Source organism: Etheostoma spectabile, chromosome 7 (genome assembly GCF_008692095.1).
Source record: "Etheostoma spectabile isolate EspeVRDwgs_2016 chromosome 7, UIUC_Espe_1.0, whole genome shotgun sequence".
Classification (NCBI taxonomy): Eukaryota; Metazoa; Chordata; class Actinopteri; order Perciformes; family Percidae; genus Etheostoma; species Etheostoma spectabile.
In genome coordinates this window covers 30,527,563-30,790,696 of record NC_045739.1, presented here as the reverse complement: position 1 = coordinate 30,790,696, position 263,134 = coordinate 30,527,563, and the positions used below count along the sequence as shown (strand labels likewise).

General features: G+C 41.1%; 4 protein-coding genes and 2 long non-coding RNA genes across 11 annotated transcripts in view; 1 reads left to right on the top strand and 5 right to left on the bottom strand.

Moving 5' to 3' along the window:
• Positions 1-10,906: 10,906 nt before the first annotated feature.
• atp9a (ATPase phospholipid transporting 9A) lies at positions 10,907-59,708 on the bottom strand. The gene is made up of 28 exons (XM_032520865.1): positions 59,513-59,708; positions 56,542-56,686; positions 52,440-52,553; positions 52,147-52,255; positions 50,753-50,811; positions 48,614-48,665; positions 47,262-47,356; positions 45,933-46,013; positions 44,979-45,054; positions 44,191-44,267; positions 43,321-43,481; positions 43,073-43,215; positions 41,346-41,458; positions 38,872-39,081; positions 34,986-35,147; positions 33,325-33,417; positions 33,107-33,190; positions 27,864-28,034; positions 26,398-26,496; positions 23,563-23,652; positions 23,160-23,304; positions 22,442-22,506; positions 19,777-19,932; positions 17,494-17,558; positions 17,128-17,236; positions 16,965-17,022; positions 14,221-14,424; positions 10,907-12,270 (listed from the first exon to the last, which is right to left on the bottom strand). The coding sequence occupies exons 1-28, from the start codon at positions 59,578-59,580 to the stop codon at positions 12,134-12,136; spliced, it is 3,141 nt and encodes a 1,046-aa protein (XP_032376756.1). The 5' UTR covers positions 59,581-59,708; the 3' UTR covers positions 10,907-12,133.
• A 1,794-nt stretch (positions 59,709-61,502) lies between these two features.
• Positions 61,503-69,019, bottom strand: sall4 (spalt-like transcription factor 4). The gene is made up of 4 exons (XM_032521588.1): positions 68,786-69,019; positions 63,978-66,446; positions 63,581-63,882; positions 61,503-63,480 (listed from the first exon to the last, which is right to left on the bottom strand). The coding sequence occupies exons 1-4, from the start codon at positions 68,850-68,852 to the stop codon at positions 63,037-63,039; spliced, it is 3,282 nt and encodes a 1,093-aa protein (XP_032377479.1). The 5' UTR covers positions 68,853-69,019; the 3' UTR covers positions 61,503-63,036.
• A 48,796-nt stretch (positions 69,020-117,815) lies between these two features.
• zfp64 (zinc finger protein 64 homolog (mouse)) lies at positions 117,816-122,035 on the bottom strand. 5 transcript variants are annotated; one of them, XM_032520910.1, is made up of 6 exons: positions 121,792-122,035; positions 121,461-121,628; positions 121,224-121,363; positions 120,978-121,040; positions 120,636-120,887; positions 117,816-120,546 (listed from the first exon to the last, which is right to left on the bottom strand). In XM_032520910.1, exons 4-6 carry the CDS (start codon positions 121,003-121,005, stop codon positions 119,132-119,134), a joined length of 1,695 nt encoding a protein of 564 aa, XP_032376801.1. In that variant the 5' UTR covers positions 121,006-121,040; positions 121,224-121,363; positions 121,461-121,628; positions 121,792-122,035; the 3' UTR covers positions 117,816-119,131. The 5 variants fall into 5 exon arrangements, with proteins under 5 accessions (XP_032376801.1, XP_032376805.1, XP_032376802.1 ...); XM_032520914.1 differs by having other exon boundaries at positions 121,224-121,391; positions 121,473-121,628; XM_032520911.1 differs by having other exon boundaries at positions 121,473-121,628.
• A 479-nt stretch (positions 122,036-122,514) lies between these two features.
• tshz2 (teashirt zinc finger homeobox 2) lies at positions 122,515-252,591 on the top strand. Of its 2 annotated transcripts, XM_032520909.1 has the most exons (5): positions 122,515-122,639; positions 123,521-123,612; positions 125,530-125,589; positions 201,897-202,054; positions 248,832-252,591. In XM_032520909.1, exon 5 carries the CDS (start codon positions 249,155-249,157, stop codon positions 251,864-251,866), a length of 2,712 nt encoding a protein of 903 aa, XP_032376800.1. In that variant the 5' UTR covers positions 122,515-122,639; positions 123,521-123,612; positions 125,530-125,589; positions 201,897-202,054; positions 248,832-249,154; the 3' UTR covers positions 251,867-252,591. The 2 variants fall into 2 exon arrangements, with proteins under 2 accessions (XP_032376800.1, XP_032376799.1); XM_032520908.1 differs by lacking the exons at positions 122,515-122,639; positions 123,521-123,612; positions 125,530-125,589; positions 201,897-202,054 and adding an exon at positions 207,768-208,454.
• LOC116692541 (uncharacterized) lies at positions 150,015-157,860 on the bottom strand. The gene is made up of 3 exons (XR_004332726.1): positions 157,848-157,860; positions 153,435-153,438; positions 150,015-150,107 (listed from the first exon to the last, which is right to left on the bottom strand). It is a non-coding gene; the product is annotated as an uncharacterized LOC116692541 (long non-coding RNA).
• Positions 252,592-263,050: 10,459 nt separating the features above from the next.
• Positions 263,051-263,134, bottom strand: part of LOC116692986 (uncharacterized) — a 6,671-nt gene continuing 6,587 nt past the window's right edge. Inside the window, exon 3 of the long non-coding RNA XR_004332822.1 lies at positions 263,051-263,062. This is a non-coding gene — a long non-coding RNA (uncharacterized LOC116692986). The remainder of the gene's footprint in view (positions 263,063-263,134) is intronic.

Below are 263,134 nucleotides of genomic sequence, written 5' to 3'. Positions count from 1 at the left end.
GTTGTTTTAAACATGGAACATAGAGAATTCCATTGCCCCCCCCCCCCCCCCCCCCCCTTTTCCATTTCCTCATGGAAATCTGCAGCATCTTCTAAAACTTGGCTGAACACAAAAGGCTCAATGAACAAGACCACTACATAGCCTGACCCCAGTAGTTGTGAGGATACACTGCATTCCCATCGCAATACAAGTTACATAAGGTAGAATCAGAGGAAGATACACGGAAATACTTCATTAGGTACCTGAGTTGTGGAGGATGTCAGCACACATTAGCAACCCAGGTCACTGAAATATCCTGAAACTATGACCCAGAAAGTCACACTGGAACTCTCAATCTTTGAATAAATCGTGTGTAGAACAGCGCTGCAGTGACAGCCTTTCACCTTCATCTGGCCACTTTTGTTGATGCTTTTTATCAATGTTGTTTTTTTTTTACTTTTTCTTACGTTTTTGTCCCATTTATCAACATTTTTGACAATTTGTTTGTCACTTTTTTTTCTTCTCTGCGTAACACTAACTTATTAACTTTAGTTTTACAGTTATTTTGGCGATTTACGGTCAATAAACCTCATTTATAGGAAATTATGCCTAATGTTTGAGTTAGAAAAGCAGAAATTAGGAATTATTTCGACTCAAATTAAAGGAATGGAGTTGATGGATCATCACAGACTGGAATATGTCAACTTGTACTCAATACTATTTCAAAAACACAATTTTTTTCCAAATGCTATAAAATTGAGTAAGACGCCCCAAAATTAATGAAAGTAGAGATTGTACTTGCCAAAGAGCGTTGTGTGGAATCAATCATGTTATTTTGGGAATTTAAAAAGAATATTGACATAGGAAAACGGGTCAATTTGACCCAAGGTTACGTCCCACAAGACCTTACTCTAGTGTTGGCAACCAATCCATGAGTAGATGTAATATACATGTCTGAGTCATGTGTGCGGACTAGTGTATTATAGTTTTGTCAGTTCAACAATAATTGGGTGGAAAAGGCCCCGCCACGTCTGGGCTGTTGAGGTTCCTTTTGACTTTCTGTACAGATAATGAATGAAAACTTTGGGGGGGAATGAGTTAAAAGTAAAAACCTCCAATCATCCAGCAACATAAAAGCACGCCCTGGTAGATGTAGTAGCACCAACACATCAGACAATGTCCTCATGGACAATGTCTCCCACCCACTCCACAACTTGCGGCTCAAACACAGGAGCACTTTCAGTGCAAGACTCATTCTCCCAAAATGCACCACGACGCGCCACAGGAGTCATTCTGTTGTAGCCAAACTCTATAAGCCTCCCTCTAAATGTCTGACCACCCAACACACACACACACACCCCCACAAACACACACACACACACACACACACACACACACACACACACACACACACACACACACACACACACACACACACACACACACACACAGTTTGAGTTTGATACTGGACATTATCTGTTTTGTGCAATAATACTGTTCACCATTACAACTCCTTAATTATGTAAATTCTGTATCATAAATTCCTTAATTATGTTAATCATGTAAATAATGTATAATAACATTCCTTTATGTAAATACCGTACATATCCAATTCCTTATATTTCTTTATTTGTATTTCTACTCTATTTATAATATTTGTGCAACTGCAACACAGAGTTTCCCTTCGGGATCAATAAAGTATTTCTGATTCTGATTCTGATAAATGTTCCTTTAACTATGTAAATATCGTGTATTTCCACACTCCTTATATTTCTACTCTGGTATTTATACACTTTGTGCAACTGTAACACAGAATTTCCCTTCGGGGATCATAAAGTATTTCTGATTCTGATTCTGTACGTACTTCATCTGGGCAGGAATGCTACATTTTACACAGTAAATCATTGCTTTTGGAAAGCTGCCCATGTTTAACAGTAATACACAGAGGTGTTTTCAGGTGGGCAAGAACATAGAAAAGCTCAAATCCATCCTGAATTCATTTGCTTAAGTTAAGAAACATGAACATGTCCACATATTACCCAGGAGACGAAGCATAAGCCAGCCAGAGGAGCCAAGATAAACTGACATTACTGTTTCAGTGCCATGGATTGATGCCTGCTCTGGTGCTTCTACTGTAATGTTGTGCTTATAGTATAGCTTCCAAAATATACAATAAAAGAAACACATGAATGGATTTAGCAAAAACATTTTTTTCCTTTTGGACTTATCCAAACAGAGACTCTACTTTTCAGATTCCCAGCAATCTTAATATTTTAGCGGGTAGGCAGATTCTTCTAACCTTCAGACCGAGCTAGGCTAGCTGTTCCTCCCTGCTTCCTGTCTTTATGCTAAGCTAAGCTAACCTGCAGCTGGTTGTAGCTTCATATTTGCCATACAGATAAAGAGTGAAATAATTAAAAAAGCAAACATGTATATTTCCCAAAATGTCTAACTTTGATATAAAATATACCATACACTTCACACAGGCAGTTAATAATTAACATAACATATATAACACATGTGGGGTCAACAAAAACGACGCACTATAGCTTTAAAAATCTAACCCTAACCATTTGAGGTCAATGCCTAAACTTAACCATCTAACCCTAACCATTGGAGGTCAATGCCTAACTTTAACTGTCTAACCCTAACCAATGGAGGTCAATGCCTAACCTTAACCATCTAACCCTAACCAATGGAGGTCAATGCCTAACCTTAACCATCCAACCCTAATCAATGGAGGTCAATGCCTACCATTGACAATCTAACCCTAACCACTGAAGGTCAATGCCTAACCTTAACCATCTAACCCTAACCAATGGAGGTCAATGCCTAACCTTAACCATCTAACCCTAACCAATGGACGTCAATGCCTAACCTTAACCATCTAACCCTAACCAATGGAGGTCAATGCCTACCATTGACAATCTATCCCTAACCACTGAAGGTCAATGCCTAACCTTAACCATCTAACCCTAACCAATGGAGGTCAATGCCTAACATTAACCATCTAACCCTAACCAATGGAGGTCAATGCCTACCATTGACAATCTAACCCTAACCACTGAAGGTCAATGCCTAACATTAACCATCTAACCCTAACCAATGGAGGTCAATGCCTAACATTAACCATCTAACCCTAACCAATGGAGGTCAATGCCTAACATTAACCATCTAACCCTAACCAATGGAGGTCAATGCCTAACATTAACCATCTAACCCTAACCAATGGAGGTCAATGCCTACCATTGACAATCTAACCCTAACCACTGACGGTCAATGCCTAACCTTAACCATCTAACCCTAACCATTGGAGGTCAATGCCTAACTTTGGTCAATGCCTAACCTTAACTATCTAACCCTAATCATTGGAGGCAATGCCTAACCTCAACCATCTAACCTAGAGGTGCCCAAATTCTTTCATATGAAGGCCAAAATGTATCTGGATGGAAGGCCACGGGCCAAAAAGGAATGTGGATGTTGAAGAATAATGTAATTTTTGCCATTTTCTGTAGACAAAACATACTATATGTCTGTAAATTAAATGGAAAGTTTACCAGTACTGTGCTTTAGATTGCCGTTAAACTCAGATTACGTATATTTTAACTGCACATAATGTATGTTTCATAGTTGTTACTTTTAAAATAAGAGGAGAATAAGCATGGGCATGTCAAAACCATGGTGGGCCAAAACAAAGAGAGCATGGGCCAAACTTGGCCCACTGGCCCCAAATTGGGCAGCCTTGATCTAACCCTAAACATTGAAGGTCAATGCCACAAATATCTACACCATATGAACACATTGATGTCTTTTAGAGAGTTTTTTAAGTGTTCAACTGAATCAAAGTAAAAACACAGACCCCTGGAGATGGTGTAATCCAGCGAGTTATTATAGACAGAATACATACTGCCGGACACTAGCAGGACATTTTTACATTGTGATTTGGTCATAACTCCTGATTAGAAAATAAATCTAGTTGTATATCTGGTGTATTAGTTTGACAATCTTTAAACATACTCTGTGTTCTTGACTACGTAGCCTCTGTGGTTGCTATGAGAAACAGTTGTTGGTGTTTAAGTTGTCTGTGTAACTTTCTATAATTGTGATTTATAACTGTTAAAAATTGTTTCAGCTATTGAATTTTATACAAAAAAACAGTCGCCCAGCATTATGTATGACATCATAGCATAGACTCTCTCTCAGCACCCCCCAGCTCTGACAGACTTCTTGCGTCCCTGACTTAGAATTGATACAAATCCAGTGAACATCATTTATGTTGTCTCATCCGTCTACACTCACCGGCCACTTTATTAGGTACCCCATGCTAGTAACGGGTTGGACCCCCTTTTGCCTTCAGAACTGCCTCAATTCTTCGTGGCATAGATTCAACAAGGTGCTGGAAGCATTCCTCAGGGAGTTGGTCCATATTGACATGATGGCATCACACAGTTGCCGCAGATTTGTCGGCTGCACATCCATGATGCGAATCTCCCGTTCCACCACATCCCAAAGATGCTCTATTGGATTGAGATCTGGTGACTGTGGAGGCCATTTGAGTACAGCGAACTCATTGTCATGTTCAAGAAACCAGTCTGTGATGATTCCAGCTTTATGACATGGCGCATTATCCTGCTGAAAGTAGCCATCAGAAGTTGGGTACATTATGGTCATAAAGGATGGACATGGTCAGCAACAATACTCAGGTAGGCTGTGGCGTTGCAACGATGCTCAATTGGTACCAAGGGCCCAAAGAGTGCCAAGAAAATATTCCCCACACCATGACACCACCACCACCAGCCTGAACCGTTGATACAAGGCAGGATGGATCCATGCTTTCATGTTGTAGACGCCAAATTCTGACCCTACCATCCGACTGTCGCAGCAGAAATCGAAACTCATCAGACCAGGCAACGTTTTTTCCAATCTTCTATTGTCCAATTTCGATGAGCTTGTGCAAATTGTAGTCTCAGTTTCCTGTTCTTAGCTGAAAAGAGTGGCACCCGATGTGGTCTTCTGCTGCTGTAGCCCATCTGCCTCAAAGTTGGACGTACTGTGCGTTCAGAGATGCTCTTCTGCCCACCTTGGTTGTAACGGGTGGTTATTTGAGTCACTGTTGCCCTTCTATCAGCTCGAACCAGTCTGGCCATTCCCCTCTGACCTCTGGCATCAACAAGGCATTTCCGCCCACAGAACTGCCGCTCACTGGATGTTTTTTCTTTTTCGGACCATTCTCTGTAAACCCTAGAGATGGTTGTGCGTGAAAATCCCAGTAGATTAGCAGTTTCTGAAATACTCAGACCAGCCCTTCTGGCACCAACAATCATGCCACGTTCAAAGTCACTCAAATCACCTTTCTTCCCCATACTGATGCTCGGTTTGAACTGCAGGAGATTCTCTTGACCATGTCTACATGCCTAAATGCACTGAGTTGCCGCCATGTGATTGGCTGCTTAGAAATTAAGTGTTAACGAGCAGTTGGACAGGTGTACCTAATAAAGTGGCCGGTGAGTGTATATTCCACGTGCTGAGTTTTCTGCATAGCCTCAGCGCACGCTCCCGTGCTTACATCAGTCATGTCCGACCCAAGGCCGTTCATAGGAAAATGTGTGTACTTGAGAGATGGAAGGGGGGTAATCAGAGGATCAGTTTGGGATTGAGACATGGATTAGTCTAAGTGAGGGAGCCTGTGCTAGACTGTTGGGGGAACAAGGTGACTGCAGTGACTCTGTAAACCACAGCGGCCATAGCCTACGTTTTTGGGGTAACCAGCTGCCTTGTCTACCAGATGTAAATTCCTCCACTGTTACGGAACTCTTATGCAACTCAAAGTATGAATGAGTAAACGAACATGGCACACGCATCAGAAAGGAAAAACGCCTGTGTCCAGACGGCCGAGTTTGCACTTCCGTCTTTTTTCTTTTCTCTTTAGAGAACCCAATTTTTCCAAGTTCATGCAGTATTTTCCATCACTGTAAAAACAGCTCATTGAGGTAGAGTGGTCTGGATTAGAGCACTGCCCTGTTGCAGTTTTCCAAGTGTAACATGTGTGATTGAGCTTTTAAATCCAAGCATTGGAACTTTTATGTGGAAATGGTACATTGTATCGTGTCTCATGGAAATCTTCTTAAGGAAATTCAGGGGGCAAAGGGAAGCGTGGACTTTTGCCTCCGTTTGGGTCTTTTGATCTGCTCTCTTACATGCCCAGGGATTGGGCTTTCCTCGTGATAATGTTTGGAGTTGAGCATTCATTAATTTGAATGACTTCTTATCCCATTCAGAGTTGCGGTTAACAGTCACAGAAACTTGATTCATTTTGATCAGAACTGCCTAGTTTGACAGTTTTGCGAGCCTGGTGTGTTGGTGAGGACCCTCTTTTAATCATTAACTCGAACCCATCCCATATGGAAATCTGTCTGAGCAATTTAAGCATCAGCTTGGGGATTTGTCTCATTTCCAGGCAAGTGTCCTACTTAACTGAAGGTTAAAGCATGAGAGAAGCAAGTAACTGAAGGGAGGAGAGAGGAAACAAGGATATGTCAGCAACCCTTTTAGCAGCACGGCTTCCAGGAATGCTTCTCTCGTGTCTCCTCGCTCAAAGATCCCTCCTCTTTCCTCCGTCCTCAGGACAGGAATACAAGCTTTGAGACGGCCGTCACGAAGGACGCCGGTTCAAGTGAGGACCGAGGAGATATCACACAAGGGTAGTGAGATGCACCTCCTGTTGTGCCTGATCCGTACCCAAAACCCAATTTTATTTACATTACATTATTTATGTGCATTGAGGATTTAGGTTAGGCATTGGCCTTGAATTGTTAAAGTCAAGATAGCCCATTGGTCAGGGAATACTACCTTTACAATTCAGGTTTCCAGGGGACAGACCCGCTCCCTATGTACATATTAAGGGCTCATGCAAAGCTAACAAAATTCTAGTTTCACGTGATGATACACTAATGAAAATCATGAATATGATATTCAATTTCAGGCAATAGATCCCTCTAAAGCCTACACACGGGTCCCTTAAAGGAGGCGTGGTACATAAAGCAACATAATGAAATGCTGGTTGTGTTTCATAATTATCAATAGATGTTAGGAAGCGCTGTAGCTGAAGAGAGCGCTGCTGACATGTGCAATAAGGAATGGATTTTCCTTCCTGTCCCAACTTGAGATCCCTGGAAAACATGTTCCTTCTTTCTCTGAATTGGATGAATGAACTAAGATGTTCCATTAACATGGAAACTGCATACATCCACAAAACCGCCTTGTTATGTAACAGGATTCAGATCAATACTTGAATGTTTGTAGAAAGAATTCCAGTGGAAAAGTGGCGGCCCATCTCGTGGATTTTTTTCCCCTTTGACACCCCGCCCTCACGATTGTCTATCTTGTCCAGGTTTCCAATTCCTTACTACAATATTTCATAACTTCAACTGACGCTCTCTGGATCTATCATCAGCACAATATGAATGCACAAGAGTCAATCATAGGTATGCAAAGCACAGTGGAACGTATTCAGCTGAAAGAAAAGCTCAGTCTCCGTCCACTGCCACTTCATTCATTATGACTGACTGTATGTCAGCTTCAATAATCCCAATTAATCACTAATTGCACCAAATTTCTTTTATTCAGTCTGTCTGAAAGGGATTCTGCCGCTTTCGTCCAGTTGTGTTGTGAAGCATTAGCCAGTGTCATTTGCCATCACGGGGAGAGGCAGGGAAACATGTGCAGGCCTTCTTTAACAGTCATGGGTGCTAAGATTAATCAAAGCATTCCAGGCGCACGCAGCTATAAATAGTGCCAGAGGGTGTGTGTTCATGCTTTGCAATGTTTCTGCTGTCATTGCCAAAATCCAATGTTTACACAGGGCCATAACAGGGTGTAGTAAAAGCTTCATCTGCAATAGATTGTTGATTATTTGATGTAATCCATCCAGGGTTTGTTACTCCCAAAACAGCTCACTGCATCTAAGTTTAATGTGGCATATATGGAGCATTATGCAAAGTAGACTTGTTGGGAGTTAGTGCATTAGGACCTTTATCCAATCACATGTGACACAGGACGCTCAGTTGACCTCGGGCCCAAACTGTGCAGGGTTCAGTGGTGGGGAAGCTTTAGCCTAAAGGTTGGATATGGAGCCCACATGGTTCCATGTAGTGCTGGAGTACTAAATACATTTAAGTACTGTTCTTAAGCACAAATGTTGAGGTACTTGTACTTTACCTGAGTCTCTTCTTTTCATGCCACGTTCTCCTTAAAAAATATTGTACATTTGACTCCACTACATTCATCTGACAGCTTAAGTTACTTTACACATTAAGATTTTTGCACACATAACACATGTAGTTTATAAAATAAGTCCAGCTGAAATGATTAGACCATTAAACACACACACCTGTTTGGATCATTTGCCGTTTCTACAATGGGAGAAGTTTTCTGAAATTCTATACTTTTAATACTTAAGGTACATTTCCCTGATGATACTAAAGTAACGTTTTCAATGCAGGACTTTTACTTTTCATATTTTGTTTTGTACAGTGTCGTATTAGTACTTTTACCTAAGGATCTGATCCTTCCAGGTCCATGATATCATTAGTGTTAAGTGCTACAGTGAGGAGCCTGGGAGTGTGGAAGATGTTGTCAAGCTGGGAACAAATCCCTGTCTTGTAGTGCCAAAGATAAAATGCACAGACTTTGTGATAATTAGCCTGGATAACAGTATGTTACGCGACAGCTGTAAGCTACTTCTTTATTTATTTTTATTTTCATTACTGGCTGAAAATCCAAAACCTTGTAAAATGCAAAGTCAATTTCAAAACTTCCTTTGACTGTGATTGGATTGTGGATTTGGCAGCGGTGCAGCGGAGGCTCTGGCTTTAAGAGAAGAGGAAAGACCACGCATGTTAAGGTTAGCAGGCAGCTCTGTTGATTCTGGAGTGGAATTTCAGTTTTCATGAGACTAATTAAGTTAAATGGTTTCTTTTAATGGTATAACTTACGCATTTAGGCAGTGGAACAACAAGAAAAAAAAACTTAGACATGCGCTGTAGTTTTAATCTAAACATTTAGGAGTGAGGGGCTTGGCTGGATGTTGAAAAAAGGAAAATATTTTATGATTCTAAACCATCTCTGGGATGAAACGCCATGTAAACTTGGACACTTTTATTACTTGTAGGCTGCGTGGATCATTAACAAATAACTCAAATTATGCATGGACATTGACTTGAAAGAAAAACAGACATGTTTTCTGTGGAGTTCTATCTTTTAGTGAAGCTATTTCCTTTCTAATGAAGTCACATACTGTTTTGTGTCACTTTGATTTTTTTTATTCCCGACTATGTTTAATGTCAAAGTTTGAGATCGTGGATTACTGAGACATGTAGGACTTGACCGAGAGTGGAGAGTGAAACCCCAGCAGCGTGGCCAGGCATCAGGGACTCCCTCCTCTGGTGAGAGAGAGCCAAACACCCAGGATCCTCCATCTGCCTGCACACTATGTTCTGCGTAACTCACACCTCATCATCACAAACTGCACTGACATGGAACACAATCATTAAAACTTTAATTGCTTTTGCATCCCAACGTAGATGATTGTTACATTCCAAATTCATTTCCATTATGTATGGGGAATGTTGGAAAAAGAAAATTATGAACACTGTTTACTTCATTCAGGAAAAGTTTTCTTTTTTACTCACTATTCACATTACTGGGGCACCATCTCATTTCATTGGGATTTAGTTTGAGGCCATAAAGCCATGTTAGGGCACAATAAGCTCAACTGGTTCCACTTTTATAATTCATTAAAAAGTTACATTAAGTTCCATTATAAAGTATTAAGTGTGGGCTTGTCACCCCATTATGTCAAAATCCTCAAAACTCTCATAGTACAAATGGCATGGTTATATAAATGAATCCTAAGAAAACGCCCAAACCATCAAAGTATTGCATTCATATTTAAAGCCTGATACATTTTATTCCTCTGTCCTAAAACAGATCCCCCCCCCCCCACTAACTCAAACAAAATCCTCTGTTGCACTGGGTGACATGTTCCTCCTTTTTACACACTGTACTCATTCCAACATACATCGTCGCGCTGGCCCAAATACTCCCTAGAGAACCAAATGTGGATCACTCCGCAGGTGAAAAAAGTCCACAACAATTGCACTATTTACTCCTGTTTGGGGTAATGCTAAGTAATAATAAAAAAGTTTTAAACCGTTTTAAAGAGTTTCCTCTTCAACGAATGGGCTTGGCGCCGAGTGCTACAGAGAGGGTAGGGACATCGGAAAGGACAGAGGGGCTCGAATTTTTAAGCAACCTAGGTAAAAATGTGTATTAATGTGCATAAAGAAGCCAAGAAAAGAAGGAAAAATCTCCATTCGTATAATATGTGACAAAAACTTTTATTTTTACCCAAACTTTCAAGCCCCACTGTATTAAGACAGAATAACACATTTTGGGGGAGACTGACAATAATAAAAATATGAAAAGGCGCCTTTTTCCAAGTGTTGCCTAAAGGGGGTGGGTGGGGGGGGAATGAAGTCCTGTTAAATTGTTACGTATAGAAGAATAAAAATGGCACAAGAATAGAAAACATGAGATTTATTAATCATCATCATCACAACATTGACACCAACACAATTCTCCCTTTTTGTTCTGCTCATTTGAGTGCAATCAACACGGTAAAATAAAAACTGTTAATAAATAATAAATTAAAAAAAACAAGCAAACCAAAGCATTTTAGCCTAATGTTTTTGCGATTCTATTACGACATAAAAAATAGAATTCATCGGCTGTACAAAACCAAATTCTGTGCAAACAGCGTACTGAAATCAGTGGGGATTAAAAATGGAATTGACCATACGACACCTGGGATGCTGTGTTTGACACATTAAGATCAAGTCATAGAAGAAAGAATTAATTCAATTTTTACAACTCAATTGAAATCCTTTTTCCAAGTCACTTGAAATAAGTGAGTGTAGCCATGTTATTGTGTTAGTTGGTGATTATTTACAGCATCTCCACCAGCAAATTGAAATATGAGCTGTGGTATCATATCCAATGTTCACATTGGATTTTTACTGAGGGGAGATCTGATCCCTTTTTTCTATCCCAGCTGAACTGTGGGGGTTAGTTGAAGTGAGCAATGGATTAGACCACATAAAAGGGGGGGCAGCTGAACTCGGGTCGCAGGGTTATTTTCACTTATGGCTTTAGGTCACCGTTAGAGTGAGTCATCATGCAATGCTGAATGCAAAGTGGGGCCTGGTGCCGAGCAGCCGAGCAGCCACATGAGGGGCCGTCGGGAGCCCCGCCGAAGGTTTGGACTGCAAATAAACCAAGAGTCCTTTTGTGGCTGTTCTGACCGCGCTCCACAAACACCAACAACCTCTAGGTCTGACCAAGAAACAAAGACGGATTTAATACCAGACACCATGGTTCATGCTAAAATAAACCACCACGCCACCTCCGCTGTGTCGGCCTGGAACATCGGCCGTGACGCACAAACAAGTACACAAACTTGCAGACGTGTGCTTTATGCAAAGTCTACTCTTTTTGTTCGCTATATAGTTCTTAAACTCCATTTTCAAAATAAGTTTGAGGAGAGTGGGAATCAAATCCTGAGTGAGAATGCTACGTCAATTTCAGCTTCCAACAATGGAAACGCTTTGACTAATTTCAGATGGAACTGGAAACCAGAGAAAATGTATTTCCAGCTAAAATGATATGTCTACAGAGCCGGGTGAGACCCCCAACTTTTCCAGTTACTTCCCTTGATATCATTTTTGACATAAAACAAACCGGATCTAATATCGTCATAATTTACTGAACTGATTCTGTTCCTTAATTGATCACACACTAAGCTAAACAGCAGCATTTTTATACATTACATATTTACATTTCTGTTCAGGATGCATTTTATGCTCGGGTTAACTAACTACCAACCTACAATTCACTGCAGGTGTATCTCCACATTGAGAAATCATCAGTTAGTCTTTGCATCAAACACGTGTAGCAAGCAACCTGTCCCTGACAAAGTTGTCCGTCTTTCGCATTTCCATGTGGTACTTTTCAGAACAAATTAAAAAAGGGATGAATCCATGTTTGACTTGCTGTCAGGGGACGCCTTTCCGTTTCCCCAGCCGTCTCCTCTCAGTCTTTAAGTGGTCAGCTTGGAGTAGCTGGGCGGGGAGAAGCGTCTGCGCAGGTACTTGAGGATGTACAGAGGCAGACAGCTCACCAGCGTGATGACCGTCACCTTCCACAGGAACGACACCGTGGTGATGAAGTAGACGTCTGGACGAAGAGGCAAAGATCAGAATGGGGTTGGAGGACACAGACACAGACACACATTACCTAGCATCACTTAACAGTGTTTTTTGGGACAGAGAGAGATGTCAGAGTGGGGGGCTGCCCATGGAAAGGCGCTCCGAGCAGTTGGGGTTCGGTGCCTTGTTCAAGAGCCCCTTGGCAGTGCACAGGAGGGGAACTGGCACCTCTCAGCTACCAGTCCACCACCATACATTGGTCGGTACGGGGACTTGAACCAGACTGAGACTGAGCTACAGACTGAGCTACTGCCACCCAACAATAGTTAACTTTTTGTTGTTTTTAGAACACCGGCCTACACCTCTCTCAGACAAATGAACAGATACAGGGCCTTTCCCATTTCTCAGTTTGTGCATGCCCGATTCCTCTCCTGGATTCCCGTCCTCGGGTCGACTCTCCTGTGGACTAAGACGCGGAAGAGGCCCGAGGTGAGTTGAGAAGGTACCAATTTAGGAATTGGGAAAAGCCCACGGTTTCAACTAAACAACAATAAATAAACAAAAATGTTGTAAAATGTCCAATTAACTATGTGATCTAAACATGCAACAGAAGAATAGCCTTTAAAATCTATTTCAGTCTGACTTCATTTGGAGGGAAAAGTGTCCAAAAAAGGGTACACTTGACCACATGCCAGTCATGATCCTCAGTGGTCGAGGCTGTAGGCTGAAAATGCAACTCCACACCCCACATAAAGCTGAAAATAAAGGCTTGGAAAGCTCTTGGTTACGGTATTGTATATGTCACAAGTCTTAATATGGCACAACTAAAATGGGCTTTCTTTTGTTTTTTGTAACATGCAGGCTGTAGTAGAGTAATGCAAGCGCCAACCATCTGCTATAAACGTTGTTTATGGGCGTACTGACACTTGCCCAAGCACGTTTGACCTTAATGTCTGGTTTGTCTGACTAGTGGGATCCCTCCATACCGTGCCAGGGTAGGGCCGGCCGATATGGAGAAAGTCAAATATCACAGTATTTTTGACCAAAAACCTCAATATCGATACTGCAACGATATTGTAGTGTTGACTATTTGGGTGGCTTTCAAATGAAATTTACACAAGAGATTTTTGACAAAAGTAGATAAATCCCCTAAGTGGTAAAGGCAAAATATAGAACAGTTACAACTGGTAAGTTCGAAAACGACATCACTTTACTGTATGCAGCCTTTAAAACCAGTAAAAGACAACTCTTTTGTCAATTACCTATTTAAATCTAAGACGATATCAAGTCTCATATCTTGATATCGATATAATATCATATATTGCCCAGCTCTATAACTGGGCACGTCATACGGGTACAGTATGCATCAGTGTGAATGCCAAACGTGCCCGGGTCTGGTTCTTACCTTACAGATGAACGGGAATTGTTTTGGCCCTGAATGTTTTATTGCAGTGTGAGTGCAGGCCAGCGGGGGGGGGGGGGGGAATCAGGCCCAAGTGTGAGTAGACGCTATGTTTCGGTCTTCTAATGGCCATGAGTCTTTCTATCAAACACTGGGGGTGAGTATTCATTTTGTGGCCACTGTTTCTACCACGCACGCCTTTACTGAGATAAACACATGAAGAGTATCAGTCTGCAGGAAACTAACAGGACTGTTGGCATTTCCCCTTTGATACTACGGCATGCCTGAGCTGCGTCCTCATGAGGACACTTTGCCAATGCACTCACCTTTGGCCTTCCTCATATCCAGCATACCGCAGCTAATTGCACCCCAGAGGGATAATATGCACTAGCAGGTCCACAGTACTGCTGAACGCTGACGCACTGTACCAAGGTCGGCAAACGCACAACAACATCAACCAGGCTGGAGTGAAACGAGTGCAGGCTGCATTTCTTTTCTTGTCTCAATGAAACAGTGCAGCTACAGGCTCAGAGGCGCCTTCTGCGTGGGTGAAAGATGAGTTTGTGTGTCACTCACCAATGAACTCGTGCAGGAAGACGAGCGAGGCAACGTAGCAGGCCAAGCTCAGGAGCTCGCCCACTATCATGAGCCAGTGCCACGTCTGGATGGTGAGGGCCACCATCAGCAGCTCCGTCAGGATCAGGGAGGTGAAGGAAATGGCAACGATATGGACGAACTCGGACTCGAAGAGCAGCAACGCCCCGTACATGATGATGCTCCCTGTGGAGTTAAAAGAGAATGAGACCGACGCTTCTCAATAATCAACATGTAACATTTAAACATGCTATCCACGATTAGTCTGAAAAAGAGTGAGCGTGAAAAGGGACTGAAATGCTAATAATAATAACAATGTATCCTTTATTAGTCCCACAAGGGGAAATTACAATTTACATTCTATTGTTATTACACACAGGCCTGAACTACACACAAAGTCAGTACCTATCAACCCCCACCTGTAAATCAGAACTATGGAGGGAAAAACCACGAAAGGCGGAAAAGAGTCAAAAATATAAGAAACTTTTAAATGTTTTTCCCCCACTCAGTTAATGACATGAATTAATGATGACTTATTCTTATGTTTATATTTTATAGTCAAATTAATATTTTATCATGATCTAGTGCACGTTCAATCCTTGCACTGTTCACCTTTTCACTAACCCCACAACACCCACACACACACACACACCACACACACACACACACACACCCCACAACCCCACACACACACACACACACCCACACACACACCACAAACCACACCCCACACACACACACACCCCCACACCACACCACACACACACACTACAATAGTATATCACCTTTTCATGGTCATTGGCATTTCTGGAGTGATTTTTAATTTTCAATTTTTTTGTATTCCCATGTATGTGTGTATATGTTGTATATGTGTTTGTTGTGTTATGGTTGTCTTGCTACTGGATGCCTAAAATTTCCTTTGGGATGAATAAAGTATCTATCTATCCATCTATCTACTGTATTGATAACTTATTTTTCCATATTTTGTCTTGCATCATATTCAATTATTTATCTATCTTGAGATCCAGATCGGATTCTTCCTTTCCATTCCGGTTCTTTTCTAATCTCGATTCTTTGAGGGGGAGTTGAAACGGGTCACTGCTTATTTCACAGATAAGAGGATCATTTTATTTTGTAAAGCCACACTTTAGTGCGCCGCTTACCTTCCTGGATTTCCTGGAAGTATTATGGCTGAAACTTGTGTGTGTTAAATTTAGAACCGATGATCAGATTCAAAATGATTCCAACAAAGACACAGTTCCGTAATTTTGTAATTTTTGAAACGATTCCAAGTTTGAACCGGTTCTAGTGTCCAGACAAAAAAATAACAAAAAAAAGGTGCTGAAAAACTAGGAGGATTACAACGAATGAAGTTTCAATTGATTTTACCATGTTTGGTGGTAAAGTACAAAAATCAAAAGGACTACCTTTAACTGCCTTTGTGTGTTTGGGGCTTCACAAAGAATGTGACTCACTTTTTCTTTTTCAAAAAATGATCCCGGTCCTACACAGGATATACTGATACTCATACCCCAGATGAAATGTTTCCTTGTTTGCAACCATGTTATGGTGAACTGATCTCACGGAGGAAGTACCTGAAAGTATTTAATCTCCTTGAACAAACAGGCGATACCAACGTCAGGAGTAGTCGTGTTGGAAAGCAGGGCCCATTACGTAAAAATATACAGTATCTAAACACCAGCCAATTACATTCAACATGTATGTTTTTTCAAGATTAGTTAAAAGGTTTTTGGAACATAGCTTAGTATGCGTCTAGATAAGATATGATTCATTTATTGTCTTTGCTTAGCACTCACATATACTGAAACAAAAATGTTTCCTATGCATTTGACCCCTCCTATACACGATTGGCAGTGGCTCCAGTTCAGTGCTTTGGGGAACACGACCCCGGGGAGAACATGCAAACCCCATACTGGAACCCGGGGATTGGACTCAGGACCTTCTTACGGTGAGAACACCACAGTGCCACCACGTTTTCACTGCAAATGGCCCACGTTGGATAGTGTTGTCAACAAATTTCTTCTCACACATAAATAAACGTACGAAATTAAAAAGACAGTGTGTGGGCTGTTAATGAGTAATGTGTCACTAGGGCTCGGTATGATAGATAGATAGATAGATAGATAGATAGATAGATAGATAGATATTGATCCCCATAAATTGGGAAATTACAGTGTTACAGTAGCAAATGCAGCAGTATGGTTTCGGTACAGATACCTGGAATTTGATACCAGTTTCTGAATGATCATTTTTTCGCTATCAACATTATAAAGTGAATTTTAAGAGAAATAAATTAAATTTTACATTATGCTCCTTTACAACTATGTGAAGCACACTGTAGTCAACACCTGTGAGCCTCGTTTCTGTGATTAACGAAGAGTTAATCCTCGACGTGTAACGTTACACAGCCAATCACCAGCATGACTAGACCTTGGTAGCAGTATTCTGGATGCTGATTGGCTCACTAACGCTGATGTGATTTAAGGTATTGAAATATGGTATTGAATGTCAAGGCGTTCTTCAATACATTGGAGGCATTTGGGTCATGACTGCTGACTCTTTGTATGTACTATACAGTTAAGGGATGCCTCTAAGATTCAGTATGTTAGCACTGTGCACTGTGTATTGTGATTTATTTTGGTTATGAGTGTATGTCTCTCCAACAAATGCAGTTATTGACTGTGATTATCATAACTCTTCCTCACCTTGATAGATACTTATTAGGACCCATATTAGAAATGTCTTGAATGATAGCGGTCGGCCCTGTGGAAAGAAAGACAACACATCTTATTTACCATTCTCCATATGTTTCAGTGTGTTATATTTGGCTGCACTGTGGCAGTTAGTGTGTTTTCATTCATTAAATACCTTCAAGAGATCTTTGTATAATTCTGGGTATAACATGGCAACCTCTGACTTAACATCTTTGTCCAACACCAGGGAGAAGACAGGGAACATGGTGTAGATAGTGGAGTAGCTGAAACAGACAAATGCATGTGTCCTCAGTGTGAGGAATATTATATTATTATATCCAGATAAAATGGCACATGGACAAGACAAGTTTCACACATTTCATGGTTAGACTCAGCAGTGAATTGCATCAGTCTGGTCAAGACTTTCATATTTTCCCCTTCTCACATTTCAACAGTGCTTTAACACAGAGGAAATGCCAGGGAGACAAGGCAGCCAAATGTTCACATGATAAGTCATAGCCATAAAAAGTGTGTATCTTACCCAATAATCAGGAATCCTTGGTAGAGTGGGACTGAGGCAAAGTAGAAAACAGAGGAGAAGACCGCCTAGGGAAACACAAAAATTAAGAAAAAAACAAAGGAGCAGTCAGTCCTTTTTTTAGTCAAACTCAAATGGCATAACAAATTTAAAAAGGTGTGGGGGGGGCAAAAGCTCACTTCAAAAAAAGCAGGAAAACGGAAAAAGAAGATATAAATGAATTGGCCACACAAATCAAATGGTTTTTATGAAAACTTTGGAGGAGGGCCCCCCTAAAACCCCAAAGTCCACGATGCAGTGACTCATGGGATGTCCCTGAATGGCGGGGGCTGAGGCTGGACTGGGATTTGGGAACTGGACTCGGGACAATCTAGGGTGTGTGTGGGGGCCTGGCTCAGAAGGGCACCACAAGCTGACTCCTCTGAGTCATCATGCACCCCACCCTTCCATGACCACCCCCGAACCTTCTCGCTGCCACAAAACCCAATCATTCCCTCCTCACATTTAGATGTTGGAGGTGGATAAACAACGCCCATATCTCCCTGCCCAAACTTTAAAGGGATAGTTCAGATTTTTTTGAAGTGGGGTTGTACGAGGTACTTAGCCATAGTCAGAGTATTACTTATAGCAGATAGTGGTTGGCACACACCTGGCTTTATGTTTTAAAGGGTTAGTTTGAGGTGAAATGCTTCAGAGAGAGCAGAGATAACGGCGGCTTCAGTTTCCCGTCAAACTGACTTTGAAAATTCCTCCTTTTAAACATAAAATGCTGTCTTTACATACAAGGAGCAAAACACTAAATCACATGTCATCACATGTCTTCAGTGTACAGCCATGTCACATTAGCACACATTTCACTGTTACTAAATGTACTGTACAGATCACTAAATCAATGCAACATCAATGTGTTTGCAAGCGTTTCACTTTATATTAAGATTATTTCCCAGGTGAGCAGCATTGCTAAGTAGTAGGAAGGGGAAAGAATTAAAAAATATTGCAATTTCTTTCCGTTGGAAATTTCAAAATGTTACACTGCATTGAGTGTCTGTTAGAGTAGTTTAGATTAAATGTACAAGTGATTGAAGCATCTAAGCTTCGATATCTTCAAACATGGTTTACACAGAACAGTAAATTGTAATTTCCCCATAGGGGATCAATAAAGAGTATAAGTAAATAAATTAAATTAAATTAAATTGAAAGTAATTTGATGCAATGAAATCAAATCTCAACCCTCATTTTTCCTGATTTACTGTTAATTCAGACTCTGAACTATATTATTAGTTCATTATATTATTATATATTTATAGGAACACATCCTATTCAGAGAATACAACTAATGTGTTGTTTACACTACATCAATTTAAAACACTGACCTGCAAAATTAGCATTATTTTCTTATTGCTATTTGCATAAAATTATTGAAATGACTGGACTGATATTTTATGAGAATTAGTTTTGAGGCAGTAATTAATCGTTTAATATTGTGCAATATTTATTTACTTAATATTAGTACTTAATCATTTCATTCCATCACTGTGCAATATTATTTATTGAGTGTTAACACTTACCTATGCTTATTCAAGCTGATTTATATATGTATACTTGACAGTCACTACACTTTATATCTTTGACTTTATATTTTTGATATTTTTTACTGTTATATTTTATACTGTTATATTCTTATATTTTTTTGTGTCAACGCTGCAAAGGGATTGCTTTAATCTCGTTGCACAAGTACCGTGTACTTGTGTATAATGACAATAAAGGCATTCTATTCTATTAATGTAATTTTCATTTTAAAATGCAACATGAATAAAAATCCTGGATAAACATAATTGTGTCAGATACTTAGTATGTGATGTAGTATCTAATTTGATCAGGATGTTTTCATGGTATGTGCTATGTAAACATTTGATTTTAACATTAGGAATAGAGCATTTAGTGGTCAGAGTTTTGCAAATAGATAACCTGCTTAGCCAAAGCGATTGGAAAATACTAGTAATTTAAATATATGATTTCAACATGGCATGACTGCATCAGTGTCTCTGGGTCCCAACCGGCAGCAGCAGTAGAGCCTGGGTCTGTCTGAGGTCTCTGCGTGTAAAAAGGATTTTTTTTTCCCTAAATCAAATGCTTGCTCTGGGGGGAAATTGGGATAAATGGTTGGGTCTTTGTAAATTATAGTGTGTGATCTAGACCTACTCCTGCTGTGTTTGACACTATAAATACATTTGAATCAAAATGAATGATGATCAAACCTAAATACCTGTTTGAGTTGCACTCTACCTGCATGGTGCTGATGCACAGGCTCCTGTGGATGACGAACTGGCTGAGGGCTGCGGACCTTTTGTAGCTGTTCCGCCCGTGGACCATGAGGAGACGACCTAAATGTTTGAACTGAGTCACGGAGAAGTCAGCGGCCAGCGAGGCCTGCTTTCCTTCCTGTCAAACACACAGCACACAGGGCAGTGAGGACGAGCTACGACAAGCCTGGGCTCACCTGAAAGTAGGCGTTTGGGTTCTTATTATGAACACACAATGACAGATACACAGCTCGGTTAAATGGAAACACAAAAATCAGACAGATGGTGGACAAATACTCCCTGCAGACATGGCATTCCGGAAAATACAAAAACTTTGACTACGCCATTTGAAATTAAAATCTCTGCAGCAGTGATGCTGCTGTTGTTTTCACTTTGTGAGTCTGATTGTGTGTGTGCCATCATGGTAGAATATGGTCATGAACATACTGTATCTACCATAGAGGCAACTACCACAGATGCGGTTACAAGTACTTTTGTCACCACAATAGCATCACAACCGTGCAAGAAGCAGCCTTACAGGTGTGTAGTTGAGATGAAAATGAAGGCTGATTTAGAAGATAGGTGTGGTCTGAGCGAGAGCGCCAGACGTAGGGGGGTAGAAGGTTGGGAAGAGGGGCCCCTGGCTCCATTTGGTGTCGGCTTGTGTGATACCGTCACAAGATGGTCTCTAGTTATATTCCGCCGATTTCTAAATTAGTTGAATAATTGTTTGGTCAGACATCACACATTTTCCAAAGCCCAAGTCGATATATTCACACAATCAAAAACCCAAAGAAATTCCATGTACTGTCATATAAACTTACAAAACTCTGTAGTATATAAGTATTTCTGCACAAAACCCCACAAAATTGTACTCAACAAACTGATTGGCAAGGCCTGTGTTGTTGTTGTTGGGACAGTGCAAGAAAGGTGGACGCTGTCCAAAATACATTCCATCCTGGACAACTCCTCCCACCCACTCCACAACACGCTGGTCAGTCTTAGGAGCACCTTCAGTGAGAGACTCAGACACCCACAATGCACCACAGAGCCCCCTAGGAGGTTGTTCCTGCCTGTGGCCATGAAGCTATTCAACTCCTCCCACTGAGTGTTACACACTTAGAGCAGTGGCTTTCTTTTTTTTGAGTTGTGACCCCCCACAATAATGAGGTTGGTGTTTGCAACCCCCCCCCCCCCCCCCCCCCTCGACGGCGTGAGAAACAGCAGCTGTTTCCAAGCACCTCCCCCTGCTGATTTTGAGTGATTTTTGCAAATGCCTTGATTAATACATGTAAATGAATAATGCTATGTTTTTGACATTTTACTTTTAGCAGCCGTCCCTAACACGCCTTGTCCAATGTGCTCCAGCTCTGTGGATTTTTATGAGTTTTTGACTTTTTCCTCTCCCACTCACCCGCCTTCAGACCCCTTTTTGTGTCCCAGGAGCTTCTGATTTACACATGAAGCTGTGAATAATACATGAAACTTCCGAACTACCAAACTTCACACATTAATGTAAAAACCATTCCAGAGTCCACAACACCACACACACACACACACCCACACACACACACACACACACACCACACACACACACCACACACACACACACCACCCACACACACACCACCACACAACACACCACACACACACACACACACACACACACACACACACACACACCACACACACACCACACACACACACACACACACACCACACACACACACACACCATTATACCGCGACCCCCCAGGTTGTTGAACCACTAAATTGTGAGTGTCAAAACTGGACACGTATCTCCCCATATCAATCTCAAAATTCTTGGACAATTATGTACAGTAACTACTGCAATAATGTATCAGTTATTTGTTATTTATCCACTGTTGCTACTTATGGTCACACTGTACTTTATTTATGTTGACAATGCACCACTAAAAGATTTCTACAATCCAATGTTTTAGCAACATAATCTTTTTAACCTAATCTAATTTTTCCTGTTTTTCTCCTTAACTTTTTTCCGCTTGTTTCTTACTCTTATTTCTTTACTTGAATCTGACTCCAAGCAACTGCAAGTGAACAATTTTCCCTGAGGGAATCAAAAAAGTATTCTTATTGTGAAATTTACACTTCAGTTTTTTTTTTTTTACAGAATTACACAATTGAATTACATTCATAACACTGAGTTTGCAGGTTGCTGGTAGGCAGATTGTGTTACCCTTGCATAGACCCAAGCAATCTTTATGCTAAGCTAATTGCCTGCTATCTTCGATGAACAACTAACTCTTATCAAGAAAGGGAATAAGTGAATTTCCCACCAAAGGCGAACAGATATTCAATTCAAATTTACTCCAAGAACCATTGCTGACACAAACTAGTATCTGGACGGAGAATTAAAGAGAGAACCATGAGAAGAAGAAGATGAGACAGGCTGACCAGAAACTCTTACTTTTACTTAAGCACAAAAGCATCCTGTCATCTTTGTTTCCTCTACTCAGACAATGGATCCTCATAAAGAGGAATCATCTGCTGTTCATGTCTCTCTACATGTCTCTGAACGTGAGAGAGATCTTGACAGGAAGCACAAAGTAAAAAATCTGTGAGAGCGACGCGTCAATGTGAGAGATGATGAGACGGAGAGAGTCTTACTTTTCCCTCCACTCCCACGCCACAGTCGGCTTCCTGGATCATGCTGACATCGTTTCCTCCGTCCCCTAAGAGAAAACAAAAGCCATGGAGGTGTCAGGATTCACATCAGTGACTCACCAATACAGATTGTTAGTGAGAGTATTGTGTGTATGTAGTTCACAAGATACTCCCTTAATTTGGCTTGATTAAGAGATCAGAACTGCAGACACAGACAGGAAAATAACATGTCTGGAAGTTTGGAATTGGACAGATAACAAGGGAGGTAAAAGGGGCTGATTCTGATTAAAAAAAAAATATTTTTTCAATGAAACAATACAATTTACATTCTGAAAATGGCAAATTTTTAAGAGAATTTGGATGGTGCAACAAGGCAGGCCTGCTTGGTTCTTTCGAGAAATAATTATGAAGATCTTACAAACAATAAGTTTATGGCATTTACTCTCTAACTTCACAATGTTTTGGGACCGATTGCAAGGGTTGCTGTGTCATCAGCAGTAATGCATAGTATTAGCATTAATACACATTTAAATGGGCTCTGCTTAATTAGGACTTTTTATCAAGGCTCATACTGTGAGTGCTGGTAAAATGAGTAGAAGTGAGCGACAGAGGTTTGTGGCTGCAACAGATAAATATATTCCGATGTGTTGAAAAACAGTTAAAAGAGGAAAAGAAACTATACAACTGAATCCCCTCCCCCCCATTTCTATTTTCGACTCACCTACAGCGCAGGTGAGTTTTCCTGTGCGCTCTTGCAGCAGCCGGACTATCTGAGCCTTCTGAGTTGGGGTGCACCGGCAGCAAACCACAGCGGGACACTGGCATGCAAGCTCCATGAACTCGTACTCGTAGTACTTCAGACAGACCTGCAAGAGAGCAACCAGAACGGACGGGTGAGCAACTTAGGCCACCGCATACAACTGATCTCAGCTGTGGATCTCAAACTTACAGTTTAACGCTCTTTAGAAAGTGACTCAAACCACAGATACCACTTCCAGAGATTCTTCCGTGGCAGCAATATTATCATGCATCACACAGCAAACATTTCGTAGTTTAAGGAGAGAGAAGTCAGTGGGGTGGTAGGGTGGGGGGTGGGGGGGTTAGACAGACACAGATGCATTTACCTCAAGCGAGTCCCCTGATATCACGAGCGCGCAGTCGTGTTTTCTCCTGAAAGCGTTGAGCTCCAGGTGGGCTTCCCCTCGTGTTGTTACCTATGGCAATGGTAAACCGCATTCATAAAAGCACGCACAAACACACAACAAAAAAAACTTATCAAGGATGACAACCTGTCAGCCTTTGCATCCTGATTGTTAACAGACCGGTAGCTTTTAAGAATGGCAGCCTGTTCCCCTCCAGCTGCAATGACGGCAAACCAAATACCTGCCAAACATCCAACTTACTAAATTAATACCTGATAAGGCTGGATGATATGACTGAAATAAACATCACAATATTAAACTGAGTAGATTTTTTCCATATCAAATGGGGATGCAGCGATCAGACTGACTCAATGCATCGGAACTCGTTGGGATGAATATGAGACTGGGACTTTAACCGAAAGACAAGTAACATACGTAACTTTTAAATGTTTCTGAAACTGCAATTTTGTATCTGATGATCAGAAATGAACTGTAACAGCAAACGAGACCAACGGTGAAAAGAACTCAATTTATATATTTACTAAGGCCTTTGCCCCGGTTTGTTTTTTCCCCCACAAAGTCACAACATGATACACGCTAGGTAGACGGCTCTATAGTAACACATTCTAGACTATGAATGGAATGTGCATATTTCAATTGTATTGTAATTATATAATTATACTAGCGTTGTTACAATGCATCAACCTCAGTTAAATGTTTAGCTCAACAGAACTAATTATAATGTAATAACGGTTAACGTCTTTCCGGCATCTAAGTCAGTGACTATATGAGAAATGTAGGCAAAATCACAAATAAAATCATTAAATTGATATTCAATATACTGAACTACTGTCCATTTATATGCATTACATCAGAAAAATATTCTTATGTGTAAAACAAGCAGAAATTCTGTGAGTGTATAAATAACATTTGCCTGGAAACTTCCAATAACAGAATTTTGTATATCTATAACATGATATAATCGTTATTAGCAAATATGACAGTTTATTCATTTAAATGGGTGATATAATGAATAGTAGTAATAGTAAAAGTATAGTTAAGCTGCGCACTGATTGGCTGACGTACACACACACACACACACACACACACACACACAACACACACCACACACACACACACACACACACACACCACACACACACCACACACACACACACACACACACACACACACACACACACACACACACCACACACACACACACACACAAGTGTCGTTTTACAAAAATTGACGGCTGATTGCAAATTTTGTCCGACTGTGTGTCGGATTTCATTTCTTTCGTCATTAAATATAGTATATTTACAGTTTGAATTTCGTCACGGCATGTATACCACAGCTACCCTACGGTCTTACAAAGATAACACTTTTGTCCAATTTTAATTCAATGCATCTTTGTGAATTTGAGATGTTTGTTAGGAGGAGGTTAGCTAGCTAGTGGTAATAATATCAAATATGTCTTCATAGGAAAAGTTATATGGGTTTAAAGCATGTGTATTTCAGTTTGTGGGGTAGGTTCAACAATGAATGGAATGGAACAATGAAATCAAACAGAGCCATACAATTCAAAAATAGATTCAAGAAAACAATACTCGACCAATATAGAAAGGAAGACACCTAGACATACATAGGAATACATGGTAATGTAAGTGTATTGTTGTAAGTTACTGTATGACCTAAAATTACTTTTTGGTTTTGTAATAATATGATAATATGGACAGGATTTCATGAGCATTATGCGTCCACCCACTCCTTCTTTAACCTTTTTCTTCTTCTTTTTTTGTATTTTGACTGATTTGTCTACATTTGTGTTTTTAATGCTGTGTTTTTATAACATAAAATACATACATAAAAAAAATATTATTTTTTTTAATTAATCTTATTTTGTCTGTGGTTTAAATACATTTAAAACACTTAAAATGTCCTTAGATCTTTGTATAATTAGAATGTGTTATAAACCATTTATGAAATGAAAAGTGCTGTTTTCGTATGTGGGAGTGAGGGAAATATACAGTACTATAAAAGCAAGGGTTCCAAATTGTGTCAGGTGCAAATACAGACTTAAAAAGTCTCCTGAAATGCAGCCCTGACAAGGCACGGTGTTAATCTGTCAACAGGAGTTCTGCTCTGGTATGAATATCCTTCAGCTGCTGACTATTCATACGTCAATCCAGATCAGGCCATTGGTGGCCACCAGGAAACTAATCCAGATGTATGTGTTGCAGGCCCAGTCAGCACTCTCCCTCCCCCCCCGTCCACTGGGACAGAGGTTTTCAAGCCGTGCCAACCATTGTTATTCTCTTCCAGTAACCGCGCTTGTGCGCAAGTTGTAACCTTCCTATATGGCAGGGGCTCCTTCTGCTCTGGCGCCCTTCCACCAGGGAAGGCTAAAGGGGGGCTATCAAAGCCGCAGAAAAAGAGCCCGAAAACTGCAAAACAAATTAGGAAGTGAGCCCTCTGCATGATCCCTACGGGAGTGGTTCAGCTGGTTTCTCAGCTCTGTGTTGGAGCGAAGGCCTGTTTGTTCTCACTCACAGCGGCTTGGATGCTTTGGCTGGTGGGCGGTGATTTATTCAGCTGCGTGTGCTGGCTCGGCCTGCATGCGTAGCTGTGTGGGGCTGTGCGACCACTACGCTAATGGGCCTCGGTTGCGCAGAGGATGGATGCCCGCGGGTCGAGGGAGTCAGGAAACTGTCAATGCTGCCTTGAACTAGGATGAACCCTGCGATACTAAAAAAACAACGAATAACCCACTTCATGTCCACGTAAGAGGAAGAGGGATCCCTGTCCTGCACTTACGGGTCTGAAGATATGGATGTCCTGGTTGCGGGTGATCAGATGGGCGTTCTTAGCGGTGCATGTGGCCGTTTCAAGCTTGTCTCCTGTCAGCATCCACACCTACACAGAAACCAGAGAGTAACACGTAGCTTAGGACAGTGTTACATTTGGCAGCTGTTTGAGATTTAGTCTCAGGATGAAAACGCGTATTAGTTATTACTCACATTTTAGTCATGTTTACCCTCAAACTCAACACAACTAACAGTGCTTTAGTCCAATTGTAGGCAACAAAAAGTCCTTACATTTTAGTCAAAATGTGTTCTGTTTTCCTTTTGCATTAGTCCTGTGTCAAATGTCCTTTTTAGTCATCAGATTATATTAAACATTTCCGTTTTTTTGTAATTTTAGTCAAACTTGTTTCACATAAGATTTGATCTTCACCTATATTGCATGTTGATTGTCACAATTAGCGTTAATTAACATCAGTGCCATCTCATCATTGTCTCATCTTGGTCACGGTAAAAAAAAAAGGTCATATTTCCCATGATGCACAGATGTTTGAAGAGAAATTCCACTGAAATGTGTCACTACATGAAACTAAATGTTCATAATCTCTCTAATATACCAGATAACAAAAACTAACGGCAAGTATCCTGGAGCTAAAGTTTGTGAACATATCTTACAATCAAGATATCATTTACTTAATGGTAGTTCTTCAAACAGAAGCCAAATACCAGTCAGACTTCTCCTTTAACAGAGGGTTTTGGATGTTGCTTATTGAAGGTTACAGCAGAGAGCTGAAATGTTTGATTCACCCAAATTACAAAAGAAAGATTTCCTAACTTTTTGGGGTTTTATTTGCTCAGGTCAAGAGATATGCATCTCAGAGATTTCCGCCTCCACTCAGATGAATATAATGCTGTGATATAATGCTGCCCACAGCATTTAAAAACTAGTTTTTAATGGATTCATAGTCTCTATGAAGATGGTTGGCAGCATGTTCTGTGGTTTATCAAGAGTTACAGGAAGACATTTTCTGCAAGGATACAGCGATTGAATCTTTTGAATAATATTGTTTTAAATGCTGTGAGCAGCTGAAATTAAATTGCATTCACTGTGCTGTGGGTGGAGGCAGAAACCCACAGACAGATAACTTAAACCAACCCTCATTAGGAAGGTGGCTATCAGCCCAACTTTTACCACAGTGACTGCTTTCTGGTTCCCTTGCACAAAACCAAATGCTAATTTCCATTTAAATGTGGTGAAATATTTCATATCAACTATCCAAAGTTGCCAACCAAAACCACTTAAAGACGTTCTTGTAATTTAGGCTAATTCACTATAACCTTGGTATTTGTTCTTAAGGGAGGCCCTTGGATGAGGCTTGTTCCTGTAGGAAGATTTGAAAAACACATGTCCTTGTCTTGTCTCTTTGTTTTGTTTTCTTAGTTTGTTGCTACTGTGAGCTATGAGTCCCGCCCCCAGACCTTGATGCCTGCGTTGCGGAGGATCTCCAGGGTTGGCCTCACATCCGTCTGGAGCTGGTCCTCCACCCCAGTCAGACACAGCAGCTCCATCTCCATCTCCAGACTCTCAATCACAGTGGCCACCTTTAGTGAGCGGTCATGGACGCTGAGCTTGGCCTGGACGTACCGGGCCTGGGGAGCAGGACAGGGACGGGAATATTTTGAGTGGGAGAAGATACAAAAATTAGAATGAATAAGGCAGAACCACTGCAAGAGTAAAGAAGCAAAAACAGTCAGGGGTAGATGGAGAACAATGGAAGTCCCGACAAAGAGAGAAAAGAATTTAAAAAACTCTTACATGGTTTATACATGAAGAATCCTTTTTGTGCAGCATGAATACATGCAATTCAACATGTGCAGCAAGCTTCCATATTAGATAAATATAAACTTTCAGGTATTTGCCTGGAAGCAGCCCTTCAAGCTACTAATGTTTCAGAAAACTATACAAATACAGAGCAGACATGATCAATTGGTCAACGCCCGTCTCTCTCCAGCGTTCCAGCTCCAGGGCAATGTGTGAGTGAGATAAAGCAAAAAGTATTTGAGCGTGACTCATAAAGGAACACAAACTGTGTGTGACTCAGTCGGTGACTCACTGCTGCCCACCAGCTCTGCTCACACACACAATTATACAGCCTGGGGCTGGAGACTGCAGGGGACACAGCCCTGCCCTGCTCAGACAAAGAGTGGGGTGTGTGCGTGGGAGGGTGGGGTGCATGGACTGGAGGGATGGGGGTGTCAGAGTTTAGTCTGATTACCCAGCAACGCACTTTGACATTTGGAAATAGTGAACATGTCTGCATAAAACTGCATTTGGGTGTATTTTGAGTGTAATTTGAGCATAAGAGATAGAGTTTATTTTAGTTATATAGCATTTAGAGTCACAAAGTTCTTCACAAGGGGGGGGGGGGTCATCAGCTGTGTGCTTGGCCATCGAGTGGTATTTCAGACTGGACGTGCTGCGATGGTAGCTCACTTCACAACAACAGAACCCACAGATCACTTTGGTGTCGTCAATGGAACATTTAGCAACTTTTACAAAGGAAACTTTCCATCTACAGTCCCTGACAAAAGTCTTGTCGCTTATCTATTTTGTAGAAACACCTGCTATTAACCTGACTTTTAATTAATCAATTGGTGTAAGAAATAGCTCATATGAAAAGCTAAAACCGTCCCAAATGATGTTCAATGCACTGAAATAAATTGGTTTCACTAAAAAAAGATTTATTATTTAAACAAGACAGAAAGGTCAAATTTTGGCAAGACAAAAGTCTTGTTGCCTATACATAAATTGAACAAATTTACTACAAATAGATTAGATTAGATTAGATTAGATTAGATTATACTTTATTTATCCCACGACGGGGAAATTCTGTCGTTACAAGTAGCAGCATAGCAGCAACAGCAAAAAAAAAAAAAAAAAAAAAAAAAAAAAAAAAAAACAAAAACAAAACAATAACACACAAACAAGTAAGCACGAAAGAAATACAAGGCAAGAAATACAGGCAAGAAATACAGGCAAGAAATAGACAATGAAAATATGGTAGACGAGGAAGTAAAATGCCGTCAAACAAAAGGAATTTTAAAGTGCGGTTGCCATGATAAGAGAAACAATATTGCGGTGTAAGTGACGTTAAAAATTAAGTTAAGTTGAATGTGTAATTAGAGCAAAGAAGCAAGAGTCGGTAGCATAATTTAAATTATATTAACCTGAGACCATAAATATTGAAAAGTAAGTACTTGTAATAAAATAATATAAATACCAATATTAAAGATAAACAGAAAGTGTGTGATGTAGATGGGAGAAAAACAGGAACAGAAACTACAACACTATCAGGTAGAGCAGGTGTTGTAGAGTCTGACAGCGGCGGGATGAAGGACCTGCGGTACCTCTCCTTTTACACCGTGGGGGTATCAGTCTGCTGCTGAAGGAGCTGCTCAGGGACCCCACAGTGTCATGTAGGGGGTGAGAGGTGTTGTCCATGATGGATGTCAGCTTGGCTAACATCCTCCTCTCCCTACTTCCTCTATGGGGTCCAGAGGACAGTCCAGGACAGAGCTCGCTCTCCGGATCAGTCTATTGAGTCTGCTCCTGTCCCGGTCCGAGCTGCCCCCCCTCCAGCAGACCACAGCGTAGAGGATGGCAGAGGCCACCACAGAGTCATAGAAGGTCCTGAGGAGAGTCCTACACACTCCAAAGGACCTGAGTCTCCTCAGCAGATGGAGGCGACTCTGGCCCTTCTTGTAGAGTGCTTGGGTGTTATCAGTCCAGTTCAGTTTATTGTTTAGGTGAACACCCAGGAATTTGTAGCTCTCCACTACATCAATGTCCAATCCCTGGATGCTCACCGGTGAGAAGGGGGATGTTTTCCTCCTGAAGTCGACTATCATCTCCTTTGTCTTGCTGGTGTTAAGCTGAAGCTGGTTGAGCTCACACCAGCTGACAAAGTCCTTGATAACCGACCTGTATTCCAGATCGTTCCCCTCAGAGACACAACCAACAACGGCTGTGTCATCAGAGAACTTCTGGATGTGGCAGTGGGTGGTGTTGTGTGTGAAGTCCGAGGTGTAGAGGGTGAAAAGGAAGGGGGAGAGCACCGTACCTGAGGGGCACCTGTGCTGCAGTGCACCACGTCAGACACACAGTGATGGAGCCTCACATACTGTGGTCTGTTGGTGAGGTAGTCCGTAGGTCCATGCAGCCAGATGTTGGTCCACTCCGGCACTCTCCATCTTCACTCTGAGGAGCGAAGGCTGGATGGTGTAAAAGCACTGGAGAAGTCGAAGAACATGACTCTCACAGTGCTCCCGCTGTCCTCCAGGTGAAGCAGCGATCTGTGCAGCAGGTAGATCACTGCGTCGTCCACTCCAATCCCAGGCTGGTAAGCAAACTGCAGAGGGTCCAGCTGTGTGCCCACCAGGGGTCGCAGGTGACGCAGGATGATCCTCTCCATGGTCTTCATGGAAATACTAAAATATGTCAGATTAAATTAAATAGTGGTGCTGTGAGATCCAAATGTAATATCTTGTATGACTTCCATGAGCTTGAAGGACTGCATCCATGCGGTTTGGCGAGGATTCAGACCATGTGTTGATGAAGTCATCAGGAATAGCTAGGAAAGCAGTCTTGCATGCCCCTCAGAGTTCATCAATATTCTTTGGTTTGGTCTTCCATGCTTCCTCTTTCATCCTACCCCACATACGCTCCATGATGTCCATGTCTGGTGACTGGGCCGGCCAATCCTGGAGCATCTTGATCTTCTTCGCCTTGAGGAACTTTGAAGTGGAGATGGAAGTATGCGATGGAGCACCATCCTGCTGGAGAATTTGGCCTCTTTTATGGTTGGGAATATAAGAGGTAGCTAAGATGTCTTGGTATTTGAGACTATTGATGTTGCCTTCCACCCTGCAGATCTCTCGCACACCCCCATACTGGATCTAACCCCAGACCATGATTTTTCCGCCACCAAACTTCACTGTTTTCTGGGTGAATCTTGGATTCACGCGGGCTCCAGTAGGTCTCCTGCAATATTTGCGGCAACTATGGTGTAATTCAACAGAAGATTCATCTGAAAAATCCACTTTCTTCCACTTCTCCAGCGTCCATCCTTTTAGCAAGCTGTGGGCCTTGGCAAATACCACACGGTTTTTCAATTGTCTTTTGTTTAGTGCTGGCTTCTGGGCACTGATTCGACCATGGAGGCCATTTCAAGACAGAATCCGACAAACCGTTCTAGTTGACACAGGGACTTCAGGGGACCAGGTCTCGTGGAGAACTGCTGCTGTGGAAAATGGGCTGGCCTTGGATTTTCAAGCCAACAAACGGTCCTCTCGAGCAGTTGTCTTGCGGGGTCTGCCTGACCTGGGCTTGTCAAAAACATCTCCAGTGTCTTCGAATGTTTTTTTTAATCCTCTGTACTTGACGCTGAGACACATTGAAGGTGTCTGCCACATCAGCAGTGGATCTGGTCTTCAGCCTCTTGATAATCAAAACTTTAGTCTCAGGATAAATCTTAGGCATGTTTGCAGAGGTCTAGTTGCAGTTGATGTGAAGGTCTAGTGTACTGGGGTTGTTTTTATACACACCTGAGACCTGATTGGTCCATTATTAGTCCCAGGTGAAGCTCATATGACAAGGCGACAACACTTATGTCTTTGCAAAAATTGACTCAATGGGCTTTACCAAGCTGTGAATATTAGAATACTTTTTGACAGTTTCTTTTTGCACTGAAACATTATTACAAAAGCTGTTGGGATTAAAATGAGCCAATTCTTGTAAATAAATCTTGATTAGAAATATATTTCAGCGGGACTTCAGGTCAATTTGTACACAAGCGACAAGACTTTTGTCAGGGACTGTAGAATCTTATTGCCGTCTATTTTGGCGTCTCGTGCTCACCATCCACTCAAAACGCAACGTTACTACTCTTTGTGTACCTGGTGTTGTGTTTCCGGTCTAGCTAGATCCGCTGGGTGTTGTAGTTTTTCTAAGGGTACTAGTTGTTGCAACAGCATGTGAAAAGATTAAACGTTAATCTCACGATAAAAACAATGACGCCGTTAAAATGGGTTTGCGTTAACGCCGTTAATAACTAACAGCACTAGTTTTAACAGCTGTATACTACTAACCCTGTATGGTATACTGTATGGATGTGATATGATTACTTCATTGTGGTTCGGCCTGAATCCCTTTTTGTGTAACCTGAACAAACAAAAACAATAAAAGCCACAGAACGTTCTTTTATTATCCAGTTTGACAGTCAGTTATAATGGAAAAATAACATAAATAAAATACTTTAAATAGATTTTCTTCAGGGCTAAATAACGTGGTATCCGATCGGTGCATCGGTGGGAATTACTAGAATTGTTGGGTGTTTGTAAATTACAGAATGTGGTCTAGACCTACCCTATTTTTAAGGTGTCTTGAGATAACTCTTGTTATGAATTGATACTATAAATAAAATTGAATTGAAAATTGAATTGCATAAACTCCGATATTTGCTGATACCAGCATTTTAGGAGGTAATGTAGGCTTTTCCGATACTGGTTGATATTGCTGTGATACCAGCTATAACGGCTTTATTAAACAAAACCCACACAGACTATAAGTGTCTAAGTACTGTCTTGTTCTAGGATGAACCAAGACCAAGTGCCGTAGTGAAGCCTCAGATTGCTGTGCTTTGATTTCATGAGAAGGCGCTTACCTCAAAATCCTGATACTGCTCCTCTGTCAGGGACTTCTTTGAGACCACAAGGACCCTCAGGCCTTCCCTCGCCATGTTCCCGCACTAGAAAACAGAGCCAGCAACATCTGGATTCAGCAGGTTACAACGTCCACTAGTCTGCGAGGTATTTATAACAGGAATTAAATCCCTGTTGTTACATCTCTTCATCACATCTTGTGAAAAAGAAGGAAACCCACCTCCTCTTCCAGCCAGTCATTGTACTGGACTATAGTTGCCATCACCACGTCGGCACCCTTCATGTAGAATGTGATTTCTCCTGTAGACTCATCCTAGAAAACAATGTATCTCAATGTATTGAGACAAAAATAGTACAGAAAAATCACATGCATTATACATAAAATACCCCAGTATGTTTCACTCTGACAGGATTTCCAATCCAGACCCATGTGAGCCAAGGTGCACGTGCACTATTTGATGATTTTGCGTTGCCTAGAAATAAAAAAAAAAAGCTTATTTTGGAATTCACAAGGGGTTTTTCAAAAAAGCAGTTGAAAATATTATCGCGGGGAAGTTTAACGATCCCAGGCTTCCTGAGTTCTAGCCTCGCCAACAACAATGGAGTTAGTCATCAGACTTAGTCAGAGGTTATAAGGTGAGCTTTTTCACAGGTTTAATATTAATTGTTTGCTTCTATTCGTCTTGTTGAAGAAAGAGTCAAGTCTAAATTTGCTCTCTTAGCAACAAGCACAGGAAATATCCAAGCAGTTGGTCAAACTAGGAAATCAATTCAATTTCTTTGAAGCACAGTGACGTTGATAGGTTGTTTCAATGTAGAGAGTCTCCGGGACCACAGGTGGTCATTTAGGATAGTCCCAGGGAAACGGAGTGGGTCCCTGACCCCGTCCTTAATTACTTACTTCACCATCCTCATGGACGGACACGGACACACACACGGACACACACACGGACACACACACGGACACACACACACACACACTATATATGCTGTACACTGTACCAACTACTATATATGTTGTGTGCATAGACAGTATATCAGTGTTTTCTATAGGTTTGAAAAAGACTTAGGTGTGCTGTGGCTCAGTGGTAGAGCGGTTGTCTGCCAATCGGAAGGTTGGGGGTTCAATCCTATGTCGAAGTGTCCTTGGGCAAGACACTGAACCCCAAGTGTGAATGTGTGTGAGTGTTTATCTGATGAGCAGGTGGCACCTTGTACGGAAGCCTCGGCCACAGTGTATGAATGTGTGTGAATGGTGAATGTTTCCTGTATGATGTAAAAGCGCTTTGAGTAGTTGTTAAGACTAGAAAAGCGCTACATAAATACAGCACATTTACATTTACATATTTAGTGGGGGCTTAGGGGTTGTTCCTCAACAACAAAAAGTGTTTTTCTATGAAAATAAATATGCAATTTGACATCATTTTAGACCTTTAATATCACGATAGCTGGGTCTAAAACTTTGGAAAAGCTAGAGTAGATACACTAGACAAAACATTTTAAAGATGTCAAACTACAATCACTTGATGTCTTTTAGATAGTTTGATGCTTATTTTCAAAGTTTGTGGTGCTTTTTTGCCGCATTTCACGTTCATTCAGCTAAGGTGCTGCCAAACACGGCTCGGGTGCTGAAAATGGCAATGGCAGGCAAAATATAATATTATATGTATAAAAATACAATTCAAGCCCTCCTATATTGAATGTGGACCGTCCCAAATTTTACGATCTTTGTTTTTCCACATTATTTACACCAGTTAAAATCATTTAAAGTGATCTTTGACATACATACAACATCAAGCACATAGCAAAGCACAATACACAGCTTGTGGATTTTAACCAACAGAAAGAGAACAATAATCAACACAATGATCTGGCACGTACTCGCACTATGATGCCCATCCTCTTGCTCTCATAGGTGAAGGGGAATATCTGCAGGATGGTGAAGTTCAGGATTTGTCCAGTAGGGGTCCGCAGCTGCATGGAGGACTGGTCTCTTCCTACCAGTGTCAGACCGACACTCTCTGTCCACTGCACTAGCGACACCTATCAACACATTGACATTTGCATTGTAAAGGCTTCAGTGGGTGCTCATTCAAATTTAGAAGTGAATAGATGGCCAGGCTGCACGATCCATCTAATGGCTAACATTTTATTAAAGCTAATCCTTGTTGAGGTAAACACAGCAAGAGATGTCCTTTATTCTATAATCAACTCTATTCTTTTTGTCACAAACTTCATAAAACGCCACTCAAAATAACTGCAAAATTAGGCCTGCTATGGTCAAACATCTCAAATTCAGTTTAAATTACAGAAAGCTTTGCCATCAGATTGTTTTTACCTTTAACACCTGTACAATTTAAAAAAAGCTGTTAAACGGTTTGCTTTGTGCAATGTTATCCCTATGGAATATCTTTGTAAACAACACCATGTAATAATAACTAACTAATATTATTTGACTTTTTGCATTGGTACTGTGTTGATCTGTTATTGGTTGGAATATTGGTTTTTGGAATGATTAGGCTTTTGTCTTTCTTTCTTTTGCTTTTATTTTCAGTATTTTGAAATACTGTAAGGTTTTCTTTCTATTTATAGATAATGATAACGATGAATAGATAATGCAATCTATACACTGGAGAGTGCACAGATTAAGCCCCGCTCTCCATCACATCTTTCAGTGATTGTGTATATTAATCTGTGGTATTTGTTTATGAGCAAACCAATAAAAAAGTGGAAAAGTGAGCACTGCTTAGGGTTTTTATTGTTCTCATGTTAAAGCCATTATGTCAATATGATTGTTCCATTACTTGAATTACCAAACAAACACTGAAGGGCACTTTGGAGTGAGTAGGATGCCCGAGAGCACAGTAACCATTTAGTCTTGATCAATAGCTCAAACATTTTCAGCACTCAAGACTATTGATTGATAAACTAGAGGAAATGTCCATTTCTGAAGCCAAGATTTTTGCTCAATTCTTTCTGAAGGACACAAACAGACGACATCCATGAAGGCAACGTGCGCGTGGGAGTCTGTGCGGGGAAGAAAAAGAGGGGAGTCGACACTGCCCAATAATTTCCAGACCAGAAGTCTAATGCTCTAATAGCAGAGCAGCCAAATGGACACAGATGAGAGAGGAACAACAAAGATTGCCACATGCCAGCTCTAATTTTAAAACCACAGGTTTTGTGGTTTGCGAAATTTCTTATTTTGGAAATACATGAGCGCGTAGTCTGAAAATGCCCGGCCAGGAGCACTGTAACGTCAGAAAAGCTCAGAGTACGGTAATGTTTGTCATCTAGGATGGGAAATATGAAGATTGTGCTTAGTCATAGTCTAGAAATAATGAATCTGGTGTCAGCCGCAGCAGCATCTGGCTTGGCTGAACATGTCCAACCGGACTGAATAATTGTGTATCCAGTTGGCTTGACTCAGAACCACCACATGGCTCAAACGTTTTTTTTGGAGCTGGTGAAAAGGAAAGTGATTCATTTATCAACTTTCTTTGGTGATTCACATATAACAAAAGTCCTCATGTTGATTGTTATAATTACAAAAAAAAAAACTATAATCATTGACATGCATACCTATTTAAAAAGTGACCAGTAAGATATCAGTTTTGCTCTGCATTGGTAAAAACCATAAATTCAACTGACATTGTGTACATAGCGCTCCCAGCCAAAACCAGATCTATATTAAGACTTCCTGAAAGCTGTAGGAAAGCAAACTGAATCTTGCTGTTGATTGTATCAAACCGATACAATGCACCTTTCAGGGCACAGCAGCTCAAAAGAAAAGGGTTTACATTTGTATCCAGTGTGACCTCAAACAATACAAACGGCTGAATTTCCTTCCCGCAATATAAACCACAGATCTGTAATCACGACAGATGTACTGGGCTCTGTATAAATGTGCTATCAAGGAGGAAATTCAAAATGGGATAAGTGCAATGGGCTGGGGAGCACATTAAGGAAACGCGTATTTACACCGGAGGAAGTGGTTCTGAGTCGAATTCCGCAGCCCTCTTCCTGATGTTCAAAGAATTCATACTGATCAAGGACGTACATGTGGAATGCCACTGTTCTTCAAGTAAGAAAGTAGGGAAGACACTCGAGATAATGGCTTCTACTGACAAAAACAGAGAGCTCCCCATCTCAAGATGGGAGGTCTCTACTCCCGGGTTGGCCTTGAGAAAATGATGATTTCCCAACATGTCAAGTTGACGTATGTCAACATGTAGGTATTTTCCTCTATGAATTTTTTAATTTGATGGACATTCTGCAGCTGTTTCTATAAGAAAAGGTGGGAAACGTGCAAGTCTCCAAAAAAAACGCAGAGCAATACCTTCATTATTAAAATGGTTTCTAATGAATCCTGCTTCTTTTAAATCTACTTTTATTTAACTTTCCTCTGTTTGTGACAGTTCGTTATTTTACTTCCTTCCTATTCCTTAAATATATTTTACATTTTTCTTTCCGTTTATACTATTTGAGTAGCATACTGTGTGATCTGCACTTCAACAATTAAATGATGAGTTTATCCCAAAGTCACGTACATTTTTCTGCCACATTTAGTAAAAACAGAGAGCGCGATCTCAGCACAATAACTGGGTTTTTTTGGGGGGGTTTTAACATCTAAAACAAAGGATTCTCTAAAATTAGATGTTATCAGATGATTAGATGAAGATGAAATGTTAAAGCGTCCCTCCAGAAACGTTTTCAGACGTTTAAAAATCCTCTGCTGTGAATAATAATTAATAATAATTGGTGTTCGGCTGTTCAAAACTCTTTAAATGAAACCTACGCGTTCACCATCATTACTGAAAAATCCAGAATATATGAATATGGAGCAAATATATGTCATTTGAAAAGTTGAAAACAAGAAGAAAGAACGTTAATCTTGCGATAAAAAAATTGACGCCGTTATGACGCATACTGAGCATTTGCAACTCCCAACAGAAATGGAACAGAAGTGAGATGTCTCACTCTGTAACAGAGAGCTCAACACCAAGGGGGAAAAGAGGAGCTGCAGCTATGTGTAGTACAACAAAAATATGGTGTTTTTTGAAAATTGAACCATGTAAACCTATCCTGTATAACCTCTAAATACAATTATGAACCTAAAATTGAGCGTAATATGGGCACTTTAAGTTTAAGGACCATGACTGGCTTCCAAACTAATCCTGGCTCAGAGAATCTTTCTAACCCTAAGCCCTCAGCAGATGAATGTAGAAACATTTTAGTATCTGCTCAATCATGATTCCATTTGATTCTGCACAGTGGAACTCAAACATCTTCCCTCTCTTGGTTTCTCTCGCTCTCTTTTCTCTGTAAAATTGACTGTTAACTGACAGTCTATCCATTTCTGTTTGTAGTCTCATCTGAGAAAGGAACATTTTTTGTCTTCATCCAGCTTCTTTTCTGATCATTGATATGTTACATAAAACAAAATAATTCATGGTTGGGTTATAAAATGTGTCTGTTTCCATGAGTGGAATACAAAAAGTAATGAAGTATGAAAGTATGAAGTGAAATTAACAATAAGCTAAACCTATTTTGGACTCAAAGGCGACTTTTCAATCCCTCAAAGATCTTTATGGATTTTTTTTAAGAATTAAAGCCAAGATAATTGGTACTAGGTTTTCATCAACACATGCCCTGTGGGTTTTTCAAAAACAGAATGTTCTGAGTCTATCCTTCTGCGGATGTTAATAACATGAGTGTCACAGGAAGTGGAGGAACATGTGTATGGTTCTGTGGCTGATCATGGTACCTCATCTGGGCTGGAGGCCTGGTAAACCCTGCATGTGTCTTCATAGTGCTGCTCCGCCTCGGCCTGGTCCGTCACACCGTTGGCCTCGTACACGGGAGTCACGTTGTGCACCAGGGCGATGGCCTTCACCGCCTCATGAACTCTGCTGCTGATGGTCTTGCGGACCTTGGTGGCTGCTGGAGCCCTGGAGGCCGGAAGGTCATGGCTGGGCTGAACACAATTACAGAAAGTACTGTGATCAAAAGAAGGGCACACAGGAATCTAAAAAGAGTTATAACCTTTTTCATTCTGGACAAGGGATTCCTGAGAGAGGGCAGCTATTGCAGCCAGTAGTAATCTTTTCAGATTGAGAATTAGTCTGGGGAGTCTGCTCTGTATTTTCTCTGCACAAGAGGCGTGATCAACGGGCATAGTTGAAATGACTTTGTATGCAATTGGATGGTCCTTCAACCAATCAGATCAACAATCCGGGGGACGTACTTTGCAGAGCCGGTCGGTAATAAGCAAGGGGGTAAGCTTACATTAACATTAGCTGTTTAGGTTTAATTACTAATGTTAACTAACATGTCAGTTAGCAGTAATTAGCCTGTGCCTATGTTATCCCCCAACATATACCTCCGCTCTCTGTCTCTGCTGATTGGGAATTAATGAGATTTCTCTTGCACAGCTACCAGAAGACTTACAACTTTTATCGATCATGGATAACCCCGACCACCCTCTCCACCCCACACTGGTCCAACAGAGGAGCTCCTTCTCAAAGAGGCTGCGACAGCTTCGATGTTGTACGGACCGCTACAGAAAATCCTTCATACCACAGTCAATAACACTATTTAACATGTCATCACTGGGTGCTAGATAAGACTTTTTGGACACCACACTACTGCAAAAAGTGCAACCTGCACAATTGGTTTATTTACATTTAGCATACATTTTAGCATATTATTTAAGCAGTTGCACATTTTTGTTTCCCCATCCTGTACATATTCAAATATTTGTTCTTTTATTTTATTCATATTATTATTTCATGTATATTGTATGTATGTATATTTTTCCTAGTATTTCATTCATATTTATATTCTGTGCTTTGTGACTGATTGTGCTGCTGTAACACTGGAATTTCCCATTTTTCTTGGGATCAATAAACATCTATCTATCTATATAATCTAACTTTCAGACAGGTTGCTCACGTCACATCTACGTCTTCAAGCTCAGTTGGAGGCTGCGCGGTAACGCTCAGCATCCCCGGTAAAGAGCTTCTAACAGACTCCACTGGTCTCCGTCCAGACCAACGGGACCTGTTGGTTGACTGTCTATGGTAGTAAGGCAAATACATCCTTCTTTTGTAGACATTTTTCCAGAGCAAGTTTCTGTTCGGTTTTCAGAGAAAACTTGCCTTTGAAATCTTTTAAAACACAAGCGACAGCGGTCATCGACGGGTTGCTGCGCTTCGGTGGCCGCCTTGTGGAAGGTAAACAAAAAGCGGCTTGCCGTCGCTTCTCTATCGTCATCGTGTTAAACCCGCCAATAACGCGCCAGGTGGAGAAGCTGGTTTGTGATTGGTCCCCGCAGATTTGTAACAGAAGCAGGATAGAATAATGTACAGGTCTCCAACCTGAGCTACAGGGTGAAATGGGTTTTCCCAGTCCACAAGTGTATGAACACATGAACTCTGATATGCAGCAGTACATAAAGACATTGGGGCTGCCACAATTATTTATTTAGTTCTGTCAATAAAACGTCCCAAAATAGTGAAGAATATGTGCCGTGTAATGTCCCAGAGGCCGAGGTGACGTCTTCAAATTGTATTTTTTATCCGATCAACAGTCCAAAAAAACAAAAGCTATTCAGTTTATAATCCTTTATGACAAAGAAAAGCCTAAAACTGACAAACTTTTTGTTTGTTTTTGCTAAAATAAAATACTAAAGCAATTACTCAATGATCAAAACAGCTGCCAATTCATGTTCTGTCAATCGACTAATCGTTGCAGCTCTAAAAGACATGCATTCTAAAATGGAGATTACAAGCTAGAACTGTGTAGGTTTTAGTCTGGGAAAGTAGCTGCTTCGCTAACGACAGTTCCAACGATTGCTGTGATAGTGGCTTGTAAACATAACCAGATGTGTAAAGTAAATATGGACAATTTGCTTTGGCATTGTGGCCTTGCTATTTTTAGAAGCCTGTGTGTTCCAGGGGTTAATGACAGCGTCATTTAAGAAGTCCGGTCAGTGCTTTGCTTGTGGGCTAATCCTGTTTCCTGCTTCGCTAACCTCTGGTGTCAAGGGGGACAAAGAGTGTCATCTGAGGTCAGGAAGCATTCAACCAAACAATAATCACAAACTCATATGTTTCTTAAAACAACGCTCAGGTCTGTTGGTTTCACCCTTTCCCCAAGATTCTGTTTGTTTCCTAAATGTTGTAAATGTGTTCATTTTTACGGCCCTGCATAGAAACGTGCATGTTTTTTGGTGATTACCTGTGTGTAGGCGCTGAACACATGGCTCTGTACTTCATCCATTGAGTCCATCCCATATGCCACCGTTCCAAGATGGAGGCGCCTGAACACCATTTCGTTCAGAGTAAGAGTTCCTGGTGAAGATTGCATCACAGCCATTCAAATCATAATAATGAATAAATCCCATCATCCTGTTTGACAAGCACTGACTATCAACTTGGTTTGCTTAAATGAATATCATTTTATTGTGAATATCATCACATGCATCTAGGGCTGTCCTCAATCAAAGAAGTTCTTAGTCCACTAACACACACTATGATTTTCTCGTCTAATCACTAGTCTAGGCTTAATTAACAGATCTGTAAAATTGAGTTTCTCCACAAAGAATCATGCAAAAGCAACACTTTTAATCTTGTTTTTACCAGAAAAGTGCTAATAGGTTTCTTGCAGATAAATCATTCAGCATGAAAAAGCATTAAAAATGACTAATTGACTAAAGAACTTTTAGTCGACTAAGACCAAAACTGCAGATAAATTGAGTAATCCACCAGAATTGGGCAGCCCTTCATGCATCACTATCTGTTAAAGTATTTCTAGAACTTTCACAGGTTTGGATTTACAAACAATTCTCAGTTCCTTAAAAGAAGAGTTTGTATGTCACACATAGTAACTGGGAAAAAAATGGCAAGAAAGCCAGAAGCCTTCCCTTCAACACTAGACACAACCTCTGTATCCTCACACTCACTTTAAAAGGATTTTCCGCCAGTATATCAAAAAGACCTCAGGGGCCCGCACGTACATTAGCCTGACCTGCAGACCCCAGCGGCCTTATCGCGCTCTGGATGGGGAAACGGCTGATCACTTTATTGGGCATTAGGGCTGTAAATCTGATGTGCAACACCTCGCGCCTGAGGAAGTGCACTGGTGGAGGTGTTGTGCTCGGTGTGTATGGATGAGAGACTTTCGGCTTTTTTTTATGATTTAAGGGTCCAATAAGTAGCAGGTCTCCAGAAGCAACCCCCCCCCCCCCCTCCAGGAAAGGAAACGACTTAACTCTCTCCTACTGGATACTTCCTTGGCAAATCCTCAGCACTATAACTCCTCATTTTAGCACTCCACATGCTGGCCTCAGTCCTCAGTCATTCTGGGGGCCACACCACCATGGCTGTTTTAGTTTGGGTCCGAAATTGCATACTACAGTATTCAATTCAATTAAACTTTATTTATATAGCGCCAAATCACAACAACAGTTATCTCCCTGCGTTTTTCATAAAAGAGGAGGTCTAGACCGTACTCTGTGATGTTATTTACAGAAACCCAACAATTCCCAGTATGCACTACACACTCAATATGTATACTATCGTTCAACATACTTTTGTGTGAATAAACAGTAGTGTGTATCTTCTTGGAGGCACTAAGCTGTCGTTTTTTCAGTGTCACTTCCTGAGAGTCTCCTTGCCGTTGGAGACACGTAACCATGGTAACCCCTGCCGAACTCAGCTCTAGCGGCATCGCCGGATAAAAGCAACTAGACCAACAATTGCAAGGTGACAAATCACAGATTTCTATATGTAAAATGTAAATTAAAGCTTTTTTTAACGTTACAGAGCTCCGTGGTTTCTGTCCGAGTAGTGTGCAGCGTTTGCATACTTTAATATTTCACTGGAAATAGTATGTACTATTGGTTTCATTCTATATCTTGGACATGGGAGCGTATTGCTTTTCACTGGCGTTTCCTGCAGTCTAACCTGTTTTGTCAGTCAGCAGGTAGGAGATGCGTCCAAGCTGTTCAGGTATGGTGCTCGCCCTCACCATCGTCCCAGGGATCTTAGAGTCTTTCTTAATCATCCAACTGAAAACCATCTTCCCCATATCCAGGTTGACACGCAAACTAGCATCAAATAAGAACAGTAACTGAGTGAGTTTGTAAAAAAAAAAACAACAACAACAATGCAACACTGCAGATGACTTTGAAGAAGAGAATCTTAAGTGGCACCTGATCGGCACAATGTTAGAGAAGAGCAGCAGGAAGCGAACGATCTGGAGGTACCAACGGCCGGCAAAGTGCTGCAGGGCCACCATGACCAGCGACACCACCACAAGGGCCCCAAACAGGATCTTGGTCAAACAGTTCACTTCCAAGTCAAACAAACCCACCTGTTATGAGCAATAGAGGCAAACATTAGGAGTCAAAGAAATGTTAGAAAACAAAAAGAAATGGTCTGTGTATGTGCAAAATGTACAGCAGGTCTTAGTCAGTGGTGGAATGAAACTAAGTACATTTACTCAAGTACTGTACGTACAAATGTTGAGGTACTTGTACTTTACTTTCATGCATCTTTCTACTTCTACTCCTCTACATTTAGAGAGAAATATTGGACTTTTTACCCCACTACATTCATCGGACAGCTTTAATTACTTCACAAATTAAGATTTTTTATACATAAAACACATATAGTTTATAAAATTCTATGTTTTTAAACGGCCTACAAGTCCAGCTGAAATGATTAGACCATTAAACACACAACTGAGGCTTTTTCTGCATTGAGTACTTTTACTTTTAATAATTTAACCACATTTTCCTGATGATACTTACTTACTTTTACTAAAGTAACATTTTCAATGCAGGGCTCTTACTTGTAACAGAGCACGTTTACAGTGTTGCATTAGTACTTTTAATGAAAGTAAAGGATTGGAAAACTTCTTCCACCACTGGTCTTAGTAAGTCAAATAATCAATTAAAAGATAACTAAATTACACAATTAATTTATTTAGGTTAGAGAATATAAAAAAAACAACAACTCTATCTTCATTCAAACTAACTGATGGAATGTCTGTCCTCGGGCTCTGGTTCAGACTACTGTACCTTGTGCCTTGGGTTGGAGGTGTTCATGACACTGCGCAGCTCCTTGCCTGTGTAAATCACAACCCCCACCACTGTGCCTGGAGGGAGGGAGGGAGGGAGGGAGGGAGGGGGAGAAAAAGACATATGAAACACTGTCTCAGTTAATACCATTTCATAAAGGAGCAAAAACACAATATGTCAAGACAATGTTTCCCAGGCTTATAATCTTGACATTAATAGACTTTTTCAAATGATGAATGTCATTTGTCTTCTAGGATGCACATTTCCAACTGCTTAATGAGTAGCATATGGTATTATATGTTGAGTCTGTGTGTGACTGTGTTTCTGTGTGTATGTCTCTGTGTTTCTATCTATGTCTGTGTATAAGCGCATGTGGTTGTATACATGCCAGTGATGCATTTTTAATAATAAATCTACCCAGCTGTCATCATTCTACTTTATGTTTCCGTACCCTTTTTTGTACACATTTGTATTTGTGACACTTTCCCAATTATAGTGCACTTTTCTGTATATTGTCATCTATCAAACATGTTGCACTTTTGCTTGTTTATCTCTTGATATGATATCTCTTTGCCATTTTGAGTGGCTGCCATAAATGGGCAAAATGTCTCACTGCCTCATTATTTTTTTTCTGAGTGTGTTTGGTTAGACAAGTCATCAGATCAACAGTTGTGTTTGAAGCGATGCTTCAGTGCACATCCCTGCTCTAAGGGGAAAGGCTGGTCTGGGTTACTTCCTGGGTATTAGCTGCCTTATCGACCGAGCTGCACCGCCACACAGTTATTTACCGGAGGCAACAACGGTGCTGGCCCACAGGGTGTTCTCAATGCTGAGACTTTCATTGACTGGGGGGTCTCCATCTTCCTGTAACAGTTGAGACAAGTATTACACATGATGAGTAGAGACAAAAAACTTTTGAATAATTGCTTTCTGTTAAAGACTTTTGAAAACATTGCTGGCTTATCTCCCCGGATATTCATTTGGTCATTCATAAAGTTGCACATGAACCTTTAATTTAATTAATACTATTATTATACGATTTATTAATCTCCAGTGGGGAAATTACAATTTACACTCTGTGTACACTTTGTTAGTATCATTACACACAGGCCTGAAATACACACACATACTCAGGACCTATTCATGCACAAAATGGAGAGACGTCAGAGTGAGTGGGCTACCAGTTGGACCAGCGCCCTGAGCGGTTGGGGGGGGGGGGGGGTCGGTGCCTTGCTCAAGGGCACCAGGACGTGAAGTGGCATCTCTTCAACCATACTTTGGTCCGCATGGGGACTTGAACCGGCGACCCTCTGGTTCCCAACCCCCTACAGACTGAGCTACTGCCACCCTCTATCTTGCAAAAAAGCAACATATTGGTAAAAGACCATCTTCAGGCAGAATCTGTCCACAAATGTGTTTGCCTGAAGATAGTCTAGTACCAAAACATTGCCTACTATTCAACTGTATATGTTTTTTTCAAATTAGACGTAATTATTAGTGTGCAGCAGTTTTTTGTCTCACATTTGAGGTGTGCAAAGAATTTTTCTGTACTTCATTCATGAAGTTTAAATTAATTATTGAAAATAAACGGAGAGACTGCTGTTCAAATTATTACCATGGACGTTCAAGTTTTTTTTTAATCTCTGATCAAGCAAGATTGACGTCATGTAAAAGCAACTCAGGCGCCATCAGATTACCATAAAAGGGCTTAGGGCTCAAAGGAATAGTATGTAAGCACTCACCCTGGTGAAAGTTCCAATAAAGTTATGGATATCGATGTTTGGTTCTTCTGCGTACACATATGATCTGATTTGTAGAAGGTCCTGTGAGATATCAAAACCATGGTTTAGGATCACTTACAGGAAAAAGACTTGAATGACAAATGATGCAAAGTTTCGCCTTCCCTGCTCATCAAACATATTGTAACTATCTCTAATAAGATATTACTGACATGGGCACCAGATTATTTAGATTATCCTCTAAGTTTATGCAACAACAGTGAGAATTGTATACCTTTGTCAAGGCTATAATTAGTAGATAACCTGCTTTGAAATAAACATTCCCAGACCCAGACTTGTGTGACAACTACGGCAGTGGTTTCATTTTCCCTATTTTGTCTGTCCTGAGGCACATGTCGTTTTCCCCACCAAAAGATATCCTGTCACCAAGGGCTCAGAGAAGCAGCCCAGGCGGGAAAGATGGCAGTTCAGGGTTGAGTTAGACCCAGGCCTGCATTGATTAATCTGCTGCTGTTATTATCTCAATTAATCCTTCAGTAATGGTAGTGAAAGATGCCTTTCACAATTTCCCAAAGCCAGATTTAACATCCTCAATGTGTCTTGTTTTGTCTGACCAGTAGTCTGAGTCAGACATTTTTTGTCAATTTGACTTAGTAATACTTTAACAAATTATCGATTATCAAAAAAGTTGCCAATCGGTTATGTTTTTTGTTTAATCGGTTGTTCAGCTCTAGATCAACATACCACTTTGCCAATGGTGGCAATCAAATAACAGCAATGCTCTCCACCTGTGATAAGAAGGAGGTTTTTCTTGACACCAGTTTCAAAACAATAGTTTTATTAATTTATTGGTCGGGATTATTACAAATTAAGGCCCACCAATTGCAGACTAAAGCCAAATGTAAAATTTAAGTCAAATATAAATCCGTACTAAGAAGTCTGGGAGACACTGAATGTAGCGGGAACTACCACAGAGGTGCTTTTAAGTACGTCTATTGAACTTAACTGTTTCACACTGAAAAAATATACTGACTTACTGACAATTTGAAATCTAAAAAGTGTCATCATGCCTTTTAAAAACCCAAACCGGTCAAACACTGAGGAATTTAAGGTGCGAAAAGTGCAGGCCTGAGGTTAACCTTTGACCTTTTTTAGAAGTTTCCTGATGACTAGGCCACCCAGCTCTCTAGTTAAAAGACTACTCTGCCCTAATGAAAGACTTGCTTCTCTGAGAACACAGTCAGCATGTGCAATTACATCTATTCATCAGCTATTTCACAAAACACAAGGAGCCGCAATGGCATAATCACAGCGTTCTATTTCATGACTTACAGCAGCGGTTGGCAGTCTCTGTGTGCAGGCCACTGGGAGGCGTAGTTTCCAGTCCGTCTCTCCATCCAGCTGGTCAGTTCGCAGGAAACAGGATCCTGGGAAGAAAAAAAAAAAAAAAAAAAAAAAAGGAGGATAAGAGCTGCCAATGATGCCAGATGGAAACACATTCACCCCTAGGGGAAACAACAGATAGGCTTTTAGTTAACAATCACAATCTGTATTTGCGATGGTGGCAGTGATTGCACAAATCACTACATGGGGTCGGTGATACAGACGTATCAACAAATATATTATCTGTTGATTATTGGAGCAGACCATGCAAGAACAACTTCTGTGCGAACAGAAAATACAGTTTCATCTCATCATATTTATATTTCAACAGAAGCTGACGGCTACTGTGAATTCCAGCTGGTTCCTGGTTTCCTCTCCTGATGTCCCAATCCATATCAAGAATCCCAGGTTGAATGAACACATTAAAAAGGGCAATCAAACAATTAAGCATGGAATCACAAATGAGAAGCATTAGCTTCTGTAAATGGGACTAAGCAGCATATATCACTGTCGGGATGGAAGTAAAGGCATCCAAAAAAAGCCCATCCCCCCACTGGCTTGGATGCGTCATCCTGCCCAAAACTCCCAGTCCTGGCCTAGGGTCTTCATAATTGACCTAATGGCCTCCACATGGAAGAGAGATAACCAAGCACCATTTCCAGTAAAACAAAGCCGTTGTTTTTTTTTCTCCCCCCCCCCCCCGACAGGAAGACGCAACAACAACAACGTGCATCTAGCTTTCCAGAGTCACATTTGGGTTTCTGGAAGCGCAAAATAAAACATGTCCCTGTGACGGCATTTTGATGAGGTTGTTATTTTAAATGGATGTGTGTGTACTTTGTATATGTGCAAATAAACAAGTGCAATGCAATTTGCAAAGTTTGTGCTATCGCTGACAAATCATGCCCTAATCCATATTTGATTATTCAGATGAGGCATCCTCCTCTCATAGCTCCTGTTTTATCTTTGCATCGGATTTCTGTGTGTCCCTCGAGTTTCCTTTTCATTATCTTCTCATTTGAAAGACAAAATGAGTCATCAAAGATGAAGAGAGAGCAATGTTGTGTCTACAGGGCCCAATCGCGCCATGACATGGAGTAGGGAACTCTCCACCACACTGCGCTTTGAGTGATGGTTCAGTACTGGACCCAATTACAATTTAGACATTGTAGGGCTTCCTGTCCTGGCTCAGGGCTAATCCCTGCACCTCAGCGGCTTTCTTAAACAAGTCATTTCCCCACCAGCCAGCCAGCCAGCCAGCCTGTTGTGGCGATCTGGATGAATGACCAGCAGATGTTTACCATTTCTTTCAGAGGTCCTTAAAAAGATCATGTCAGCAGGAACACGCTGGTTCTACAAAGAAAGACAGAAAAGAAAACATCACTTCAACACCACTTCTTGATCCGGCACTTTTTCCTCCTCTCCTCCTCTCTCCTCCTCCTCCTCCTCCTCCTCCTCCTCCTCCTCCTCCTCCTCTGAACATAAGACTTTCTAGCGTCTTCCTGGGCCCCATTCCACACCATCCATCCAAAGTATCCCCTCCGGCAAATCATCCTCGTCCTGTGCCTAACGGGACCTCCTGCCCGGCTTCTTACCCTGCCTGACCTGGTCCCTGCCCGACCCACGATCCTCCTCTCATTCCTCTGCAGCTTCCCACTAAAAAACAATTTGTACCGTGCATTCAGGTGCGAGCAAAAAATAACCGATTCTTCGATGTCCAAGACCGCGGTTTCACTCTCTATGCCACGATTCCGATCTCGTCATTCTGGACAAGTTAATAAATTTACGTTCATTGTAAAAAAAAGTTAGTCCGATCCAGACTTCATGCGTTATGTACTTATTTATTAAAATTAGTTATGTTATTATCATTAGTTTTTTACAGTTAGCATACATTTTATCATTTTAGCATATTATTTAAGCAGTTGCACATTTTTGTTTTCCCATCCTGTACATATTCAAATATTTGTTCTTTTATTTTATGCATAATATTATTTCATGTATATTGTATGTATGTATTTTTCCTAATATTTCATTTATATTTATATTCTGTGCTTTGTGACTGATTTTGCTGCTGTAACACCGAAATTTCCCATTTTTCTTGGGATCAATAAACATCTATCTATCTATCTATCTATCTATCTATCTATACTTAGTTATTTAAAGGTTAGTGTCTCCAGATAAGTACTTATCAGAAAACAGAGTGACAGAAATGTGATGGGATAATAGACAAGAGTGCAGAAAAAAAACACAAAAGTGCCCAAAAGACAAAAGTTTTGTGCATATACACACATGATCTAATAAGACACATACACTAACTAGGCAAACACATACAGGCTGTTGATGTACTTTATCACATTACATGTGACCACCTCATGTTTCATGTTCTAAGAAGCCGATTCTCCACATTTAAACATGACTCAGCCTCTGACATGGAAGAGCACTGGGAGAGAAGGTGACTCAGCATGTTTAAGGCTTAAGCATGGAAGGACTACACAATAAAAACCTCAATGGACAAAACATTTCATTACAACTTTTGTGTGACAAAAACAGCATATGTCAAAATCGAACAAACTCAGATTTATATGTTGTTGTTTTTTTAAAATCACACAAGGAAATCGAGACTAATACCGTGACTTTAACACCGGTTCTTGAACGCTACTTTTTTTTTTAACCAATTTTATGAAAGATTTTTTTTAAAGCACATTACGGCACACATCTTTTCACTTATGTTTCAGCTCCTACTGCGTGAGCCCTATCTTTCTGCGTAACAGAGTTTTTCCTGCGTGTAACTACGACATGTATTGTTAGACAGCCAATCGACAGCATTATTAGAGCTTATTAGAGAATGACGAGGCTAAGGAGGCAATTTGGCCGGTGCCTAAAAAGTATCAAATTTGGTAGCCTGCCCGACATCCCTCAGTCATCTTAGGGAGACGTGTAGGACAACATGTGTGACCTTTCCTTCAGCGGCTCTGAAATGAGTGATTCAGAGAGAGTTTGAAACTGAAGACAGGTCCCACTTCTCATGTTTCATGCACAAAGACTTTAGGAGAATCCACTCTGTCTGCGAGAACAGCAACGCAACAGATTCCCCAGGAGACTCAAATCTGGTATCTTAAACAACGACAAACTATAAATGGGATTTCAAAATGGGGGGGAAAAGAGTACATCAATAAATAGCACTTAATTGAATTTGTGTTTGAGATCTAATTAAAGGCATTTTAGGTTCCCATCAGTTGTGTATGCATTGAGTTTGACAGGCTGAGGCTCAGCATTGATCACAAGATTACAAAATCTTTACTAACTCCTTTCGCCTCAGTCCCCAGTGGAGCACAGAAGATTAACAACCCCCTCATTATTCGCTGTCATATAAATGGGAACTTGGCAGTCCTGAAAAGCAAAACTACTCGCAGATGTGGATGAAACAATCTTTAACAAACCTTTTCCACAATTATAAGATCTCCAACTTGAATGCCGCTGCTTTTCACCTTCACCGTGCCTGAAACACACAACAAACAACGTTTAAAGTGAACCGAGTGTTTGGCAACGGTGTATTTTAGTTCATGGGTTGCATATGCTAAACATTATGTTAACATTGTCACTTAAATACGGGCCGTCTATTCCAACTACTTCTACATTGATTTTGTTCTTCAAAGATCACAAGAAACACAAGGTTCTCCTGTTTTTCATAAAGTTTGACTTCTAAAAACAGGCGTCTTTGGGTGAACTGTTGTCCTGCGTGGCTCACCAGTCACCCCAGTGAATTTGGGGAAGTCGTTTTCCTCGCAGGTTTGAAAGAATGCTGGGGGGAGTTGAGCCTTTTTCTCTCATTCCGTTTGGAATGAACTGGCAAAATTGTTTGGAAGAGATCACTGACCCTTGACCCGTGTCGTGACCCCGGGGCTTTGCATATGTAAGGCATTAAAGCACATTAATATTGCTATGCATAAGGCTGCAAGGGACTTCACATTAGTCCTCTGCTGCACTAGCGCAAAAACATTTTGCAGATTACATACCAAATAGATACAAAATGTGGCAAAATATACTTCATCTGATAAGAGATGAAGCTTTGATTATTATGAGGAAGTGCTTTTATCTTATGCCCATTGGTTGCTTAACATCAGAGCTGCAATGATTCTTTTATTTAACTGATAAGTCGGGCATAAGGAAATCAGCATGCAATTTATAGAGATCATCAATAATTGGTTTTCATTTTTCAAGCAAAAAAAACAAACATTCACTGGTTCCAGCTTTTAAGATATGATGATTTGTTGCTTTTCTCTTTCATATATGACAGTTAATTGAATATCTTTGCTTCTTGGACTGTTGGTTGACTAAAAGGTTATTTGAATAAATCTCATCTAGCAGTAGGTAACTATAAATTTTTGTCACTATTTTATGACATGATCAATAAATAATCAACAAAACTTAGCTTTAACCAGTTCATTCCTATGCTAGAAAACAACACACAAAGTTGTGACACCATAAAGTTTCAACAAACCACAAGATATGCACGGGGGCCGCTATCATGGGGGCAACCAGTCATTGTGTTTATGGGTAAAACAAGCTGCCACATCAAAGGGCCCAAGTGATGGAAACCACAAGAGGTCCCCTGCTTTTTATTGCTGGTAGCACTTTATACCAAGGCCTCTTATGTACACTTTTTACATCTCTGCTTTGAATTACCCACCATTTCCCCTAGCCCCAATAAGTTTTAATAGGACCAACCTCCTACAGTTAATAGACGCTGATGCGAAGAATTAAGCAACGTGGTTCAGATATCAAAACAACCGAAAGCACAACCAATGGTGTCGTCTGTGCCTCCGATCCTTACCTCTTGTTGAAAGCTTGCTGTAAATCTGAGAGTTCATTTCTTTGTCTCGAAGGTAGCATCTTATTTCTTCAACCGCCTCTCTAATGATGGTAATAGCCAAAACAAGACCCTGGAGAGGGAAATGTCAGAATTAAAAAGATCTCCAAAGTAGAGAGAGAACAGCATGCCAGCTTGATATGGGTGTGGAAAACTAATACCTTATCAAAAAGCTAACCCTAAGATACATTGAACAAAAGTACATGAAATTAGGTGAATTGACCATAATAATTAATAGTGAGTGAAATGCCACATACCAGAGGGACCCAGTAGGTGTAGAGTGCACCCAAGCGTAGCTCATTGATAAATTGAGAGCACGCTAAAAGCAAAAAGTACAAGTTGTAGAAGTACTTGAACTGATGGAACAGCACCTGTCAACATAAAACAAAGAAGCACAGAGTGAATAATTTGCTGTGTGGAAAGTTATTGCGCACACGACAGCATTTGGACATTTAGTGCTAGGCCATGACGGATTTTGATTAAAATAAAAAAAAATAAAAAATGAAACACCATCAGCCTCGCTATGCCTTGTTACAACACTGTCTTAGTGACCTGTAGGGGAAGGCTCATCTAGACATTGATGTAAAAGGACTATGTGTACATAAACCATTTGTTTCACACAATGTCAATATTTAACGTGTGACAATGTTTCCTTTACAGGGCTCAAGACTTAACGCTCAGACACACCAACCCGACGGCCGACTGTCGGCAGTAAAGCCAGTAGGACTGCCTCGGAACACACCGAAGCGACGCCGACTTGAGTGTACGTTCTGAGCGTGTGCGAGATGTAATACGTGTCCGTAACAACAGGCAGCGCTAATCTGTAATGTTGCCCGAAAAAAGGGAAAACCGGCAGCTGATTGGACGAAAGTGGGTCCAAATCGACCATCATGGCGCCTCCTTCGGAATACAATCTCATATTTTACAAAAATAGTTCACTGTGTTTCTGAAAACATTTTAAGCGAGAAACAGGCCGTGCAGTTGTTGAATCTGTCTTTTTGTTGGATTTTGAGAGGCGTTTGTCACGCTCATCCTGCTCGTCATTCCCGGGTTAGCGCCGTCTGTCTTCCGATTCAACATCAATGTCAAATTGCAAAATTAAAGGCAACGGCTCCTCCACCAAACAGACTCGACTGACCGACCTCGCCAAACGGTCCGACGGCCGATTATCGGGTTGGTGTGTCAGCGCCTCAACGTTTTTTACTAAGAGCACTGTAGCTCTTACCTGAAAATGTTAGGGGCACAGGATGAAAATGTAGGGGCGCACACCTTAAATTGACCTGCAACGCAATTATTTACATTTTCAGCCATTTTAACTCGGCATATTTTATGCCGAGTTAAAAAAATATGCTTTTCCCCGCATGTTGTGGACCACATCTAGTGCAGAAGATACAGTTTATGGTGTTTTTGCTAAATCTAAGCCACACAAATTCCCGTTCCACTTCCGGTTATTGCTCCGATGCCGCATGAAATTCCGCCGGTTGCATGTATTATTTTGGATTTTTGCTTTCTTTGTGTCTGATTATTTAAACTCTGGTGGATTTCTGAGGACTATGGTTACCTGGTCCTCAGATCTCTGCAGGGTAAATCCAGACAGCTAGCTAGACTATCTGTCCAATCTGAGGACTATGGTTACCTGGTCCTCAGATCTCTGCAGGGTAAATCCAGACACCTAGCTAGACTATCTGTCCAATCTGAGGACTATGGTTACCTGGTCCTCAGATCTCTGCAGGGTAAATCCAGACAGCTAGCTAGACTATCTGTCCAATCTGAGGATTATGGTTACCTGGTCCTCAGATCTCTACAGGGTAAATCCAGACAGCTAGCTAGACTATCTGTCCAATCTGAGGACTATGGTTACCTGGTCCTCAGATCTCTACAGGGTAAATCCAGACAGCTAGCTAGACTATCTGTCCAATCTGAGATTACTCTTGCAAATCTATTTTACAGCGGCTCCGTGAGGAGCTTAGCTCCACATGTGACGATTGTGATTGCTATAAAGAAATGTCAATAAACTAGAGCATGTTTTTCTCTCATACTGAAATGCTGTGTGGACTAGCCAGACCTTCCTCTGCTCCCCAGCGTGTGGATGGTCTGACAAAGCGAGACTACTCTACCTGTAACTCGTCTACCTCTTGCTGCTGTGAAGGGTCTGGCTCTGGTACAGCAGGTGCCTTCGATGGAGAAAGGGTCAATGGTTCATTTTTCCATGGTTTAGTGTGACGCCACAAAATGGACTCATCACTCACGGACGCTCACCCTCTCACGCACATTGGCCCTTCCAGCTTTTTAACATGGAATTAAAATTTCAGTCTTGAAAATAAAATGCCCTTTTAGAGAGTACAACTCTGTTGGCATAACCAGTGTCCCAGCTAACATATTTTGATAATACATTTTAGACTTCTTTGAAGGAAAAGGGAGGATTTTATCCTCTTCATTGCACAAATCCAACAATTTGAACACCCTGAGTTTAAAGAAACTGCAATGCATTATTTTTCAACCAAACATTCAATTGATTTATTGAGAAACTAATCTCCAAAATGAATCAATAATGAAAATAATCTTTAGTTGCAGCCCTAATTATGAATTACTTTCAGGGAAAAAAAATCAAACACGAATGTTTTTCTGATTAAAATCACTGTATTAAAAACTTGACAAATTGAAAACTTCCTCATATCCTCAAAATAAGCATAAAATCCAATATTGTCCTTATTGATCATCCTTGTTGGCATTATAAACAACCTAAGAGAAGTGAAACAACATGCAAACATGGTATAGTAGTTTTCTCCACTAGTGCCATTCTTAAAATTAACACTCATGCTTCAACTTTGCCAAATGTCATTACCACCAGTATGCAAGATGACTACCGGGGGGGACTTGTGTCTTTGTTGTTGCATTGCTACTGTACATCATTTCCAAAACTGTTGCCAAGCAGAGAGCAGAAAACATGAAACCACGCACAGAAACATAAAGACTACTATATGTTCAAGTGAGAAGAACGTCTTGGCAAAGTAAATAAAAAACATCCCAATTTGCATTGCAAAAAGGCTCTGCTCTTGTCTTTGGCTTTCCATACAAATTTGAGCTACTTTTAATGTCTGACTTCATATACAAAAAAAAGAAGAAAAAAAAAGATCTTAAGACAACTGAATGTCTGGAAAACAAATGCATATGTAAATCAGCCCGGGGAAAAGGCAAGGGTCAAAACACACACACAGCTTAACTGCCGCCAAATCACCAACCAATGTCCCATCTGTCTCTGCCATGTTCTTCTAAGAATGGGAATGTGTTTTGGTCCAATGAGACCATGATGCTGTTAGTCTAGAAACTATCCAAGATCTTCATCTCAACATGGGAAATTCCACTATTTATGAATGACTAATGACTAAAAGTCATACAGAAATAATGTGATCAGCCTCTGTTCCTGAGCATCCGGAGGCTGATGCTAATATATTGTTGCTTGGCAGCAAACAAGACTCCAGTATTCTGCATTTAAACTAAAGCAAGCCTAAAAACACTAATCATTTTCCATATTTGAGGCACATAATCTGATCTAGAGCTGAACCAGTTAGTCAAATATTTTGATTATTGATTCATTGTTTGAGTCACTTTTGAGGTACCAGCTTCTCCAATGTGAATATGTTCTGCTTTTCTCTGTTTTATATGGTTGTAAACTGGATATCGGGGTTTTCTAAATTGGTTCAGACAATTTATAGACACCCGCTTGGACTCTGGGAAGTTCTAATGGGCATCTTTCATTATTCTCTGACAGTGTATGCACTAAATTAACTGCTGATACTGATGAAAATGAACTGTTCATACTGTTCATATTGTAATATAATAACATAATACTATTTATCCCAGTATCCTTTGCACTATGTTCCACATTTAAATCATTTTTCACTGCACTCATGCCTCTATATTGTTACTGTTTAGAGTATGTATATATTGTGTATATATTAGTGTGTATATTTTGTTTTGGTTGTGTTTCTATGTGTAAGCACATTGTGAGCAACGATGCTCCAAAGAAAAACTCCTCATACCTCCTCGTGTCCTCATACCTGGCAAATAAAGCTGATTCTGATTCTGATTATTAATTGAGTAATCTGGAAAATTACCATCAGATCAGCCCTAATGTGATCCTCTGATCCACAGCGATTTAACATGAGTTAAAAACTACAATCTGGCTAGTAAAGTGGATAGTACAAGATGGCAGGTGAGAATGATGATACTTAGGAGTACGATTGTCTTAATGGGAAAATGAGTCCGACAAGGAGCATTGAATCAGATCCAGGCTGAGACTGGGTTTGGGGGTGAGAGGGAGGGAGGGTGGAGGGGTGACCTTTGACTGACACTAACCGCAGGCAGGAAGGTGAAGAAGTTGTACTTCTGGTTGTTAATGACATTCCTTGGGTACCTCTGCTCCCTCTTTTCTGGGTGGCCGAGCCACACGGTGCGGGGACGGAAGTCCCCCATGCCACAGCATCTCGACCACGGGCAGCACCTGGGAGGAACAGACCCTTTACTTTAATAGCAGACATGCTGAGAAACAGACAAGTTACTTGATAATATTTATGATCCAGTACATTCATTTGGTTCATTAGAAGACATGCTGAGAAACAGACATGTTGCATGACAAATTAACAAAGTATTTAGGATTTGGTTGATTCATTTTAACCCTCATGTTGTCCTCATGTTGTCCTATATCAGTGTTCTTTTTAATTCCCCAAAATAACATGATTGATTCCACCCAACGCTCTTTGGCAGGTACAAATCTCTACTTTCATTAATTTTGGGGTGCATTTGAAAAAAAATTGAAGTGGTTTTGAAATAGTATTGAGTAAAAGTTGACATATTCCAGTCTGTGATTATCATCAACATCCATTCCTTTAATTTTAGTCTCAATAATTCCTAATTTCTGCTTTTGTGACTCAAACATTAGGTATAGTTTCCTAAAAATGAGGTTTATTGACCATAAATTCCAACAATAACTCTAAAGTTAATAAGTTAGTGTTACATAGTGTTAAACGTCAAAAAAAGTGACAAACATTAAAAAAAAAGTGTTGAATAAATAAATAAAATAAATGGGACAAAACCGTAAGAAAGTTAAAAACATTGATTAAAAAGGGTCACTCAATTTTCAATTTTGACAGGAAGACAACACGAGGGTTAAGCTATTTTACGTTGAAATGCAGACTCTGTAGATTGACTCACAACCCTGTGTTGCATTGTGAGAAGTTGTTGGGGTAACGGCTCCATTTTTAATGAATTTCCCGTCACACCTTTTAGTTAATGTGTTGCTTATTGCTGCTACAAACCCACAGAACTGACTACGCTGAGCTATAGGGCCATGCTCATGGAATTTGGAGAGATTATGCCTTACAAGACAAATATTAACTTCATCTGGAAAAGGGTTGCCACTCCCTTTACTCAACCCAAACAAAGCTTTCCATATCAATGCACTAAGAGCCCACGTGATTAATAATTGAGCTACTTTATAAGTTGTAAAACACAACCTATAGATAAAATATAGGCGTGGAAATTATAAAGACAATTATAAAGAAAGGACATTAAGCACCCAAAAGTTTCATGGCAGATGACTCAATAATTAAACCCACTGTTTAAAAGCCGTCTTCCAGGCCTGACAGCCTTCCTACAGCAGTTCATATTTTAAGTTGTGTTTGATAACCCTGCAACAGATGGGACACCAAACACAAGGTTCCTCCCCCACTAATACAATAGAGCTGAGGTTTCTGAATTGCTTGCATCATGGTAGAAACTGCACATTTGATTATATCAAGGTTAAATATGAAGAGATGTTCCTGATATCATTCTTCATACTGGAGAACAACAATGTCAAGAATGAGCTCTGTCACTGCCGAGTGGCTAAGTAGAATAATCATGTTCCTCTTTTTCGACCTCAGAAGTCTCTCGCAGAGCCAGATAACCTCCAGGGCATCCCACTTAGGGCTTCCACTAATGATATGATTCAGAGATACGGCCTTTTACACACAAGACATTTTGGCATGTCGCGGCAGGAAAACACACAGGTGTAAATAATAGACTGAATGCTGGCTGAAAGGTATTTCACTGCTTCCGTTTCAGGTTCCTGGCATTGTGCATGCTGAGTCACACACTGTAACAGTTAAATAGAACAAAGTCATTGTTACTGTTAGTAAAGCCAGTGCTTTCCCTATGACAAGTCAAAAAGTCTTCTCTGAGAAAGGCCCTTTAGTTTTGTTATCATTTATACTACAAAATAGTTCCTCAATTGGTTGTTCAGAGTGTGAAGTGTCACCCCGGTAAACCAAAAAATAGTGAATTTGCATTCAAATTTCCCAGAACCCGAGTTGACTTATTTAAAATGTCTTGTTTTGTTCAAAATCTGCAAATCCTCACATTTGAGGAGACAGAACCTTTGTCATTTTTAACTCAACATTAGAGTCATTAATGAGGATGGCTTTTGTGGTGCATTACACAGAGATGTGTTTCTATCATTTAGCATACCCTCATTGATACAAACCTGATTATGCCCTTTATGGCAGTGCATTGCACTTTTGTAATAGACTGCATTATTTCTAGCTGCCTAATACACTGGCAACTGAGAGTGTATCTACCATATTAGAGGGGGGGGGGCAGGTGAATTGGGTGCATCATGGGTGACAACAAATAATACTGCAAACTGCAGAACATTGTGTAATACATGAAGTGGATAGCTACAGGCCAAAATACTGCATTACGACGCTCATGTGCAGATATTTCGTCTTTGTGATTTTTTACAGGAGGTGACATCACCATGACAGCCGGATCAGACTATTGGCTGCATTTCAGTTGTGTGTGTATCCCCATCATCATTTATGAGGCCTGTCCCTTTATATGCGTACGCTGTGATTTAGCCAGCGTGTTAAATTACCACACTGCATCTTTTTAAGTCAAGGCATAACCTAAATTGCAACATAACGTTTGTGTCTGCTCTTGACAGACTGAGCTCGAGTCAACCGAGCAAATATTGACATGGGCGTCTCATACACTTGCTCCAATTGCACCCCGGAACAAGGCTATTTTCTGGAGCTATTTGATAGCTTTTTAAAGCTAAAATGAAAAGCCACATGGTTTTAACAACATATATGTGTCTGACAGCCGTTGTTTTATCGTCTAACTGCTTTTTGTATCCCCTAAAACACTTCACCGCTAAGCTAGTTATTGATACAATGTCGACGCGCTCCTGTACACAGTGCAATGGCTGCACTGACATTAGCTGAAGCCGACGAGCTAAACACGTCAACAAATGGCTTCGTATTCGTATTTCTGTGCTGAATAACTCCCTTACCCATTTCTGTGTTTACCGTCGTGTCTTTTCGGCCGTCTCACGGGTTGTAAGGGGATATTATCGGTCATTCCTGCAGCTCCTGGTAGCGGGTGGAGGCTGGGAGGCAGCCTGGCTGTAGCGCGGTTCTGGGCGGAGGCTTCCCAGCTGTCAGTCACACAGGACGGCTCCCCAGTCAGCAGGTTAGCGCTGCTGCTGGGACCTATGGCTGGGACCTGCAGTACCACACCAAGCACACCTACCTCAGCACGAGCCACTGACCCATTTCATAACACATTTATATTTTAGATTTCTGTTGTCAGTGCTTTGGTGATCATTTTTAACCGGGTGTTAGCCTGCATTTCACATCAGTTACTCTTTGTGTCATTATATGAAATTAACATCCATCAGAATCAGAATAAGGTTTATTACCAACTAGGTTTTCACTTCCAATGAAGCTGCCTTGGTGTTTGGTGCATACAACACACATAGTAAGAGGTCAAGAACATTAAATATCGATTAGAAAATTACAATATAGGCTATATAAAAATACTATAATAAAGTGTTTTAGAATGAGAATGCTGTGCAGTTTAGTGCAGTGTGTGCAAAATATTGATGTGATGTGATGGAATGTGCTTATAGGTAGGCCTAGTTTTACTTTACTTTAGTACTTAATTTACATTGCAAAGAGATTTAATCCACATATAGAATTTGAAGCATTATTATAGATTAAATACAGGTGAGAGATGATGTCAGTCAAGCCCGGTTTGTGCATGTTAAAACACTCCTGACTGAGAAAAGGTAGAATCAGGTAAAACAAGTAAAGATACTTCAGGGGGGTGGACCATGGGTGTGGAGGATTTTATACCTATATATACACACACACATTATATATATAATATATATATATATATATAAATGTATATACCTCCACCTCAACATGCTAAATTAAGTAAAATACATGCAACACTCTGAATAACAAATACATTTATTTCTGTTACTTTTAGTAGATTAAGTTAAAATACTTAAGTTCTTTCACTCTGGGACTTTTATTTGTAGCAGAGTATTATATAATAGCCTAATTCTTCTGAGCAAAAAACAGCATATGCACAGTATAATACTAATATACTAATTAGAATTTGCAGATATGTCTCTTTTAGATCTAAATCCTTGTGGAGGCCAACATTTGGAACAGATGCCATTAGCTTATAAAAACAGATGCAAACACTTTTTACATAATAGAAAGACCAGAGAGACACTACTGTGGAAAAATGTAATATTTGTATCATACATTCCCCAAACTTTAAATTCAGTCTGTAGTGTAGAAGAAGCACTGCAGTATTTGTTGTTATGATATGAGGAATCCAACGCTCCTTTTATACTGCACCATGCTTCTGCCTTTGCATTTCCATGTCTTTTGTATTTTATGTTGTGACGGGTTTGGACATGCTCGTTTTGTCTCTGCCACACTCATATCCAACCAAATGGTCTGACACACGATAAAAATTGAATTTGAACATTATGACTATTTATTTTAGTACAGGGATTTGTGCTAACTCACTTGCACCCACTGCTGCAGTAGCTTGAGTGCACTGTAATGACATTTAAGCAGTTTTGTATCATAAGGTCACAGTACAGTTGATCTAAATATGGATTGTGGATACATGATTGAAGAGCGTGCTGCAGTTGTAGATGCAAATAGTTGTTCGTTGAGGATGCAAAATGGCAAGGGATTAATGGCAACTGGTGGCTCATGACAATAGAAAGAAAAAAAATACTCAAGTCATATGAAGGTGAACAGATGTAAAGTAGGGATTTTATGGGCATTTAAACTTGCCTGTGCTGGTATAGAAATTAGCATCGGGGCAAAATTTCAGTTGCTAGTTTTACACCATCAAATAAGTTCCCATCCTACTGTATGCAGTCAGAGACATTTCATCCTCCAGTATGTTTGGCAGCAGTGTCTTTAGTTGTGAAGTTATGACAATAAAAATACTGAAAAAGTCACCCTGATTTTATTTTTCAAAATCAGAAAATATTTAGGTGTAGGAAACATTGGAAAAACAAAACATTTACATTGTAAACAGGCCAAATTGGCTCAACATCACTGAATTGTAGTGAACTTGAAAGCAGTTTTACATGGTTTGCTAAATAAAAGGCACAACTTGGCAAATGCATATCAATAAGGAATGTACAGCAGGGGCCTACAAAGTACTCGGACCAGTCTGAGTTGCGTAAAGTGTCCAGTGATACAGTCATTACTGTTCAACTCAGCAGGTTGAGAAAGAAAATCTTTATCCTATACTAAAAGAGTGTATCGGAAAATGTACAGAACATTGCGTTGAGAGTAGGGGGAGTGAAGGACAACTAAAATCTAAACGAGGTAGAACTTACCCCCTAACCTCAAGCATTTTGTGAATTATAAATAAATTAATCTTGCTACAAGTTGATACGATAACCAAGAAAAGTCTGACAATTACTCTAAATGGTTGCTTCACACAAAATCTGACAGGAACGAAAAGTTACAAAATTGTTGATTTGCCCTTTCCCCGTTCAGCCGTCACAATAACAGCAGTGAAATATTGCTAGAAAAAAGTAAATGTAACTAAAACCTGAAATAAAGTGCAGGCATGAGAACATCAAGCATTCATTGCTTTCAGAGCTCAGCCAACTAAATTTGACAATGCAGATTAACGAGTGGAATATGTTGGAGGAAAATAGATTTTTGTAAACTGCTGAAAATATGAAATACAACGCTACAACACAGTAATTTGTCAGTCTAACAGAGCCTTCATAACAGCATTATGGGGCAGTGAAAGACAACAGCAACATTGTACGAGTCAGGTCAGGCACTTGGCAAATAGTTTCAAATCATTACCTACTGTATCTTAGTACCAATGCAACCGTGATAAAAGCCTGTTTTGTAAACTACATTATCCGACACCAACGACTGGACTGTTGTACTATGATGTAATGGACAAGACACTGGAATAATCTGCCTGTCTGATCAAGCACCCCTTCAAAATGAGATATGCTAATGACATTTACCACTACAAAAATGTACAAGGTCATAAAACCCATGGCACACAAGAGAGGGAAAGTAATCATTCTAGATACATGCAGTTAACTACACCATCATTTTTGAACACTGAGACATAGACATGATGTCCTTAAAAAGTCATGACCTGAAACTTCCTAGTAAAGTCACAATCCTTCAAAAAAGGTATCAAGGAGACAGTCTTGAGTTAAAGCGGTTTTCAAGTAAGTTATACATTCAAACTTCTGGATAGACAGCAAAACAAGTCGCAGGAAAAAAATACCCGCATATTTATTTATATGAAATAAAACTACAGTAGTTATATCAAGTTAAACTAAAATTAACACTTGAGAATCGTTCAGATCTGGAGGGGAGAGAGCTGCAATGAAGTAACTGGAAACGTCAACCAATCTAAGCAGATTCAACAAGGTTTTTTTTCTGAATATTGATTGTACCTCGTTCAAAATGACACATTCAAAGACTGGAGTTCAGGTGGTAAATTGACTGAAGGCTAAAAAGCAGAATTAACTGCAATTTTACCCTCTTCCATGAAATGTGGGAACTGCGACTTTGGTACGCTGTCGGTGCTGTTCTTTTCCATTTCGGCCATGGTGGCAGGTAAGCCAGAGTGGGATCCATCCATCTTCACGAGGCCTCCGGTGGATCCAATCAGAGGCCCACCGGCAGGGCTCCCAGGGAGTGGGATGCCACCACCCTGGATGACAGAAATTTCATTGGTCTTCATGGTCAGGCCCCCACTGAAGGCAGCAGCATACTGGTTCCATACAGACTGGTCAAAGTTCATTGAGGGAACACCCAGTTCTTTGGGGGCCTGCATATATTCTGGCAACATCTTCGCCTCGGAGCCCATTGCCATCAGAGCCATGGGGTTATCCAGAGACAGACGCTGGCCACGCCGGGACGTGTTGTTCCACATGTGCGTGCCGATATGCACCTAAAGACAAGACAGTTAATTACAATCCCATCCCGACGCTTGATATTACATCATTCCCAAGGAGACAATTAAAATGGCCTACTCAGCAACAATGTCGTACCTTTAGATTTCCTTTGGTGGTGAAAGCCCTGCCGCAGATGTTGCAGCCAAATGGCTTCTCCCCAGTGTGAGTGCGCTCATGGATCTGCAAGGCACTGGCAGATGAGAAGTTCTTCCCACATGTATAACACACGTGCTGTTTGGTTGAACGTCGTGGTGCAGAGGAGATGGAGGTCATGGCCGTACCCTGAGGCATATGGGAGCTGAACAAACCATGAGCACTCAAAGGATTCTCTTGAGAAAGCTTCATCTCCAGGCTAGCCAGACTTGATGGTATCCTCATGAAAGACAGGTTACCAGGAACTGTTTGGAAAAAAGAAGCGGAAAATTAGATTTAAGCATCCAACATATCATCCTCTAAAATGCATTCCTGATTAACACTATTCCAATAAACTCACCATATTCTGGCACGCCAGGCTCTTCTTTGATCACTTTGGGGATAAAGCTGCTGGAAGCTGTGAGGTCAAGGGCTCCGCTTGACTCAGTGCCACCTTGAGCGGCGCCATCACTCTCTGGTTGAGGTACACGTTGGGCAAATTCATTCACAGCAGACTCTGGAGACTTGCTACTCCTCATGTTGATATTGCTGCCGTTGTTGTTGTTGTTGTTGTTGTTTAGTGGGGAAGATGAATGAAACGACACGGCTGAGTCCGAAACGGCAGGACTGCGGCCATTGTGATATTCCTGTTCTCTGGGAGCAGATTCTTTGGCCGTTCCCTCACTTTCCGAAGCGGTGCTACTCTGTCGTTTCAGTGCAAGAGCAGAGGTGAGATTCTTCAAAACGTCAAGGCTGGAAAACACGGCGGGGGCAGTGTGCATCTGTGGTGGTTCCTCAGGGTCAGGCAGAAGGGAATCTGAGGTATTGTTTGGCTTCTGAGAGTTTAGCTCTGGCTCATGATCCTCCATGCTCGCTTCAAAACCATTGATGTCCATAGACTTCTCCTCCGACAGAGAGGACTCCATTGCTTCTGCTGCTTCAAACTGGTTTTCTGGCATCGGGGTGTTGGGGATCTGCCCACCCATGTGCATACGAATGTGCTGCTGCAGAACCACAGCGTTGGTGAACTTCTTCTGGCAGATGGGACACGAGTGCTGCATTTTGAGAGGAGTGTTAGCCCTGTGCACTCCGTAATGGGCCTTGAGGTTACCCTTGGTGGAGAAAGCGCGTCCACAGATTTTGCACTTGTAAGGCCTCTCGCCGGTGTGAGTGCGGTAATGCATTTTGAGTGAGCTCTGGCAACTGAGCACCCTATGGCAGATAACACACTCGTTTGGGTCACTGGTCCTCTTTTCCAGGCCATCAACCATCTGCTGAAGCTTTGCAGTTCCAGAGCTTTGTTCTCCTATGAGGGAAGTACCATTCATATGATGCAGTACTCCAAGCAGTTCTTTAGTATCCTTCTGATTCTGATCTGCTCCGGTCTCGTGGCCAAACACAGAGGAAACAGATGGCGAGCCATCATTTGTTGAAGGCGAGGGTCTGTGGGAAAATTGTTCCCCTGCAAAGCTGTCAAATGTCTTGAATCCTGGTGCGGGTGACGAGTGGAAGCTAACAGTAGGATGGCCTGGCATAGGCGCAACATCGGTCATATTTGACTCGTCCATGGGCACGGACATGCCAAAGGGAATGCCACTGCTGGTGGGGATGTTGTCAAGGTGCTCTGGCACAGGATGTGGGTTCATGCTGATGTTAGGATACTTGTCTCTGTGCCTCTGGAAATGCACTTTGAGGTTTCCTTTGGTTGTGAAGCGGTTTCCGCAAATGTTACACTTGAAGGGTCTCTCGCCGGTGTGAGAACGCAAGTGAATCTGGAGAGCACTGTCATTGCCAAAGCTCTTTCCGCAGTACTTACACTTGTGCTTGTATAACGATTCACCGTTCTTTATTTCTGGTGGGGGGTTCGGCATCTTTGCCTTGACTTTTTTGGAGGACTCAATCCCTCCTTGGACGCCATTGAAGGTGCTCGTGAAACCCATGACACCTGATGACTGTGGCAGTTGTGCTGGTAAACGGCTAGCCAAATCTGGAATACCCTTCAAAATGTCTGTTTTAGAGGCCATAGATCCCAGTCCTCCAGGTAGAGAGCTAGGGATGCTCGTGGGCAGAGGTAGTTTACCTTGCTTCATCGTCTCCATAGAAAGGCTCTGACTGCCGGTTCTTTTTCCTATCAGAGCTGCTGCAGCGGACAGCTGTTGGGAGAGATGTGCACCGAGGGCTTTCAGAGGATCCATTACTGCCCCTACTGATGACTGGAGGCCTTGTGGCGTCATCATGGCTACTTGGATTCGTATCTGTTCAGTGAGCTGGATTTGCTGGAGCTGCTGTTGCTGGAGCCACACCAACTGTTCCAAGATCATCGGGAGAGTCTGTATCGCATCCTGCGATGAGGTCAGAGACTTATTGTTTGAATAATTTTGGGAGACGGCCACTTTAGTGTCTGCAATGGTTTCAAGAGTGACATTTGAATCTTGCATTTTCTGTGAGGGATGGAAAGTCATCTCAGGGCTCGCAGGCATCTCCGTCTGATCCTGCTGTCCCGAGTCATCTGCATTCATGCTGGACCCTTCCTCTGTTCTTTCCAGGGGGTCTGTATTGACATTTGATAGGGAATGACTGCTGGACTGGCTATCATCCTGGTCACTCAGGTCGTCAAGAGAGCCTTGTGAATATTCCTCAGGCACTTCGTTGCCATCTCCATCTTTCATGACGACCACGTGCGGACTTTTAGTGCACTTTTTCTCATGCTCGAGATATTCGGCTTCATCAAAGAACTCGGCGCAACACTTGTTGCAGACCTTGGTCTCATCCATTCTGAGCCTCTTCACATCATTTCCAGTCTCCTCGGCTTGACCGTCTTGAAGAATCCCTAAAAATAAGAGGATACAAGATTTTAATTAAAGCTGTTCATACAGTTATGTGTAGTGACCAATACAAGTAATCAAAAATTAACATAAAAATGAAGGCAGATTTAAAGTTCTTAAACAATGTCCTGTACAAAATACTATTAACGTGTCACAATAAGTCAAGTTGCATTAATAAAGAAAAAGATCCCCCACGCAATATTTTAAGATGCAGCACAACAGCCTTGCAAGTTATTTTGTGGAGCATGTGTTAAATTTGTGTTGTCATTGTGACAAAGAGTTGGTTTGAGCCCGATTGGTATTTTCTTTTAGGAATAGTTGTGTATTCATTTGATAATATTGTGAAATGGGCTTTTCATTTTGTCCATTCCTTGCAGGTCACTGTACTGTCTGGTAAGGATTTGAATGTGCCTTCAGGGCCAGCAGAGGGCAATCATCTACCTTTGACATTACCCAGAACAATGTCCAGAGGACAAAGAGCCATGGGCATTCAACTACTGTGTTTCTGAAATAGTCCACCAAGCACTTGCTAAAAAATCTGGAATCTAGGCATCTCAATAAGAAAAATCTATAAACCGATATTAATGCCCCACAGGGAAAAACAGATGAGGTTTACTATGCAAACATGGGCTAAAAAAAAGGGATAATCTAATGTAGATTACCTTCAAGCATTTTCACAGCCTGTGAAAGCCTGATGAATGCTCCAAGAGTGCATTTTAATTTGTCTGCTAACCAAGTGGCCATTTCACAACTGGGTGTATTGTTAAATGCTAATGCCTCAGAGAAAGGGGGTAGACCACCTGTTTGCATTTGCCCAAGGAAACTGTTGGGACTTGTTAATTGCTCACCAGGAGGCATTGAAGAGTCCCCCCCCACCCCCCCAAAAAAGTTGCAAACTACATTACATTAGGATCTGTGAGGACACAGTATGCAGGGCTCACTTCACACAACACACACACATATATATATATATATGTGTGTCCTATAGTACAGCCATTCATCATAATTCAATTAACTCCGATAGGATGTGTAACTGAAGAACATTTAATCAACTACTATTTCCAAATCAGATCAAAAGTCGTCTTATGATATAAAAGTAAAGAGGCAACGCTGTGGTTCACCACTTGAAGGCGCATGACCTGTATGTGATCACCTTTGGTGGGGGGTACGTGACACGAGGTCAGACTTAACATTCACTACATGGGCCAGTATGGTACACATGTTTAATATCTAAACAACGATGTCCGAAAGAGAAATATAGAAATCAGAATGCACAGCGGCATCCCCAACACCGTGTGTTAACCCAACTTTCCTAATTATAAAAGGTGAGGTCTACCAGCAGCTACTGGAGTTTGCATATGGCAACGCCAAAACGCACCCCCACCCAGTCTCCACAAAAAGGCCACTGCTCCATCCCCCACCTCTCCATATATGTACGAAAGGAAACAGTCATGCATTAAACTGGGGGATTTATTGCCTTTAGGTCAGCTTACTCCAGAGTCACATTTCATACAGTTGTTGTTAGCTAGCCTGCCTTTGTTCAAAACCTCAATATTGGCGAATACTTGCCAAACAAATCCTACCAACATTAGTCATTTCCAAATATGTATGTATATTACATTATATACAGCAACATTTCTAGCAAAGAGAAATTGGAGGCCTACATTCACAACATAAGTAATGGGCGACTGTAACAACACCCATCTAAATTCAGTCAAAAAAGTACCTACGCACTAATATTTGCCACCAATAAAAGTGACGTGTTGGACATATCTTAATGATATTAAAAAGTTAAAAGGATACACTAAAAAAAGACATAATGACCAGCATATGCTGCCATTCATTGCCACACAACCTCCTAAATTAATCTACAATGTATTTTACAAAATGTAGTAACACACCCTTTAATGAAGCCAAAAATAAAAAAGTTCAAACGGATTCGCCGACTTCAATTTAGCCAACGAAACTACTACTGGACAAGTAGCTAGCTTAGTCGATTTAGGGTGAAACTGGTCAATTAGTCAAACATTAAAACCACCTAAAAACTTAGAAATGATTAAAAAAATAAAAGTACAGTGTTGAATTTTAAAAAGCTCCTCGCTGAACACCTGTATTGTGTTAAAAAAATAATAATTTCTGAATGTGTCGGTTCCCATGCACGGGGCGAAGTTTTACTCCTGGTCAATTCAAACGGACAGCAGCAGGTCAAAGTGCGAGGGGAACGATGTAAAAGGCAGCCCCCGACTTCGAAATAAAATGTCGATAGTTTGCAACATGACATGGCGGAACTAGACTTTTGGGTAACTCACTGACTAACTAACTCATATCTTGTGTATAAACTTACCATTTTGTAACGCACCGGGCTCGTCGGAGTTGATGTGCTGCGGTTTGGCTTGCTTGCGCCTCGACATGGTGCAACCATCAGGAGCAAAGAGTAACCAACAATTTCCCCGTGCTTCTTCAACAACTCCTTTGGCTTGGAAAATTAGCCCCTCAAGTAGAAATGCGCATGTCAACGTAATTATTATTATCAATAATGCATTGCGATTTATCACGGTCCCCTGACAGCTGATTGGCTCCAGTCCAAGTGCTCACACATTATTCAAATGTAGTCCCTATTGATGAGCGGAGCGGAGTGCCAGGCGGGGGCGGGAGGAGCCATGCTAGTGGCCGGACTGCGGGATGGAGGCTGGGTTAATAACACCCAACTCATCGCTCTCTCCCTTGTTCCTGAAAAAAAAAGAAGATAGCCTACATATTGTCACCTACAGTATGTGTACAACCTGTGGTACTTTCAACTCAAAACACCGGGATATTATATTTATGGGTCCGAATGCGATTAAATAGTAACTGTATGCACTTTGTCCTAATTGTTTGATTTTCGCATTTTATCCCTATCAAATGCATACATCGAGTTTTATACGTGTGTAGTTTTTTTCTGCAGACTCATGCCAGCACTTGCAGCAAACATATTTGTCTTTATCAGCATCACTGAAATCAGACAGAATCAGTTTTATTACAAAGTAGGTTTGCACATATTATATTTATGATGTTCCTGTATGCAAATGTGTTGCATCAGTGTGTAGGGAAAGGTCAGTTAATGGTGTAATCATTCTTCTATACACACACACACATTCACGCACACACACATATATCAACATATATACACACAGTGGCTAGAATAAGTTTACACACCCATGCTAAAGTTGATTAAAAAGAGGAATAAAAAACATCTTTTAGAAATTGATCTTAATGCCTTAATTCCAAAAAAAATGGAAAATCCAACCTTTTAAGGACACCAATTTTCTTTGTGAATGAATAATGTATTGTAAATAAATAAATGTTCTTCCTTAAAATACAGGGGCATAAGTATACACCCCCCTATGTTAAAATACAGGGGCCATAAGTATACCCCCCCCCCATGTTAAATTCCCATAGAGGCAGTCACATTTTTATTTTTTTAAAGCCAGTTATTTCATAGATCAGGATACTATGCATCCTGATAAAGTTACCTTGGCCTTTGGAATTAATATAACCCCCCCCCCCACATCCTCACATACCCTTCACCATACCTAGACATAGGCATGGGGATTATTCCATAAGCTCATCTCTCAATGCAAATCAAACCATCTATTAGGCTAACTGAAATAACACCATGCCAATCTCTATGTATGGTGAAGGGTAAGTGATGATGATGATGTGTGTGTGTGTGTGTGTGTGGGGGGGAGGGGGGATGTATAGTATCCTGATCTATGAAATAACTGGCCTTTAATGATGAAAATGTGTCTGTCTCTATGGGAATTTAACATAGGGGGGGTGTACACTAATGCCCCCTGTATTTTAACATAGGGGGGTGTATACTTATGCCCCCTGTATTTTAACATAGGGGGGTGTATACTTATGCCCCCTGTATTTTAAGGAAGAACATTTATTTATTTACAATACATTATTCGTTCACAAAGAAAATTGATATCCTTAAAGGTTGGATTTTTCTACATTTTTTGAATTAAGGCATTAAGATCAATTTCCAAAAGATGTTTTGTTATTCTTTTTAATCAACTTTAGCATGGGTGTGTAACCTTGTTTTAGCCACTGTATTTGTTATCACTATATGTTCTCATATTCCTTGGGGCATTCATAGATTTGTTTGAATATTCCCAAAAAATATGGGATCTCTGGTTATTAGTATGGGTAAAATATTCATCTAAACTCTTCCAAATACAGTCAAAAGTTAGAGCAGGAATGTGCAAACTCTGTTTGCCCGTCTTTTTTTAGGCTGAGTATTTATGATGTAGGTTTACAGAAAAAGTTACAAAAATAGTACCAAACATAACGTGAATATGACATAGGGTGCTTTTGGGGTTCATGGTGGTTGTTATTGTTAATGGAAGTTGTTGTTTCACCACTTTTAAATGTACAGCTAAACCCAGAATCTTGGGACGCTGCTCCAAAATGTATTCTTAAGTATTATAGACAGAGGTCACGTAATAATTGTGAATATTAAGTTAAATAGCCTAATAAAAAAGCACTGTGGCATTACACTGGTGGTTTTTTCATTTCTTTTCCCCATTTGTAGCTATATTTATTACTGTAATGAGGCTGAATTTGTCCCATACTTTGTCCGGTGTCTCCTACGTTTCAGTGTGCTGAGCTCTAACGCCCAAAAATATACTCTTAATATCAGACAAAATGTCAATTGTCACCACTGATCAAATGTTTTTATAATACTTGCTGAAGTGCTGCTCTGTCATTCAAAAAATCAAGAGTTGTGTTGTGAAATAAGGAGGATTCACCTTTTTGGGCATTGTTGGTGTACCCACAACATTCCAAGAAGTTCACTACACATCACTGAAGGGCATTGACACGAGGTGGGTGGGGGGTGGGGGGACCTTTATTAGTGCCGTGACAACCTTCTTCCTATTTATTGCAACCCCTATAAAAAAAAAAAGTGGTTTAAACAAGTATAATAGAACAACTGAATGGATGATCAGCTAATCAATAACCCCACATTACTTCATCTTGTGATACCACCACAATCTCACAGTGATTTTCCTTAAAACGTGTGAGGGTAAAGCTCCTGACATGTTCAGTGATAACACAGCACGTCTGTTGATTTGGCTTTCCAAAAGAATCCAGACCACACCTCTAATCTTCTAGATGATGAGAGCATGAAGATATGAAGTATGTGGACAGGATATAGAACCTGCCTTGCTTGTACTTCATTCTCAGATTACCTTATGCAAGCAGGAATTTTATTTTTGGAATGTGACACACCGAGGACATACCAAGATGTGTCGGACTCCCAGGGGTCAGCTGAGATCAGTGAACCTTGGGAAAATGTATTTTGGATACAAATTTATCACACATGAGATGTAAAAGAAGAGAGAAATGAGATATAAATATAATTGGGTTGTGTATGAAAGGGAATACAGAGTCACATTTACACACAGAAGGGTATTAGGGCAAAATGTGAAAAATAATTTTGAAATAACTTTGATAAGTCTGAGAAGTTTTTTTTTTCAGAATTCAGACTTTTTTCTCAGAAGTCTAACTTTACTTTCAGAGTTCTGAGGAAATAAAGCAGAAACAAAGCAAAAAAATTAAATTTAAACTAGTCAAAGTTAAAAGAAAGTTTAAAAAAAGTTTAAAAAATGTTCATATTTCTGAGAAAAAAGGCACAAATACATTTTTTGCACATGTGCCTCGAATCCTCTTCTGTTTTTATACATAAACCACAATTCAAAGTGAATATTTATACACATTTTGGAGCAATTCTGATATAAATGACAATGAAATCATACAAATTGGAATACAACTCTATACAACAATAGAAGACTATTGTTGATGGACAAAAGATTAATAATGAAGGCATCAGTTTTATGAACATGTGATGAGCATTTGATATGATTTTTGACACTTTCTTCAAAGACAACACATTGACTACATGCACAAAAAAGTCATTTATACACAAAACTGAGAGGGATGATGATGACATCATTTAATTGAGCCGATACACATGACAGGTATTTTGTACATGTTTGCTCATGCAATATTTCATTTCTTAATAATCTTTATGTTTGTGTATGTATCACCAAGGCAAATGTAACATAGGGTAACTACTGTAGCAATAAACTCCTTTCTGGTCCTGATTCAGACTCTGAGTCTTTTACCATTCTATTTCAGTCTAAAAGGCGTCCTAATGCGTTACATAAGTGGGAGACAAAGACAGGCCAATATATTCAGATAAACAAATGCCCGGGTGAAGGTGAAGAAGAGGGGAGTTCTGTCTAGACGCTTTATTGCCCCAATAAGAAACCATGCCTGAATACGCTGTTTCCTCCACGCTCAATCCAAACAACCCAAAATGTGTGCAGTTGTAAAAACTTGTAAAACTTGTGGGAACCAGAGGGATATATTAGCTAAATGGCACACCAAAAAAAAAAGAATGAATCTGTAAATATCAAAATAACAATAATAAGAATCTCTCATCACCTTGGCACACAATCAATGGAGACAGTGATCATGTGAAAGAATAGAAAACCATCGTACTGCTCTGTGCTTATTGTGTAAGAAGCAATAAATCATAAATTCGGATAGATCCTTGACCTTTTCTCTGAGTTTTGATTAAGTGATACTTGTTTCCCAGCTGCAGGAGTCCATGGTGATCCTTTTGTGCTGTGCATTTTTTTTCATTTTTCATTTCATTTTTTAGAGAGAAGAGATGTATACGTGCTAAGGTAAGATACTATGGTAGACTGTGTGCAATGGTGCAAAAGTGCAAAAGTGAACAGTGCAGGGATTGAACAGTGCCAGAGATCATGATTAAATAGTAAGTATGACCATGAAATATTAAAATAGCAACCCATAAACTAACTGATTGAATAAGATTAAGAACAATATGTAACAGGGAATAAGTTATAAGCTGTAGATGTTATGACCACAGTCCAGATTGTGCATACATATACTATATATATATATGTATCTGATGTTCATTCAGTATTTTACATGTTCTGACCTTTCACTCCTTCCTTCTGGAGTTTACGCAAGAGCCCGCTGCGAGATGGGGAGACGTTAAGTTTCTCACGTGTCACGGGCCGAGCTTTACGACGGCCTTGCAGTGGACAAACAATTACACCTTCAACACTTGCTCAGGAATTGTGGATTGAACATGTGTTTTTTTTAGGACTCAATAAAGATGAAAGGCACAAGGCAACTTGGGAAGGATTTCACGTCAGTGTGACAATCAGTACTGTTGCCAAAACCAGCCCAATTTTTATGAAAAGAGAGTTAGGACCTGTCTGATGAACCTGTCTCTCACAGTCACTCACACTAGGCAGTTTATGTCCACACATCCTCATTGTATCTATATTTTTTGTAATAGATGTGCCTTTAGTGTTTAATGTAGCCAACCTTGTTTTGAAATTCCATGCTTACTAGGTCGTCCTCCACTCAGCAACGTTCTGCATATTGTTACTTGTGCAGAATTCTGTATGTATAGCTTGACATTAGAAGGCTGTTTTCACATTCATTTGAAGAAGGAATACCCCTGCCTTAAATTGGACATGTATGTAAAGCATGACTATCTTAATGACTATCACAACTGTTTCATTTTTTATCCTTTTTTTTTTTTGACAATGACAGTGCATAGACAGGAGAGGTGGAAGAAAGATGGGGGATGACATTCAGCAAAGGGCCACAGATTGGACTCCCCCCCCCCCCCCGTGATGTCATTAATACCTTTTAAGCCAATCATGGTCCAGTGTGTCCAGCAGTTCCACTTGTGAAACAAAACATATTTGCATATTCTAGATTCAATGAGACACAAGGAATAGATGTGTTTTTGAGAATTCTATTGAGTCGTTTTGGGTGGAGAAACCATACCAGACACAATAAAAGCTGGGTATCTATAGTTGTCTTTTTTTTCCTTCCTTTTTTCTGGAGGGAAAACAACAAAGCGTCTGTGGGAGTTATAGTTACATGTAACAGCATTGTGTAATGTAATGAAATGACAAATTAAATGTATTTGTAATCTGTTACAGTTGCTGATAAAAAAACATGTAATTAAATCGCAGTTAGTAATCAAAATGTTGGGGATCACAAAGAGGGTAACATCTGAATATATACATTTTCAATCAAAAGCTCATACTGTATATGGAATATAAGCTCCATGCTGTTGTTTTGCATATTTTGGCCATGCAGGAAGGTTTTCTTTTGGCAATATTTCTGAACAACACGGGTCAGGGATTGTTGTTTGTTGGGGCCAACTTGAGTGCAACACCATCAAGGGTGGATTTTATGGAAGTGGGTGTTGGAGGAACCCCTTAGCGTTGCCCGATGGACATGCAGTGCACCGGAGTTTACGCCCCTCAAAGCCCTTAGCTTCTATCTGAGAGAGGAACCATCTCATGCCCATTTACAACTTACTTGGGATCTGACTGTCTTTGTTCAATAACAGTGGGGCTGTATAGATCTTTATTGTGTAACTGTATGTCTGTGTATGTGCATCCCTGATTTGTATTGCATGATGGATTGTTGTTGCTTCATTTGAAACTGTCATGACCTGTAAATGTGTCAAAGGAGCTGTCTACGTCCTGACAGGCTCCATTTGTTTGGCAGTGAGCGCTCATATTTTCAGCGTTGTTTTTGATTGGTTTTCTGAATTTGCCCCGCCAATCGAATCACGTCTTATGATGTGTTTTGGTGGTTGTGCTCATTCTAGTTCTATTGAGTCCCTTTTAATCAAAATGGTACAGTAACCAGTGTTCAGTACTGTTGTGAGGCCTGGTTTACATGTAAAAAACATGAATTAGAAAGGTAATTTCATGTAAGAAGTTACATTACTTTGAGGAAGTAATCAAAATAGTTACAGTACACATTACATTTCAACAGGTTAACTAGTAATCTGTTGGATTCAAGTAGTTTTTGTTGTGAAATAACCAGGAAACACTTCTCAACTTGTCATGACCTTTCAACATGCATGATGACATTTCAGTATAATCCTGTGCCCCTTGCATTGAATCACACACTTGCCAAGCGCTAGAATGTTAATAATGAACTGCCTTGTGGAGAAACACAATGAAAACAGAGCATTTTTCCCACAAAAGGACCTCAAAACACAGCCAGGCGCTTCATTTCTCACCACTTCAGATACTTCAACAGTGGGGGACACCAAAAATAGTCTTTTAATGGTTGACCAGTTTCTCGCTCATTGACACCAGCATTTCTGTTTATTTCCTATATCCTGTTTTATTATTTTATCCTCTGTTGGTTTTCTTCAGGTGCCCCGTAAAACATTTCCTCCCTTGTAGTCATAAATAACGTCATTAAACTCACACAAAGGACAAAGGGAAAAGTTCTTTTTTTTCATGCGACACTTGATTCCCAAGGAAAGGGTAAGTAATGCCGAGGATAGGCAAGCATAAAATGAGAACAGTCCCGGTGACCTTTTGTTGTTACCCAGGTCCTGTGTTGTTTCCCATTCATGTTAGTCATGTCGCAACACACCCTTTGCTTGTGGCCGATCAATGCACCTTTTTCTATGATAGCACTGTTAAGACCATGCAGTCATTTTCTCTGCCACCCTGTGTTTTCACTGTGCAATCACGTAAACATGGCATTATCTAGCAAATACAAGTATAGAGGCTCACGGCAATCACTGTAGCGTCAGAGTGTTTTCATTATTGATCAGCAAACACCCTTTCAAATGTCCTCCTTTTCATGCACACATGTATTTAGTTCTTTTGTTGGGTAACCTCAGCCTAGAATACAGACTGAGGGCACTGAGGTGAAAGGTATTGAATGTTTGTCTACCAATATTGTTGTTTTCCACCATTGAACGCGGCTCTTTTGAAAAGCATACGAGTCGTACTGCATGCCACATATACCTACTGGTTAAATGGATATGTAGTAGTAGTTTTAGCAGTGCGTAGTAGTGCTATAGTGGATTTTTAAAGTTCCCATCCACTCAAAAATGTGTTGATTGTTTCTTCACTTGGATGTTGGAGTTTTGCTGTGCAGAAGGATTTAAGTGCAGAGTTTGGCGGTGAAAAGCAGTTTTTTTTCCGCATTTATCGATTAATAGTGAGCACTCTGAGTTTAAGATGTGTGATTTTGTGACATCACAACTGGGTTGGAAGACAAGATACAACTTCCGTATGTGGGATGTGGAAACTTGAACTCCACAGAACACACAGTGTGTGTCTGTGTGTGCATGTGTATGTGTAGAAAAACAATACCACAGCCCTTTTCCATTGGTCAAAAAAAACCACTTACACCCTCTAACATCTGGCTTCATTCCCAGGACAAAGGACTCTTCAGTAGTAGTATTTATTGGCTCCAGCTCCGATTGGCAGTGATGGAAACATGACACCCGGGTGGACATGCTAATTTTTAATGATGCGTGTCACTAACTTCTGTGACTTGTTGTCATCACAGACACTAATTTTGTAATTTTTTGTACTTTTCCGCCCTAGCAGGCCTTGAACAACGTTCCAAATTAGTTTGAAAGAGTGACTGAATCAGAAGCAACCGCCGTGACATTTTTGCTAGCATCAATGCTGCTTTCTACTCTTTACTAACCCAGTTTTCTGGCATATTCGAGACTACAAGACCAACCAGAAAACACAGAAGGCATATTTGTCTACTGGCAATGCGAAAGGAGTCCATCGCCTTTACCAGCGTTTTAGAAACACTCTTAGAAATGCTTACTTTACTAGAAAAGGGCATCCAATTATTATACAAAACAGTGTTTTTACATGTCTCAAAATGTGTCTATAGGAGATCTTTGAATGCACAATGTGACTGCAACAAATACGACAAAACGTCAATTGATCCATTTGCCAGAAACCAGAAATAGTGGTGACACCAGGGTGAAACAGGAAGTATTAACCAGAGATAACAAGATGGCTGCCGATTTGTGTCAAACAACTTCTGCTCTGGTCATAGATGCTTACGTGAAATATTTAGTTTGGGATAATTATTCTTGACAAGATTTTTGTAACCCCTGTTAATTTGCCTTTCTTTCTAACATTTCCTTTAAGGTGGTGATGTGAGAAAAGAAAAAAAAGAAAGGTTTATAGTGATGGTAACAGTGTAATATCCGGCTCAATCCTGAGTATAGGCTCTGCGTGTGTGTGTGCGTGCATGCGTGTGTGAGTGCATGTGTGTGTGAGTGCATGTGTGTGTGTCTGGTGCAGGGCTGGGCGGGTGAGGGGAGAGAGCAGTGGCCCACACATGGCTGTAATTTAATGGAGAATTGCCCAGCGGTTCCTGTGCAGAGGTAAACACACAAATAGGCGGGCTTTTGTTACTGCATGACTATGACAAGCTCCTCCATCAATAAACAATGGAGTGTTGGGGGCCAACAATGACTCGCTGTATGAAAGGACCCCCACTGGGTCCACTTCTCACTTTCTCCTCCAATCAGCCTCACAGCCAAGAAGAAGAAACATATGATGAGTCTGTTCAATTACGAGCCGGCAGAGCTGAGACACAGTAAATATACATACATATGTACATATATATATATTTATTATATATAATTTTAATATAATATATATATATATTACACACATGTATATATGAGTTATACTACCCATATACATATATGTACTGTATATATATGTATATACAGTGTAAGACAGATAGATAGATAGATAGATTGATAGATGGATAGACAGATAGAAGATTGATAGATTGATATATGATGTACAGATAGATAGATAGATAGATAGATAATAGATAGATAGATAGATAGATAGATAGGAAGATAGATGTATAGATAGATAGATGATAGATAGATAGAAGATAGATAGATAGATGATAGATAGATAGGAAAAATAGATGTAAGTAGATAGATAGATATATAGATAGATGATAGATAGATAGATAGATAGGAAGAGAGAGGTATTTGATGATAGATAGATTTGATAGATAAAAGATGATAGATAGAAATAGATGATGATGTTAGATAGATAGATAGATAGATAGATAGATAGATAATTAGATAGATAGATAGATAGATAGATAGATAGGGAAAATAGGGAAAATAGTTGTATAGATAGATAGATAGATAGATTTGATGAAGTAGATAGTAATGATAATGATAGATAGATGCAGTGTAGGTTTTAAAAATGATAGAAAAGTGATAGAAAATGAGTAAGAGAGGGAGTAGTAGATAGATAGATAAGATGTAGATGATGATAATGGGATAGATAGAAGATGATAGATAGTGATAGAAGATAATGGGGGGGGGAGACTCTTTTTGCCAAACGTCACAGCAGCAGGAATTTTATTCCGAGAATTACAGAAATAAAATAATAAAAATAAAACCAATCATGGAACCTGTAGGAGGTTTTAAGATCACATTTCACATACGCATGAATTTACACAAAATACCCATATACATGTATAGTTATGTGTAAAAATGATAGCAGTCCAAAAATTATCCAATTAAATCATATTTTTTGGCAGATGTTTTTAGATATTTCTACATGGCAAATAATTTCCTAGTAAGTGTGTAAGTCCTGAAAACAAGACAACAGTCAGCATGCACGCTGCTCATTCTGAGAAGTAAATTTGTAATTGAAGGACAGATGTTTAAATAGTAGGTGTGTCAATTAGTGAGTGATTGATTGTGGAAGATAAAGTGTCAGTTAGGCGATATTAATTTATAACCTACAGACAGTACATATTTAGGAGGATAGATAGACATGTTGTTAGATGTTTATGGTGCATCAACTGAAAGGGTGGCATCGTGCTCGTTCCAACATTGCTACAGAAGCAGGATTGATTAAAAAGGGATTGGAGAGGGGAAAAACAATTCAAAAACATATGAACTGTTTAGGGAGTTTAGATCAAACATTAGGCTGCTCAGCCAAATGATTCAAATACCTTGAAATGGCGTCTATGTTACTGAAAACGTCGGGAAACAATTAGTCACCATACACATTTTGGAGGATTTTTTTAAGATTCACAATGGTCAACTCATTCGGAAAACAAAGAGACAACAGTTCCTGTGCATGACGTCTGACCAGAATAGGTATGTAATATGCAATTGCACAGCAGATCAACCAGACGCTCGTCCCCCACGACGCAAGTCCTTGCTGAAAAAAGGCAGTGTATCGAATATGTTGAATATCAATGACATAGCCAGACTGGCCAAGAGGAAGGAGAAAGAGAATTCTGTGGACTGATGAGAGCAAAGTTGTCTTTTTGGGTCTAGGGGCCGCAGACAGTTTGTCCGACGAGCCCCCCCCCAACCCCCCCTCCCCATGCACTGAATTCAAGCCACAGAACCCAGAAGACAGTAAAGCATTGTGGTGCAAAAATCATGTTATGAGGATGTTTCTCAAACTGTGGTGTTGGGCCTATTTATTGCATAACAGGGATCATGGATCAGGTCATGTTGCCTTTTGCTGAAGTGGAATTGCCTTTGAAATGGGTCTTTCAACAAGACAATGACCCAAAACCCACCAGTAAGGAGCCAAGTCTTGGTTCCAGATGAACCAGATCGATATTATGGAGGGGCCAGCCCAATCCCAGGACCTCAGTCCCATAGAACACCTGTGGGTGACATCAGAAATGTTGTTTCTGTGGCCAAACCCACTAATGCAGAGGAATTATGGGATGTAGTTCAATGGTCCTGGGCTGGAATACCTGCTGGAATACCAGGTGCCAGAAGTTGGTAGACTCCATGCAACACAGATTTGAACAGCCTACTATTCCTTCTTCTTCACTTTCTGTAAAGGTAGAACACAAACCTGATACATTTTGGTGATGTCTTGATTTGGAATTGAATGTGCAGTGTTCCCAATGCATTGATATTATGGAATTAAAAGCTATTCTAAGGATTTTGAGCATTTATTCCACTTTTTTTAAACACACTGCTATTATTCTGAACACAACTATGTGTTTAGAGCAAGATGAATTGTAGTTTTGGAGATGGAGAGGTCATACTTGAAGAATTTGAGACACAATAAACAAAGAGATAGGGAGAGCTTGGCAGTCACCATCAAGCTGTGAGTCAACAGGGGGTCAATCCTTCAAATCTCAGATGCAATCTGGGCCGGGGTCATAAACATTTACAGGGTGGGAAGTGCTGAGCAGAAGGCCTGCAGGATATCAGTCCTTTCTCACTTCTAATTAGCTTATGAGAATGCAGAAGTTATACAACAACACGCTGCCAACACCGGTTTTTGTCATTTCAAAGATTTCAGATGGAATGAAATCCATTCAAAGCAAAAGGATGACATGAATCAGACATCAATGTGAAACAAAAACTATGTATGTATGTTTCACTTGACTACAAATCATTTCTTGTAAATTATATTGGCTAAACAAGAGTCACATGATTCAACTTTGGCGATAGATGCAGTGATTGTGTCATTGTTTGGTTGGTTTTATGACTCCAGTTGTTTTATGGTGCAGGAGGACACATGCTATGTTCATTCACGTAGACGGATTCAGTTTTGTGGAACGTGCAGCCAGATGGCAAAGTGACCAGCGTAAACTATGACGCTGATGAAACTTTGATGATTAAAACACACCCATGTTCACATAATCTCATGTTTACGCACACACACACACACACAGCCGCATTGAGGTCACGTTGATTTACACGCACACCAAAAAAAACTTGCAAAAAACCACATTGTCATCTGTGTTTTGATGATTACAGTTTTTTCCAATTGCTACAACCCAATTTTTGCAAAATAGGCGTGTTTTTATCAGTAGTTTGATTACCACACACCCAAACTACAAAGTACCTCATGTATCCTGCAAAAGGAAGCACTGCAACCAAAACTATATACCATAATCTCATCAAAATCCAACTTTTGCACCAAATGGCACACACGTCATTCATATTACCAGATATTGGTCTAACCATCTACACACTTTAGATTATAATGAAAAGCACTCTCATCTTGTCTTGGTCAATTTGACCCATTTTCAAAAAGCTTCTATGTCAGAAATTTTTGGTTTTCTTTCAACCAAATCGTCAAAAAAACTGGGATGGTTTCCTACAAGTAAAATAAATGATCAGTGTTTTTTTTCAATGTTATAGCATTTGAAAAAATAAGTTGTTGAGAAAAGCGACAAAAATGTTGGAAAAAGATTTTGGAAAAACAGCAAAAAACGTCAAAAAGCGCAGAAAGAAATTGACAAAAATTAGAAATAGTGACAAAAAAATGGAAAAAAGGGAAAAAAGTGTTGAGTAAAAAGTTTGTATTTAAATTTTGACCCCAGAAAAACAACACAAGGGTTAATATGCTTTGCCGTGATACTAAAATAGTTCAAATAGTGGAACGTTATTCAGATTGTCCACATGCACAGACATGTTTGCAGATACACACACGCTGTTGAAGCATTTTCATTTTTTTAATTTAATTTTCACAAAACAAGTCAATGCAACATATGCAAAGCAGATATATTTGCATAACACTGAACAAAAGTATGCTCACAAAAAACGGTAAACTGCAGAAAATTGCAGAAAAGTTTTTATAGAAAAAATAAATAATAGGGCAGCATCTTCCATTGTTCTTTTGCTTTTCATAGTGCTTACTTCCCGATTGAAGTGGTAACAATTAACCATTGGCCAGGGGGCGCATTTATCATCCAATCATGTGACTTTATGTCAGATTGTTATATCTTATGCAGAGAAAATTAGACATTTTTGTCCCTTTTTTAGACTTTCTTCTAAAGTTTTCACTAACACCACCTTACTAGTTTGACACTATTTTTTGGAATCCATGGTCAACAACCCTGATTTACATAGAATAACACCTAATATTTGAGTTAAAAAAGCAGAAATTAGGAATTATTTTGACTAATAGTTAAGATCAGAGGAATGAAAGTGATCAATTGAATTTGCAAAGAGCGTTGGAAGGAATCCAATGCATCTATTTTGATAATTAGGTCAAAAATAAACCCATATTTAAGATGTGGACATTGCTTTAAGGGGTTAACTTTGACCCGAGGACAACAGGAGGGTTAATAAGTGCCATTTTGAATTGCAAAATGTGTGTAAAGCATAACATGTGGATTTGCTCTCTATGTGACTAAATAACTGTGCTATGCATGTCCTTTAAAACCTTAAGTTTCGTAACACTTGTCAACGGCAGAAGGGACAACAGATATTACAGACAAGGTACACTCAAAATCAGGATTTAATGATTTAAATAATGTAAATTGTGAAGGGTCCATTTAGCATAAGCAAAAAGCTCTGAAAAAGTGCCCTTGGGTGTTGAAGGGTAAAAACCTCCTGGAATACAAAAGAAACACGCATCGTAAAGTACTTGACAGTGAATGTGGTCGTTCCTCATGGTGCTCAAAGACTATACGACACCTGGTGGGTTTTCAGCGTCTTCAGTGTAGGTTTACAGCGACGTGGACAAAGACAGCCGCGGACCTCAGAGGTGATGACGGCCTTCTGAAAGAAAACTAATCCCCACAGCCTCTGCACACTGTAGTCAACTACCCTTCCAACCTGCACTCATTCCCTGTAAGATGGCTAAAAGGGCATCATTGCCCTGCTTCTCTGCCCTATGATGTCAAATCAGATAAACATTGGATTTTCCTTTAAATACCAAAAAGAATACAAAGCTTTAAGAGCCTTGTTGTCCGGGAAAAATCTCAGTTTCCGTTTGTTATCGCTTCTTCTTGTCAATAAAGTTCTGAGAATCCGAGCTCATGTGCTACCATGAGCGTAGGGCCATGGTTGAGAGTGTATTATGGTTGTTATAGCAACCACAGAAATGGCTTCTATGCTGAACAATAGTCAGATGGGCCTTGGTGGCAACCCCCCCCCCACCATCACCACACACACACACACATCTGCTGCCCCCACTTTCACACTTATGGGATGTTCTGCCGATTATTTTCTGTCCTGCTTCTCCCTTTCAAAGGTGACAGGCTGAGAGAAGGAGAATGAAATCAGGATCTCTGCCAACATCTGTGCAGGAAGTGGGATGTGATAAGCTCTCCAGTAGGGCTGTTCTAACGGGAAGTAGAAGAAGAAGAAAAGAGAAATACGAGGGGCCGTTAACGTTATTCAGCTCAATTGGGTTAAAAAAGAAGTGAGTGACAAAAGTTCTTATGTGCTGTGCACGGTTTATAATGAGAAACAATTCCTGAGGAAGAGCCGGAAACATCCAGCTGGAGAGGGTGGAGAGGGTGGTGAGGGTGGAGAAGGTGGTGAGGGTGGAGAGGATGGAGAGGCTGGAGAAACAGGAGAGAGTGGAGAGGGTGGAGAGGATGGAGAGGCTGGAGAAACAGGAGAGGGTGGAGAGGGTGGAGAGGGTGTGAGGGTGGAGAGGATGGAGAGGGTGGAGAGGATGGAGAGGCTGGAGAAACAGGAGAGGGTGGAGAGGGTGGAGAGGCTGGAGAAACAGGAGAGGGTGGAGAGGATGGAGAGGGTGGAGAAACAGGAGAGAGTGGAGAGGGTGGAGAGGATGGAGAGGCTGGAGAAACAGGAGAGGGTGGAGAGGGTGGAGAAACAGGAGAGGGTGGAAAGGGTGGAGAAACAGGAGAGAGTGGAGAGGGTGGAGAGGATGGAGAGGCTGGAGAACAGGAGAGGGTGGAGAGGGTGGAGAGGGTGGTGAGGGTGGAGAGGATGGAGAGGATGGAGAGGGTGGAGAGGATGGAGAGGCTGGAGAAACAGGAGAGGGTGGAGAGGGTGGAGAGGCTGGAGAACAGGAGAGGGTGGAGTGAGGGTGGAGAGGGTGGAGAGGGTGGAGAGGCTGGAGAAACAGGAGAGGGTGGAGAGGGTGGAGAGATTGGAGAAACAGGAGAGGCTGAGAGGGTGGAGAGATTGGAGCGGGTGGAGATAGTAACGAAATGTGGAATATGGAATAATAGTAATAATTATTATTATTATTATGATAATCAAAAATGATAATCAAAATAATAATAATAATACAAGAGAGGGAGAGAGAGAGAACGAGAAGGAGAGAGGGAGAGAGAGAGGGAGAAAAGAAAAAGAGAGAGGGAGAGAGAGACAGACAGAGAGAGAGAGAGACAGAGAGAGAGAGAGAGAGAGAGAGAGAGGAGTGAGAGAGAGAAGATGGAGATAGAGAGAGACGAGAGAGAGAGAGAGAGAGTGGTTCACTTTATGGGAACTGTAAATCACAAGCTATACAAAAAGAAGAAATCCATCCAGTGCCTTTTGTCTTTTGCGTCCTCGTGGACAGCGGACAGTGGACAGTGGGAGTGGGTGGAGCCACCTGCCTGTCTGCAGAGACACCGTGCACACTCCTGAAAAGAGAGAGCACTGTTCTGCTTCCTGACATCACGGGGGATGGACGGCTGATACATTCCAATGTGTCATTTTTACAGCATATCGTGCTTCCTTTGACGTGACAAAATATGTCAATGAAAATCTCAAAATGATTTGATAACTGGGCTGGGTGTCATCAATGGTTTTCCTAATTAATTCTGATTCACAGGGTCGAGTTTTTTATACAAGTCCACAGTCAGTGAGCACTGAGGACATTCCATTCAGATATCTTGACGTGAGAGGTTCAGGGATCCCTTTTAAAACTGGCATTGGGAGTTTTTTCTTCAACAAAATATAACTCTGGAGGGTTTTGATCCCCTTTCCTGACAATCTGGCACAAAAAGTTGGTACTAGTGGATTCCTCAGGTCTTACTTTCAGTGCATATGATGGATATGATACGGACAAAGATTGATTCTTGGATTTTATGAATCCATTTTGAATCATTCAAAAGAAAATCGATTGAAATCGGGAGCGTTACCCACTGAGAAACATGTCATCATGCAGCTAAAAGGGAACTAAGAATTCATAGAAGTCAAGTCAATTTGCATAGGCCAAAATTAAAAATACGGCCTGAATGGGTTTTACAATCTGAATAGTATGTGACACCATCTATCTTTAGACACACACACACACACACACACACACACACACACACACAGAGAGAGAGAGAGAGAGAGAGAGAGGAGGAAGGTCCTGGGTATCATGGACAATATTGTATTAGAGAAATATAATGAGCTCATACAGATAACCATATGTATTGTATGCTTCAAGTTATGGAAGATTAGGTGCTGTATGATCTTACAGTAGTCATATCCAGCGATGAAGTTTGCAAACATGTGCTAACTGACCTGAGAAGAAGAAGATCCCTAGATAAAAATCCGCTCCTTCCTTGGGACATTCTTAACTTGTGGTGTTTTGCACTTTATACTCTGTGCATATCAAGACATGCACTTTACCACATGCCCTTTGGGCCACTACTTGCACTTTACTCTTATGATTGTAAATTGTTAATTGTTTGCTGTTCTTTCTTCTTTTTCTTATTTGAATTGTTTTTTCGCTCTCTAATGTACGCCAACTGTCTACAACCTGTATTTTGTTTAAAAAAAACTTTAATCAAGGTCATTTGTGTCTTACCGGACACGCATGCAACAGTTTTTGTAAAAAAAAAAAAAAAAGTCTTTGTTATGAAGTGTCCAAACTTGTGACAAACTTATCATTTTTTGTGTGATTCCCTGCGCCGTCTGGCAGATCCTCCCCCGATCACCGACTGTCTTCTTCAGACGTGCGTCGGCTCACTTTTGACCTTTTACAAACCAAAAGTTAAACTCCGAGTTCTCCTAACACACAGTGACCACTGGTGCATTTACAGGCAAGAGAAAAAAGGAGGAATTAAAGGCTTCTGTCGTAAGAGGGAACCCAAACCCCCACATCCATATTGATTAAACAAATTTGCCACAAATCATATTACAAATGCCCAGTGGGGGGCTATAGAGGTTAGTGGAAATAGCCCATTCATGCCGTGTCCACCCCCGCGGGGCCGGGGCCTCGACTCTTGGCTCGTTTAAGCGTGCTGACAGCCTCTGATCCTGCGGCCATCTGCAGGGTGGGCTGGCCAGTGCTCGGGGCTCTTTGTGTTCAAACTTTAGGAGGATTTAACGGTGACACAGCAAGAAAAAAAAAAAAAAAAGTGAAGGATCCCCCTCATGATTCTGGTTCTAGCTCATTTGCAAGACACACAAATCAAAGAAAAGCACTCGTAAACCCCCTGATATGCATCTTTATGATAACCATTTCCTTTGGAGGTCAGAGGATCTGGTCTAAGTGTCCTAACTGTTCGATTATTTTTGACGTCTTTGTATAGTGGTATTTACTTTTTAATGCATTTGAATTATATTCTTTTTGTAAAGCACTTTAATTGAAAGCGCTCTACAAACACATGTATTATCATTATTATTATTTTTATTATTATTATTATAAGTGACTTTCCCTGCAGTACACAGCCCTGATGGGCTCTTTCAGTGACACATTTTGGGCGAGCTTTGACTCCCCCCCCCCCCCCCTTCTCACCACGCTTCTCTTTGTGAATGAACAGGAGAGGAGACGAGTGTGTGTACGTGTGTGTGGCTTAGTATTTCTGAAAGCAGAGTGTGTGTGTGTACATGTGCTGAGCCACGGCCCCGCAGGGGAAACAGGCGGTGTGTGTACACACCACAGCATGGATATAACACCAATTCAGATATTATTGTAATTTTTTATTTTCTTTTAGCCTCCTTTAAGTTACTTTATTGCATCTCATACTCAGGTGCTCAGCAAAAGCCGTTTTAAACGTGGCTTGACCTTTTGTGGTCTACAGATAGTCCTCAGTATCTAAGATAGTGAATGAAAACCGCAGCAGTGACAACTACACAATATCGGTACAAATACAAAAATGGCAAAATCTTTAAAAACAAAAGACTTAATGCAATGAACTCAATTTAAAAAAGCCATATTTATCAAGCAAGGTTGTGGTCAAGCTGATATGACCTTCTGCTATTTGAGTTGAGCAGGGAGGTGGCTGAGGGTGTGGAGGAGTATTTCTATCTGGTGGTTTTGACTATTTGGGAACCAGAAGGCAAGGTCGGAAGCTCTAGGTGCATGGGGTGGGTGCTGTTGGACATGAACAGACATGGTGTTGATTTTTAATGTTGGAAATCAGATCATAATTTAGTTATACATCCCACAGTGGGGGAATTCCCTTAGTACAGCAGCAGTAAAAAGCAAACACACAAACAACAGGCAAACCACAGACAATGGGACAAAAGGTATGGAATTGATGGAAAGCGGCATTAAATAAAGGGCATTGTAAAGTGCGGCTGCCATAGTGTTAAAAAAAAAGAAATTGCATTGTCATTGAGTAAGTAAGTCAACACCAAAGGAGAGAAAACACTCAGAACAATTCACAAAATCAGTCATGCTCCCGCTGAATCATGATATTCCTCAGATCTTATGTTTCAGCGTCACATTCTCCGGGTTGTAGTAATGTTGAAGTGAAGGTTTCCACTGTTTCCATCGCTCTGAGTCCCTCCCCTTATTATAACCTCAAACACATGCCCAGCTCTTATTATTTTAACTGCTTCCAGTGACTTCAGATCTCGCTCGACCTCTGAGTGCAATCAGGAGAAAGGAATGGCCACATTAAAACGACCGGCCCGGCGGCAGCTTGGGTTACCCTAGTTACGGGGGCTTAGATATTATTTTAAAAGCTGCAAATGTTCATAAATGATTGATTGGCTTTCTCTGGGAATCATTTTGGAAGCTTATAATTACCAAAAATACTTGATATTTAGCCTCCCATAGTCGTGTGTCTGTGTACATATGTGTGGAGAAGCATGTGTACGGAGCATGCTTAAATGGGTTGATGTTTAATACACTTATTTATGTGTATGAATACATGCATATTTATACACATTTAAGCTTACAAATGAGTTTCTATTGTCTTGTGTTACAGCTTCTGTTCTATTACTGATCTTTAGTTTTAATTACTTCCACCATTGCATTATTTACCTCTTTTTATTGTCTAGTAAAGCACGTTGTGGCACCTGTTTTGAAAAGTGCTATAAATAAATGTAATAGTCTTATTATAATTACCCCTTTTGGCATTCCTTTGAATCTTTGACATACATTAGCAGACAGACTTCAAACCTCCTGTGCATCCCCTTTTTTTCCTCTCAGGCGGAACACATGTCTGGAAATTATCTGGCTCCTGTTCATGCAGAGGTCAGAAGACGTATGATGTGTAGGCTCAGAGGGAGCAGCTGATTTGGCGTCTGCAGAAAACAACAAGCAGGTAATGCTTGTAACAGCTGTGGGACTATTCCTGTGTGTATAATGTGCTGAAAGGCACAAATATAGTGGCATTTCTATGAAAACGTGCACTGGATTAAATGCATATCAAACGTCATGTCTAACATTGAGCTGGATCTTGAATCCAATCCTGTGTTGCTCTAGGATTAGGCCGGCCCCTAAATGCTTCCCCAGAAACCTAATCCAACAAAACAGCCCATCGCTCATAAAAGACGCCACATGAGTGATGTGAGCGGAGCGAGTTACAGTGACCCTGGGACACACAACTCTTCGCTTTCTCTCAAACGCGCAAAATTCCCCTGATTTGCACTCATCTGTGATTTGGGCCAACTGTCACATCAGTTTACAGGCTAGCATTTTGTGAATCTTTCACTTTTTTTTTACATTACCTGTAAAAACACCCAGGTCTTTTTTGTTGTTTTTTTTGTAAAATAGAAGAGCAAAAATTCGACAAACAGGCTGTGTGTGTAGTTCTACTGTCGGGTTGCCACCATTGACAAGCAGCTGCTTTGGAGTTGCAAAGACATAAAATTAATATGCTTTTTTTTGTTTGTTTGCTGCTGCTGTTAGCGTTCGTTAGAGATGGAGACACAAAGATCACTGGTTTGAGGATCTGAAAAATCACTTACCTGCTTACTCACTTACCCAAAATGCACCACAGAGCGCCACAGGAAGTCATTCCTGCCTGTGGCCATCAAACTTTATAACTCCTCTGTGTGTCAGACACTTAGAGGGGTTGAAACTGGACATTATTATCTGTTTTGTGCAATAACACTGGCTTGTAATGTGTGCAATACTCAACTGCTACTATTATTATCATTATTATTATTACTTTTCGCCATTGCAACACCTTAATTATGTTATTTATGTAAATACTGTATCATAATATACCTTTAACTATGTAAATATCCACACTCCTTATATTTCTTTATCTCTTTATTTATATTTCTTATATTTCTATTATCTGAGCAACTGTAACACAGAGTTTCCCTTCGGGGATCAATAAAGTATTTCTGATTCTGATTCTGATTCTGATTCTGATAAATGTTGGTGAGCATGAATGTGTTTGAATATGAAGAGGTAGACATTAGAAAATGGGAAATATGTAGGAAAACACATGATGTTCAACGGTTCCATGAGTGCAGGACATGGATGTGTAGTGAATAAATATAGAAATGAATACTATCATGAACAGAATTTTTACAGACAGATTTGTCCTATTAATATAATATATAGATAACTAGTATTGTGAACAAGATTTACAGTTGGATATGTACTGAATATAATGTACAGGTGGGTATTACTATAAATAGAATTTTTACAAAAATGTACAATGAACATAATATACAGATGGTTGTTACTATAACAGAGTTTACAGGTGAATATGTACTATGAATATATATACAGATGGCTATTACTATAAACAACATTTTTACAGATCGATATATATATATGATAAGTTAGGCTAAAATGAGCAGTACAACAATGACCTATAGGACCAAGATGATATGATTTAGGAAAAAGAGGCTAACTGACAACTCTTCAGAGAGTAGTGGTGGCACACACACACACACACACACACACACACACACCACACACCCACACACACACACCTCTTTCTCAACCCACCTAGCCGGAAGTTACAATCACTTCGTCCTCCACACAATGAGATAAATATACTACTCTGCTCCCGCCTGCAGATTTTTCTCATAAAAAAAGCCTTTGATATTTTAGCCATCTGGCCAGAGCCAAAAAGGAGTCCTCATAAAAGAGGCCCAAATAAGGTCAGGGGTCACTCCCTCCCTAGGTCAGGGGCCCTGGAAGGTTGTTATAGTGGACTTTACTAAAGTTGTCAGCTCAGATCTCCTTGACAAATTAAAGCGCATTCTTCCCTTTTTTAACAAGTATTCCGTTACAGTCAGACCAATCCAAGGAGATGTTACTATGGGGGGAGTGGGGGGAGCTAGGTTAGGTTATGGAATATGAACTCAACTTTGTGCGGATGTATAATGGGAGATTAATTAATTTTCAATAAAAAAGCATTTGTAGACAATTGTACAACCAACCTATCCACGGCTTGTAGGTTTTCATCAATTTTTAATCTTCAAAATCCTTTCATGTATGGGATTTGACGACTCCCCCCCCCCCCCCCCCCCCCCCCCCCCTTTCAAAACCATTATCCATAAACGGCCTTTAGTCAACACATAGTACATTAAAGGTGCAATGACAGCCCGTCATTAACCCTGACCTGTCTGTGTCTCCGTCCCAACGTCCAGAGGATGAAAGGCTCGGCCTGGACTTATCACACACACACGTTTGGCTGGCTGCTGTCTGTGTGTCAGAGCAGAGAATCTGCCTGATAACACGACACAGACGCGGGGACGTCCACGATCAGATACGGACGACAGGGATTTCTAACCGACGTCTCGTCTTTCAAACGTTAACGTGGTGTACATGTATGTCCGCATTTTGGACTGACGCTTATTGATGTCTTGAGTTGAGGCCCTGAGACACCGTGATCTCAATGCTACACACGTGGTTATGTACAGTGGCTTGAGAAAGTTTACACACCCATGCTAAAGTTAAGAAAAAGAGGAATGAAAAACAACTTTTGGAAATTGATCTTAATGGCTTAATTAAAAAAAATAGGACAATCCAACCTTAAAGACCACCAATTTTCTTTGTGAATGAACAATGTATTGTAAATAAATAAATGTTCTTCCTTAAAATACAGGGGGCATAAGTATACACCCCCTATGTTAAAATACAGGGGCATAAGTATACACCCCCCTATGTTAAAATACAGGGGGCATAAGTATACACCCCCTATGTTAAAATACAGGGGCATAAGTATACACCCCCCTATGTTAAAATACAGGGGGCATAAGTATACACCCCCCTATGTTAAAATACAGGGGGCATAAGTATACACCCTCCTATGTTAAAATACAGGGGCATAAGTATACACCCCCCTATGTTAAAATACAGGGGCATGAGTATACACCCCCCTATGTTAAAATACAGGGGCATGAGTATACACCCCCCTATGTTAAAATACAGGGGCATAAGTATACACCCCCCTATATTAAAATTCCCATAGAGGCAGTCACATTTTTATTTTTTTAAAGCCAGTTATTTCATAGATCAGGATACTATGCATCCTGATAAAGTTCCCTTGACCTTTGGAATTAATATAACCCCCCCCCCCCCACATCCTCACATACCCTTCACCATACCTAGACATAGGCATGGGGATTATTCCATAAGCTCATCTCTCAATGCAAATCAAACCATCTATTAGGCTAACTGAAATAACACCATGCCAATCTCTATGTATGGTGAAGGGTAAGTGATGATGTGGTGGGGTAAATTTATTTATTTACAATACATTATTCATTCACAAAGAAAATTGGTGTCCTTAAAGTTTGGATTTTCCTATTTTTTTTAATCAAGGCATTAAGATCAATTTCCAACAGACAGTTTTTTATCTCTTTTTTTTAATTAACTTTAGCATGGGGGTGTCAACTTTCTCAAGCCACTGTATATCTCATTGTGCGTTTGCCATCTTATGGACCTAATGAAAAATAGTTATTCCAATTGTTCCAACCTGTGTGAAACAATCAAACGTCATTTTTTACCTCTTATGTGTACCGGATTGATCAGATGAGATAAAAATGAACGTGTGTGTGTGTGTGTGTGTGTGTGTGTGTGTGTGTGTGTGCCGCTCACAGTCGTTTTTTTTCCTCACTTTCTTTTTTTCACAAATTAGGGCGACGGGTGCTCCCTGTCACCTGGGTGCATCAGGGCCTTTAGATTAGAAGACTCTCATGGCTCTGTGCTAAATATGAAGCTTAATCAGAAATCAGAAATACTTTGTTGATCCCCGAGGGGAAATTCTGTGTTCTGGATTCGTTCAGCACAAATACTGGAAAACAGGAGGGGAAACAGCTAGCCTGACGGTCCAGAAGTACAACAATTGTGTTAATTAGCAGGTTGCAGGCAGGTTTTTGCTAAATGCCGGACGGAGCCACGGTGCCGCTGCTAAAGAGCCTCGGGAAGGAACTTGTTTTAGTGGAACGTGTACATTCAAAAGTAGTTTTAGTCGTGCAACAGAAAACTCAGATTGGACAGATAATATGTCTGAATACACCGAAGTTTAGAATTCCAAAGCAAAGGAAGTGGAAGATAACGGAGCAATCTCGGAGCTGGAACGTCATGGATGTAGACTAACCCCACTTATATTTGAAAATAGAAACAGTAGATCATTTTTGCCTCTATTTTGGTAGCAGTGAAAATAAGTCATCCTCACAATTTATTGTCGTCTGGGTTCAGAATGAAGTCAGCTGGAGTCGAATTACATAGAAAATAGGACGTAGGCTCTACAGGATGGTGTACAGTTGTTTGGGTATTCTCCTATGGAATGGCTTAAAAAGAAGTGCATACAGCCATCATAAATGGGATAAAAACTCTCCCAGGGGGATCATTACCCCCCACTAGGTTTGGGTCTGAGCCCTGAATTTTTACAACATCTGGCTCCGCCCCTGGTCTTAGCTTAAAGACCGGCTAATGGATACTTATTTACTGTACAGACATGAAAATGGTATTGACTTTCTCATCAAACCTTCAGCAACAAAAACCTGTGTGTGGGTAAAAACACCATAGGCGCTCACATGATAAAATAATCTGAAAAATGATTACCCCAAAATACCCCAGCCCAGCTGATTCGGGCACAGTGAAGCGGAGAAACAGGAGTTTTCCTGAATCGCCCTTTACACCCTGTGACTCTCCCACACATGAGAACGTGTTAGGTTCCACCCCGCATGCATTCAAAAACCCATCTGAAATCATTCTAACGCTCAGCATATGACAGCCCCTATGCCACCGTGGGAAGGATGGGACAAAGGGCAAAAGGTGTTTCTTCCCCCCCCCCCCCCCCCCCCCCACACACACACACACACACCACACAGCTGCTCCGCTGGAAATTTGTCTTGCGCTCATTGTCTTAAACTCTTTAACAAAAAAAAAAGAAGTGTTAAAGCTTTCACTGCATGCTCCAGTCGCTTCCTAAGGAAGGTGCTGCTGGATGAAACATGGGCACCAGTGTCCAGTTTCAGAGGGAATGGTGAGAGAATTGGTAGGGGACGATGAGCACCATTAAACACCGCTGAAGACCTCGCAGGAGCAATCAATACTGCACAGGCTACAGGTGTGGGGGGGGGGGGGGGGGGGGGGGGACGTGGGGAGAGGCCACCCAACACTAACATCTTTGCCCATAAAACAGTGTGTACAACTTCCTCTTAAAGTTAATTATGGTGAAAGAAAGGGATTTATGAAAGATCAGCCAAGTAAAAAATAAGTGAATTATGGGGTTATGTTGATTAAAGATAATGTTAACAATGATAATGATAGATATGTTAAAGATAGGATATGATATGAGGATAAGGATATGAGATAAATATGAAGCCATGCATGGTGGCATTATATAGTTAGTTATTTATAGTAGTGGAAAAAGAGGTCGGATTAAACAAGCGTCTGCTTCTTCCTTTTCCTTCTTGGACATGTTAAGATAATGTGGTGTTTTTTTTAATTTTTGTTGTATAACCCTTTATTGTATTTTTTTGCGAAGTATTGATTTATTTATTCACAAAATGAAACCATGCGTTGATTTAACATGTAGAAATACAACGCAACATGTATTTCCCAACATCCCCTCTTTTGTTCCATTTTCAATGAACTGATGATGAAAGGTGACGGGGGTGGGGGGTGGGGGTGGGGGGGGGGGTGGACACTTCAAATTCCACGCAGACAAGAATGCAACGTCTCCAGTTTCTCATAATCAGCATGACTATGAAGAGGGAAAATAAACAAACACTTTTTTTTTTGTTCTTCTCCCCGGCAGAACTTTCAGCCTGAGGGAGCCGGCGTGTGGAGGCACAACCTTATTAATCTTTATTGATTTTTTATTAATTGTAGGCTTCTCCATTCAATTTTACATCATTGTGCCTGGGTTTGTAGGTGTTTATCTAGGGGCGGGAAAATGACCTGAAACACAAGAAATGCATAATCAAATCTCAAGAACACCATTCAGTTCAGCTTCGGTGAAAATGTAAAAATATACAAAGTGTCATAACCTAAATATGACCTACATTGACCTACACTATGTACATCCAAACAGCCACAACAACAAAAATGTGTTAAATATGTCATGAGTGAACCCATGAAAGAGATAAATGAATGCATTTGGCATCAGAAGTCAGTTTGCGGTTGTTTTTTGAATTCCTGTGCATGTAATTTTGCAGATTATGACAACTTTACATACTGCCCATGCACTTGGCTGTTTGATGAATTAGCCTTTAGAGAGTGTAGAGTGAGTTACCACACTCAGCATACTGTAAAGTATTTACATGGAAGCAGTCCTAAAAATTCATTCCATGAACTCTGCAACAGCGTAGTAAAACTACAACAGGTTTCAACATTAGTGATGCTCTTAACGTCAGATTAATTCCCCTGCATGTACTGGAAATAGCAATTTCTTGTTTCTTTTTAGATGGCAAAAGTGAAAATTGGGTTTTGATTTGCTACTCTGGTTTCAGAATGATGAAGACAGATGGAGACTAATTTGATAGAACTGAGCACATAAACTCTACGGGATGACTATCACGTTTTGGAAAATGTACAAAGTGTCACACCTAACCTACATTAACCTACATGATCCAAAATACCGATTGGAAATGACCCCGTGAAATAGATTTGTGAATGCACTTTTTGAATTCCTGTGCATGTTCATTTGCAGATTAGACATATTTTGTTGTAGAAGCATTTGCATGTAAGCAAGCACCGAGCACCTGTTTTGCTGCTCCTGATGCATGGTTGTAGTTTTTTTTGAGCAGTTGGAGGATGTGACATTCAGTACCCACAACACAGCTTGCATTCCATGTGGGGTATCCTCTTTTGAAAAAAAAAGGAATGCATCATGGTGGAATAATTGCCCTTACTCCTGTCTGACCACTCATTTAGTTAAAAGGGATTCAGATGGTTTGGGATCTCTCTCTCTCTCTCTCTCTCCAGCACCCCTCCTCCCATCCAGCGGGGGGGGAGGAGAACTCCAGGGGGATGGGTGTGTTTGACTTGGGAGAGCTGAATTTGGAAGGGGGTATTAGCATTTACATAAAAGGCCAAACTAAGTTTTTTTTGGCCTCCATGCTTCACCAACAGACAGTCACTGCTACTGCTCTAAAATCAGGGATTCCCAACTACCCCTGGGGGGGGGGGGGGGGGGGTACTTAGAAAGATTGTGGAGCAGAAAAAATAGAAATTATGATTTAATGAAACATCCGCTCTTACACCTGAACACAGGGATTTTAACCCTTGTGTTGTCTTGAAAATCAACACTTTTTTAAAATGTTTTTTTGTTGACTTTTTTGTGTGTTTCTGACCTTTTTTTCAACACTTTTGGTGCTTTTTTTTCAATGTTTGTCCCTTTTTGGACGTTTAACACTACGTCACACTAACTTATTAACTTTAGTTTTACAGTTATTTTTGGAATTTATGCTCATCAAAGCTCATTTATAGGAAATTATACCTAATGTTTGAGTTAGAAAAGCAGAAATTAGGAATTATTGAGACTAAAATTAAAGGAATGGATGTTGATGATAATCACAGACTGGAATATGTCAACTTTTACTCAATGCTATTTCAACAACAATTCCATTTGTTTTTCAAATGCTGTAAAATTGAAGAAGACGCCCTAAAATGAATGAAAGTAGAGATTTGTATTTGGCAAAGAGCGTTGTGTGGAATCAATCATGTTATTTTGGGGAACTAAAAAGAACACTGATATAGGACAACGGGTCAATTTGACCCGAGGACATCATGAGGGTTAAACAGGAACAAATACATAAATGAATAAATAGCTAAAATAATGCATAATTGGCTAAAATGGTTAGCCAAAAGTACAGACTGACCTACTGGTTTAAATACTTAGCTGGAACTACTGACCAAACAAACCTTCAAAACCTTCAAACCTTTATTTAAAACTCGGGGCCCATTGAGGGAGACCCTCATTTTCAATGGGACGCAATGCACAGCATACATACTCAGCACATTACATTTGAACAATATTTACTTTAACATTCCACATTTTTTTAACCCCTCGTGTTATCTTTCCGTCAAAATTGAAAATCAACACTTCTGTTGACGCTTTTTTATCTGTGTTTATAACTTTTTCTTACTTTACTGTCTCTTTTTTAAACAATTTTGACGCTTTTTTTCAATATTTGTCACTTTTTTTACTTTTAACACTATGCAACACTAACTTATTAACTTTAAATTTTACAGTTGATTTTGGATTTCGTGTCAGATTGTTGTGTCTTATGCAGAGAACCGTGTTCAGTGCACATTGACATTTTTTTTGTCCCTTTTTCAGACTTTTTTTCAAAGGTTTTACACTACTTTTTGGAATTCATGATCAATAAAGCTCATTTATAGGATATTATACCTAATGTCTGAGTTAGAAAAGTAGAAATTAGGAATTATCTAGACTAAAATTAAAGGAAAGTACGTCAACTTTTACTCAATACTATTTCAAAAACACTTTTTTCAAGTGATATAAAATTGAACAAGACGCCCCAAAATGAATGAAAGTAGAGATTTGTACTTGCTAAAGAGCGTTGGGTGGAATCAATCATGTTATTTGGGGGAATTAAAAAGAACATTGATACAGGAAAACGGGTCAATTTGACCCGAGGACAACATGAGGGTTACATATTAAACAATCAGATGACACGGACAATTGCTGACCAAACCATACTAAATATTGACAGTTGAGTTGTATGAAAGCAATCAGACCAGAAAGGTTGGAAGGAACAGCTGTTCCTCCCCCGTATTCAAAACTGCTGCTAATGCGTCTGGCATTCCACAGAGATTCCTAGAATGAACTTCCCAATGGAAGGTGACCTGTGGACCAGGCATGGATATTGGATTATAGTAGTGTTTTAAAAAGGTCCCATGATCCTCTTGGATGGCGTAAAAGACTTGGCTTCTTGTCATTTGTTGTTAGCCGGGGCTAGCTGGCCGGGACGTGCCAGTGGTCCATGCCGATGGGGGGGGACAAGCGAGTGCATGTTGCTTATCATCGGACCTTACGCGCGCATGTTCACACACACCGCAACCACCTTGTGTGGTAAGCCATGGACCAGCAAGCAGAACTGGTTTAACAGTTTTCCAATAAGCTCTTCAAGTCCCATTCAAGGAAATTGAGTTTCGTGGCTCATTGTCTAATTGTGTGTTCGGCAGCAGGTTATTCACTCAAGAAACATTCATCGCTGGCCCCTTATATTCCATGTGGGATGTTCACACTGCAAGAGTATTCATGAAGCACTCACATCCTCTATTAGGTTCCTCACTTATTTAAAATCACACTCTCAAGACATAAGATAACACACGTTAAAACACCTTTGTTGATCCAAATTTAGGAGTTTCCAAAGTTCAAGTCAAGTCAACTTTATTGTCAATTCTGCAATATGAGGATTCCTCTGTATGTCTGGCGCACATTGCAGAAATGTGTTTTCCTCCAACCCACGGTGCAAAATGTACACAATAGAAAAGATGTATCACGTATAGAATACAACAAGCACATTCTAAGTGCAAAAGCATGTCAAGACCAAACAGTATGGACTATTATTAAGGGAATTTCCCCACTGTGGGATGAAGATCTGATCTACATAAATTGAAAATGTGCGAGGAAATCATAAAAAAGTGTTCCTGAGAGTCTTACAAAGTTCTTCCCATTCTTTTTGATAGCTGTATTGCTATTATTAGCAGAGGCCCAAGGTTGATGTGACTGATTCCGTGTGATTTCAAAGCCTTGCTCTGATTCTCCATCTGTCACTTTGATCCGTTTTATGACAGACGGTCTGTTTCAAACGCCTGTCTGTCATCTGCGAGCCTGCAGTATCATGCCCCTGTGATTTTGTCGACCCCATTGAGTCAGTCTTATGTTTGCAGCCCCAACCCCCACCGTGGGGCTAATTAAAACAATTTCAAGGACAAAGGAGGGGAGTCTATTGTATCACACAACCAGCCGTGCAACGGATATGGTGCCAGAGGGGCACAGTCAAGGATTAGCGCCCTTTCGCTGGCGCAGATGGATATATCAGCCTCCCACTGTTGGGTTTGAGTGTCTGAGCGGGACAACTGCATTCAAGTAACTTTAAGCAGGAGTGGCATGAAGTGAAATATGGAGTTAACCAGAGCAGGGGACAGCCAGCTAAACCAAAGAGACCGGAGTCGGTTTCTGATTTACCTGTTGTGCTGAGATGTCTGAAAAACCTGTTGTTCAAGACATGCATGCAGCGTCTTTTTAGAAAAACTCAAACAACAGGCTTTATCAGATCTGTTGCTTTTCATTCAGTGGCAATGATGCAATACATAAAGTGGAATTAACATGAAATCACCATCAATCATGTTCAGTAAGGGGTCCTCACACAAAGAAAATGTTAGATTTGTCAATATAAAACATGCAATTTCACATCATTTTGGACTATCATTTTTACCATATGTGTGTCTTAAATGTTAAAAAAGCTAGAGCAGATCATAAATAAAGATCTCAAAAAGCTTAAAAGCAAAACTTGCTAAAAAAAAAGTATTCTGGGGGCTGTGGACAACCATTAGTTGTGAGAAAAACTCTGATTTTGTAATTACTCAACAGCACACACACACACACACACACACACACACACACACACACACACACCCAGTGACCAGTTGCAAGTTGGTCTTTTCTTATGAAAAAAGCCTCCTAACACCCAGTTTTTTTCTCTCTTTACATTCCAGAGCTGTGCAGAGCCCCCCCCCCTTCCTAAAACAGAGAGATCTGCTGGTGACAAATCTTCAAACCAACTTCCTTTCCTTCCTTTCAACTCCAATAATGGCCCAATGAGCTGGATCCTCTCTGTCCTGACTCCCATCCTCCGCGCCATAATATTTATGCGGCCTATTCACAAGCCACGCTGCGTGAATCACAGCACAGGCACCGACCCACCTCATTACATCCTGACTAACAGTCTGCGTATTAGTCAGGGATGATGGGATACCACAAACTTACTGCAGAGTCGCAGCCGTGATATAACTTTCCGTGTAAATAGGTAATCAGAATCATTTTCTTCCACTCCTGACCTGGCGCGTTAATCTGAGCCGGAGTCTTACAAACCGAGGTGTTGACAGTGAACGTCTCATCCATGCTTTTAAGGCATCGTTGTTATCTCTGTGGCCAGGCCGTGCTTATCTCACAGAGGGAACTGTATGTGAGCAGAAACAATAGGCCTGATTGAGTGCATTCCTTAAAAGGTGTCAGGTTACACGGGCCTGGTCTATTTAATAGATGATATCTGTCTGACGGGACTTTGCCATGCGATCTTTATCACTGGGCTCTAAAAAAAAAAAGGTACATTATTCATCAACTAATGTATCATCTGCAGTGGAAGAAGGTTTCAGATCCTTTACTCAAGTAAAAGTACTAATTCCACACTGTAGAAACTCTGTTATAAGTTCTGCTTTGAAAATGTTATATTAGTATCATCAGAAAAATGTATTTAGATTATTAAAAGTAAAAGCACTCAATGCAGAGAAATCCCCCCACTGTAGAAAGTGTAAAGAATCCAAACAGTTGTTGTATAATTGTACTGCTAGTTCATTTATATTGTATTTTATTAAAAAAAAACATGTTTTGTGTCCCATAATCGTATTTGCAAAGTAAAACTGAACGTAATGGAGTTAGACAAATAATATTTCTCTCTGAAATGTAGCAGAGTAGAAGTAAAAAGTGTCCTGAGAAGAAAAATATCTCAAATATCTCAAATGTGTACTTATGTGCAGTACTGGGGTAAATGTACTTAGTTACATTCCACCACTGATGATCTGGTATGAACAGGAAATCCCCCGGGTGGGGCTTTGTTGTTGTGGGTCAGCCAGGAACCGGGGTCACTCTAATTAGGGAAGAGTTGGAGATGATTTATTTTAAAAATGCTAATAATAATAAAAAAAAGACATCCGGCAACAAATGCTCTATCAATTCCAAGCATGAGTCATTCAAATCTCCAAATAAGTCACAAGAAACCATGTCAGAAAATACATTTCATTAATAAGTGATTGCACATACATGCGTTCATACATAGCCCCACATACCCCCTGCTTGATTTAAAGAAAAGAAAAAAAAGCCACAATAACGTAATTATCCTAACAAAGGAAATGGTAATCCATGAGCCAGTATGAGTGCATGGGTGGGATGCATCTGTAATGAATGACTCGGACAATGCTTCTGAGGAATTTTCACACCAATAAGCTCCAGGAGAGCCAGACTAAAACTTTGCAGCATAAAGTGCTAATCTCTGTGTGGTGCAATTGAGTAAACAAAAAAAACAAAAAAAGAAATGCATTCAAAAACATGCCCTCAACAGAGCTGACTTCCTGTGTTTCAGTCACAGGTTCAAATGTTTTCATTATGCCTCTTCCATTCATTACATGGTGTCGACGATTCACACAGGCTCTATTTACAGATATCACTATAAGACACATTATCAGACCACCAGCAGATTCATAGCTGGGGGGGGGGGGGGGGGGGTGGAACCCCATATGCTAATAAAGCAGATGTCCACAGTCCTCAACACATTCCAGGCAGCCTATAAAAACAAAGTGGCTTTCTTCCAGCAAGGAGCAGAGCCCCCCATGTCATCTGTGACTGTCTCCAACACATAAACACGTAGTGTTATAATCTGATGATCCCAGCTAGGGGGCGTGGGTGGGGGGGGGGTTCTTTTCCCTAGAATTGACATGTAATTTATTTATTATTTATCTACATCTTACCTCTTATAACTTATTCGCTGTTACATAATGTTCTTATTCTTGTTCAGTCAGTCAGTATATAGGTTATTATGTTCATGTTTTATAGTCATAGTCAATATTTTATCATGATCTACTGCACTGTTCAATCCTTGCACTGTTCACTTTTTTACTTTCATCACACACAGTCTACAATAGGATCTCACCTTATCGTGGTCATTGCATTCTGTGAGTGATTTTAAATTTTTATTTTTATTTTTATTTTTATTTTTATTTTTATTTTTATTTTTATTTTTATTTTTATTTTTATTTTTATTTTTTACTTTATACTTTTTATTTTTGTATTTTTTTTTATTCTTACGTATGTGTGGTACATGTGTGTATATGTGTGTATATGTGTTTGTTGTGTTATGGTTGTCTTGCTACTGGATGCCAAAAATGTCCTTCGACATGAATAAAGTATCTATCTATCGATCTATCTATCTATCCATTTATCTATCTATCTATCTATCTATCTATCTATCTATCTATCTATCTATCTATCTATCTATCTATCTATTTTACCAATAATTGACCTAAATATTTTCTGTCATACGGACTGCTAACGGCACCTACATCATGTCCCATAGCCGATATGGGGGGGATTACATCCTATTCAATAATCAAAACTGTCCCAATTCCACCCTCCACCCCCCCCCCCCCCCCAGAAAACATAAATCAAGACATTTGCACCATCAATTGATGCAGAAAAGGCACAAATTGTTTCAGTGAAATTCACCATGAACGCAGGAAACAAAGGGTTGGGCGCTCAAAATTCCAATTTTGCTCAAAAGTGGAGATCTCAAATAATAAAAATAACACTGAAAATGGCAATACAAATGGAATCAGCATCCGTGTATCTAAAAGAAACGCATTGGGACAACAGCACATTGTCCCATCCCTAATCCCGATGCTCAGTCCCTCCCTGTCACTGTCTCTAGAACAACATTTTGGGAGCACCAGTGTGTGTTTGACCAAGGTGTAGCTCCTCATCTAAAAAACTTTTCCATGACACTGGAAGTTTCGGGCTACGTCTGTGTGTGTCTCTGCTGTCCCCTCTGGTCCGACTCCCGCTGAATCCATCAGCCATTGTTTTCTCTGCACAGGCATTTATGATGTCACAGCAAACATAAGCTTTGTCCTCAGATGAAGGATCAGCCAGGGTTCGTGCCCTTATGGGGTCAAGCAAACAGCAAATATGGACAGGCCATGACTTAGATCATGGGGTTGGGTGGACATTATGGTGGCGGTAAGAGAACTTCATTTAAGGGAGTTAAAAAAGAATGAGACAACAGGAATGGAGGCACAATTCCCTTTCTTTTAACTGACAATGAAATGAGTAGAAGTGACTTATTTTGCATCCTTAAGTCATGCAAACAGTAAAACTTGAAAAAGCATCAGGATCTTATCTTCTCTCTCCGCCCCCATCACCAACCCCTCTCCATTCCCGAGACACACAGCACCATATCTAAATGAAAACTTGCAATGAAAAATACATGGTTACACTTCACCTGAAGGTGTCATAAAAGTGACATGACGCTGTCATGAACGTGTCAAAACAAGTTATAATGTGCAATTATAATAATAAGGTATACTTCGTTAATCCCGCAAGGGGAAATTACAATTTACACTCTGTTGTTATTACACACATTACACACAGGCCTGAACTACACACACAAGATCAGTGCCTATACATGCACTAATAGAGCAATGTCAGAGTGTGTGTGTGTGTGTGTGTATGTGGGTAGCCCTATCCATAGAAAGTCCACCCGTCCACCATCATACTTTGGCGTATAGGGACTTGAACCAGTGACTTGAACCTCCGGTTCCCAACCCTAACTCCATGCAGACTGAGCTACTGCCCCCACCCCCATACACGATATACACGTTTACGCTTCTTTTAGTAAGTGTCATTCAGTTATGTCATGACAAGTTGGGTTCATGGGTCATGACAGTGCCATGTGTCATGTCACTCTTATGTAGACACCTCCAAGCAAAGTGTTACCAAAGATATACATACAAACCACAGCGAGAGACAATCAGGACTGGTTTCTGGAAAATGAGAATGACATCAAGGGCCAGAATTGTAGTTTATTGGCATACTTTTGTCTCAGGTCAAATATTTTTGACTGTGTTCTTGCCTGTCTTAACCCTCCTGTTGTCCTCAGGTCAAATTTGACCCGGTTTCAGAGTTGCTCCATCAGAAATATGGTTTGCTTTCAAGTCAATTGCCCCCAAAATAACATGGATGGTTCCATAAAATGCTCTTCACAAGTAAAATGAATGATGAGTTCACTACTTCCATTGAATTTGAGGTATTTTATGAAATTTTAAAAACAATGAAATGGTTTCTAAACAGTATCCAGTCTGTGATCATCCACCCAATCGTAACTATTTGTCAAAATAATTCCTTTTTTAAACTCAAAAATGAAGTAGAATTTCACATAAATGTGATTTATTTGACCATGATTATAAAATTTTGTAAAATTAGTGGTAATAACTTTCGGTGGTAGTGAAAAAAAGCAAAGCAAAAAGCAAAAGAAACCTTGGAAAAAAATTCTGAAAAAAGGGTTAACCCCGGAGGACCAGAATCTGCAAAGTCACGGGAAGACAACACAAGGGTTACATAACCCCCTTACTTACAGTTTGGTCCACATAAATCCCTAAAAAGACAGCATAGATGTTCCTTAGCCGTCATAGAATTTAACAAATCGAGCAAAATCGAGCAAAACTAACTATATTTCTCAAAGTTGCTACTATGCAGTCAATAACCTGTTTCGCAGCCTGAATATGCAGACGCTCAGTTTCTGTTCTCAGCAAAGCTGCTAAATTCTGCTTTGAGTGTTTCATAATTACAGGTTGAAAAATTATTTCCTGTCACTTTGTTTTGGTGCACAACTAGGCGGGACACAACTATTGTAAAATCCACCTTTGGGTTGTCCTCGGGTCAAATTGCCCCTTTTTCCTATATCAATGTTCTTTTTAATTCCCCAAAATAGATTAGATTAGATTAGATTCAACTTTATTGTCATTACACAGGTACAGGTACAAGCAACGAAATGCAGTTTAGGTCTAACCAGAAGTGCAATAGCAGTAAGTGCAGGATATACAATGGTTCCGTAAGTGCAAGACATGGATATGTAATGAATAAATATAGAAAAGAATACTATTATAAAAAGAGTTTTACAGATGGGTTTGTCCTATGAATATAAAATATAGATAACAAGTATTGTGAGCAAGATTTACAGCTAGGAATTTGGTGGGTATTACTATAATTGCAAATTTTTACAGATGTGTGCAAATAGCATAATATACTAATGGTTTACAGAGTTTACAGGTGAGTATGTACTATGAATATATATATACTGGCGCTATTATTATTATAGACAGAATTGTTACAGATAGATGTAATAAGTTAGGCTAAAATGAGCAGCATAACAATGATTTAAAGGTAGTACAAATAAAGTAAAGTTTGGGCAGAAACTATCTGAATTAAAGTGCAGTGGAAAGTAATTGCATATTACAGTTAAAGTACGGTATTGCAGATGTATATGTAAACAATTGGTGCTGTAGATAAACAGTCAGCAGTGCAAAATGAAATGTAAGTAATGCAAAAAGGTAAGTAGTGCAAAAAGATGCAGATGTAAACAGTTGTTACTATAGTAACAGTCAGCAGTGCAGGTGAACATTATAGTATTGCAATAGTATATATATAAAATAACATGATTGATTCCACACAACGCTCTTTGCCAAGTACAAATCTCTACTTTCATTCAATTTTGGGGCGTCTTATTCATTTTATATTTATTTGAGAAAAAAAATGGTTTTGAAATGTATTGAGTAAAATTTGACATATTCTAGTCTGTGATTACCCATCAAAATACATTAATTTTAGTCTAAATAATTCCTATTTTCTGCTTTTCTAACTCAAACATTAGGGATAATTTCCTATAAATTAGATTCATTGACCCTAATTTCCAAAAATAACTGTAAAACTAAAGTTAATGAGTTAGTGTGACGTAGCGTTAAAAAAACGTAAAGAAAAGTGACAAGCATTGAAAAAAAAGCATCAAAAGTGTTAAAAAAGGGGAAAAAAACGTAAGAAAATGTTAAAAACATTGATAAAAACTGTCAACAAAAGTGTTGTTTTTTCAATTTTGATGGGAAGACAAAATTATATGCGGGCGGAAATCTAAATTTGAGAGGGGCCGGACATGGCTCATGTGCTCTAAAACAATTATGCCCAAAGACATTGTCACTAAATTCAGATGTGGTAATAAAGCTTTGAGTTACATGACAAATCTTGTATTTACACATAAAGCAAGATTCTGTATGTCCTTTGCCAAAAAACAAACAGACATCAAAACATTGACAAACAAAAAGAGAGAACACACACTGTACACACTTATTTGGAAGAATTACTTTCTGTAGCCACTGGACAAGTTGTAGTACAGGTACCTTATGTAGGGTGGTAGTAGCTCAATTCAATTCACTTTATATAGAATTGAATAAAATCACAACAACAGTTATCTCATTTCATAAAGAGCAGGTCTAGACCGGACTCTGGAGTGTTATTTCCAGAAACCCAACAGTTCACCAAGAGCAAGCACTAGGCCACAGAGGCAAGGAAACACTTCTTTTAAGAGGCAGAAACCTGGAGCAGAACCATGGCTCAGGGTGGGGGGGGGCATCTGCCTCGACCGGTTGGGGGTGAGAGAAAGAGACAGACAGACAGAGAAGAGACAGGGAGAGACATGGAGAATTGTAGCAGAGGGTGTGGAGCAGGAACATGGAGGCAGCAGGTGACTCCAACCACAGATCCAGAGAGAGAGAGAGACTCCAACCACAGATCCAGAAAGAGAGAGAGACTCCAACCACAGATCCAGAGAGAGAGAGAGACTCCAACCACAGATCCAGAGAGAGAGAGAGACTCCAACCACAGATCCAGAGAGAGAGAGAGACTCCAACCACAGATCCAGAGAGAGAGAGAGACTCCAACCACAGATCCAAGAGAGAGAGAGACTCCAACCACAGATCCAGAGAGAGAGAGAGACTCCAACCACAGATCCAGAGCCAGAACCACCTGCAGGAAGCAATGGGAGGAGAGAGAAAAGGGCGAGAGAGCACAAGACTACAGGGGCGAGAGAGCACAAGACTCCAGGAAAGGGAAGAAGTCGAGTTAGTAAAATGCATTCCGTACATGTAGGAGTTGGGTTGGGAACCGTAGGGTTGCTGGTTCAAGTCCCCGTACGGACCAAAGTATGCTGGTAGACTTGTAGCACTGCCAAGGTGCTCTTGAGCAAGGCACCGAACCCCTAACTGCTTGGGGCACCTTTCCGTGGGCAGCCCCCCCACTCTGACATCTCTCCATTAATGCCTGCATGGGTACTGAGCATGTGTGTGTAATGACAGCATCTTGTATCTAATGGAAATTGTAATGTCCCCTTTTATTTATTATTATTAGTATTATTATTTAATGTCATTGAAATACTGAAATCTTTGAGGACAAAAATACCCATGATGACCTGCTGAATATCTCTCTGTTCACAATGTTTATTAAAGAATTCAATGAATAAATAAAAACATGCAACCCATGCAATCCCAGTTATGTTAAGTTTAAAATATGTATTTATCGTTGACATGATAAAAATGATCTTCTCACATGGTCTGTGACTTACCGGAAACAAATATGGTAAAAAACATACTTTATATGAATTTTTCTGTAAACATGCTTAAACAAAACAATAACGTTGTTTTGTAAATATGTATGAGTATCACAAATATCAAATGGTACTGTACTCACACTGCTTATGTAATTGCTCCATATCCTATAGGCTGGATTAGTTTTATGTTTTCAGATTGCATAAGAATGAATTTGGCGGTATCTGTGTGCATTAAGGGCTTTGAGAGCAGGAAAGGTAAACAGACAAATCCTTGACACACACACACACACACACACACACACACACACACACACAATGGCTTGTATCTGTAAAGATCAGATTTCCACCATGTTTGTTTTCTTAGGATAAGGCATGTGTGAACAAAGAAAATATTTGGCTTGTTTAAAGCCATCTGTTGAAACCAGAGGCATTTCAAAAAGTTGTAAATAGGTTTTTTTCAACTATTCTAACACTGTCCACTGACTGAGATAACACACACGTGTTTATTTAAAAGTAAAGGGGGAATCCCAACAGCTGCTTTTCCCACTTTTATTTTAACCTGAAAATCACGCAGAGCAACGAGTAATTGGAAACGTCTTAGAGAACACTGTTGATATGTGTTTGTATATCAGGTTCATAATTCCAGTTTTGTGGAACTCAGTGAATGCTTAAGGACAATGGGATCGCTCTGCAATGACAGGCTGGCAATGAAAAACAAGCGTGGGAGCACACAAACACCGACTGTCCTGCGCTGCAAACTATGAGAATGCGGATGGAGAGACAACACAAAGCAACGTGCTGACACGTGAGAACGATCAGAGACACACACCGTGGCATAAAAAAACAAATCCTTCGTCCGTGCGGAGCCAAACCTGATGGCCCAAGGCTAACACACCTAGCCGGTGTTCCCCCGACAGCGACTTGCATCCCACGAAAAAATATGGAATACAAGAAGACAATTGAGCAATTGTTCCAGCGTCAATACATGTGCATGCATTCATTTGTTTGGGGTTAGTGGCACAGAAACAGGAGGGGGTGGTGGTGGGGGGGGGGACAATGGTCAAATGTCTTTGTTACTGAACTACAAAAGCTGATAGCTGCTTATTTGCATTCACGAGATCACACTCAGCGCTCATTGCTAAATGGTGAAACCTACATTATTATAAAGGACATAGTTATAAAAGGCACCTGCTCTGTGTTGGAGAGCAGGAGACAGTGCCTAGTGTAGGACGCCGTTGTCCACTTTGAGGGACCTTTATTGGCTTTGGCGCGGTCTCGCTCCAGCCATGCCTATTGGCTCAAAATTACACTTATTTTTCTGCCCCCCCTGAGGACTGCTTTTAAACCGCTGCTTTTAACCTTAAAGAAAAAAACAACAACAAAAGCCTTTCAGGGTAATGCTTCCTGACAACCCGGGCTAGACAAAAAAAAGACAGAAACAACACCCTAAACACTCAACTGCCAAATGAATAGAACAGAAATAAGGGGACAGAGGTTTTAGAAAGTGTGAAATAAACCATGAGGAAAATGAACCTCACCTTTAAATCAATTTAAACTGCATTTGTAAAAGGAAGAAAACCATAGGACCATTCACAAAGGCTCTTACAAGCTAAAGTTAGGCTATTGATTCCACCACAATGGCCTAATAATGTCTTGGCAAATAATCACACGGCGATCAGAAAGGCAGATTAAAGTGTCCTTTTTGTTGCACGGCCGTAAATGCTGATCAATTAGCTCTATGGCGGTGTATTTCTATCACACAGACAAAAAGAGAGAGAGAATGGGACAGAGACAAGATAAAAGCCTCCAGTGTATTGAGAAATCAAAACTCACTTAAGACGTCAATAGTGTCACAGTGAGAAAAAAGAAAAGAAAAGATGCCTGCATTGGAAAAACAAATCCATATCGATACTTCAGCAATCAGTTAATTTCATTAAGGCATTCAATGCGGTTTACTGATGGGATAGCGAATTGTGTGCAAACTAAGCAAAGGTCAGAAAAGTATTGTTGAAGTGACGGAGTCACTGCACTCAGCCATTTCTACCGGAATGCTACATTCATTAAAGTTCTTTGGGATTTTCAAACTATATTAAGTACCTGTCGTCATGGGCGCTCCTTTGGGTTCAAACGTTGGCTGGTTGGGTTGGGGTGGGGGTGGGGGGGGGGGGGGGGGGGGGGGGGGGGGGGTGGGGTGGGGGGTGGGTTGGGGTAGGGGGCATGAGATCCCCGCTTTTGAACGTCCACAATCCTTTTTTTCAATTTGTGCCTTTCTGCATTCTCAGCGGCCATATCTGATTTATGTACAGGATAAAATATATAGTAAACCATTTGATTTCATACTGTGCAATATTTTTTTTGTTAATAACCAACTGCTTTCACACAGTGTGTACACAAAGCTATTTTACTATGTTTATATTTTAGTTGCTCTCGACTCCAATCTGCACTCTCTACCTACTTTATATTTTTATATTTTATATTTGCTCTAGACTCCAATCTGCACTCTCGCCTATACTTTATATTTTTATATTTATATTGCTCCAGGACTCCAATCTGCACTCTCTGCCTATACTTTATACTTTTATATTTTTATATTGCTCTCAGACTCCATCTGCACTCCTACCTATACTTTATATTTTATATTTTCATATTTTTATATTGCTCCCGACTCCACTCTGCACCTCTAACCTAACTTTATATTTTTATATTTTATATTTGCTCCAGGACTCCAATCTGCACTCTCTGCCTATACTTTATATTTTTATATTTTTATATTTGCTCCCAGGACTCCAATCTGCACTCTCTGCCTATACTTTATATTTTTATATTTTTATATTTGCTCCCAGGACTCCAATCTGCACTCTCTACCTATACTTTATATTTTTATATTTTCATATTTTTATATTTGCTCCCAGGACTCCACTCTGCACTCTCTACCTATACTTTATATTTTTATATTTTTATATTTGCTCCCAGGACTCCACTCTGCACTACCTGCCTACACTTTATATTTTTATGTTTTATTTCCTTATATTTTGTATTTTTACATTTTGTGTCAACACTGTAAAGGGGTTGCTTGTATTCTATTCTAGGAAATTATGATAGGTTTTTTAGGTGGGTTGCACTGGCAAATTATTAATTATTGGGGGGGGGGGGGGGTTGTATCCCCAACATACCCCTGTAAAAGTCCTGCAGTGAAAATGTTACTTTTGTAAAAGTATGTAAATATCATCAGGAAAATGTACTTAAAGTATTTAAAGTAAAAATACTCAATGCTGAAAAATCCTCCCATTGTAGAAAGTGTATCAGTTGGGCCGTTACATTGTATAATTATATTTATAATTATATTTATATTATACTTTGTTTCTTTTTTTAAACGTGTTATGTGTACAAAAATCTCATTTTCTAAGTAACTAAAGCAATCAGATGAATGTAATGGAGTAAGAAACACAATATTTCTCTCTGAAATGTAGCAGAGTAGAAAGAGGCCTAAAAAGAAAAGACTCAAATATCTCAAATTTGTACTTATATGCAGTACACAGAAGTACAATAGTGTGTTTAATGATCTAATCATTTCAGCTGGACTTGTAGGCACTTATATTGTTGCTAGGTTACTTTATTATAAAACACCTGATTTCATAAACATGTGTTTTATGGGCAAAAGTCTTAACCCTCGTGTTGTCTTCCCGTCAGAATTGGAAATCAACACTTTTATTGACGCTTTTTATCAATGTATTTAACTTTTTCTTACGTTTTCGTCCCAATTTCAACACTTTTGACGCTTTTTTGAATGTTTGTTAGTTTTTTTACTTCATCAACACTACATAAAACTAACTTATTAACTTTAGTTTTACAGTTATTTTGGGAATTTTTGGTTGACAAACCTGATTTTTAGGAAATTGTACCTAATGTTTGAGTTAGAAAAGCAGAAATCAGGAATTATTTCGACTAAGATTAAAGGAATGGATGTTGATGGATCATCACAGACTGGAATATGTCAACTTTTACTCAATACTATTTCAAAACCACTTCAATTTTTTTATCCAAATGCGATAAAATTGAATAAGGCGCCCCAAAATTAATGAAAGTAGAGATTTTTACTTGGCAAAGAGCGTTGTGTGGAATCAATCACGTTATTTTGGGGAATTAAAAAGAACACTGATATAGGACAACATGTAAATTTGACCTGAGGACAACATGAGGGTTGAAATGGAAAGTAACTAAAGCTGTCAGATGAATGAAGAGGAGTAAAAAGTAGAATATTTCTCTCTGAAATGTAGAGTAGAAGTAGAAAGTGGCATGACAAGAAAAGACTCAAGTAAAGTACAAGTACCTCAACATTTGTACTTATGTGCAGTACTGGAGTAAAGTACTTGGTTGCATTCCACCAGTGGCCAGGACTCATGTCTTCCTTCCACCTGGCTCCTCTCTGGATCTGTTTGTGTCCAGAAGGAATGCATCACAACTTAACATTTCTTTAAGCAGCTGGGAGTGGAAATTGCTTTTCAGGGGGGGGGGGGGGGGGGGGTGGGGGGGTTTATGACCCCATTCAAAGGCTGACGTCTCAAACACAGGAAGGAAGGACCTGGGAAGAAGGGCCTGAATACAGTTTCAAAAAGTCAGTTCAAAACTCCTGCTGTAGGTTTTCTTAACAAGTATCTTCTGACTAGGGCTGTGCAATTAATCCAAGTGTCATATGATTGTTGATTATTCTGTAAGTGGTATATAAGTGTTTTTTTGTTTTGATATTTTTGTCTTCTGTAAATGTCTTTTATTGTGTCCATGGTAAATTGAGTTTTTGGTTTTTTGTTCTCATACCCCCTATGAAAAGCTCTTAGCTTATTTGGGGTTCCCCATTTCATGCGGCCTGTATATGATCATTGTACCTCATGAAATTGTGTTTAAATACACAATGATGACGTGGGAAGTAAACAAAGTAGCAGAATATTGTCGCAGTTTCCATTTCGGCTCCTAACAGTCACAAGATCAATGCAATCGAGGATATTTTGCACATTGCGTTTGCATTTTGTCTCAGTATTACGAGAAATTTCACAGTTCAAGGTATTTTCACTGTTGAGTGGTTTAACCCGTTTCCCTCTAAATAATCCCTTATTTCAATATTGATCAAAAACATTGTTATTATACTTCTTTAAATAATCGCACAGCCCTACAGTTAAGCCAAATAAAAGCTTTCCCCATAGAATGGAGGTAGTTTTACATTTTTAATTCAAGCTAATTACTTAAGAAAATGTGCCATTCAACCAAAAGCCCACTGAACATGCATTTAATAAAGATCAGCATAATTGTAACATATCTCACTCCCCACACTAAAGATGTTGCTCATAGAAGCACCTAATTCAGCCATGTAGGAGGAAAGGGGGGGGGGTCTCCTCCTCAAGGGTGCAAGTGTGTTAGAATAGATCAAAGAGATCCACCGGAGAGCACTTCTTCTTCTTCTTCTTCTTCTTCTTCTTCTTCTTTCTTTCCCACCCAACGCTCATCTTCATACATAATGGAATGTCAGGAGCTCTTTTGCAATTCCACCTGGAGATCAGGCGACATGCCTTGGGTCAGCACTGACACCCCGGATCCACTGCTGGGATCAGAATATAAATGGGAGCCTCGAGTGCAGGTATACTGTCCATACACGAGTCCAGACCCAGGGGCCACTCAAAACACCCTGCTATCCATGAATGGGCTCCACTCTCCTCTATTCTTCACTTGCTTTGTGCTTCTGAAGTTGTGAAGGGGTTGCTAGTTATTAATTGGGAGTGTGTACTTTGACTTGAGAGAGTCATTTCAAATGTTAGTCCTCCCATGTGTCTCTTCTGAAGGGCAGACCTAAGAGGGGATATGCTCATTTATCAATTAGGATTTGAATTGCTGATATATCTCAATCAATCTCCATTCAGTTCAGTGGTGGAAGAAGTAAAGTAAAACACAACTATTGATAAATACTCCATCACAAGTAAAGGTCCTGCGTTAAAAACGCACTGAAGAATAAGTACTGAAGTATTGTCAGCAGAATGTAGACTACTTAAACACTTAATTTTCTGCATTCATGGTGATTTGTTCCTTTTCTGCATTACTCTATGGTGCAAATATCTTAATTCATGTACAGGAAATTATAATAGGTTTTTTAGGGTGGGTTGCACTGGCCAGTTTTGATTATTGGGGGGGGACATACCCCCAGTAAAAGTCCTGCATTGAAAATGTTACTTAAGTAAAAGTATGGTCCTGCATTCAAAATGTAGACTACTTACATAAGTATATAGTATAAATGTAAACGTATGAAGCAGCATTAGAGCTGCTAATATTAATGGAGTATATTTTGATGATTCATAAAAGTTCTTTGAGATCTTCAAACCATTTTAAGTTCCCGTCTTAGAGGGCGCTGCTTTGGGTTCAACGTGGGTTGGGGTGGGGTTGGGTGGGGGGGGCTGAGATCTCCACTTTTGAATGTCAAACACTTCCTTTTCTGCATTCATGGTGAACTGTTCTGCAACAATTTGGGCCTTTTATGTATTACTTTATGGTGCTAATATCTTAATTTAGGTACAGGAAAAGGTTTTTGAGGTGGGTTGCACTGGCCAGTTTTGATTATGGTGGGGTGGGGGGGGGGGGGTTGTAACCCCAACATACTCCCTGTAAAAGTCCTGCATTGAAAATTTTACTTAAGTAAAAGTATGGTCCTGTATTCAAAATGCACTGAAGTATAAGTACTACAGTATTATCAGCAGAATGTAGGCTACTTAAAGTATAACTGTGAATGTCTGCAGCAGTATTACAGCTGTAAAGATTAATGCATTTTTCAAGTATTCAGTTAATCAGCATCTATTTTGATGATTGATCAATCGGTTTGAGTCCATATCATAATACTACATTCATACAAAAAAAAAAAATTCTTCGACTGCAGCTCGTTACATGGAAACATTTTGTAGTTTCTTCTCTCCTCTGGGACAGGAAACTGGATATCTTTGAGTTGTAGATAAAACAAGACATGTGAGGACTTTGGGAAACAATGATCTATATTTTTGGACATTTCATAGACCAAACACCTAATCGATTAATCGAGGAAATAACCGACAATTAAAATAATCGTTAGTTGCATCTAGGTCGGCACGATTAATCGTTATAAAATGGCTATCTCGGTTCACCCTGTTCACCATTTAACCCTTATTATTATTGTTCTCCGGGGTCAAAATTGGATAAAAATTTGACATTTTTGTCCCTTTTTCAGACTTTTTTTTTAGTTTTCACTAACACCACCTTACTAGTGTAACAATAGTTTTTGGAATTCATGGTCAATAACCCTCATTTATATAGAATTATACCTAATATTTAAGTTAAAAAAAGCTGAAATTATGAATTATTTTGACTAATAGTTAAGATAAGAGGAATGAAAGTGACTAATTGTATTTGTAGAGAGCGTTGTAAGGAATCCAATCCATTTTTTGTGGTAATTTAGTTAAAAAGAAACCCATATTTTAGATATAGACATTTTTAAAGGATATTTCAGATATAACTTTTAAAAGGATATTTCGATATAACATTTTTTAAAGGGATATTTCAGATATAGACATTTTTTAAAGGATTTTCAGATATAGACATTTTTTTAAGGGATATTTCAGATGTAGCTTTTTAAAGGGATATTTCGATATAGAAAGTTTTAAAGGGAATTTCAGATATAGACTTTTTTTAAAGGGGTATTTCAGATGTAGACATTTTTAAGGGATATTTCAGATGTAGACATTTTTTAAAGGGTATTTCAGATAAAGACATTTTTTAAAAAGGGGTTTCAGATATAGAAAGTTTTAAAGGGGTATTTCGATATAGAATTTTTTTAAAAGGATATTTCAGATGTAACATTTTTTAAAAGGGATATTTTTAGATAAGACATTTTTTAAAGGGATATTTCAGATATAGACATTTTTAAAGGGATATTTCAGATGTAGACATTTTTAAAAGGGATATTTCAGATATAGACATTTTTTAAAGGGATATTTCAGATATAGACATTTTTTAAGGGATATTTCAGATATAGACATTTTTTAAAGGGATATTTCAGATATAGACATTTTTAAAGGGATATTTCAGATATAGACATTTTTAAAGGGATATTTCAGATGTAGACATTTTTTAAAGGGATATTTCAGATATAGACATTTTTTAAAGGGATATTTCAGATATAGACATTTTTTAAAGGGATATTTCAGATATAGACATTTTTTAATTAAAAAAATCGTGGCAGAGAGTCATGATATCAATTCTAAGCAAAAAAATCCTGATTCATATTTTCCCCCGAATGGTTGCATCCCTAAGCAGGATGGCCCCTTGTGTGCCCCATTGAATCACTGGATTATTATATGACATTGACATGTAAGCAGTATCTGATGTTGAAGTTAGGCTAAAGGGAGCTTATTTTAACCATTAAATTACTTTGCGTGGCTTAATCCATTTGTATAAACTGATCACAGGTTTTGTATGTTAAATCTTAAAAGGAATAGTTTGACATTTTGGAAAATATGCTCATCTGCATGCAGAGAGTTAGATGGGAAGATTGATACCACTATGTATTTTCTCATCTAATGCAAACATTTCTCAAAATGTCAAACTGTTCCTTTAATCTGTAACTAGTAACAACTAGTAGCCATAGCTGTATCTGTAAGTGACAAAGTGGTAGTACTCAGTAAAAGCATCTCCAAATTGTACTAAAGTAAATGCACTTAGTTACATTCGGCCATTGATAGTTTGACATCAAGAACATGTAGCCTATGACTTAAAAACGCCCAGCCAATCACAGGCAATACATAGAACTACAGAAAAGGATTAGGGCCACATGGGAAAAATGGATTTGAGTTCTGAGTCAGAATTCGGAGGCGAGAAGTCAAAATTCAAATACATTTTTCACACGCGGCCCAAATCCTTTTCTGCATGGAACACATCACACCATCTTAACGCACAGCAACAACATGGTGTGGTCTTACACTCCTTTGCTAGGATACAATTTCCTTTTTCAGAAGAAGACAGTTCCACTTCTTGCAACACAAACCAAACTGAGGTGAAACGTCAGACCTCCATCAAACCACTTGATGAGAGTTTGGGGCCACGCTGATTCAGAGTCTGCATCAGCAGAGCCATTAGAGAGAAATCAATGGCCATGCGTTCATAGGAGACTCCTATTCAGCTGCAGCCTTCGCTCTCTGCAAATAAGTGCTGATGGCTTGAGTGTAAAAATGGCCACAATAATAGATAGCCGCAAGCAAAACAGGCACTTTATTGAAAAATCTATTGGGAGAGCAACTTGGCTTTTTAGAAACTTAAGATGGTAATATGCCGTCTGATGTTTTCTACAAAGGGTCATCTACTTCCTAGATTCAGGAGGACTTGAAAATGTGCAATAACAAAAGAAAGTAAAGCTACATAAACAGAATATGTACAATCAATACAACATGGCAATACTCCACAATTTCAGAGTTAACTCTACCTGACACGCATATCACTCTGCTGCCACCTACTGGACAAACTGGAGAAGTCCATGGCATAAAGACATTCAATTACAAGTTTGTGTCCATATGTTTCAGACTTCATGCTGCTGTATTCAAACTTTTGTTTCTTCTTCTAAAGATGTTGCCTGAAAGTAACCTGATTTTAATTAAATAGTTTCATTTAAAACAAGGGTCCATTTGACTGCCTCCAAAACTGACCCTTGAAAATAGAGTGTCCCAAATCATTAACTTTCACATTCAAAAAGTTATTCAGTGTTAAAACATGACGACCTTCTGGATTTCCTATGAAAACACAAACAAAGTCAACAGTATTATTACTTCAGTGGTCAATGATTAATTTGCTGGAAACAAAAGGAGTTACTGTTAACGGCCTGTGCGTTGGTAACCTGTAGGCCGAAGAGTTCTTTAGCAAAGAAAAAGCTAATTAGGGCTGGGTACCGAGCCCGGTGCCATCCTAAACCACGGGCCTCGGTATCTTCCGGACCTAATGACAACTACTGGTGCCTCATAAATGCCTGCACTGCTTTGTGGTGCTCCGAAACGGACGTTCTAGGCAAGACTCTTAGTCTGAATCTCATTTCTCTATCTTACCCCTACCCCTTACCCCTTACTCTAGGATTTGAGCGTTCAACCCAGACCTAGTGCTGTCCCAATACTCTTTCTGAACAAGGGGTAAGGGATGTATGGCCCTTGGAACCATAGACAGTGAATGAAAAAAATCAAGGGAGGACGCGAGCTTACTTGAAATCGAGGGGTAGTGATATACATTGTGCAACTTTGGTTTCAACATTGGGCGGGTTGAGATCTCCAACTATCCAGGGGAGGTCCCCGAGACATGTAGTCATGTATTAAAAAAAAAAAAAAAAAAAAAAAAGACACTAAAAAAGGTGACAAATATTGCAAAAAAGGAGACAAAAACATTGCAAAACTATCTTAAAAACCTTTAAAAAAAGAGACAAAAATCATTGAAAAAGTATAGACAAAACTCCCCAAAAATAGACAAAAAAATTCTCCAAAAAGGTGACCAAAACTCAGAAAAAGCAGCAAAAACATTGAAAAGTAACAAAAAAGAACCAAGTTTTGATTATTATACATCCGCCAATGGTTACGGGCACCAGGAGCATTACTGCATGTGATGCAAGGTTCTTATAGTTTTGTAATTTTCAGTTTTATTTTTGTCTAGTTTCAGTTTTAGTTGTAGTTTTCATACATGTCATTTTAGTTTATTTTTCTTAGGTCCAGCTATGTCTCAGAAGTACGTAGCTAGATATGCATACAGAATACATGGTGGGAGAGATTACAGCACAGCCTCATCTCATCTCCAGCTTGTGAATTAACGGCGTAGTAGTGTGAGAGGGCAAAAATCCACGTAGGGAGGATGGTCGGGGGGGGGGGGGGTAAAGGGGTGGGATGGGTAAAACACAGGTTGTGGGAAACCAGGTGTCATGTTTCCTAAGTACACCCGTGGGTTTCTTTGTTTCCTAAACCCAACCGCGTGTCATGTTTCCTAAACTTAACCGTCGCTTTCTTCTTTTACTAAAGCCAACCGTCTTCTCGCGATATCATGGCTAGTGGCGTTAACACGGCAAATTAAAGCGGGCACGCGCGCCACCCAACGGAAAGGAGAGAGAAAGAAGAAGAGACTGGCCCGGAGGATGATTAACTAGTTGGGATTTGTGCGTCTAAACCCGCTCCAATGTTCACTCTTTTTTTTTTTCATGATTAGTTTTTGGGCTTTTCCAAATTTAATTTTTGACGGGACAATAAAGTCAGGAAGGGGAGAGGGGAGGCATGCAGGAAATCATCACAGGTCAGATTTGAACCCTGGACCTCTGCATTGAGGCATAAACCTCTCAGTACATGGGCGCTCGCTCTACCCTGATCCAACCTGGGCACATTCACTCCTCTTTCTGATGGCGCCAGTCTATCGCTCTTTTCAATATCCGTTTTCTTTTTCTGGGCAAAGAAGAAGATTCCTGTTCCTGAAATTTGGATTTTGAATACATGTGAGTCAAAACGCTAAAGACAAGTACAAGCAGTACGTCCTGTATGTCCCTTACAGGCTAACGTATTTCAAGATGGCGCACGACTATGGGGAGTCTACCCCAGTTCATGCAAGCGCAAATGTAAAATTTCAAGCCAATTGGACAATACTTGAAATTGAACGTGGTGGTCAATATTCATAGAAAAGGACAAGTTTGTAAACGGGCGACACAGATTTTGATAATGAACTACAAAAGTTACACAATGTAGCTTTAATGGTGCCTTCAACTGCACTTCGTAAGATCATGGTTCATTCAATGTTGTAAAAATACCCTTCTGCCATCTAGTGGCTCTTGTTTATGTCGTATAACAGCATGTCACTGGTGAAAAGAGTTATTCTTATAAAAGGTATTACAGTTTAAATAAATCATTGAAATGTGAGGCTCCGGCACTGTATCGTTTTATCACCGGTATGGATACCCAGCCCCGTCTATGATGCAGTTGCAGTCGTTCTATTTTCAGAAAAAGCCATCGAAGCCTCCACTCATTGCGGGATGCCGTCCAGTGTGTGTGTGTCTGAGTAGAGTGTGTGAGGAGAGAGCTGTGGCTGAGTGGACACTATCAGTGGAACGGCGTGGATGACCACGTTCTGGCTGCCCAGGCTGATGTTTGGCACCAGCAAGGCACTCTCCTCACAGGGCAAGGCACTCTCCACGACCATCACCGTCCCCGCCGGCTTGGACATGTCCTCCGACGGACCGCACACCATGCTGGGTGCGGTTGCCGTGGTCAACATGGCGGCGTTCCCTTCCGTCACCACCGTCACCTCCGTGCCGCCCTCCTGGATCAGGGCGTTGAGGCCCCCCAGCTCGGAGCAGGTTGTGATGAAAGTCTGCGAGCCCCTGCTGGGGTCCTGAGCGCTTATGGCCGTCCCTAGCAGGGCCTGGTGGAGCGGGTTGTTGCCGTCGCCGGGGCCGAGCTGCGTCAACAGGACCGTCTGGGGTTCAAGAGTACCTTCTGCCGTTTGGGACGCCCTGAGGGCTTGCATAGGCGCCAGCAGGTTGACCTGTTGGATCATGGAGTTGACTACCATGTCCTGGTTCTCCGGGCTTAACAGGACCATGTTGGTCTTATGCTGACTATCCAGACCAGATGGAATTAAGCGGTTTTCCTGGCCCAGAGGGTGAGATACGATGATTTTGAGCTGTGCACTGCTGTAAGGAGCCATCGAGTCAACTGAAATAGGAAGGTCCAGCTGGGTGCTGCTGCTCTGTGACGTTGAGACCATGCTGACTGCGTCCGCCGGGGTGGAGAGCTGGAGGTGCAACGCATTCTGAGTGTCTCTGTGCTGCTTCTTGTGGCTCCGCAGGGAGTCTTCCCTCACAAAGGAAGCGTTGCACGAGTCACAGCAGAAAGCTCGAGCCGCTTCTAGTTTGGCTCGAAATCTGGAGGCGACAGGCTTCGGGGAGTCACCTCCTCCGCTTTTCCCTCCACCTCTGCCCCCCTTCCCACCGCTGTCTTTTTCAGGCCTATCTGAGTGGCACTTCTTTTTGTGGATGACGAGGTTGCTGCGTTGCTTGGAGGCAAAGTTGCAGAAGTCACATTTGAAAGGGCGCTCCTCTGAGTGGATCCTCTCGTGGACTTTGAGCGCCCCCTTGCTGGCACAGGAGTAAGTGCACTTGGAACACTGGATGGCCTGAATGGGTTGGTGCTCTCGCGTATGTTGCCGCAGAGCGTTCTTGCTGGCACACTGGAAATCACAGTGCCCGCAGTGGAAGGAGTTCTCAGTGCCGTGTTTGATCTGAATGTGAGATTTCAGGTTGCCCTTCATGGCGCAGCGGTACTCACAAAAGTCACACTTGTAAGGCTTCTCGCCGGAGTGAATCCGAATGTGCCTCTTCAGGTCGGAGTTGATTTTGAACTTTGCGTCACATAGCTGGCACTGGAAAGGCGCATCCCCTTGGAATGACATAAAAAAAAAACAAAAAGATTTACAAAAACAACACCATACCACAGTTGATGACCCTTCTGGATTTGTGACTACCTACCAGTGTGTGAGCGGAGGTGCACGGTGAGCTGGCTGGAGTTGCGGCTCGCGTATGGACAGATCTGGCATTTGAAAGGCCGTTCGTCGTAGTGGATCCGCAGGTGCTTCTTCAGACTGCTGCTGTCGGCCGCCGCGTAGGGACAGTGTTTACACTTGTGCGGCTTCTCCCCGGTGTGCGAGCGGCTGTGCATGTTGAGCTTGTCCCGCCGACTGAAGCGCTTGTGGCACAGCTCACATTCAAATGGCTTCTCACCTGGATGGCGAGGAAAAAAACACATGTCCATAATCTGATTCTGAAGGGGTTAAGCAACAGGGAATATCAATGTGCAACGCTGTGACATACCGGTGTGGGTTTTGAGATGCCGCTCCATGTCTTTTTGGCCGTACTGCGTCTTAAAAGTGCAACCTGTAGATCCACAGTAAGGATTTTACAAGGTGTGTGAAGGCTGCGCGCTTGTGGAAAACTTATCTAAAAGTGTCCTAAAGAAAGAAAAAGCTAATGACATGGGACTCGGCAGGAAGTTCTGTTTTTCCCGCTGCTCCGAAAAGAAAGAATGTGTTACAGTCGTAAACGGCGAGAGGCACCGACCTGAGAAACAGCAGCTGTGTCTCTTTGAAGTCAGGGAAGGTTTTAATTTTTTGGAAGGTGTTTTCTGTGCTTTGGTCAGGATCTTTTTGACACCTCTCACGACGCAGGTCTGGTAGGTTTCCTCGAACACAAACTCGAATCTGAGGAGCAGGACAAGAATGGGACAGGCTTTGAGTGCACGAGACATATAAAACCAAGATAATGCAAATTACTTACAACAAAACCCAAAGTACATACCGTTCATTTGACCTGTAAGCGTGGCTGTGGCAGTGGCAGATGGCGGGTCAGAGGTTGCTAGGGAGCATCCATTTTGCTTATGGGCGAGAAAGATCTCAAAATTATTATACTGCTGCTTGCAGAAGCCACAGATATGGATGTCTGGGCTCACCTCCACCACAACAGATCCTGCACCGACATCAGAAGGCAGAAAGCACAAAACAGGAAGCCATGATTTCAATAGGAAGCTGTATGATGTACGTATGAGAAATATTACGATGCAAAAATCATGACTGGGGTGCTAGTGTTAAGAGTCTAGCTCGGGATCTTCTGGACGACTGTTTTCCTTTACCTTCGGCGTTGTATGTTGCCATTTTCGAGCTGGTTTTGCTGGGGATCAACTCATCTTCTGGCTCCTCAAAGCCTACACGACGTCCACCATGTTGTTACACTGCACCGGCTCTACTATCATCCCTGGTATCCCACTTCGAACATGAAACCCAGCGCGGCTCGGATTTAATGGCTTTAACAGTTTACTTCTCTGTCAACACGGATACAAATCGGCTTCACGTCATGCTACGCCGGGTTTACGGCAGCGGGATAAGCATGCGTATGGTTTGTCCGGGTGACGTCACATGATGCTTTTACAACGATGGGGAAAATCTTATTTACCATAACGGTCTATGGCGTGGACGATAAAAGTGATTCATTTTTTTGTTACACGGTGATTTTTTTTTTTAAATAAAATAATCTAATTGAACAATATTTTTTTTTACAATAACTACCGCTGCTAGAATTTATTTAATTTAATTTTTGCGGTTTGGTTTTCTTTAGAATTTGTCAAGTATATATTTGTCATTTGCAAAGTCATCTAATCAAAACACCAACTGTAGGTCTAATGTTTCCCCTCTGTATTCTGCCGGTACATCATAAACTGTCTTCTAGCTTAATTGTGCAAAATAAATACATCAAATATGGGGCTAATTCCTCAATGAAGTACACTGAATAATTGGGTATATTTAGCATGTTATGGCTATGATATTTAGGAGTCCCTGAACGCAGCAACATTGTTGCGAGAAGTTGATTAAATTCAGCCACTAGACGATTTCCCCCCCCTGAAAACGTAGATTTATTTGAAAAAATAGCTACAGAAGGCCTACTTATATGAAACTTTAAGACTTAAACAACATTCGGCTCAGAGTAAGAGACATTTTAGAATCTTCCCATCCCTTTTTTTTTTCGTTAAAAAAATTTTATAGACGTTGGAAAAAAACCTGCTAAAAGCCGTTTAAGTTAAGTTCTGCCACCTGCGTATTGGAAAAAATGAAAAAGGCCCACGGCCCTAGCTAATGCAGAATACAAAAACAAATTCATTTTTTGACCATAAAAATAACTACAAACCAAAGTTAAAGTCCCTGTTAGCTCAAGGGGTTTTACCTTTATTTGTTTCAGGGGCTGCAACGTGGCCATTTCAAAAAATACCTCCCCCTTTCGGGTACCTGCAAAGATTTAAAAAATTTTTCTGGGGTTAAAAAAGGAAACTTTCGTGTCAGTTTTGGGGGGCACGAACTAATATACTTTAACTTAAAAAAAAAAGAAATAATCAAATATGGGGCTAATTCAAAATTAAAATCAGGATAATTGGGAAATTTTAGCATGTTTGCTAGTATTTAGGAGCCCCTGAACGCACCATTGTTTGCGAAAGTTGATTAACACCCTGGAAAATTTTTTTCTTCGAAAACGTAATTTTATTGACAAATGCTACAAACCCCTATTATAAAAAATTTTAAGCGTAAACAACATTCGGCTCAGAGTAAGAGACATTTTAGAATCTTCCCATACAGTGTTTTCTTCGTTAGAAAAAGTTATAGACAGTTGGAAAAAGCCTAGCTAGCAAGACCGTTAAGTTAAAGTTACTGCCACCTGTCGTATTGGAAGTCAAATGCAAAGCCCCACAATGGCCTAGCTACCATGCAGAGACTACTAAAACTAATTCATCTGTTGAACCATATAAATAACATACTAACCAAAGTTAAAGTCCACTGTTAGCTAGCTAACGTTAGCTGTTACATTGTTTACAGAGTGGCTGCAACGTTGGCACATTTCAGAAAATAGCCTTAGCCCTTTCTGGGGTACCTGCAACGAGTAAAAGAATAGTTTCTCGTGTGAGAAGGTAAGCTTTCAGATGTAGCAGTTTCTGTAGGGCACTTAACTGCATATATACTCTACCATGATTCAAGTAAGGGCAATTTACTGGGTTGTTGGGGTGAGTGAATGAGAACGCCTCTCTTTTATGCCAAGAGAAGTCGTGCTACTGTGAATAAGCCATGAAAGTGACTGACACACAGCTCCATTTTCAGTGGCAGGTCCTTAACTGCCTGATTGCCACTGTGAAGCTCAGGAATTTCCTTACGCTGACTTTCCTGCATGGCAAAGGCACAGGACTGATTCCTTCCCTGCTGAAACAGCAAATCCTTGACCACACACACACACACACACACACACACACACACACACACACACTGCATGACTTGCCCTTACGAGTCTGACTAGTTGATTACTGCTGTCTTTGAATTTGATTCTGTCAGGATTGTCCCCATAGGTTCAATAAATGTATGTAACAGTTTATGTCATATTAGTAGAAAAGTAATCTTTTCTCAGGGCATTTTGATGACTCAGTCCCAAAAAAAGAAAGAAATACTGTACATGAACAGGAGATAATGAAATAAATAATTTGATGTGACCGAAGAGTGTGCAAATCATATGCACATAAATCCCCCCACGAACTCAGTACAGTTAAATGTACATCAAAGGTCTGCATTCACACAGGACTCAGAGATGGGTTAATTAAAGAAAGACTCATGTCATCCCGACCCACAGTAGTGGAGAGCGGACCAGCATGCTCTCTGCTTTGATCTAGACTGCATTTGGACAATCAAAAGAATTGGAAATCATGTTTTTCACTTTTCACACTTGCAGCTTATGAGTTGTATTGGGGGGGGGGGCAGGTTAGTCACGTCAATATTAGATCATTAATGAGGAAACACTGCACCAACACAGTAATGCTTATCATTACCGATATTCTCAGGAAGACTTCAACTATCAATTGTTTTAAATATTGATTAAGATGCAAATGATTTTTTTTATTAAAAGAAGACCAATTAACATCTCAATATCAAGAACCAGAAAAATTACTTAAATCATGAATTGATTTTTGTAAAATGAATGCCATTAAATTACCTGTCAATTGACTAGGTGAATTAAGTTCTAATTTGCAGCAATACCAACCTCAGCTGGTTGAATACACGGCGTGATGGGGACTGGTTTGTCACTAGTGTTAGGGGGAACGCTGTCTTTTTAAAAACAATAAGCTCTTTTTCATTTGTCGTACTCGGAAACAAAGTATCATTTGGACACGCTGCTGTGCCAAGTCTAATTTGTAGACTTTCTCGTCTCCCACTCATTGAGATGCCCGAGAACCCAGTGAGTGATGTAATGTCCCTCTTTTCCCCAATGAGACAAGGGCAACAATAGGGGGGAGTGCCTCTGTCACGTTATTTCCCCCCACCGAGGCACGCCAGCTGCTTACAGTTGCTTAATGGCTACGTGCTGTCACAAGGCATCACAGCCCGCTGCCACACAGGAGCGGCAGATGCTTTAATTGCACAATGACTTGTAGGTTGTCAACAGCAATTATACCAGGCTTCCACCTGAGGGCACCCAAAGAACACTGTCGACCCACTTCACTGGCAAGACGCGAGCCTCAGAAGCTGGCTCCTGCACATAAACCTGATCTCTAAGCCTTGCTTCTGTCCAGACAAGAGCCGCAGACGGATTCCAAGTCTCTCTCCATTTTTTTTTTCTTCTTCTTTCTCTTAATGGTTTATCCATGTGCTGCAATAACCTGGGCAGATTGTCAGACAGCAGGCTCAGGACCCCAAAATCATATTTAGACATAAAATATTTATCTAGCTTTGTCACCTTAGGGCCCGCCGCTCACTGTGCCGCGGCAGGTCGCGCGGTGTGCAGAGTTTGAGTAATTTTGCTCATTATTAATTCATGTCATTTTTTTTCCCTTTTGCGAATTCAGGGGAGGCTCATTCGCCGCTGCCAGCCCAGAGATTATCATTAAGAGGAGGCAAATAAAATGGTGAGTTCAAAGCTATGCTGCAACATGCTTCAGCTCACATTTGTTCAAGTATGTTGATAGTTATATAAACGCTTCTGAGAAAACACTGTTAAGTGCTTAGGTTTGTGGTCTATTCTATTTATAGACAGCACGGAAATTATAATCAAGCAACCCAGAAACCCAATACACATAGTGACCTCCTGTTTGTGTCACGTGAAATTGAATGTGTAAAAGATGTCCCAAGACCCTTGTTTGTTTTGGACGATAAGACAAATTATACACACATGTATGAATTCCTTTGGTCAACAGCTGCCATCTCAGCATCAGATACAACAGAGCCAAAGTCTGGGAACCATCACATGCCTCCAACACTCCCACTTTATCATGTAAAAAGACACACACACACACACATAGCACAAGTGTAGCACAAGTGCAGCAGTACTACACACAAAAGGCGCACATGCTCACACGCAAAACAGCGCTATGCTCTTTGTATCTGCCAACTGATGCAGATGATAGGACTGCAGAAGAGTGCAGGCTAACCAGAGACTGGAGGGTACATGTGGCTTCAGAGACAATAGCAGGCCACAGCCTTAGGAGGAGGATATTCTAGTTAAAGAAACATGCTTTGATATATGAAGACACATTTGTAGCATTTGTTCTAACGTACGATAGCATTTTTGATTTAGTTCAGAATTAAGTTTTTTGCCAATACCGAAGCATGCACAATTCTTACTGTGGCCATAGTTGCAAATATGTAAAATGTAATTGCTACTTATGAAAAATGAGCTTGTCTCCTTATTAAAAGTGCCTTTCTGTCAAAACTAAGATCTTTTTTTAGTGACATCTGCTTTGGAAGGAAGGCACTGCAGGTGCCTTGTATTTTCCAGTCGTGTCAGCAGGGGGTGTCCAAAATCAGGCTAGAGAAAGAGACCCTGAGCTTGTTTTGAAGACGCTTATAAGGCAGTGCTCCACTTTGTAGTAGCTGACATTTTGGAACCAGTGGGTCAGCAAAATGGAGAAGCCATGGAGATGTATCAAAACCAGTGGAACTTTTGAATACAGGATGGTTGTGTGTGTTTGTGCATGTTGTTGTGGCTCTTTGCTTTTTTTACCTTGGGGGCCTTAATTATGGCAGCTGTGGATCTGACTATTACCGTAAACCCACAAGTAGGTTTCAGGTGTTGTCTTTCCACTCTCAAGTAGGACAAAGCAGGAAAACGAAGCCCTGTGCTGAATATCTCAGCTTTAGCTAGATCTACACAGCTAAACAAAAGATGTGTGTGTGCATGTGTGCGAGTGCGTGATGTGCAAATGTGTGTTGTCAATGATGTCATGATGGAGGATGGAATCTTGATAGTTAGACAGATAACAATGAGCCCCCCCCCCACACACACACACACACACACACACACCACGCACGCACGCACCGCACACACACACACACACACACACACACACACACACACACACACACACACACCCACACCTACACCTACACCTACACCTACAGACACGCTCATGGATGCACACGGCATCATCATCGTCACAGAGGGAGAAAGGCTCATAATTGGACAGAGGTGTCTGTAGATAATGAAGCCAGACCTCACACCTGCCAAACCTTGGGGATCTCACTTGACTGGCCACTTAAATCTTCCTCACTCTGCAGGTCTGGAGGGCAAGAGAGTGAGTAAGGAACTAATGGAAAAAAAGCATGCGCTACAGGGAGGATCCCTGTCAGCATGAGTGTAGTGTGGGACCCCCCCCCCCCCCCTCCCCCCCACCCCAGCCCACCCCACACACACACCCACACACCCACACACACCGCAGCTAACTCAGCCCCCACAGCTCATCCCATACAGCACCCACTTCACTTCACTTCACTGTAAATCCTCTGGTGTCAAGCATTTCAGACGGAAATGGGGAAATGCTGCACCAGCTATTTTGTTTCAAACTCTCAAAACACTCGCTTCTCCCGAGTTGTCTTTGGTGACAGCGTGGTGTGCGGCAAGCGCATTGTGCCATCTTTTAGCCGGGTGTCATTCGGAGTGTGCTGAAAGGGAAATCAGATCGACGCTTCAACGGAGAAATACTTCTATATAGAAAGTTTACCTGACAGTTGTCAGCGAAGGCGTGACACTGGATCAGTCGTAGCAAAAAGCTACACCAATTAGGGATTGAGTTTACCCTGGCAAAATCTTAACAATTCATGAGAAACAAAATGGAGTGTCTTTCTTCATGACTCGATCCAAAAACGAGGCTTGGGAATCACTGTTGTATAGATATAGCACTAGAAGAGAACATTCTATTCTACTCTATTCTATTCTATGAATACACAGACATGAGTGAGATGCAGCAGGGGGGGGGTATCACTCTTTGTTAGCTTGTCATGAAGTCAGCCATGTCAGCTTTTACATACGTGGTGGTGTCCGCTGTCAAAAGGTTGTAGTGGTAAGTGGCGAGAATCAATAACTTTGTAGTGCTCACAGACCCAAGTAGAGACTGGTAGCTTTGCTTGGGGGTTAGCCGTACCCAGACGGCCATGGACTGGATATGACACTTTTTTTAATGTTGTTTTTTGTGTCTGTTTTTGTTCATTGTTGTCTTATTATGATTGTTCTGGTATGTAGTATGTATTTATTTATTTATTTATTATTAAGGACCCCCTAGAAAATGAGATGTTGCATGTTAAGGGGTTACTCCTGATAAAGAAACTTTCAACAATATTTTTTCTTCATTCTGCAGATATAGCATATAAGCGATAAACATGCGCTTGTCAATAGAGTTGGGCGGTATCCAAATTTTGATATTGTACCACGTCGTAGACGGTATTACAGTGAGTCACTGTAGAAGTCGAGTTCTTCTTCGAGACCAGGTCACTTGGTGCAAAGACTTGCCATCTTCCCCCCCCCCCCCCCCTCCTCTCTCTCTCTCTCTCTCTCTCTTGCTTTCTTTCGCTCTCAATTTTCAATTTCATGTTGCTTTACTGGCATGAAAAAGAATCCATCTGTGTTGCCGAAGCATAAGAACAAACATACATATAAACAACAACACTGAGTAAATACATCTGGTGTAATAATACAAGGAAACGGGTTACTTATGATATAATTGTAGATACTAAACAAATTATGTGCATGTCCCTCAAAGGGTACTTTGAAACAATAAAAAAAAGATTAGAAAAATAAAAAATGATAATATAAAAAATTCTCTATTTATTTGGCTTTGTATTGTGGCAGGAGAAGACATATTTAGCTGCTAGCCATGCCCCCCTCTCTCTCTCTCTTTCTTTCTTTCTCTCTCCTCCACACGGTCACGTGATGACAACCCCACATAAGCATTTTTAGGCAATAAGTAAAGAATATTTAATCCTTGTCTCCTATATAAGTGCATTGCATTTTTAAATGCTGTTAATTCGACCGTGTTACCGTATTACTGCCCAACCCTACTAGTCAATCTCGGCTGTCTTGTGGAGGATGTTTTGTGCCTCCACTGCTAGCCCAAGTCAAGCCCTGCATTAATGCTTTGACTTTCGAGCTAAAACAAGATGACTGTGAGAACCTCAGCCATATGTCTCAGTGGTGAGAAATACTGATACGGAGACAATATTGATTCCTTATGGAGATTTCCATGCACATTTGTAGATGCTGCAGCAGCACACAGTCACTCAGAGAAGTTGTTAGGTGTCAGTGTTACTGCACACAATGCATACAAGCTGGCAGATTTATAGCAGGATAATGACAGAACGGCACAATATTCAATTGGGTGCCACATCTGAATGTATTCTAAAAGCATCCCCTTTTGACTGGGGCTCTCATTCAACATTCAGCTCCATTCAGTTTTGTTTATTGTGTCAAATCCCAACAAGATTAATCTCAGGACACTTTACAGACAGAGTAGGTCTAGACCACACTCTGTAATTTACAAAGACCCAACAAAAGCGTTTGATGCAAACATGAAAGGAGCCGGAAAAGCCAGCCCAGTGTCAGTGTAATCTCGGATACGTGCGGTTTATTTTTCCAATGTTCCGGGCCAGGTAGGAAGGTAAATAAGCCCAGGTGGCTGGCCCGGCCTGTGATACCCAGGAGGGCAACCTTGCAATCAACAGCAACAAAAACCAGCATCCATGGTGATGGATAGTGTCACATGCGCAGCTAGTGTCTGTGCTCTAAGTGCTGTGCATATACTGAAGCGATAGCTCCCATCATCCTCTCTCCTGTGATAGATTATAGATAGACAAAAATCTGTGCGAACGCAGCCAGATTTGGGAAATGCGCTGTAACCGTAGACCCTGGATCACCGTCGTCCCATCTTTTACCAGCTTAAAGTGCCACAGGAAGACACTTTTAGTAGGTGGGCAACGTTTACTAATGTGGATCTTCTTTCCAAATTGCAATGATAAGCAACGCTGAAATGCGCCCCTGAAATGAAATCACACGGAAACCGAAAGCTTATCAAGATGAAACTGTGCAATAATACAAGAATTATCCATCACCATCCATCATGTATTTGTTTGCAGGAAACAGATTACATGGATCTTAATTGAAATATTATTTTACCTTCATTTGAATTATTTATGCGGTTGCTGACTAGATTCATACCTCAGAGAAAAACACGAGCACATTATGTGATGCAAGAATGTGTGTGTGTGTGTGTATTTGTGAGCATTTCTCATATATTATTCAAAGTGTAGAGTCAGAATATGGTCTTACGTGGCCATATGAAGGATATCAGAGGGGCTGTCTTTGATACAATTTACTTGAGATCCCCTGGCCAAAGCAGAGCTGTCCGTTGGCCTACCATCGCTAATGAGATCGGGGGCTAAAATTGAGAGTGGTGGGCTGGCTGTCATCCGCTAGGTGATGGTTTTAAGACTAAGCAGTGATACTTCATTAATTAACCTTCACATTCTATGTAGATCTGCTCATCAAGATGCAGTTAATTAAAGAAAGGTCATTGCAAGGGCTGCTGGGAAGCGGCATTATTACAATGGAGGGATGGCACTGCTTTGAGCGAGATAACACAGGGGAGGGGGCAGGGAGAAGGCGATCACCCAGCCACTAAAATGGCAGACGACTTGCCAGAACCAGTTTCCGAACTGCCGACCACCTTTAGTTCTTTTGAGTTGTTTTTGTTTTTATTTCTTACATTCCTCTCTTTTTTCATGACGAAAGATCCTGTTGAAACGCTCTAATGGAGGAAGCCTCAGTAAAATATTCATTACACTCAATTGACAGCATCCATCTTTTAGCATCTCAGTATAGTTTTCTTCTCTTTTCTTTTTGCAGCTCTGTGTTTTTCCTTCTTGGGCGAATTCTACTTTCTCTGACCTTACTCAGTCTTGAGTAAATAAAGGTCCAGGAACTCAGCAGGATATAAAATAGTAATGCTTTAACTGTAAGTGAAATCCACTTCTGGGTGGTGACTTATTCATTTTGATGTGTGCCTATCTATCTATACATCTATCTTTGTCACTGCGTGCTAAAGCACAGCTCCAGATGTGTAGCCTTGTTGTGGAAAGTGGATCAAGTAAGTAGGTGTGTTTTGTCCATAAAGACACTAGTATGTAGATATTAGGCTTTTATCAATCAGGAAGTGATTGTTTTGGTGCAGGCCTGCATACTGACATAAGAGCAGCTTAGTATGAAGTAATGTGTCTGTAGAATTCCCTCTCAGCCAATCAAATCAGTGAGACCAGACTTAGTGTAACAAATGGATTTTTATAATGTGTTTGCCAAGCGTTACTTTTTGATAATGGCACCCTCCCTCCTTCTCAGTACTGTCTTGTTTGCAACCTTGGCGTCAGTTTTTCAAAATATTGCTCTACTGCAAAATTGTAGCGGGACATCAGCACCTCCCCTGTGTCCACTCAGTCCTCCTGCAGTCATCCCTGAGTGTCTTTTGGCATTGCTTCTGATGGCAGGTGTAGAGACAAACGAGAAACGATGCGCAGGCGCGCACACGCATGCATCCCGGCGCGTGCGTGTGTGTGTACGTGTGTGTGTGTGTGTGTATATGTCCCTCCCACTCTGCCACGATACAGTAACTGCTGACCCCGGACACAGTGCCATTATGGCAGACGAGGCAGGGCTCCCCTGGCAGTGGCTGGGGCGGCTGGTTGCTAGGTGGAGAGACATTACTGCGGGCCTCTGCAATAATTTATCCTAAGAGCGCGGCGAGCCGTCATGTAGCCCCTGACAGAGAGCTGCAGTACTTTATCAGCCTGCCTGTAAATCAGCCATGTGTGGGTGCAGACGGCAACATTGTTTGATCTCTTTCAGACACTCTAATAATCTGCTCCCCTCTGATTGATACCTTCACACAACAAAGCACACTACACCAGCAAACCACAGCAGCCAACAGTGTGTGTGTACGTGCATGTGCTAATGCCTGTCTGTAAGTGTGTGTGTGTGTGTGTGTGTGTGTGTGCGTGTGTGTGTGTGTCTTTCTGGTGGTCATCAGTATTGCCAGTGGCCTGGGGAGGGAGAGGGAGGGGATGAATGTGTCTTCTGCAGAAACACAGGGTCATTTGGAGTCTCTAAACCAATGACAGGCTAACGGGTTCACAAAACGATCACTGGATGAAGGGAGGGGCAGGGAGGGGGGGGGGTTGGGGGGCGAGAGGCAGTGCCACCAATCTCAACACAAGAAATACAGCAAATGGATAAAGAAGGACTGAAGCACTAATTATTTTCTTACATGGTGGCTGTTTTTATAAATGAGAGTTTTGTAAAGATGCCACATCAGGAGGAAAAGGGTCTGTTTAGATGCACATAAACATTTGTTATATGTAGACTAAACATTTCATAAATTACTTACATATTGCACAAAGAAAAAGAAGATTTCCCTCCGTTTTCTGTGAAAGTTGAAAGAATTTAGCCCTGTTTTCAATGTCAGCAAAGCCAATATTTTCAACACTTTGAAAACTACAGCAAATGTAGCTACACAGCTCAGTGCATGTATCTTTTCTTCAAAATGCTGAATTATTATTATTATTATTTTTTTTACTCCATTCAAGGCCTTCTATCAAATCAAAACAAATTGTATCCTTTTCCAAATTGCCTTCCAACTCCTTGCTTGATATGGCTCATATACAAAGGAGAGCAATGTCCCGTCCAACAATACCCATACCATTTGTGCCGCTCAGCTTCAGAATGTCATTGGTTTGAGTGTGACAGTAAAACATAACTCTACCTCTTTCTGCGGGTTGAATTGGAACATGGCGTCCAATTATTCAGCTCCAAATTCAATAGCAATTTTCTGCTCAATGAAATAGTGGTTTCAATCTCTAGAGTAATGTCACTTTAGAGAGATTTTCAAAATGGCATGTCTGTGAGTGAATAGATGGACACGGGAGGATTCATTTTGCTTGAGGAAATGATACTTGTCTGCTGAAGCTTAGCATTTATTGATGAAGAGAATACCTCTTCAGACACTATAGAATCGACAGTATACGGGTGTAAGATGTAGTGTTTTTGCCTCAGTCATTGAATCCGTATTAAATATGTCTTAATTCTAGCTTTTAGTCAGAATTTCTAAGGGTAAAAGATACCAATGAGGTGCATAACCATATGATTGTGTTGGGTCAGATGGAGCCCATTTTGCTTCAGTGCAGCATTAAAAGTAGCACTGAACAATAAAAAAATGCAATTATAAGTGTGTTTGTGTGTAATGTATCAGTAGCCCATCCAGGGCCCCATAATGAATGCAATGCAACGTGCGATCACTGAGCCGTGCGTATGCCCCGCTCAATGCATCTCTGAAAATAAACAGAGCAATGGAAATGGTTCTCATTAGGGTTGTTTTCATATTAAGTCCCTCAGACAAGGTTGACAAACCCAGCTCCCTGTGCCAGGCTCCTCAGGGACCATCGCTTCAATACAGCTAGGGCAAACAACACCAGCCGATACCAACACCATTACCACCTCCTATAGTTACTTATCCTCCCCTCCATCCCTCCCTCCCTCCCTCCCTCCCTCCCTGCGGAGTGCTCTGTCTACACAGACCAGAGAAAAATGCATTAAGATCTTCCAGCTGCTTAGAGAAAGAGTCCTGCTTTCGTTTATCACCATTGCTTTTGGCCCTAAAAGGGACAAATGTCTGTTCTCTGTCTCTGTGCTATTAGAATTGGAGAAATGTGTGCTGTGTTTGTGTGTGTGAGATGGAAGTTATTTTGTGCTCCAGAGACGATCCGCGGCGAGGCTGTTTAGCAGGAAGGGAACAGGTGTGCTGAGCTTCTGGCTGCAACCATGTGTTCCAGTTGTTTCATCTGCACCTGTTTCCCCAGTCCTATATACGATGATCAAAACATTTTATTAACCATAAAGTGCTCTCGTTCGTATGCTGCATCTCTAAATGTTTCACAGTCACGTATTAACATGAAATAATTAATTGATGTAACAGAAGTTATTGCGTCAAAAATGATTTATGTAACCAGGAAAATATAGCCGACTAAAAAAGATAACATTTGATTTGCTACTTTGCAAATGGATATAAACCACAGTGAAACCAGCTCATGAAAGCATTGATGATTTTCTTAAAGAGCAAGCTGTCTTGCAAAGTAAAGTATGTCCTTCTAATAAGTACATTTCTTCTTAGTGAAATTGATATCATGGGCACAATCTGACCGTAACCACAACCACCGAGTTTAAACTAAGGGTAAAATCTTTCTGAGCTAAAGCAAAGATTCCTCGGTCATGTGGTGTGTGGCTGCAACTGACCATTATTTTCATTTTTCCTTAATCTGCACGTTTTTTTTGGATTAATGGATTAAGTGCTTTGTCTACAGAATGTCAGGAAGAATTCCCACCAGAACAGCACAGACTAACAGGCTAACAGTCCAAAATCTAAAAATGAGTGCTGTCAAACAATTCAAATATTTAATCACGATTAATCGCATTAATGTCATAGTTAACTCAAATGAATTGCACATTTTTATCTATTCTAAATGGCACTTGATTTCTTTTTGTCCCATTATTGTTTCTCATTGTAATATCTTATCAACATGGAAAGGTGGATCGGCTCGCTTTGTGCAAATGTTTTTTAATTGAAAACGAAACTGGCATATAGCCTACTGTAGTGTTGAAGACCTCCCCAGCATATAGCCTACTGTAGTGTTCAAGACCCCCCCAGCATATAGCCCACTGTAGTGTTGAAGACCTCCCCAGCATATAGCCTACTGTAGTGTTGAAGACCCCCCCAGCATATAGCCCACTGTAGTGTTGAAGACCCCCCCAGCATATAGCCCACTGTAGTGTTGAAGACCCCCCCAGCCCATAGCCTACTGTAGTGTTGAAGACCCCCCCAGCATATAGCCTACTGTATGTTTAAAACCCCCCCAGCATATATCCTACTGTAGTGTTCAAGACCCCCCCAGCATATAGCCTACTGTAGTGTTTAAAACCCCCCCCCAGCATATATCCTACTGTAGTGTTCAAGACCCCCCCAGCATATAGCCCACTGTAGTGTTGAAGACCCCCCCAGCATATAGCCCACTGTAGTGTTGAAGACCCCCCCGCATACCACGATTGGACCCCCCCAGCATAGCCTACTGTAGTGTTGAAGACCCCCCCAGCACATAGCCTACTGTAGTGTTGAAGACCCCCCCAGCATATAGCCTACTGTAGTGTTGAAGACCCCCCCAGCATATACCTACTGTAGTGTTGAAGACCCCCCCAGCATATACCTACTGTAGTGTTGAAGACCCCCCCAGCATATAGCCTACTGTAGTGTTAAACCCCCCCAGCATAACTACTATGTCACTTCAGCATAACTATTCTCAGGCAACCCACAATGTAACACTGTCCATCAATAAAAGGGGGAAAAAAAATATGGTCTCTTCAATGGAACATTGGGCAACTATTAAAAAGTTAACTTTCCCATTTATCGGTGTCCATTTTGGTGTCTCGCGCTCGCCATCCACTCAAAACGTAACATTACTACTCTTTGTGTGCGGGGCGTGCCTGTTGATCTGTTTCCTGTCTAGCTAGATCCGGTGGGTGTTGTAGTTTTTCTAACGTTACTAGTTGTTGCAAAAGCATGTGAACAAACTACAAAGTATGCTAGGCCAAAAAGAACCTTAATCTTGCAATTAAAAAATTTGACGCCGTTAAAATGGGTTTGTGTTAATGCCGTTAATAACGTGTTTAACTGACAGCACTAGAAAAAATATTCAATTTACTGTCATATAAATACCTAAAAAGCAGAAAATCCTCACAGTTATGTTGCTGGAGCCAGAAAATTGTTGACATTTCAGTCTATGATCAAAGTAGTTGCTGTTTAACTAATTGATTAATCAGCTAATCAGTTTGACTGTATTCTAGAGTCATGCTTGTCTGTTGCCATGTAACATTACCAGTTTGTAACTGCACTATAGTGATGATTCATTACATCTCATTTCATTGTTTGTCTGTCAGCCAAATCACAGAAAAACTACTGGCCCAATTTTCATGAAACTTGGTGGGAGAGTTGTCGCATGGGCCAAGGAAGAACCCTTTTAATTCGGGAGCGGATCCGAACCACGAGGCAGATACAAAAACTATTATGTTCACTTTTGTCAACATCGTGAGAGAGGGCATTTGTGCTGCATTCGTGTGTTGTTGGAATAATCGGAATAAAGCAAGCCCTGGCGGAAGTCTGCACTCTTACTACCCTTCTAGTTTGAAACATTTGATTCATACTTTATTTAATCAAGAATTCACATTGAGATCGAAATATTTTGGCACATGTATGCTCTGCTGTGCAAACACTGACATGGAAATCTAGTGAGAAAATAGAAAGGTTTAAATAGGTTTTATCTTAGTGGCCAAAATTGGGTTACTTGCCTTTAAATGTGAAAGTAAAAAACGGTCACGCTGTTGTCACACAACCCTTTATTATTATATCACATTATTTGCATTCACAGGACCTAATCGGCATTTGTGGCGATATTTATAATTTTTTCATAATCTTTTTGCGACTGCTTTGTTTTATGCATTTGTTGTTTCAGCAAATTCTTTCCTGGGAAAAGTAACCTCTCAACCCGCAGCCACAGTCTGAGAGGTTTAAACAAATAAAGCAGTGTCTGTCACCATGGCAAAATTGGAAAACAAAAAAAACTGTATAGAAAACCCAAGCCAAAACAACATATTATGGGCCATAGTAATTTCTGTAAAGGGCACGCCATCACCACTAGTTGCTATATATCTTTAGCTACAGTTATATAGGTACTTGTATCAATGTGTAGAAGAAATACCTTTTAAACGCATCTTCTTGGCTGTGACAGTCTCGTCCCCCTTCCCAACACGGAGGAGCTCCTTGGCCCACCTGAGCTGTGATTTGGCAGGGCCCATCACACTGCTGCAGGCTGCTGTAAATATCACCTTTCTTGTTATCTCCAAGACCTGCTTTTCCAGTAAATAAGGGAATGTGTAATTCAAGACACTGTGTAGGGCCATTTGCTTTCAGAGGACATCTAGGTGACATGACTTAGTGGCCCCCGGAATGAACATAAAGATTAATAAGTAATGGCCATATAAGGATGATATTTGCACTCAGATATCCTCTTTTTTTTTTTTTTTTAGATTAATGCTTTTGATCACAGGGAAACTGGTAATAAAAAACGAGCGAGCGAGACAGCAGAAGGTACGACGTCTCAACACAATCTGGCACATTAGGATTCTGGATTCCCTTACATGGTTGATTCAAACTACACTTGGAAGCTGATTATTTTTTTGCCCATATTATATTTAGTCATTTTGCTGTTTTTGCATGATATTTCTGACAGTGCACAATAGTGAAATACCCAAGTTGATCATACATACGACGCTGGCGGTGATGACTCCGACTAGTTTGCATGTTGCAATTTATTGACAATAACAATAGTGTTGCAGTGCATGTCCCACACTGAAAAAATGAAACGTATTTGGTCGTCCTCTCTAATACTGTTGTAGGTCCCAGTGGCATTTTGTAATTTGTTGCAGTCTTTGTGTTCTCTTTCACACTTTAATATCACGGTATTGCTTCAATTTGAGCTGCAAGATAAAGTTCTATTTTCATTTTGTGGGATTAACTTACCGGGTGGCACACGTCTCAAGGTATTTGTTGTGTTTTGTTTTATCTATGAATTATTTACAAGCTTCAAAAATAGAGAATGGGTTAGGAGACTGTGTGTCCTGTCTCTCTCAGCAATCTCAGTCAGATGTTTAATTTGGTCTGCTAGCGTGGAATAGCACTCACCGCGACTGGGATTAGGTGGTTGGCTGGGTAATTTCCCTGAAGGAGGGGCATGTTGAATCGGAGAATAATGATAGAGGAGGAACTGTACATTTGAAACGAGTGAAAAATGAACTCATGATTGCTACGTGTGCTTGAAGTTGTCATGGATTTCAGCTTCGATATGAAATGCCGTGCAAAACAGTGAGACAGTGGTGTAAAATAAAACCACACAATTCAACTTAGTCAGTAGATGGGGTTTTAAAGTAAAGTCTGCAGCAACGCTGTAATCCTCTTCATGGGGTCATTTTTCATAATTTACCCAACATGCTAAAGTTCACTAGGTCTATTAATGAAAGATTCCCTGTTTTTCTTTACACTCCATCGCACTTTTTAAAAATGCTAATGGACTCCAACAAGCACCTGAGCAAGGATGAAAGTGCCCTAATTCCTGCTCAAAAGGTCACAGAGATGAGTTATAGTGGTATAAGCACCTGAAAGCTATTCCCTTGTTAGATTTGACAAAGGGAGGCTGCCATTTCCCCCCTTAAAAATAGTGTTGGGTAATAAATGATCATTTGTGGAATGTGGTTGCTACCGGCAGTGACTTTTCCCTCTGACATAACTTTACTGCTGGCTGATTTACATCCCGATAGTTGTCCCCCAAAATATTTCAAATGAGCGTTTTATTCATGATGCTAAGCAGACGGCAGTGTCACACGCAAAGAGCTCTTATTGTGCTTCTTAGGGGAAATGGCTAATTAGTTGGCCATGAAAAATGCAGGCGTGCCTGTTTTTACTATCATCCTCTATTTGACTCAACAATACTTTTAGGCTTTTGTAACAGATTTGCAGTTCTACACACAGAATCAGCACAATATGAAATATCTGCATGCCCACACTCCATCGAGCCCACTGACACATGCGTGCTACTATCAATTATGAAGCATATTGGTCTGTGGATAGGCCTGCCTTCTGCACAGTACGTGCTGTGTGCACCTCAGCATATGTGATAGTCCTTCTCAGTAGCCCTTCACAGGTCCCTGAAAGGTGCTCCTGGTGTGGATGCGGGGCTGTAGAGCAGGGATCACTGTGACAGTTTCAGGTGGAGGAGTCTATTAATAGTTTACCTCTCAGCCAAAGCATTTCATCATTTTTGGTGTCTGAGGGCTTCCTGCTTCAAAAAAGGGGGATGAAGTTATGCATCTCAATCTGCCCCTTCATATTTCATGCTGTTGAGGATTATAAATAAAAGGACAGATTTTGACCTGGGCTATTAGTTTCCCCGGGATCCTGTGGGTGGATGGTGCTTTGTCTTCTGTCAGCTTCTGGTGTTTTTCCTTCAGAAAGCAACGGGATTACAATCAGAGTCATCGGGATACAATATGAGATATGATCCCCGCTGCCGAGAAGTGGAAAGGAGGAAGACGCTGGGGCTGAGGAACAACAAAAGGCAAACCAAAACCAAACCAATCAGTCAAAATCAGCCAAAAGGGAGCGTCAGAATGGAACAAGGTGGGGAATTTGACAGTAGGTCAAGCTATGGGGTCAGCCTAAAGTACCACTCTGGTGATTGCTGTTTTCCCCCTTGTGTGACTCTTTTGTTTTGACCACACAAACTGGCCCAAAGTCTCCCGAGACGAGCCTTTTTGTCAGAGTGATGTGGAAAATAGTAAGCTAGAAAGCTCTCACTCTCTCACCTTCCCCATGGTCCAATAGATGGGCCCAACATATGCCAAAGCAGCCTGCCTGTCAGTGCTTTTTGTTGTTGGACAGACCTTTGATCTTGAACAAATAGAGAGAAGAATCTCAGAGCGCCTGCCTCGGGGCATAAAGAAATATCGGCACCACAAAGGGTCAAATTCTGGAAGACGGCAGTAAAATTAAAACCTTTATTGCCATCTTTATGGCTTCATTCCCTATGGCAATTACATTATCTATGGAAAATGACAGAGCTCTGGCCCTATTATCAGTGAAATCTCCGGCAAGGAGTGTCTGATGTGCTGAAAATGAAAGTGATGTATGTCAATCTCAATTTATTGTAGTGGATGTGGACCTATGGCACCGTGTCAGGTGGCTACATTCAGCATTTTAACAAGCTGAAATCACTTTTTGCTAATAAACACAAGTGCTTAGATATACAACTAATCAAAGAATAATAGGAACAGTTTTTTTGCAGCTCAGTGTTTCTATCAAATCTAGATGGACAACCCTCACTTGAAATTAATGATTTTATTTTTCTGTGACCACTCAGTCGCTAACCACCCGAAACCTCACACATTGACTTTTCTCCACAGATTGCAACTCATCCATTTTTTAATTGTGTTCATTTTTTTACCTGGGTCCCACCGGACCTGCAGCAGTGGTGGTCGTTGTCATCCGTCTGCTCTGACAGGAAGAGGGAGCGGGAGAGTGGCGCTACGCCACTTTCCACCCCAAGCTGATGTGTCAGGCTTATCACACAGCCAAGCGATCCTGAGGTGACATCCTCCACTGAATCAGTGACATTTCACGGACGGTGCAAATCTATCCATCTTTGTCAAACATCCGCCTCGATTTTAGCATTCCCCGAGTTAGCATATTGATCAGTAAGAAACGCATGAGTGAGGACTTCTTGTTTTCTGCTCCTTAAAATGGGCATTGTGAGTCCACTGGACTCCTCTGTCAAAGTCTGCTGCTGTGGGCCTTAATCTGCCTCTTCAAAGTTGCATAAAATATGGAGGGCTTTTGTCATTCAGGACAAAGAGGCTCACCAAAGACTTTCTTTGCCACTTTACGCTGTCCAAAAACTTCTCAGTTTCAGCAAAGTTTACTGCTAGCAGGGGTGTGAATCCTCACTTCCGATAAGATATCACGATGTGTCACCTCCTCAATATTATTATATATTGCTACCCATGGTTTTCATCAACAAATTCCCCTTTTATTGGATCTGTTCTTAAGAAAGACACTTCCTGAACGTGGCAGAGTCTGAACACAGTAGACAACAGACAGAAGGTAAAAACAAAAAAAGCAACAACCTGAAAATCAACAAGGCAATAATCGATTATGGTCTGTCACTGGATCGGTGCAGAATTGTCTAGGTCCGCATTGCAACGCATCGATGCAATGAACATGTTTTCGACATTTCCATTATATTAAACGGTATTCCAGTCTTCATGGTACTATTTTAGACTTTTGAAAGTAAGTGTAGGCCAATATAATTAACTTGCTTCAGGAGTTTGCTTCAAGCTCCACCGTCTACTTTGTTTTTATAGTTTCATTATGGAACAAGCAGTTTACGGGCAACCACGTCAAAGGACGGTTTGCTAACTTGTCAAAACGGTGGAGGTGCACACGTGTGCAATAAACCTAGGAGCTATGCTTCCTCGAGCCGCTTTACCCAACAGATATGAAGCTCAGCTTCCGTCAGGTAAATTGCTGTGATGCATCATGGAAAAAACACACCAGGAAGAACCCCGTTCACGATAGAGGGAGTCCTAACCACCTGGGCCCAGCCGTGTGTAAACCATAGCAGCTTTTGTTATTTGTGTTGGGGCGTGTGATGTAATAATTGATTAATAATGCAAAGCTTTAGGGGAAACTATAACCCCTAAAATGAGGGCGATGATTGTGCTTGCGCCGAAGCAAATCAACAGCGACAGAATAGCACCAGGGATTACAACATCTGCAGTCTGTGGTGTCGAGGTTAACTTGTCCTGTGATTACAAAACGCATTTCCCGGGAGCAGGTGTTACATTGACACTGCTGCGATCATGTATGTGCAAATGCTGCTGAACGCACGCACGCACGCACGCACGCACGCACGCACACACACACACACACACACACACACACACACACACACACACACACACACACACCACACACACACACAGAAGCACCCAATCGCACAAAGAGGGTGAGAGAGCAGCGAGGAAAAGAAAGGCTGCTTCCCCAACCATATGCTTTTGGCCTCTATGCCTGTGAGACCCGTGTGAAAACATGAATGAGAAGCCTGCAAATCGATAGGGACAAGAGATCTAGTGTCTAGCAAATCCAGTGCAGACTGACATGTTCTCCATGTAATCTCCTGCATTGTGCTGCGAGGGGAAAGATTATCCTCCTCCGACTGGCTGGTAAAATGTTGCTTTGCTGTAGTTCATGTCTGTGTGAAGGGAGGGAAGCATATGCCTCTCTGTAAACGATGCCGGCTCCCCCTCCTCCTCTGTCAGAGGCTGGATTATGTCCAACATTATCCACCCCCCTCTCATGCACACACACACACACACACACACACCCGACTCTCCAATAAAGGGCTTTCTCTCTCCCCTTTCCCCTTTCAAAAATCATCGGATTTATGACAGTGGATTTCGGAAAGTTCTGCGCCAATTTTGATGCCTGCTTAAGTACCCCGGCAGGATTAGAAGAGGCTTCTTGATGTGTGCACTCCAGTGTGTTGAGCAGTGCATTGTGGTCAGGGTTATCAACTGAAGGGAAAAAGGCAGTAGTACACAGTGCATAATGATATGGCTTGTTATACACATCAAGTGCCGAAAGTAGAGAGAGTGAGAAAGAGCATGTGTGTTTGTTTAGAATCAATAGATAACGCTATCACGTTTAATTTGCCTCGCGCTGCCTTTTCCACCTCTCTGCTTTACATTCCTAAACAGCAGATTGGAGAAAATGGCTAGCTCCACTGTCGCAGCACCATTACGGCAGATGCAGGGGGAACGCCGTAAACGACCTGCTTGAATGAAATGACCACTTACATTGACTGTGAATTGAAACTTAACACTGCTGCACATTTTACAAAGGCATAATAAAAGGCAGCGACTATCTCACGTTAGACTTGTAAAAAAGCAGTATACATGTTGTAAATTGTAATGGAATACTGCAATGACTTTGCCCTGATGTAGAAATAAACAGGGAAAAGTTTGGCCATATCTGATTCAAGATTTATTGTGCCACGCTTGTGCTGGCTTGTGTGTGTGTTCTTTAAGTCTAGACACAGGAGGCAGACAGTCACCTTCACAGCCAGCTATCTCTCCCAACAAGCCCGCCTGCATTTCCCTCTATGATGATGATGTTAGGTGGCCTGCACGTGCAGCTGTAAATTCCGAATCGCTGAAGCAGTTCTCACTGGCCCGCCTGCAGTCTGACTGTCTGACAGCAGGTCTGGCTTTGGGCAGGTGTGAGACGAGGAAGAGCCAGGTTAGACTCAGTTAATAAAGCCTCAACCAGTTCCTTCAGTCTGCCCTTGGAGATCACTTACATCAAAGCACCAATCAAAAACTGGTGCAGATATAATTTGTCATCAGGGATTTCTCTACTGGAGAATTATAGAGAAGATACAGGCCGATCAATACTATGGATTTTCACTGCAGTGGCTGATTGTCCAATTGCTGTGAAACATGTACCGAGATAAAAGGGCACGTCTGCCATTTTGTAATAGACTGCCGAGTCAGCATAGAGCTTGTCAGATACTTATAGGCTGCTGTGATAGAAAATTATCATGCTGCAGTGTCCAAGTACTATTTAACACATTTTCCTTCCATGGGACGTGATTCATCACAGATCCCTCTCTCTCTGCTTTTGAGGGGGCATCACTCTGCGTCATTGTCAAGTGCAGCTTCGGCCACACATGGGTGGTGTTTAAAAAGGAGCAGACACACACGGATGCCACTGCAATGCAATCCCCCTGCTAAAGCATGTCAACCAGAATTAGGAAAGGAACGCTGGAGGAATACGTTAAGTCCCCCAAACACTACTTAAAGCAGTTTAATACTGACTTAAAAAGCCCTAATAATTTTAGATTAACTTCCCTGAAAACATTTATGATTAGAACAGTATATTGTTGAGCATTTTGGAGAGTCAGTGCTTTTGAGTACCTGTTGCACCATTGGCACTGGCCTTCAGTCACACAATACAGGTATGGGACACCACTATATGTGGTCAGAAGAAATCCTTCAGGCTTTCCAATGCCATTGATAAAGATGTGTTAGAGCACTCTGTTACAGAGCCTCTATCTGCTTTTACTTAATCATGCTCTGGTCTGACACTGATCATAAAACTGATGGACCAGAACCAGATTACAGCCTTGTGCACCGTAGTAACACCTCGGGTTCATGGCCCCAGTATCGGCCAGTACATGTTGAGCAGAGAGACCAACAAAAAGTCACATATCTCTTTCAGGGATGAGTAGAGTTCCACAAGCAGGTACATAAAGGTTAGCTTTTGAAGGGTGGTCTCCACTTGGTGCACATTTTAGGTTGGGCTGTTGGTCAGTCCAGACTGAAATAACGACTATTGGATTTTTTTTTTGTGAGCAAATATTTTTATTTTGTTCATATTTAAACAATACACTGGGACATAGGAAGACATCCCAGGTCAACAACCATTGGATTGATTTCCATGGAAATTTGTACAGAACTTTGGTGACCCCTTGACTTTTCGTCTTATCGCCTCCACAAGGTTCCCATCTATGGTTTTGAGAATTTTCTCAACAGCAGGTGGATTTCCATAAAATTTGTACACACATTTCAGTGTTTTCCCTAGGTTTGTGGAAGACTTAGGTGCACGTATTTGGCGAGGGGGTTTTGGGGTTCTCCCTCAAGAAAATGGTAAATTTTTCAATTTAAAAAGATGCAATTTTACATCATATTGGACCACTATTATTGCCATTTACCAGAACACTGAAAACAGCAGAAAGGCAGAACTGAATACACTTACTATCTATTTATCGCTAGTAATATTGTTATTGCAACATTAGACAACGTTATTGCATATCGCATATTTTTTACCATATTATGCAGCTCTATCTAGCGCCATCATCAGGTCAAAACATGTCCAATACTTTTATTTATGACCAAACAACCAGCAAATCTAAAGACATTCCCATCAGCCTCAGCGGTTTCTTGTGTTTAGTGCTGATGCATGCTAGCACATTCAACGAGATTCAACGTGAACATGGTAACATGGTAGCTTTCAGCTAAAAACAACACTGTGTCTAAGTACAGCCTCTCAGAGCTGCTAGCATGGCTGCAGACTCTTAGTCTTGGAAGTAAAAGTGTAAAATGAGATTAGAGATGTCCCGAGCCGATGAAAAAGATCAACATCGGATCAATTTGGGCATAATTTAATGGATAGTTATTGACTAAATTAAATTTAGTGTTTTGTTTAGAGGAGCCTGCTAATCTTGCAGCGCTGCTCTCCTTCATGGCAGCCAACCTGCATATGTGAGTGAAAAGAAGGGTGTGGATGTGAAAAATTATTTTGGGGGCAATGTTGTAATTGACTGTTGAGTTCTTATGATCAGGCTGGCAAAGTACACAGATTTGCAAAAACAATCTGTACTGATTGCTTTTGAGGTAGATCCTCCACTCTGTAACACCGCTGCGCAATTGCTTCGTATTTCCAAAATCTCCAACAGTGTTTTTTCATGTCTCTAGCTGATAGCGGCGGGTCAGTTTCAGGAGTCACATTCAGTCGCATATGTTGTGGGTGAAGTAGCTTGTGAAGAATAAAGACTGTCAGATTTAGGCTATGGTTGTTATTTCCATGTGTCAGATACATGCAGCAACATTTAGGTAACTATAATTATCAAATCGGACTCGGTTTCGGCAGATACCTGATATTAAAGGACTCGGGTCAGGATCACGGCCAAAGAAATGTGATTGTTACATTTGTAGTAAAATGGAACACGGTATCTCTTGGAATGGCAGTTTTCGAGCGAAGAAGAGCTTAGAAGTACAGATGGAAATATAGAAACCTGATGAACAGGTTTATTTTTCTCTTGGAAGGATATTCCTGTCAGATAGACAACACCTTAGCTCATGTCATAGAAAAAAAGCATCAGAGAGTGGGTGGGCCTTGTACCACGGAGCACTAAACGGAGCCCAGAAATGTTTGTCTTTGTTGTATATGCCAAGCCAGTCTCCAAACTGAGGGCACCAACTTACGGGGCTGGATGCCAGGCCGAGAAAATGATAGGCTGCAGCTCAGTGACAGAAGCAATGACCCTCAAATCAACCATCTTTTACTGTTAACGGATATGCTGCTGCTTTAATGACCCAATTTTAAAGCTAGTCTTCCAGTTTAGAACGCTTCTATGCTTCTATTTTCAAGTAGTATAGGGGGAGTTGGCAGCACTCCCCATAATGATGACCAAAAAGTTGGGACCACAAGAGTTTGGATATCTAGAATGTAATGAAAATGGATTGTTATGGCGTTTTTCCATTACATGGTACCAGCTCGACTCAACTTGACAAGTCCCTGGTACCTGCTAACAGGTACTTTTTTTAGTATTGCCTCCGTCGAGGTTCCAAGTGAGCTGAGGCGATACACAAATGGGTTGTGAAAATCTGCAGAATACTGATTGGTCGGAGAGAATCGTCTCTAATCACTGCGTCATCATTGTTAGCGACGGACGGGGGGTGTCCTGAACAAACCTGGCATGTTTAAATAGCTTAGCCAGCTGTGTTTTTTTTCTGCCTCCAGCTTCTTTTGAAACTAAATTAGTCTTCTGGCGGTGGCAACAGCCACATGCCGAGAATGAAAATTCAACACACATTTGATGTTTGGTGTGTGCGTGACGACCAGGCACACTCACCTCACACATGAGGCGGTACTGGATCTGCAATGGAACATAGAAGACGGGGCACCACGGTTGAGTCGAGCAGGTACCATGTAATGGGAATACGCCGTTAAAGTGCTTTTACACAGTACAGGAACCATTCACACACATTCATACACTGTGGCTGACGCTGCCGTACAAGGTGTCACCTGCTCATCAGATACACACTCACACACATTTACACTCCAATGGTGCAGCATCGGGACCATTTCAGGGTTCAGTGTCTTGCCCAAGGACACTTCAACATGGGACTGAAGGGACCGAACCACCGACCTTGTTACGACTAATCTACCACCCGAGCCACAGCCACCCACTTTTTTATTTATTGTGTTGGCTCAGAGTGAGATTAGACTTGCAGTTTACTTACACAAAATGATATTGAAAAAAAACAACATGTTTTATTTAGGCTACCTTCATATGGGCACCAACAGCCACCTATATAATTCTTCAAGTCATTTAATGAGTCTTTACAGGGCGACCCAAAGTCTGAACAAAGCAGCAATATAGCAACAGTTCTTTGTCACAAATGGCTGGATAGCATTGAGAGTGTCATGGTTAGTAATGGTTAAAGGAGAACTCCGGACGGTTTTTACTTGTATCTTGATCACTAGTTATCTATGAGTACTGTCGATAGGGAAAAAAACAACCAAAATCTGGAGTTGCTGCAGCTAACAAACAGCCAGAGCTCCCAGTTAGCTAAAATGGAATTTGTGGGGGCAAATTTTAAATAGTGCCTTTTAGCAGACACAAAATGCAATTAAAATTTCTTTGCAACATGAACAGGGCCCTTATGTGACAACAAGATGTGTTTTCAACTCAGACATTGTGAAGAAACCGTTTGAATTCAAAGTCATCACGCAGCCGTTCCGTGTGCAGTTGTTCGTTGCTATGCTAACTAGCAGCCCATCCATTTTGTGTGCAATGGAGGTCTGTGTGGTAGTGTCCATAGCCGGGCTAGCAGGTCCGACCGGCATCCTCGCTTCTGCTTTCTCTCTCTCCGCCTTCGTCGCCTCCAGCTGCTGGCAACAATCCACGGAGTGCCCGGTGGTCTGGCTTTGTCTTCCAGAGGACAGGTCATGCCTTCACAACGACAAATTGTATTTAAATACCAGTTCACCTGACAACACTTGTTGTGTTGTTGGTGTCAGTATAGTGGGTCTACTACCAATTATACATTTATGCAGATCTTTACACTTCCGATTCAGATTTTGATTACATTTTTATTTGAAATGTTTGAGTAGCTAAATGAGCTGTTGTAAACACTTCACATTTTAAATCTCAAAATGAACCTTTAACATTAACCTCACTGGTTTACAGTACAGTACAGCGTTATCTTATGGTCATCTGTAACAAATGGTTCAAATCAGTTTCTGAGAAAGGCTGAGGTGAAATGCTTTTGTAGTTGAAATCAGAAACAAAACACCACAAGTTGCTTTATTTATCCAAAATTCCATTTTGGTCTCATCTGATCACAACACCAGTTGTCCTCTGAATCATTGGCAAACTTCAGACGGGCATGTATATTTGCTTTCCTGAGCAGGGGGACCTTGCAGGCCCTGCAGGATTTCAGTCCTTCCTAGTGTGTTACCAATTGTTTTCTTGGTGACTATGGTCCCAGCTGCCTTGAGATCATTGATTGAAGATCCTCCCATTTAGTTCTGGGCTGAGTCCTCACTGTTCTCATGATCATTGCAACTCCACGAGGTGAGATCTTGCATGGGCCCCCAGGCCGAGGGAGATTGACAGTTCTTTTGTGATTCTTCCATTTGCAAATAATCGCACCAACTGTTGTTGCCTTCTCACCAAGCTGCTTGGCAAAGGTCTTGTAGCCCATTCCAGACTAGGTCTACAAGCCTGTCCCTGACATCCTTGGAGAGTTCTTTGGTCTTGGCCATGGTGGAGAGTTTGGAATAGGATTGACTGATTGATTGCTTCTGTGGACAGGTGTCTTTTATACAGGTAAGAAGGTGAGATTAGGAGCGCTCCCTTTAAGAGTGTGCTCCTAATCTCAGTTTGTTACCTGTATAAAATACACCTGGGAGCCAGAAATCTTTCTGATTGAGAGGGGGTCAAATACTTATTCCCCTCATTAAAATGCAAATCAATTTTTAACATTTTGGGCATGTGTTTTTCTGGATTTTCTTGTTGTTATTCTGTCTCTCACTGTTCAAATAAATCTCCCATTAAAATTATAGACAGATTATTTCTTTGTCAGTGGGCAAACGTACACAATTAGCAGGGGATCAGATACTTTTTTCCCTCACTGTAGATCAATTTCACGAGTAGCCAAAGCGAAGACGAGGCTGGTCTGGCTGAACTCATTCTTCTTACAGCAGAGGTCAACCAAATAAAGTCTTTCCATCTTGTTTGCCCATCCTCTGTTGTCCTACCTGCTGTCTGTCTTACATGACGAGCATGGAGATGAGAGTTTTGGGAAATATGCACATCAAAATGAATGCCTACTGTAAGGTAATGAGGACTTGCATGAGCTGTAATTGTTATTATTGCTAGACACAAATTGAAAAGCATAACCTGCCTGACACCAGCTATCAGTTGTCATTATGTAGGAAAACATGCCCTCATTGCAGATAGCTGTCTGTTGACACCCAAAGTAATTGAGGAGGTAGTCGTGCCGTTGAAGGCTCTCAAAGGGGAGGACGAACACTTGATCAGAGCATTTTTATGTCTTCAGAGATGATTTGATTTCACATAATGTCTATTTTACAGCCAGATATGCCATTAATTTGCATGATAGCGAGCCAAAATGTGACATTTTTATTTAGACGTGCCCACAATGTTTGGAGAACAATTGGGTGGCGTTTTTTCTTCTGTCAGTCTTTTCAGAGCGCTGGCGTCTCATTATATCATATCTAACAGAGCAGTGAATGGCTGCCTCTCTCTTCACATTGCTGTGTCAGGTCAATGTGCCATTTTTTAAGTGGTGACGGGAGGGAGGGGGCGGGGGTGTACTGCTGACAGCCAGATGATGATTACACATTTAACTCTCTGTTGTTGTTTACCTACAGCGGAAACTAATAAAAGAAACAGAGAAATGACTTTAGCCTGCACATTATTCTACATCCTATATCATCTGGCCAAAAACAAATCCAATAGTTATGGCAGTTTTGCTGTGGACATCCCACCATGAAGTACTCAAATATGATCCAGTTTAGGGCTGCAGCTATCAAATTTCTACCGATTGTTCCATCGATTAATCGCGTAATCGGATAAGGAATACTTTATTTTGACTGAAGAGCAATAATATACAATACTTTGTATTTTGAATTTTCGGAAAAAGCAACATTTTCATTGCCTACATTGCTTACTACATCATCTCTTGAAAAACTAAACATTAAGTGCATTTAAGTGCCATATTACTTTGATTTAAAGAAAACATTTTCTGAAATACAATGACAACCCAAACTAAAGCACATATTAAACATAACCTTGAAGTGTGCAACTGAGACTGATCTGTATATAGGCCTGTGTGTAAATATTAGTTACACTCAACCTATTTTCATTTATATATTTGAATACATTGTCACACAGCTGTGTTAAACTTATGCTAGTAGATCGTTGATCCGCTGGTTCTCTGTGAAGAGAGATGGTCAACAAGTCGGCTCTTTCAATCAGATTATAGTCACCACTTTGTTTTTAGTAGCTGTTGTGTTTGTTGTAGTTTCATCGTCCATACGACTCTGTGATTTACTTTTGTCGGGTACGCTTCGTGGAATGGATTCTCAGACTTAATGTTTTCTGGGGTTGGCCTCTAGCTCACCCAGTAAGAGCGTTCGCCCCGTGTAGGCAGCGGGGGGAGGGTTGGAATCCAACCTGCTGCCCTTTGCTTGGGGGTGGCACAGGCCCAGTCCGTAGGGAGTTGGGTTGGGAATCGGAGGATCGCTGGTTCAAAGAGTGCCAGCTGGAGAGGTGCCAGTTCACCTCCTGGGCACTGCCAAGGTGCTCTTGAGGAAGGCACCGAACCCCCAACTGGGGTGCCTTTCCATGGGTAGCCCCCCCACTCTAACATCTCTCCATTTAGTGCATGTATAGTTACTGAGCATGTGTAATGTGTGTAATAACAGAGTAATAAAGTATACATTATTATTACATTATTATTATTTCTGTTGAGATGCTGAAGCATTTATGTCATGATATTATTAAGGTAAGCTAGTTTGATTTTTATGTCTTTTGTTTTAATTTCTTTTGAACTGATTTCAAACTTTGGACACGTTCTGTCGTTTTCTCCAGCCTCTCTCGTCTCTTAGCCCTTCACTATTTACGCTGTCTTTTTTCATTTTGTAATCTGTGGTGTCAGTCTTCATGGTCAGCTCGGTGCGCGACAGTAATAACCATCCGTGCGGAAACACAGTGAGTAATACAACGTTGGTTTCATTGATTAAAAAACGTTTCAAGGTAAATCATTTTGCATAGAGGATTTTCATCAATGTTACTCGAGGAATCTTTTTAGTCCTAATTTAATCTGAATGTGTTGACTGCTTATTAGAGCTGGGACGATATGGTTTTGACGATGGTTTTGTCCCAATTCGATTCTGTCACAATACATGGGTACAGATTCAATTTGTAGTGAGATTTTCATATTAGAAGTATTGGGATTTAATAGTTTTGAGGATTGCAATTTTGTTTTCCTCCTTTTAACAAAACCAAAAGTTGAAAAACCCACTCCTAGAGATAACTTATCATGAGACATTTCTGTCATCACATGTCAGTCAGTCAGTCTGACATTTATTTCATTTGAGAAGAAGAACATAATGTGGATTTTCTGCATTTTCTGCTTTCGCTCTGTTTCGCTGGAAACTGACATGATGTGGTCGCCGCCAGTGTTACCATATGAAGAAAATATTTAAGTCAATCATTGATTGAAAAAAAAAAAAAAGATTGATTCTAGTAAAAAGAATCAATTTTAAAAATCATTGCAAAACAAAATGAACTTAGATTTTTTTTTTTTTCCTGCTTATCTAGAAATGTATCTGCAGGCTATGCAATTTAAAGACACACATCATTTCAGCCATACATCTACTGCACAGGGTGACGCTCTCTCTCCTGTTAGCGCCGGCTGGCAAACCGGGCAAGTCTGTGCTTGGTGCCTGGAGCGCTGAAGCGAGAACAAGGGGCATCTTTCCCATGAACTGGAGCCAAGTGCCAGCACTTAAGGTGAAGGGCCGAGGCGCTGGAGAAGTAATTTAATCTGAGGCTCTGCCCAATTCCCTGGGCGGCCGAGTTTAAGAAAGGTCACGTGAAGAAACAGGCACTGGTGACCCCTTCCCAATTACGGGCGCTACAGCAGAACATATCACAGCACCGTCCAAAGTGACAGTCATTTAGCAGCAACTCATCTGAGGGGAGGAAGTGGGAGATGGATGATAAGGAAATAAAAAATGATTTGCCAGGACCTGTTAGCCACTTCTCTACACAGGCCTGCTGCTTCCCCAGCTCCTCCCTGTCTTATTCACACACACTCATATACTCCCTCCTTCTTTCTCTCCCCCCCCTCTCTCTTCCCACCCCCTGCCACCCCTGCTGCCCATCTCCCTCCTGCTCCACAGACACGTGACGACTCCGCATGATTATTGGCGCAATCACTCATGTAACAGCCTGCCCAGCTTTCCGTGGGGGCTCCAGTATTTGTCACTGTCACTTCCCCAAGTGCTCCGCCATTGTCTTGGAAATTGTATGTGTAAGGCAAGAGATGCCTGTGACCCACTTCGACAAGGGAGCCAGCGATGTGAGGGCGCTCATCACACAAAAAAACAGCAGTTTGATGTGTCCTATTATGTGTCCCAGCAAGAGCCATAAATAATTGTGACAAGTTTTTTGTTGCGCGTGAAAGTCCTTGACTCTGCCTCCTGTTCCAGCACCTCCTCTCTCGTATGGAGACGCTGCCAAGCACCCCCGATGATAGATGGCACGGTGCAGCAAATGACAACGGGATAGATTTTTAGTTTGTGCTTTGGAAGGGATCAGTAATGGTGCTTTGCTGTACAAAGCAATAAAAGAGAAGGACAAGAGACAGAGGGGGGAAAATGAGGGGAACACACACAACAAAAAAAAGAAAGAAAGATCCATCGATGCCGGAGAGGGAAGAATGATGGTTGGTGACTCATGATTCTGGGGCGTTTGAGCACTTAGATATATGAAATCAGGGTTTGTCAAAATAGAATGGTGTTGTGGCATTCGGCCACTCGCCGCAAAAATATCCATGAAATACATGTTGTGGTATTATATTGTCCCCTACCACTGAAAAAGAATAGTCTTAAACAATAAAAGAACATAATTGATATAACGCAGTAAAACAGCATTGTTTTTGTAGTTTGTCTTTACCTTGGACAAACAGAAGCTGTATGCAGTTGTTCAACCATTCATTTGAGTACATTGTTTTTTCGCCCTTTGTTACTTGCCAAGCTGTGATTTCGGACTGCTTAGCAGTGGAAAAAGTCTGTGAAAAATCGACACGGGCGTTAGATAAAGTACCACCTGCAGGTCCTGGGTGCCAGGCGGGCAGGATACTGGTAGACAGTATGATCAGTCATGGTAATGAGCACAAGGCTGACATACATGCTTTGAATTATATGACTTTGAGGCCCAGGCACCCTCTAACCAGGCCTCAGCTATTAGTTCAACCACTCTCTCCTTATCTCCAAGTCAAGCTGTGAAGTTTTAACAGCGCCATCATTCCCCTTTTTTTCCTTGTCTAAATTGTCCCACCACTGCAGCAGTGCAGCGTAGGGATGCTCACAGAGGGAAATCAAGATTGTTTGTGTACTTTGACATAATGTTCTTTTGCCTGAATGGCTCAAGTCACCAAGCAAAAGTGTACTTCTTTAAATGTTCTGAAATGATCCGTCGATGACAGCGTGTACCGTAAGCATGTCCGCTTTGTCTTCTTCCGATGACCGCAGACGCATTTGCTGATTGTATTTCCACTTCCTTCATCACAATTATTAATTTATCTCTTAAGACCACTGCGGCAGTGATGATCATTCATGTCGCCGCATCCGATAGTTAAGAAGTGGGCTTCCGTAAAAATCCATCATGTACATCAATGCACATTACTGAGGTAATTAAACAGGAGGTATTACCGGCATATATCGTAAAATATCAAGGGGCGATCAAACGCCCCTTAACACTGTTCCTCAGCCTCAGCACATGGAAATGATGCAGTAGATGAGGGATCAGCTGCAAAAAAAAAAAAAAAATCCAACACACAAATGTAAATGTAATTTGTCTGTTTTAGAGTATCTGCACCTGACCCTATGAAAAATACTAATTATTTGAAATATATTGATTACAGCTAGCCGAGGAAGTGGCACTAAAATAATTACTCGTGAGCCCTCTCAGAGTTTGTACATTTAGCACTGTACCTCCATTAGGAATAATCTGTCCAATTAAAGGTTGTGTAATTAATTAAGTGCACATTCTGTGAAGAGGAGAGGGGAGAAAATTTATCAACCTGCTGAAATATGACCTATCTTGTCCAAAAGACTAATATGTTTAAACAAAAGATGAAAATTGATGACAACATTATTTGTAACAAAATGCTCACTGTGCAACTATGATGCATCTGTACTTGGATTCGGCTTCGTAGCATTGTCCTCACAAAAGCGGTGATGTATTACCCCGGCATCCTGGCAATAACTTTCAATGAAGGGCGCTTTGCCTATCTAGAGAAACAGTCTGTTTATTTACACCACTTCACATCTCCGGCCTTCACTGTTAGCATCCCGCGCTAGATTAAGACATGTTTCCTAATGTGGAATTGCAAAGATGAAGTCTGTTCAGGCCTAGATATATATAGATCGATATAAATTAGTAGCGGCATATGATGTTGTGAGGAACTGAGGCAGTGTTGGCACTGAGTGGACATCCTGATACCACCACCCGAAAGTGTAGTAGAGCAGAAAACATCTTGCTGCGCAAAACCTGTCGGGTCATTTCTGTAAGCAAGAAAATGTGAGCCAATGTTGTGTGTGTGTGTGTTTGTGTGTGTACGTGCATTTGAGAGAGTGAACAAGATGCCAAGTGAACATTCTTTTACCTGCCATTGCAGTGTGTTGCCAGCTCTACATATGGCCTAGATCACACTTGAGGGAACAGGCGTCATAGCCCAACATTTAGTAGACTACCAGTACAAACACATGTCTAATGCTACTATGACCAAGACATGCATACGTGTATGCATACACTGTGGGCAAACTGCAATGCAGTGACACATCTATGAAGTACCAATTCTGACTCAAGCACTAAGCAGTAGAGCTTAGATATTAGATATTCTGATATCAGCCAGTATATGTATTAAAAAAACATAAACAGATTTACCTAACATTAGTTATTTGTAGTTATTCATGAGTTCTCACCAAAATAAAATTATAATTTGTTTTATTGTCACAACAGAACAGAGGAACATCAAAATATATTAAAGTTCTGATACATAGACTGTATAAAAATACAAACTTAAGACATGAAACTTAAAGTCCTTTGAACAAACACACATTAACAAAAAAAATAACCAGAGTGTTGCCAATGGAAACTTTGTAGAGCGCCATTTATTTGTCATTATAAATGCTTATGATTAACAAAAATTAAATAAAATTAAAAGAATTTTCCATTATAAATGCAGATACCGATAAATCGGGAAATGCCTAATATCGGCCGAGAATATCGGCTCACCGATATATCGGTCGGGCTCTACTCAGCAGGTTCAGTGAGATCTTTCCTAATTAAAGCAATCACGTAAACACTCCCATGCTGCTGTAGACACTGATGTAGAGCTCCGCTGCTCTGAAAGTTGGACAAGGTTGACTTCTTTTTGAGAGCACCTTGGATGGTGTTGTGTAATAATGTGAAGCACCTGGAGGCAGGTTATCTAATATTATCTCGTTGTAGAGCTGCAGCACCATCTTCAGACCTGCAGGTCACCACCTACAGGCAAGGGAAGTAACAGCAGCAGTTTTAACATGTGTGTTACTCAGGCCCTTGTCTAAATCCACGATGTTCCGGTGATTGCTACGTTGCCGATGGAAATTCCGCCAGATTTCACTTATTTAGGCCAGATATTCGTTGCCTTAGGCTTCCTTTGTGTTGGCATTTTAACCTCTGGTGGATTTCTGAGGACTATGGTTACCTGGTCCTCAGTTCTCTGCAGGGTAAATCCAGACAGCTAGCTAGACTATCTGTCCAATCTGAGGACTATGGTTACCTGGTCCTCAGATCTCTGCAGGGTAAATCCAGACAGCTAGCTGGACTATCTGTCCAATCTGAGGACTATGGTTACCTGGTCCTCAGATCTCTGCAGGGTAAATCCAGACAGCTAGCTGGACTGTCTGTCCAATCTGAGGACTATGGTTACCTGGTCCTCAGATCTCTGCAGGGTAAATCCAGACAGCTAGCTAGACTATCTGTCCAATCTGAGGACTATGGTTACCTGGTCCTCAGGTCACTGCAGGAAATCCAGACAGCTAGCTAGACTATCTGTCCAATCTGAGGACTATGGTTACCTAGTCCTCAGATCTCTGCAGGGTAAATCCAGACACCTAGCTAGACTATCTGTCCAATCTGAGGACTATGGTTACCTGGTCCTCAGATCTCTGCAGAGTAAATCCAGACAGCTCGCTAGACTATCTGTCCAATCTGAGGACTATGGTAACCTGGTCCTCAGATCTCTGCAGGGTAGATCCAGACAGCTAGCTAGACTATCTGTCCAATCTGAGGACTATGGTTACCTGGTCTTCAGATCTCTGCAGGGTAAATCCAGACAGCTAGCTAGACTATCTGTCCAATCTGAGGACTATGGTAACCTGGTCCTCAGATCTCTGCAGGGTAAATCCAGACAGCTAGCTAGACTATCTGTCCAATCTGAGTTTTCACTCGCACGACCAAAACTCTTTTTGGATGTACACTTTGGTCCAATCAAAACAAGTCTCTTCCCGAGGCTATTTTACAGCGGCACCGTTGCTCCGTGATGTGGTTCGGGAATGGATAGTTTGGGGTCCCCTACTGGAGCTGCTGCCCCCGCGACCTGATACCGGATAAGCGGCTGAAGATGGATGGACCGTTGCTCCGTCCTGTGCTTAGTGCCACTCAAGACCAGACTACTCTGGCCCTAGTCTCGCTTTGCCAGACCTTCCTCCACAGCGGTGTGGAGGAGGGTCTGGCTAGTCCACACAGCATTCTGTAATGAGAGAAAGACGTGCTCTGGTTTATTGGCATTTCTTTAAACCAACCACAATCGTGTTGGACGTCGAGTGGAGCCACGGTGTCTCTGCAGAACAGCCTCAAGTAGGAACTTGTTTTTAGTGGAACGTGTACGTTCAAAAGTAACTTTAGTCGTCCAATAGAAAACTCTGTACAGATAGTCTAGCTAGCTGTCTGGGTAACCATAGGCCTCATAAATCCACCGGAGTTTAAAACACAAAGAAGTGGAAGGTAACGGAAAAAGTGGGATATCCAGCATCAACGGAGCTATCCAGGAAGTGGAAAGTCATGGAAATAGACTACTTGGTTACCAACAGAAAGTGCTCAGCCTTTCCGCTGATTTCGTCCAGTGGCCACAGGCGGTATTGCAACTAAAAATCCCTCTGTCACTCAGAAAGGATTTTTCACCATAGGCCACCATTGTAAAATAGACGTGTGTAAAACTGCTGCCAAGACAGCTCGGTTACGACTCTTTCTATTCAGAATTTAAAATCTATGGACTTTTTATATTTGAAAATAACATCCCTCGAGCCAGGAGCGATTTGAAAACCTGTGATGTAACCAAAATGTAAAGTCTATTGGCTAACACTACTGCTCAAATCCAGTGGGTTGCACATCACGGAAGTAAACCATAGGAACGTTTTTGGTAGATGCACCACTGAGCAACTCTCATAGGAATGAATGGGGCCTCATTGCGTCCAGGTCTTACAATACACCCATGGTGGTACTTTTGCTAGTTTTGTTTCAGGGCCGTGTCGTGTGGGATCTTCCAATCGGTGTAATCTACAGGTTTAAATCAAAAGCTCAGTTCTCGGTAGATGACTTTGTGGTGGGCGTATTCACTGATTGGCTGTATCAGAAGTGATTTGCACAAAAATGACATGTAATAGCACGTGTGTAACTGTGCCAGACTCTGTCTTCTATCAGAATTAAAACTATGGCTTTGTTGGCAATAACATCCTCGTGCAGGCGTTGAACTGTATTCACCAATGTACTTTGGATCCTATTTCAATCCTGTTCCTCACAAAAACCAACGCAACACCACTACAATCCTATTTTTGATGTGCTCATGCGTCATGGCTTTGACACACCCACTGTACTCTAGGTACTACGTGTCAGGGCGGGTCCATGGTTGTTGTACATTTACAGGTAAAAATAAAGTATTCCTTCTTATGATTTTGGAATTTCAGATGGTGTTAGTGTGACACAAACAATGAATCGTGCTGTGCTCCTCTTTTTATTTTTAAACATGTATTTTGTAGTGCATAACAGGTAGACTCCAGTGGATTAATCAGCCTCTCCTAAAACACACCAACAAAATAACCCTTCATTTTGTTTTACAGGTTGGCTTGAAAACACTCAGACAGGTACCAATCCTACAAGCGGATGTTAGTTGTCAGATGTTCGGCAAAAGAATTCTTCCTCACATTAGCTTTTGTTTCAGGGTTGTACCAATATTTAATATCCCACTAAACTGTATTTTGTTCATTACGATACAAAAAATAATACCTGAATACTAACCAATATTAAGTTGTTGGACAAAGCTGAAAAAAGTGTCATGACTTGTCAGTCCAAGAAGAACTTTAGGTCGTTAGGTAGTGGCAGGCGATTCTTCACAGTAGCGTATTGTTAGTAGAGATTTATTCCAAACACAGATTGTCACAGTGATACAGCAAATAATAGCTGATCTGTAACCAATTATTGAAGTTTGTTAAAGTGAAACAAAAGGTGTCATTCCTCGTGAATACCGGACAAAACATTGTAGGTTTGTTAAGGGCACGGAAGTAAGCGTGATCATACAGTAAAGGCATTGAGTCTTTGTTACCTTGTTTGACAGAAATCTACGCATTTAACTGTTATTTCTCACACTTAGATAAACACTGGCGATTTTTAAACATATTGCAATATTTTGCGATATAGTGCAATTTATTATCTTATTTCCCACTTCAAATATTTCCCAATTTCAAATGATGTCCCCACAAGGAAACTTTGTCAACATCTGTTCTATCTAAAAAGAAACATTTCTCTGTTTGTTCATATCACTTGTATTTTATTGCTACAAACATGGGATTATCCAGCAGACAAACTGACCAACACATATATAACAAAAGATCAATACATGGCATCTGTGTATTGATATAGTATTGCCATGGAAAATATCACAATACTATGCTGTATTGATTCCCCCCCCCCCCACCCTTAATAAACACATGTATATAATGCTGGAGTAAGTAAAACCCAAATTAACTAAATTGGTTACAAAATTGTATTTGTATTTAAATAAATCCCCAGTTGAGTCAGGCTGTACCTGGGGGAAAAAAACAACAACTAAGATTAGCTCTCATATTCAGTTTATGTTCTGCTTGTTGTTTGGTATGTTAAACACATTTAGAGAGGATTTTAATTGCTATTTTCATTCTCAATTCTTATCATTTTGGTGCTGGTGATTTTACTTTTGGGCTGGCTGAAACCTCTTTTGGGGGTGCCAAAAATTCCTCTATGCATGAAAAATTCCAAAATATCGTTGTATTTGATTTTTCTCCATATGGCCCAGCTCTAGCTCTAGTGTGTTTTCTATGAGCCCCGTGGCCCCCGGTGTGCTGGGTGGTGGAGTGCGGTGTTCCACCTTCCCACAGTGCCATCCAGCTGACAGCTCCCAGCTAAGGGAGAGAGAGAGAGGAGAAGGAGACATAAATCCTATGTCCTATATAAAAAGAAATACTATCCGTGTCAAGGAAAGGTGGGATGCCCTAAAATGAATGATAACAGACTCATTAAAAATAATGGCCGCCTAAATGATAAATAGCTCGCCTTCTGAAAAGAGCTCAGGACAATGGCTTTAACAAATTAAGAGTGCAGTGCTCTGCCTAAAGCTGTTAATGCCCCTCTTTCACCAAAATATCAACCAGTACTAATACTGTATCTAGTTCACCGGTACACCCATCACACGCCTATGGATAACTTAACCGGTAACATACTGTGATGTATCGGCGGGACGATATTATCGGCCGATATTAGGCATTTCCTGATCTATCGGTATCGGCGTTTATAAAGGCAGATTTTTTTTTTTAATATTCATTCATCAGAATCATTTATGACAAATAAATGATTCTTTTATGAGCATTTAAAAAATAAAAACGGACGGTCAACCATGTTATGAGTGTTGGTGTTGCATAGTCTGTCCACCAGAGGACGCTCCACAACATCCCTGTTAGTGATGGCGTTGCATAGTCTGTCCACCAGAGGACGCTCCACAACGTCCCTGTTAGTGATGGCGTTGCATAGTCTGTCCACCATAGGACGCTCCACAACGTCGCTGTTAGTGATGGCGTTGCATAGTTTGTCCACCAGAGGACGCTCTACAACGTCCCTGTTAGTGATGGCGTTACATAGTCTGTCCACCAGAGGACGCTCTACAACGTCCCTGTTAGTGATGGCGTTGCATAGTCTGTCCACCAGAAGACTCTCTACAACGTCCCTGTTAGTGATGGCGTTGCATAGTCTGTCCACCAGAGGACGCTCTACAACGTCCCTGTTAGTGATGGCGTTGCATAGTCTGTCCACCAGAGGACGCTCTACAACGTCCCCGTTAGTGATGGCGTTGCATAGTCTGTCCACCAGAGGACGCTCTACAACGTCCCTGTTAGTGATGGCGTTGCATTGTCTGTCCACCAGAGGACGCTCTACAACGTCCCTGTTAGTGATGGCGTTGCATAGTCTGTCCACCAGAGGACGCTCTACAACGTCCCTGTTAGTGATGGCGTTGCATAGTCTGTCCACCAGAGGACTCTCTACAACGTCCCTGTTAGTGATGGCGTTGCATAGTCTGTCCACCAGAGGACACTCTACAACGTCCCTGTTAGTGATGGCGTTGCATAGTCTGTCCACCAGAAGACTCTCTACAACGTCCCTGTTAGTGATGGCGTTGCATAGTCTGTCCACCAGAAGACTCTCTACAACGTCCCTGTTGGCAACACTGATTATTTTTTTTGTTATCGTGTTTTTGTTCAAAGGACTTTAAGTTTCATATCTTAAGTTTTTATACATTTTATGTATCAGAACTTTAATATATTTTGATGTTCCTCTGTTCTGCTGTGACAATAAAACAAATTGTTATCATATTTTTTTAGTGAGAACTCATAAATAACTACAAATATCTAAGGTTAGGGAAATCTGTTTATGTTTTGTTATGCGTTTGTTTTTTTAAATATACAGTATATCTCCAGATATTTTGTCATATTGGACTTTTAAATAACCAAATATTTGTATCGGTATCGGCCTTAAAAATCCGTCGGGCTCTAGTACCTACCACTTCATTTAGTTTTATTTTGATTCCAGTAAAACATGCTTTTAAGAAATTTATTCATGTGTGAAATAAAAAATAAAAAACCATAAACCACTTAATTTATTCCACATCAGCTGGCATTTGCAAATGAGAGCCTAACAAGGATGCTGCTGGGCTCGGCGCTCCGAACAGACCCACTATTAAGCATGTAAACCTGGCAGCACACTTTAAAAGCCAATAGCCAGTGTCTGAGACAGATCTCACATTCCAAATGATGACAGCAAACGGAGCTAAACTATCCCCCGCACACTCGACACTGTACACATCTTTTTCGGACTGTAAAAACTCAGCCGGCGTTCATCAAGTATAAACATTTACATTTGTGTGACATAAACAGATTCCAGCGCTGTAAATACTGCAGAGACGAGACAGAGTCCGGGCCTGTCAGAGGGAATGAAAATGAGGAATGGATGACTCGCGCGAGTCGCTGACTTCTGAACTGATAGACGTCCACTCCGGAGCGAGCTTGATGGGGGCAGACGTGTCCGGGAGTGCACCCTCTCCCTGTCTCTTCTGTAAACACTGGCATTCCGCACGCATGAGAACATCATTTAGCAAAAGCTCCGTCAAGAATTCAAAGACCTGCAATGGGAAGAGTTATGCGGCTCACCCAGAATGGTGTGTTTTATGCTGCTCCATGAATCATGAGAACTGCTCTGTTTAGAAAAGAGATGCATGTAGTCAGATTTAAGTGGGGGGGGGGGATGGCAACATGGACAGCTGTGAGGTGCGCCCTGAGGTTGGGTGTTGTATGGTTGCAGGGGATGTGGTACTGACAACTTTTTAAGTTTAGAATTTAGCTTTTGGCAGGCCTCCAAATACATGGGAGGACAGCCTAGTTCCTGGTATTTTAATTCCAGTCTTAGTGTTAGCCGTGCCCAGTGCAGCCGCCAAGGTCTCATGTCTGTGTGTACACACCTGCTCTAAGGACACATACAGGAAACAAGGCTTTGATCCAGCTGACAGCAAGGTCCCAGTTCTAAATCTGGTCTGGTTGAGGGAAAAAAAAAAAGACGTGTGCTTTAATGTCAAGTTTGATTTCAAATTCGTAGCAATTTCACAAAGATGTTGCGCTCGTTTTCTGGCTTCAGCTGATTTGTTGTGGTCCCTGTGCTGTGCTTTTCATATTGAACTTAACATTTACATCTTGACACCCAAAAACAAATCTAATCTTTCCTTTAGGGATTGACCCAGTCTGTGTTCAGACAGCAGTGGACTGGGAGACTACTCACCAAAGCAAACAACAAACAAAAACCCCAGCTGAAGTAGGTCATCGCCTGTGAGCTCTGAACAACTGTTAGGTACACAGGATACATGCATGCAGCACATGCATGTATTTGAAGTTTTATTACTGTATGTGTCAGAGTAGTACTTTTCTAAATGCTACCAAGCTTGCTCTACTACTTCTTTATTGCCTTTTGGTGCGTGAAAATACACAACATTGCTTTTAAGTGTAGCTCCCTTCATGAAGTGTTTTTCTGTTCCCATCTTCACTAAATTACTTGCAGCATTTCAGTCAGAGTGGTCATCTAAGACTGGAAATGTCACTTCAAATTGGACTTCGTCATTATTATTATTTTTTAATCTGAATCGGATGTTGTGTACTGTACTGTGCGCATTTAAATGTGCTTGCTTTGCTAACAAACCAAAACCCTGTAATCTCTGTAATGATTTCGAACGAAAGTCGTTAAAAGGGAAATGGTAGTTTGAGTGAAGTTGTGGACAAGAGTTGCAATGGAGGATGATTGGGGGGGGGGGGGGTTACTAGGCAATTCAAGCACTTGTACTGCTTGATTATACATAGCAACGCTGTGATAAGGCTTCATTGAAATTTACAACAAGCAATCTCTACCATATGGACTCACCAAATGGAGATCACAGACTGGCAAACGCAATCAGCTTTTTAATTAACAGAATTAACAGTGCGATGTTTAACCATAACGACAGCAATAAAAACAGTTGATGTGACAATCAAAGTGCACCAAAAACATTCATAACCATTATTTTCATTAGTTTGAGGGAAAGACAATAGCAGTGAGTGGGGTTGTATTAGACAGGGGGATCTCAGATACCCCCCCCCCCCCTGTAATCACACTTGAATTAGCTGCAGACACTGCGAGGACTCCAATAGGCTATAAAACACCGGGTCACAGAGAACACTCACTTGGCTTTATCTTGGACTCTTGATTTGATGCTGGCCCATTCTCTGAAGGACTGAATGTTGTCACAAGCAATAAACATCCTGCATTTTGAAACATTTCTGAATGCGAGAAGAGGCCCAGGACCACAGAGTTGGCGGGTCTCCTGTAATTTGTCTTCCAAACTGCCATCGCAGCATTACGAACAGAGATCTGATCAGCAGCTGAAAAAGACTTTGGCGGAAAATAGCTGTTTATTGACCATAAAACATGTGCGTGTACACATGAAAAGCACAAACACACGCCCACACGCTTTACACCCATACAAGTACACGCGCACAAACACACACACACACACACACACACCTACACACAGAGAGATAAACCATAGCACCACAGCAAGGGCCATACCCCGGGCAACAGCACACAAAAGAAAGTCAAATTATTAGAAATAATGAAAAGCCATCAATAAGAATTCTGCAGAGACTCATTTCATTTTGTTTTCAACAGCGCTTTTCAGCCCATTCTTTTCTGTAAATGTTAACATCGCCAAGCCTGCCTATTGATTCTATTATTTTTGACCTTGCATTAGTGTCGGCTAATCTCGCATGCTATAAAATTTCATTTCATAGTGAAAAATACTCCGAGGCCCTAAGGGTGAGTTATACACAGGTTGCGGCACCCCTGGGATTCATAAGTGCACATGCGGGTAAACAAACCGTACATTTAATGTTTCTTAGATGAGTGAGCAGGGTTGGGGGTTTCATTTCTTCCTAAACCTCCGGATTTTTTTTTCCTTCCCTTTTCTGTGAGGTGGCACAAAGTGAGTGTTAGGTGGGGGGGCTCGTTCAAAGATGAATGCGAGCATCTTCCCAAACAATACTCTATTTTCACTCCTGTACACAGGCCTGAGAAGAATGCTGATCCAGTAAAGCCAAAGACCTATTTTTTTTCCTTCATCTTCCAATAAGACAGCGCTGAAGATTGTTATATTTTTCAGATCACATTCAGGAATGACCCTAGCTTGACCTGGATGGGAGAACAATGAAGGAGCAAACTATTCAAGAAACACATAATAATGCTCACTAGTAGTCAAGAGAATTTAGAGAAATCACTAAGGGCCCTATTTTAACGATCTAAGCGCACGGCGTGAGGCGCCCGGCGCGGGTGTGTTCGCTAGTTTGACGGCGGAAGAAAGGGTCCGTTTGCTGGCTGCATGATTCAAAATGGTGGGACTCAATTGTCTTAACCCTCGTGTTGTCTTCCCGTCAAAATCAACGCTTTTGTTGGCGCTTTTTATCAATGTTTTTAACTTTTTCTTACGTTTTTGCATCTTCAGTTTTTTTTCAAAAGCTATAAAACTGAATAGGACGCCCCAAAATTAATGAAAGTAGAGATTTGTACTTGCCAAAGAGCGTTGTGTGGAGTCAATCATGTTATTTTGGGTAGTTAAATAGAACATTGATATAGGAAAACGGGTCCGCTGCTTCAAGATAGCAATACGCCCAGAATGCACCTGAATACACCTCCCTGTAAGACCAGCACACCCAGAATGCACCTGAACACACCTCCCTGTAAGACCAGCACGCCCAGAATGCACCTGAACACACCTCCCTGTAAGACCAGCACGCCCAGAATGCACCTGAACACACCTCCCTGTAAGACCAGCATGCCCAGAATGCACCTGAACACACCTCCCTGTAAGACCAGCACGCCCAGAATGCACCTGAACACACCTCCCTGTAAGACCAGCACGCCCAGAATACACCTGAACACACCTCCCTGTAAGACCAGCATGCCCATGAGCGCAAAGATGGGTTCAGGACAACTGCATCAGGCATTGTGCTGCACAGGTGTAAGATATGACCAAAAATGTCTGATGAGACCTTGATAGATATGATATATTTTAGATGTACAAATTCCTGCAGTGATTACAGTTGTAGTCCTTAGAGGTCCAAGCCAGTAATAATAAAAACAGACTAAATTATGAAGCATTTTCCTGTGCTTGTATTTCATCAAGGAAAGCAGATAAGACAGCATTGTGTTTTGCAAACCACTTGTACATGCTACCAATTCAATTCATATTGAAACATTACATTTAAGCAATGTTTAAAAATAACTTTCTCAGATTTTATAATGTAAAATTATTGTATTTGTTATATTATTACGTGGACAGACTATGCAACGTCAACACTAACAGGGACGTTGTAGAGCGTCCTCTGGTGGACAGACTATGCAACGTCAACACTAACAGGGACGTTGTAGAGCGTCCTCTGGTGGACAGACTATGCAACGCCATCACTAACAGGGACGTTGTAGAGCGTCCTCTGGTGGACAGACTATGCAACGCCATCACTAACAGGGACGTTGTAGAGCGTCCTCTGGTGGACAGACTATGCAACGCCATCACTAACAGGGACGTTGTAGAGCGTCCTCTGGTGGACAGACTATGCAACGCCAACGCTAATAACATGGTTGGCCATCCATTTTTATTTTTTAAATGTTCATTTATCAGAATCGGAATTTATTTGTCATTTTAAATGATTCTGATAAATTAATGTATCGGTCGGGCTCTACTTCAAAGTTGATGGCACTGATCGCCATAATAAAGTTTACTAAGAAACATCCTAATTTTAAGGATTTTATTCCCATCTCTTAACCATGATGTACAGGATTATTTTTGATTTCTTTTATTTTTGATTCTTACAGATACACTTTGATGCTTACATGTTCCTATATGCAAAGGTCACCATCCATTGAGTCCTTGTTTTCCTTACAGCGTTGCCCCCTTAAAGACAGCGGCAGTACAGAAAAAAGGCGACTACAAGACACACAAGCACTGTCTCCAAAGGAAGTGGTATGTTAAATTAGTTTTAGAGGTCATGCTAAATAGAGCTGCGTGAGCGCGATGAGGGAGCTTTACTCCTGAACAAGGCACACAGAGGTGAAAAATACCAATGTGGGATGAACTGAACATACAAGGGGATGCATGGAATTTGGATTTGGTTGCACAAGTAGCAACATAGTTCCAGACTTTTTCTCTGGTCATCCCACTTGTGGCTTGTGCAAACTTCATTCCTATATCCAAGTAGACATCATCAGGTAGTCCTGGAGGATGTGGTGAAACTTATTTTGTGCGTGCATATAATCCCTCCCAACATCTTTCCCTCAGGGACTGCAGTCCCAGAACTGACCAAACAGCCTGGAACAAAGGCCTGAACGTCAGCTGAACAATGGTCTTTTTTCCAGAGCATAATCAAGACACGAAAGGCAGCGTTATAAATAATTAATAAAGAAATGCACGTATGGTTGGAGCAGGCTTCTCTGCCCATCTTCCAGCAGTATGCAGCTAAATGCGGCGTTTTGGGTTTGAGGACAACAAACTTCCAAAGGGAAAAAAGGCTGCTGTGCACACCGATTAATTTGCAGCCTTTAATAGTGCAAATGTTTTTTACTACTGTGTCTTCATCAGAGTCAAGATGGACAGAGACATTAGGCGAACATACACCGAATACAGTCAACCTAGAACAGAAAGAACAACACAAATGAATACTGATATCTCTTTTTTTATTTTATTTTGTTTATAGTATTATTATTAATTAATTTTTTTTAATTTATTTTTGGAAAAGTAAATAGCAACAAACTATTACAAACAATACACTGAGACAGAGAACACGTCCCAGGGCCAGAAAGAAAAAATAAATAAAATAGAACATGAGCTAAGTTTCCATTCACATGTCAATCAACTTATCTGAAGTTTGGTAAAAAAAACTGAAAAAGTCACGTGTGTTTCCATCCAACGTAGTTAGACCATACATCATGCCAGTCAAGATCGATACTCAGTCCTGAGCCATCGCGTGCCCAGATCCTCTCAACAGGAAGGGCAGAGCAGCCCGATATCACTAAGAACTGATAAAGCCTCAATACCATCCCACAATTTTTAGGGTGCACAGTAAATAACGTCCGGATAGGATGGATGGGTAAAGGCCTCTGCCAATCTTAACTGAAGGTAAAAGAAAAAAGAGGAACGTGGTTGATTGAATGCGTTCTGCAAGTCCGAAAAAGGCAATAAGCCAACCTCGCTAAAAATGTCTTTTAGACAATGAAGCCGCCATCTTTGTCCAGCCAATCACGTGACTCAATACTGAGATCTCTTAAAGTTACAAAGATAGTACAAAAAACTAGTCCATCATCCATCAAGTGCCATAAATGACAGGAAAAGTGACAAATTCAGTTCTGCGTTGAGTGTAAATCCAACAGGCCTCCAACTGTGCAGTGCAGTGCGTTGATAATGTCACCACCTCGAGGAGAGGGGGACATTTCTTCTCTTCCCCAGAATAGAAAATGACTGGCGCTCCATAGGCCGTGGTTAGTCCGTGCATCATGTCGGGCAAAAGCACAATCCATGTCTTGTACGTGTGTTGCAGTTTTGTGTTTGGATATGCAAATCTTTTAAGCTCTCTTACTTCGTCCAACTTAAACCAGACCAAAGGGACATTTCAGCATGTAGACAACATGTGTGCTGCTGCTGCAGTTTATGAAGGCTTTTATGGTGTATTTTCTCTCCCAGTTTGTGGTTTGTGTGACGTGGTGGTTGGTGTTGCAACAGCAGAAAAGACCTGTAGGTAGCTTGGACCGGCAGGAAGCCAGTCTGTCGTTCAGATTGCAGGAACGTCGGAATGGGATCAAAGGAGGTGATATTGTTTAAGGATAATGTTTTATGACCCTGTTGCAAGAAAGTAGTAATAGTAATAGAGATTCTTTAACAGTGTGGAGGGCCCTCTGATACATGCTGTGGGGGTGACCCCTTTGGCTGGGAACACTTGTTCATTTCAGCAGCTGCAGACTGGAACTTTGAAACAGTACTGCAGCTTCTGCAGTATATCTCAATAATAGGCCAGATGAAATATTGCAGATGAGCTGGACTTGGGTGATAACCCTCAGCTTTAAGAAGTCAGAGTTCAACATTGTGGAGTTTTTTTCTTGCACAGTTGGGCTAGAGAAAAAAAGACACAAAGTCCATTTTTACTGGCACATGTACAAATAGTTTTTTCATTATTGGTAATTGTTTAATCAACATCCTCGACTGCCACGCCAAAAAAAACTACTTTCTTCCAGGACGCTTGAAACACTCTTTTGCTTTGGCTCATACACCACCATCATCTTCATCTTCTTGTCCTAACAAGACAGCCGCCAGTGACGATTCTGATTTGGTCAACGGCACATTCAAAGCAAATGATACAGTACAACCAGCCTTCTCCGATGCGGGCAAGGGGAGGGGCGCAATGTTGCTGGCAAGGTGATAGGACCAGAAGGTACTCCGCAAGGCCCGGTCTATGCTAGGCAACACAACCCCCCCCCCCCCCTCTGAGTTCGTAACACTCCCCTCAGGCCGTAGATTTAGAGTGCAACGTTCAAGAGCAACAGGAGTAAAAACTCCTTCGTTCCATGTGCAAATGTGCAATAACTCGGCTTAATTTGCACATGTAATGTCGAATTTTTCAGAGATTGCTCCTGTGGTGTAAAATTGTGTTGCACTGTATATATGACACACAGAAAAACTTGTTGTACTTTATGTCTTTGTATTGTTGGCTTGTTTACTTGTAGTTTTATTGTTTGAATTCTTTTTTGTCTTGCACTTCTGACTGCAGGTCAAGTTTCCCTTTTGGGATAATAAAGTCTGAACTGAACTGAACAAGAGAACGATAACGGATTCACGATCCAATGATGATCGAAAAAAATATTTCAACCTGGGTTGGTATATTTACTGTCTCAACGTGGCGTTGTACTTGCCCCAGGCCATCTGGCAACCCTTACTGTTGAACCCTTCAAGTGTTTTTAGCTTGAGGGTTTGGGATTGATTGTACACTCAATACTACTGTTACAAATATATATATTTTTTTAAAAACCAAAATGTCATTATGGACTAAATGCAGTTGAATGAGATGATTCAGAAATCAAACAGTCATTTCACGACATCAATCACAGATCTAGTCTGTCCTTTTATTCTGGAATCATTTGATAAGCAGGGCTGCGATTACCATCCCACCTTGTTCATTGTTTTTTTTCTTCTTCTGATTAGTCCACAGATGTGTGTTTATCTATTTTTAATGTTCCTCCTACCTTATCACACTTTTAAATTTGGAACTTTTGACACAAACATGCAGGAGCACTCTGCTGCAGCTCCAAAATTAGAGAGAGAGAAAGAGCGGAGAGAGAGAGAGAGAGAGAGAGAGATGAGAGAGATTTTCCAACTGTGGATGCCTGTGTTCTGGGTGTCACTTTGGTTAATAATCTCCTAGCAATCCTTCAACTTGGGTGCACGTTCAGGACGCTTCAAACCATGAAAACAGCTGGCTTTGTGCAGCCCAACTGTCAGAGTCTCCTTTGCTGTCGATGATGGAAACATCAAACCAGTGAGCCGTGAGTGGACATCTCAATCTGAGTCTCTTCAGCTCAGCTAAAGCACAGCCGTCCTCCCACTGATAATTCATGCAACATACACTCACATTAGGAACACACTGAACCGTCCCGTTCTCCCGGCAGTACTACACAGGCAACATCAGGCTCAGTAATTCTGTTAAACTTGAAATGAAATGGATTTTTGTCATTAGACTTGGCTTTCACTTTGATATACAATTGTCCAATAAGCATCAATTCAATCTATTCAGGGCCTAGCGCTGGCTCTTTTCAAATATTGAACAAAATCGTGAATTTAATGAAAAAGCATTCAGAGTTCAGTGATGTACGGAAAGCCAAAGCATTTTCTCCCAAGTGTGCGTAGTTCCAGAAATGATCTCCATTCAGCGAATCCCATCAGTCCCTTTTCAGCTGCTTCTACGTGATCATGCTGCTCTCTGTTGCTTTGCCAGCAAGCACTCAACCTCCCAGTTATTTGAATCATCGCAGCAAACTAAAAAACAACGGAGTAATAGTTCAATCAACATACGTGTCTAAACAGTGAGTCATTCGTCAAATAAAAACAAAGACTTGTATCTATTGAGAGTTCCTGGATCTTAGATTCATTAATAACTAGAGGGTGGACATGCTTCGAGCGGATTCATTTTCCACAGAAAAACAGATTGGAGTCGATGTTGAGAAGAGAAGCGAAAGGAATGCTCTGTGTTTGTGTTTTCTCCTCCAGACCTCCATTATGTGTTTTCAGTATGATGGGAGTTGGAGATAAAATGATAGAAGTCCCTGGATCCCTGGAGCTTATCCAAGTTTTTTAACAAAGCACCAAGGACAGACAACCTTAAGCCCACACAGTGCTACAATACTCCTCTCATGGAGAATGTAATAAATAAATGAGCAGATGAGTTTGGTTTTGACAAGTGAGGGACATGGTGCTCCCCATGCATTTTTGATAGTGATCTAATTCATCTGGCAGGCGTGGATGTTGATTAAATCAGAATGTCAGCCACTTGACAAGACAAGACACAAGCCGGCGCGGAACCTGTTTGAACAGCGCGAGGCGTGCAAGATGGCCGGGGAGATTTGCAATGCTGCGTGTCCGCTGAACTCCACGCGCCGTCCTGTTATCGTCGCTTCCGACAACCTGTCCGGAGAGACAGACAGACGGAGAGAGACATGGAATAATCCACCGAGGCCCACCTCTTCTGTTCTCTCTCAGGGTGACATCAGCCCTCTGACACTCCGGGTAAACAGAAGGCTGTGATGGCACGTCCATGTTCCCCTTCACTCACATGTGCTTGATGCCTCAAATCAGAACTCCTTGGCAATCACAGAGCTGGAGGCAAGACATACGTGCGTGCCGAAATCACAGGCCCTGTAATTACGGCGAACAAAGCCTCGCTGAGCGGCGGACTCACTATATGAAAGGAAATCGGAGCAAATAACGCTTTGGGTCGGTGCGTCGGTAGCAGGCACACAATAGGAGTATGATAAAGGGGGAGTTTCGGAAACCGAGATCGTTGTGGCAAGTTGCTATTTACTTGACGAGTGCCACTCCAGAGTCACTGTATGTGTGGGAAAACCACCGCTTTCCCTCCAAACTCAGCACAATACTCCAACCATCAGCCAAAATAGGACCAGAGACTGATGTAAACACATTTAGTGAAATGATACACACCGCAAATGAGTGACGTTGTGAAAGTTCGCTGACATCAATCACACATATTCACTATCTTTATACAATATCTTTTTCACACATTTATATGACTTCTCCTCAACTCCATTCACACTTTTATGCATATTTCTCTCGATTGTTGGATTGTAATTTGACACTAAATAAGACACACAGAATCGCGAGTCCTTCCTTGGGCGTCTCCTCTCCTGCCTCCCGTTCACCTTCCTCCATGTTCCTCCAAGGAGGTCAAAGTTGCATGTACGAAGTCACTCTACTAATCTCATTTGTCACTCATAAAATTTACACAACATCTCCCTCATGGAGGCCTGTCAGTTTGCTGCTGCCTGTGGCTGTCAGAGAACACAGTTAATTACTCAGAGGGATCGGAGAGGGCCTTGATTATTTATAGGGCTGGATGTCTGAAAAGGAAGAAAAACATTCTATATGCGACTTTGAATGATTTCTTGTTAGTAATAATACAACCTTTATTTCTAAAAATATTCACTACAGTGGTCGGCTTTGTATTTTTGATACAGAGCTGACAACTAGAGAGTGTTCACCCCATGTAATCCAGCAGCGGCCCGGGTTCAAATCCAACCTGGGGCCCTTTGCTGTGTGTCCCCATCTCTCTCCCCCTTTCATGTCTATCCACTGGCACTATAATAAAGGGAAAAAGCCCCAAAAAGAATCTTTAAAAAAGTTGACGTTTTGATTGCTTTGGTCAAAGTAAGTCAAGATTTCTTATGTCGATTAGTCATTTTTTTTACATTTAATAAATACATTTTAAAAGTGACTCATTGCCAAGAAACTTATGAGCACATGTCTGGTAAACAAGATTTAAAGTGTTGCTTTTGCATGATTCTTTAACAGATCTGTCGATTAAATCAACTAATCCATTCGTCCAGAGGTCTTCTTAAGTTGCTAAATCAACTGGGCCTACAATAACGTGTGGGGCGACCTAAAGCCTTTATAAATACCCTTTTTAGTGAATAGAATACTGAGCTATTCAAATAATAATTGTTGCCATGATTTTATAAATCATGTTTTATTGTAAAACATACATGTGGCACAGTGAATCCTTAGGATTAACTGCATCTGTGGGGGGCTTCCTTAGAGACTACCTTACCAATAGGCCAGAAAGGGCATCATCAATGTTCTATTCACTAATACGCTGATTGACCCACTAGGGATCCCAATGCCGCATTAGTCGACAAAATCATATGAGTGTTGGTCAAATAATAATGTCTTTAGTCAGGGACAGCCCTAATAAAAAAAAAAACCCATCATGTTGTCTGTTAAATGAGTTTTCCTACCTTTGCATGCTGGACATGCGTCAGGTGAGAGTGATGCTGGTCAGAGGAATGACGTGGTTGTGTTCACCTTGTTGTTGTGACCTCACCTGCGGTTTGTGTGTCATGATAACAGCACGGAAAGCCCAGGACATCGGCTAAGCCCTGCGTGACAGAGAGGAGAAAAACAAGCAGCTCTTCAAGAGGAAGTGATGATCACGTTAAAGTGATGTGGGCTTTGATTCATCTTACCGTCAGATCATGAACAACCAGCTTTTATTTTGCATAGAAGAAAATGCTGTAATGTTTGAATCTTCCAGTAGTTTTTTTGGATTTAATATTCATGAAAAACTTCAAATACTTAACTCACAGTAAAATGGAACATGTCTAAAGAAGCGTCAATTAAAGTGAATCAAAAAGCAACTCAAGGACAGTTCATTTTGCCAACAAATACTATGACGTAAACCAATTGATCAAAGAAAAATAACTAAACAATAATTTGGAAGATAAACGGATGGACAAATGAGCTGATATGGTGCCTATTAAAAAAAAAAATGTTTTTTTCGAGGGATGTGGATGTAAGTTACTTTCACTCAGGAAGTTCTAGGTTTGATGTCATTTGTCAACCATGTTCCCTAAAAACATCTGTCTTTGTTATCCGACATTTAGTCCCGCGTTGCCTGACCCCTCTCCACAGCCCTGTGGAGTAAGCATAGACAGTTAAAGAAATGGACCAACAGATCCCGCTGCTCTGGACGGTGACCAGTGGAGTCTGTTAGAAGCTCTTTCCTGGTGATGCTGAGCGTTACCGCGCAGCCTCCAACTGAGCTTGAAGACGTAGATGTGACGTGAGCAACCTGTCTGAAAGTTGTAAGTCTTCTGGTAGCTGTGCAAGAGAAATCTCATTAATTCCTAATCAGCAGAGACGGAGAGGTAGGTATATGTTAGGGGATAACAGTACTATACGGTGATTCCTCTGCTGTGCAACAGTAGTTGTGATACAACCGTTACAAAAACGTCTGCTACGGAGTCATAACGTGAGCTACAAGGTAATGGAGCCTTTTATACATTGTTGTGTTTCTTTAGAAATAAACAACAGACAAATAGAGTCTTTAAAGGCTTCAGATGTAAAGTTATTCTCTGTCAAAGTGGCGCCAAAATGAATGGGAGTCAATGGGATGCTAACTGCGGTTGATGGCTCGGTAGCATCAAAATGGCGCCATAGGAGCTACGCTTATTGAGGAGAGGCTTAGCCCCTTGGGAGTCTGGCTACACCACAGATGCATTCTGGGATAGTGGAAAAAAAAGGCTCTGGGTTGTTTGCATTACTTCAAACCAATCCCAATCGTCTTGGGTGGTGCTAAGCTCCGGACGCAGCGACGGTGGCTCTGCTGAATCGTCTCAGGAAGGAACTTGTTCTGGTGGAACGTTTGCGCCTCGCAAAAGAAAACGCCACATCCAATAAATGAAGTCAACTGTTCCCACAATACAGTAATGTGAGCTATTGAAATTAGCTGATACATGGTTACACCTTGTTATCTCCTACCAGTGTATAGCCGCATGTACTTTGTCCACAACAATCCCACCAATCGGACGGCATGTCAGGCATTATCCTGGAAATGCATGTCCATTGTTCCAGACTATCCAACATTCAAGCTTCTCCTCCCAAGCTAAACCCATGCAGGTAATAGTTTTTTTGATGAACAATCGAGTGATGATTTCTCTACTCTGCAGTTGGACCACGGAACGCTGCGGTTATGCTAATGCTAATGCTAGGTGAGCAGGAATGGCAGACAGACAACGCTTCTGTTCAGACATGGTCGCTGTGTGCCAACAAGCAAACCGTGCCTTATCCATTAACTTTAGAGGAGAACGATGCTCGTAACCACGGTGACTGCAGACAACAGAGACGGTGACACTGTAGCCGGAAATGCTCAGAAGACCCCAAAAAAAGAGTAAATTGAAACTAAAATATCACTTACGACAAAAACAAGAATAAAACACCAAAAAAATCAAATAACTCTAATTTGACTTAAACTATCAAAACCATGAAAAGCCGAGGACTAAATCAAAATCAGTTGCCCACAGTAACACTGCTTTAAGAAGAATTCAGCTCTTGCTAAATCCTGATTGATGCAGGGGGGGAAAAGAAAAGAAATACAGAAGCACTCATTTGAAATGACTAAAATTTCTCCAAGATGTGCAGAAAATAGTTCATGTAGGACCCCATCACTCACAGTGAGGAGCTGATTGAGAAAATATTTTGCCTGCGGCTCTAAGCCTGGTTAATTAAACCTCTAAGAGTAGTAAAAGTGTGAGTGACCAGTATCCAGACCGTCTTGCGGCTGTTCATACCTCCAAATCCATGAGCCTATTCAAGTCTTAATACGCTACTTAAATGCCAGCTTAATAAGAGATGACAATTCCATGTGCAAATCAATTTCATATCTGCGGGGACTGAAAAGTGCACATCACACATTACGAGCCAGGATCAAGCTGGGGGCAGGTGCCTCTCTTCTCAGAATTACAAGGAGAGTTTGCACACGGATATGAATTCACAATTAGTCTCATCATGGCGACTTGTTACGGTTTGTGACAGTGTCTGGGGTTCCACTAAAGGCCATGTGTGTGAAGCCATGAATTTCTTGCGACAGACTATGATACCAGAGAGGCTATATTTAGGGAGGATAACTAGTACTGCATGGTATAGTCTGACATTTGTACCACAAGGGAGTCATACTGCATTGCTCACAAATGACAGTGTCACTGTTGGTTTGTGTCCCCGGTGGAATAGGTTAAAGAGAACAAAACATGTTTTTGCAGTGGAGTGACGCTCGGCAAGACAGATCTAATAAAACCGTATTTGATTGTGGGGTATGATCTGAGTGTGGCTGTCACTGGTGAGTGAGCCCCCTGAGCGCAGAGACAGCAGCAGTCTGGTTTGAAAAGGAACAAAGAGTCCCTGGGAGCGGTCTCAGTAGACTCTGAAACAGGAGTGTGCATGACTGGCCTGCTTTTGATGGCTGACTTCAGCAGGGGCATTTCAACTTCCCCTCTAATTCTCCGTCCCTCTAACCAGGGACAAAGAGAGCAAGCAACAGGCCACCACTGTAGCTGTCCTTCAAATTCAAAGTACTGTATGTCAAGTAAAGCATATCACTGCATATGGTTATGAACAAAGATCCTGCATATCCTGGGCCGACGTAACATTTTTATCAAGCTGCCGTTCCATTTTCTATCTGTCCCCTCATGCGTTGTCGTAGTTTAAATTGGAACGTCAACCGGCATATTTGAGTACCTGTCAAATCCTTTTAAAGAAAACAAGCATGATGTAATTCTGTTCAACCAGGCAATTCATTAGCCCGAGTCAAAGACTCGTCCTTCTGCAGTCGGCCGCTGTTGTCCTCCCCGCGGACGCCGAGAAGCCACTTAGGTCCACATTCACCAAGGTGATCAAACCTGCGTCAGCCTACACCTGCCTCCCCTCTCAGGAGGAGGCAGGACAAGCTGCACAACAAAGCTCCCGCGGCACACTTGGGGAGTTCAGCTAACTACGTCTTCAATCACCACGTCTCAGAGCTGTGTATCCCAGGATTGCGGGCGTTTAGGTAAAAAAGCAGGGAGTGTACATAGAGGAGTTTGTTTAGCATGCGTTCTGCACCAGCTAATTGATGTACGAGGAATATTCCAGCCGCATACATTATGTACTGTAGTGCTCTACTGTATGACACCTTGCATTTTCCTGTGCAGCCTTTACACACTCTTCCAAAGCACCCTGCAGAAGGGGAAACAGTATCGTCAATAAATAGACATATGGAATATGAGTGTTGAAGACATCTTTACTGTGAGACATTAAAGACATGTTAGCAGAGGCACTAGAATATTATAATAGCTAGATGCTCAGTGAATATTCAGGGATCAGCAATGTGCAGGCTGTTTTTTTTCAATGATATGTTTGAATTATTTCTTATGGGTGTGCATAATGGCAATATAAATCTTTCTGGGTGTGCAATTACAAAGACTGGCATGGTCTATTCCCCGCTGGGTGATCGCCTGCGAACAATGACATATTACCGGCTGGCCGGCAGTGGTCATTAAGAACTGATATGGGATTTATGGCCAGTCTTTAAACATGAGATGGTATTAGAGAGATTTGAATACAGTCAAAATGGCACAAAGAAATCCTGCCTGAGCAAGATGGAGCTAATGAACTGTGGTTGGAAAGCAGGGGGATATAAAGTTATTTTGGGTAAAGCAATTTCTCATCAAGCAAAATGAGTCTGATTTTAATCAGGGGTTGTCAGAGTCCATAACAAGCTCGCTGTGTTATTATGGAGTTGCATTGGCGAGGTTTCATAGGGTTGTAATGAGCAAAGTTGAACAATTAATGTATTAACGCACGGCTCAATTTGTAATAATGAAATGCGTGTTGAAATACAGACGACAAAATATGCAACGTGAATATGGAGTATGAAAAGCACAGTATGATTATATTACAAGGATTTAAAATGATACAGACCCTGAGAGCGGTACAGTAACATCTCAGTCAGTGTTTCCGCATGACGACAAAAGCTCTCTTACTAATTTCCAGCGGGCAATTAAGGAGTCTTCTATTGCACGCGATACCTGCTGAGCGAGTATGAGGAGCTTGAACATCAGATGTGTTCATCGGAAAGTGAGAAATAAAGACTTTGCCTCATCATATTAGTGCCAGCCCTTAAAGTGACTGTTTATCATGAGGTAGTGCTCAAGGTTTTAATGAGCTCCCTGCCTGTTCTAGTATAATTCCAATTAGTCCCTCCGTCTCATATAATGGCATGATTACCTTGTGAAGCCTCCATTGTTTTCTGTACAAGCCTTGAAAGGAACCCTGACTATTTTAATCTGTTTCCCAGTGGCAGCACGCCTGCCAACCCAGTTACACCTCCTGCAGCATGATCACAGGTATTGGTTCATTAATAAAAAAGAATGGCAGTGTATGAATCCCCCCCGGTCACACCTAGTGGATAGATAAGAAAATGAATGTTAAAATCAGATGTTGACTGCATATCTCATTTAAAGGATAACTTCTATTTTCCCAAGTTTTTGTGTCTAAGTGACTGATCTGCATCCAGCAGCAGCAAAACAAGCTACAATGTAAGTTATTGGGCAATTGCGCACTTTCAATTTACGTCCAGAATAGGGCTTGTTTATGCCGCTGACAGGCTCCGATTATTATTCGAACGTTATGGAAAGGATCTCCTACAGAGATAGACCTTTCTGGGGAAGACTAAAACACAAAAACATCCGCTAAATTGCCGAACCCACCAGACTCCATGTAAATAGACAGTAATTTTATCCTCGTAAAATCCACTTTATTCAAGGTCCACAGAAACAAAATAAAACTACATATAGCCATTTTGGTTCGTCGTTCCACTTTTCCAAAAATCACCTCTCTGGTTTGGTTGATGTATAAAACATCATTTAACCATTTACAGGTTAAAATATGCTGGCTCTATACACACTAAAAGTATTAGTTATTTAAATAGGGTCTGGTGGGTTTGGCGATAGCGATCTGGGAGCTGTTTCTGGTTAAACAAAATGGATCTTACTCTCTGTAGGGGTCCTTTCCATAATGTTGTCAGACACAAAAAAACGGACACAAAACATAAGAAAATAGGGTCCGTTGTTAAGAATTAGATTGTTTGAGGAGTTTCACACAACAGCACCAATATTGTACATATTTTTTGTTTTGCTTACAATCAAACAACTTGTGTGGTGATTCAGTATTTCCTGAAATTTCCTGAAATCTCGGCTCACTTTCTATAAAGTGTGACTAAACTCAGTCAAAGTGACAAATCCCGCAGCTGTGTCAGCCTCTAAAGTACAGCCCCCCATTACCTCAACTTTGGTCTCTACCATTTCAGTGGAAGAGAGGAGAAGCAGCTATTTTTGATCAAAAGAAGGCGAGAGGAGAATCAGTCATTAGCACTGTCATCTTGTTTGGACAGCCTGTGGCTTCCACTCGACGACCGTTCTGGTTCTAAAGGGAAAGCACCGGCGTCGTTCCTCACAGCCTCGGCGCTCCGTCTGCACAGGGCCGATTTACCAAGAAACTCACCGCACAATCGTTACCATGTCCCACTGATGCCATTTTTCATACGGGCATGTTGAGAAAATGCATAACGAGAATACAAGTGTTCGGTATCTTCATGCAAACAAATAATTGAGCTTATGTTGATTCGGTAACTTTTGCAACTGCAAGGGCAGCGCGCTCTAACCACACCATATTGTTCCCTGTATCTAGGTAATTGATTCAGAGCTCCAAGGACACTGGCTTTGCACGAGAAATGTTTCATTCAAATCATAATTTAACAGGGTATCGGCACAATAGGAGAGGATGGTAATAGCCAGAACCGAAAACTGAATTTAGATTTTCTCTCAGATTTGACACTCATGCAGAATAAGAGACAGGAGGGAAGGAATGGTAATCTGCAAGAAAACCCTTAAAAGAATCAATTTGGCAAGGTGTCTGAGAATGTGACTTTATCCGGCACTGTGATTCCGACTGTCTCCCGTTAGAGTGGGATGACTGTCTTTCTTCCCTGCTGACAGGCAGACCCAGGCCAAATTGACAGTTCTTTAAAGCGCCTGACAGAAAGCCGCATTAATTAAGTCATTGCTGGACTTTAATTGTGTTAAGAAGTTGAAAAAAAAAATCTAATATGAGAAAAGGTTACCAAGTCCTCCGTGGTGTCAGATTTTCTACTTTCTATGAATATTAATGTGCCTAATGAAGACAATCTTCGCTTCATCTCCCCATTGTTCTGTATTCAGGTGCCAAGCTTTCACAGCCATTGATTTGTTGTTAAAGAACAAATATGTCATGGGAGAAAATGACTGCCATGTCTTTTTATCTTAAATTTATCAAGAAAAAACGCCTCGCTTTTCAGTTAAAGTGTGGATTTTTTTTTTTTTTATTCTAAAAAGATTTTTAGCTGAGTGAGTGTCATGCAAAAGTTGTCAAGGTGTACTTGGGTGTTAATTAGACGTGGTAAGCCAATGTTGCTATTCTGCTGTGAACAGGGAACAAAAGGAAATTCAGAATGGACAACAGATAAATACACAGCCAGCAAAAGCAAATCTTTGTCTTTAGCGAGAGGCATGCAATTATTTTAGCATTCAGCACTTGAGCATATCCAATCAAAAATATATTTGTACTGTATGTAAAGACAAACGAGTTTGAATCAGGGCAGAGAAGACGCTGGAGAGCAGCTGAGGTGCGACTGTCTGCCATTGTTGGCACATAAAGTCATGTGATAAGATATTTGATGGCAAGTTACAAGTTCTTTGTGCCTGCAACACAGCCTGCGGGGGAGGGGGATGGGGATGGGGGGGGGGGGGCAGCAACACCAAGCGCTCCCCAAACTTCAATATTAACCGAGCATCATGATTGCCAGGCATATTGAAAAGACAAGAAATTGAAATGAACCTCTCTCTCTCTCTCTCCCCCCGTGATAAGACGACCTGAGTCCTTGTGAAAGATGAGCTATGGCTATTTCTGGAGAACGAAGTGCTCGGTCTCGCCACAGGGCAAACCCTGAATAGCCAGGGTTGGAATTACTTGAAAAGAAGGACTGGCTGATGTACTTGGCACTTGTCATTGAAGGAGTGTCTTTTGTTCACAACGGCATAGATCTCCATCTGAGGAAAGCGTACAATAGGACTCATGTATTTGTGAATCCTTTTTGTGAAAAAGTAACAGATGCATGTTACGGGGGGGGGGGGGGGGGGGGGGGGGGGATTGGTGTCAAATTAATTCTGCAATATCTCTTCTGAATTTACTGGTTTCGATGTTTGGGAAACCTGGCTTTCATTACACCCCCGGTGGATCTTTTCCTCTCCGCGTGTCCTCGTCTTGGATGGCCCGGTGAAAAGAGAGTAGTCACCCTAGCTAATTTATGTTGTGGGTTGGGTGTGAAGGATGGGGGACTATGCACATGTGGACGTCCCTTTATTGCATCTGACAGAGACGACTTCTTTCTGATGTCATCCTCTGCGCATATGGGAGTCAATGAAGTTCACAGTTTCCCAGCAGAAGAGCGCAAACGTGCACGCACACACACACACACACACACACACAGAGGAGGAATCAGTCAAAGCTGTACTGAGATCAAGTCTCAGACAGTCTCAATTTAATGCTTCCTTCAAGGGGAACTGTGGTTTTGTGTCTTAAAAGACTATATGGTAATTCAGGCCAAGATAATCTTATTCGGTGAATGCAATAAATTTGTTAGTATTCTTAAGAACTTTTCAGCTCAAGTATACAATGTAATGCACTTATTGGAATTTAAAGTTTTAACGTGTAACTTTTTGATATTATTGAACATTTGTTACATTCAAGCCATTGCCAAATGAGTTCCTCCAAAGCTAATTAAGACTATCAGCTCCACACAACTCTCTCTGGATTCCTCAGTGTGACTGTGTTCAGGAGATTGTGGCGTCCGGCGACTTCCCCGCGCAGAAGCTCGAGTGACGATAATGACCTCTTCTGAAGTGTCCATCAGTTATTTTTCTTAATCCTCCGTGTCCTCCTTGGCTACTAGCAGCTGGGGGCACATGCACCATCATGGAAGGCTTGTATCATGTGGACGAGCCGACAGAAACTACACACTACAGCTTCTGCTATAAAAACACAACCTGATGGACTCTTTAGAAGAGGTCATTATCTTCCATCACCGATCTGTAATCTAAAAGTCATAGGGATGGGAGAAAAAACATCAAAACAGCGTAGTATCGCGATATTTTCCATTACACACTGTATCGGTACACAAACACCAAATATAGATCTTTTGTTATATAAATTGCACACGAGTATAGAACTTTTTGGTACTTGAATAATAAAATCAACTGCTTTCTTAGTCTACTAAATGGCGCGGTTGAGTTTTTTTTGTTAGTAAGAAATGGATATTTTTAGGTAAAACAGATTGTGATAGTTAAAAGTTAAAAATTGCAATATTATCGTACTGTGACATAAGTATCGTGATGACATGGTATTGTGACATAAGTATCGCGATAATATTGTATCGTAGGGCCTCTGGTCATTCCAACTCCTAATAAGTAATCATTTATGTCTTTTAATTGATGTGTTATCAATGTTTTTTTTATGTTTTTCCATCAGTATTTTTTTTGGGGGGGGGGGGGGGGGGGGGTGGAATAGTGGGAAAAGAAGTCTATTATCTTAATTGTGATGAGTCAGTGTTAGATCTATAACTCAAACTCGTCAGTTATTTATACTTAACATTAACGGGGATTAAAAAAAAGACAGATTGTGGCTTTAACGCCCCTCCCTATAACAAGTTATGTTACATGAAGCAGATTTTTCAAAGGTACCTCTGCAGGGGGGAGTTCTTGCTCGGATTTACTTTAGTTCCCATGTGCTGGGAACCAGCCTTGCTTGTATTATTTATGGGGAAAGTTTAACTTTTGACTTTGTGCTCCAATGATTCTCATTTTGCAGTTTTGAAATGAATCACACATAATGGCTAGGAGTGGTAACCTTAAATCTACATCTTACGTTTTCTTTTTTTAATACATCCATTTACCTATTATTGTTATGCTATTAATATTATTATTGCTTTTTTATAATTCTTATCGTTCTTAATTGGGCCTCGACTGACCCAAAAAAGATCCAGAACAAATGAAGAGCAGCATCAGAGGGAAAGTAATGTCTTTCAACAACACTTTGTCTCTGTTCCTTTGGCCAAGTCTGGGATACCTATTAACATTCCCTTTAAATAATTCATTCTGATGGATAAAACACCTCCACAATTAATTGCATGTGAGCCACCCAACCCCCTCAAATCTGTTGAAGAGACTGAAAACCCCAGCGTGCACTCGTTTAAATTGATCATTTCCTTATACTGGACTTTTAATATGGAACGGAATGAAAAAATAATAACTTCTATGTAAATACAGTAAAAAAGAAAAGCTGCTGATCAATTTGCATAGCGTGCCATATTCTCACTTCATCGGGTCCCCCCTTCTGTAATAATGCACCCCGAGGAGACAGAAAAGGAAAGAGAGACACCCTTCTGATATGAAACTTCTGATATCGTTTGTAGATTCTGTTTCATGGACATCACTTCAGAGCAAATGAGCACCACACGTCTCGCACACTTCATTTAAATTACATCAGATTCCCGACCTTGCACCATCCACTGTGAAAACGGCATTCAACGTTATACATTAATCATAAACATCATCAATATATGCACCACAAATTGTCATACTTGTTTAAGAAATCAGGAGCTGTGGGCTCGGTGTTTCTGTTGCCAGGTCTTCTCTGAGTTGTTAATTTGTAGATGATGTGTGACCGAATCTGTTCTTTTAGGGACCTACCAATTGTTAGTCCCCCGGAAAATCCCGAGTTCTCGCGAGAGCACAATTTGAATTTGCTCAGCGAGTTACTCTGGCATCGAGTAATCCCGCTCATTAACTCTGCCTTTGTAGCCGAGCTGCACCAATCGCATCGGTGTATCTGATATAGGTGGGGCCAGAGGCGAGCTGCACCAATCACATCAGTTTATCTTATATGGGCGGGGCCAGAGGCGAGCTGCACCAATCAAATCAGTTTATCTGATATAAGCGGGGCCAGAGGCGAGCTGCACCAATCACATCGGGGTATCTTATATAGGCGGGGCCAGAGGCCAGCTGCACCAATCACATAACCAGTCGATCCCTAATGTGCAACGACATTTCACATGCTGTACCTAGGGGTGTGCAAAAATATGGATTTGTATTTGAATCGGAATTCAAGTTCTACCGATTCAAAATGGATTCATAGAATTCCAAAAATCAATTCCTATTTTTTAAATTAAAAAAATAAAATAATTATTGTAGTCCCATGACAGATAGATACTTTGTGTATATATATATATATATTAATACACAAAGTATATATATATATATATATATACACCACATACATACAGTACATACATACATACACACAAACATTGATATATGGGAAAAGTACCTACATTTACATACTGTGAATCGTTTTTTTAAGCAAGCATTCATTTTTGAATCGATATTGAAACAAATTGTCAGCCGAAAAATCCGAATCGAATCGTGACATTTTCTGAATCATACGCCTCTACTAACTCCTTGCTCACAAGTCCTGCCTTTCAGTGTGTAACTTGCTGTACTGTGGCGGTGTTTCCACTCAGGGAGAGGAATGGATAATACATTTGTGCCTCGCATTCAAGGATGAAGTGGGCAGAAACTGAAGTATCGATGCAGGTTCCAAACATAAAGACAGACTGATGGCTGCTCCTGACCTGATGCTAGCAGCGGTATCGACGTTCTTTGGACAATGGCATTTTAATAATGCAAACTCAGATTAGAAAAAAAAAAAAAAAACGTCCATGCTGTAAGCAGAGAGAAAATAAGCATTGTGTGTTTTTCTGAAAGTCTGCTGTGCAGAGGCTCATCCAGGAAGAAGAGTGTGCTGCCCAGCTATTTATTGCTGTGCTGCTGAATGCAACGCCAGCTCAAAAGGCTCCAAATCACCGGGGAGATTGTTAGGCTTCTGTGAAAATTACGGAAATGCAGGGGAAATGGATGAGCAACACTTCATAACAATTAATCAGGGGCCGCTGATTAATAAAGTTCATTTTTTATTCTCGATGATTCAGGGGATTATCAAAAGGACACTGTCCTTGTCATTTTGATTAACAAACCCATCCTCGCTCTGGAAGAGGACGCGCTGAAGGGAGACGCTTTCTTTCGCCCATAAAATAAATATTGAATGAGAATATTAACTCGTTAACCTTGACAAGTATTTGTAATTTTCATAAGGGGCTGAACTAGCAGATTCAGCACAAAAACTGCTGTGGGGGTTTGAGAAAAGGCACGGGAAGAGGGGGGGGGGGGGGGAGGGCGCGACGACAACACACAACAAATTAGAGAGAATGAAGAATGCTACTGCATGAATCCTGTCATTTTTATGGGCTGCAATGATTAATTTGTTTGTTCAAATTCTCAATTAAGCCAGGAGGAAGTGGCAGAATTAGAAAAAGGAGAGCGGTGCAGTGTTGTCTTGGCTGTAGCGAGCGCCCTGGGGAGATATAGCCCTACCTGATCTCAGGTCAGCAGGCTATTCTGCAGACAGCTCACACAGCCCCAGAGCAGGGGTGTGGTGTAACGTCCCGGACATTAATTTCAAACGGCACAAAAAAATGTAAATCCAAATATTTCGTCAGCCCTCCATTCCATAAATCACTCTGCCTTTTTCCTTTCATTTGTCCAGGTCGCCTTGTCGAGGGTAATGCCCTTAAAATGTCAATTGTCAGAGTGTGCATGCGTTGCGTTCGACATAAAGCACAGTTCACCACACACACAAAAACAGCAGTCAGTTGCAGTGTTCTACAGAAAGGAATAAAATATGGAGCTTGCACTTCCCTTTTTCCCTGGAGGCCCTGTGCTCTTATTGTTTGTCAGAGTGACAGATGTTTTTCAAATGACGGTGTCTCATGTGTGCTGAACTTCTACCAAAAGCCCTACCGTGAGAGACCGCGGGAGGTTATAAACCATCTGATGGGGGAAACCTCCACGGACCGAGTCCCTGTGCTGTTGGGCTTTCTGCAGGGGAGTCTTAACAACAGAGGAGACGATTGTCAGGGTGGGCTTTTTGTTTTCTGGTTTTTAAATACATTTTTTTCATTTTTCAGGCTTTATTTTTGACAGGACAGCTGAAGACACGAAAGGGGAGAGAGGGGGGAAATGACATGCAGCAAAGGGCCGCAAGTCAGAGTCGAACCCGGGTCCGCTGCGTTGAGAAACCTCCATATATGTCGGCTCGGGCCTCGGGCCTGGACCTGACACCAGGGGCGTCGGACCGGGGGGAGGAGATGTGAGGAGAACCCTAAAAAAAACTGGAATGATTAGCTGTGGATGCGGGGGAGGGGCCCATAGAAAAGGCCTTTCTACAGGGCCCAGAATGTTGTGCTACGCCCCTGCCTAGCAGAAACTTAGACTCGCTTAATTGAATTTGCCGAGTGCTGTGAATTTGTTTTTTGGTGGCTGCAGCACACATTATTTACAGTGCAGACATAAATATTAATATAGACTGAAAACAAATCTGCAAGTAGGGGTGCTTACTTCCATAAACTGAGCAGAAAGAAAGAGATCATTTTGCAGTGTGCATTTTTTTTTTTTTTGTTAACCGTGTGTGGGAGTTAAACACTCGCTAAAATAGTTTTAGAGGGTGGTTGTGGAAATATGCAGTGTCTACCAGCACAGAGAAGGTCAACGAGGTATGTTTGCTGGACTTTGAGCACAAAACATAAAGCCTGAGCCAGACGCGGGCTAAACAGGAGTTTTACTGATCGGTTAACTATGCACTGTGCAATGGAAGTGTTACGATGGATTGTATTGCACACTCCGTGGCTGCTTTAAGAGTCTATAACCTCAGAACTGCAGAAGTACACGTGTTTTAAAATACATGTACTTCACTTGAGGGTATCCCAGAGCAAATATACTATTTTTGTTCCCCTGCGTTTATGTAACATCTGCAGCACATTGTACAGCTACATTTTGACTCTTAAACAGCCCACTCACAGCGAGAGGAGCTGGATCACTGGCCCTCCCAGCTGACCCACTGATGTGTGGAATAAGTGTTAAGCCTTCACTTTGCTTTTTTAACACAGTGCATTTAAAATCAAGCACTACACTGTATTTATTTAACATCTTTATTAGACTGCCTCCGACATTTGCTTTATCATGTATTTGTTTACTACTGTAACAATTTTTAATACTGAAATCAAACAAAAGGATCTTGTGCATGTGAGTGTAAGAGAGTGTGTGAGAGAGAGAGAAAGAGAGAGAGAGAGAGAGAGAGAGAGAGAGAGAGAGAGAGAGAGAGAGGGGGAGAGAGAGAGAGAGAGCTGCTTCTTTTATACATACGCTGCAAATACTCCAAGCAAAAGTGCAACTTTGTTATTGTGTTTACGGCCATTATATGATTTTTGTAATGAAATCACAGTGTGTTTTCCGGACCAGTGGGTGCTTTTAATAGTGTTGCCCCCCCCCCAATTCAAGGTGTCCTCTATACAGTATGTATATATCCAGAGCGGCAGCATTGACTAGAGCCAGCCAGCGAAAATGCTTGTTAGTCAAACAGTCCCCATCGGAATAATGCCACGGTCAGCCAGTGGTGAGGGATAACTCTGTGTGGATGACACTCCGGAGCGTATTCTGTAGGGGATCTGCTTTAGTGCGGCACACACAAACATGATGTATGGACACACAAGCAGAGAAGCATCATGGGACCACACAATGGAAGAGCTGCAGATGAGTTCCCGCAGCCGGAGCAGGGCTCGCACCGAGCACACTCTTCAAAAAAAAACAATGACAGCACGTTCTAGTTTCTGTTCAACGATCCATTTGCCCCTGCAACCTTGATCAAAACCTGTCGGCAAAAGCACCCCAGGAATAGATGAATATGGAACGGCTGTGAGGTAATGTTTAAGAGACCGCGGCCTCCGCAGAACCACAAACCACGCCAAAAGAAAAACATTCATGAACACGCGTCTTGAGGAAATAGGAGGTGCTAGAAGCTGGGTGGCGTGGGGGCTCCTCGCGGGGTTTGTGGTTGATCTACAGTAGCTGCAGAGTTAATGGCTAACACAGCGGCATGCTGGGAACATGCCAGGCCAGCCCGAGTCAATGGGAACACTTCTCTGGGCTTCTTTCTGTTTAGTCTTTACTCAACGTTTTACATTCACCTGGTAGTTTTTGCTTTACTGTAGTTTTTTTTTTTTTTTACTTTGCACACATATACAGCAACATGACACCAGATAATAAGAAATCAAGCAGATGCGACAGCAGAGGTCTGAAAGCCATGGGCTTATACAACGGGCCGCCAGTCACAGAAAACAAAAACCGCAAAGTAAATGCAACAGCACCAAATACATATCGAAATAGAAAGAAATTGACAGTACAGAAATCAAGCAAAAGAGCTCATCACATCAGCAGACAATTATCATGTAAAAAGAGATTAATAAACAGCTAATCCAAAAACATACAAGTGAAGAAAAGCAAGAATGAGACATAATCACAAACTAATTAGACACTGTTATATTAATGTGGTGATAATTTCTTTCTTTAATGTTCTAAAGCTAGTGATAATGAGCATTTTGTGTACTTTGGTATTCCAGATGTGACACTGGCCATGTTTTGGTTTGATTTAATAAAGAATCGTTGATGGGGGAGAAGCTCTGTGAGCTATCTTGCTTAGCTAGGGCTACCTGTCAGTTAGCAAGCTCGTTAGCACGGTTGCTAACGAGGCAACACTTTCTCAGTTTTATTCAAAAGACGTATGTATGCTCCTGTCTCATAAACCAAGCCTCCTTTGTGGAACAGTTAACATAAAAGTGGACAGAGGAACACACCTAATGAGCCAAGAGACCGCCTCCATTTTGGAGCCTGTGGCTCTGAAAGACAGGACAGCTTGGGATTGTTCAACGGTACAAAAATACGTGTGGAAGTTCACTAAAAAAAAACATCTTTACTCTTGCGAGTGAATCCACTGAAACCAATGAAATTCACAGATTTTGCCCGACTATTCCACAGTTTGAGATGCCGGCGTGACTGGGCCTTAACAGAGTTATATTTAGTCTGACTTTCATTGCCAGGGCCCTTCACGTTTAATACAAAGAGGTTTGTCAAAGCATCATATATTTATGTGGGACATTTGCTGCGTATGGGGAAGGGGAAAATCAATTTCCCGCCCCCTCTTGATAATTGATCGTTTTTTCTGAGTGTACTAGAAGGATGACATGCCAGGTCTATCATATTCTGAATGGTAGTAAAGCAGCCAACGCTGCTGCCTGCCTGCCTGTCTGTCTGTCTGATCTATCTCCCTGCTTGTCTGTCTGTCTCTGTCTGTCCCATCTATTGTCTGTCTGTCTATCTGATCTATTTTAATTGTCTGACCTATCTGCCTGTTTGTCTGTCTGTCTGTCCATCTATCTATCATCTATCTATCTGTCTGTCTGTCTGTCTGTCGTCTGTCTGTCTGTCTAATCTATCTTATCTGTCCAACCTATCTCTCTGCCTGTCTGTCTGTTTCTGTCTGTCCTATCTGATCTATCTTATCCATCTGTCTGTCTATCTTTCTGATCTATCTTATATCTGTCCAATCTATCTTATCTGTCCAACCTATCTATTTGCCTGTCTGTCTTTCTGTCTGTCCTATCTGTCTGTCTATCTATCTGATCTGTCTTAGGTCTGTCCTATCTATCTATCTGTCTGTCTATCTGATCTATCTTATCTGTCTGTCCTATCTGTCTGTCCTAACTATATGTCTGTCTGTCCATCTGATCTATCTTATCTGTCTATCTGTCTATCTATCTGATCTATCTTATGTCTGTCCTATCTGTCTGTCTGTTTCTGTCTGTCCTATCTATATGTCTGTCTGTCCATCTGATCTATCTTATCTGTCTATCTGTCTATCTATCTGATCTATCTTATGTCTGTCCTATCTGTCTGCCTGTTTCTGTCTATCTGATTTGTCTGTCTATCTGATCTATCTGCCTGTATTTATGCCTCTCTCTGTCTTATTTATCATCTATCTGTCTGTCTCTCCAGTCTGTCTGTCTGTCTGTCTGTCTGTCTACACATATCCCCCTTTCTATGAATTCTGCTGCTTTTCTGCACCCTGACCATGAAACGTGGTTATGTGTAAACAATAGAAAGACATTAGGCAGGGACCGGGTTGTATACTTTACTGATTTAATTCCTCCTCTCCACTTAACAGCATCTCCGACACCCTGTCATTAGCCAGTAAACCTTCTCAAAATAAATCCAATCCCATAAATCTACCTCTGAAGGAACCTGATACTTTTAAAAAGTGACAGTGACTGACCTTGAGATTTATTTTTGTCACACCAGAAACTGTCTCCCTCAGCAGCGAGAGATGGGCCTGTCCAGATGGTTTTGTGTGGCATCGTCTTGCTAATTGTCAGTGATGCCATCAAAGGGATGTAGCAGACCTGACAACTTAGCTGATGAGCAATAAGATGAGTATGAGGGGGGAAATTAGAGCCAAAAACCTGTGACAGTTATTTTGTGTAGCCTACCTATGCTTTTAAGCACTTTAAATCATTTGGCTTCCTTTATTTCCTGCATTAGTTACAGACTTGAATAGACTAGAAAGGGAAAAAAGCTATTATTATTAAACTGGGCTTCAAAATAATCATGTCTGTGTTATTATAATGTCTAATTACATTATGCAAGCTATAAATATCTCTGGAAATTAGAGCTGCACAATATGTTGTTGTTTTTAATCGCCACGGCGATATCAACTGGCGCAATAACCACATCGTGAAAGGCTGCGATATATCGCATATGCACTCAGAGATTGTTTGTGTGAGTTAGAAGAAAATATTAGTATGGTTATTTTTTGTGATGCCTTTTATATTCCATTCAATGTTCTGTGTTTTCAATAAAAGAATGGAAATTATTTCCTTTCATTTGTTTTAAATTCAACAAGCAGTTTGTTGAATGTGAGCAGTAACACTGAACTGACAACATTTTAACATCTGTGTATTTATCACATCATATCGCTATAGCAATATTCAACAACGTTATTGGGATATTTTCCTCATAGTGTGCAGCCCTACGGGAAATACAATGATGCAGATGTGATTCATCCATAATAGCATGCTGTATAAAATAGGCCTCCGAAAACTGGCTCTGTGGTAATAATGCATCATGTTTCTTGAAGCGATCACCTGTCTTCAGATCTCTTTTAAGTTGCCTAGGCTGCAGCGCAGCAGTCCGTCCCCGGTGACTGTAAAACATGCAAGACAAAACATATGACACAGGGGATGATCCCGACCTGAGAATGACATGTGCTAAAGTACATTATAGTCATTGCCAGGATAAAGGTCACATTGACTCCTGGTATAAATTGGACAGGACAGCTCCAGCATATATGGAGTGTCAAGTGTGAGGAGGTCTGAAAGAAAATCCCTCGGATGTTTCGGGACACACACACACAGGCGGACGGATAAAAGTGTCTCTGTCGCGCTCTCACTTGTGATTAGCACACTTCATCATCACATTAAAGGAGAAGTCAACGCTAAGTTTATCATATAATGGAGATGCAGGGAGTGAGATTGTGAGGGGCTTGGGTTCTTTTCTGCTAGTGGTCGTCACAATACCGCTGAAAGGTAGGATGCAAGTTAAAGTTCAGGGTTTTATTATTGCTACTGTTTACACAGCTAATGAGTAAATTCTCAGTCCCGACTATTCTGTTGCTGCAGCAAATATATATATTTACATGTTCATTTGAGGCATAATAGTCTTTTGACTAAGAATACCCCGCCTGGAACGGCAGTCAGCGCGAGAGCAGACTTCTTGCTCTGAGATACAAAGGGAAGCAACTTGAAAGGAAATAAGCAAATGAATGCAATGCCTCATTAGGCGGGCTTTATTTGACCGTAGCCAATTAGAGAGCATCTGTAATTTAAAACAGTCATCCTAAAAAAAGACTCGGCAACAAACATATTTCTCTCACGGGACCCAATCCTTTGCCTTGTTTTCATTTAAATTTGTCTTTTTTTTTTTTTTTACCAGTGACATTTTCTATTTGAACGCGTATGAATAATACACAGAGGACAGTCAGGTTTAGAAGTATGCAGATAGGCAGGCTACAGTAGGAGGTTGTAAGTGGAGATGAAAGAGGGATTCGGAGGAGGTCAAGGTTGCGTGCTGATGTGCGTTGGCCTCGCTCTCGGCTGGCTGTGCTGACTGGTTTCGCCGTTGCTTTGAGATCAATACCTCTCCCTCTGTCTCAATCAACGACCCGCTGAGATATTCTTCGGGCCGTTACCCTAACGACACAAAGGTGCGCGTTGAAAAGCAGAGCTGCAGTCAGGGCGAGACTGACAGCTGTTTAGCCCCGAATTGATTAACGTGGCACTGCCCAAAAACAGGCACAGCGCTGAAATATTGATAAGGAGAAGCGGATTCTGAGGCTTGTGTGAGTGAGCCGCTTCCAAAAGATGTGACCGAAACCAGATCCCTTTGCAGAGAGAGCCTCGTGAAAAATAGTAACACCTGTATTGCTTATACTGGTTGTTAAGCATTGGAATAAAATTTTGTGCAATATGCATAACCAAATGCTGGAATAATGAGCCATCTGTATGTGTGGTCCCTTCCTTGGAGATGCCAGGAACGGCACCATCTGTGATGCAGCTACCAGCTGTTTTCCTTCTTATTACATGTTTATTAAAAGCTGAAGTTGTCCTCTTCAAGAAGAGTAAAAGAGAGCATGGGTGGCAATGTTGGTTATCTGATTGCCTCCATCTCCATTAGAAAACAGGCTCGAGCTGCATTCCTGGTCCCATAAAAACACACTAACTGTTTCACCAGAACAGAGGGAGTGCTAATTAAATACTCCTTCTTTTTCATCAGCGACTCGCAGGAAATTAACAGAACAAACACAAGATTGACTGGCAGCAAAGCAACAAACATGAAAGAGGATGAATGGATCTAATCCACCAGGACTGGAAATAAATAAACAAAGGGTGTCACTTACCCCACCTTCACTTAGCCCTTTGGGTTTGTATTTCAAAAACTCCCTCAGCAGGGTTTACGCATCTTTTCGGTTTGCATTGTTTTCAATTTTCAAAACCTATTAGCAAGATATCGATTGACCACAATTGAGCATTTATGCACAGCAGGCAACCTACATCCCTCAAGTCAGAATCAGATCACATCTCCCATAATTGAGGGTGGCAGAACTGCAGACCACCCTCTGCAACTGTCAACAAATTTCAGGAGCTCAAACTAAGATGCGTCAGGGATGCATCCTGCGCCGAGTGATGGACACCGAGAAGGAGAACTGGAAATGTCCATCAGCATCCTCTGCCATGCGCTGAACAAGACAGGTCAGGTCTGAATAGACACTGACAAACCCAGGGTGGACACACTGTCGACGCAGACTAAAGCAATACCAAGGGACAAGTGACAGGCTGCTCTGATGCCTTACTTAACTGCCGCGCACGCACGCGGGCGGACAGGCAAAAATAGTGCGCGGGGGATCGGACACCCACGTGCACGCTCGTCCATATGGACGGACAGGCCTCACGTCCGGTGGAAAAAGCAGATTAAATCAAACTTCAGAGGCCGTGTTTAGCCAAATGCTGAAGACTGCTCTGTGATGAGAAGCCAAGTGCAGACTGTAGTCTAAAACAGCCAATTGATATTTTTTTGACAGTGCATCCATTTCTGAGGTTAGTGTGTTCACTCTGCTCAATGCTCAATAAAACAAACAAAATACCATCAATTTGTGTATAAACAATTACCTGCCATAGATTGTAACCTTATTGGATCGAGTGAAATGTTTGAAATAAATCATTAAAGGCGCTGACAGGGCATTTATCTTCACTCTTGCTTTAATGCTTTGTGCACAACACAGTGGATGTAGTCAGTCAACTGTGTGTGTGTGTGTGTGTGTGTGTGTGTGTGTGTGTGTGTGTGTGGGGGGGGGGCGCTTTGTACTAAGCCGGGCCCCAGTGTGCCTCAGTGTGTGTGCTTGTAAGAGCACCGTTGCGTGTGTCAATCCTCCTGTGGAGCCATGTTCTCAAAGCTCTTCATTTTGAAATCAAGCATGAATAATTAAGCCATTTCACAAGGCTGCTTTAACGATATATTACATGAGAAGAAATAGGTCAAGCAGCAATGTTAGAACAATTGTTTGCATGGGTGTTATGGGGTTAAAAAAAAAAACGGTGAACAATACGCCCCTCCCTTCATGCCCCATATACAGTACTTACTGTAGAGAATGACTGACAGCTTCAGACTCCTTTTCCTACAGAAGGGAGTTACATCTGGGAGAAGGAACGGTTACATCTGGGTCATTGTGTCCTCATACCTGAGATTATACATCAACTTTAACCCCCCCACTGGAAGTGGCAAGCCAAACAGACAGTCACACTACTTAAATGTATTTTCTACTTTTTCACCAACCGACTTTTGACCAACAAGAAGGAATATTATGAAAATGCATGATTTGAATTGTCACAGAACATAAAAGCTCAGCAGATAATTACATTGTAATTATTGGGAAGAAACGTCTTCTGGCCGCACTAAAGGGGAACTGAAAGGTGGTTCTGATATCAAACCATCAGTAACGCCGAAATTACATAAATACAGAGCTACATTTCCCATAGGCTCGCATTGCCAGCTCTATCGCAGTAATGCTGAGGAGGAAGGTCTGGCTACACCTCACATACGTTCTGGGATGGGGGGGCGCTCTGGGTTGTTTGCATTTCTTTAACCCTTGTGTGGTCCTCCCGGGTCAAGAACGGACAAAAGATTTACATTTTGTCCCTTTTTCAGACGTTTTTTTTAGTTTTCACTACACCACCTTACTAGTTTTACTCTACTTTTTGGAATTCATGGTCAATAACCCTCATTTAAATAGAATTATACCTAATATTTGAGTTAAAAAAGCAATAATTATGACTTATTTTGACTGATAATTAAGATCAGAGGAATGAAGGTGATCAATTGTATTTTCAAAGAGCGTTGTATGGAATCAAATCCATTTTTCTTGGTAATTTGGTTAAAAAGAAACCCATATTTCAGATATAGACATTTTTTAAAGGGGTAAAAATTTGACCCAAGGACAAAAGGAGCCAATCACAATCAGTCTTGGGCAGCGCTGAGCTCCGGAAGCAGCGACTGTGGCTCTGCTAAATAGTCTCTTGTTTTGGTGGAACGTTTGCACCCCGCAAAAGAAAACGCCTCATCTAATATTAAATGAAGTTAACTATTTACACAATACAGTAACGTGAGCTAATTAAATCAGCTGATCCATGGTTAAACCTCATTAGCTCTTACCAGTGTATCTCAGTGTGTACTTCGTCCACAACAATCCCACCAATCGCTCCCAAAACGTCCCAGTCAGAGATGTAATGTCGTAAACATATTCTTTGTAAACCTTTACAGTCATTCACTGAAAACCAAGTAGGCCTGCCTTGTTACACGGTCCAAATTTTCTTAGAAACTCACCATTTTCTGCGTGTAGCTCGCTTGCTCGAATTGTGTTGGAGAGAGGAACCTGACGGACATCCGGATGTCAGGCAGTCACCCTGGAAATGTACTGGTGATCCAGACTAACACATTACATGCATTGTACTACTGCATTTACACGTATTTTACATACCTTTTATTTTCTAGTGTGTACATTTTGTGATGCACAAAAAGCCTGTGGTGTTACCGAATCAGAAGTAGTCTTCAGGATACCGGCAGTGTGAGGTATTAAAACCTGTCGCGGAAGAGAATGACAAGTACCTACTTGTCAACCACCAGCATTATAAGGCAACAATATCACACAGTATGGTGTGTGTGTGTGGTGTGTCTCTGTAGTACATGATACAATTGTGAAAAAGTAAGTTCTGACTGATGTGAAAAAAGCTCCAATGATCTCTGTCATCTGTTACATTCAGCCCTGAGGACAAACACGCTGAGTCCCACAAAGCTCCTTTAACTGCTTTCAGCAACAACAACAACACCACTCACACCAGTTTGTTCAAGCTCCCCTACTTTTAACTAAACCGTGTTCTTCGTACACAGGATAGGACCACGTGCTCCCGTGTGTACAACCCCTTTTTTACTTCTTTGTGTCATTGAATGAGATGTTACATGTAGAACAGTTCTTTTAATGTGTATATTTAAAGGTCCTGTGGCATGAAAATCTCACTTTATGAGGTTTTTTTAACATTAATATGAGTTCCCCCAGCCTGCCTATGGCCCCCCATTGGCTAGAAATGGTGATAGGTGCAAAAAGAGCCCTGGGTATCCTGATAGATAGATAGATAGATAGATATTTATTGATCCCAAAAAAATGGGAAATTACAGTGTTACAGCAGCACACAAAATATACATACATACAATATACATGAAATAATTATAATAACAAAATATAAGAATAAAAATATAAGAATGCTGCTCTGTCTTTGAGAAAATGAAAGCTCAGATGGGCTGATGACGAATCATGCCCCTTATGAGGTCATAGGGGAAATGTTACCTCTCCTTTCTATGTTTTACCCACCCAGAGAATTTGCCCCCCCCATGAGAGAGAAACATCATGGCTTTCAAACGCACAAAGTGGCAGTTGGTCAAGGCCACACCCCCAGCCTCAACTTTGCCCCCCCCCCAGACTCAGAAATGGCACATCCTAAGGAAAGCTCATTGTGGGACTGGCTCTAGAGGCTGGAATTCTGGACCAAGGCTGAATTTTGGGAAAGAGACTTCAGATACAGTATTACGGGACCACTAAGGTCTATATAAAAGAGACTTCAGATAGAGTATTAGGGACCACTAAGGTCTATATAAAAGAGACTTCCGATACAGTATTAGGGACCACTAAGGTCTATATAAAGAGACTTCAGATACAGTATTAGGGACCACTAAGGTCTATATAAAGAGACTTCAGATACAGTATTAGGGACCACTAAGGTCTATATAAAAGAGACTTCAGATACAGTATTAGGGACCACTAAGGTCTATATAAAGAGACTTCAGATACAGTATTAGGGACCACTAAGGTCTGTATAAAGATACTTCAGATACAGTATTAGGGGACCACTAAGGTCTATATAAAAGAGACTTCAGATACAGTATTAGGGACCACTAAGGTCTATTTAAAAGAGACTTCAGATACAGTATTAGGGACCACTAAGGTCTATATAAAAGAGACTTCAGATACAGTATTAGGGACCACTAAGGTCTATATAAAAGAGACTTCAGATATAGTATTAGGGGACCACTAAGGTCTATATAAAAGAGACTTCAGATACAGTATTAGGGACCACTAAGGTCTATTTAAAAGAGACTTCAGATACAGTATTAGGGACCACTAAGGTCTATATAAAGAGACTTCAGATACAGTATTAGGGACCACTAAGGTCTATTTAAAAGAGACTTCAGATACAGTATTAGGGACCACTAAGGTCTATATAAAAGAGACTTCAGATATAGTATTAGGGACCACTAAGGTCTATATAAAGAGACTTCGGATACAGTATTAGGGGACCACTAAGGTCTACATAAAAGAGACTTCAGATACAGTATTAGGGACCTCTAAGGTCTATATAAAAGAGACTTCAGATACATTAGGGACCCTAAGGTCTATATAAAAGAGACTTCAGATACAGTATTAGGGACCACAAAGGGTCTATATAAAAGAGACTTCAGACAGTATTGGGGACCACTAAGGTTTAATTAAAAGAGATTCAGATACAGTATTAGGGCCACTAAGGTCTATTTAAAAGAGATTCAGATACAGTATTAGGGACCACTAAGGTCTATTTAAAAGAGACTTCAGTACAGTATTAGGGGACCACTAAGGTCTATATAAAAGAGGACTTAAAGATACAGTATTAGGGACCCTAAGGTCTATATAAAAGAGACGTCAGATACAGTATTAGGGGACCACTAAGGTCTATATAAAGAGACTTCAGATATAGTATTAGGGACCACTAAGGTCTATATAAAAGAGACTTCGGATACAGTATTAGGGGACCACTAAGGTCTACATAAAAGAGACTTCAGATACAGTATTAGGGACCACTAAGGTCTATATAAAAGAGACTTCAGATACAGTATTAGGGACCACTAAGGTCTATATAAAAGAGACTTCAGATACAGTATTAGGGGACCACTAAGGTCTATATAAAGAGACTTCAGATACAGTATTAGGGACCACTAAGGTCTATATAAAAGAGACTTCAGATAAAAGAGACTTCAGATACAGTATTAGGGACCACTAAGATCTATATAAAAGCATCCAGAGAGCACCATGTCATGGGACCTTTAACACAATTTAGTCTGTTTCAGCAAACATCTTAATGCTGTCAATAAAACTCTGCAGCCAAGGCGTCATTTCCAGATGTGTTAAATGATGTTTACACGTGTTTATATGATCACACTACCACCCTGTTTCATGTTATTTCCCATCCTTGACACATTTGGCTCGCAATATAGTCGTGCTTTGCTAACATTTTATTTTTAACCACTTGTCAATCGCAGGAAAACAGGAAAAGTCTATTTTTCTTTTTTTTTAGACACCCTCTGAAGGACTAATAGCTCTTTGTTTTTAGTTGCCGAGTTTCACAAGCGTTACATGAATTACATCTTCAAATCCAGCAGCTGCTTTTGACTGTATGCTGTTGTTCCACTTTGAAAATTATGAAACCAGATTTTAATCACAGGCTCTCCATTGTACAAGAAATTTCATCTTTGGATTAAAGACAGGTTTGGATTTCCTAGACCGTCCTCCTTTTATCGTGAGCATTATAACTTGACTCCATATTGTCGAAAGACTGCAACTAAATAGCTCCACCGCATAATCGAAGGAGGCCGGTGTTATGATATTGGAAACAGTCTTAGGTTGAGTCCATGGATAATTGAGCAATGTGGCTCAAACAGCGTCTGTGTTTTTTTGTTTTTTGTGAATGTTCTCGATTCCCAGAGAGCGAGTAAATCACCTGATGTGAGCCGGTCTGTGAAGTCTGTTAGGCTGTGCTTGTTTGTGTTCAGTCTGAACTCGCTCTGCGCCCGCACGTCACTGTTTGTCAGATGTTTGCTGGAGTCTATTGCCTCGTCAGAAACATTTAAAATGCAGTTGAAAGATGTACCATCCCCCCCCCCCCCCCTGGATAACGTTCGTGTGCCAACGCTATATGTAGAGTCATCATGGGGATGATGTTTCCAGAATCCCAGTTCTGAGCGGGGAAAAAGTGCCCATAAATCTTTTTCGAGAGTTAATGTTTACCAATCCACATGACCATAAGGAATAACCAGGCCATGCTGTTGTTTCAAAATTGCAGATTTTTTTACTTGGATTGTCAGAATACAGTTTTAAATACTCCAAACTGTGCGTGAGCTCACATCCAACCAATTAGATGCTTTTGAAATGTGAAAGAGAGAGAGAAGACAGACACAGGTATCAGAGATGGGGGGGGGGGGTGAAGCTTTATAAGCTTTAATTGCAGTATTGTCCTTCTCATTGTGCTGTCTGAAACCAAAGTAAGAGTCCAAGATTGTTTTTGGATGGGGGCCATTAGTTTCATTTGCATTGCAGAAATCTCAAGGAGCTCCATCCGTTTTCTTCTGTTTCTGAATGAAAGAAACACTTTTTTGACAAATGTAAGTCCAATATTCAATCTCATAGGGGAAGGCCTTTTAACCCTTGTGTTGTCTTACATCACTATTATCGCATTTCCCGACATTTTTGTCACTTTTCCAATGTTGCCGGTGCTTTTTTTGATGTTTTTTTCCAAAGTTATTGGATATTTCTAATGTTGACCTTTCAAAGGCCCATTTTTTTTGTGATAAAAAAAAAACTGGAAACAGGTCAAATTTGACCCGAGGACAACACAAGGATTAATTTAGAATTCTACGTCGAGCATACGCAAGGGGCCTAACGCTAAAGGCCGTTTCATGGTTGTGCGGAGGCTCCACGCAGAGCTTTGGCCGTAGCCTGCGCAAGTATCATGATGTTTATACTTGTGCGCTGGTGTGTGTGTGTGTCAAGCCAGCGTGTAAGTACGGTACCTTTACTGTAGAAAGAATTCACAGTAACTTGCTGCCAATTGTTGCCAGGAAGTTACTGTAAATTGGACGTTAAATTTGTTACAGTGGACGCAGTAGGGAACGCGTCCACTGTACGCCATAGATTTAGATCCAACGCAGGAGTACGAACGTCCTTTAAGTCTCCACTACGTCCACCGGCTAGTGCCCGTGTGGTACTGGTCACTTAGTGTACAGTTGGTTTTTCTGCTTTGTTTTTCACGAAACAGCCACCTGCTGCAGCCGAAAACATGGTGATGGTGATGGTGATGAGGATGATGGTACATCTCAAGGGGTTATCCTAATAAAAGAATTTCAAAAAGCTGAAGTTATTTATATAACAACTATTACAGACATGGTCACAAAGAGCTTTACAGGCCAAAAGAATAAATACATTCAGACCAATCAAAAGTCATAAAAAGCTCAATAAACCACAGTCAATCATAATAAAACACAAAAGCATTAGAAAGATAGTAATACAGTCAAGAAGCCAGAGGGCTGAGGAGCCTGCACTGTCAGGTGATAATTCTCTGTGGGCGTGTCTTTACGAGCAACTCATGTTATACATGGTATAATATAAAATATATTAATGTTCGCTACTTTAACCCTTGTGTTGTCTTCACCTTCGGGACCCTCTCGTGTCCCCCGGGTCAAATTAAAACGTGACTTATTTGGGGTTTTAAAAACAATTCTGAAAAAGATTTTTACTTCATAATCTATTAACAAATATTATATTTATCTCAATTTCAAACGATTGAGATAACATACATGTTTAGGGAATGCAATCAGTCTCTACTAGCACACAATTAAAATGGAAGTGGGGTTTGTTATTTGTCATAAGGTTATAATTCATGCTAAAAATCCACTATGGAAACAACATAAGTGGTCATATCTAGAATAATTTCCTGAATTGAGTCAGGAATACATGTTTATCACAGAGAATAAGGTAAGGTCATTGATTTTCAGGTAGAAAAAATGTAACTTGTACCATTTTTCTTCTTGTAAAAATTTGAAATGGGTCAATTTGACCTGAATACAATACAAGAGTTAAGGTCATAGAAAATAAAAGCAGAATAAAAAAACAGCATTTTTTAAAAATAGAATGATGTGTTTTGTATTGCTACACAGGTTTTGGGAAAATCCACTCACTCACTGTGGTGTCCGACCCCTAAACTCACGGTCAACTGTCGAACTGACGTCTCTTGGCTCCGACGTACAGTACCAGGAGTTCAGTCAGTCAATGTGAGATTTCAGAAATATCCAATTAGCATCAACAGAAGGTGCCATATGTAAATGGGACCTTTACTAGCCAAATTAATACTGTAACTAAGTGGTGATGCTGGCTTTGAAATGCTGTTCATACTGATATTAGGGCTGGGCTGGGGTGAGTTACTGAAAATTGTATTTGTTTTGCGACCATTTTTAGAATTGTCTTCTTTAGAATCTATTTCTTATTTCAAAAATGTAACCAGTGATTCACCATGCTTTTAATGACAGCAAAAGAAAGTGAAAGAAATCCACGTCATGTTCTTCTTTACAAATGACCGACTGAAGTCATGTTTTTCTTCTTAGAAAACAATCAGTTCTTAGAAATGTCTCATGATATGTTGTCTCTAGAAGTGGATTATTCAACTTTTGTGAATGTGCTGTATTTTGTAAAGCGCTTTTTTAGTCTTAACGACTACTCAAAGAGCTTTTACATAGTACAGGAAGCATTCACCGTTCACACACGGCGCAGCATCTTGCCCAAGGACACAGCGACATGGGACTGCAGGGCCAGGGATTGAACCACCAACCTTCCAGTTGGCAGGCAACCGCTCCACCACTGAACCACAGCCGCCCCAAACTTTTGGTCTTGTTAAAGAAGGAAAAGAAAATTGCAATACTCAAAACTATCAATCACAATACTTCTAGAATTGCAATAAATTAAAAATCACGGACGCAAATCAAATCGGCGTTCATGTATCGGGAAAGAATTGAATCGCAAAAAAAGTCCCAGCCCAGACTACCTGATAGTGACAGTTGTGATAGTTACAATTCAATAAATTACTCTCAATGCAATTGAGTCTGTTAGGCTTATATCAGGAGCCATGACTCTCACATTGTGTACATTCTCCTCCTGTGTGTTTTGTCTGTCTTGTACTTTTATATGCCAGGCTACTACACTGGCAGTATGTGAGACAAGGTTAGCCTGAATCTCCACTCCACAGACCCCTCAGAAGGGTCCAGAACTGACTGCGGAGATAAATCGAACTCGCTCAGAAGCTAAAACGATGACAGGTCAGAACTCTGGCTGCTGTTAAAAGACAATTTCTGAAGCGGCTTTGTTGACAATAAACTAAAAGCTGATTTTGTTGACGCTCCAGAAGTGCCAAGGATGACTTCCAAAGAATGTGGGCACGTATTCTGTTTCAGAGCTGTCTGCAAATCGAGCGTAAACGGGTGAAAAAGCTCGAGCAAACATTCAAAGAATGTATAAACTGTGCTTCCTGTTATTCGTCCGAGAAGTGGTTCCACTTCTTGATGAGATCTGAGATTAAATCATTACTTATCTGATTTCAGGTTTTGGCAAACATCTGCTTGTGTAACTGGGAAGATTTTCACTTAAAAAAAAAAAAAATTCAAATATATGATTTCAGACCCACTTTAGGTTTATACGCTTGTCATCAAACACAGGATCAAAGATCACAGACATTTAGTTCCTGTCTACTCTCTCAGCATGGGAGCTGCATATTTCTTCTTTGCTGCAAAAAGAGCCACAGGTAGCTCAAAAAAAAGCAGAAAAAAAAGCACTAACAAGACATATGTTTGTCACATTTTGTTACAGTGGAGGATCACACTTAAGTGAAATCTGTTGAAGTTGAATCCCGGAAAATCCTCAAGCAGCCAGGTATGAGAACTGCAACCATGTGAGGGAGGAAAAGCTCATCAAGATGTAAGGGATGACAAATTCCACCATCTGCATGTGACTCTGATGCACAAATGGTAAGTGAAAAGTTTGGAACACAAGCGCTGAGCAGAAAGTTTTTACAGAAGCGGTTCGGTGAACAAAGGCGTGTGCAGTGGTGGAAGAAGGATTCAGATCCTTAACTTAAGTAAAAGTACTAATACCACACTATGAAAAAACTCAGTTACAAGTAAAAGTCCTGCATTGAAAACGTCACTTACGTAGAAGTATGTAAGTATAATCAGGATAGGTACTTAACGTATTAAAAGTACTTAATGTAAAAAAATCCTGCCCTTGTAGAAAGTGTAAAGGATCCAAACAGCTGTGTGTTTAATGGTCTAATCATTTCAGCTCGGCCCTTATATTGTTGGCTAGTTTCAGTTAAAATAAAACATCAGATTTCATAACTACATGTGTTTTGTGTGCATATCTTATCATGTAAAGTAACTAAAGCTGCCAGATGAATGTGGTGGAGTAAAAAGTCCCGAAAATCTGATATAACAATAATCTCAACCAAATCGATATCGTAGGGTTGACAGTTGCTGCTTTCACCTAATGTTTTCACAATTAGATTCTAATATATAATCAATAATGAAGCTAAAATGACTACGTGGCTAAATAATAAAACAGCTGAAAGTTGGTTAAATTCAGAAAATGACATCACTTTACTGTAATCCAGCCTTTAGTGCCAGGAACCCTTATGTCATATCACAATAACCAAAATAAGAACCAAAAATATCTAGTGTCATAGCACATTATCGATAGTCTCGCCTGGTTTATTGTTTAACCCTCCTGTTGTCAGAAATTTGGGATTCTTTCCTCTAAATTGTCCAAATATTACATGGTTGGTTCCATATAACACTTCTTGCAAGTTAAACGAAGGATCAGTTCACTACTTTATTACATTTTGGGTGTTTTATTTCCCCCAAAAAACACTTTGACAAAAGACCAAAAAAGATAGAATTTCCTATAAATGAGGTTTCTTGACCAAGAATTCAAAAAAAGGAAATAGTGTAAAACCAGTGGTGATATATTGGTGTTAGTGTTGTGTACAGCATACTGATGGTAGTGTTACAAAAGTGAAGAAAGTGTTGGGAAAAAACATCATAAAGTGATAAAAAAAAAAAAAAAAAGTATCTGAAATGTGTCCAAAAAGCATCAAAAAATTGTTCATTTTCAGTTTTGAGCCGGGAGGACAACACAAGGGTTAAACCAATCACAATCGCCTTGAGCTGCACTGAATGCCGTACAGAGCAGGTGCCTCTGCGAAACAGCCTCGGGAGGGAACCTGTTTTGATGGAGATGTACGTTCAAAAGATGTTTTAGTCGTGCGACAGGAAGACTGGACAGATAGCCGTCTGGATTCACCCTGCGGAGATGGACTTATTTGGATTCCAGCACTGGGCGTGGGCGAGTCGGCGTGGAGAAGCCGATGACGTAAGGATCCAGCGAGAGGCAGCGGAGCGAGGCGTTTCCTGGAGAGATAAGGTGGTGGTGGTGGTGCACAGGGCTTAGGTTTTGTTTGAACATGGGGGGGGGGGGGCACATTATAACAGTGGGGTGTGGGGGTCTTCTCCTATGACATTTAGAGCGTCAAACACTTGATATCATGCTTACTGTGGATTTTTTTTTTTTATGCCACAATTTGTGCAGCACAAGAAGACATGATTATTGTTTTCCGTCAGTTTAAAGTTCTTGACATTTCCAACTGCACTTGAAAGCAGCTTCATTTCACAGATGAAGCGAGAAAGAAAATAGACAGAGGGGATGAGCTTTTTGCCACTGCAACAAGAATGTGTTGCAAAGTTGAGATGGTACAGTCCACTATAGGGGTGTCTGGAAACATATTTACAAGTAAGGATAGATATTTGTTTTGTGCCTCCTAAATGAGTCTTCTTTTATATTTTTGTGGGTGGGACAAATCTTCCTCTTCTAAATATTGCGGGGGACATCTCCCTTTCATCCCCCCAAAATGCACTCCTATGGTGGGCGCTGCTGGTGGAACGCCTGTCATCGCACACGTGCGCTGTGTATATACACAGGGTGTTGGGAGCTGTCACGCAGGTATGGCTCAAGCTTGATCCGAGCCATGATTGATCGCACAGGTTCAGGTGGAGTTCACGGGAGGTCTCTGGTATCATCAGCAAAAATGAGTGACAGACACCAAATAGGGTGATGGAATATTATCAGGAAGCCATTTGTAATGCGGGGCGAGCCTGGATCTCTAAGGGGTGTTGTCTCTCTGAAATGAAGTCATCCATCACCTCAACTTCATATCTGATTAGGTCATGAGTAGCTTCTAAATGGAAAGAGAGGCTGCGGTGTTGTGATCGCACAGTTTGGTAACCAAAGTTAAAAGGGTGTGGCATAAAAAGACGGAGCATTTAAAAAAATATATTCATATTGATATATTAAAAGTAAAAATCCAGACGTTCTCAGCTCTAACAATGTGTCGTGTGTGGGGTGCCAGTCTGTCAATGGTGGAAGAAAAGTTCAGATCCTTTAAGTAAAAGTACTAATACCACTGCATTGAAAATGTTAGTTAAGTAAAAGTGTGTAGGTATCATCAGGAAAATGTACTTCAAATATTAAAAGTAAAAGTACTTGATGTGGAAAAAATCCTCCCCTTGTAGAAAGTGTAAAGGATCCAACCAGCTGTGTGTTTAATGGGCCAATCATTTCAACTGTACTTGTAGGCCCTTATATTGTTGGCTAGTTTATTTATAATAAAACATCAGATTTCATAACTGCATGTGTTTTGTGGGCAAACATCTTAATGTGTAGAGTAACTAAAGCTGTCAGATGAATGTGCAGTGGATTGCATAAGTTTACACGCTCAGGCTAAAGTTGATTAAAAAGACGAACAAAAAACATCTTTTGGAAATTGATCTTAATGCCTTAATTCAAAAGAAATTAGGAAAATCCAACCTTGTAAATAAATAAATGTTCTTCCTTATATCTATATGTATACACCCCCTATGTTAAATTCCTATAGAGGCAGGCACATTTTTTAAAAGCCAGTCATTTCATAGATCAGGATACTATGCATCCTGATAAAGTTCCCTTGGCCTTTGGAATTAACATAGCCCCCCCCCCCCAACATAGGTGTGTATACTATATTTTAAGGAAGAACATTTATTTATTTACAATACATTATTCATTCACAAAGAAAATTTGTGTCCTTAAAAGGTTGGATTTTCCATTTTTTTTAAATTAAGATCCATTTTTAAAAGAGGTTTTTTTTTTATTACTCTTTTTAATCAACTTTAGCATGGGGGTGTAAACTTATGCAAGCCGCTGTAGTGGAGTAAAATATTCAATATTTCTCTCTGGAATATAGCGTAGTAGAAGGAGAATTTCTTCCTGCTCCTTTTTGAACATGGGAATTCTTACTTGAAACATTTACAATCATTTTTGGAGGATTGTGTTCAAATAGACATGTTCTTATTATGTTTTAACACAATAGCAAATAAACTGAAACTGAAAGTGGCATGAAAAGAAAGAAAAGACTCAAGTAAAGTTCAAGTACCTCAAATGAGTCAAATACTTTTGCTTTATTACTTTTAGAGAATAAGATTCATTTAGACCTGAAATGATTAGTTGATTAATTGATTTAGAGAATCAATTCATTGCAATGTCTTCTTTCCTTCTTTTGTTGAGCAGAAAAGCCAAATATTCCCCAGTTTCAGCGCCATAGACGCCAGGATCCGCTGCCTGTCTTTGTTTAGTTGAATATTAAAGTGAATATTTTTAGGTTTTTGGAGTGTTGGTCAGGGGGAAATAAGCAAGTTGATGACGTCATGCTAGGCTTTAGAAGAACAACTGATGGGCATTATTCACTATTTTACAGACTGAATAAATCGATAATGAAACTAAATATTAGTCGCAGCCCCAGATGCAGTAGTCAAATAGTTTAGGATTTATGAAATCCATGCAAGGGAAACTGAAGGATGATAACATAAGTTTATGGATAATATCCTATCCTGAAATGCCAGATGACCTGATTGTTTGTATTGTAAGAATGCGTCCACATCCCAGCGTTTAAATGGCATTAGGGGAGACCTGGGGATGGTTGGAACAGCATCACTTTGACCAATAAGGGATAACATAAGAGTCATGTGAGAGATTTCATGTATAACCACTCACTCCATGATATTGCATGTAAGTCTGCACGCCTGTGAGAAGAAGTGTGCAGATTTTACAGCCAAAACATCAATTTCCAGGTATGAAAGTCATTTTGGGGACCAAGTCTAGATTTTGATTAGTACTGATACTGTTGAAGTTTGAGTCATTTCATCTATGCTAATTTCAAACCACCATGCTGATACAGCTTGGGGGGGGGGGGGGGGGGTGTAACACCATATAAGAAAATGCATTGTTGTTTTACAACTTGTCAAATGTATTCCTGTAATTTTACGTGGATTATGAGCTACTTCTGACCCCCTGCTGAAGTTTCCCATTTGGATGTGTAACAACTATAGATATTATTATAGTATTATCAGAATATGTTCTTTAAGAAAGGTCTTCTAATATTAGTATCCATAGCACTGACACTGTTCTTCATCTAGCTATCACTGAACCACAGGTTTTAGTGTTGGCACATGCACAATAAACTCACATAGATGCATATTTTGTGGTGTAGCCTTCAATCTTATTACAATTTGCCCCAGGTTGTGTTCCAACATACCCTGGTAGTGGGGTAGGTTGGAACAATGGCACTCCTTGCATTTGACATCAAATAATGAATTATGTGAAATAGTTGGGGAAATTAAAACCATTGCTATTTGCAGTAGACACATGAGGGTACTGTGTCAAAATTGGAGTCAACTACCACAAACATTCTGCAGGTTCTAGGAGCTGAGTGAAAAAGGGTTACAACCATCCCCGGTCCCTCCGAAACGAGCCTAAATTGAATAAAAGGTCATTGAAAAGTTACACAAATGTAATCAGATTACACCACCGAAATGATGTTCCCGCTCGGTTTTAACCCTTTGTGTTGTCTTCCCATCAAAAGGGAAAATCCACACTTTTGTTGGCGCGTTTTAATGTGTTTTTTAAAAACTTTTTCTTACGTTTTTGTCCCGTTTTCCAACACTTTTGACACTTTTTTCAATGTTCAATACTACGTAACATTAACCAATTAACTTTACAGTTATTGTTGGAATTTATGGTCGATAAACCTAATTTTATAAGAAATTATTCCTAATGTTTGAGTTAGAAAAGCAGAAATTAGGAATTATTGAGACTAAAATCAAAGGAATGGATGTTGATGGATAATCACAGACTGGAATATGTCAACTTTTACTCAATACTATTTCAAACTTCAAATGAATAAGACCCAAAATTAATGAAAGTAGAGATGTGTACTTGCCAAAGAGCGTTGTGTGGAATCAATCATGTTATTTTGGGGAATCAAAAAGAACATTGATATAGGAAAACGGTCAATTTGACAACAACATGAGGGTCATGTGACAAAAGGAACTTTATCAAACATGAGGTTTTGAATCAGATCCCATGTCGACATGATCGCGATGCTTTTACGCGATATCTCCGATTTTCTCCTGGCAATAAGCGCGCTGTTCGTGACAGTTGTTGGAAATCACACAAACTTTATGTATTTCATTCAGCGGGCAAAGCGGAAGCTATAGCGAAGCAAAGGATCCCAAAAAAAAAAAAAAAAAAAAAAAACAGAGAAAAAGGCACAGCCACACACAGCCTGGGCTCGTGCCCGCCTCTCTTCCTCCCTGGCCTCTGTTCCTTTAATAAACTCCTGGTTATCTAGTGTAACAAATGTCTCGCTGCCATCATCAAGTCCAGGCGAGGAGGGAGGAGTTTTTAATGTTCAGTTTGTTCTATGGATCGATGTCTGCTGGCATCGCCTCTCCGCCCGCCCGCCCGCACCGTGCGTAATCTCCCGTCCTGTACCACTACCTTACCGGAGGCTTTCTACGCGCATTCCCTCCAGATATTATCCGCCGAACGACTGCTGCTGCACGGACGGACCGGCTGACTGACACGCGTCGATCACCGTACAGTATGGGGCACTGATGGACAAAACCGGATGGTGAACGGAGTCGATTCGCCCCCCGTAGGAGGAGGAAGAACAAGAAGAAGAAGAAGAAGAAGGTGAAAGAACAAGCCCGACGAAACATCTGTTCCCCCCCTCCTCTGCAAAGACCATTCCGAACTGGATTTTTTTTTTTTCATAGTAAGAGAGACTGAACTACTCCGAGAGCCAAAATAAAGAATCGCACACACATTTCTCTCTCTCTCTCTCCTCTCTCTCTCTCTCTCCTCTCTCTCTCTCTCTCTCTCTCTCTCTCTCTATGCATGGACTATCGTAGACCGCATACAGATTTCACCTGGGCACCGTAGTGAACTGCGACTCCCCCCAAAAAATGCCACGGAGGAAACAGCAGGCGCCCAAACGGGCTGCGGGTAAGCGATTTGACTTATTATTTTATTATCCATAGAGCCTCTTTAATATGAGTGTAATATTTGGGTATTATCGCTGTTATCATTGTGTGTATAGCTCGCCTATAGCACAGGGTTTTCCCCCCTCAAACTTTTATCATGTGGGACCCCCCCCCCCTGTATAGATACGCATCACATTTAGTGAGATATTGTCCCGAGGAGCCTCATCTGAGCAGGTTTAGTAGGCTGCTGTTATATAACTGTTTGTGTCTGCACTGGGGTGAAGATATAGACACAGCTACCCTTTTTGTGCTTCATAGTGGCTTTAGTATTACAGATATTCAACTAATTCTCATGCAGCTGAGACCTGGGGTGGGGGGGGGGGGCCTCGGACCCTCGGACCCTAGTTTGGGCACCAAACGGCTGTAAGAAAGTCACATTTTTAAAACAATACGAGGCTTGTGATGCTGCTACTTAAGTAGCAGCATCACAAGCTGGGTCTCCTGTTGGAAAGGGGGGGGGGGGGGGGGTAAATTAATGAGACTAATAACGCCCAAAACTAAAGAAAACTCTTTGATCGGATTTAAAAAAAGAAAAACAAAAAGCTGTGTGGTTAATTCTCAATCTTCTTATAACACGTTTCCACAAGGCATTTATGTATTCATTGATCAGAAACTAGCTTTTCACTCACAGTTTAAAAAAAATGATGCTAAATAAATAACGGCCCTCAGTGTGTTTGGATTTGAAGTGAAGAGGAGGGTTGAAAGATGTGGAGCCGCTGTATCCGTAGCACATGAACTCTGCATGAACTCTTCATAATCTTATGGACAAATGGAGAATGGGTTACACTCACTCACACACAGACAGACACACACACTCCATCCATGCTGCTGGCAGAGACAGGAGGATGCTCACACACGCACATACACACACGGCTCCACAACACACACATTTGACTTTTTGGTCAGCAGGGTAATCTACCATCTGCTTATGTGCATCCCCGTATTTGCGTGTCATATTAGCAGTTTGTTGAATTTATAATCTTCAAGGAGGCCCAGAAAAGTAAACTGTTTTTGTGTGTGTGCGTGTGTCTGTGTGTGTGTGTGTGTGTGTGTGTTGTCGTTTTTTTTTATAATGTAATCTTGTAAGATTTGCTCTTGTGGGACACCAAATCTCAGCGTTTCCTCTCTTCCAGTAGTCACCAAAACATCCCACACACCACATATTGTTATATCCCCCCCCCCCAAAAAAAAAAAAAAAAAAAAAAAAAAAAACTTCTTCTCAAGAAATGTTCACATGATATGGTCACAAAATCAACGTCGTTTAACGTGACCTCATTCTCTGCAGTCTTGGCTTCTTACTTTATGTTTTTTTTCCCCAAAACGGCCTCATTATGATGGAGCTGGCGGATTAAAACTAGATTGATCAATGGTGTTCCAGCGTTGGAGGATGCAATTACTTGGTTGTGGTGTGTTGAGAAGTTATCAGTCTTTATTATGGTTGCGGATGTAGCAACCAGATGGCGATTGTTCTCTGCCAATAATAGCGTCTCTTTATACCCGCTTAAGATACCGAGACCCTTATCTGCCCGGCACACTCTCAGTTTAAACACACCCAGACACACACACACTCACTCTCAAAGGCACTCGCTGCCATACAGTCACACGCTAAATATTTTTCCCACATTTCAGGCTCCAAAAGCCCCCTTTTCTTAAAAACAATGAAGTTTTTGAGAAGATGCCTAAGTGATCCCTTTACACGCTCTCAGCTGCCTCGCCTGTACTCTGGTAAATGTGTCAGCCCTATAGAGAAATAAGCCTTCCAGAAGAGTTTCTTCATTGTTGAGGTAATTGTCTCCTCTTTGACAGGCACATTCATCAGTGGCTTAATGGTCAATCAAAAGTTGGCAGGCAGAGTGTTTTCATTCTTTCCTATCCACTACATTAGGAATACTTAATCAAAATGTCTCCCGGTAATGGCTGTGAAGAGTTCATGACTGACTGATCCGTTGTCTGTGCCGATAGAAAATTAACAGCTCGGCACTGGAGAGATGTGGGCCTGCAGATAAACAAATTGTGCATTAATATTTCATCTTCAAGACCTGGGATGTGCTATCAAGCGGTGGAATATTCCTGGGCTGTGTTGTCATTTTTCTCGCGTTCGTTTTTTTTTTTTCCTCCTGTATTCTTGAAGGCTCTTTGCAGCTGTAACTCATTTCACTTGATGACTTTACTGGGGTTACAGAGAGTGACGACAAATTGATTACCTGGCAGAGCAAGAATGGAGCGAAGAGAGACGCAGGCTGACAGTCATGTTATAATAATATGTTTAATGATGTGTGGAGGGGGAACAAGGAGAGAGGAGTATTGAAATAAGAGCATGGAAGATGCAAAGGAAAAGGTTTCTTTTTTTGTAGGGCTCTTAAAGATGCAGTATCCTTCTCGGTGGAAATAGTATTTTGCAAGGTAATGTAAAAAACAAGACCACCATTCCCAGCTCAAGCATTAATTCAGAGGACATCCGGCATCCAGGGTGCTTGTAATCTCCTCTGGGAATTGTATTATTATTAGGCATATTTGTGAAACGTGAGACCACAGACGCACTAGTAAAGGCCAGTTGTGTCTGATTTACTTCCTTTTGCATACTTGGTTTGTATGGTAATTTAAATGCCAATTACTCACCGGTCCAGGATAGGATGCACTAGACCTTTGCTTTTTTACTGAGAAAGCATCACTTAAGACAAGAGGGCTATCAGGCCACAGATTCCAGGTTGAAATTTGTGTATCAGGTTCATAAATGGTGTAAACCTAAAGCCCTATAAGTGCATGGGATGCATTTTTGAGTGAAGGAAGCCATATGTTATTTTGCGGCCGTGGGAGTATTCCTCTTTTGTACAATAGCTCTGTGCCTCAAACCGTTAGCCCAATTTGCTGTTAACAAGATAAATTGGAGAACAGACAAAGGCATTAAGTGTTGCAGTGCCAGCTAGTGACTGACAGCAGCTTGTGGGAATTGGCTAGCAGAAATTCCTCCTAAGTGGTTTGTTCAGAAAACATCCTACAATCAAGGCAGATGTTGTTTATCCAGTTTAGGTAGAAAAAGGAAGTCCATTTTGAATGACAAAAGCTGGGAGGAAAATGGCAGCACATACAACGGTGTCTTATTTATGTATTTATTTTAATACCAGATTAACACCCTCTTGGATTTTTCTTGTATCACAACACTGTTCTTTTGTCTGCAGCCATTATTTACTTGAATTTATTTCACCACTCTTATGAAGAGAGATCACAAAGAGAGCGATGCTTTCACTAGACTCAAATTCAAAAGCTTTTTTTTTTTATTTCACGGGTGTTTTGTCATTCAAAGGCAACATTTAATCTCTGATTGTAAAGATGATGATTATTATTTGTTTCATTTTTGCAGTCATGTGCATGACAGCTCATACTTGTACCATTCTAAGCTTGTCCCTATGCTCCCCGATTTAATTAACTGCAGGCTTCCCATTGGCTGTAGCATAGTAGAGGTTTAGTATCTAAGTATTCATGGTAACAATTGGACTATAAAAATGACCAATGGAACAATATTGTGATGACAGATTCCAGACGACTTCTTCACTTTTTTTTTCAGCTTTTGAAATGTACAGTTGTGAGAGAGTGGAGAGCCAAATCTCACTGAGCGAAGTAACACTTGAAAAGAATGAGGCAGTGCTCCTTCTTGGCCTTGGAAATCGTGGGATTGTAGCTAATAATGTGTGCAGTGTGCCTTTTTGATAATTTTGATACTTGTAGGAAAAGCACTTCTCCATGCACATTTTTAAGTCTGAGGTGTTCATTTGTGCAAATTCAAAAACTCAAAAAAGCTCCACTTAATACCAGATACCATATTTTCCGGACTATAACTCGCTCCGGAGTATAAGTTGCATCAGTCAAAAAATGCGTCTTGAAGAGAGAAAAAAACAAAAGTCGCACTAGAATATAAATCGCATTTATTTAGAAATTTATTTCACAAAGACCAAGAACAGACATTTAATCTGGAAAGGCAATTTATTAATCTACACAATAGCACGCAACAGTATGCATGTATGTTAACGTAACACATTAAAGGTCCCATGACACGGTGCTCTTTGATGCTTTCATATAGACCTTAGTGGTCCTCTAATACTGAATCTCAAGTCTCTTTCCCAAAAGTCAGCCTTGGTGCAGAATTCCAGCCTCTAGAGCCTGTCCCGCAATGAGCTTTCCTTAGAATGTGCCATTTCTGGGTCTGTAGCTATTGAGGAGGGGGGGGGTGCAAGGTGGTAGCTGGGGGTGCGGCCTTGACCAACTGCCACTCTGCTCATTTGAACACCATGACGTCGCTCTCTCATGGGTGGGGCCAAATTCTCTGGGCGGGCCAAGCAGAGAAAGGGGAGGTGACCTTGTCCCCATATGACCTCATAAGGAGCTAGATTCCAGATTGGCCATCTGAGCTTTCATTTTCTCAAAAGAAAGAGCAGGATACCCAGGGCTCGGTTTACACCTATCACCATTTCTAGCCACTGGGGGACCGTAGGCAGGCTGGGGGAACTCATATTAATGTTAAGAAACCTTTTCATGCCATGGGACCTTTAACATTCAACTATACGATAGCATAGAGAACAACTACCAGGGCGTGGAGAAGTAACTGCATCATTGACAAACCTCTCCCATCCATCTGTGGACCCGTTCCTCCAGCTCTGTTATCTTGCTTTCAGCCCGCAATTAGCTTCCTTTGTTTTCTTCTTTGCAGTAAGAGAAACCTTTTCGCCAGTCCCTCACTCCAAACTTTCTTTCTGCTCCTCGATTGCCATTTTCGGCTTTCTGCAGTTTTTAATCTGCAGAATAGGGTTTTCTTTTTGGGGGGCATTTTGTTTGTGTTCAGTCTTTTTTAGTTATCTTTAGGATCAGCATGTGGTTGTCACAAGCCTAGAGCGCCCTCTCGCGGCTGTAGACGGTAATGTCTTCAGTATGAATTAACATTTAAAAACATGCTAAATTATATATATTTTGATATATAAGTCACACCTGACTATAAATCACAGGACCAGCCAAACTATGAACAAAAGTGCAACCAATAGTCTGGAAAATCCGGTACTGGTTTGTTAAAGTCTTAGGTCACTTTTTGAGTTTATTTTAGCTGCAAACATCTGCCTCGATATAAGTTACAAGCAATATTATCATCAGTGGACATCCTTTGTATGTTCCAATGCGCTGTGCCTCTCTGGATGGATGTAAACAAGGCTAATGTTTAGTTTTGATCAAACCTTGCCTTGTAATTTCCATTGGCTTATGAGCACACCAAACCATATACTTGCACTTTGTTGCAATGCTTGCATTTTGCTAACTTGCAGGCGCTCCCTGTAGAGATACCCTTTAATAACTTTCTGCTCATCAGCTAGTTTTCATGCCCGTATGTTCTTAACCACAGTAAGAAAACATGAGACATACAGTCAAGTCAGGTGGTTTTGAGTGTGATCTCATCGCATTTTCTCCTGCATGCCACTTAGGTGACAGGTGTAGATAGCTAATAGTTAGCGAAGGCTTTTGTTTGCGTGAGAGGCAGACAGGGTGGTGCACTGTCTAGGTGATAAGAACCAAGACTCCTGTGCCCTCCAGCACAGTGATCTCTCTCCTCCGCTCGTTCACTCTGCGTTCTCCTGTGTGAGAAAAAAAAACCAGCCTGTTATGATTGGTCTCAAAGCAAGTGCCTGTGCAGTGTTACACCTCTCTACAGCGACTGCTCATTCACCTTGCCTTCCCTCTGAGACCTGCACTAGTTTCCAGGCAAATGACACAATTTGATATGCCGTTGGGGTGATTCATGTGGATAATGTTTCCATGTGATCATCACTGCAGAAAAGAGACTATTTCTTGTTATATTTATTTATTTTTTTACTCATTGAGTCTGACAATAACTACAATATTGGGAGAGTTTATTGCGAGCAGGCTAAAACTCATTATTTCTGCTAGACATCCCAAGTACAAAAGAAATTATGTTATGGTATTTTGTCCAGGTCCCCACAGATATAATGATTTACAGAGAAGAAAAAAATCCAGAGGAGACTTTATAGCTTGGGTTGTTCATTTATGTGGATTTAGAGGATAAGAATGCAAGGCAAGCTTACTGTTAATACAGTAGCACCGTGGGCCTGCTATTGATTACACGCAGGAGGTATGCTATGTTTTATGTGGTTTATGCTATAATGCACTGCACCTCATGTGCTTTGAATTATTGTAATGATAAACATTCCTACTATAGTTCATGGCTCTGTAATTCATATCATCTGCATTTTTGTCAAGAGCACGTCATCTCTTTTTTTCCCATACAGAGTAGAGAAGATTTGGGTAAGGACAACCATCTTGAATTTGGTGACCTACATGTATAGGGGAGAGGGGGGGTCATTATCATTAGGGGGGGTTCATTATCATTTGTGCAAACTATAAAGAGGAAGATCATGATTTAGATTTTTTGCTGAATTTAGAACTATATTGTGTATGTATATATACACACACACACATATATGTGTGTATATATATGTATATATATATATTAGGGGTGTGACGAGACGCTTACTCCACGAGACGAGACACATCACGAGATTGGGTTCACGAGAACGAGACGAGACGAGATTTTTAAAAAAAATTTAAAGAAATCCTCGATGAAATATATGAATGGAAAATAGTTTTTTTATTCAACTGAAAAATCACAAAATGCAAAACAATTTAGGTGCATTTTGAAATCAACTATTAATGATGAATGTTATTTAACTTTTTTTGCAAAGGACGTGCAAACACTGCAAAATGTTTTGTATAAACTCTACCAACTGGCTTCTGCCCTGTACAATTTCACACGAGAAATCTAACTCCTTTCCACAAACCGAACATAAAAAAATAAACAGTTTAAATAAAATGAATGTGTAAATAACAGAAAAATAACACTTTAAATGCAAACAGTGAGTGTATCAATAACCAAAGTACTGCTCTCTCAAAACTACAAGTGCAAACAAACAACAAAAAACCAAAATGTTGCCACACAAATGATTTAAAAGTGGCAGGGGGATCTTCAATTGTAATTTCACGCTCCATCACGCTGACATCACATCGCCTCACGAGACAACTTTTCACCTCGACGAGAAATCTCGTCACGTTTTAATCTCGCGAGATCTCGTAAAACGAGATCTCGTCACACCCTTAATATATATATATGTGTGTATATATATGTATATATATATATATATATATATATATTTATTTATATATATATATATATATATATATTGTGTGTATATATATGTGTGTGTGTGTTATATATATATATATATATATATATATATATATATATATATATATATATATATATATTTTGTATACCACACTGTGATGCAAAAAGCTTGGTAATGAAGGGATATGACATTCCCCTTCAATATGTGAGTGGCAGAAACCAAGGAAACATTAATCTTTAGTTATCCGCGGTGTTCCTGATTTGCTTCTTATCTAATCCTTAATGAGCTTCAATTAAGATTTATTATGCAAATTAACCCTCAGCTGCTACTGACTGCAGGAGCAGGAGCTATGACAATATTGTGCTAATGGTGTGATCTGTAACAATTACAAAGGTAAACTGCCTTCACACTGCATGCTCCGCAACACTCGGAGAGGTCAGTCCGCAAAATATGCATTCAGGTGTTCTGGAGATTTGGACATTTGCGTTTATCAAGTCTCTGTCAAGGTGTGTTTCAGACATCAGTGGATACAGTTGTGATAGCATCCCTTCTATAGGTTGTATTCAGAAGCATTGCTGCTGATTGTAGCTGCAGTCTTCATATGCTAATAATTATCTCGGCTATGTGATTATTTACATTTACTCCTCTAAAGCTGGTCAGTCGATGATCTAGATAAAGTATTACTGGTTGGTAAAAAGCCTTATATCCCGGTAAAGTGAATTACTATGAAGTAGATCTGAGCAGGCAATGTGATTGGTCAACTAGACATTTCAAATGGGCTCAAATCAACATGATAGCACACCCAGAGCTGTTGGAGCTCACCACGCTACTCACTTAAAAAATATATTACTTCGCCATTTCCATGTCAACATTCCAGAGTTAAAAAAGGATCTATCCATGGAAGAAAATAGCAGCACATACCTTATATATTTGGGAAAACCTCTAAATCCTCTTTATAAAGCTAACATTAGCTCAAGTTGGTTGGCTGAGGTTGACTCAGCAGGGAGTAGAATTCCTCTCTGTTATGAGCAAATTGTCTCACAATAAGTTTAATTATAAATGTTATTGTGTTGTTAATCGCTGTAATCACAATATTACAAAGGAGGGTGTGCTGGACCGTCATTACTGGCTCTTCCGTGATGTGGCCCGTAAGCATCACTGTCGTTAAAGCACACCCTCTTACCATTGCTTAGCAATATGTATTACCTATACTTTAACAAAGGAAGATGTAATTGGATGAGTCATTCTTATCAATGAACTAATGTAAAACCTGTCTTTAGTTGATTATAAGCCAACCCTTAGAGTGTAGCTGTAGAGCCTGGTTCAGTTTTCCGCTCACGGGGAGGTTACGGCCGGAGGAAGTGCTCCTGGACACTTAACTCTAGCACTGTATGAAGTTGTGACCCTTGCACCTTTTGTAACTTCATTTAGCGCGCCGCTGATGGCTTCCCGACAGCTTTACAGCCCACATGTTTTATGAGTCGTCATGCGGCGCAATTACACCGGGCCTAATTTGATGAATCCAGTCAGTGTTTCAAAGGCTCCGTTGACCTTCCCGGCTTGTGATCTTCTGTCTCTCTCTCTTTCTACTCGGGTCAAACAGAGGCTCTCCCACTTTGTCCTATTAGTCACGTTGGCAGGCAAAAAAAAATAGAAATAGTTCTTGAACATGGGCCTGTTATTACAGCCAATCAAGAATGTACTGATTTGTAATGAGCTATTGTTTTAAATAGTGTTGGCAAACCATCAGTCCAAATGAATCTGTTAATCACACAGACAAAGCAAAAAAGTAATGCTTTTCTAAATTCCGCCATATTGCAGTGCGAAATGATCCATATGTTCCTGATCTTTGTTTATGTTTATAATACATGTTATATTGTTTTGGTGCCCGGAAATGAACAAGCCAAGATAATCACAGTTGAAGGTATTTTACAGCCGTCACCACATAATTAACTCCATCTAAACACGTCTAACTGGTGTGTTTGAGTGCCACGGCCATAGAGACCGCATGCAGGAGTCCCAGGTCACGTTTAGCATCCCATGGACATTAGTTATTGCCTTTTTCTGATAGTTGATGATTTACTTAACCATCAAAGCAGCCAATAATACATCTGCTACTGAAGCTCATTTGAAAGCTGTAGTAGTACTTAACCTTTTATTAGGTTTAAATGTGATAGTCTATCAGATGGTTTAACCCTTGTGTGGCGTTCATATTCTTGTTCCCGGGTCTGGTGGACCCGCCACTGTAGTAAATACTTAACAGATGCTTGCTTTAGCTCAGTTACCAAAGATATATACATCAGTTATGGTTCATATTTGCCATTTAGCCCTGTGAGATCACATTTATGATCAGATGATCAATTTTGTTTTTTTGTGAGAAAACATGGAAATCCACATATAAAAAAGATTATCTTTTTTTTTAATTATAAAATTTAACAAGAAAGTTACAAAACACATGTATACAAGATTTTTGCTTATTTCTTAGAACTTTATCAGAACAGTTAAAAGTGCTTGACATGTAACAATTGTGTAACTCTGTGTTACACAAACTGGATTGGCAGGTGCAGAGAGAGAACATAGTTTCACAGCACCTACAATTATTACACCCGGGTCCTGTAGACCGGAACACCTCATATGTAATAGTTATGTGTAAGGGGCGTGTGTGTGTGTGTGTGGGGGGCGTGTGTGTGTGTGTGTGGGGGGTGTACTGTGTGCAGTTATTGCAAATGACACAAAAGAAAATGAGCCTGAATTTGAGTTTGAAGAAATAATAAATAGCATCATTTTTCTTTTTAGCAAACATTTAAAAACGGGTCCCACAGACCCGAACAACACACAAGGGTCAACTACATTTGACAAAATGTTATTTGATTGGGATCCTCCATGTTGATTGAAGATATGGAGATTCATTTACAAGTGAAAGACACAAACTAGTGGAGTAACAATTTGAATTAGCACAACTGCGCTGGAGCCCAACCAGCAGCGTTAGCTGGCTAATTGTTAACGTGTTCAGTGCTGTTATCTAACAAACTCTCCTCGCCATAGAAACACTGATTTGGGGGATAGAAACTCCGGCTTTATAATTAGCGAAGCTTTCAAATACTGAATGGCTCATTTGGTAATTTTTTGTGAGCAGCAAACAAGTTTTAATGTCAGACTGAATGTAAAGTGACAAGAATAAAGAGTTTGTTCTTCCTCATAGCGGGGGTCCAGCGGCTCACACACAGCCTGTATTTTTTTCTCTCCCTAAAATCAAAATATGGACATTAATAAACAATGGCAATATGGTTTACTGTATAACTTTTCTATATTTTTGAGTCTACTGAGGACGTTTTAATTGATATTTGTGTGATGAAGAGACATCTGATTGCACAGTAATGTGTTTAAGCTTATGTTGTGAAATTATAGGACCAACAACAGTGGGCAAAGAAAAATGATTCTGATAAAATACCTTTTTTTTTTAAATAATTTGCCCTACATTTTCTTAATATATATTTAGAACCACTTTGCACAAACGATTTTCAGCGTAAAAAAGTGTAAGAAACATAGAAAAATGTTAAAATGTTCAAACAAAGGCTAAAAGCGTGTGTAAATAATATATAATATATTACATATATTGTATATACATATATATATATATATATATATATATATATATATATATATATATATACACACTACCAGTCAAAAGTTTGGGGTCACTTTGAAATTTCCATTGCACTCCATTATAGACAGAATACCAGTTGAGGTCAGTTGCCTTGTTTTTTAACCAGCGCAGCAGTTTTCATATTACATTATGTGCTTACATAATTGCAAAAGGGTTCTCCAATGTTTTCTCAGTTAGTTTTTTTTAAATGATACCAGATTAGTGAACAGAATGGGCCTTTGGAACATTGGATCAATGGTTGCTGATAATGGGCAATGTAGATATTGCATTAAAGATCAGCCCCCCCCACTCAGATCAGCTGGTATTCTGTCTAACATTGAGTGGAATGGAAATTTGTAAGTGGCCCCATACTTTTGAGTAGTGTATAGTTATATACTGAAAGCCATTGTGCTTTCTTTGATTGTCTTCTGAATAAAAACAGCCTGTTTGCCTTGTTTCAGCCCTAATCCTGTACCTAAACCACCTCGGAGACTCTGCAGTGCATTGTGTAGAGCGTGCTCCTTAGGGCTGCTGTTTGTGTCTACAGTATGTGCTGAGCTAGTCTGTTGAAACAGCTTAATTGATACTCATTAAACAGCAGTGACAGCTTAGGTGTCCGTGATGAATGTAGAATAATTCTGTTGTACTTACAACTTGATTAAGGAGAAGCACACAACATGTCGGCGTTGCAGCCTATGGCTCGGTCCGGATGCACTCACCAGCTACTTCCAATGATCTCGTGATCTTATTGGCCGTGCTACCTGCGAGCCGCCCTTAACTTAATCTGTTGCAATAGCGTGTGTGCCAAAGATGAACGACTTTTCTAACGCTAAATGAAAAAGTTACTTTTAATTGACTTCAATAACTTGGAGAGTGTAACACCTAAGAACAGACTTCATCTAAAAATGTGAATTATGTTGACTTTACTGTGTTTATTCAGCTCCAGTCTGGCATTTCCATACAATAATAAAGTCAATGGATGTCAGGGGGATGAAAAATGTGCATCTTGTATTATTTCAGTTAAAAATTAGAGGCAATTGGAATTGGTTCAAAATTGACTGTCTTTGTAACGAGTGCATGACGAATGGTATAATTTAGAGAAGAAAATGAACGCCGGGAAACCGAAAATATTATTCTGCAGCATTTTATATGCCATGATATCCCATGAAGATGAACTAATTTCACTAAATACCCCAACAAAATCTACTCCCAATATTTATCTACATCATCATAGAACCTTGTCCCACACAGTGGAGAGCCGGGTCATTGGATCATCTCGCAGATACTGGGAGTTATCATAACGATCTGATTTCGGGGGGTTATTTTTGTTTTGTTTTCTGTGATGGCCTCGGGGAAAACGCCACATTAAAAATCCTTATCACTCGCATATTTCAGGGCCCGTGTACTGTAGCTTCTCCCTTTGTTGGCATCCGATTAAACTGACGCTCTTGCGCCTCCATTCTCCATTTTAAGAGTACATGAAAGAGGGTGGAATTTCCGCAGAGCATGGATTTACAACTTTATCCTCACATGATTAATATTACACAGGGAGGTCTTTGTACAGGAAGCAGCATGTCTAATTATGGCCCGACTGTGTCTGACTTAGAGCAAAGTTGATGCCAAAAGGCTGCCTGTAGGAACTGCACTGACACGTCACACACACGGTTCACGTGGGTGCGCGGTGATGTCATCGCCACCCTGATTTCATGACGCTAAGCATGCAATTGATTGAGCAATGGCAGAAGTCGGGCTTTCAGTACAGTCCATCCAGCTGGCAACAACCTTCTAGAAACACTGTGGACATGTTGGATTTAACTTCCATAAAACCCAACAGGGAAGTATATTTGCCTCTTTTTCCGTGTTTTCAAGGTTATGCATGTCAACCGAGCACATAATGATAGCCATGACCTCACTGATGATAACTACAGTATGTCCACATTTGCTATACTGTTAAGAGCAGATGCAGATTCATCCACCCCCCCCCCCCCCCCTTTTTTTTTTTACAAGAATTTCAGGGACTCCATGTCCTCCCACGTTTGCCTGTTCGTCATATATCTCAGCCCAGACATTCAAGAGGTTGCTAGCCAGGCCAGCCATAAGTCATCCTGCCTATCAAGACGCGACCGTGCTCCTCAGCTTGGGTTTCAGCTGTTACTTGTAAACCAGAACAGCATTCTTAAGATTAACTGAGTGACAGGGAGGCCTCTAAAAGCAAACTATAATAGTACAATATGTTACAGTCATATTTTATGGCATTTAGTGTGGGAGGCCAAATGTGTGTGTGTGTGTGCAGATGGATCATCTGAAGGATCTAATAGGCCTGCATTGCACCTCAGGGAGCGTAGAAAATAATGGTGTTGTGTTACTGCTGTTTTCCATTAGGCTGATAATAGTAATACAGGTGTGCAGGTCACAGGAAACCCAGCTGGACCTGGTCATCCTCACGAGTCACATGTGACAAGGTTATTCCTCACTTTATTTCTTTATTTATTTAAAGCTTGTTTTCAATATGTCGAGTATTCCTTTGAAGACTATGTCTTTGTCTTGAAGCGTGTGTGCATGTGTGTGTCTGCCTGCGAAGAAAGAAGAGAAAAAAAAAAAGTCATAGATATAGAACTAACTGTCAAAATAAGTCGTGTTCAACCCAAAACCGTTTAAGTTGTCAAGGACACATTTTCCTCCTTCCCATATCCTGACAAACATTGAGTCAGCAATTGTCTGTTGTATTTTCCGTACTTGTGTCTCGCGCTCCCCCCCAGGCCATTTTAAAGTTGTAGAAAGTGGTCATTTTCTCTGTGTCAGTGGGGGGTCAGTGCTGTGGCAGTCAGCAAAGCTATTCAGTCTGCTGAAACCGAGTCCATTGGGAACCCTAAAGACATTTTGTCCGGCGTGGTCGCCTCTCGCTGTCTGTCTTCATGCCTGTCTCATTGTACTCACGCCGCTCGTGGAAACGCTTGAAACGTGTGTAAGATTATTTCCAGATCTCCAAACTTTTCTTCAGACCTGACACACCTAAGGCTCCTCAGCTGTCGACTGACTAAAACTCTAAACTCACCCCTGAAACTGACATATAAGAACCTTATTGAATATTAGCCTAGCTGTTTCTGTCTGTGTGGCCATTTGTCCACCTGTCAAAACTATTTTTTGTTATTTTTAGCTCTTATTCTATCTGAATATCTACCTGTCCCTGTAGCTGTTCGTCTCCCTCGCTCTGTTAGTGACTGACATGTCCTCTCTGTGCTGTATAGTGTATCCCTGGTAACTGTCGCCCCCGGGGCCCACTCATCCCTAAAACGTAACGAAGGTCACACACAGATCATTGCTTTTGCCAAAGGCCCTGACTTTAACACAGAGTGACCCGCGCGGGACAGTGACGGCTCTGGAAATCACACGAGCATAATCTGCTCCATCATCACTATTATTGTTCCTACTTGTGTGTAGAAACCTGGTTTGGGTGAGCAGGGAAAGGTGAGCTTGACTAATCGAGCCAATCGAATAGGGATGGAACCATAGACTCAACTTACGATTTGATACGATTTACAATTTTAAGTTTGCGATATGATTTTCGCACTTTTCTTTTTACAGAATGAGCTGCTTACAAATGACTGAAAAATATTCATTTATTCATGTAAACTGCAAAACAACAGATGTGTCCTCTTTGGAAAAGGGCAATTGAAATTGTATTCTTAAAAAACAAAATCTTAAATATCAAAAATAACAAATGTAATTGAAACTACTAAGAAGACATAGACAGTAGAGGTTGATTACGCCCTTTTTTGTTTAAAAACTGTATCGAGATGATTTTATTTTTTTTATTGCATACGGTTGTGATCGTCACATTTGCACCGATTTTTAACCGATTCACGCTGCATCGTTACATCCCCACGTTGAAATCACATCTGATTTCTGGGAATCACAGAAACATCTCAGATCATACCTGCCTTTAGCTCTGATCCGACTGGCGCTCACTTACACTTTTCCACACTTACTCGCTTACTTACACCTACTGTAAGTGTTCAACATCAGTGTTTGAGCCAGGATTGTCTGGGGGAGGGCCAACTGGGTCTGGAATTAATAATGTTGACATTGTGCCGTGATTCCACTGCATGGTACTGCTCTGCTCCACAAGTTTTTTTGGCACCAGTACTTTTCTCTTTTAGTTTTCCGTTGTGTAGGCGGGATTCTCAGCTGACTGTGAACAGAGGATCATCTGCACTTCCTCAACTGTTTGTTGTAGTGTGCGTAGTTATGCAGGCTACCTTTTGTTTTTTTTAAATCTTAGTCGAGCGAATGAAACAATTGCGGCGCTTGGTTATTTAAAAATGGCGGGATCTCCCTTTGCTTTTAGTATTGGCTCAGCTCGCTTGGAAGGTGGTACCAAAAAAATACACGACACTTTTCACAACTTCTTGCTAAAAAAAAAACAAGGCGAGTCGTACCATGCGGTGGAAAAACAGCATTAGACACTGTACAACTGGTTTTGTTTTGATTATACTATACAAATAGTCCTGAAATCATATTGTGAAAATAGGGTGATCAGCAAAGTATGCCCCTTTGTTTTTTTCAGGGCTGTCTCGCTAACAAATATTTTAATTAGCATTATGGTTGAAGTCATCTTCAAAGAACTTGAAAATGCATCCAAATGTAGAAAACAACTCTGATGGTCTTCATAACCAGCAAAATAATGCCATCTTTGCTCTTGTTTTAAATATCAAAAAGGTGCAGAGTGGTGTTTTACACTCCGAGCGTACGGACATCGGTTTTCATGCACGTTTCTAAATCAACAGTTTTATAAATGTTATGAAATGTAGAATAAATGTAAGAAGAGAAGCCTGCTAACAGGTTGATTTAATGGGGCACAGCAACTGTAGGTGCAAGGCAGGTTGTAGTGATGGGTCATTGTCACTATGGCTCAAACCCTGAACACCGACCAAATTATATCTAATCTCACTGTTGGTCTCTAACAAGGAGATAATGGGGCAGCCGAACCTCATTAAATCGGCAAACAGTGAACCATAACAATGTAAAGCAGTCATATCAATTGTCACCATCTACTTCATATGTCATGAAATGCACTTCCTCTTTTAGGAATGTGGGTTGTTTCTTTCCATTCAGAGCCACAGCTCTTTCTGCAGCCTTGAATAGCTTCCTTTGAAGCCTGCTATAATCCCTAACCAGGAATTCCTCACCCCCTCACTGAATTAGTTGTTGATGTGGTGGATCCGTTGCACCCAACTTTCAGGGGGGCAACTCAGACTCTCTGGCCTCACTGTTCCATACCCGCCTGCCGGTTCACTGCATCTGAGCAGTTTTCTTTTTTTTTTTTATAACTTGTCTGCCACATCCTTACAGTACATGCCATAGTGATGCAAGCAGCACCCGTCGGTGCCATACGACTACTTGCAGAGTCTGATAACAATGTATTCCTTAGTTCTGTGGCCTGTGACTGAGGGTGGCTTAGTAGGGGTTGATTAAGTTTCTTTAGCGGCATGTCTGCGAAGGTTCATAGGGGTACTTTTGTTGAAACATGAAGCCAGGTGTCACATGGGTGTATTCCTCTTTTTAGTCTGAATGTATCCATGCGGTTTATCATCTTAAATTTGCTTTGTGTCTTAATTAAGCCCGCACAATTCGGGGGGGAAAATATGAATCACGATTTTTTTTTTTAGCTTAGAATTGATATCACGATTCTCTGCCAGATTCTTGAAATGTTGATTGCACACACGAACCGTGACAAAACAAAACAAAGTGGCAGTACTAAACATAGATAGTTTTTCTGGCACCTATAGCACATTGCGCCTCACCTCAAGCCTGTAAACACCTCCAGAGGCCTCCATGAAGAGAAGGGAGAGCATTGCAGTGCCTGGGAGTTGTGTAGTCGGTTTTAAAACTCACAGAAGAAAGTAGCAGCGTTTGTGATGCAGTCGGCTCGTAAAATGAAATGAGAATCAAAGTCGTTAAAAAAAAAGTTATTTAAAAATTAAATCGTGAACAGGGTGAATTGGAAACACGATTTTATACCGATTAAACATGCAGCCCCCCCCCCTCCCCCATACATTTATGACTGTATATGACCACTTGTACAAGGCCAGGCCCCCATCATATTCATCATTTATGTTTTGAATGATGCCTGATATGTTTTTAACTTTTGTCTTCATCTTGTTGTTGTGTTGTCTTTTTAATGTTGGAGCTTGTATTGCAAGACAAATGTCCCTGCCTACGGACAATAAAGTCTTATCTAATCTTAAAGACACAGATTTTTTTATTTTTGAGTTTGACATTCTCTCCCTCCCCTTAAAAAATGAGAGGATTTGCAAACCCTTTAGCTATTCAGTGTCTATGTGCACATGCTTGTTGTTGCCACCCTTGCAGTTGTTAGTTGTTAGTACACGACATGTGTTTGCATGTGTTTCCTTCATGCTCCATGGCAGGCCACACACCCTGGCAGCGACCCAGTTGAAAAGTTCCGGTACTGTCCAGACGCATCCTTTAGGGACCTCATCAGCCCCTGAATTTCCTTCCCCTCACGCCTGAGGGCATCCATATTCATTTCCTCCACTGATTTGGGGAAAATGATGAAAGGCTGGCTTTTTCCCATCTCTTATTTCCTGCCAAGGTTGCCTGCATTTCAATGCAACGTAAATCCGCAAAGACCTGCAAACATGTTCCTATTTGGACATGACCAGTTCCATGTCATTAGTATCATGCCATGTCAAAGAGAAAAGGAGAGGCCCAGGGTTGTTATTGGAATAACACAGTATGTTGGCGTTGCAAAGTACAGTATATGATTCTTTTCCTCTTGAAACTGGCTCATTATTAAATTACTCACGATTGTCTGTTTACTTTGCGCACAATACTTTCTACATAAAGGTCTGCTTCTCATAAAATAAATGTCTCAGCTATCTTCAAGTTATGAGGGCTTGATGATATCATAGAAATAACTGCATTGCTTTGAAATAAACCTGTGATTAGGCTGGTGGGTGGGTATGTACTCTTACCGGAGACGGGAAATGAATGTTAATGAAAATAACAGCCACATACAGTAATAATCCAACTCTGTAATTATTTGCATACTTTGATGATGCCGTATGTACTCAACACACACATGCGCCTACTTAACTAAACCTCAGGTAGACTATTAGCTCCGCTAGCAGGATCCTGCCCTCCACCATGCACACCAGCTCTCAGGGCGGGGCGGCCCGTCCCCAGTGAGGGCGTGGAGCTTGCGGTTGCCAGGACAACCCTAAACACACGTGTACACAAAGGGAAGGCCCCACTGTGAGAGAGGATCATCTCCACCTCTGGCTGGATAAAGAGCGGTGTCGCTCCACTCGCTGTGGAATGCACTCCTGGCCTTCAGGCGTGTACAGCACAGTGTGTATACGGTTTGCCCCACACCGTTCATTATTCATGACACAGCATTCATGGGTTCATACTTACAGAACCAGCACTGGAGCACATTGTTCATGCAATTATTTCTGTGTATTTAGAATTAAGGCACGTGAACAGTTATTAGGAAACGTTGCTTGGGGGAAAAAGTGAATTAATTGTTGAAGATAAGATATTAGATCTTTTAGATTCTGATTATTATGACTATGATTATTGACTTATTATTAAAGGTATAGTAAGTGATGTTAATCCAATAATCTATGTGGATGATTTTCATCATTTCCATTTTTTTTCCTCCAAAATACAAGTGAAAATGCTCTGAAGTGAAGATATGGACAACGTTGTATCAGACATTTGATTCGCTGTTTTGTCTCATGCCGTTAGCGTGACAGCTCACTCTCCAAAGTGACACTTGAGAGTTCTCACGGATGGATTTACAGAGCTCAGAACTTAGTCCGTATTGTTGAGCTCCAAATCTGGGCCACATATGATAACAGAGTTATCCTTCTGTACAGTAAGCGTGCGGATAGTCTCGCAGCTGTCTGTCATCCGAGGCCTTCAAGATGCTAAATAGCTCGTGGCTGTGGGTGTCTGATAGACCTCAGTTTCTTTTATAGTGCAGCTTTAACGCTGCACAGAGAGTGTGTGGGCATGTATCACTCTGACCCAAACACACTTTTCCTGCTGACCGGCGCAGCCAAGTAGTTTGTGTACAGCCGTGCTTATCTCACCATGAGGGCAGGTTATATTTTGATAGACAACGGTGTCACCTGGGCGTTTATATAATGCAATTTCCTCAACACATCCCACAATATGAAAACTAAAATTGTCCAAGTTACTGTGGAGCTAAAGAAAGGATTTCTAACAAAGTCTCATTCCTTAACTTAACCCATAGAGCAGAGATCTTCAACAGGGCGTCCGGGACCCCTAGGGGGTGCTCAGAGTCAATGCATTGGAGCCACCCAAATATTGTTAATTTTAGTTTTCCAAAATTAAAACATCTTAACATGAATCCGGTATATTATTAGCAAAACCCCATTGATGATAAGGATAACTGGCCCATAGGTAAGGTCGTCTCTTAAAACTGGATTTATAAAGTCATGCCAACAATTATTATTTATTAGCTTAGTATTCTATGCAGTAAAAAAGATATGTATATAGAGGCCGCCCACATGTGATTGTAGGCCCAGTTTAATATGCAACTATATTTTACTACATATATGTAATGATGTAGGTAGTAAGGGGTCCCTAATCTGTCTCTCTTTCAGTTAAAGGGGCCTTGGCTTACCCCTGCCATGGAGCATTTCAAGTCCAGCAACCTTTTCCAGGATGCTGTTTTAAAATTAATAAAATTCTGATTATGAGCTGTGCAGGTTGGGTAGCATTGGGCTCGTATATATAGGAGCTTCAATGTTAGGCCAGCTGGAAAATACCGATTTTAAAGAGGGTGAGTAAAACTTAAGCACTCCTGCGGGAAACAATTGAGCTAATTGTAAACAGCTGCAGGTGATATCACCCCTCAGACTATAGCCAGAGCAGGGGCAAAAAGTCTCAGTGAAGAAACGGTTGAATCTAGTCGGACTACTGAGGAAAACATAAAGTGTCTGTTTTAACAATAAATGATACCAATTTACTCTGTCCCCAAGTGACAAACGTTTTTTTTTTTTAACAGTCGTGGAGTCGCATTGCAACGTCCTACAGGCAAACCCCCCCCCCACTGAAAAGCCCATTAGAATCAAATGAATGTCAAATTGTTTGCACATGACAAACAGCTAACATGGCTAATTGCAGATTAAGTGCGAGGGTAAAATGTGCTTTGAGCCTAAGATGGTGCAAAATGGCATCATGTATTTTTGTTTTAGCACAGTGGTGATAAAGCCTTGGTTTCTGGTAAATGTGCTAAAAACACACGATCTCTGTTAGAAACTGAAAACCAGACAAACGTCTGCATCCTCAGTGCTTGTCAGCACTGAATCATAGCAATTGTTAAGATAGACAGACATCTTTATTACTGTAAAGACAAAAAGACGCATGCTACACAGCAACATGCTGTCCCCCCCCCCCCCCCCCCCTTTATGCATTCAGTAGGGCTGCTCGACTTTGGGAAAAGTCATAAGCACAATTATTTGGGTCAATATTTAAATCATGATTGTTTAACATTATTACTCATTGACTGTTGGAAAGATGTTGCATTTGTTCAACTTAAAAAACAGGGAAAACACCTTGAACTGTGACATTTCTTTTAAAGTGCTCACATTATGCTTTTTTCTGCTTTTTTGTTGTGTAATATATCTTTTTTGTGCATGTTATAGGTTTACAAAGTGAAAAATCCCAAAGTCCCCCCCCCCCCCACCAAAGGGACTTGCATTCTCTAACAGAAAACACTGTTCACCAACAGCTCTATTGTAGTCCAGCCTTTACTTCACTTTGTCACTTTGTAACACACGTTCTAATACTTCTTGAATTCCCCTTCAGAACAGGGGTCTCCCCCCCCCCCAAGAAAATGTAAATAAAATGTAATTGTAAAAATAAAATAAAAAATCACATAATTTTGGACCATTATTATATCTGTGTCTAAAATGGTATGGAAAAGCTAGAGCAGATAATAAATAAATAACAGCTGGGGACCAACTACTACCATTAGATCTGAGGAAATTCATTTAGTTACATTGGTTTGGCTTAGGTGGTGCCATAAACGGCCTGGGTGCTGCGTCTAAGCCCCATAATGGTCGGGGAAACCCTGTTCCCATGTGGTAGTGTGACTGGGCACCATCTTGTGTCCTGAGCAATTGCAGCAGGCTGTTCCATGGCCGCACAGCAGCTGCCTGTTGTAGTAAAGAGGGAGAGTTGGTGGGCCGGCCTATTTCAGATTTGGGTCTGTGAGTTATTGACCCTCTTTGAGAAACCCCTCTGAATGCCAGTGGCATAATTCAGCCTAAAAGTTTGCACTGTCATCGGGATGAGCTAACTGCCTTCGCTGAATATATGGGTGCAATTTTCGAAATAGGTTTATAGCAATTCTTGGGAGAGGAGGGCGAGATAGTGATATTACTGACTTTATCACTGCAGCTGAGCAGCATCTAGCACCTCTCCCCTCCGTATCTCTCTATTCCTCCGCTGTAGAGCCGTGAAGGATCACACAGCGCATACATGGTAGGTATTACTAAAGAGAAAAGAGTCCAGCTCCTAATGCAGGACAGGGAAATGATATGTTACCATTACAGTAATGCTGTATTATCCACTCTCATCATAAGCTTACGCGTTGCTTCTTTCCCCTGGTTGGATTTTACATTAACTTAAGTATCTTAACTCAGTGTTTGTCTCATTGTTTGTCTTCTCGCAAATGCATGTTGCACACTGGGTATCTGGATAAACAATTAGGGTGTTTTTTATTTTTTCATCCGATGGGTCATTTTCCCTGAATTAGTATTCAAGTGCAGTTTTTTATGTTGCTATAAGGCCGTCTCACTTAACTTTTTTCCCTCTCAAATAATGTAATCTTTGGTCTAATGTGCAATTTAAGGACATTATCAAAATCTGGCTGAACTTTTGCGGTTGACTTTTATCTGCTTTATGATGATCCTATCTATATTTATCCTAACAATCACTACTTGGGATGACTAATAGAATCACAGTGACTGTACTGTAATAATAATGGGAGAACTGTTAAGCAATAGGCAACATAATGAGTCATCCTGTCTATAAACTGCACCTTTAATCCCACCACATTTCTTTTCAGTCGGGCTGCTTTCTTTTCCTAATTTTTGTCTGTGTAACAGGAACAGCTCGTTGTTGAAATCCCGCTGAATCTTTTTTTTCTGTCCTCCTTTCCTTTCATGTGTCGAGACAGAATCTGAACCCGTGCGAATCTAATATACTGAGCCCAGCATAGTGCATCCTATAAATTGATTTTGACCCAGCCTTTGAACAAAAGGAACACTGTTGCGTTGCCATCCACGGCTGATGCCACTCCCTCTTTGGCTTACTCTGAATACTCTCCTTTAATAGTGTGATGGGTGGTAGCTGGCTGACAAAAAAAAAAGTGGCTTATTTAGTTGGTTGAAGTGAGGTAGGCAGGGCGAGGACAGGCTTTCTGTGACTGGCACCGATCAATCACTCTCTGAAGGGAAGCTAATGAAGCAGGCTATAGTTTATTAAAGAGGTTAGCAGGGAAAAGATTACTGCAGGGCCTCATCTTCCCAGAAGCCCAGGGAAGGAGGATACAGTGCATCTCTAATGGGTAGGGGCTAGCCATAAAGCAATCAAGGTGTTTGCCCTGAGCTGGTACCTATTATGTCATCTCGGTGTGGATAAAGCTAGTTTTAAAGTCTGTGTTTCTGGAGAAATAAACACAGAACAAAGAATGCTGCCGGTCTGGATGCAGGTTTACAGTTGGCTGGTAATGGTCCCAACAAGTATACCAACTGTATGCACTTTTATATAACACCTGACCACTGCAGGTGTTGTTTTGGCATTTGCAAAATCCTGATTCTAAGCCAATGTTCATCGGATGAAGTCTGCAAAATAACCTTATCCTGAAAAAATATGAGCACAGTGAAACCAAGGCACTCTCTCAGACAGTTTGAAAGACAAATGAGTAGCAGGGGAGTGAAAAATGCAAAGCAGATGTTTTTCCCACCGATTTTAATGGCAGCAAGACATTACTGATGCCATTACAGAGACCTTTTATGGCTTCTTTTAATCCCCTGGCCTGCCCAAGGAAAGAAACCTCTTGTGGTGCAGAGTAGCCTCTTAACTTCAGAGCAACAATTTGAACCCATTTGCAACTCACTCGCCTAATCTGCCACAGGGTTTTACATCGCTTCCTCTGTAATTATTCTGCTCTGAAAATCAAAGGTAAAGAGGCATTAAAATACACCTCTCAGGTAAACATATACTGCTCGTCACATTTGTCTCAAAGTGTCTTTTGTAACAAATACTCCAAAACACTGCAGCTCGTGCATTGCTCACTTTTCCCCCCTTCTTCAACTTGTTTTGGTCATGTGGTTCACAATTCCAATCAAAGCAATCATTGATCATGAGATCCAATAAGTACCTTGTAACCCTACAGTTCCCCACTCACATTGGGAGTGCTAGATATATATGCGCTGCGGTGTTCGCTGTCTGCTCCCTGCATCAGACCCAACATGTAAAGCTCAGAGGAGCACTTACAGGGGTCTGGTTAGGGGCTAAAAATGAAGAGGAGATGAACTATATGGCTCCATCCCACAGTCCAGCCGACAGTATATCAGCGGAATCGCAGCCGCTTGGGCGTGTGTGTGTGAACGCTCTACTCATAAATATCTCCCCCACACCCCCCCTCCTCCCTCCGCCCCAAAGGGGCCTCTGTGATGGTGATGGCGAAAGGATGTCGCTGTCTGGGTGATTGAGTGCTGCTGGTCCTGGCCCTGGGCACATCCCCGCGCTCTGAGCCCGAGTGGGAGGCCCACCGCTGAGCGTTGGCCTGGAGGGACTAGCCTGAAGGCAAGCAGCCGCACAGCAGCAGCAGCAGGATGTGCCTCTCCTTCTGTCTCTCCAACACAAGAACACCAACTTAGTGCATCTGCTTCAGTCGCTATTAACACAATAGACAATAGAAAGTGTTAGGGCTGCACGATGTGAGGACTACACACCATATAACGTTGTTGAATATCACAATAAAGATATTTGCGATAATTACAGATTCTGCCTTTCTGCTGCTTTACATAACATAACATATTGCTTGGTGAAATTTAAAACAAATAAAAAGAAATCCTTTTCCATTGAACAAGTTGAACATTGAATTGAATATGAAAAGCACCATTAAAAAAAAGAAAAAAAAGAGTTTTAAAGTGCAGTTTTCTGCTGATATTTTCTTTCAACCAACACAAAATAATCTTGGAGGGTTTTGTCGCAGCCTTTCGCGATGTGTTTGTTAAAACAATATATTGTGCAGCCCTAGAAAGTATTACCTGAGCTGAATATTTCTATCCTAATGTTTTTCAATACAAACTGTATTTTATACACACATTTATATATGTTGAATCTGTGTGAACTAGCCTTATCTGAACTTGTGCCCCGTCTCTGAGTCTTTGTCATTCTCACTCACTCAGAAATCTGAAATAATCAAGGCACAGTAATTAGCCTCACTTGCTGCATTGTAATTGGGGGCAGAGGGAGAGGGCTCATTCTATATTTTTTTTTCTCTTCCCTGTTTGATAATTGCAGACTTTAGTGTGCCCTCTGTTTAATTTTTTTTGATCCTCCTAAGCTCGTTCCCATAGATGCCGATGCTATTTTAATGCAGTGGCTCGGGTGCCTTTCATCAGTCATCAGAAGCTCCAGCGTTTGAGGAGAGGGGAGAGTTCATCTTGGAAACCCACTGTCTATTCCCTTTTTGGGTTTCAGCGCCGTCAGCCTTCCCACTGCCTCCACCATGAGAGCCTTGACACTGTCCAGGTCCGTCCTACTTGGCAAGAGGGGGAGCTACAGAGAAAGGCAGAGTTTATTTCCTGTTCTTGTGAATCATATATCAGGACAATTCCCCTCTGTGCTGTTTGGCAACGGCGGAATGACGGGTGTCATTTATCATACGGACTGAAAGAGGCTGTGGGAAAAGGGATTTGAATTCTTCTGGAAGTGTGTGGACTCTCCTTAGTGGTGAATCATTAAACGGAGGAGTTTTTCAACAGGGATATGAGTAACTCCCTGCGCTGGTACTTTGTCCCCCGTTTCGCTGGCTGGCTCAATCATTAAATGTCTCCCAAAGATTGACTAGTTTTATATAAATTGTGAAGGGACATGCCATTTAGCTTGTAATTGGGGATTTTCGCCCTGCTGAATCCATTAAGTCGCTCTTCAGTTTTTTTTTGGTTTGATGCAAGCTCCACGGTCATGCTTTTTGCAAGAATTAGATTTAAGCTAATTTGAATTTACAAATTTGATTAACACTGCATTTGTCAGCTTCTTGTTGTCCTGCTAAGTGACGGCATTTTCCTCTCCACTATACTGTTATTTTCCACTCTTGGTTATGTCGACTGGTATTTAAGATTGTGCTTTATAAACATTTTTTGTTCCTTTTTGGATTTTTATCTTTTCACTTGTCAGGGACGGTTACTATTTCCCACACTTTGAGTTGGGTGATCAAAGAAAACGACTTTTGATCGTCTGTCACCAGCTCTTCAGCTGCACTGGCAGAAATAAACGTGTCAAGCTTTAACTTATCCACACAAAAAAAAAAAAAAACATACTCCTAACCCCTGCCGCTCTAATTGAGTGTAACTCCCAGAAACCTGTGAACACACATGCAAAGCTGACTAGATCATAAATCAGGACTTCTATAGACAGCCGCTGCCACCCCACCCCTGCCAGAACCTCCCCAAAGGAACTAGTGGTTTCCAGAAGCTGGCTGGAACTCTACTTTTTCTTTATGATATTGTTGTACCCACCATCCAGACTTTTTTTTTTTTTTTATCTGAAAGTTAGTTGAAGTCCTCATCAAATGGAAAAGTGTCAATAAGGTATTGTATAGGGAAATGGAGCTCGGTGTGTTTCAGCTGTCAGCAACTGTTAGCTGTCTCTCATGTGCAGATCACAAAGTTAAATGTGCTGTCAGCAAGTCCTCCGCTAGAAATAGACGTGTTGAGGTTAGCCTGAGAAGCACCGCCACCCCCTGCTGCCCAGTAGAACGTGGATCCGTCAAACAACGTGAAGACAGATCTGAGCGTAAAAGGTGTAATGAAGCACATTTTCAGCTTTCAAGGTGTTTGGAATCTGCTATGAAACAAAATGATCCATAGCTAGTCTTTATCTGCAAGACTGCATTACTAACACATGTGATGTTGATGTTATTTGGTAATATTTAGCTGCGAGGCTGCAGCAGTGTTCAGTGCGGAGGTCTAGGCTGCCTTTCTTCCTTTTTTTTTTTTTTTTTTTTGCAGAGAGTTATATCTTGATGTTTTCTGAACCTAAGCTCTTAGTGCGTGACCTCTCCCAGAGGCCCAGAGTCCCGGGCCGGTATCTTGACATGTTAGCCTGCCACCGCCTGCTAAAGAAGAGTGTAGATGCCCCAGAGGTAAATGAAAACATTTGGTTCTTGCCAGACCTGTTCACATCTCAGCTGGGCCACATGAGCTGGCAGGTGACGCGTGTACAGAGGAGAATCGGAGACCGCAGCGGTGGCCTACTTCTTTTCTTCCACACAGGCCATGCAGGCCACAACCCAGAAACACGGATGAACATGTTCTTGGCTCACAAAACACCGCGGTGAAACTGACAAAGCCTGACCTGCATCCAGGTGATATTCAGGCTATATCTTTAGCCATTTCATGCTTAGGGATTGGTTTCATTCACTTCCTGTACACAGCATAGTGCTTCTAGTTCTCCACTGTAGTGTTTTGTATTTAAGGGTAATTCAGTGGCTGTGTTCCCGATCATCCTCCTTTTTGTTCTGTCATTTTCAGTAATAGACTTGTGTCACCATCTCATCTCAACATCTGCAATTACCAGATAATCCACATTCAAGTCCCATGGGGAAGGGTGATTGCAAATAAAAGTGCCCGGCAAATGTTAATTAAGTTAAACACTTGAAACGTTAAATGTTATTTTCATTCTTTGGTTAAGAACTGAACTTTTCTTCATAACATTTACAACTGATTAAATATAACACAATTGTTTTTTCCCACCATCTCTGCCATATCATGGCAGGATGTTCTCCACTTGACTTGAAGACTTGTGGTGGATAACACTGCGGTTCATCGGGTTATTAAATCAGAGGGAATAACAGGCCGAGTTCTGGCCATTCTCGTGATTGATGAGCCAAGCTTTATTTGCTGAGGCGCTGGTTTTGTTCCTGTGTAATTGTCTACCAGATGGCTAAGATAACTGTTCTTAAATGCCTTCAGACCTGCAGGGGTCTCAACATTTCCACTGCTAATGACATGCCTGCAAACATCTAAGTTTTTTTTCTTTGCTTTTCTGATCTCCAATGTTGATGATCAGAATGGCTCTGCACGGCATTTAGCTCAAATGATCTCCTCTGTACGATTGTTGTTTTTAATTTCTTCAAAGTAGGTGTTTTGAAGTCGCTCTGTTGGTGCACTCCTTTGCGAAAATGAGCCTACTCGAATTTGAAGGGAGATGGGGGGGGGGGGGGGACGCAGAACTCCACTCTACCTGTGAGGAGTCAGATTGGAGGAGAAAATGGATCTAGGTGGCAGTGCGAGTCATCAATCACAGCCCCTCAAGGGGAGCTGCAGCTAAAGCTGCTCTGAAGTGCTATCTGTCAGCTGCTCCGATCCAGCCGGGGGACCAGAGAGGGGCCACATCGCCACCCGTCAGCTCATACCTAGCACACAACTGCCATGTAAACATGTGCAGGTGCTCCTGTCAAAAGAACCCCCGTCCAAGTTCTCGAGGTCGCGCATATTTTCACATATGGTCAACCGGCCTTCTCATCGGCATGTTTTTCAGAAAATATCTCCGGATGCTGCGGATCCTCTAATAGCTTTTTGATTGTTAACAGTGTTGGGTGGTTTATTGTAATTTAAAATTGAGTGTACTGTTTTTCCTGCTCTCCCCCGTCCCTCCCATGCCAACCCTGAATAAAGCCACCAAGTGCTTCTCCGCCGATGTCGAGCCGCGTCTGTCGATACCTCTCAAGATGGATAGTTGTTCTGCATGCTTATTGATTCGGCACAGGCCAGAGATATAAGTATCATTTGTCATTTCTGGAATTATTTGGAATTCTAGTTAAAACCCAGAGTGGGAGGGAGATGGCCATGCCTTAGGGGGGTTGATGGTTGGTGGGGGAGTAGCGAGTTGTCTGGGCTTTGATGAATGACTGCACGGGGTTTTGGTTTTTACTGCAAGCGCCGGGCCCTTTAGCTGCTATTTGCTTTCACCATGGTCCAAGAAAAACAATACGATTGGTCCAAGGCCTGAGCAGCATCGTCCTGTCATGTAGCGTAGCACAGCGAGCAGGGTGGTCCAGGCAGAAGAGTCAGGAGAAAGGGGGGGGCCTTGGACACTACATGCTGCTTTTCCAAAAAGACCCAGTGGGTTGCAAGCCGTCCTGCTGCTCTGTGGTCCCAGCTGACGGCCCAGAAACACAAGCTATGAATTTGAATATTTAGCATGCAGACTCTACAGTGTAACGAGATTTTTCTGGTTTTGTTTTTTTGATTTTAAAAGAGCAAGACGTAAGTGGAAGGATGTTGTTGGGTAACAGAAGCTCCAGCGTATCCCCTGTGACTTTGATTATGTCCTGATTTGGGCATCAGGCCAGCAGAGCTGGCTTCATTACTGTATGGATCATCTTTTAAGACCATTTAAGATCAACGAGAGCCATTGTCCCCTAATGACAGAGACTCCCGAGAAGTTCATTACTCAAACTCTTTGATTCATTTAGCCTAACAGTCAGTTTCACTCTTTAGGATTCTTTTATTTATTTATTGTTTTGTTTTTTACTGAGTGAAATTGTTTCATTTTTATTTTAAAGTAGGACTTGAAAGTTAAGTCAAAACGTTTTTTTTCGGAGTTTGGTGAGGGGAAAAAGTGTTTAACAGAGGAACATGTTTAACAGCAACAACAGAGGAGAGAAGAGAAACCTTAGACACGTGAATGACAAGTAATTATTTCCCTTGTCCATCAAACTGTGTTTTGATGCAAGCATGCGATCAAACATGATATTAACAACTTCAAGCCTTCAAATGAAAATGATTCTGAAAGCGGGAGCTTTTGTGTTGCTTTGCAACATGAATCATTCATACGCATACACACACACACACACACTGGGCAGGGCAGCCTTTTGCCTGACCAATATTATTGCCACAGCTTTTCAATGCTAGATGACCATTGTGCATTCATTTCCATTTTAGCCTGCCAAAATGTTCTTCTCGCAGCAGGAGAGGGATGGAGAGAGAGAGGGAGCGACAGCTTTGTGTGTCTCTCAGTGTTGGTCGGTGAATATCCCCATACACAGCGGGCTGACCGACTGCCCCGAGTCTCCCTGCATCGCCGTCAAACAGCACGGCACACCGAGCCCGCTGGATTTTCATCACTTGCCCTTTCTCACATGGCCAGAGCAGAATGAACCACTGTATCCTACTCCAAAATACAAAGAATCCCTTTATTATTTAGCAGTTTTTACATTGTGCCTCCTACAGAAGACGCCTTTTAAACCGGGTCGTAAAAAAAGTTTGAATAATTAAAACCAATTATGTTTATGTAGTTTACTGAAACACATGCTTGCTACAGTATGTCATGAAAGAGGGTATTTGCATTAGTAGGACAGTCGTCTCCATTTTGTTTGCCAGAGCAGTGAGAGGACAGACAACAGTGGCCCTGCCTAATCCCTTTGGAGAACTAGTGCATGAATTGATATATCCTCCTCCCTCTCCGCCTCTCTCCCCTCCTGCTAATGTCTTTCCTAGAACTTGAACAAACAGCCTGTGCGTGTAGGACACATAAGACAGATGTTTAGGATTACTTTCACCCCATTGCTCTATTGTGTGCACTTTAAGGGAGCTCAGCTGATGTGGAATGCCACTCATTCAGGCTCTGTGCTCCTACAGGGCTCCTCCTGGTTATCAAAGTGCCATCTGCACTCAAGACACAACGGTGCCATTTTTAACTGCGGCATGTTAGGATAAATTATTATTATGTTATTATTTATTTTTTGAAAGGGAGAACAAAAAATAGGTTAAAACTTACATGATAACCTCATATACTATTAGCGTTTAGCCTACGCGTGTACATAAGCTAACCATTCCTATTTGTTTTTCCTTTAAAGAAATAAAGCTAACCTCTTTTCTCCCTGTCTCTGTGTGTGTGTGTGTTGTGTGTGTGTGTGTGTGTGTGTGTGTGTGTGTGTGTGTGTGTGTGTGTGTGTGTGTGTGTGTGTGTGTGTGTGGTGTGTTTCTGTGAGTGTCTGTGTGTGTCTGTGTGTTTACAGATGTAGAAACAAATGGGCCCGACCCACATTGATATTGTTGAGGGTGACATTATCTTTTAGCAGAGCACTTATCTAATCTGGCTGCTGTGGGAAGCCGGAGGAAGTGGCTATGGGACAGGGGCCGGGGCTACTGCATCTTTAATTACCATTGATATCGCAACAGAGAAGAGAGGGATGGAGGAGCGTAGCCGGTGGGGGGAGGGGGGGGGGGGGGGGGGGAGGAGGGGAGGGGTGGGGGGGGTTGTTGAGAGAGGGAAGACCGTGTTCACTTTTTAATTAAGGCTCCGTAGTGTAACTCGTCAATGTACATTATTGGAAGATGACGTCAATGCCATTGGCTTTTTCTCCCCCTCTTTATCTCTGTCAATGATTCAAAGACTGATTTATGGTTCGTCTCCGTCTTTCAGGATCATCCATCAAGCGCTGGCTCTGCCGCAGCGCCACCCGTTGTAAATCATTCTGAAAGCCTGTCACTCATTTCCATTAACCGTTCCTCTGTCGCTCTGGTTCCGCCTCCCTCAAACCCCCCCCCCCCCCCCACCCCCCCCCAACAACACACCCTCCCCCTCGGTGCACAACCTACAGCCAGCAGGGTATCAGTTCCGTTCCGCTGCTTCGTCCGCCTACCTTCTTTTCAATAAATTAACCACTTTCTCCCATGCAATGAATAAAAAGGCTCTGCACTCGTCTTGCAGTCGGCACCTACTCCTCCTCCATTACAGCCCAACACCTTACAAATGTCACGCCGCTGACTCGTAGGCTAAATGAGAATATAGACACAGAGAAAATATTTTTGTTGCACTGACTTTTCCCGATGGCAGTATTTGAACAGCGTTGAAATGTTTGCATTGTGCTATTAATGACCATATATCTCTCTCGCATGCAGGGCGCTGCATCTGGTTTTATTGTGTTTCAATTATTGTAGGTTGACTAAAAAAAAATATGAACACTCAATAAAAGCCCATGCACCTAGGTGAGACTCTGTTCACATTGTTTCTTCTGTGCATTCATTCTGAGAAGCACTGAATTCAAGTTTAACAGTTACTGGGAACAATAATTATTCCATGTAGTAAAAGCACACTAGGTGGGCTGTGAAAAAATGGGAAGTGCTGCCTTCAAATGCTGTTGGTTTTCTGTAAATTCTACCAGTAGTTTTTTGAGACACTCCATCAATGACTGTAGTATTTAACCAGTTTTTATAGAAACAGGTCTTATGAACAGAAATAATTGGCTCAATGGAGTGACTGTCAATCTCTCACAATGGTTGATGTGCCGGCTCTGGGGAGCCCAATTCACTGGCTTCTTTTTTCATTCTAATCAACATCTAGATATCAACACAGCGGAATACCCACAAACAGCAGAAAGCCTGTTTTGAGGGGAAACTTTCAACTATTGGGTGCCAACACATTTCACTATTTGGGCAGCCATTGTTCTCAGAACGGGCTGTCAAAGTGACAATGCGCACCAGGCAAATCCAGAAGTTTGCACTTTTCAGAAAACAGCGGGCCCTAATCATTTCACGGAGGACACTTGACAACAAATTTGCCATTAAAATGAATCTGAATAGGAGAGAGTAGGGCTGTTTTGAAGCATTTCTGCCTCTCTTACTGGTGCTCGTCTTGTCCCACAGAGCTCCAGGGTTGGCGGGCTTGCTTCTCTCTTTTTATGCTTGCCATGGAGCAGCCTTTGGTCCCACTGGAAACTGACAGTACCACGCTTCAGCTGCGAATTCACTCTGTAGCCTCATTGTATTTAATGAAGGGAAAAAGTGGCAATCTACTATTAATGAACTTGGAATGCAAAAGAATGCCTCCCTTTGCTGAAAACTGCATAAAACTGCTTGTACAAGGAAAGCATTTGCTGGAGCCCATCCAGAATCTAATGAAAGATCCATACAGGGACGGAGCGGGCGGGAAGAGTAGTGAAATGCAGATTGTTTTAATAGAATACACACAGTCTCTTCCAGCTGTACTATCAGATTCATCAAGGCCTGACCTTGATGGAGGGCTGCTGTTGTTTGGGAGGGCCTGTGTTTAGGGTTCATGCAAAGTTTATGATGCAGGGACTGTATGCACTGATCTCAGGGGAAGACTAAATGGTACACAGTCTATGGAGCCAAGAGTGAAGGAGACTTGCTGCTGATACTTTGATATCATATCACGAAATAACACACACGTTCAAAAGGGAATAACAACCAATACTTAGCATTAAAAACAATTAAATCCGGGACATAGCCCCTCAGATGCAAAATAAAACCCAATCACATGATGGAGCAAATGTTTACCAAACAGACAATGATTGGAATTGAAAAGCTCTTTATTTAATCGGGCCAGCGGGCATGAAAAACAAACAGCACGTTAGAAGAGTGTAGGCCATCATACCTCTCACTCATTATCTCATAAAACTAGAACAAAGGCCTTATGTGTACAAGGCAGTGGTCCTTTAAACGATAGCCCACTTTCCTCCGTGCTGCCACGCAAACATTCCTGACTGACATTCAATCAGGGAAATTTGAACCACAGCAAGATGGTCTTTTATTAGTACCGCCCTGTTTGCTCGACTGGTCAGCTCCAATATGCGAAGCGGTTTTGAGTGGCGTGCTGTAAGATGATGGGTTCCCTCTCTGATAAGGGTGAATGAGGGGTAAACTGCTATTCTGCAGAAAGGAACCATCAGACCTCATCATGTCGCTCCTGGAGAGCTGTGTCACAGGCTCTTCAGAAACCAAGTGACAGAGCGGTGCGAGCCCCCCCCCCCCTTGCTAGTGGAAAACACAGTGGAGCTGAAGCCGCCCTGCTTCTGCTCCACCAACTGGAACTTTGTATCAGCCAGGGCAGAAAAGATCATCTATAATCTGACAAATATACACTGAGGCTTTTAAGCCCCTGCAGTTGTAATGCTATCCTACATGCTCGCCCAAATTGTTTGTATTTACCTTTCCTTGTTAGCAGAAGAGGACAAATAGGAAAGAGCTTTGTACAGTATATTTTTATCTGCTGACACACAACCGCACAATACAGCTGATTTAGTGGCCAGCGGTTTGTTCACCCAAATTACAAAAGAAGCAAACCCATATTTTCTCACTTATCTTTAGTGGGGTCTACATAGTTTTGGATTTTTTTGGCCCATATTTTGAGAGATATGTTGCCTCCTCAATTGAGTGGAATTTAGTGTGGAGCTCACATATTTTCAGTAATTTTAACCCTTGTGTTGTCATCCAGTCAAAATTGAAAATCAACACTTTTGTTGAGGCTTTATGTTTGTCACTTGTTTTGAGGTTTTCAATTTTTATTAACTCCAGTTTACAGTTACACTTGAATTTATGGTCAATAAAAAAATATATATATACCTATTGTTTGAGCTAGAAAAGCAGAAATTAGGAATTATTTGGACTATAACTAAAGGAATGGATGTTGATGATAATCACTGACTGGAATATGTCAACTTTTACTCAATACTATTTCAAAAACACTTCATTTTGTTTTTCAAATGCTATAAAATTGAATAAGACCCAAAATGAATGAAAGTAGAGATTTGTACTTGGCAAAGAGTGTTGGGTGGAATCAATCATGTTATTTTGGGGAATTAAAAAGAACATTGATATAGGGAAACGGGTCAATTTGACAACAACATAAGGGGTTAAAAGTATTCATCCTATTAAGTAAAGTAGTGCAATATATGTACAATATAGGTAAAAAACCTGATATATCCATCAGAGGTAAATCAATATTATTGATGCCTTAACATGTTAGCCATAGTTCAATGTAGTTCCTTGAGGTGGAGCTAATTTTATCTCTGTCATATACTACTGGGTAGTTTAATCTATAACAATGCATCATATTTTATAAACTGATCATGTTTCACATATAATTGTGATATAAAGTAACTTCAAATAGATGTGGTTAAAAGTACAGTGTTTGGCCTCTAAAAAGCAGTGGAGTTAAAATGTAAAGTATGAAATGGATACTCAAGTAAAGTAGAACTACTTCAAAATTGTACTTAGGTACTATACTTAGATATTTTCCACCACTGCAGATTTGAGAAGAGACTCAAAACATGGACATATGAAACCAAAAGTGTCTGCTTGTCTACCTGAAAACACCCTGGTAACTTTATTAGGTACAGCTTTACAGTGTGATCCGACACATCTGACACAAATTCTACATTTATGCCCATAATAAGCTCTTCTTACAAAGTGGCAATTCAGTTAAATGTTTATTATTGAGGTTATTGAGGCCGTTGTATTGGATTGCATTAGATTGTACAGTTGTACCTAATAAAAGTGTGTACGTCATTTGTAGTTGTACCAACTCTTTAACAAATGTTCTACTTACAGTAAGACTGGTTCTGTCCATGGATGTAATACTATCTAGTACACAGATTGCAAGGATGCACCTGTATGTGTCTTGCTGGTCTGGTAAAGGTCTGCGAGACAGATTGGGAACGTTGTGTGTAGAATTGTCTCCGCCGGTGCTGATAGGGGACCCTTTGGTGAGACGCAACACCAGGCACGCTGCATGCGATGCGGAGGCTGTGGCACGTTCAAAGTGATGACTTAGGTGCTGGAGTGCAGATTGCAATGCTCTCCTACAGCTCACTTCCAATTAGGCAGCGGGCCGACTGATGCGTCTCGGAGCAGAAGCTTCTAGTAGGCATCAAAAGGAGCAGCATCGCTCGGTGACATCACGGAGGGAAGGGGTTCCTGGAGCTTCAGGCAGGGCAATCGGTTGTGGCTCAGTAAATATCATGATTAGCGTGCCTGCATAGACAGACTTTTAGAAATTCCCACATTTGTATCGTTGCATAAAAATACCCCAATGCTCAAAGGCTGTGCCGCGCTGCCTTTGGATATATTTTTTTGTGTGTTTATTGGTGTGTCTGCATTCCAAAGTTCTGTGTTTTTAGTTAACAGAATGTTGGTTGGGAAAACATTTTTGATTAATTGCCATAATTATTGTGATCATTTTTGCCCAAATGAACAGCCAGATGGCAGGATATGGTGTCATATTTGCGATCCTGTCATTAATCTGGCTCTAGGTCCATCTGAGCACATTGTGCCGATTGCTGTGTTCACAATCTGTCCTCAAGTTGTCCGTGTCCTTTTTGAGCTGCAGGCTTTTATTTGATTATATTAGACTATAAAATATTAAAGTTGAGGGTGTGTGAAAGCAAGGCATTTATCTGCATGAATAGGTCGTGTTTAGTGAAGTACGTAATGCACTTTAAGTAACATCTCCTTCATGCATACAAAAATTAACATGAGTCTTTCCGTCTCGTGGTTTTGTAGTGAAAGCCTCAGAAAGATGTGACAAAACCACTTTGTTCAGGGCTGCTTTTAAACCCACTTTGCATCACCTAACCTATGGATTGTCCTTTTTAACCAGAATGTATATCACAATACAGTTAATAACCATGCAATGGTAAAGACTCAGTGACAGTGTACATTTAAAAAAAATGAACAACAGAAACCTTACATTAGTTATTTGTACTTATTTAGGAGTTCTCACTTAAATAATAGGATAATAATTGGTTTTCTTGTCACAACAGAACAGAGGAACATCCAAATATATTAAAGGTCTGATAAATAAATGTATAAGAATACAAACTTAAGATATGAAACTTAAAATCCTTTGAACAAAAACACATTAACAACAAAAGTCAGTGTTGCCAACAGGGACGTTGTAGAGCGCCCTCTGGTGGACAGACTATGCAACGCCAACGCTCATAACATGGTCTGTTTTTATTTTTTAATTATGCATTTATCAAAATCATTTACTTGTAACCAACAACAAATCAGCCATTATAAATGCCTATACCGACATATCATGAAATTCCTAATATCGGCCCGCTGATACATACCGGTCGGGCTCTACTGCAGAGTTTTGAAGTCTGTTAAGGACGTCATTTAGAAGTGTCGAAATGGAATGATGGGCCAGCTGGGAACTAGTGAGGCAATCCTATTTTGAAGCAAATCAAATACTATTTAATCCTGTGATATCAATTAACCTCCAGACAAAGTTTGTCAAAGGGAGCAGTCTGAATGGGATTGTTCTCTCTTTACTCTGCAGTGTCCTTGGGCTCGGGGAGACTGTTTCCTGACAGCGAACAATGAAGAGAGGTGTTTACAGATCTTTACAGATGGCTCCGGGGCTCCGAATTAGCTCCTCACCATTTCTCATGTGATTCCGTTCAGACTTAACTTCAGATGTGTCATCAAGACTATCATCAGGATGTCTAACAATACATCTGTTTGATCTTGACGTGCACCTCTCACTGAGTTAGTCAGATATCACTGTCAAATATTAAACCTTGTGACATGCGTGTCTCATTCTAATGATAGCTCGCTGGAAGAAAATCACAAACCACTGTGGCTTTCAGAAACACACCATCATGTTTCCAACAGCTTCACAACTTTGGAATTATGTTTTGTACACCGAGTACTTTCTGACTGACATTACAGACCTATTTATAACAAAGAGTGAGCACGGTGACTAAGTGTTTTTAAGATGTACAGATGCAATGAATTGGGCACATTGCTTCCATGATGTGAGTGAAAACAGGGAGGAGGAACAGATGAGTTACTGAGCCTGGAGGTTGTTCAGTGATCCTGACCTGCGTTGTTAGCGTGTCTCTCCGCCTAGCCAGCAGGCCTGCCCTTTTTTTTTTTTTTTTTTTTTTTGTTCTTTACATGGCATAAATCCAGGAGATGAAAATGTCATGGAGCAGGTTCATTTTGCAAAGAGGTTTTGATTGCCATGCGCGTGTAATTGATTGTTCCAAGGACAGGGGGAAATCTAGAAATGTCATAACAGTCCTGCTTAGGTCGGTCCCACCACAAGGCAATCAATGAGAAGTAAAAAGAGATATTGATTTGCGAGCAGCAAAAACTGTAGCTTGAGACAACCGGAGAGCGCCGGGGAAAGTGGCACAGACGTGCAGACCTGTCACTGGCACCTATGAATTACCCAATCTTCCCCGAAGATAGTGTTACCTCGGATACTCTCAGAGTCCTGCGCTGGGTATTGCAGCTGTCCATTAGCTAAACTCCTCAGATTGTCAGATTAATGAAGGAAATGTTGACCTTCCGAGGGATAAATGTTGATGTTCTCAAATTTTACAAAAGTTTCTACTGACATGTTAACACTGGAAACAGAATGCCCTTTAACAGCTGGCACACACACACATTTCTAAAATGATTGACACCTTTTAAATAGACTCACACAAGGGAGAGGGGATTGTACTCTATGAAGATACTGATGCTTAAAGTTAAGTTGTAAGTATATCGGCATGTAAGCCTTCAGCAGCAATCCAGTTGACAGTAGGCTGCTGTGAATGGTATAGTAAATGTAATCTCTTTCTTCTACAGCTAGCTGGTTTCTCTAGATGTGAGAGGAAACGGCATTCGGCTGCTTCTGTAAATCCAGGCCTTGCTATGCCAAGAGTCTTCTCCAACGGATAAAGGTTATAAACACTTCAACTGCCTGATTTATGATGGACACCTCAGGTTTTTTGACCTTTGCATATCTCTGTCTGAAGATATAAATTTGTAGTGACGCAGATTGGAGGCTTTACAGCAGTTTATGACATGCTAAATCTCATGCCAGGCATGCCAGCCTCTTGTTTTCTAAGGCTAGTTAGGCAGGGAGTTGCCTTGCCTGGACTCCCAGACAACATTTCCAAAGCAGGCATGTCCTATGTTTTTGTTATGGGCTTGTTGTGAAAGTTGTGAAAGAATGCGCTTGACAATAACCAAGTGCTACTCTCAGTGTTGGTTTGCACGCTGACGCACCGCTTATACATTGAACAATGATGTTTGATGAGGCGTATCTGCAGTTTATTCTGTATTCTTTGACAAACTTGTTTCTCATATAATATAATGACCTTTTATCAGGGTGTTGTCTGGTGTTGTGGCATTGTCCTTGAATCTGATCATGTATGGGCTGGTAATGCAGCTTGGCATGGCAGTAGTGCTTTGGTAGACCAAGTGCTGGCAAAGCACGGTTACAAATGGTGTGAGAAGCCGAGTCAGACATGTGGGTATCTCGGAGTGATCCCTGCCAGAAGGTTAATTGGTGCCTCTGGATGCCTGCTACTTAGGGCTTCTGATAGAAAGGCGTAGGACAGCAGGAAGGGCAGCTGTTAATCTCTGTCACTTCCATCCTCAAATACCACGATAAGGCACAAACAGTCACATTAAAATTTATATAACTACATGTAAGTGGTTATTTCCAGGAAACAGTTTTTTTTACACACCCATTTATCTTACACAGAGGGTAGGGGAAACTGAACTGCATGTATCGGTGAATTCTAAGCTACATAACATATGCAGGAAATAGCCTTCACATGGTGGTGTATAGGAATGAGCCATTTCTTTTTAACCATCACTGGGCTGGAAAAATGCTCATCTCCCCACTTTGGTGTGCGTTCTTCCCAGTCCTTCAGTTTTAGTGACGACTTTTAAGAGAGGGGACATCAACTTGGAGCTTGTCATAGCCATTGGTTTTCTCCTTCACTGTGAATGTTATATATGAAACCATAAATAAAACATACCTCTGTGCTCTTGACAACTCTCTCCCTTAGCATCAAGGGTGTTTTGGAGGCCATCACCGATCTCGGTTGGCAAATCAAAACGTCTCTCTTGCGGTGGATCAAGGTCATAGCACATTGGGGCACTTGGGTGTGTGTGGATGTGTGTGTATGTGTGTGTGTGTGTGTGTGTTTGTAGGCTCTTGTTCACGAGGCCCCATTCTCAGTGTTTGTTTTGAAAGTCCGAATCCCATCTCCATCCATTAGCTGGCAGGCAATTCACCTCCAGGGTTTCTCTTGAGGCACTGAAATATTGATAAATAAAAAAAATTGTATTTTCAGAAGGCAAAAAAGGGAAGACATTCTATGGGCCGCCCAGTGTGGGACTCCTGAGTGCTCAGCTCCAGCCATCCCCCTCATGGAGTGCCCTCTATTCAGAAGAGAAATATTAACCACATGAAATGCATAAGTGCCTGGACAGGGCTGTTATGTCCTATTCATATTTAACTCAGAGCACATCTGCCACGTCTCTCCTAAAATGCACATTTTCCAGCATGACTGTGAGATGGAAAATGTCTCAGATATGAGACAACACTGACAAACTGCATTTATTGCAGGACGTCTTCAAAAGATATGCAGGGATTGATTGGGATATTGTTGTGTGCGTTGCCGGCTGTTTAGATTGGGAATAATCTGGAACAGTTATTGTCAGAAAGGACACTTTAATCTGCGGCTGTGTTCATATTATGTTGAGCAGACCCTGCAGCCACGTGTGAAGCCCTCCATGCTGAGTCAGAGTTCCCACTAATTGGATGATGGGAAATATGTCAATTAGAAATACTGTTGTTTAATTATCTGTTAATTGAAGCAATAATGTTTGTGCTCTATGAGTTGGGAGAGCGAACAGGTGAATAATGAAAGAAGTAATTGCTGTTTATGAGACTGTCAGGGAAAATATAATGACGTGACAGATTGCCAGTAATTTTTAGATTTTTTTATTTTTTTTAATTGTCTAGTTTTAACATGATAATTGAATCAGCCTTTCCACCAGCACGATCAACATCTTAATCAGGATTCACATTTGCAACATGTTTAAAATTTTGCTAAATGGCTACATGTCTTCTTTTCTCATCTTTTTATTTTTTAGACGAGCCTTTTAGAGTTTATGTTAAGACATTCTTTACACATTTCTTCAGGGAAGCTGAGATGTTTTCCACAACAGAAGGCTTCCATTTTTTCCATTTTCATTGGAGTTTTGAGGCGTCCATAATCACTACGGAATAGGTCATTTACAATAACACTTAGCCGGGCCCAGACGAATCAATTTCCTTTTGTCACTCAGTGGCCAATGATTGTTGTAAACATCTCAACTTGAAGCCAGAAAAAACCTTGGGCACAGCACTAAGTCAATGGCCTGTCGTGAATCACATGGTGCCGTTACACCAGCAGCAGTCTGTTAGCAAAGACATTAGGTCCCGCTATACTCTCCAACCTCCCCGAGCACAAAGCAGCCGCCATTAGGTCGTCTTAAATGGCTTCTGTGACTTCTCACAAAAAATTGATACTGGATTTGTTTCTAAATACTGTACCTTGGAAATGAACTTCATTAAACTGCTATTGTACAGCGTGGGCCAGTGTCATTAACCTCCATGTCTCTTTCTTTTCCAGTGTATGAAGACGGTGTTCTTCAGGACTCCATCCCCGAGGAAGACGCTGAGAACGACACTCAGACCGAAGAGGAATGCTCGGAGAAGACCAGCCCCAAAGTGTCCGAGGACAGAGAGCTGGACAACAAGAGCACCAACACTTACAGCAACCAGAACTCTCCCATTAGTGTCCTTTCCAATCAAGAGGCCGAGTTGGAGTCACGCCTCAGCGACACCAGTGACAGACTCTCCGACTTCAAAACCTCCCCGCCACCTGAGAGCAAGAGGGATGAGGAGAGCCCCAGCTCCAAACACAAAGAGGAGACGGGCGGCAGCTTGGAGAAGATGAGGGCAGCCTATGCAAACTTTCTTTCTGATTCCTACTGGACGGGAATAGGGATGGACTTGAAAATTGGCAAAAACACCAGCAAAGCCAACTGTGACAGCACCAACGGGAGCACCAAGAGCGAGTTTGACTGGCACCAGGATGCGCTCTCTAAGACTTTTCAGCAGACCCACTCCCCAAAGCCTGCATCCAAACCTAACCTCTTTAGCTCAGTCCACCTGTACAGGCAAACCACCAAGCCCTGCGGCTCGGTGTTCACGGGGGCCAGCCGATTTCGCTGTAAGGACTGTAGCGCCGCTTATGACACTCTTGTGGAGCTGACTGTCCACATGAACAAGAGTGGACACTACCAGGACAACAACCACAGCAAACAGAGTAATTCCTCTGCCTCTTCCTCTAAATCTAGGAAACGAAATTTCCAAGATATGGAAGGAAAAGAGGATGCTCAAAAGGTGTTGAAGTGCATGTTCTGCGGCCACTCTTTTGACTCACTCCAGGATTTAAGCGTCCATATGATTAAAACTAAGCATTACCAAAAGGTGCCTTTGAAAGAGCCAATCCCAGTAATCACGCCCAAATTGTTGCCACCGACAAAGAAGCGGGCCTTTGAAACGGTGAGACCTTGCTCCCCTGACTCTACGACCGGTATATCTGGCTACACCGAGGCGCAAAGGGCCGCCGCCATTTCAAATGTTAACAGTAATCGCTACGGCTATCAGAACGGAGCGAGTTACACGTGGCAGTTCGAGACGTGCAAGTCTCAGATTCTGAAATGCATGGAGTGTGGAAGCTCCCATGACACCCTTCAGCAACTCACCACACACATGATGGTTACCGGACACTTCATCAAAGTCACAAACTCAGCCTCTAAAAAGGGTAAACAGTTAGCGCTTGACCCCCTGGCCATAGAAAAGATCCAGGGTTTAGCTGAGCCTGCTGCCGGTGACACTGAGGGAGAAAAGGTTTCTCCAAAGAATCCTTCCCCCGGGAGCAGTGAGAAGGATAGCCAGGGGGAAGGTACATCAGAAAAAATGGAAGAAACTGAAGCTAAGGATGACAAGCAAGAGAGTGAGGATCAAAAGGCAGGCAATGGGACTTTTAAGTACCCTTATCTCCGTGAGGAGGATCTTGAACAGGACTCAGGAGGAGGAGGGGACATTCTTAAGTCTTTAGCCAACACAGTGGCCTCTGCCATTAATAAAGCTCAAACAGGGACACCGAGCTGGAGCGCCTACCCGAGCATTCACGCTGCCTATCAGCTCTCCGGCATCATCAAAAGCGCCCCTCTCTCTGCATCTCCTCCCACTCAGCTAAAGCAGACATTTAACCACAAGCTGAGACCGATTGCCCCAAAGGGGAAGTTCTACCACGGTGCTGTGGGAGTTGAGGCTCCCCAGGGACAGCATCAAAACGTGGACATCAAAAAAGAAAAGGTTGGCATTAGCGAAGGTAAAGAAAGTCAGAATATTAAGTTTGATCTGTTGGAGAATGATGACAGCGATTGTCAGGACGATTCCTCTTCCTCTTCAAAGCTTGATGCAGACTGTATGAATGAGGGGAGTGAAGCGATCAAAGGGAAGTTGAGCCCAGATTTCTCTGACAGAGGCAAGACACCGAGCCCCGCTGCCAGCAATGGACGCGGCGCTACTTCAGAGCCTCTCGGTGACACTCCAACTCTCCTTGGCATAAACCCTCTTAGTGCACTGCAGTCAGTTCTAAACAATCATCTGGGCAAAGCCAATAAGCCCAACAGTAACTCAAGGGGAGATAAACTATCGGCCCACACCCAGTCTATTTTTGCAGACATTAACCGTAGCAGCGAGAAACCAGCTTTAATGCTTGGAAACGCTATAAGAAAGAGGCCTGATAACCCCTTTCTCTTTGTCAATGATGACCAACCAATAGACCTGACCAAGTCTAAACACAGCAAGCAGAGTTCCCCTCTCCTCCAGCCCTCCACCCCGCTGCCGCAGAAATACGCTCTGTCCGACATTGCGGATATGGTTAAAGTTCTTCCAAAAGCCACGACGCCGAAACCCTCCATACCAACGAGGATCCCGACGATGAAGCTGGAATCGGACGTCCGGCGCTTTGAGGACGTGTCTGCCGAGGTGTACTCCATCCACAAGCGTAAAGGTAGACAGTCGAACTGGAATCCCCGCCATCTACTCATCCTGCAAGCTCAGTTCGCCTCCAGCCTCTTCCAAACCTCAGAGGGGAAATACTTACTCTCCGACCTCGGGCCTCAGGAACGGATGCACATCTCCAAGTTCACCGGATTGTCCATGACCACCATAAGCCATTGGTTAGCAAATGTAAAATACCAACTGCGGAAAACCGGAGGGACCAAATTCCTGAAGAGCATGGACACCGGGCACCCGATCTTCTACTGCAATGACTGTGCTTCCCAGTTTAGGTCACCGGCCTCGTTCATTTCCCATCTGGAATCCCATCTCGGGTTCCAGATCAAAGACATGTCCAAAATGCCAGTAGAGCATCAGACGAAGGTAGAGGAGCCCGAACTGTCGAAGGCCCTCGGTGTCAGGGCCACAGAGGCTCTAGTCACGGACGAGGACGTGGACTCAAAGTTCAAATGTAAGCTCTGCTGTCGGACATTTGCCAGCAACCACGCAGTCAAACTCCATTTGAGTAAAACTCACAGCAAATCCCCCGACAACCATTCACAATACGTGGAGATGGACAAGGAGTAGTTTATCCATCTTATTGTCACTTTTTTCCTTTTCTTCCCTTTTTTTATTTTAACACACAGGTCAGATATTTCATTTTTCAATTAGCTTTGTGTAGTGCGCATCATTATGACGTTTAAAAACATTTCATGGACCGCAAAGACACACTGGTTAGAATCTGTATAAGGAAACACTAAGAGATACTTTTGCACCCTGCTCCACTGCATCACCAGTAATGAAACGTATTACTGCTTGAAGAAACATAATTGCTGATGTTTGCATGCAATAGCCCCGGCTATGACTACTATTTATTTGTATGATATGTCAAGTTTCAATTGTATTTCAAAGGCAAAATAATGGACTAATTGTACTTTCCGACTTCTGTGATCCAGTCCACCTGCAGAAACGTGCAGCTGTTAAAACAGGTCGCCCGACACACGAGAACACACACACACGCAGCCCTGTACAGCGTATCGCTATGTAAAGATGTTTTGTGTTGCAATGATAGAAGAGGGAAAAAAAAGCACTTTAATAAATGTTTAATCACCAGTTTAGATTCTGTACATGATTCAAAAAAAATAATTAGACGGTCTGGGGGGAAAAAAAGGATATATCACATGTAAATATGTTTTAGTGCGTTTCATGCAACAAGGAGAAGAGCTGACAACATCTGATAGCAAGACAGATGATACCTGTGATACCTGCACCTTTTTTTACTTATTCAAATAAAGAGTTAACATTTGATAACAGCTTGTATATCGTTTTTCTCTCTCTTCAATTGTTTTCTTATGAAGATAGCAGCTTTAGTTTTAGTTTTTTAATGATTCAAAAAACCCTGTTACACATGCTGACCAACTATTACATAATAGACAATGAAAATATACATATATATCTCTCTCTCTATATATATATAGAGATATATATATGATACCAACAAGTTCTACCTGATATGACATTTTCTAGGTATGCAACCTTCGGAAACTATTGAATTATTAGGTACTTTTTTGATTATAACTTCAAAGTGCTACAAAAAGAACTAGGTAATTTGGTACTAATTAGGGAAAATAGAAAATAGACTTACTATTCATTACTAGTGAAATCTAAAGTGGCTTTAAGTCAGTTCTTTCAGGTCAGCTGAACGTGCAAATATGTGAAATTTGTCTACAGGCAAACATATACCTCAACATACATGGCCCATACCATTAGAAATTATAAATTAATAATGAATTCATGCTTTACTGTGGTGTAAATTGAGCATTTCTTTCATGGACAAATCTTATTTTTTCTGTTATAAATTTCAAATGAGATTCTTTTCAGCCAACTTCTAAGGAAACTATCAGTAAAACAAGATATAAAAAAAAGATAGACCCATGAAATAAAGCGTTATATCATATTTAAATCCACAGAGAAGCTCAATACGACGTCCTCATACTGAGCAGTACGCTGCATTTCCCCTTTTTACCTCCTGACTTTTAGATACACGTCAAAGATACATCTTCTTGTCAGACTTTATTGCTTTCCTGTGAACGCCGCTGCTGTTGCCGCAAGATGGTATCATAACAATTAAACATATTTCCTCCAGCTCTATTATTTCAAGGCTATTAAAAATAATTGCCTCCTAAATTCATAAACATTTTATGCAATTCATCTCTTTTTCAAGCAATCAAGTCCTCAATTACCCCCACCCATCAAATCTCTGTTTTATACCGGCCGACTGACATTTGACGGCGAATGGGAAGAAGCGCATGGGCACGGTGGTGATGTGAAGGCGGTGACACCAACTTGCCCCCTATTGTTGGAAATGAGCAGGCAATCACGTTGTTCATCAGATGACTCCTAATGCAGTTAAAGTATTCGGCTATAATTTCTCCCTGCATTTATAATTACTGTCAGAGACCACACACCTCACTGAGCAGATTAAAGCTATAAATTATTTAGTGCCTTTCTTCGCCGATGGACCTCTGATTTGTCTGTAGGGCCATTATGTTTGAGAGGAGCAACTTATTCTAAACGGAAGCGAGCATTGTCCTTAAGATGCTGCAGAATGCTTGGCCGGGGGGGGGGGGGGGGGGGTAAAGATGAGAAGATTGTTAGCTGTTTATGTTTATTAAGGGAAATTAAAGGGAGGCTTTTTACAAACAGAACAGGACACAGAATAGCTTTGATATTTCTTTTGAGCATTTATTTCATTTGGACTTTTCCACAGAAATTCTCTGTGTAGATACAAATCATATATCTATATAGATATAGATATATATATGTAGATATATGATACAGGTCCATTTGAGGATTCAGCCCATCTAGTAGAGATTCACCTAGGGCTAACCAAAGACAAATGCTCTCATCAGTGCAATCGCACGAGGAAATGAGTTGTCTCTGACCATAATTTGCTCTAATAAGTCAAAGTCAGTGTGGGATTTATTGTTAGTACACAACAAAACCAAATGGCTGTAATCTCAATTTAAAGGAAACTTCATAAGGTCAATATGATTCAGTCAGCAATCGTAGAGGGTGGGAAATCCAAGTCTACGTCAGGTGTTACACTATTTCAAGGAAACACAATGCTCTGGGATAGAAATAACTGAGTTATTAAATACTGATATACTTCAGGTAACACATACCGTAGCAGGTAATTAAGTGACGTTAACCCATAATTCTGTTGATGCTTTATGTGAATTCATTTTGGATGTTTGCATATTAACACTGTTAATCGCACCGTACATCTAACATGTCATGGCTAATTACAGAACGCAGGCGGCTTTAATGCAATCACACACACACACACACACACACACACACAATCTTGGTTTTAAACGAATAGATTATGAGAGATGTTAAGCACAATTGCATGCTCACACATGGACACAGTTTTCAGGAAAAATGGGAATATGTCGCAGTGCTTTACATTAGCCGGAGCCCGGTGATAAAGCTCGGCTGCATCTGTCCCATCAGTATACTTCCTCTCAGTAAAAGAAAGAGAAAAACCGTAAGAGAAAATGTAGCTTAAAGTCACATGTCAGACCTTTTCCCTCAAAGAAATCCCTCCAAATGTGATGAAGCCAATTAAAATCTCCAGCCCACACATATATCATTCATCATCCTCACTGTTAGCATCATTCATTTAGCAAGCTGTGAAATTGTTTAGAAATGTCTCGAAAGCTGCAGAAATGGCTCTCGGTTTGATGTGTTCACTCCCCCCCCCAGCTTGGAGTTCCTTTTTTTTTTTTTTTTTTAAAGCCGTTCTAATGAGCTCTAATAGCTTAGTTAGTAAAAATCAAATTATGCATATAAGTACACTTTGCATTGCAGATGCAGTGGAACCCGACCTTCGCCGAATTGACACTAGCTCGCGTTTTGCAAATCCTATGTCAATCTGTCATTAAACATGCTATCCCATCATGATAAGTGTACGCTCGGTGCTCGCGCTGGCGTGCGGCTGCCTGACGCTGATGTGCTGTAATAGGGCAAATGTGCATCCGCGTTTGCCTGCTTGGATACACACAAAACATTTCCACTGTGGCTGACTTTGCTTCGCCCTGTGCCAGACAAGCATGGATTCTCTGCATCATCTGGCCTGTAAACCAGAGGGGGAGGGAGGGAGGACGGGGGGGGGGGGGGTTCTAAATGTTCATCACACAGCAGCAGGGTAATGACTAGCTCATGTGTTTAATGAAGGGCTTTGGAACTTATAGCTATAATGACCCACATCCTAACTCCCTTTTCTCCCATTTATTCTCCCCAAAGTCCTCAGGTTATTACGTCCCTCGGAGAAATATCCCAGAAAGAGCATTGCAGTACATCTCGCCATTCCCTCTCACAAAGAAATCAGAACATTGTCTTTTCTTTTTTTTTTTTTTTTTACCTGCATTGTACCTATTGCCAATTTACCCACATGGTATTTATTTTCAAAATCTAGAAGGGGCAAGCACCCCGAACATAAAAGCAGTGATAAATGATGTACCTAAACGCAGCACCTCGTCTCTTCTTTTGCTAAATAATAAGCTGTAGAAATGATTTACAATGAATCCAGCCTCCTGAGAATGGGAGCTCACACAAGACAAAGAGGAATGCATGTATGTCTGCTCTCCTACATACATCATAGCTTCCAAATAGCCCATAGTCCTCGGCTGTTAATGGTGTTGCTTCAAATATGCTAATTAAGCAAAAATAAGTGATGAATGGAATACATTTGATCAATCAAGTAGGCCTAAGCCCCTGGTGCTGCATATTCATTGTACATCATGAATATGAAACCAAAGTCATTTATCAAATATCAGTTGCACATTTGTATCTTATTAATCATACATGCTGAAACTTCTGTCTTGTCAAAAAAAAAAAAAAAAAAAAAAAAAGCTGAAGGTTGATGAAGCTCTTGCAAAAAGGATTAAACTCAGGGAACTCGGGGTAGTGCTGCAGTTATAATGCAGGAGGTATTTTCAAACTTCCAGAATCTTAAAGAGCCAATCCTAAGTCCTCATAACTTTCAGATGATATAACCCTCGAAAATATTTCAGCTATTCACTTGTAATGATTGCTTCATAGTTACTATGCTACTGCCGTGCTTTGAAAGTAGTTACTGATTCATTCTAGAACTTTACCAGTTAGCTTTACACACTAAAACTACTTTTGGACATTAATAAGGGGTTAACTTCGCCGTGGTCTGGATCCACGAGGACATTTCCAGGATGTTGCGTTTGATGTCCTCTCTGTGTGCTCTCAAACGCTGTTCGCTTCTGGAAATTAAAACAAAGTTCCAGCTCGCAAGCAACATGCTAAAAATGTCAGATTTTAAAAAGAAATGTGGATGATGCAACGAGGCGGGCCTGGTGAATGATATTAGAGATTTACAGAGTATGTATTGACATTTCATCTCTAACTGGGACGTTTTGGGAGCGATTGGTGGGACATGGCAATACACTGGTGAGAGCTGATGAGGTTTAACCATGGATCAGCTGATTTAAAGACCTCACGTTACTGTAGTGTGTGAACAGTTAACTTCATTTAATATTAGATGGGATGTTTTCTTTTGCAGGGTGCAAATGTTCCACCAAAACAAGTTCCTTTCCTGAGACTATTTAGCAGCGTTGCTGCGTCCGGAGTTTAGCCCCGCCCAGAACGATTCTGATTGGTTTAAAGAAATGCAAACAACCCGGAGCGTTACTCCCCCCCTATCCCAGAATGCATGTGAGGTGTAGCCATATTTTCCTCCTCAGCGCTGCAGAGATAGAGCTGGCAATGCGACACTAACTTTACCCAGTACCCACCCAAGACAAGGGCCTATTTTGAGAGATTTGGTTCAATTGAGCAAGTTTTTAATGGTTCCTTCTTGTAGTATCGGCCATGTTTCATGCTCTCCGGAGAGGAAGAAAAAAATATAATATCTGGGAAGATGCCGACAGTGGAAACCGCTGATCAGTCCTGTGACTTAAATGTTCGCTATGTCAGATCTTCTTTCAAGGGCGTTTCCACTTTCTATTTAGAGTGCTCATATTCTGCTTTTTGGCTTTTCCCCCTTTCCTTAATTGTGTTATATATCTATTTGTGCAAGTCCAAAGTTCCCCCCCCCCCCCCCCCCCCAAAGGGACTTACCATCTCCAACAGGACACACTGTTCACCAACTGCTCCAAACAGCTCTACTGTAGTCCAGACTTAACATCAGAGACGAACGTGCATCAATCTGTAACACGTTATAATGCTAGCCTAGCTGTTAGCATAGCACGCTCTCATACTCTGCTTCTGACTGGCTAGTAGTCCTTACCTAGGTACTGTCAGGGTCCTCATACTCTGCTTCTGACTGGCTAGTAGTCCTTACCTAGGTACTGTCAGGGCCCTCATACTCTGCTTCTGACTGGCTAGTAGTCCTTACCTAGGTACTGTCAGGGCCCTCATACTCTGCTTCTGACTGGCTAGTAGTCCTTACCTAGGTACTGTCAGGCTTCTGCTCTGACGGAGTAGCTACCTGTCTGTCAGGACCTAACCTGTTGATGGCTAGTAGTCCTTACCTAGGTACTGTCAGGGCCTCATACTCTGCTTCTGACTGGCTAGTAGTCCTTACTAGGTACTGTCAGGCCCTCATACTCTGCTTCTGACTGGCTAGTAGTCCTTACCTAGGTACTGTCAGGGCCTCATACTCTGCTTCTGACTGGCTAGTAGTCCTTACTAGTCTAGGACCTCTACCTGCTCCTGACGGCTAGTGCTACCAGGTATGAGCAGTGCGAAAAAGGAGATGCCTCAGTCTGTAGCTAAAACAGAGAGCTCAACACATAGGGGGAAAAAAGGAGCTGCAGCAATGTGTGGTACAACAAAAATGTGTTTTGTTTTTTTTAATTAAACCACATAAACCTATTCTGGTACAACCTCAAAATACAGTTATGAACCTGAAAAAAGAGCGGAATATGAGCACTTTAAACACCTTAACCTTTCCTTGGACAGTAGCTACATTCTCGCGATATCACAAGATCACGCTCGTATCCATCGTGTCAGCCTTCCAGTACTGCGTTTGAATCTGGACCAAAATCTTCTGGCCAATCAGCGCCCTGTGAGGAGCTACTGGCAGCGATGACTGGTTAGGTGTGTGTGACAACACCGACTGACTGACTGACTGACTGACTGACTGACTGACTGACTGTCGAGGCCCAATCCCAGCATACCAGTTTAGGTTCCCAATATATTTTGGCCCGCCTAGTCCAAGAAGACAGGAAACAGTTTTTCAAACTGCATTAACACGACACTCAAAGCAGAATTTGGCAGATTTGCCGACTTTGAGACTCCCCACACCCTACAGAACCAGAACATTTGCATATTCAGGCAGTGAAACAGTGAAAATGTAGTCTTTGTTTTGCTTGGTTGTCTATTCTTTGATGGCTAAGGAACTTTTTTGGCTTTTTAAGGGCTTTATGTGGACCAAACTGTAAGTGAGAAGGCTATATGAGACATACAGACAATGATATTTGACTTTTTTGAGGAAATAGAAGCATGTCAATAAATCATACATGTCTGGCCCTTGATGGGATTCTCATTTCCAGTGTAACCCTTGACAACCCTGCTTTAAAACAACAATGGTGGCTCATAAAGGCGTTAGCGCAGAGGCTCCGAAAGTGTCTGTTATATCCCAACTGGAAGGTATTCCTTCATGGAAACAAGAGCAAAGAACAGCACACAAGGCTTTGCTTGATGTTTTCGCTCTTGACAGAGTTTGACAGACAGACGGTTCATCCAATCACCTGCCAGGTCTGTTTTGAAAGGGCCCGCCCTTTTCCAATCGGGAAAAACCCACCTGAGGCGAGCGTAAGAAACACATTTTTTTGCAATCAAGGTAGTTTTTTTGAATTTTGCCGTTTCCATGCAGCTTAGCTAATATGATACTTCCAAATTGTGCATAGAAATTTGTGAATAAATGGCTGCTGAGCACTTAAAAACATTAATGTGCTGCATGTCATTGCGAAGCATCACATTCTTTCAGTAGTAGGAGAAACATAAAGGAATAACTGATTTGTAACGAGAAAGATGAATAAATAAATAAATCAAATGGGCTTCTTTTTTTCAGCTGATTTATGACATTATATAAAGAAACTGATAGCATTAGCTGTAGCCAAACCTCTGTGTAACAATGTGTGGAGGTTTTCATTGCCATCATATAGCGGATGAGAGAACTACCACTTGATTGCCAGCAGTTCATCAGTGCATCCTTCATATTTGTCACCCAGCTGGCCTCAAGGCAGCGTGCTAGCTCAAATTGAAGCTGACATCTTCCAAATATGAAAGCAACAAATCACACATTTTTATTGGGCTTAATCTCCAGCCTAGCCCCTTGCAGACGTCAGCACAATCATGGACGCTGCTCTAATTCTTGCCGACTGGCTGCCTGTGCCTCCCAAGCGTCTCTGGACTCACATAAGAGCAAAGGGCCAGACTCTAGAGACAGGGGCACCTACGCTTTAGGGGAGGAGGCTCCAATATGGCGGAGACATGTCCAACTCGTGTAACTAGACTGCTTGGAGTAATCCATGAAGGAGCTGTAAATAGAGATCATATCTGGGGACGCGCTCGCATATTTTGGATCTCGAGATGAAACGTGGATGCCCATTATGACTCACCGTGTCCTTCACTTGTTTGACTTTCCCATTTGATATTTTGAATATGTTGCGACTGAACTTTAAGCTGTGTGTGAGTTGTTCGGAAAGCACTGAAGATGAGAAGTAAACCCACACTGGATAGCTAACACATTTCTTATCTCAAGACAACCACATTTTCTGGGAAAGTTCAATATTATTAAAGCATTTTGTTATTTGTCTATGTAAAAGTAATATAATAATAATTATAGGTTAAACTGTTTTAAATGTATCTTAATTTATTCAATCCAGTGTAATAAAGAATGTGTGAATGCAGTTCTCTTATAGTGGAACTGCAAAGATTTTACACATTGTATGTATACATGCATGCGTAAATTCAAATGCACAAAGTCTGATAAATTGCCTCAAGTGATGTCACATGAGTCAGCGTTGATTGGGTTAAAGACTACAAGTTCTAAAATGGAGTTAGAAAGAAGTGCGCATCCCAAACCTCAGTAGCCTGCTCTTAATTTCTGAATAAGTGACAAAAAAAACAAAAAACGACATTAAAAAGCGACAAAAAAACGATGTAAAAAATGACAAAGAAATGACAAAAAGTTACAGAACATTACAAATAAAATTGCAAATCCTAAATATGAAGAACATTTTTAATACGTGATTGAGCATAACACACCTAAATCTCTGACTGGACTGTCTGGTGGAGTTGCATTGTGGGTTATGTACCGGTAGGCATGAACTATAATTGGAAGAAATATGTGTGGAAAAAAGGCAATCTCTGGTTCTTCTGCATTGCTATTTAAAAAAATGTCCATCAGAATGTAATCGCTAGGGTACTATTTTAATGCTAGAAACTACAATTCAGCATAGAAGGTCCAGAAATGTGTAACTGAGCTTCCCAGCAGATATTTGGACACACAGAACAAAATCCATCCTAGCAGAACCCATAAAGACTTGCTGATGGTGGCAAACAGAAACCCAGTCACTTTTTGTCAGATTCTAGCCAACAGAAACCCATTTTTCATAAGGCTCGGATACCAGAGATCGCCAGTGTGTGTGTGTGTGACAAGGGGCCTTTAAATGTTCTTCAAAGATAAAGTGAACTAAACAGCCAGCGCCTACAGAAACAAGATGGCAACTGACTACAGTTTTATGTGGGACCAGGCACCCACTACATGGATTGTTGGTGTCATTTCCAGCTTAGCATTGGCCACAGTGAAGATGGGTCTTGTCGGACTGCGAATACACCATTCTGGATGAGGTCAGTAGCTTTAGCATAGCTGGTGATATCATTACAGATGTTAGCTATCACTTACTCTTCCCTACAACCCCAAAAGTAGCAATTGGGTTGCTATGCTAGCTATACTATGGCTTTTTTTTCTCTAGACCTGAATTCCTTTATTTGTTGATTACAGCAGAAACAAGCTAGGCGACATATTGCCTATTTAACAGCAGTTGCCTATTTACACGTTCAGCAGACTCAAAGCAATTTTCAAACTGTGGCTGACAACTGAAATATTGCAAATATTGCACAAAATACATCAAAATCAAATCAAATCTATTACAGTAGATTATAGGAAATAGCCACTGTTGATAGTCTCTTCTGTCCTGACGACGGGGACACATGGGCTCGTCCACACTGATTGCTAATTGAAGGTGTGTGTGAAGGAGTGTCAAACAGGGATTTCATGCCGATGTAGCTCGTTTCTAATAGTTAGGAACAGATGGGTTTTGTTTGGTTACCATAGCTAAAACAATGGAGTTTGAACTGCTTGAATGACATCTGTGTTAACTGTTCTGCAAAAGGGTGGGGGTGGGGGGGGGCATGTGTCAATCCAAGGAGAAAGGGTTAACACATTTGCAAGGGGTGTCTTGGTGTCTTGGAAACCGAGTGGATCCCAGCTCCTTCAAGCAGGTCAAAGCGATCAAGAAAACAGGAACATATGACTAGGAATTCATTAATGTGTATCTGTGACTGAATGTATGTAGGGATATGAATGGAGAAATGAATGCATGTTTAACTGAACGTATGGACATTTAGGAAAGCATTTTATGACGGATTGAATGAATGCATATGGAAGTATCAATGAGTTTGTAGATCGTGTATGCAAGAACAGAAGAATGTAGGAAGGATGGATTTTTTGCTCAAGTGTAGAAAATGGTGATTTGCAAAAGGCACAGCTCTTTGAGTAGTCCATATGTGTACTGTACATTTGTCTTTTCTTTTTAAATTAATTTATTTGACAGGGACAGTGTACGTTATTTAACATTGTTTTAAATGCACCACAATTAGCCAAAAGGCTGTTTTTCATCCGTTGTCCCGGGACAGATCTTTAAATTGTCTACCTTAAAAACACAAACAAAAACTTTTCAAATCCCATTGATAAATGTAGTGTACAAAAAAAATACTACACATTGACACAATAGATTTTTATTTTTATTGTTTTAATCCTGTGCTTGTTGCGTGTCTCTGTTGTAACTCTTGCGGCAATTTTTCCCAGTGTCCAAAACAATGTCCAAAACTTAGGAAGACTAATAAAGACACCTTGACTTTGGGGCGGCCTGTGGCTCCCCCAGTAGGAGTGTGTACCCCATGTAGGCTGAGTCCTGCAGCGGTCCGGGTTCTGATCCAACCTGCTGCCCTTTGCGGCGTCTCAGCCCCATCTCTAGCTGTGTTTCCATCCACATGTTTTTATCCAAATTAAGTGATATTGAATGAAAAATGCCTTGTGGAAACAGTCAAATTTGATGGAATTTCATGAATATCAAAGGAAATACGTTCGGTCTCATCGGATTTGATCTTTATCGACTTACGGCTTACGTGATAAACGCTGATGGAAACGTTATTTGCCGAATAAATAATGAATTGTGTTTAAGTTTTAAGTCATTTTATGGTTGCAACCCACCACAAAACAAAGAAGAAGAAGAAGTTTTAGTTCATTTCCCCCAGTATTTCCCCTCTGTCTGCACACATGGCGGGCGTCAACAAAGACAGACGGAAGTGGACGGACGAGGAGACGAGAGACTTTCTGGATTTAATTGATCAGGAACTCGTGAAGAAAATGACGGAAAAAGGTTAGGACAAGCCGTGGGACGTCCTGTGGAGTCAATGGAAGACGCGGACAGTAAGACGTGTCTCAAAAAAAAGAGTCTTGCAGCGGTGCCGGACAGACAATAAAAGACAAGTTGCATCTGCGTCGTCATAGCAATGTGTTGATAGCGT

Coding starts and splice junctions, on each gene's coding strand:
- sall4 (XM_032521588.1), bottom strand. CDS start 68,852: ATGTCGAGGCGCAAGCAAGCCAAACCGCAGCACATCAACTCCGACGAG. Junction 66,447..68,785: donor GCCCGGTGCGTTACAAAATG/GTAAGTTTATAC, acceptor TCTTATTTTTAG/GGATTCTTCAAGACGGTCAA. Junction 63,481..63,580: donor CCACCAAAGGAAATCTAAAG/GTACGACATTGT, acceptor TCTTGTCTTTAG/GTGCATATCGGCACGCACAT.
- zfp64 (XM_032520914.1), bottom strand. CDS start 121,813: ATGGCAACATACAACGCCGAAG. Junction 121,392..121,472: donor TGCCACAGCCACGCTTACAG/GTCAAATGAACG, acceptor GTGCACTCAAAG/CCTGTCCCATTCTTGTCCTG. Junction 121,041..121,223: donor ACACAGCTGCTGTTTCTCAG/GTCGGTGCCTCT, acceptor GTGGATCTACAG/GTTGCACTTTTAAGACGCAG.
- tshz2 (XM_032520908.1), top strand. CDS start 208,415: ATGCCACGGAGGAAACAGCAGGCGCCCAAACGGGCTGCGG. Junction 208,455..248,831: donor GGCGCCCAAACGGGCTGCGG/GTAAGCGATTTG, acceptor TTTCTTTTCCAG/TGTATGAAGACGGTGTTCTT.
- atp9a (XM_032520865.1), bottom strand. CDS start 59,580: ATGACCGATAATATCCCCTTACAACCCGTGAGACGGCCGAAAAGACAC. Junction 48,666..50,752: donor ATCTTATAATTGTGGAAAAG/GTTTGTTAAAGA, acceptor CTTTCTTTGTAG/AACCAGCGTGTTCCTGCTGA. Junction 23,305..23,562: donor TATCAGGGGACTCGCTTGAG/GTAAATGCATCT, acceptor GCTCTCTTGCAG/GTCTGTCTGAAGTACTACGA.